The sequence below is a fragment of the Geotrypetes seraphini genome, chromosome 1, assembly GCF_902459505.1.
Source record: "Geotrypetes seraphini chromosome 1, aGeoSer1.1, whole genome shotgun sequence".
Classification (NCBI taxonomy): domain Eukaryota; kingdom Metazoa; phylum Chordata; class Amphibia; order Gymnophiona; family Dermophiidae; genus Geotrypetes; species Geotrypetes seraphini.
The window spans coordinates 461,268,280-461,477,099 of NC_047084.1; the positions used below are offsets into that span (position 1 = coordinate 461,268,280).

The 208,820-nt window shown below is 42.6% G+C and overlaps 1 protein-coding gene across 2 annotated transcripts; it reads right to left on the bottom strand.

Annotated features, from left to right (window-relative positions):
* Positions 1-1,431: 1,431 nt before the first annotated feature.
* On the bottom strand, positions 1,432-163,424 carry KCND1 (potassium voltage-gated channel subfamily D member 1). Of its 2 annotated transcripts, none has more exons than XM_033922991.1 (7): positions 163,033-163,424; positions 160,040-161,799; positions 26,832-26,994; positions 19,148-19,231; positions 16,765-16,860; positions 5,195-5,430; positions 1,432-3,144 (listed from the first exon to the last, which is right to left on the bottom strand). In XM_033922991.1, exons 2-7 carry the CDS (start codon positions 161,155-161,157, stop codon positions 2,940-2,942), a joined length of 1,902 nt encoding a protein of 633 aa, XP_033778882.1. In that variant the 5' UTR covers positions 161,158-161,799; positions 163,033-163,424; the 3' UTR covers positions 1,432-2,939. The 2 variants fall into 2 exon arrangements, with proteins under 2 accessions (XP_033778882.1, XP_033778872.1); XM_033922981.1 differs by lacking the exon at positions 163,033-163,424 and adding an exon at positions 162,901-163,025.
* Between the last annotated feature and the right edge of the window lie 45,396 nt (positions 163,425-208,820).

Here is a 208,820-nt window from a genome sequence, read left to right on the forward strand (position 1 = left end):
ATTGGCTGTATTTAGAATGGCAAATTATGTCCCCATTACAACTGGCTCATGTGTTGAGTATCAAGTTACCTAATTACATTAAGGACAATAGTATTATATTTGACACATGGAAAGCCTTGAAATTTATCAACACCTTAAAAGATATTCCAATAGAAAAATCTACTTGTCAATCCTTATGGTTAAACTCCAAGATTCAAATTGTTGAGTCTAAGATCGCCTGGAAGCATTGGATGCAGGCAGGCATACGTACATTAGATGATGTTATATCAAATGGGAAATTGCTTGAGTTTTCATGACTGCAACAATCTTTTGGTATCTCAAAGTCTCAAATTTATAAATGGTTGCAGTTGAAGCAAGCCATTCAGAAGGGGTTCCCTGATTGGCGAAATCTACAAAATTATTATAGGGGTAGCTTTTATGCTTCCAGACAGATTTTTTTAGGACATCAGGCTGCCCGGTGGTATAAATTAATATCTGATTTCTTGAATAAAAAACCAAAAAATAGTCTGAGAGACATTTGGAGCATCAAAATAAAGTAGTATATTTCTGCGTCTTGATGGCCACGAATTTGGACTTAGAGGATGAGATGTACAACGTCAGCAAACATGGTTTTTATTATTACATAGATCTTTTTGGACCCGTTAGGTTACACAAGTTAGACAGTTCTAAATCTAATAGATGCTGGCACTGTCATCTGGACATAGGGACGCTGGATCATCTGTTCTATTGTCTTTTGATACTCAACTTCTGGAAGTCAATATGGGGACAGATTAATCTCATACTGGAATCAACAATTCATTTGACATATGAGGTAGTTATATGTGTTACATTATTACATATTAAACCCCCCATGGACCAATATAAATGCCGGCTTTTCTTAATTATGACTGGGATAGCTATGCAGATGGTAACTCAAAACTGGAAAAATAATGAGCGCCTAAATTTTCCTTTTTGGTGAGCCAATCTATGCTCCAGCTATAGATATGAAAAAATGAATGCTGACATATTGGGGCATAGTAATTTGCTTAAACTGGTTTGGGGTCCATTGACGTCTTTTGTTACTTCACTGTAGTTATCTCTGGTTTTTGTTTGTTTCCACACACATCCAGGGAGAGGGGGGATACTTCTATCTTAATTGGGTCCTTTGAGAATATACATCCATGGTGGGTGGGATTAAATTACTACATATTTGAATCATTGAGAGGGTGGGGGGGAATGACTGTTCATGTATATTTGTAAGATGAATGTGCTTTATTGATATATGTTATATTTGTATTTTGTACTGTTAATATGTGGAAAATCAATAAAGAATTGTTTTTAAAAAAGGATTTCACTGTTTTCTTAATTCTTATACAATAACAGAGAACATCTTCCTGCACCTCCTAATCATCAGTGCCACCTCCATCAACTGCAATGTGTCATAGAGTCTGAGGCTCTGGAAACCAAGACAGCCATTCTCCTGTCTCCCATTTTACTGCTCAGTTAAGTGTTATGATACGTGAGAAATGACAAATGATTAAAATACTCAGAAAATCTAAAAGCAGAGGACAAGAATTGTTTTAATTTTTTTTTTTATTGTATCATTTTAATGTTGTGCAGCTTTAGAGGGCCTTTCCTTAACCTGCCAGAGATAACAAATCTCATCCTTTCATTAAAGCCCGGTCAAGAAAAGGGATATTTTTCCCATCCCACCCCCTCCACTGTTTCATCCAGAAAACAATATGACCTCATTGAATACCTAGAACGGAATTCAATGTGATTGCTCTGCTCCCTCCCACCTTCAGTGTTCCATCTCCTACCTGTACAAATTGGAATCCATTTCTGTATGATTGCATTGTAATATATGGTCATTCCCCTATACCCTCTATACTTATACAATATTTTCTGCAGGCTCTGCTTTGTTCTATTTGTTTGGCTGTATTTTTAAATTGCAAACCACAAGTAAAAAATAAATAATAAATGAAGTGCCTCTGTGAAACATGCAAAGGGTCTCCTGTTCTCAGAGTATATTGAAGTGCTTGGGGAAGGACTCCAGGGATTCAAGCATGCAGAGTCCTTCTCCTTCCTGGTATGATCAATAATGAACATCCAAGATGCAGCTTCCTAGGACAGGCCTCCTGTTCAACTCTATTACAGATGCCCCAGTGGAGAGAAGAGTTGGGGATGGGCGATAGGTATACAAGTTTTGGAGAAAAAGGCAGTAGAGGGACAAATGCTTTTCCTCTTTCTGACACCTTTTCTGTCAGTCTTTCTCTTGTGGAAAGTATTTCCTTGAAGAGGTAGCCAGTTCTGATTTTGTATGCCCTTGTGCAAATGCAGTGTGAATTTTTGAACCAAGGTGTTGAATTGAAGAGGGAAGCATCCAGGTCAGCCTCCCTCCTTTCTCACTTTCATGGGAATCTAAGCCAGGCCTGAAGAGGGGAAGGTTTAATTCCCATCATAAGGTATGTTGGAGATTCCAAACAGGGAAAAGTGGGACTACAATTCCCAGAATGCACAGAGATCAGGGATATTTGTACCTTTAAAGAAAAGCAGGACCAGCCTGAGTAAAGATGAGAGAGGAACAGAGGTTGGCTGCCAGTGGATGCAGGACTGAGCTGTGGCCCACTGAGTAAAGTGGGTGAGGTCTTTATACTCTTCTCATCATAAATGCTCTTGAAAGCATGAGCACATTCCCCCAAAGATCAATCCACCCCAGAGCTCCAAAAGGGCCTCTGACCCTATGATAAAACTCTCTTCTGTCCTGCAGCTTGAGCAAATCAGTGCAGCTCTTGCTGTCTATGTCATACCTACATACATACATATTTTTCTAAATGCAGATTATGAATGTTTTCATTTTATTTATTTTTTTGTAGCAGAGGACTGCATTTTGACCCTGTATTCTTTGCCTCCTGCCATAGCCACGGAAAGTTCAGTGAAAGCAGTGTGCACTATTCATGCTACAAGGAGGAGATTTTCACAGCATCATGAGAGTAGCAGACAGCATGGGCACCGGAATTCCTGAGGATACAAGGGGGCGAGGAGGGCAGGCTGTCAGGTGTGTTGGCAGGTGGTGTAGGAATACTGATGATGGCAGCAGCGAGGTCAGAAGCATCACAGTTGAGCATCAAGTTGTCATGGGCTTTAGCATTGAGATGGGAGCGGCTGGAGATGGGTTAGAAAGAGAAAAGAAAGGAGAGTTAGGGATATACAATTTTATGGCAAAAAATGTGATGGAAGCAGGAAATCACAAGACAATTTTAAAGAATTAGATAAATAGATATTGCAGACAGGGCAGGATTAATTCGTAGAGGGCCCCTAGGCACACAAGTACACTGGGCCCCCTGCCCTGTCCCACTCCCATTTATTTACTTACTTCTTTGTTTCCACTTTCATTTTTTTCTTTTATTTTATAAATTCAAAACAAACAATAAAGATTACCATACTAGTGCCAGTGTACAGTTTTTTTTCTATGCAACCTCCAAACATCTTTGAACAAATCTCCCCTTCCTTCCTAGAGGAAGAGATCTTCAGCTGGTAGGGCTTTGGGAAGCCCACCAATTTATATTTTGCATATGGTTAGGAGGCATGGGGCATGGTGGGAAGAAACTTTAGTACCCATCATTTTTTTGGACTAATATTTCTCATTTAGCTTTCAGAGGTTAAAATCTCTTTCTTCAGGTCAGTAAACTATACTGACCTGACAAAAGGAGTTATGGTCTCTGAAGTAGTAAAAAATGTATTAAAATTAGTCCAATAAACAGGATCACCTTATTTCCATTTTCTATTAATAAACGATTATCAAAACAGCTACAATAATACTTTATCCTAAAGCAAAAAGAAATAAATAAAACAAATAGAAATATTTTTCTACCTTTGTTGTCTGGTTTCTGCTTTCCTCATCTCATCATTCTCTTCCTTCCATCCACTGTCTGCTGTCTTTCTATGCCTCTTCCAGAAATTGTCTGCCTCTCCCTTCCCTCATTGGTGTGGCATCCATTATCATCCCTTCCCTCCTCCAATGGTCTGGCATCTCTCTCCTCTCCTCTCCTTCCCTTACCTCTCCCACACCCCCATGGTCAGGCATTTCACTCTCTCCTCTCCCTTCCTCCCACTTCCATCAGCATCTGCCCCTTTCTTTCCCTTCAACCCAATTCCATTCAGTATCCTTCCCCCTTATGTCCCTTTCCCTCCCACCAATTCCATCAGCATCTGTCCCCTTTCTTTCCTTCAACCCAATTCCATCCAGTATCCTTCCCCCTTATGTCTCTCTCCCCTTTCCCTGCACCTCAATTCCATCAGCATCTGCCCCTTTCTCTCCCTCCACCACCCTTCTACGTCAGAGGGAGCCTGCTGAAGAATCAGAGGACTCAGGTGTTTGTTTTTTCCTTTGGCAACGCAGGCCCCCCGGGAAAGATCAGCAGCGTGAGCCTCCCGGGAGATCAACAACACCGCTCCCCCCAGGATATCGACAACACCACCCTCCTTCTTGGCATCGACATCAACAAACCAGAATAAGTGACATCATGGAACCTTGCAGCAACTCCACCCACTATGACATCTTATTCTGGTTCGTTGATGTCGATGCTGGGGGAGGGCGGTGTTGTCGATTCCCAGGGGGTGCCAGCACTGCTGATCTTTCACGGGTGGCCCACATTGCCAAGGAAAAAAAAAAACCCACCTGAATCCTCTGTTTCATTGGGCCCCCCTGATAACTTCGGGCCCTAGGCACATGCCTACTGGGCCTATTCATTAATCCAGCCCTGACTGCAGATGTGTACAGGCAGTCCCCAGGTTAAGAACGAGTTACGTTTTTAAAGCTGTTCTTAAGTCAGATTTGTATGTAACTCAAAACTTGTAGATTTTAAGATTCTTACTGCTTACCTCTGCTCCCAGCTGACAAAAGGGTCAACTGTGCCTACTAGTGTTCCCTCTAAGGTACAGCATGCACAACCACACACTGTTCTTAATGTGGCCATGCATTATTTCTGAATCTGCTACAGGAGAAGTATAGGAGTCTATGCCACTGGAAATACTGCTCAGTGAAATCAAATGAAGTTGCAACCGCATTCTTAAGTATGAGTCGTACTTATGTTGGGTGTTTGTAATTCGGGGACATGCCTGTATGTATATCACAAATACAAAATAGACACATTCAAACTCTTACCTCTAGGAAACTGCTGTTATACCTCACCTCACCCTCCCACTTCCTCACCTCTGAGGGGGGCTGCTGTGGTGTCTCTGCAGCTCATCCAGCTCCTGCATGCTTCCACGGCTGACAGATATACTGGAGTTGGCAAGACGGATAGCCCGGCGCCTGGCACGGCGTGGGCAACAAGAAGTGCTGAAGCCCTGTTGTGAAGAGATAGAAGTGCTGCGGCTGGTCCGGTAGCCTAAAGACTCAGTCATCAATGTGTCGCTGTAGGTCTGCTCATCTGTGAATTCATGGTTCTGCAGACAAGAAGAATGATTAGGTGGATCTCCTGGTCTTCTCTTAAAATTTAACAATAAACTATTATATAAATAAATATAGCAGAACATTGCACAAGGTAAGTCACACAACTGCCAATGGCAAAGATCCTGGGGTGCTGCTGGTGCAATTCTACCAAGGGCAAGAGGGTGTCACCACAATAGTCTGTGTCTGTGAAGCCTAGCCAAGTCAAGCCCATGTGACTCCCCTACAGTATGGAAGCCATGTAGACTCATACTTGCTGAGTCATTCAGGCTCCTCTTTCCCTAAAAGTCACAAGAAACAAAACATCAGAAATTAAAATAATTCACATCATTAAGAGGGAGAAAAGGGTGCTCTGGGCCCGCATTTGGACCTAAATATCCAATATTCTCCCAATGACAACTGCATTAACCCTCTGCTTAATACCGTATATATTCAAATATAAACAGAGGTTTTGGGGGCCAAAAAAAAAAAATAGCCCTTGGTTTATATTTGAGTCTACACTTGAGTACTTCTCTAACAACAACAACAACAACAAAAAAAAATCAAATTTTAACCCTACTAGAGGTCTGGCTGTGGGGAACAGTCGCAGGTCCGGGGCAGACCTGAAATGTGAGGCAGGCAGCTGATTTCTCCTGCTGCCAGCCACGGTGATCATCCATGCTGTTTGCCAGCCACCAGGAGGAGGGGGTGGGGGGGAGTGAGGAGTAAGCAGCACATCTAGATTGCGATGTACCCTACTTTCGGTCCTGGTCCCACTAAACTGGCTGACAATGAAGAAGCCAGACACCGCGGGAGCCTTCCTACTTGCCAAGTCACCATAGGCTCTGCCAATGTCGATCCTGCTCCCCTCTGGTTACTTCCTGATTTTGAGGGGCAGGATTGAGACTGGCAGAGCCTATAATGACTTGTCAAGAGGGAAGGCCCCCTTGGCATCTGGCTTCCTCATTGCCAGATGGTTTAGTGGGACAGGGACCAAAGGCAGGGCTCATCGCAATACAGATGCGCTACAGACTCCTCACTCTCCCCTCCTCATGGTGGCTGGCAAACAGCATGGGAGGAATCAGCTGCCTGCCTCATATTTTGAGCCTGCACCGGATTCACGACTCTGTTCCCCACAACCAGAGCCCCAAGTAGGTAGTGCTGGAAGTGACAAAGGGAAAGGGTGATGGGGAGAGATCTTGGATGGAGGTGGAGGAAGAGAGATAAAATGTTGGAGGCAAGAGGGGAGAGGATATGCCGGATGGAGGGGGGCAAGACAGTAGATACTGGTTAGAAGAGTGAAAATAAAGGGGGAAAGAGAAGATGCTGGAAGGGGGAGAGAGGGAAGAGTTAACAAAAAAATGAAAATAATAGGACAAAGGAGATGGAAAGCTATAAAAAGAAGCAGATAAAGATGCAGAAAAATAAATGGAGGAAAACTGAAAGGAAAAGGTTAAAGTTAGAGATGAATGTAGGAAAGGAAGTGGAGGAGAGAAAAGGTAGATAGACTGAAAACCCTGAAAGAAAATTAAGAAAAGACAGAAGAAAGCAGAAACTGGGATAAACATGAATAAAATAGCCAGACAACAAAGGTAGAAAATATAATTTATTTTTAATTTCTTGAAAAGAAAATGCAGTTTTACTGTAAATTTACACTGCTTTATTTTTATTTTCCAAAGTGTAGAGTGCTGTTTCTCTTTCTCTGGTGTTGAACTGCATATGGCTTCTTGAAGTATAAGTTTGATTTTTGTCTACATTTATTTAAGTCTGTGGTTGCTTGTAGTTGAGTTTTCCTATGTAGGGGCCTTGTGAATATATTAGATTTGGGATATATGCATCACAGATATTTGTATTATGTTTAGTGACTTAGGAGATAGCTGATGGGGACGGAAGAAGAGCAGTCTTTATAGATTGGCTCACCGTTATAACCCAAATTTCTAACTTCCAGTTTATATTTGATTCAACCTTATATTCAAGTATATACGGTTATCTGAGATTACGCATTGGAAGATGAAAGTGATTGGCTTATGGTGACACAGTAAAGGATGGCAGATAAAGACCAAAATAGCCCATCCAGCCTGCCCAGTTAAGAATCTTCCACCTGTGGGAGATTATCATAAACTTCCATATTCAACCCAACACCAACCCTTTTCTCTCCCATATCTATTACCTGACTTTACAATCTTTTCTCCACCTGACCTGTATGTCTGTCCCAAGCATGGCCAGGATATTCCAAAGCATTTATGTGATTAGCACCTGACGCTGATTGTGTGAAAGTGCTTTAAAGTTCAGTGCCAGATAACAGATAGATTTTGGATAGACAACTCAACGTATAGCCAAAATAGATCCATTTAGATTTAAGAAATATCAACAGTGTTCCAGGGAAGGGGCCAACATGTATGCAGCTAGTGGTAATATTCAGCTGCTGCCTATATAAATTTATCTATTTGGGGGACTGAACAAATAACATAACATAATAGCAGATTTCTAAACCGCATAGCCATAAGTTCAATGCGGTTAACAAAAGATTATGCTATGAGAAAATACAGGAATAATATGATATCTAATTGGTCAGAAATTTAGAAAAAAGAAAAGTTTTCAACAGTTTTCTGAAATAGATCTTAGCTTTGAATGGCTGAGCTCTCCATGTAAGTTTAGGACAGCAGATTCAGTATTCTACATGAACAGATAGAATTACTGATATACAGGTTAGAGAATGACACGGTGAAAAAATTGGTCCCCGTCACCGCCCCGTCCCCGTCTCACCATCCTCTGTACCGCCCCGTCACCGCCATTCCCTTCACCGCCCCGTCACCGCCACTGCCACCCCATTCACCGCCCCGTCACCGCCACTGCCACCCCATTCACCGCCCCGTCACCGCTGCATACATAAAAACCTCAAACGGGTACGATTTTATATACTTTTCTAATATCTCCCCTATGTATCTGCCATTGCCCCCCCCTGTGTCCATATACCATCCCCATGGCATGTCCCCTTTTTGTCTCTGTCCCTATGCCCCATGCACATAATTTCCCCTCTTTCTGTTACCTTCCTGTGTCCAGATTTCCCCTATCTTCCTCTTCCATACCAGTGTGTCTCTTCTTTTCAACCCCATCTAGCTTTTTTCCCTCTTTCTTCCCCCCCCCCCCCTGCTTCTAGCATCTGGCTCACCTGCCTGTCCTTCCCTTTCTTTCCTGCTGTGGGTTTTTCTTTCCGTTTTCATCCCCTTGGCCCAGAATCCTTTTCCCTTTCACTCCCTCCTTACAGTCTGAGCCGGGAACACGGGTGATCGCACGGTCCTCGCAGCCCCCACCCGCCTGCCCAATCGATCCTAGTGTTTAGCCAGCTCTCTCCCTTCTCCTCACCTTAATTTGCAGGCTTTCTTTTTCAGCGACCTGCACGCTTTCCCAAAGAGCCGCACACGCGCGGCTGCTCAGTGTTCAATCTTCTGCTCTGCTGCAACTTCCTGTTTCCGGTTGCGTCAGAGCAGAAGATCGAAACTGAGCAGCAGCGGCTCTTTGATAGCGTGCGGGTCGCCGAAAAAGAAAATCTACAAACTAAGGTGAGGAGAAGGGAGAGAGCTGGCTAAACACTAGAATCGATTGGGCAGGCGGGTGTGAGCTGCGGGGACCGCGCGATCCTTCATGCCTCACTGCGGGGACAAGACCCATTCACCGCCCCGTGGGCGGTGAATGGCCTTGTCCCCGTCGCCGCAGCGACTGCTAGTTTTCTTCCCCGTTTTCGGCGGTGACCCGCGGCTAAAATGCGGTGGCCGCGGGTAAACCGCCACCGTGTCATTCTCTAATACAGGTATAAAGATAAGTAGATAAGGCATCAGCTGTGCAGATGAATGCATTCCTCTGTTATTTTACAGTGATAGCCTCCACTGCCTCTGCTGGTTTTATCATCTTCAACTTCAAAAAAAGGGTCATTTTTAAGTTTGCTTGCCTTTGCTTCAAAACTATGACAGGTTCATCCCCAACCTATCTGTCTCACCAGTTCGAATTCCCAGGCACAACTAATACACGCAGTACCTACTTGTTCGCTTTTCCATCCCTAAAGGGCTGCACCTACAAGAGATACCTCGACAGAACACTATCATTCCAAGCAGGCAAATGGAACAAACGTTTAACCAACTTCATCTCAAACGCACTTTCGTACCAAACGTTTAGGAAGTCAATCAAAATTCTTCTCTTTGACAAATTTCTCTGACCCCACTCCAACCTTGATGTACTTCCAAAACACTTCAAGATAAACTTGACTAAACTTCACATGCCAATGTAACTTCGAAAGTTCTCTGTAATGTCGCTGTCTGTATACAGTCTCTTCCCCTGTAAACCGCTTTGAACTGTTTGTGGCATGGCGGTATATAAAAATAAAGTTATTATTATTCTTCTCACATGACCAGTACTTAATCCGATAACCAGACTATCTTCCATGTCTTATTATCAAGTTTTGTAATCATTCCAGCCAGTTGCATAGTAAGGGGGGGCATCCTCTATGCGAGCCCCCTTCCCTTCCCCTGTACCTCTAGTTGAAGTTATTGCTTGCGACAGTCAACAACATGCTCGCGACCCTGTCGGCTCTCCCGCTGACATCGCTTCTGGGTGCCCATGCACAGAAAGCGATGCCAGAGAGAGAGCCGACAGATCTCAAAGAGCACGTGGTTGACCGCCGGGAGCAACAACTTCAACTAGAGGTATGGGGGGAGGGGGGAAGGGAAAGTAGGGGGGGTTGCACAGCAGGGGGGATCGGGGAAGATGCGGGAAGGGTGGGGACGAGGGGGGAAGGGGCGCCTCTCACCCTTGCTATGCCACCGATTCCAGCAGTCTCCAAAGTTAGTGAAGCTGGTGTCCAAAAATATCCAGCCTCCTGATGCTCACTGAAATTTAGGGTGAAGGTAAAGGGATTTGGATTTAGCTCACTCTTATCAGTAGTTCAAGTGAGTTACAGTCATTTACAGAAGACTTTTACCTCCATATAGGTTGACCTTTTGGAAGTTCAAGCTGCACAAATTTGTAGAAGCAGTGGGGAAACATAGATACATGATGGCAGATAAAGACCAAATGGCTCAAACTGTCTGCCCCTATGCAGTATCCACTATCTCCTCCTCTCACTAAGAGATCCCATGTGCCTGTCCCATGGTTTCTTGATTTCAGACAGTCTTTGTCTCTACCACCTCTACTGGGAGACTATTCCATGCATCTATTACCTTTTCTGTAAAAAAAAAAAAAAGTATTTCCTTAGGTTTATTCCTGGCCTATCACCTCTTAACCTCATTCTATGCCCTCTGGCACTGGAGTTTCCTTTCAATTGAAAGAGACTCACCTCATGTGTATTTATGACACATGTATTTATGTCTCTATCATACAAATGGATTTTAGTAACGCTTTTGATTTGGTTGACCATGAAATAATGCTACATTGCCTGGATGCAATGGGACTCTCGGGAAGAGTCTGGAACTGGTTTCAGGGTTTCCTGACGAAAAGAACATACCGAGTGGTTTGTGATGGAAAATATTATTGTACTTGGAGTAATCCATCTGGGGTACCTCAGGGTTCCCTGTTGTCTCCCATGTTGTTTAACATCTACATTTCACCCTTAGGACATCTACTACAGAAGTTGAACTTACATTTTTATATATATGCAGATGATATCTCCATTTTAATTCCTCTAAACAACATAACTAATGAAATTTTAGAACAAATTTCTCAAATTATGACCAAAATAGAACAATGGACAATCAATTTCAAATTGAAATTAAATACAGAAAAGACAAAAATCTTTCTAGCAAGTCCAAATGATAAAATAACTGCACAATCGCTTCATTTAAATGGTCATGATTACTCAATTTCAAAATCAATCAAAATTTTAGGAGTCATTTTAGACTCCTATTTAACAATGGTAGAACACACAAATTTAGTGGCAAAAAAGTGCTTTTTTACACTATGGAAATTAAAGACCAACAAAAATTATTTTGATCCTCTACCCTTTTAGACTATTGGTGCAAGCACTAGTGTTATCTATATTGGACTATTGCAACATTGTTTATTTGGGAGTACCAAAGAAAATATTGAGAAAGCTGAGAATAGTGCAGAACACGGCTGTCCGTCTGATATTTGGGCTGAGGAAAAATGAACACGTCAGTCCTTATTATTGAATGCTGCACTGGTTGCCAGTAGAAGCACGAGTAATATTTAAGTTCTCTTGTATTTGTTTTAAGTTGGTTTGGGGACTGGCCCCTACCTACCTTTTATCTCATTTCGTGCTATTCAACCCTACTAGGATAACCAGGAATTGCAATTTATTTACCTATCCTAGGATCATTGCCTATAGATACAGGTCTTTTTTGGATAGGATGCTAACATACCAAGCAAGTAAATAGCAGTCCTGGTTGGGCAATTATATTAGCGGAACCATGCAATCTTACAGCGCATTTCGAAAAGAGATTAAGACTGTAAACAGGGAAGCAGGAATTAGTACAGGGTAGGCAGCCAGGAAAGTACAAACTTTCTAATCTTCAGCTGGAAAGGGAACAGCAGTGGCGTACCTAGCATATGTGATACCTGGGATCCATCATTTTTTGACACCCCCTCATCTATATGAAAGTCAAAGAGGGCAAGACAGATGACTTTATGCAATGTCACCTCAGTAAAAACTATACAAAAATAGACAAATATACTCCCTCCCTTTTTACTAAACCGCGCTCAATGCCCTACGCTGCTCTCGATGCTCATAGGCTCCCTGCACTAAAAACTGCTATTATGGTTTAGTAAAAGGGGGCCATAGTACAAAATATAGACAGCAGATATAAATTCTCAAAATGGACACATTTTGATGACTAAATTGAAAATAAAATCATTTTTCCTACCTTTGTTGTCTGGTAATTTCATCGTCTCTGGTTGCACTTTATTCTTCTGACTGTGCATCCAATATTTCTTCCCTTCTTTCAGCCTCTTGTATGCTTCCTCTCCTCCAGACCTCATTTATTCCCCCAACTTTTTCTTTCTTTCACCCTGCCCCCTTCATCCTTTCTCTCTCCATGCCCCCTTTCTTTTTGTATGACTTTCTCTCTCTCCATGCCCCCATTCTGTCTGTCTCCCTGTCTTTCTGTCTCCCGTCTCCATTCCTGTCTCCCTGTCTTTCTGTCTCCCGTCTCCCTTCTTTCTTTCTGTCTCCATGCACCCCCTTTCTTTCTTTCTCTCTGCCCTCCCCCAAGCCACCGTTATTGAGGAACAGGTCACCACCGCTGCCGGGGAATAGGCTGCCGCCACCACAGCCATCGGGAAACATGCCGCTGCCGAGTTCTGAGCTCTCCCTGCTTCCCTTCCCCGTAAAGAGGACGCTGATTGACTGGCCCAGAACTTCCTCTCCGATGTCAGAATTGACATCGGATGGCGAAGGTTGGTCGGCCTGGCTCTTCAGCGTCCTCATTATAGGGAAGGGAAGCAGGTTGGGTACCCCTTCTCTAGCTAGCTGAGCCGCAAGCCGCATGCGAGCTGCAGTTTGCCGACCACTGTACTAAGTTATGGAGCTTTATGAGAACCATATTTCCTGAACGGAACCATTTTTATTTTGACTTACATGAAAAGCTTAATATAGAACCTTTGTTTGAGATATTTTGAAGTGCAGAACTCTTTATTGCCTCATAATTCCAATCTGGCCAATCCACGGCTTCTGTTCAGCCAAGTGTTTGGTGGTGGCATAGGCAGATCTAGGCTTTCACTTATTCCCTGCCACAATATTGAGATCTTTAAGTTTTTCCCATCTCCCTTATGATGCAGACCAGTGTATCGCAAACTGGGTGCCGCGGCACACTAGTGTGCCTCCTGAGATTTCAAGTGTGCCATGGCACACTTGAAATCTCTCGCAGCGAGAGCCACTTCCTGTAGGCAGTCAGCCGGTGCCAGTGCCTCTCCTCTCTGGCCCTCATCCCTGCTGGAATCCCCCACTGGTGCCTCAGGGCCCATCTGGAGTGTCTTTGCGCTTGTGTGGACGTCAACGTGATGATGTCACCACAGCGATGTCCACACACTTCCAGATGCCTCGAGCTGCGGCCACTACATTTAGTGTGCCGTGGGTTGAGAAAGTATGCGGGACACTGATGTAGACCATCAAACATTTCAGTTGCCTTATTTTGGACCGGCTCCATATTGTTTATATCTTTCTGAAGATGCAGTTTCCAGAATTGTACACAATATTCTTAATGAGATCTCACCAGTCTTATACGGGGGCATCAACACCTCCTTTTTCCTACTGGTCATTCTTCTCCCTATGTACCCAAGCATCCTTCTAGCTTGCGCCATTGCCTTCCAAACCTGTTTAGCCACCTTAAGATCATCACATACTATCACAACCAAGTCCCGTTCCTCTTTCATGCATAAAAGTTCTTCACCTCCTAAACTGTACCGTACCCTCAGGTTTCTGCAGCACAAATGCATGACCTTGCATTTCTCAGCATTAAATCTTAGCTTCCAAATTTCAGACTATTCTTCAAGCTTCACTAGGTCCTTCCTGATGTTTTCCATACCATCTTCTCTATTGTAGATATTAGTATCATCTGCAAAGAGGCAAATCTTACTCTTCAGTCTTTCAGCAATATCGCTTACAAAAATGTTAAAAAGAACAGGCCTAAGAACCAAATCTTGAGGCACACCACTGGCAACATCCTTTTCCTCAGAGCAACCTCCATTGACCTCTACCGTCTGTTGCCTTCCACTCAACCAGTTCATGACACAGTCTATCACTTTGGGGCCCATCCTGAGGGCACTCAGTTTATTTAATAGATGTCTGCCTAGAACAATGTCAAAATTTGTGCTAAAAGCTAAATACACCACATCTCCCTCTATCCAATTCTCTGGTCACCCAGTCAAAGAAATTGATCAGATTTGTCTAACAAGATCTGCCTCTAGTAAATCCATGTTGCTTTGAGTTCTGTAATCCACTGGATTCTAGAAAACGCACTATTATATGTTTTAAAAGTGTTTCCATTAATTTACTTATCATAGAAGTCAGACTTACCGGCCTGTAGCTCCCATCTTTTTTCTTATTTCCACTTTTGTGGGGAGAGACCACATCTGCCCTTATCCAATCCTCCGGTACCACTCCCAACTCTAAAGAAGCATTGAAAAGGTTAGCCAGAAGAGCCACCAAAACTTCCCTAAGTTCCCTCCAGTACCCTCGAATGTACACCATCCGGACCCTTCCCTTTATCCACCTTTAGTTTAGCGAGCTCTTCATGAACACAGTCCTCTGAAAACTGATCAGGGTTTGCCATACCTCCATCCCTAATTACTTTTATTTTCTGTGGTCCCATTCACAGTGCTTCAGCTATGAACACAGAACAGAAATATTTGTTAAGCAATTCAGCCTTATCTTTAGTAGCCTTTACATATTCCTCCCCTTCAACTTTGAGTCTCACAATGCCACTGTTGAACTTCCTCCTATCACTAATATATCTAAAAAATGCCTTGTCCCCCAGTTTTACCATGTCTGCTATTTTTTCTTCTAATTGCATCTTTGCTTTCCTGACTACTCAACCAACCTCTCTTAACTTTTCCAGATATTTTTGCCTGCCTTCTTCCTGCGATCTTATGTATTTTATGAAAGCCAAACTCTTTTCCCTTACATTCTCAGCTACTACTTTTGAGAATCAAAGCAACCTTCTTTTCCTCTTACTTCTACTAATCTTCTTACAAAATGGTGTAAAGAATGACATGATTTCCGTTCCCATGGATATCCATGGGAAACCATCTCCATGTCCAAGGAGAGAGGGAAGAATCAGAGTATGAATGGGCTCAACCACTGACCCTCAAGTCTTACATTGAAGAATGCTGGTGTAGAAGGACTGAGGTTGAGATAGACACTAAAGAATAACACGGCTATCCGCGGGGATGGGAATTGTGATGAATTTTGTCACCGTGTCATTCTCTCTTGCCCTTACAATAGCTCCTTTCAGTTTTGTCCACTGCTTTCCTACTTACCATCAAGACAACAATTCCTTGACATAATCCTCCATCTGAACAAAGTTAGTTTTTTTTTAATTTAGGGCCTTCACTTTCAAATGAGCACTACTACAGTGCTTTCATAAAATTCATCATATTTTGTCACAGTAACCTTGCATTTTTCAGGAGTCTGAACAGAGGATATACCACAAACCATCTGCAGACCAGACATGATGTCCTGGGAGGTGTGCTCTCTGCCATGTGCCAAAATCCAAAATGTTACGGAGAGCTTGCCAAGACTTATCAAGCCTAATGACTATTATCCGATGCTGCTCATCCATGTTGGCACTAATGATACTGATAGGTACCCCTCTGAATATATCAAAAGTGACTTTGTGGCTCTGAGTGAAAAGGTGAAGCAGTCAGTAATGATTTATCCTATTAGGATAAATCTCTGTTCTTTTTCTTTTGTACTGTAATATTGAATTTTGTTTGGCAGCATATAAATACCACATCATCTCCTTCCCAAAGGTCCTGGAGCCACCTAGTGTCTGATATGTTTCCCACCACCAATACCAAGAGGTAGTTTGTTTCCCTTCAGAAATGCCTTCAGGAAGCAGTTCTATAAACTGGGCACCAAAGGTTAGGCAGTAGATGCAGCACATCAGTGACGTAATAAAAGGGGGGGGGGGGTCCGTCCCGGGCACCATGTTAGTGGGAGCGCCGGCGCCCGTCCTCTCCCCCATGCCTCTAATTATTCACCGCCGTGAGCAACAACTTCATTGTGCTCCTTGCGACTGCATCGTCTCTCCTGATGACATCACTTCCAGGTGCTGCACATAAGAAGTGATGTCAGAGGCAGAGCCGACGCGGTCACGAGGAGCGTGATGAAGTTGTTGTGGCTCATGGTGGTGAACAACTAGAGGTACAGGAGAAGGGAAGGGGGGCACGCACACGGCTGGGGGGATCGTGGAAGGAGCCAGGGGGGAGGGTGGAGACAAGGGCGGGGGAGGAGCGTCACCGTCCCCCTCACTATACCACTACAGAACATTGAGTGTATCTGTGTGCCAAGATTCTGCTAAAGAATACTTATTGACCTCTATGCACTCACAGTTAGCATGCCCACTTACAATACATATGTCATTTCAATAGCAGATGTAAATGCATGCGCTTAAGTGCGGCACCTTAGCTGCATTCTGTAAGTTACGCGCATAAGCGTGAACTTCCTCCCTGCACTTATGCCCTAAGCAAATTGTGAGCATCATTTATAGAACATTACTGAGCACTCACCCAGCACTTAGGCGCATGTTTTACCTTTATCCACGTAAGTGCTAGTATGTTATAATTTCAGCAATGCAAAGATAGAGTGAGGGGTTTAACGCCCTCTCCATCCAGATCTTGCTCACCGTGGTTTTCTCCAGGCAGTTCAAGAGATGGTGGTGCTGCTGCTCAAAGGCCGAGTGGTTCTTCACAAACAGGGCATTAGTATCGCTGTCTCTGTCCTAAGAGTCATGGCGAGATGAGAAGAGAAAATAAAGGGATTGGAAATGCCTTCCATCCATCTCTCATTAGGAAGCCATTCTGTCCAGCTTCTTTCCTTACTCGTTCTCCTGCCATCAGTCTCTCCCTCTCTCTTCTAGCAATAATCAGGTATAAACCGTGAATGACTTCTATTGTACTTCATTCTCCATCTAACTCTCAAGGAACCTAGGGCTAGATTTACTAAAGATAGCGACTCAATCACTGTTGGCCAATTCTCTGGTCAATTCTCCAACAGCGATTGATTCACTATCAAGTTTACATGCAAATGATATGCAAATCCCCCTGACCACCCCCAAACCCCCCAAAATATGGCAGAGGGATGCCCACACCCTTCTGCCACTGGAAGCTCCCGTTCCCCAACCCCCTCCTGGCACCTGTGCCCCCGTACCTTGTGTTGGGAGCAGGAGGTACTGAAGACACCTCCTGCTCCTCCGTGACAACAATGGGCCTTAGGACCCTCCCCAGTGCCTCATGTGATGCATGGGGAGGGGCCTAAGGCCCTGATTGTCACAGATGCCTCGGGCTCCTCCCTTGGGAGGGGCCTGAGGTGTCTGAGCCAATCAGAGACTTCCTTAGTCTCTTTCCTCAAAGACACTGGGCCTTAGGCCCCTCCCTGGTGCATTATGTGATGCATGGAGAGGGACCTAAGGCTCTGATTGGCTCAGATGCCTCAGGCCCCTCCAATGGGTGGGGCTGAGGCATCTGAGCCAATCACAGACTTCCTTAGGAAGGAGCCTAAGGAAGTCCCTGATTGGCTCAGACGCCTCAGGCCCCTCTCAAGGGAGGAGCCCAAGGCATCTGAGCCAATCAGGGCCTTAAGCCCCTTCCCGTGCATCACATGATGCACTAGGGAGTGGCCTAAGGCCCAGTGTCATCGAGCAGGTGTTTTCAGTACCTCCTGGTCCCAACATCAAGGTAAGGGAGCCTGAAGGGGGTCCTCTGCTGGCAGGAGGGAGCGGGCATCCCTCCTGCTGTTTTTTCAAGGGTGGGAGAGTGAGTGGGCGCCTTTGTGGCAGGAGTGAGTGAGCATCCCTCCTGCCTTTTTGGGGGGTGGGAAGGCCTTCATTGCAGGATTGAGTGGACATCCCTTCTGCCATTTCTTTTAGGTTCGGGTGAGTCATCGCAATTGTCTGGGGAGAGAGGGGGCGTGTGATTGTCAGGGGTTATTGGGGAGTGCAGGCGGCAGCGGTAGGAGATTTTTTTCATTTTTTTTAATCGGATGGATATTTTGTGTTCCTAGTCAGCCACGTGCAAGAGCTGCTGCGTGCTGTCCCGGCAAACAAGTGCAGCTGGCGCTGAAGATAAGGAGCAGCCAAGCCAGAAGGAAGACGGACACGCACTTGCAGGAGACACTGATCATGCTTCGGCAGAGGCTGAACAGCCCTGAACATGTAAGGGAGAGAAGCCGAATGGGCCCTGAACAAGTATGGGAGATAAGAGGAGGGGAGGATCGTGTTGGGACATGGCAGGGGCATAAATTTGGGACAGAGGTTGGATGGCAGGGAGGGGGGACACAAACTCAGGACACAGAAGGAAGGGAGAACGCATGAACTTGGGACACAAGGGAGGGGATATAAAGGGAAAATTGTTGGGGATAAGTGTGTAAGTGAGAGGGAAAGATGGTGCAGATGGGGAAAGGAAGAAAGAGTAAAATTATTGAGCATAGAGAGAGAGAGGAGTGAGGAAGAGACACATGGGGAAGAGAAGGATAAGAGGGAGAAATGTTGGATATGGTGGTGAAGAGGGAACAGAGGGATAGACTGAAGGGGATGCAAGGGGGAGGAATGTTGGACATAGTGATAGAGGGAGAAGTGTGGCAAGGTGCTGGAGAGGGGTAATAGAAGGAGAAATGTTGGGCATAGGGCTGGTAGGTAATAGTGAAAAATGCTGCACCTAATTTGGGGGATGAGAGAGGGAAAAATGTTGGATATGGCAGTAGAGGGAGTGGGAGAGATGCATCATGTATCTCTCTCCCCACTTCCTGTACACGGGATGGAGACAGGGACTGAGTTCACGGGGACGGGACGGGGACCAAGCTGCGGGGATGGGGTGGAGACGGGGTTTTTAATTTCAGTCTTAGTAGTTTGCCGGTCCACAAAATAATTATTTTATTTCCACCGGTCCATAGGTGTAAAAATGTTGAAGAACACTGGTTTAGAGGGCGGAGACTCTGGAAACACAGAGAGCATAGCAGGATGTGAATGTGAGCTGGAATTTCAGGTCCCCTCTTGCCCCTGTTAGCCTTACCTCAAGTCCTCCATCGTGCTTGAACAGCATGAAGGCATTTGCAGTGCCATTCTTGGTCAGCCTGATGCGCGCCAGGCGCACTTTCTGTAAAATGATCAAATAGCAGCACAATTAAACAAAACTGTAACAGAACAAGCATAGGGTTGGCAGCTTATTTCATGTCAGTTGAACAGACCGACCCAGTCGTGGGTGGGTTTTAAAAAAAAAATTTGCCCACATTGCATTCATGGAGCTGTAATTCATGTTGAGGTTCAACATACCGCAAATCAATTAAAGTCTAAATGGTTTACATGTATAATTACAAAATTAAGGGGACAACAGAAACAAAGTTAAGAGTAAATGAAACACAGAGGAACTATAGGTTACAATTCTGCTTAATAAGGAATTGGGGGAAGGACATAAATATTAACCCTAAAGACACAAGAAAGAGGAAGGAAAGACAGACAAAGACAACACAGATGGAGCACATTCCAGGGCTCTAAAAAATGGCAATCAGCAATTAATATAAATTTATTTTATTTATTTCTTCAAATTTCTACACTGTTCTCCCAGAGGAGCTCAGAATGATTTACATGCATTTATTCAGGTACTCAAGCAATTTTCCCTATCTGTCCCAGTGGGCTCACAATCTATCTAATGTGCCTGAGGCAATGGGGGATCTGGCAACCCGCCCAGGGTCACAGGGAGCAATGTGGGTTGGAATAAAACCCGCAAAGAGTCAATTCAGGTAGAGCCAAAGGCTTTATTAAAGAAAAAAAAATTTTGTGCAACCTTAAAACTCTTAAAAGAAAGTTCTAACTGAAAACTAAGAGGTGCGGAGTTTCAAAGTGTACACGTGTGGGTCTGGCTTGGTGGTAGTGAACACTTAGGTGTGAAGGGACAACAACTAGGCGCTGGTCAACAGAACACAGGGTATACACACTGGTGTGTATGGGATAAGTGAGCGAAACAAAAACTGAGGTAGCCTGCTATGCATAATTTGGTGAGTTCAGATTAGTCCCAAACCTATCTTGAGGTCCCCCCTGCATCCAGTCAGATTTTCAGGATATGTGCAATACTGAATAACATGGTGATGAAATTCATCACTGTTCCAGTCCCTGTGGATAACTGCGGAAAACTATCCTGTGTCATTCTTTAGTGTCATTCTCAACCTCAGTCCTTCTACACCAGCATTCTTCAATGCAAGGCTTGAGGGTCAGTGGCTGTGCCCATTCATACTCCGATTCTTCCCTTTCTCCTTAAAGAATGACATGGAGATGGTTTCCCATGGGGACAGGAACGGTGATGAATTTTGTCACAGTGTCATTCTCTAATCTGCAATGAACTCGCATCAGACACATTAGCATGCACTGCTTCCATTACAGGCAGATTAATCCTGAGAATGGAACTGACTGGTATACTCCCAGCAAAATGACCAATACTTTAAACCAAGTGGTCCAATAACTAAATATTTACTATTATATTAAACCCACTGGTAGTGGCAGTGTTGTGGCTAGAAAGTAGAAATGACAGGAGAGAACATTTATGCAAATTTACATCGCCCTGTTAAGGCTAGACGGATTGCTTTAAACACAGGATAAAGAAAAGAACTTTAAAATAAGTGAGCTGAGCTAATTGAGGTAGAAAAGTACTCTTTACTGTTTCAATTGCTGTTTCTCAGGACTAACTGTTACTGAACTCTATGCATGAAACTGATTAAGGCATGAACTGATATTATCTGCATAATAGGGTCATAAGGCGTAAATAATGAATATTTGAAAAAGAAGAAAAGAACAACAAAAAAGATCTTAGTTTAAAGTTGACAGTGAGAAAGGTAATTTTTTATGCCAATGATTTGATTAGGAGCAAGGTGGCTATTCCACACTTTGACATCAGCTGATGCTGTGCTCTATTTCTGAAGCATTATCCATCTCTTAGATATAAAAATTAAGTACAGGAGTTGAGTAACACTAGTCTAATCCCAGTGGGATATTCCCAGGACAGGTTTGGGAAACACTTCAATGGATGATTATAGCTACAAATGTTTGCATGCAGGAAGGGGGGGGATCCAGGTCTGGATCAGCCTGCTTAGTGGACTTGATGGTGATTTGGAAAAAAATGACAAACACAAAAAGTTCCAGCAAGCTCTTCACAGTCGGCCACCACTGAAATTTGTAGAGGGAAAGCTAAACAGAAAATCACTACATAAAAAAAAAAAAATAAAAAAAAAAGCTTGAAGGCTGGAAATGTGGCCATTCTTTTATATCAAAAAAGGACTACCATTATGGATTCTTCATTGCTATTCATTTTACATTTTGAAAGACAGAATGATTGTGATTTTATTTGCAAAGCCGTTCTGCTACATTTGAGCATCTGTAGCACAAATATGAGGTTATCAGGAATTATAAACTTCTTTGCTATTGGAAGTGCTCCATTATTGCTATGGTGTAATCAGGTATTATATAGGGTAGCTGTGGCAGAGTGAGGGATTTTCCCTCTCTGGAACTGCTGTTATGCCACTGGACAGCAGAGGGCACCATGTATTTGAGAAGGACTATAGGTCCTAGAGTAGAGAGCTGCACGGGAACGGGGATGACGGGAATCCCGCGGGACCCGCGGGGATCCCGCGGGTTCCCCCTTTGGGTCACGGGGATCCCGTGGGGACGCCCCCTAGGGTCGCGGGGATCCCATGGGGACGCCCCCTAGGGTCGCGGGGATCCCGTGGGGACGCCTCCGAGGGTCGCGGGGTTCCTGCGGGGTTGGATCGCAGTACACTGCATTTGAGCCGCGAGGGTAGTCTCCTCCTCCTTACCTGCACTGTCGCAGCACACAGCCGAACGAAAGTCTTCCCGATGTCAGCGCTGACGTCGGAGGGAGGGCTTAAGCAAAGCCCTCCCTTCCTCCGACGTCAGCGCTGACATCAGGAAGACTTCCGGTCGGCTGTGAGCAGCAGGGCAGGTAGGAAGAAGGCAATGGCGAACGAAAGAGGGGGGAGGGGCGGTCCGCCCCGAAGAATGTGCACAGCCGGTCAGGTCCCCCGATCGACCGACAACAGGCCCGGCCGACAAACCTCCCTGCCCTGTAGCCGCGAATCTAAATTACCTCTTACAGCAGCTTCAATACTCCAGCTGCTGTAAGAAGGTAATTTAGATTCGCGGCTACAAGACAGGGAGATTTGTCCGACCGGGCCTGTTCTGTTGTCGGTCGGGTGCGGAAACGCCACAAAGGTAAGGGGCAGGGAGGGAGGAAAGGTGGAGTGGAGAAGAAAAGACGCTTAAGGGGGGAGAAGGCCGCTGAAAGCACTGGGGAAGACAAAGAAGTGGAGAAGGACGCTGAAAGGACATGGGGTAAACGGGAGGAGGGGGGGAAGGATGCTGAAAGCACATGTTGAAGACAGAGGGGGGTGAAGGACCCTGAAAGCACTGGGGAAGACAAAGGGGTGGAGAATGCCACTGAAAGGACATGGGGAAAACAGGGGTGGAGAAGGCCACTGAAAGGAAATGGGGAAAACAGGGGGGAAGGCCGCTGAAAGGACATGGGGAAGACAGAGGGGGGGAGAAGGCCGCTGAAAGGACATGGGGAAGACAGAGGGGGGAGAAGGACGCTGAAAGGACATGGGGAAGGCAGAGGGGGGAGAAGGATGCTGCCTGACAGGACATGGGGAAGATGGTGGGGGAGAAGGACACTGGAAGGAAATGGGGAAGAGGGAATGGGGAGAAGACCCTGGCAGGGAAGAAGACAGAGGTGCCAGACTATGGGGGGAGTGGAAGGAAAAAGATGGGTGCCAGACCAATTTGGGAGGGGGGAGAAAGGGAGAGGCACAGTAACAGAGCAAATGGAAGACACAGAGAGAAGAGAGGCAGTGGATGGAAGGAATTGAATGAGAATATGAAGAAAGCAGAAACCAGGCAACAAAGGTAGGAAAAAAATTCTTTTTTTTTTTTTTTTGCTTAAGGATAAAGTAGTATATTAGTTGTGTTGATAAAAATTTATAAACATTAGAGGCTCTGGTAGAAACCCGTTTACAAAGTATGTATTCTTCCCAATTAATATTTCCAAATTAATAAAGTCTTTTTGCTTATTTTTAAATGGGTTTCTACCAGAGCCTTTAATTCAGTAGCATAATTAAATGAAATAACTATTTCTGTAGTTTATAGGGACGGGCGGGGACGTAGGGGATTCCTCGCGGGGACGTAGGGGATTCCTCGCGGGGACGGGCGGGGATGGAGGGATTCCTCGCGGGGACGGGTGGGGACGGAGGGATTCCTCGCGGGGACGGGTGGGGACGGGTGGGAGTCCTCACGGGGACGGGTGGGAATTTGGCGGGGACGGGTGGGGACGGGTGGGATTTCTGTCCCCGCGCAACTCTCTATCCTAGAGTGCCCTGCACTGCTTGGCTCAGTGCCGAGTCCGAGAGGCGGGTCTCAGGGAGGAGTATTTCTGTCCAGACTTGACTCAGTTAGCAAGAGGTCCAAGGAGAAAGGAGAGGTCTGAGGTAGACACAGCATTTGGCTAAGGTAAGCCAAACTTCTTGTACGAATTAAGTGTGAAGCAAACTGTACAAAAATAAAAAATGGTTTCTGTGTCTTGACACTCTTAAAATCACAGGCCAGCCTGCTATTCCAGGTGGTCTATTACAGTAGCTTATTACTGGTTATTCTCTGTAGACAGGGGGAATGTACCTACGCTGACAGATGATGTCATCCTGACGATTCCTTGAGGTAGTGCTCGCTTCATAGTCTGAGGAATCCTTTGAAAGGATTGCTGATAATTCATTAGTATTCCTGCACTAACACTAAACTCCTTCCCTCTACCTCCTCAGTTTTGTCTTCCCAGTCCTCATGGATGGATGTTAGTTCTCCTGCTTCTCCTCACAGCTTGATCAAAAAAAAAAAAAAAAAAAGAAGACGACAGAACTAAACACAATGATGGGAAAAAAAGACAGAGGAACAGGTTGCAAACAAAAAGTATGGGTGCGCCTAACCCTTAAACCTCTCCAGGACATGATGATTTCCAACTCTGTCTGCACTAACACCCATGGGAGTAATATCCACTGAGGCAGATTTTACACAGCCTAGCAGACTGAATGCAAAACCCATATCTGCTTGTAGTGCCCCCTTAGTGAAAAACACTGCAGTTCTGCATAGGTACAGCCACTCTTCAATGTCAGTTGCCACCAAAATTGCAAACCTCCTGCTCTAGAAGCAGAGCTGAGACAAATGTTATTGGAGGGTAATGTAATGTCCTTATTGTGAAGTGTTATTGGGAGAGGCAGCCCTTCTTTTGGCCCCTCTGTTCAAGTCTCCCCAGCCTGGCTTGAACAATGTTATGCAGGCTCCTCTACCTTCCTTCATACTGTTTCACATTTTGCTCCTGCTCCCAAGGTTGCCCAGACCCTAGCAGACTCCAAGATTATCAAAACCTGTTATTTTAAGTGGGCCTACACTTAAGTTGGATGGGCCTTCCAAAACTGCCTCCCTTCTGTTATCCTGCATCTTCCTCCCTCTCCTCAACCCCCAGATCACGCAATTTGCTGTGCCCCCATCCATGGCCCAGCAACTTCCCTGATGTACCTAAACTCCTTCACAGTGGATGTGAATCTGCTGCCTACACCATCCCTGTAGTGAGGAAACAAGAAGTGACATTACCAAGGGCAAGACATGTCAGAAGGACATGGCATGTACCTATGCAGAACATGGGAAAACCCACCAGTGCTCAGGAGAGCCTTTCATAGGTTTTCCTGGGCTATGAGAGAGTACCACCAAAAGAAGCAATCAGGATGATATCACCCATAAATATGTCTGGATTGCTCTGCTGTCTACAGAGAACTCATGTTACAAGTAAGCAAATCGGTTGTATGTTGGCACTATTTTGATGTCATCAACATAGGTGCCCCATATAAGGCTTGTCCCAACCCCAATCTCCCCAGATTAAAACTCTCAACTCATAAGCCAGTCCCCAACATTTCTCCATCTCCCCATCTCGTGAGATCTTTAAAACAGGCTTCCATCATCCTGTCTTCTCTGCGATGCACCCTGCCTCCTCTGATGCCACTTTCTGTTTCCATGCAGATGGGGCATGTTGCAGAGAAGACCCCAAAGCCTCAAAGCAACCTGTTTTAATTGCTGTGGTATTACTACTAACAGCGATGATGGAGACCTGTTAAAAGAATGGACTGTGGGGCTGGGGAAGTGGGTTAGGTTGGGGTGGAGGGAAGCAAGATGTACTGCTTGATTAGGGGGACTGAGGAAGGAATAGACATGGAGAGGTGTTGCTTGACAGGGGGTGCTGTTGGAAGGGACAGAAAGGGGGCAAGTGCTGCAGGACTCGAGGAGAAAGGAGGTAAATGGAACAGATAGGCCTACTGGATGGAGGGGGAGGAGGAAAGGATGGATAGGAAGAGGAGCTGCTGGACTCAATAGGGAGGGGGCAGGAAGGAGGGGACAAACAAGGGCTGGGGCTGGACCCAGGGTGAGGGAAAAAGAGAGAAGCTGCACCACCAGGCATAAGTAGAGGGAAAGAGAGAGAGATTGGACTGGGGGAAGAGGAGAGATGCGGATTGGGGGAGAGAGAGAGAGAGAGCATGGATATGGTAAAAGAGGGTCAGATGCTAGGCTATGAGGGGTGCTACAGAAAGATATACTAGCCCCAGGGTGGTAAGGAGTGTAAGAGGATGGGAAGAGGGGAGTGATAAGGGAGACAGAGAAGAGATGCTTGGCATGGAGGAAGCACAGGGTCAGAGAGGGGTAGTGCTGGATGGAGAGGGGATAGGAGCACAGGAACAATGCTGGACATTGGGGGAAGATAGGGGCACAGATGGGTAATGCTGATCTCAAGCAAAGGGATAAGGACAGAGGAGCAGATGCTGGATAGGACAAGACAGGGACACAGAAGATGAATATAGTGGAAGGATAGTAATAGGGACAGGGACACAGAGGAGAGACTCTAGACATAGGAGTGGAAGATAGGAACAGGGACAAAGAGAGAAGAGGCTGAACAGAATAGATATAGAAGCAGAGAGAAGATGGACAAGAAACGTCAAATAGACAAGAGACCCTGGAAAGAGTGAAAACCCCCACAGAGAAAAGCCAAAATGAGAAACTGAGTTAAAAAAATGACAAAAATGCATAGACCACAAAGGTAGAAAACATTTTATTCAGAATTTATTAATTTGGAATGTCAGCTATAGGAGGTGTGTATCTCTGCTATTTTGTATTTCAGTTTCTGTTTCTTTGGTATTGCAAGTGAGATGTGTAGTACTGCTGTATATGCAGTCTGACTTCTTGAGCTTATATTAAATTTAGATATTAAATATATATTACCTGCAATTAATTTGATGACCTTTCTTTCTAACGTTCTTAGACAATTAGGGACTTAGGCCCTGCTTCAGCCCCGTCCTGGCCCCACTCACTTTAACCTCCCCAAACAGCAAAACCATCAACTGCTTGTGGTTATCAATTATTATCAAAACTACCCTGTTAGGGCTTAGCAATTCAACAGATTTTTAAGCAAAGGTGAAAATGACAATTTTATTGTAACACTTTTGCTCTGAACAGCACCTCAGCAGATATGTACATTAAGGCTACCAAGGAACCAATGATAGTTTTCCATCATGGCATCAAGCCACTGGGACCTGGTTAACCCAGCAGATTGCTGAATTTCCTGGACCTGGATGCTTAGTCCTGGAGAACAGTTTAATGTGTACCTGTTGAGCTTTCCGTTTGTCAGCCCGCTGGTTCTGGTGATAGATCCGGCTGAAGTTGGACACGATGACAGGAACAGGAAGAGCGATGACAAGCACACCACTCAGGGAGCAGATGGAACCAAAAATCTTCCCTGCAATTGTATGTGGGACCATGTCACCATATCTGGAAAAAGACAGTGTGGCAAGAGCTACTGATTATGGATATTTACCTCACCCTGACCAGCTGTATGAAAGTAAAAAAGCAGAATGAGAGAGTGATTTAATTCACTTTATTAACCTTGCTGTTAAAATGGTAATGAGATCATTTAGATGTCATGCAAAAGCTTCATCTAGGTTTCCGTTGCTTTGCACTTTTCCTAGTTTATAAATAATTCACACAATTTGCTACAAAGATGGCTTTCAGAGCTATCAACCTGGTTTTTTCCTTCAGTGGATGCTGAATCACATTGTTTGCTTCCTTGATTCTGAATCTCTTTGGGTGGATTAAATAATGGGGGAAGGATTCTGAGACCAAGTAATCTTAAACTGAGGAATTTCCTAACATAGTGGAGTTCAGTTAAGTACAGTACCTTACTAGGAAATTTTTTATTTTCATTTTTTGTGTATGTGTGTTAAATGGAGCTTCAGGGTTCAGGTACAGGAAACTTTATTGGCCTGACAATTTACACATATTATCTAGGTAATACATAAAGGGCCTAATTTTTCATAGGCTTAGTTGGAGATTATGTGGGCAAAAAATCAAGGGATTTGCAAATAGAATGACTGAATCTAAGTGAACCTTTAGCTGCTACTACTATTTATTATTTCTATAGCGCTGTACATTTTAACATACAATAGACAGTCCCTGCTCTAAAGAGCTTACAATCTAATTTAGACAGGACATTACAGGGTTGGAGAGATTATAGTGGGTCTAGGTATTTGAAAGCAGTGAGTGGGAGTTAAGAGTTGAAAGCAGTTTCAAAAAAGTGGGCCTTTAGCTTGGATTTAAACACTGCCGCGGATGGAGCATGACGTATTGATTCAGGCAGCCTGTTCCAGGCATACGGTGCCGCAAGAAAGAAGGGACGGAGTCTGGAGTTGGCAGTGGAAGAGAGGGGTACAGATTAGAGGGGCTTACCCGATGAACGGAGATCATGGGCATGAAGCATAGGGGGAGATAAGTGAGGAGAGATATCGGTGGGCTTCAGTAAGTATGCATGCATTTTCACAATACTTGTGGTAAAATTATAGATATTCCTGGGGGTATACTTTAAATGAGAGGAGAAATCTACATGTGTACATTCAAATTTCAAAACTATACGCTCATAGCAGACAAGCATGCTTTTTTATCAGTGGTTCCCAACCCTGTCCTGGAGGACCACCAGCTAGTCAGGTTTTCATTCTAGCCCTAATGAATATGCATGAGGCAGATTTGCATACCTGTCACCTTCACTATATGCAAATCTCTCTCAGGGCTATCCCGAAAACCCCGACTGGCTGGTGTCCTCCAGGACAGCATTGGGAACCACTGCTTTATATCATCATTTTAGATGGTGTATGTTCATATGTTTAGCTGCAGAAGCAGCTGATATTTAAGAACAAAAGGTACGTAGACACCTTATGTTGGAATAATGGCTGGATTTGTCTAGGCTGAAAAGGGTGCACTGAGTGCTGATAGGTGCACTACTGAAAATTTATCCCCAAAATTTTTGACCTATTTCTGTGATTCCCTTTATGGAAAAGATATTGAGAAGGTTGTTCTGAAGCAATTAGAAACATTTGTTGACAAGAATTACCTTTTAGATTATTTCCAATATGGTTTTAGAAAGGCATACAGTGTTGAGGCATTGTTAATATCCACTGTTAATACTTTAAAAAGAGGGATGGAAAAAACTCATTGTTTCTGTTTACTGTCTTTAGATATTTCATCCACGTTCGATACCATGGATGTGAATATTTTAAGAGGGGCTGCTGAAAAGTTCTCAGTCCATCCCAAAAAGTTGGGGCAGTCTCCATAGAGGGCTTCACACTTAGTCCAGCAATTTTCGACTTTTTTTGTTCTATATTTTTCCGACAGAATGGGGAAAAAAAGTGGAAAAATCGCTGGACTAAGTGTATAGCCCTCGATGGAGGCTGCCCCAGCTTTGTTGGTTGGGCTGAGAACTTTTCAGCAGCCCCTCGAATTGCATTGGTGGGAAGGTGTATGATTAGTTTGCTGACTATCTGATCGTACAATTTGTGTGCAAAATGGTGGGAGGGTATCTGCCTCTATCTATGTTCAGCACTTTTATTTAATATTTATTTGGCTCCATTATGTAGGGTATTTCTGTCTTTGGGGATAAGTTACTGCTTGTATGCTGATGATATTCAGATCTTCCTCGTGACATCTTGGGGGGAGAGCAATGAATAGTTGGATGATAGGGTGGATAAAAAAAAATCAATGATTTAAAAAAATTGGATTTTTATTTATTTATTTAAATCAGATTTTTTTTTTTTTTTTTAATAAAATGCTTTTTTGAGGAAAAATCTATCTTTAGTTTTCTATTTAAGATACATTATAGTCCAAAAGTTATTCATCATGAAATAATGATTCATTTTTAATTATATAGCATGAGGCTGTATAGTCATGCAATGCCACAGGCAATTTTTCTATCTAAAAGATATGATTCAAAGTTTCAAAGTTTCAAAGTTTATTATTTTTCTTGATTAATCGCTTTATCTAATTCAAAGCGATGTACATAGTAAAATATAATTAAAAGAAAACATACAATACAAACTTTAAATACTTACAATGAATAATAAAAACTACATTACATTGGGTAAGAGGGGTTTATGAAATACATTTGTCGAATAAAAGAGATACATAGGAAAAACACAAAAGGGGAAACATTAAAACGAATGGTACAAAAATATTGGAATCATTGGTCTGAATATTATTAAATTAAGTATTAAAAGCATCATTAAATAAAAATGTTTTTAATTGTATTTTAAATTTTACCAAGTCTTGTTCATTACGTAAAAAAATTGGAAGAGCATTCCAGGTTTGTGGGGCTGTTACAGAAAATATAAATTGTCGTCTGGTGTTTATAAATTTTAATGAGGGAACCGTCAGTAAATTTTGATCAATAGATCTTAATGTTCTAATTGGTTGGTACGGTATAAGTAATTTATAAATGAAAGCAGGTGTCTTATATAGTAATGTCTTGAATGTAAGTAGACAAAGTTTATACGATATTCGATGGATGACAGGAAGCCAATGAGCGTTTTTTAGCAGAGGGGTAACATGATCGAATTTTTTAGATTTTGTTATGAGTTTTATGGAGACATTCTGGATAATTTGCAAACGTTTAAGTTCAGTTAGTGTTATACCTTTAAAGAGAGCATTACAGTAATCAAGTTTGGCTATCACTAAGGAATGGATGAGAATATTTAATGATTTTGAGCAGAGAAATTTTGAGATAGATCTAATCCGTCGTAATCTATAGAAGGACGTTTTAACAATATAACTAATATGATCGTGAAAATTCAATTTAGGATCAAAAATTACTCCTAAAAGTTTTATGTTATTAACTAACTGTAATGGAACATTATCTATAGTAATAGGAGCAATTAACGTCGGATTTTCTTTCCATGGAAAGATCATTAGGTTTGTTTTTTTATATTAAGGGCCAGTTTATTTGTGTTTAGCCATTGGTAGACCTGGTCTAGTTTCTTACTGATCTCCTGAATGGCAGATATATTGTTAGTGTTATGATCACAGATGCTTAATTTTGCTTTTCTCAAAACTGTGAATTTGTGTCTGCAGAGACAACAACATGCTTCTTCTTCACAGCAAAAATGTTATAAAATATACAGAGTTGAGAAAGAGACCTTAGCCCCATTGTTTCATTGCAAATTGATGTACACAGAATCAGCCCCTTACCACTTAAGTGCTAAATTTATATATCTGCCATGTTTCCAGGTCTTTGTGGCATCTAATATATAGTATTTCCCACAAATTTCTGTGAGGGGTGAGTGTCAGATTCTTGCAATCTGATACCTTTTAGGGTTGGGAATGATAGGGTCAGGCAATCAGAATTTTGGTGTCCTACAGGTCTGCCTATTAGTTTGGTGAATCTGGGAAAACTATTAGGTGCATAGCTTGTGACTGACTACCTTTTACTATACCTTAATAACTTCCTCCCCTCCCCCCCCCCAAGTCTTATAAAATATTTGTGGATTGTTTTATTAAAATTTTTAATATAATTTAACGTAGGCATTTATAGGCTGCTTAACCAAAGAGAACGCAGATAAACATTACCATTTCATGAAGATAGAATAAACATATAACTTCTGACATCATATCTATGGAAGAAAGACATTTACACAGCTCTTCTATACATACAATAACTTGGGAGAGTTTTTAGTTCCATTGCTAAGCATGCCAAGCTATAGAACTTCTGCTTATGATAATCCAGTTTCTTGTCTTTGTCACAACAATGTTTTATGCTTGAGAATGGATTGGTGGCGTGAAATGCTGCTACTATTTGGGTTTTTGCCAGGTACTTGTGACTTGGAGTGGCCTCCGTGAAAACGAGATACTGGGCTAGATGGACCATTGGTCTGACCCAGTAAGGCTAGTCTTATGTTCTTATCTCAAGTCTCAAGACAGACCCACTCAGCAGATTAAGCAAAGAGATATAATTAATAAAAGGTCCAGGATAGAAATTATGTTGTAATTTAACAATTAACAGGTCCTTTTACAAGGCGTGCTGTGAGCAGGACACACTGAATGCCAAGCCACCTATTCAAGTTTCAACTTTTATTTAAAATTTGATGATAATGCTTAGCAATAAAAGTAGGGGATACGATTATAAACGTACAATAGACTCATACAGAACATAGACCGACTCAAAGACGTAAATAGACTAACTCAAAGATCCGAGGTAAAAGGGATGAACTACAATATTTATAGCAAAGAGAGATATTAAGCTTTGAATGAAGGGGGGGGGGAAAACAAATAGTACTAAAATGTATCGCTGATCGAAAACATTTGTAAAAGGCCACCAAAATTAAGTCTAGCTTTCACTGGAAGCCAGTGGAGTCTGACCAGATATGGAGTAACGTGTTCTGCATTTTTGCCTCCTAATATAAGAACATAAGAATTGCTGCTGCTGGGGCAGACCAGTGGTCCGTCATGTCCAGCAGTCCGCTCCCGCGGCGGCCCCTAGGTCAAAGACCAGTGCCCTAACTGAGTCTACTCTAGCCTTGCCTGCGTACGTTCTGGTTTAGCAGGAACTTGTCCAACTTTGTCTTGAATCCCTGGAGGGTGTTTTCCCCCTATAATAGCCTCCGGAAGAGTGTTCCAGTTTTCTACCATTCTCTGGGTGAAGAACTTCCTTACGTTTGTATGGAATCCATCCCCTTTTAACTTTAGAGAGTGCCCTCTCGTTCTCTCTACCTTGGAAAGGGTGAACAACCTGTCTTTGTCATGTTGCTTATACTGTATGTTCCGTGTAACTGTCCTGGTAGACCCAGTAATTTTATATTGTAGTTATCCATGGTGGGCTGTAACAAAGCTGCACTGCCGAGCAGTGTATGCTAAATGCTGAGCATGCACTGCTCGACAATGAAGCTTTGTAAAAGGACCCATGTGTGTGTTAATTTACCCCCCCCCCCCATGTACCAAACCGTAGCATGGTTTATAGCGTCAGCCAGGGCGGTAACAGCTCCGACGCTAAAAACCATGCTACGGTTTTGTAAAAGGGGGGTAAATTATTGCTTATACCCTCACTTGCAAATGAATAGCTTCTAAAAGAGGTTTAATGTGGCAAATTATTATCAAATATAACTTTTTCACCAGTTGCTTTATGCTCCCCAATTACTTAGGCCCTCTTTTACTAAGCCACAGTAGAGTTTTTTACCGCAGCCCAGAGCACTAAATGCTCTTACGCTGCTCATAGGAATTCTATGAGTGTCAGAGCATTTAGCGCTCTGGGCCGCAGTAGTAACATAGTAGATGACAGCAGATAAAGACCCGAATGGCCCATCCAGTCTGCCCAACCTGACTCAATTTACATTTTTAAAATGTTTTTCTTAGCTATTTTTGGGCAAGAATCCAAAGCTCTACCCGGTACTGTGCTTGGGTTCCAACTGCCAAAATCTCCGTTAAAACCTACTCCAGCCCATCTATACCCTCCCAGCCACTGAAGCACTCCCCAGCCCATCCCCCACCAAATGGCCATACACAGACACAGACCGTGCAAGTCTGCCCAGTACTGGCCTTAGTTCAATATTTAATATTATTTTCTGATTCTAGATCTTCTGTGTTCATCCCATGCTTCTTTGAACTCAGTCACCGTTTTCCTCTCCACCACCTCTCTCGGGAGCGCATTCCAGGCATCCACCATCTTCTCCGTAAAGTAGAATTTCCTAACATTGCTCTTGAATCTACCACCCCTCAACCTCAAATTATGTCCTCTGGTTTTACCATTTTCCTTTCTCTGGAAAAGATTTTGTTCTATGTTAATACCCTTCAAGTATTTGAATGTCTGAATCATATCTCCCCTGTCCCTCCTTTCCTCTAGGGTATACATATTCAGGGCTTCCAGTCTTTCCTCATACATCTTCTGGCACAAGCCTCCTATCATTTTCGTCGCCCTCCTCTGGACCGCTTCAAGTCTTCTTACGTCCTTCGCCAGATACGGTCTCCAAAACTGAACACAATACTCCAATTGGGGCCTTACCAATGTCCTGTACAGGGGCATCAACACCTTCTTCCTTCTACTGGCTACGCCTCTCTTTATAAAGCCCATCATCCTTCTGGCAGCAGCCACCGCCTTGTCACACAGTTTTTCGCCTTTAAATCTTTGGACACTATCACCCCAAGGTCCCTCTCCCTGTCCGTGTATATCAGCTTCTCACCTCCCAGCATATACGGTTACTTCCGATTATTAATCCCCAAATGCATTACTCTGCATTTCTTTGCAATGAATTTTAGTTGCCAGGCATTAGACCATTCCTCTAACTTTTGCAGATCCTTTTTCATATTTTCCACTCCCTCTTCGGTGTCTACTCTGTTACAAATCTTGGTATCATCTGCAAAAAGACACACTTTTCCTTCTAACCCTTCAGCAATGTCACTCACAAACATATTGAACAGGATTGGCCTCAGCACCGAACCCTGAGGGACTCCACTACTCACCTCTTCTGCAGCTTAGTAAAAGAGGGAGTTTCAAAATATAATCCTAGGTTCTCCAAGAGAAGTAAAAAAGGATAGTCATAAAATCAGATAATTTATTTAAATCAGCTAGTATCTATATAAAGTGAAAATAAAAATGGCTTATCTTTATAAAATAAAGAGCTGGTTCAACCTATGGACCAGGTGAGGTCATGGCCCAGGGTATTGGTGATAAAGGGCACCAGATCTTAGTCTGGCCTACCTGGTCTAAAGGGATAGCTGCCGGACCGTGATTTGGGCCCCCTTTATCATCAGCTAGTGCCTCATATGGTCCAGCAGGCATTTCTGCCTAGACTCCACCCTATTTATGTCTATCGGAATGTCAATACTGTGTAAAAGCAATGTTAAAAATAGAAATGGTTTTGTGAAAGGCCAACCTTTTACATTTGTATGCAATACACCATTTTATAAAAGCCAGTTTTCACATACAGAACACACTTTTCACTCAGAAAAGGCTGTAAAAGTTACCCCCTTGTACTATGAACAAGTAAAGTGGTCTGTTTTTCCTCTGATCACTTGTAATAAAAATAAACATACAAAAAAATTACAAAGTGTAACAAGGACAACAAAAGTATTCTGGGGATGTTCAGGTTGGTTTCTGATCAGATAACATTTGTAGAACGACTTTGCGGCTATCACTGTTGTTCCTTCTGTTTCCCTCAACATTATGGGGAATTTTTCCGGTTTGTTATTTTGTGGGAAGTCTGATTTTCTCCAGGGTGCACCAGGCTCCCCTCCCTCCCACCAAAAGGAAGCTTCTCTGCTGACTAAGACTCTGGGATCGGTGACTGCTTTGCTAATGAATTAGTCATTAGAATTTAATGGAGTGTCAGGGAAGACTCCATCACTCTCTGACTCAAAAACACACACCATCTTAATCTTGCCCTGCAGCATCCCAGTACAGAGACAGACAGACACACAGAGCTCTCCCAATGTACCCCAATCCTGCCCTGCAGCACCTTTGCTATTTTAGTACTGACACTCCCCTCCCCCCACACTCAACTTTGCTAATATACCTCTATTTTGCAGTACACACTGTTAGCCCAGTACTGAGACAGACACACCCAACCACCTACTACTGAGACCAGACATATAAACAGCTGACAATTTACCTCAATTCCATCCTGAAACACCTTGTTATGCCTGATTTCTGTGTACTCACATTTACATTTATTTCCCTGTGTTGTGTAACAATATTGCCACAGTCGCTATGAAAGGCAATTTTCAGAGCAAGTTAAGTATCTGGTATCAATCGATGCCCTGCAAGTTTCTTCTCTACTGGGTTACTGTTGAATGGGAAAAAAATCCTTTCAATTTCATTATAACCCATTTGTAAGGCATGCAATTCTTGAGAGAGAAAGAGGGGAGGAATAGAGACAAAATAAGAAAGAGGGAGAAAGAAAGAAATAGAGAGAGGGAGAAATGGATGAAAGAAGAAAAAACCAAGGGGAGGAAATGACAACATAGAGATAGAAAGAAAAGGAAAAGGGATGGGGGTGGGGATTGAAGATGAGGAATAATTTAACATTGACACTTTACTTGGTATGAGACTAATGGGGATAGATCCAGGAGCAACATAAGCAAAATATTTATTCACAGAATAGGTACAATGGAACAAATTTGCAGATGACACATTATTCAAAGTTGTTAAATCACAAGAGGATTGTGAAAAATTGCAAAAGGATTTTGCGAGACTGGGAGCCTAAGCATTCAAATGGCAAATGACATTGGGGGGGGGTATTTCATCAAGGAGCACTAACTGCATTAGTGCATGCTAGCAATTAGTGCGTGATATACGCTAAGACACTTATTATATTCCTATGGTGTCTTAGCATTTAGCACATGCTAAAGTGGTTAGTGCCCCTTGATGAATTCCCCCTCGATGTGGACAATTGCAAAGTGATGCATGTAGGGAAGAGGAACCCAAACTAGAAGTACATTATGGGCCCCTTTTGCAAAGCCTTGGTAGCGATTCTCCCACAGCAAATGCCTGTCGGGTAGACTAGCTGCAAAGAAATCAGAGAGGGGTTTGAAGGACTATACCGAGGAGGCAATGGAGCCCTGGCAAATCCGGTGGTGTAATTGAATTGCTGCTGTGAAAGAATCGGGGAGAAGTGCCTGGAGGAGTACAGAGAGGCATCCTGAAGATCCAATAGCGCAGCTAGGTTATTTTTCTTTACCTCTATATGCTACATTCGCTGCTGAAGTTTGAATTATTTTGTGTTAAGGAACTGTGGCCTTGTTCTTGAAGACAGAAAGTCTATGAAATAAAGGAGGCGACCCATTGAGAAAAATTTTTTGTGAATTAGAGGGAGGAGATCCATTATGAGAAAAATGATATATGGACTACTATTGAAATGATTATGAACTACTATTGAAATTATTTGGTAATAGTGCAGTTTTTTAGACCCATGAAGCACAACTGAGGACTTTTTCTCCACTTTGCTTTTTGCTTGTTTGGGGGTTTTTTTTTTTTTTATTGCTCTCCCTCCTTGTTTGATGGTTGGACTCCTACTTGACTATTAATGGTTAGGGGTTCCAGTTTCTTCTAATAGAGCCTAAGCACATTTTGATATTTATTTTGTGGTAACTGAAATCACCCGTTATTATAATGTTGCCCAATTTGCCAGCTTTTCTAATCTCTGAAAACATTTCTTCATCTGTTTGCTCATTCAGTCCTTGGGGACCCTACCTCTATATTCGTTCCCTTCACACATAGAATTTTTATCCATATGGATTCCATACTTCTATTTATGTCATGCAGAATGTTTATTTTGTTTGATTCAATTCCCTCTTTAACATATAGCACAACCCCTCTCCAATTTGATCTACTCTAACCTTGCAATATAATTTGTATCCAGGTAACAGTGTCCCATTGATTGTCCTCCTTCCACCAGGTCTCTGAGACACCCATTATATCTATCTCATCATTCATTGCTACATACTCTAACTCTCCTATTTTATTTACTAGGCTTCTAGCATTTGTATATAGACACTTCAAAATTTTGTTTTTTCCTTGTATCTACAGGTGCTGAGAAGATGACAGGGATAATTTGAGTCATTTACTCTGCCTTCCTCTTAAACACTCCTGGCTTTCTTTCACCATTATTGAAACTTCTAATCTAATACAAAATTTCTGAATTGCTCTAATACCATTTAGTTCAAGGTGATTTATATCAAAAAGAAACCATAATAATTCTATGGGAAAATATAATTCCTTGGATAAGATGTCATTACAATTGTTTAACTAACAGTACCAACTTTATAATCTATCATATAAAAATTCTATGAAATTTCTAATAACTAATTTCTGTCCTTATTTGTATAGGTAAATCATTCCAAATAACAATAGCAGTATATGTAAAAGAAGAATCAAATTGATGTTTACCCAACATATACTTTTTTTTTTTGTAATTCTTTATTGATTTTCAATTCAAATACAAAGTGCAAAAAATTTTACAAACAAGTAAAACATGGAACAGCACTTACATCCAATCAAATAATATAAAATATATTTCCCCCTTCCCTGGATGTAAGTGAAAAACAAGTAAGAATTAAAGACTTATACCATTAATCAGATATACTGCAATAAAAATCTCAGTCATCATACTCAGTCTATTAGATGAATAATGCAAACGTGAAATGAACAAAGTGAGATGATCAGAAATCTCTGCTTGTATAATATGATGAATCAAACAGTTTTAAATTCTATATGTTTCTCCATAGGCAGCCAATGAAGTTTCATATAAAATATAGAAATACTATCGTATCTCTTCAGATCATGTATCAATCTCACTGCAGTATTTTGAATCAGCTGCAATTTTTTGTACCATTTTTGAGTTTAAGTTCAAAAGACTTTGTTGGGACTCCCTAAATATCCTGGTCACTACCATAACAGACCTGCCACCTGCCACAGAAACTCCTCTGCCTTCTTTTCCTTTTTCTTGCTCCTCTTGTCTCTCCGGGAGCCTGGCAAACTGGTAAGATAGCCATGATGACAGCAGTTCCTCTCCGTCGCTGCCTGTGTTGGCACCTCCTCCAAAATACCACCTGCCCCCTTGTAGTACTATTACTATGGGATGCATAATAATATAAAGAAGAATGACCCCTAGAGGTAGTATCATAAGACTACCACTAGGAAATAGATACCATTTTGGAAGAGGCATCAACCCAGGTACCAGAGAAGAGGAACCACTGCTGCCATGGCTTACTTACCAGTTGCCAAGACCTCTGGCGAGATTTGGGGGAGTGGGGAAAGGGAGAGAAGGAGACATGGTTTCTGTGATGGGGGTAGGTCCTAGTATGTTGGTGGCTAGGGTTGAACTGGGGGGGAGAGGAAGAGGTTTCTTCCAGGTGGTCAGGAGAGAGCCAGTTCTTGTGTTGAGGCTCAGGGTCCATGTGGGAGGATTTTGAGAAAGAAATTGTGCAAACCATCTTTGCAGCCATGCTACTACACTGCCAGTAGTGCAGCAGACCTTGCTGCCTCCTGACAGCACACTGTCACAGTCAGCAACACCACTACCTATCCATGTCACACCCAGATCTAGCCTACATCCACCTTAGGCAGATAACACTGGGTTTTTAGTGCAAAGGCTTCCTTTTTAACACAGTAAATGGTTGTATGGGCATGCACTTCTGTCTAACATGCTGAAAACTCTGCATTAGCTGCTTAACATAGCTTAGTAAAAGGGCCTCATAGTTAAGCTCTGAAATTCATTACTAGAAGATGTATGAAAAAAAGCTGTCACTGACCAACCCCCTTTTACTAAACTGCAATAGTGGTTATTAGCACAGAATGCTCCGTGCTGCTCCTGAACTCTTTGAGCAGCGGGAGCAATGCGGAGCATCCAGCGCGGCTCCCTGTGCTCATAACCACTATCGTGGTTTAGTAAAAAAAAAAAAAAAAAAGGGGGGGGGGGGATAATCTGGGTTTTAAAAAGGTTTGAAAAGGTTCCTGGAGGAAAAATCCAGAAACAATTAATAAGATGGACTTGGGGAAAACTGGCTTTTGTCTCTGGGATAAGCAGCCTCAAGTCTATTCACCTTTCTGGATCCTGTCAGGTACCTGTGACCTGGATTGGCCACTGCTGGAAATAAGACACTCGTCTTGATGGACTCTGCTGTCTCTCATAAAGCAAATCTTATTCTTTTATGAAGAGCCTCATCAAGCAGAGTTACCAGCTATAGAGGCTGCTCATAAACATTGCCAAAAAAGTGAACCTGGGTTTGTTTGTTTTTTATTTATAAGAGAAATCTTTTTTTTTTTTTTTTTTATAATTCTTTATTAATTTTCAAAACTGCAATACAACAAATGCAACATATAACGATACGACAACAGCACATTCAACTTTCACACGTTAATAATCAACCATTCTCCCCCCACCCACCCACCCATCCAATAATCATTCAATAAACACAAAAACATATTGCCATAAAAATCTTACCCTATTCTGAATATTGATATCTTCCCACCCATCCCAATCATAATATTTCTTATGCATGTTACACTCACTTTTGGATTCACTATAACAGAATCTCTTTTGTAGTTTATATATCACTCCATTGTAATTTATCATTCATGGGACCCCTGAAGACATCTTGTCGAAACGCGGACCGGGTTGGGTCCTGCGCCATTAGCGGAATAGGACCTTTTGATTTGTATGTGGATTGTTTCATTGTATATTTGGAACTTTGATTCTTTCATTAAAAGTCCATTTCAGGATCATCGCCACTCCACAGTGTTTTTTGGTTTCACTTAATGAAGAAGCAGAATCTGTGCAGAGTGCTAGATTCAACTCTAGCCACCTTGTTGGGCACCCTACATGGACCATGCAGGTCTTTATCTGCCAGCATTTATTATGTTATTATGTAATGCAATATCACAAACTTAAATGTTAAATTTTAGTAATGGTTTTCCATACCCTTATCCAAGATGAATAGATACTTGTGCAAGAATGCAAAATGTGTGAGATAACATTAGACAACAAGGTTTTTGCTTCTTCAACACTTTTGGGTATATTTTCTAGATTTTTGATTGCTGATCACAAAGATCACATTTAAAATTACATATTACATACCGTTTCAACAAAAAAAGTACATTTTTACAATTTCTTGTTATACTCTCAGGCTAATGTAATTAATAATTAATAACTGACACCAATATTAAGGAAGACATTTTTGTTGGTCCACAGATCAGACACGTCATCAATGATGAGAGATTTGAAGATCTGTTAGTCGGGCCAGAGAAAATTGGCTGGAAAGCATTCAAGGATGTCGTTGAGAATTTTCTTGGCAGTTACAGAGCACCAAACTATATTCAACTGGTTGATAAACTTCTTAGAGAATACAAAACCATGAAGTGCAGCATGTCACTGAAGCACTTTCTACATTCACACTTGGACATTTTCCCTGCAAACCTTGGTGCCGTCAGCAACGAATAAGGTGAAAGGTTTCACCAGGACATTGCCACTATGGAAAAACGTTATCAGGGCAACTGGAATTCATCAATGTTGGCTGACTATTGTTGGAAACTGCAACGAGATGCACCAGATACTGACTACAAATGAAAATCAGCAGGAACACACTTTTAGCCACGGCGAACTACCACAGCATATCAGAAATTTTGTGAATTAAAACATATTATAGTCAATTAAAGATACCATCGTGTTTCTCAAAATTCCTATATGATACAGTCAGAGGGAAATTATATTTATGTTTATTTTGAAGGGGGTCTATCATAATCACCAGTTTGTTTTAAGGAAGCAAACCTTTGGAAAAATTTGTAGTCCAGTGTTACCAGACACTTGCACTTGTTCTCCAGAGTTTCCAAGGGGTCAAAGATAGCAGATGGGTCACAAAAAAATAAAGATAGTTTCAGCCGTGCAAAGACTGCTAAGTTTACCTATATCAAAAACATCTGATGCTATAAAGTGCTCTTCTGATTCCCTGTCTTGTTTCCACCTTCTCTGTAAAACAGTATTAACTGAGAATTAATTGCTTAATTGTTTATAAAAAAAAGCAATGCACCATTACCTAAGAAATTCACCTTAGCACCAGTTTGCAATCATTCCAAAGCATCGGCTAAAGCAATGGTGGAGCTGGAACCACTTAAATTCCTGTGTTCTGAGAAGTCCAAATCTCGCAGCAAGCCTCTTAACCCTTTCAGGACCAAGGGACATATTTGTCCCATAACTTTAAAATCCTATAAATTTTGATTGGGATAGTCTACAGTTCTAAATTTGATATGTACGGATTCCATATGACACTGCCTTTATGTAAACAAACTGGTTCCGACATTCATTCATTAGCGTCGTTGCTAGATTGACGAGACGATTCACTTGCCACACTGTCCATAAGCCAGAAGTGTGATTTTTTAAAATAAAAATAATGATATTTCACAAAAAAAAATCAATTTTTTGGCATCTGCAAGCCCTTTTTACCATAAAAATGTCGTCAAAACCACAAAAATTGGCCTACGATCCTTATGGTCCTGAAAGGGTTAAAAAGACAACAATTTTTCATTTCCAATAGCTGTCCTAGCTTCATGTTCCTCTTGGCTACTACAACTGCCACTTTATCTGTTTTAAAGCAGGAGTTAAACCAAATGGAAATATTGAGGCCTTTTCCCATGAGACCTTTGTAAGCTTATTCAATTGCACCAGTGCACTAGGAATAGCCTGGATTGTACAGAAGGAACTCAGTAAACTAAACAACATGATCTCTGCTGTAATATTCAATGGGAGGAGACTTACTTAGTCTTTTTAAAATAATTTATTTATTATGATTTATTTTCTGACTTTTTGAAAAAAAATGCACCCATAGGCAATTTTATAGGGATCCTTTTACCAAGCTTTGGTAAGCCCTCACACATTGCCGCGCACACTCAAGCATCCTAAGTTCACATATCCAATACACCTCCAAAACCTGTCATTTCTTTCTATCGCTAACATCCGATCCTTCCTTTCTGAGTGCACTGCTAAGACTCTCATCCTTACCATCTTCACCTCTCACTTAGACTACTGCAACCTGCTTCTCACCGGCCTTCCACTAAACTAAACCATCTTTCTCCCCTTCAATCTTATCAAAACTCTGCTGCATGCCTCATATTCCATCAGTCACTATGCCCACATTACCCCTTTCCTCAAGCCATTTCATTGGCTCTCTATCTGTTTATGCATACAGTTCAAACTCCTCTTAATGACCTACAAGTGTATTCACGCCTCAGTATCTCTCTTCTCTTTTCTCTCCCAACACTCCCCCTTTCCCCCCCACTGGGCACTCCGCTAATCGGATAAGTCTCTCGTATCTGTTCTCTTATCCTTTGTAGCCAATTCCAGACTCCATTCTCCGTTCCTTCTACCTTGCTGCACCGTATGCCTGGAACTAGAGGTGACATGGCGGTGGGTTACCTGCGGCTAACCGTGGGTGACAAAAAACGGTGACAAAAAAAAGGTCACCACAAGTACAGGGACAAGGCCATTCACCGCCTCGTGGAGTGGTGAATGGCCTTGTCTCCGCAGTTAAGGGAATGAGCACGCGTGGTGAATGAGTGTGCGGTCCGGCAACCCCCTCTCTTCCGCCATCCGTCCGGGCATCTCCCTCCCTTCCCCTTACCTTCCCTTCGTGGTGATTTCTACGAGGCTATGCTTTCTATTGCGATTTCTATGAGGCTATGCGTTCTATTGCAGCTGGAGCCTTGAAGTCGTGCCTTGTGTGGTTGCTGGAAAGGTCTCCTATGACACAACTTCCTGTTTCCAGTTGCATCAAAGGAGACCTTTCCAGCAGCTACACAAGACGTGACTTCAAGGCTCCAGCTGCAATAGAACGCTTAGCCTCATAGAAATCGCCATGAAAGGAGGGGAAGGGAAGGAGGGAGATGCAGACAGCCGGTGGGAGGGAGCTGCGTGACCGCGCGAAGGGTGCTGGGGGGGTGAAGAGGAGAAGATGCTGAAGCAGCCTGAAAGGAACTGGGAAAGAGAGAGAGGGGAGAAGACACTGGGAAATGGGAAAAGGAGAGTGGGGAGAAGACGCTGAGAAAGAGGCTAGATTATTTCATTTATTTTATTCATTTTCACATCAAAGATCACAGAGAACACTTTGATACAGGCAACTAAATACATTCAAGAAATTATTGTCAAGTCATAAATTCCAGTACAATGATCATAGTCCACATTAACGGAGAGTGAAACCATACACAATCAAGGGTAGTTGAATTAAAGAAAAACTGAACTCGGTCATATTTGCATATGCCTCAAATGTACAGGGTTCTTTCTTTGGTTAATTATATTAGGGCCTAAGTGGTTGAAATTACAGAGGGGTCAGGAGCCTTAATGGCAGCCTTACCTTCCAAGAAATATTGTAATTGTTCTGGATCATAAAAAATATACTTGTTTGTTTGATAGGTAATACAACATTTACAAGGAAACCTAAGTTGAAAGGTTGCTCCCAAAGCCAAAACTGACTGACGAAATGTCAGAAATTTTTTACGTCTAAGCTGCGTCCACTTTGAGACATCAGGAAAAATTGCAATTTTGTGATTGTAAAATTCAACACTTTCAGTTCTATAATAGAGGCGGAGGAGAGCTTCTTTATCTTGTAAGAAAACAAAAGTTACTAGCAAAGTAGCTCTCGCTGAAATCTCAATCCGTGAAGATTCTAACATCCCAGTGAGGTCTAATTCTCCGGGATGAACAGTTGACTTGTCCTTATCCTCTTCAACTATATTAAGATAATATAGTTTTTGCAATGGTGGCATGTTTGTCTCTGAAAATTTTAAAACTGAAGTCAAAAAAGAATGGAAAAGTTCTCTCGGTGATAGTATTCTAGATACAGGAAAATTTAAAAGTCTCAGGTTTAAATTTCTATTTGCATTTTCTAAGTTTTCAATTTTCCTGATCATTAAGTTTTTTCTTTCATTTGAGAATTTGATACAAGTTTTATTTCAGAGACTGTCTTCTCAATATTGTCCATTCTAATTGCTTGTTGTTGAATTTTCCCTTCACAGTTTTTAATTTGAACTGCAGTTTGTTGAGTTGAGGAAATAAATTGGGAGCATACCTGATGAAGGCTCTCCATGGCTCCCCACAACGCCTCCATATCCACCACTTTAGGCTTAGTCAGGGGTTTCAGAGGTTGAAATGGAAAAGAGACTCCATTTCCCACACTCGTTGCTCCCTGAACGCCTCCTCCTCCCTCTGCCGTTTGTTGGTGACCCGGCATAGCTTGAATCACCTCCGGGGTCAAAGGCAGCATCATCGGGTCCAGCGGGGATTCACTCCCCGACGTCTCCTGTTGACCTGCAGGACTGCCCGACATCATCCCGGGACGGGGAGGGATCGCAGGACCCAGCGGGCTCAGTGAAAAGTCACTGTCCAGCTCCGAGGACTGCCCCCCTCGGAGCACGGATTCGCCCAGACCAAAGGGAACAGCAAAAGCTGTTATTGCTGTCTGGCGTGTTACCGACGAGGCAGAGGAAGCCGGGAGATCGCTCCTCTGTTTCCCCCTGCGCTTCGGCATTCCTTTAAAGCGAAAACCGGTAAGTCAATCTCGGGGGGAAAAAACTTAGAACGCCGATGGAAGGGGAGCCTCTCACAACACGTCTGTCCCTGCTAGATTATTAATATTTGTCTCGCTATCCCCTTTTGACTCTTCCCTATCAATATCCCCTGCCTTTTCTCCCTACCTCCCCAGCTCCGTTCCCCAATCCCATTCACTTTGGTTGACTCCTTCTACTTCAAGAACAATCTTCTTCCTATAGGTTTGCTGGGATGGAGCAGTGATGGGACCGAGCTCGCGGTGACGGGGCAGAGATGGGGACAAATTTTTTCCCCGTGTCATTCTCTACCTGGAACAAACTACCTGGTTCAGTATAACAAACTCTGTCTCTGGTAGTATTCAAATCCAGAGACTCAAAGCCCTTTTCCTTGAAGATGCTTTCAATTCCAAACTCCAACCCACCTGCTAAGCACCAATGTCTGTCTTATCATTCCCTCTGTAATTCCCCCACCTGGACACTCTGTAATTAATTCACGTTCTGGACTAGATTGTAAGCTCTTTTGAGCAGGGACTGTCTCTTCTGTGTTTTGATGAACAGCGCTGCGTATGTCTAGTAGCGCTATAGAAATGAGAAGTAGTAGTAAGTTTGCACATGCACACCACACACTAATAAAATTACTTTTACCACAGAGGGGGCATGCCTGGTGGTGTAGAGTGGATGTTTCTGCGGTAATCACTTAGCTCAGCTACATTACCGTATGCTGATTAGCGCATGATTACCAGTGAGCCCTTACCACCCACAAAATAGGTGGTGATAAGGGCTCATGTGCTAATCTTTTTTTTAAAAAAAATTAAATTTTTAAATTAATTTTCAGTTATAAGCATACATCATCACAGCTTCTTACACAAAACAACAATAATATACAGATCAGCCAACAGCAGTTATCAGAACAATCAAGATGATAATAATCTGATAATCAACTCCCCAATACCCTCTCCCCCCCAGACAGCAGAGTCAAGTCCCATAAGTCCCATCAACCCCCCTACCCCTCCTCCTTCCCCCACCTCCCCTCGCCTTGGTCAAGGAGCCCAACCAAAGAACAACTTATAACATTGAAGTATCATCCAATATATCCTCCAGTTTTTTCCAAGTAAAATCCTGAGACCCACAAGGAGCACGGTGCCGAGCCACAGCCCTCTCCATCTTACCCAACGACAACAAACGAGTGAGCCATTCATCATAAGTGGGAACTAAATTACTTTTCCAATGGTTTGCTATTAAACACTTTGCAGCCGCCAACCCAAGGCTGCTAATCTTTTTTTAATGGCCACACACTAATGGCAACATTACTGTGTGGCCACCAATATAAAAACTGGAAAATTGGCCACTTGCCTGCTAAGCTAAAAATGACCTTAGCACATGGGAAAGAGCCAGGTAAGGGCGCACAGTGTCATAGCGAGGGTGAGTGGCGGCTGGGGTGGTGGTGCCCCTCCCCCACCCCCGCTCCTGCCGACCCCCCCGTACCTCTTTAATTTTCCAGGCTTGAGCAACCTCACGAACTTGTTGCCCGCATCGTGTCAGCTATCCCTCTGACATCACTTCCTAGGGGCGGGGCCCGGAAGTGACATCGGAGAGAGCCGATGCCAAAGCGGGCAGAAAGTTCGTAATGCTGCCCACACAGGGAAAATTAAAGAGGTATGAGGAAAGGGAAGGGGCACATGCGTGCGGCAGGAGCGGAAAGGAGTGGGGGGGGGTGGAGAGGACGGGTGCCAGTGCCCCTACCAACACCATCTCCCCCTTACTATGCCACTGGATGTACTACGGCCACTTTTAGCATTGCTTTGTAAAAGAGGCCCTGTAGTGATTATATGACTGTTGTTCTGCTTCCACAATTAGGTGTGCATGTCCTGCATTCATATAACAGTACCATTAAAACAGCTCATATAATAGAGCCATGATACACACAATCTCAGAATAAACATATAAAAACATATGAATAGACAAAGGTCCTTATTCTCGAAACCCAAGTCCCGAATGCAGGCAGCGGTAGGCATCCTGCTGCCATCTGGCAGTCAATCAGGATGCATGTAAAAAATAAAAAAAAAGGTATCTGAGGCAGGAAGCCTACATTATAGGCCTCTGTAGCGTGTCTACGGAGATAAGAACATAAGAATTGCTGCTGCTGGGTCAGACCAGTGGTCCATCGTGCCCAGCAGTCCGCTCTGGTCAAAACGGGCTTAAGCGTCGGTACGCGTCTCCGTAGTGGTAAGACAGATGCCTTAAAAGTAGGCCTGCAAAATGCTGGACGATGTTTAAGGCATCTCTGGGAGCGTAGAGATGATTCTGAATAGGATGCCGATGCATGACTGACACACGATCGGCGGCCGCCAATATCGACGTCCTATACAGAATCAAACCCAAAGGCTATATGCAGAGGTGGAAAGTATGGATGGACAAGATTTGACAAAGGAGTTGGGCTACATAAAAGCAAGAGACTAACACAAATCAAAAATTGCATGTGCAGGTCCATCTTGCCCTGCAGTCCGCTCACGGAGCGGCCCTCTGGTCAAAGATCAGCGCCCTAACTGAGACTACCTGCTTATGTTCTGGTTCAGCAGGAACTTGTCTAACTTTGTCTTGAATCCCTGGAGTGTGTTCTCCCCTATAACAGACTCCAGAAGAGCGTTCTAGTTTTCTACCACTCTCTGGGTGAAGAAGAACTTCCTTACATTCGTACGGAATCTATCCCCTTTCAATCAATTTTAGAGAGTGCCCTCTCGTTCTCCCTACCTTAGAGAGGGTGAACAAACTGTCCTTATCTACCAAGTCTATTCCCTTCGGTACCTTGAATGTTTTGATCATGTCCACTCTCAATCTCCTCTGTTTCAATTATCAGTACTGATAAAGCCAATTAAAAAAACAAAGTTAAGTTCCTAGATGGGCTAGGCATGCCAATCTAGGCACCTAAATTTAGATACCTTTTACAGAATCATGGTTTTTACTGCCTCTTGTTTAAGAGGTACTAAGGTTTCCCACATTAACCCAACATTATCCAGTTAGCGTATGCTAATGTGACTGCACTAGCTGGATAATGCTTCCATGCCCATTCCCTGCCCCTCCCAAAAATATTACAACCCCCCCTCCAATAATGCTATTGCGTACCTTAAGCTAAATAAACCTAATAATGTGTGCTAAGGCAGCTAATATTCTAAGATTCCTGATGTGTGGGTTTAAGTGGAGTTCATGGTTCCAACAAGAAATTGTGATATCAGACACCTAACAGAGATCCACAGGAGCTTTGTTTGACTGGGGTTTGACTGGGTTTCAGACAGAGTGAACTGCTTATCATATGCCTAGATATAGAGGTGTGTATCCAAATCAGGTCAGATAGTGGCTTGAGATACACGTATTTGGAAAAACTATGATCGCCTTAACTTCCATTTTTGGTGGGCGAACCCTTATGCTCCAGTCCGATTTCCTTACACATCCAGGGTGGGAGGGAGGGTGGTGAGAATGTATTACTACTTTAAAGAAGAGTGAGTTATTGGAAGAATTATTGCATTTACTAGTCTTTAAGCCCGTTACATTAATGGGTGCTAGAGTAGATGTCTGTCTGTCTGGGTATTTTTTTTCTTTGTCTCTCTCTCCTTGCATGCTGCCTGTCTGTCATTTTTTCTGTCTGTGAATCTCCCTATGCCTCCTTCCTATGTCCTTAGTGCCCCTTCCTATGTCCATAGTGCCCCCAGTGCCCCTTTCTATGTCCTTAGTGCCCCCTGAGCCTCCTTCCTCCCCCCCCTCCGATACCAGCCTGCCTTCCATTGAAACCCCCCCACCCTCCGTTGCCTCCCATCCCCTTGAGCAGCATATTTCCATGGAAACACCCCCCCCCCCCGATGCCATCCTGCATGCCTGGCTTCCATTGAACCCCCCACCCCCTCTCCAATGCCAGCCTGCCTGCCTCCCATCCCCCTTCCACCGAAATCCCCCCAATGGCAGTCTGCCTGCTTGCCTCCCATCCCCCTGAGCAGCATGTTTTTAACCCCCTCCCTGCGCCGACCCTAGGAACACCACTAACATGCCGCGACTCCCCCTTCCCCCTGACCTTAGGCACACCACTAACACGCCGCAACTCCCCCCCCCCGACCTTACCCGGCACAACAGAAACCCCCGTTGACCCTCCCACCGCTACACGGCTGACAAACCCGGCAGGAGGAGCAGCGTCCCAGGCACACTAAACGCTGCTTCGGGTCTTCTAATGGCCTAATTTCCTCTGATGACGTCATTAGGGAAGCGGCAGAGGAAATTAGGCCAGTAGAAGACCCGAAGCAGCGTTTAGTGTGCCTGGGATGCTGCTCCTCCTGCCGGGTTTGTCAGCCGTGTAGCGGTGGGAGGGTCAACGGGGGTTTCAGTTGTGCTGGGTAGCATCGTCGGGGGGGGGGGTGAGTCGCGGCGTGTTAGTGGTGTAACCTAGGGTCGGCGGCGGGAGGGGGAAGTCACAGCTGTTACCTGGCCGAAAACCTGTCTGCACAGCCAGCGACCGCTATCTTTCTGCCTCTGCCGGCGGGGACCGCCGGGGCCTGTGTGCGGCAGGGAAGGGGGGGTCTTACTCTTGCCTGGCCGGGGTTGAATAATAAATAGGGGAAAGCCGACAGTCGACCACCAGTCGATGGCACGGACGACAGGATGCCCCGATGTAGGAACAATGGGCTACTACTCATACACAGGAGAGGACGATCTCACAGCAAATAAGGAAGACAAGGCAGAAAGGGACAACTCAGACATAGGAGAGGAAGACCGCACAACAAACAAGGGAAACAACACTGGAGCGGTTAAGGATACCGTGAAAGTAACAGTAAGGACAGCAAAGAGTAGAAAGTCCATAAAAGTAACTCGAAGAGAACTCAAATGTATGTATACGAATGCTAGAAGTCTAGGAAACAAAATGGGGGAACTAGAGACAATAGCAAGAAATGATAAGTTGGAAATCATTGGCATAACAGAAACATGGTGGAATGAAGAAAACAAATGGGACACAGTACTTCAGGGATACAAACTATATAGAAGAGATCGAGTAGGGCAGAAAGGTGGAGGTATTGCCCTATATGTGCAGGAAGGAGTAGAATCTGTTGAAGTGGCTACGATGGAAACGAAAGAGAAGCTAGAGTCCCTCTGGGTCAAGATTCCTGGACAAAACAGTGCAGCCACGAAAATTGGCCTTTTTTATCGTCCCCCGGGACAGGCGGATGAAACTGACTTAGAAATGATAGAGGAAATCAAACGAGAATGCAAGACGGGCAATGTAATAATATTGGGAGACTTCAATTTCCCGAGGATAGACTGGAAACTAGGAACCTCCAACTGCGGCAAGGAGGCCAAGTTCCTGGAGGCGCTAGGGGATTGCTTCCTGGAACAAATGGTGAAAGAGCCGACAAGAGGCAACGTCACCCTGGACTTGGTGCTAAATGGCCTCACGGGACCGACAAAAGAAGTAGAAGTTACGGTACCGCTGGGGACGAGCGATCACAATGTGATCATCTTTAAGCTTGACATCGGGAATAGAAAAAGTGCCAAAACCTTAACCAAAACCTTTAACTTTAAAAAGGGCAAATACGATCGCATGAGAGCCATGGTGAAACAACGACTCAAGAAAAAGGTGGATAAAATTGAAACAGTAGACCAGGCATGGTCCCTACTGAAAAGTACTATCACAGAAGCACAAAACCTACACATTCCGAGGATCTCCAAGGAAGGGAGAACAAAAGGTAAGGGAGAACCGGCATGGCTTACCAGACAGGTGAAGGAAGCCATAAAAGAAAAGAAGGACTCTTTCAAAAAATGGAAACACATCAAAACGACCGAAGCATGGAAAAAACATAAAGACGAACAGAAGAAATGTCACAAGGCGGTGAGGGATGCCAAAAAGGACTATGAAGAAAAAATAGCGCAAGAGGCCAAGAACTTCAAGCCCTTCTTTAGATACGTGAAAGGGAAAAAACCCGCAAAAGAGGCGGTGGGACCCCTGGACGACCAGGGAAGAAAAGGGTACATTAAGGAAGATAAACAAATTGCGGACAAACTAAATTCCTTCTTTGCGTCTGTCTTTACGGAGGAGGATACTGCAAAAATACCAGAGGCAATGAAAGTGTTTAATGGAGTAATAGAAGACAGCCTCACCACAGTTGAAGTGGAGTTGGACCAGATATACTACCAGATCGACAAACTTAAAAGTGACAAATCCCCTGGACCGGATGGAATTCATCCGAGAGTCTTAAAAGAATTGAAGATTGAAATCGGAGAGTTATTGCAAAAACTCACCAATCTGACAATCAGAACTGGACAGATACCAGATGACTGGAAGATAGCGAATGTCACGCCAATTTTCAAGAAAGGATCGAGAGGAGAACCGGGCAACTACAGACCAGTGAGCCTTACGTCTGTCCCTGGAAAGATGGTTGAAGCACTGATCAAGGATAGCATAGTCCGGCACTTAGATACACACGACTTGCTGAAACCCAGTCAACATGGGTTCAGGAAAGGGAAATCATGTTTAACGAATTTGCTTCAATTTTTTGAGACCGTGAACAAGCAAATTGATAGTGGAATGCCGGTGGACATAATTTATTTGGACTTCCAGAAAGCATTCGACAAAGTTCCGCATGAAAGACTTCTCAGGAAACTACAAAGCCATGGAATAGAGGGAGATATACAAAGGTGGATAGGCAAATGGCTGGAAAACAGGAAGCAGAGAGTGGGCATAAATGGGAAGTTCTCAGACTGGGAGAAAGTGACTAGTGGTGTGCCCCAGGGCTCGGTACTTGGGCCGATTCTATTTAATATATATATCAATGACCTGGAAGGCGGAATATCCAGTGAGATCATTAAGTTTGCAGACGACACAAAGCTATGCCGGGAAATCAGATCGCAGGAAGATAGCGAGGAACTCCAGAGCGACTTGTATCAGCTAGAGAAATGGGCAGAGCAATGGCAGATGAAGTTCAACGTGGAGAAATGCAAAGTAATGCATTTAGGTAGTAAGAATAAGGAACACGAGTATAGAATGTCAGGAGCAACTCTGGGTAAGAGCGAACAAGAAAAGGACCTGGGTGTACTGATAGATAGGACCCTGAAGCCGTCGGCACAATGTGCGGCAGCGGCAAAGAAAGCAAACAGAATGTTGGGCATGATAAAGAAAGGAATCACGAGTAGATCGGAGAAAGTCATAATGCCGCTTTATAGAGCAATGGTCAGACCACACTTGGAATACTGTGTACAACATTGGTCTCCCAACCTAAAGAAGGATATAAAACTGCTGGAGAGGGTGCAGAGACGAGCAACGAAACTAATAAGAGGTATAGAGAAATTGGAATATGAGGAACGACTCAAGAAACTAGGATTGTTCTCCCTTGAGAAGAGGAGGCTGCGAGGGGACATGATAGAGACGTTCAAAATACTGAAAGACATCGATAAAATAGAGCAGAAAAACAAATTATTTACATTGTCCAATGTGACACGGACAAGAGGACATGGTTTGAAGCTAAGGGGTGACAAGTCCAGGACAAATGTCAGGAAGTTCTGCTTTACGCAGCGAGTGGTGGACGCATGGAATGCTCTTCCACAGGAGGTTATTAAGGAATCCACTGTGCTAGGATTCAAAGGCAAATTAGATGCACATCTCCTTATGAGAGGCATAGAGGGATATGGGTGATTAGAACAATCAGGTGTATACCTGACTGGGCCTCCGCGTGTGCGGATCGCCGGACTCGATGGACCATGGGTCTGATCCGGAGATGGCAATTCTTATGTTCTTATGTTCTTATGAATCCTGGGCCTGCTCTCCTTCCCCTAAGTCCGGCCCCTCACTCCGCGCCATCTAGCGCATGCGCACTCGTGTCCCTGCGACAGATCAGGAAACACGCGGCGCGAGTGCGCATGCGCGCTTAACATTTTATTATTATTATAGATATTATTGATTAAGTAAAGGGGGTGGGGGAAAGATTACTTGTAATCTTTGTAAGGTGAATATTTGTAAGGTCAAAGTGCTTTTCTTGATTTGTTATACGTTCAGATTCATATGTATTGCACTGTTACTACCTAAAAATCAATAAAGATTTATTAAAAAAAAAAAAAAATTATAATAAGATAGTGGCTTGAGATAGATATTAAACTAACTAGATCATTATACACTCCTGTGGTATCCTGCAGGTCAGTGCCCAAGATAGCGGCAATATAATGAACAGTATGGACTATTGTCACCTGACAGAATCTGAACAAGGCAAATAATGGGCTCAACCACCCACAGAAACACTACCTACACAGGTAGGAGCAATCTTCCCTAACAGAATAAGCAAACACATATGGGTTGACACTACTGACTACAATGTTACCTGGAATGGATGGATATTAGCAACCCAAGGTACATCTGGAAATCTGCCAGAAAAACTCCAAATTAAGCAAACTTACTATTTTACGGGTATGAACCCCCAGTTCTGAATACTCGGGGAAAGTGATATACAAGGGGGGGCTCTGCCCCCCCTTGAACCTCCCGAGTCATTATTCAAATCATGTGAATAATTTCCTCGGAGGGCTTCAATTATTTAATAATTTAAATCATATCCAATGTATCTACGGGGACAGTGTTCAAATTCCCCAGGTGGGTTATTCCACCATATGTATTTGTTTATCCTTCTATGTAAAGCAGGCATTCTCTGCACAGCATTCTCAAACGTGTACCATTCTTGTACATAACAATTACTTGTAATAAACAGCCTTTTTGCCACAAATTCTGTGAAGCCTCCCTTTATTGGCACTTGATGTGGGTATCTATCCATTATTCTCAACAATTCATCATATTTAATCCACCCATAAAAATCATCCATAATTACATTCTCTTGTCCCACATATCCATCCCACCACTCCCCCCTGGGCTTATAATAAATCCCACCCCCCAGCTTATCTGCTGTTTCTTTTTCAAGTTTGGACTTGCCACATCCAGCAAATCCTACTATTACCACAACAGTTGTCTTCCAATCACGAGGCCTAGCAAGCCTCCGGATATAGTTATAATACACCTTGTTCTGCCAACCATGCTAGAATGACATTGTGGTCCACAGGGTCAAACCTACTGAGAAATTCGGCAGCACTGAGGGGAATCCCCTATCACAGCTGCTGTGGAGATTGTCTAACAAGGATTTGAGGACTGTTTCCTTATCAAAACAGGGACTGAATTCAAATTCCTTTTTCTGAGCAGCCAGATTCTCTCTTCTAGTCCATTGTTTCTCAACTCGATCCTGGAGTACCCCCTTGCCAGTCAGGTTTTCAGGATATCAACATAAGAACATAAGAAATGGCTTCGCCGGATCAGACCCTAGGTCCATCCAGTCCAGCGACCCGCACCCGTGGAGGCCAAGCCAGGTGTTCCCTGTTGAGAAACCTTGTTTACTCATATCCCTCAATGTGATTTGCGAGAAGGTGTGCATCCAACTTGCCCTTGAATCCCGGAATGGTGGTCTCCATCACGACCTCCTCCGGGAGCGCGTTCCAAGCGTCCACCACTCGTTGTGCGAAGCAGAATTTCCTGATATTTGTCCTGGGCCTGGTGCCCCTCAGCTTCAATCCATGACCTCTTGTCCGAGTCACATTGGACAATGTGAATAACGATGTTTCTTGCTCTATTTTGTTGAATCCTTTTAATATTTTAAAAGTCTCTATCATGTCCCCTCGCAGTCTTCTCTTCTCGAGGGTGAACAATCCCAGTTTTCTGAGGCGTTCTTTGTAGCTCAAGTTCTTGATACCTGTAACTAGCTTCGTGGCTCGTCTTTGTACCCTCTCCAGCAGGGTTATATCCTTTTTTAGGTAGGGAGACCAGTGTTGGACACAGTATTCTAAGTGTGGTCTGACCATTGCTCTGTAAAGCGGCATTATGATGTCCTCCGATCTACTCGTGATCCCCTTCTTTATCATGCCCAACATCCTGTTTGCTTTCTTTGCTGCCGCTGCGCATTGTGCTGATGGCTTCAGGGTCCTGTCTATCAGTACCCCCAAGTCCCTTTCTTGTTCGCTCTTGCCCAATGTTACACCTAACATTTTATTTTCATGTTCCTTGTTTTTCTTACCCAGGTGCATCACTTTGCATTTGTCTATGTTGAACCTCATCTGACATTTTTCTGCCCATTTCTCTAGCTGGTTCAAATCTCTCTGGAGTTCTTCTCTGTCCTTTTGTGATCCAACTACCCTACATAGTTTTGTGTCGTCTGCAAACTTGATTAAATTACTTGTTGTTTCTTCTTCCAGGTCGTTTATGAAGATATTGAACAGGATGGGCCCAAGGACCGAACCCTGGGGTACACCGCTCGTCACCTTAGAATATGCATTAACTTCATTTGTATGCACTGCTTCCGTTATATGCAAATTTCTTTCATGCATATTCATTGTGGATATCCTGAAAACCTGACTGGCAAGGGGGTTCTCCAGGACCAAGTTGAGAAACACTGCTCTAGCCTATTGTTGAGTTGACTGAGCTTTAATTGAGTAACCAACTGGGAATAAAAACATATGCATTCAGTATTTATAATCTTTATAGCTCTGAATCTGAGGGGAAAGATACAGGGAAAATTAGAGAAGCCAACCCTTCCTCTTTATTTATAAGTCTTTCATATTTTTCCAAGCAGTTCAGTTCTTAAGGTCTGAAGCCTGTTTTTTAAAGCGTAGTATCCAAAAAAAGAAAATCTTTATTCACATCTAGATACTTAAACCCAAGTTGTGATCATGTAAAACTGAAATATTTATATGCCTCTTCAATGCAGAGAATATTCATTGGCATAATATTGTACGTATCCAAGTTCAATTTATATCTGGTGAATTCTTTAGCTAAACAGTAATATATTATCTCTATAAGTGACTATGTGCATCGTACTATGTGCATCGTACTGTGTGCATTGTAATAGTTTTCTGTAGGTATAAAGCCTCCACTCATCTACTAAGCCTACTTCCAACATGAGATGTTTAAGTGCATACAAGAGTTAATTTTATAACAGGGTACATATGTGAAAAGTTCCTATTTTGTAAAGGCAACATATGCACCTTTCTGCCTTTATAAAATGGGCTCGTACAATGGTCTCCACAAGAACATAAGAATAGCCTTACTGGGTCAGACCAAAGGTCCATCAAGCCCAGTAGCTCGTTCTCACGGTGGCCAATCCGGGTCACTAGTACCTGGCCAAAACCCAAGAAGTAGCAACATTCTATGCTATCAATCCAGGGCAAGCAGAAGCTTCCCCCATGTCTTTCTCAATAACAGACTATGGACTTTTCCTCCAGGAAATTGTCCAAACCTTTCTTAAAACCAGCTACTCTATCCGCTCTAACCACAACTTTTGGCAATGCGTTCTAGAGCTTAACTTTTCTCTGAGTGAAAAAATATTTCTTCCTTTTGGTTTTAAAAGTATTTCCCTGTAACTTCATCAAGTATCCCCTAGTCTTTGTAGTGCATATTTTGGAAGCATCTCCTTGTATCATTAGCAGCTTGTATATGTATAGATTGGCATACACATGTCAAAAGCACAAAGAAGAAGGAATCAAAAATATGATACCTGGAAAAGACAAAAAAGGCCGCTGCAAATAAAAGTGAAAATTAAAAGTGTCTTAATTGAGAAATCAATCAAAAATGTATCCAATGTTCATTGTGAAACAGGCAATATTTTATTTTTTTATTTATTTTTAAAATTTATATACCGTTTAAAACCTCTGATCAACGGCTAACAACTCCTGAGGAAGGCATAGTGCCAAAACACGGGCCATATTGGGTCCTCTTTGAACATTGGATACATTTTTGATTGATTTCTCATTAAGGACACTTTTAATTGTTACTTTTATTTGTATTGGCCTTCAGTCCATGCATTCACATGTCAGAATAGTTTGGAAAGGAATTCCACACACAACAGCAAGCTAAGTCAGTCTGAGCTAGAAAAGGCTTGTTGCCACCAAATATACTTTTACAGTCTGGCCATCTTTTATTTTTATCCCCCCTTTTTTTTAAGGCACTCTGTAGCTACCCCTCAGAGAATACCAAATTACTTACGGGTATCAGATGTTCTTCATGGACAGGAGGATTCAGGTCCTCACATACCTTCCACCTCATCTAGAAATTGTATTCTAATAAGCTGAATAAGAGGCTCCATGTCTCAGGAAGTACTGTATATTCACAGTTGGCTCTCAAAAAGCTTCCAAGAATTGTCTAAAGCTTAGAAGCTTTTTTTTGTCCTGAACCAAGCTCCATTTGATGACATCACCCTGCTCTCCAAGGAGAATAGCTGCTACAGTGAAGTAATTTGGTTTGCATGATGAGTTTTTTTCAGAAAGCTTAGCCTATATGGATATCTTGGTTGAGCTCCAGTGTTCCCTTGAGGCCCCTGTTGTAACCTAGTGAAGGAGATCTGGTATATGATCCACCACTGATAGCACCGCTCCAGCAGGACACAGAAGGGCTCATAATCGAAACAGAAATACGTCTAAAATCCCTCCCAAATTGGCACTTGTACGATCTTAAGGACAGGTCATCCAAGTGCCAATAATCGAAACGGGATTTAGACATATCTAAAAACAGCTTAGGCCTTTTCAGTGCTGCTGTATGCCCAGAGCTGAAAGGGGTGTTTTAGGAGGAGTGGTGGAGGTGGGAATTGGGTGGCACTTGGGCTGACCTAGACTTAGTCGTACTGCAAATATAACCGAAAGTTTAACGAGACTTCCTAGACGGAACTTATACATAGTGACTTAGGCTATATAAAAACAGGTCTAAGTGCCCAGAAGGTATCCCAAATGACCAGATAACTACTGCAGACACAAATTACAGACCCCCACACACTCCCCCAGTGATCACCGACCTCCTCACACTGCCATAAAAATCAGAATAAAAACATATATACCTGCCTCCAGAACATCAGCACCTGGCATAGGAAGGCCTAGTTGAGCTGCACAGAGGTGGCTTAAGCAGTCTGGGGGGTGGACTAGTGAACCATAGAGAGGAGGACCCAGACCCATAGGCCACTCTAACCACTGCATTCATGGTGAAATATGTGCACCCACCAATACCCTATTGTACTGCCATATAGGTGGCACCTGCAGCCATAAGGGCTATTGGGGTGGTAGACAGGTGGGTCTAGTAGGTTTTGGGGGTGTTTAGGGGGCTCACCATGACCTGCAAGGGAGTTGTGGTGAGATGTTCATGTGGCACCTTTTTTGTGAAGTTCACAGCAGTGCCCTGTAAGGTGCCCCACTACTTTGTTGCAATGTCTGAGCGGCCAGTCCATCACTTTGCTGACCCCTCCCACGTCCAAAAGGTCTTGTTCTAGGCGTTTTTGACTTGGATGAATTTTTGGACGAGAATGAGGTATAAAGATAAATGACTTAGCGGTCTGGATGATCAAATGGCTGGATGTAGAAGTAGACGATTCTCAAAAGAAAAAAAATTGGGGATGTATTTTTCAAAAATGGACTTTGGACATGTCCGACTGTGGGCAACTAGCGACTTAGGCCCAAAATGTACTTGGACGTATTTTTTGATTATGTCCCTCAGAATGTATAGGATGAAGAGCTAGGGTACCATATGGCTCCAGAAAAAGGAGGATGGATTGATATATCTGGGTTTTACTTCCATTCAAAGCAATGGAAATAAAACTCAGAAGTTTTAATCCATCCTCGTTTATCTGGAGCTGCATGGTAACCCTATGTATAGCTTCATCTAGGCTTTGAGAAAGCAAAAATAGGAAAAGATAAATATTTAAAGTTGCATGGTTCTTGCAACAGAGATTGAGATATTTAAAACAAAAGTACAAACGGGGACCAGCCATGTGGAAGACTTGCTTTCAGATCCTGGACCCAGCTTCTACTCCTTGGGAGGCACTTTATATATGACCTCAGGTAAGGTACAAGGGATGGAGTAGCTCAGAATGTGTCTTGAGCTTATAATGTGTCTTGTGCTTTTCCTATTAAAAAAAAAAAAAAAAAAATACGCCAGCTGATGCCCCCATATGTGTCTCTACCTCTGTTCCTCCCAGATTAGAGCTGCTTAACTCTCTGGTTAAATGTCCCTTATCTGAATGTATTCCTGTCAAGAATTTTATGTACTGCTGTAGTGTTGAATCTCAGTTCCCCTTCCCTGCTAGCCATGATGGATGACTTGGTGATTTGGCAGAATGTTCTGATTGCTGCTGACTCATCCATCAACAGGAGCAAGCAAAGGAGGCCAGGGAACGATGCTTCTCATGGAACCTCTGTGGTTATTGTAAGAGAAGAAGAAATGGAAGGCACAAGCGCGCAAAGCCTTTCACACTGCTCAGTTCTCTTGTTTAGGTGCTTCTGTGCACAAATAGAATGGCAGTATTAGTGTGTGTGTGTGTGTTTGTGTGAGTTTGTATGCGACCATGCATCTGTGCATGTGTGTGCACTTGGTATTCTCATCTGATCTATGTACAGGGTCGGAATTATACATGTGAAGTTATAGCTTAATGGTTAGTGCAATGCCCGAGAGCTTAGGGGAACTGGGTTCAATTCCCACTGCAGCTCCCTGTGACTGAGTACGTCACCCAACCCTCCATTGCTCAAGATGCGTACTGTAGATAATGTGTAAACCTTTTTGATTGTAACCACGGAAAGATGGCATATCAAGTCCCATCCCTTTCCCTATTAACCAGCCTAGGGTTACCAAATGTTCAGATTTACCCAGACATATTCTCTTTTTTAGAGAACTGTCCAAGTGTCTGAATGCTTTCCTGGACTGGAGGGAGTTTGTCCAGGTTTTGGACTCTCTCCAGTCCAGCCCCCACCCTGGAGTTGACTGCGACTCTCCCCTGTAGGCCTGTCCTCATATACCTCCTCCGGCACTGAAATTTCAAATGTCAGGCAGCTGGCAGCATTAGCGACATGATCCTGCTGCCATCAACCTGCGCCAGAAGCCTTTGCTCTGCAGCAACGTAGACAAGGCTAACGTATTTATAAATGATCTTGAAATTGGAACAACAAATGAAGTGATTAAATCTGCAGATGCCACTAAACTGTTCAAAGTTGTTAAAACGCATGCAGATTGTGAAAAATTGGAGGGAGACCTTAGGAACACCTTCTATGAAGGGACCTCCCCTTCCTTGATGTTCTTCCCATCCCCCCCTTTATTTTTATTTTTTGATGTAATTATTTCTCTTCCTCACCTCAACTGCATCTTGTATCATTTATGTCACTGTAGTCATCTTAACCCCTTTCCCATCCCCCTTCTTTTTATTTTATTCCTCTATTTTTTTAAAATTTATACCTTATAATTTTAGCATTGTACACCGACCAGATGGTCGGTATATCAAATATTAATAAACTTGGAAATTGGAAGACTGTGCGTCCAAATGGTAGATGAAATTTAATGTGGACAAATGCAAAGTGATATACATTGGAAATAATAACCCAAATCATAGTTACCAGATGCTAGGGTCCACCTTGGGGAGGGTTAGTGCCCAAGAAAAAGGATCTGGGTGTCATTGTAGACAATACGCTGAAACCTTCTGCCCAATGTAGTGGCCACAAAAGCAAACCAGATGCTAGGAATTATTTTAACAGATGCTAGGATGGTTAACAAGACTAATAATATTATAATGCCTCTGTATCGCTCCATGGTGCGACCTCACATGAAGTACTGTGTTCAATTCTGGTCGCCTTATCTCAAAAAAGATATAGCAGCACTGGAAAAGGTTCAAAGAAGAGCGACCAAGATGATAAAGGGGATGGAACTCCTCTTGTATGAGGAAAGACTAAAAAAGTTAGGGCTCTTCAGCTTGGAAAAGAGACGGCTGAGGGGAGATATGATTGAAGTCTACAAAATCCTGAGTGGTGAAAAATGGGGTCTAAATGGATCGATTTTTTACTCCATCAAAAATTACAAAGACTAGGGAACTCTTGATGAAGATACAGGGAAATACTTTTAAAAGCAAAAGGAGGAATATTTTTTCACTCAGAGAATAGTTGAGCTCTAAAACACATTGCCAGAGGATCTGGTAAGGGCAGTTAATGTAGCTAGTTTTAAGAAAGGGTTGAACAATTTCCTGGAGGAAAAAGTCCATAGCCTGTTATTGAGACAGACATGGGGGAAGCCACTGCTTGCCCTGGATCAATAGCATGAAATGCTGCTACTTTTTGGGGTTTTGGCTAGGTATTAGGGACCTGAATATGCTACTGGGCTAGTGCCTTAGTTCTTATTCATTTGAGGACATTCATTGATTGCTTCATAGCAGAATAATGGGACAGGATTTATGAGAACCTCTCTTTTTTTATTTTTCTCTCTTTCTCACGCTTTCTCATTAAGTGGGCTAGATACACATATGGTTTATGTTGAATTCTTCATTTGTTTTTTTATCTCTTTATTGTAAGAACATCTGGATTAAATTTTGTGACATAGGTAGGATGCTGCAGAGCAAAGGCTTCCGGGACTGGCCAACAGCAGCAGGATCATGTTGCTAATGCTACCGGCTTCCCAAAGTTTGAAATTGCAGTGCCAGAAGAGGTATGTGGGGACAAGGGAGACTTAGACAGCCAGAACTGACAGAGTAGAGGTGAGACTAGTGGAAAGCAGGGGTGGGACATGGGCGGAGACAGGGTCATGTGTCCTCTTTTTTGACTTAACAAATATGGTAACCCTAGGCCAGACAAGCTTCAGCATGGGGTCTCATTAATTGCTATAATAATAATTAGGGGGTAAAGGGACTTGATATACCGCTTTTCTGTGTGGTTACAATCAAAGCAATTTACACATTTTAGATAGGTACTTATTTTGAACCTGGGGCAACGAAGTGTTAAGTGACTTGTCCAGAGTCACAAGAAGATTCAGTGGGAATTGAACTGAAAACTTCTTTATTGTAGGAACATCTGGATCATTACAAATCTTAAGTTTAAAAATGAGTTTTAATAAAAGGTTTGCAAAATATTACAAATGTTAAATGTTTTGTTATATGAGTTTGGCACATGGAACTTTAACTCTGTTGAATAATAGCCAGCTCTGTTGCCTAAGAATGACATCATGAATTTGGAACCTCCATTAGAAACAAAAGGGAATGCTCTAGCAGTGTGTCACTGCAGTACACTGATAATGGAGAACACAAAGGGGCATGCCTCTTTGGGCACTAGGGGACACTAATTTAGGTGATAGTGAGAGGTTTTTATGTTGAAGTGGCAGAGTTAAAATATGTAGTTTGCATAAGAAGATGTAGAAAAGGATAAAGAGGTGAGTAGAAAAGAAACATCTCAATAACATGTTGGTTGAAATTAAGTGATGAGAGGGCCTGGGGTTTTTTTCAGAAAGAATGTGGAAAGGAGAAGGGCTGGTCCTCAGTTTAAAAATTGGAGGAATAACAGGAATAGGAATGGGATAATTTAAATATAACATCTGTTGTAGTAACAGCTGGCAGGGGAAGGAATGGTGGAGAGTTGAGAAAATGAGTGGAAGATGAGATGTTTAAGGAGTTTAAGACTGGTAGGATAGAAAGGGAGTTGGAGATGGTAGAGATATAGTACAAAGGACTTCTATTGTGCATCTTACCATAAAAGGTTTAGTGCAGATTACAATAAGATTTCAGCCCCTGTATATTGTATGGGCAATTTCCTCTTTGAAATTGGCTACTTATACCTCGGATTTCTTTTGAATGAATATGGATTTTGGGTGATAATATGGAGGTTAATTGCTTTATCAATCATGATATGTACTGATAAATTTGAAAATAAAAAAACAGATAAGTGATTTATATCTTCAAAAACTCCTTAAATATAAGTCTTCAAAGTTTGCAAAAACTAGGAACTTCTATTCTTATATCTAGAGGCAAAGAATTCCAGAGTTTAGCAGCCCGATAAAGAAATAACGTAAAATTATAGCATATATTAATCACCAAAGGGAAATGAAGCAGAATGCTATTCCTTGCTCAGGAGCATCCAGAAGAGATAGGAAATGGAAAGAGACAATATATATAACTAAGAGATGAACACTGTAATATCTGAAAGATATTAGTTGAAAAGGAGGAATTGTTGGAGGAGGAAGGAGTAACTGAAAAGAGGAAAAAAGTATATCTGATAAATTAACACAGATTGTTATCTCTTCTTTGACAGAAAAAGTGCTTTCAGTCATGCTGAAAACAGCTTTAAGGATTTCAAAACGGGATCAGGCAAGAGCATTTAGTTATACTATAGGCATGGTTTCAAATATTCCATTTCTAAGTAAGGTAACTGGAAAAAAAATCCTGTTGAAAAACAAGTTGGAAGAGAATCTGTAGCATTAAACTCTTATCGATAACACTTATGGATGTGGTGGCAGATTTTAGTTAGTATGTGGAGAAGAGAATTCACACATCCAGATAATGACGTGAAGAATTCCCATGTTTTAAAAGAGGCTCTGCCAAATATAGAACCTCTCATACGGCACATTTATATTTCTCTGGAGTTATGGAGTGGGAGCACCAATTTTGAAAAACTGAACATGGGGCAAAAAACAAGTTGGAAGAGAATCTGTAGCATTAAACTCTTATCGATAACACTTATGGATGTGGTGGCAGATTTTAGTTAGTATGTGGAGAAGAGAATTCACAAATCCAGATAATGACGTGAAGAATTCCCATGTTTTAAAAGAGGCTCTGCCAAATATAGAACCTCTCATACGGCACATTTATATTTCTCTGGAGTTATGGAGTGGGAGCACCAATTTTGAAAAACTGAACATGGGGCAAAAAACATGCAAACATGCATAGAAGCAGTTTTTCAAAATCACTGCTCCCACATAGCCTTAGCTACCAGAACCGGTTTACCCTCCCATAATTACCCCCCGTCTTTGATCCCTCTGATGACGACTTGGAACTGATCTTCTCCCCGACTCCCTCCTGAGAGCTGACCTCCTCCATGAGGTTGAGGGGTGGTAGATTCAAAGGCAATGTTAGGAAATTCTACTTTAAGGAGAGGGTGGTGGATTCCTGGAATGTGCTCCCGAGAGAGGTGGTGGAGAGTAAAACTGTGACTGAGTTCAAAGAAGCATAGGATGAACACAGAGGATCTAGAATCAGAAAATAATATTAAAAATTGAACTAAGGCCAGTACTGGGCAGACTTGCACGGTCTATGTCTGTATATGGCCATTTGGTGGAGGATGGGCTGGGGAGGGCTTCAATGGCTGGGAGGGTGTAGATGGGCTGGAGTAGGTTTTAACGGAGATTTCAGCAGTAGGAACCCAAGCACAGTACCAGGTAGAGCTTTGGATTCTTGCTCAGAAATAACTAAAGAAAAAAATTAAAAAAATTTAAATTGAAACTGGTTGGGCAGACTGGATGGACCATTCGGGTCTATATCTGCCATCATCTACTATGTTACTATGAGATGTGATCCCCCACCCAGGACTGGTGCAAGAGTATTCAAGTTTCAAGTTTAATAGATTTTGATTTTTACGCAATATCATATATTTCAATGCGTATTACATGTTTCCAATACATAAAAAGAGAGCAGGGTGGACAAAATAAAATAAGATAAGACATTACATATTGAGTGTCCTAGGCAAACCTTCATCTTTATACCCCAAATTAATTATCATTTCTGTAGTCTGCTGGCTCCCCCGCCAAGATTTGATAAACTCCACAGTTATGATTTTCCAAAAATGCATAATTGGACGCTGTGCTTGTAAAATGATTTTGTAGGTGAAAGTATACATGGTTCTTTGGGTTTGTATAGCTATCAGGGCATTGACTGTAACTGCTCTTTAGTGGCGAACCTAGGGTATGTGACACCTGGGGCCGATCAATTTTTAACACCCCCTCCCATATAAAAAGGGATTAGAGGAGCACCCCCCTAGGAGCTGCACTCAGGGTGGACCGCCCCTTCTTGGTGTGCTACTGCCTGAGGAAGAGAATTTTAGTCACCAAAAGTTAGTAAAAAAAAATGTATTAAAATTAGACCAATAAAAAGATTGCCTTATTTCCATTTTCTATTTATAAATATACTTTAATCTAAAGTAACCAAAAAAAAAAAAAAATTCTTTTTTCTACCTTTTGTCATCTCTGGTTTCTGCATTCCTCATCTTCTCTTCACTCTCCATTCCATCCAGAGTCCACCCTCTTTCTGTCTCTTCCATTTGTCTCTTTCTGTCTCCACACCCTCCCCCATGCTCTGGCATTTTTTTCTCCTTTTCTTTCCTCCTTCCCATCCCAACTCACTCCATGGTCTGGCATCTGCTTCCCTTCCCCCATGACCTGGGATCTCTCTCCTTTCCTTCTCTTCCATCTCTCCCTCTCTCTCCCCTCCATGCTATGGCATTTCCTCTCTTCCCTTCACCATATGCAGAATTTCTTCCTCTCGCCCCTTTCTACCTCTCCTCCACCCTATGTCCAACAATTCTTCCTCTCTCCCCCTATGTGCAGCAGCTTTCCATCCCTCCCTCCCATCTCCCTTTGCAGCACCTCCCAACTGACACATCCCCACACACACCCCACCACTACCATCATGAAATTTGACATACCTTCAGGCCTCCCATATCAGCAGCAGTAGTGGTGGCGATGGCTGGCCATTAGAAGCAGTGCTGTGAACAGGCTAGTTGAAGCCTGCTCTGCTAGGGCTTCTGTCTGCTGTGTCATCAGTGATATCACCAGTGACACGGCAGAGGGAAGGCCCCAGTGGGGCAAACCACAAGCAGCCTGTTCACAGTACTGCCTCTAATGGCCAGCCACAGCCACCGCTGCTGCTGCTGCTTTAAGAGGCAGGCCCAGAGATGTCTCAGGTCCCAGACCATGACGCCAATGCCGACCCCAGGAGCAGTCCCTTATGGTCTGCACTCAGGGTGGTCCTTCCCTTGGTATGCCACTGCTGCTCTTTGCTGTCCCTAGAAGATGCCTTCTTAAATGACTACCTAGTCTTGGCCAATGGTTAGGCCAGCCTTGTCACCCAAATGCACCCAGAATATCCAATTCCCCCTACCTGCATCATGCCTACCTGTATGGAGAGTCCCCAACCCTAGCCCTCCCCCAGCAACAATTATAACCCCTCCAAGCCTCCTCCTGGCAGAACTCTCACCTCAATCCCCATCCCCAGCTTTAATCTAATCTAATCTAATCTAAACCTTAAGTTTATATACCGCATCATCTCCATGAGAATGGAGCTCGACACGGTTTACAAGAACTTAAAATAGTGGGTAGAGAAGAAGAAAAAGGATTACATGAACTTATGTGTAGAAGGGGGGAGAGAAAGGGGAGAAGGATAGAGCTACAATTTGCTGAAAAGCCAGGTTTTCAGTTGTTTGCGGAATAACTGAAGGGAGCTCAGGTTCCGCAGCGGGGTGGTGAGGTCGTTCCAAAGACCTGTGATTTTGAAGAGAAGGGATTTTCCCAGTTTGCCTGAATAGTGGATGCCGCGTGGAGAGGGGAAGGCTAGTTTAAGCCTTTGGGCAGTTCTGGAGGAGTCGGGACTGGAGGAGTTGAAAGACAGTTAAATTCATTAAACAAATAAGTTTTCAAAGACTTCTTTAAAATCTTATACCGTATATACTTGAATATAAACTGGGATTTTGGGACTAAAAATTTGGCCCAAAAATGGGGATCCTGGTTTAGATTCGGTCATCCCCTATTGACCACCCGAAACCCTCCAGGACTTTTTGCAGGCCTGCCTTAGGCCGGGACAGGAGGCATCCCTTCCGTCTCCTGCCCCGGCCGACACCAACAATCACCACCCTCCCTCGCGAATCTCACGAGAACTTGCGGCAGCCTATTAATGAGCGGTGCAGGGCCGGAGGTAACCTGCTTTCTACTGGGAACAGAAGGACTTCTGGTGATAATCTCATAGAATTATTATTAGGGGTCAGGCTGCTAGTAAGAGAAAATTACTATTTATAGGTAATATTATTAAATTACTGCAAGATTCTACAATGGCCATTTTGTATCCCAGGGCTGTAAGAGAAGCAGTGAGTAGGTATTGCTCCTGCTCTCGATAGATGACAGGGACTCCAGTAAGGCCAGGGATGGGGCCTGGTAGTGGGTGTCTGCTGGGGAGGACCTTAGAGGGGTTCACTATTGCCAGAGGAGTTGCGTATGTGTATGTGTGAGGGGGCTTCAAGTTAGGGAGTTTAAGTGTGGGTATTCAATGCTTTCAGGGGATGGGGAAATCAGAGCTGTTGGGAGGGGTCAGCTGTCAATGACTTTGGGGAAGGGATCAGTTGTTCTGTATTATCCTCATGGGGCATAGAAGTTGGGGGGTTAACATTTAAAGATGCCCTTTCAAGCAGGTACATATGTGTGTCTCAGGGCAGCTGTAAATTTCAGATCAACAAGGATTCCCTTTCAGTGTTAATGGCCCACCTTTACCACTCCCTCTCCCTGCCCTCTATGCCTCATGGAAATCTAAATCTGCTCAGTTCCAACTCCTGTTTTGAAATGGCATTTAAACAGAACCAAGCCAAGGAGAGGGACTCGATGGTGCAACAGAAACTGTATAGCAAAGAAATAGCTATTTACATATGTAGAGCATTCTACACATATAGATGCTGCTATTTCCATATGGGGTTGCTTCTAAATAAAATAGCCTCCTAAGTGTATCAAATGTTTGATAAGTAATTAAACAAAATGGAGATCTTTTTCAGATCTAAGAGTGGCCTTTGATACTGTGCAACATGCCCTATTAAAGGAACATTTGAGAGAGGGGGGGGGATTTGAGGGAAGGTATTATACCGGGTTGCTTCCTTTTTAAATGAAATTTTAGAAGAAACATGTTCCCAGGTTTGGAATATACAGTGCAGAATACCACAAATGTCAGTATCTACCCTGTTTTGTTCAATGTATTTATTTCTATGTTAAAAGCATTTTAGACACTTCAGCCCGGGGGCTTTGGATTCTGGGACAACTTTCTGGTGGGTGTCAAGAAGGAAAAGGATGTTATGCAGTAGATCTAATTTAACACGGTGTCCTCAAGGTCTGAATCCATGATCTCCAAGTCATCTTTCTAGTCCTAGGAGTACTCAAGACACCTACTCTTCTAGAGGGAAGGTGCTTGGAAAGCATCCTGTTCTGAGGCAAATCTACTGTGTCAGACAGAGGAAGCAAATCTGTTCCATACTGATTCCACATATTGCAGAGCTGCAACTGGAAGAGGCTGCACTGAAAACCAGATCACAGAAGCAGCCTGAAGGCTTGTTAGATGTTGTTAAAATCCTCTTTCTGGACCTGTATATGTGGATCTGAAGGTTCCATAAAGGACAGAAGTCCTCCTGAGTAACCGTCACTGGGAAGGTATGAATAGGTTAAATGCCATGCTTCATTCACCGCCCCTTGGAGCAGTGAATGGCCTTGTCTCCACAGTAATTGAGGGAATGCATGCAGTCACTGATCGCACAGTCCAGCAGCTCCCTCCCTCCTTCTAATCACCGCTGTCTGGGCATCTCCCTCCCTCCCTTCCCCTCACCTTCGTGACAATTTTTATTTTTTTTGTCTACCAGCTGCCCGAGTCGGCTTTCAACAAGTCACGCGTGGCCGCTTTAAACTTTTTCTCGGACAAAACCGGAAACAGGAAGTTGCATCAGAGGAGAAGTTTCGGGCAGCCGCACACGACTTGGTGAAAACTGGCTCGGGCAGCTAGGAGACAAACAAAATGAAAATTGCCACGAAGGTGAGGGGAAGGGAGGAGGGAGACGCCCGGACCGCAGTGATCAGGAGGGGACTGCTGGACCGCGCAAAGAGCGCTGAAGGGGAGGGGAGAGAGGAACAGACACTGCATGGAAATAAGTAGGGGAGAGAGGGGAACACACTGAAAGGAAGTGGAGAGAGAGGGGGAGGGGATGGAGGAGCAGACGCTGTATGTTAGTGGGTAGGAGAGAGGGTAGAAGACACATGTTAGTGGGTAGGCGAGAGAGGGGAGAAGACTCTGAAGAAAAGAGACAAGAGGTAGAAAACAAATTGTGAAGGAAGAGCAGAAAAGAAAAGGAAGGGAAAGGGAGAGATACCAGAGTATTGGGGGTGGGGAAGGAGACAGATGCCAGATCTGAAGGGAGGAAAGAGATGCTAAAAACCACCTGAGGGAGGGAGAAATGGAAGGAAAAAAGACAGAGATGCCAGACCAATGGGGGGGAGGGAGAGATAGAAGGGAGACACAGAGGCAGAGAGAAGGGAGACAGTGGATGGAAGGAAGAGAATGACAAGATGAGGAAAGCAGAAACCAGGCAACAAAAGTAGAAAATATTTCTATATCTATTTCTTTTCTTTTTTATGCTTTAGGATAAAAGTAGTATTGTAGCTGTGTTTAGTATAAAACTAGTCAAGGCTTGTGTGGATGGGATCAGATGGTTTGCGGGGTGAGGTGGGGATGGGGACCGAGCTCGTGGGGACGGGGCAGAGACAGGGTTCGAGCTCACGGGGATGGGCAGAGATAGGGACAAACTATTTCCCCGTGTCATTCTCTCTCTATATATAGTGGGTCCACTGACATGACTGAGAATAGGGAGGTCCATTGGTCATGAACAAGGTGTCCTAATGAAGGATACCTAGCGATTTATAACTTTGGAATCTGCACACAACTTTTTTTTTTTTTAATTGGCTTAATTGGCATAGTAATTGACTGTGCCAGTTTTCAGCATAATAAAAAAAACTGAAATAATTAATTAATAGTTCAGCACCAAACTCTTAAGAAGCCTGACGATGACAGTCTGAAAATTAGACACAATTTGGGTGAAGAAAAGGCATGGTCGACTTAGGCATTGCTAGGCAGCCAAGTTAAGCACCAGTAAATTAGGCCAAGTAAAACCTGGCCTAATGTAGCAGCGCCTACCTTCAGGATGTCTAGCGATGCCTAAGCATGTCTAGGCATTCCTAGGTGGGATTCTATAAAGGACAACTAGCAGTTGATTGACAACCACCATGAGTGACACCTACCATGTGGGCACCACTAGATGCCATTTGCAGAATCAGGCCCTTGGGCTTGGATTCTTGGCGGCCACCTTAAAAGCAGCTGCTGATCGATGTGTCAATCACTCATTGGTGCCGGTTTTGGAATTGCATCAACAAGAAAGCTAGGCACCAGAAATGTAGGCCACGGTTTTCAGGGCCTACATTTCCAGCAATTCTTAAGAACATAAGAATAGCCTTACTGGGTCAGACCAATGGTCCATCAAGCCCAGTCGCCCATTCTCACAGTGGCCAATCCAGGTCCCTAATACCTGGCCAAAACCCAAGGAGTAGCAACATTCCATGCTACCAATCCAGGACTAGCAGTGGCTTCCCCTATGTCTTTCTCAATAACAGACTATGGACTCTTCCTCCAGGAAACTGTCCAAACCTTTCTTAAAACCAGCTACACTATCCACTCTTACCACATCCTCTGGTAACGCGTTCCAGAGCTTAACTATTCTCTAAGTGAAAAAAAATAAATGTCCTCCTATTGGTTTTAAAGGTATTTCCCTGTAACTTCATTGAGTGTCCCCTAGTCTTTGTAATTTTTGACTCATGATTTTAGAGACTTCAGAGAAAGGGCGGGACCGCCGGAAGACGAAGCAGCGCAGACGCAGGGCTCACAGAAGGGCCGGGACCGCCAAGAGGCAGCAGGACACCGGTAGGAGCTTCTACGTGATGAGGGGGGTGGGTCGGGAGGCTGTGGGGGTGCGAGCGGTCCTTCAGGGTGGGGGTGCGGGTGGGAGGGCGTGCGAGCGGTCCTTTGGGGTGGGGGTGCGGGTGCGTGCGAGTGGTCCTTCGGGGTGGGGGTGCGAGCGGTCCTGCGGGGGGAACTATGTAAAAAAATTTTGTAAAACACGCTCACGCGTATAACGCGCAAGGTTATGCACGCGTTATATGCGTGAAAATACGGTAATCAAACAATTTCTTTAGCTTCCAAGAAAAACCTAAGTTGAGTTGGTTCATAAAAAACATATTGAACATTCTGACACCAAATTGTTGCATTTGCAGGGAAAACATAATGCAAATCCAGCTCCTAAGAAGGCAATATCCTGATCCATATCCAAAAATTGTTTGCTTCTATCCTGAGTCCATTTAGAAATATCAGGGGAAACTTGTATTTTATCCCTCCATGAAGGTAACTTATATTAAACAATGATATTGTATAAATACAAAACAGCCTCTTTGTTCTCTAAGAATACAAAACTCACAAGCAGTGTTCTGTGCTGGACATCTTCCACCAATTGTTCCTACATCTCAGCCAAATCCAATCTATCAGCTAATATTTCAGCAGTTTGATTCTCATCCCTCTGAGCTTTTTCCTTTAGAAGAAAATAAATCTTTTTTGTAGCAGTGGTAAAGTCAGTCTCCAGGCTATTTCAGATTGTGTAAGGCCTTACCTGAGGTCTTTCAAGAAACAACTGAAAATTTATTTGTTTGTACAAGTTTTTTTTAAAATTAGAATAGTATGTTTTAAAGTATAATTTGATGTAATATGATGTTTGTAAGGAAGAGTTGTTATGAGTCTGTATGTAGTGGATTATGTCTGTTTTATTGTAATCCACTCACGGCATTAAGCAGAATAAAAAATTTTTAAATAAATTTCAACATCTAAAGTAATTTATGAAAATCAGCACTTGCCTAGGGCCCAAATGTTTAGGAGGGACCCTCTCAGGTGTGCAAATTCAGTAGCTTCCAATACAGCTATTGCCCTGGTAATTCAACTGCTGGCCAAAAGAAGCGTGGTGGAACCAGAATCACCACTACCTGCAGAGCTCTGTCTGTTATCCCCTCCAGGTCCCTGTGCATTGTCCTCCAGTTGGCCGAGAGGAGTCAGCAGGCAGTACTTGCTCCTCTGCCAGTTTATCTTGGGAAAGGAGAAGGGCGAAAAGGAGGGAGACTATTTGTGGAAGCTTTTATATCATGATGGGAGGAGTCCAAAATACTTGTTTGCTTAATGCCCACCTGGTCCTAAATAGTCTTCCTTTCCAGTTGGTGAATAATATATTTTATGACGTGGAGAAACAGCAGAGACTAGGATATTTAAAAACCTCTGGAACAAATGTCTAGGAGAAGATATTAAAACTTGAGGGAAGTTCAGCTGTCCTGGATTTACACTGCTTGCATGCTTAGTTTGAATGCTGCCATTGGTCAATTCTTCCACACGTTGAGTCAGAAAAAGCCAACTGCTGTTCAAAGGTTTGGCAAGCCTGTGTAATTCGAGTAAAGAATCTCGCAAATGCTGGAGGGTGGCCAACGTAATGCCAATTTTTAAAAAAGGTTCCAGAGGGGAGCTGGAAAATTATAGACCAGTGAGTCTGATGTCAGCGCCAGGCAAAATGGTAGAGACTATTATAAAGAACAAAATGACAGAACATAAGCATTGATCAAGCCAACATGGTTTTAGTCAAGGAAAATCTTGCCTCACCAATCTACTGCATTTATTTGAAGGGATGAATTAAAATGTGGATAAAGGAGAACTGGTTAATATTGTGTATTTGGATTTTCAAAAGGCATCTGACAAAGTACCTCATGAAAAACTTCTGAGGAAATTAAATTTGCTGATGACACAAAGTTGTTCAAAGTTGTTAAATCACAAGAGGATTGTAAAAAATTGCAAGAGGACCTTATGAGACTGGAAGACTGGGCGTCAAAATGGCAGATGACGTTTAATGTGAGCAAGTACAAAGTGATGCATGTGGGAAAGAGGAACCTGAACTATAGTTATGTGATGCTAGATTCTGTATTAGGAGTCACTGCTCAGAAAAAGGATCTAGGTGTCGTTGTTGAGGATACGTTGAAACCCACAGCTCAATGTGTGGCGGCTGCTAAGAAAGCAAATAGAATGTTAGGAATTATTAGGAAAGGAATGGAAAACAAAGTTGAAAATATTATAATGCCCTTGTATCGCTCTATGGTACTGCCACACCTTGAATACTGTGTGCAGTTTTGGTCACCATTATCTTAAAAAAGATATAGTGGAATTAGAAAAGGAACAGAGAAGGGCAACAGAAATGATAAAAGGGATGGGATGACTTCCCTATGAGGAAAGGCTAAAGCGGCTAGGGCACTTCAGATTGGAGAAGAGATGGCTCATGGGTGATATGATAGAGATCTATAAAATAATTGAGTGGTGTGGAAAGGGTAGATGTGAATTGCTTGTTCACTCTTTCCAAAAAAATACTAGGACTAGGGGGCATGTGATGACGCTACTAAGTAGTAGATTTAGAACAAACAGGAGAAAATATTTCTTCACACAATGTGTAATTAAACTCTGGAATTCATTGTTGGAGAATGTAGTGAAATCAGTTAGCTTAGCAGGGTTTTAAAAAGGTTTGGATAATTTCCTAAAAGAGAAGTTCATAGGCCATTATTGAGATGGCTTGAGGAAATCCACTGCTTATTCCTAGGATAAGCAGCATAAAATCTGTTTTGCTACTTGGGATCTAGCTAGGTACTTGGGACCTGGGTTGGCCACTGTTGGAAACAGGATACTGGGCTTGATGGACTTTCAGTCTGTCCAGGTATGGCTATTCTTATGTTCTTATGAACAGCGCTGACGAAGGAAAGCCAAGGCTACCCATATAGAATCCAATGTTGTGTCAGATAGTCTTGACAACTCTCTCAGCGAGGCCACAGTTTCCACACCAAGCCTGCATAAAACACTTCCACTTCACTGGGCTCCTGCTGCAGTTCCCCCTGCTTCCCCTTGTGGCTCCTTCACTGTCACTTTTCATCCCTGGAGCACGAGCTCTCAACTTAACAGCCTGGAACTTTCTCACAGGGCTGACTCAGGAAACCCTTCTCATCGACACAACTTTTTTTTTTTTTTTAAATCTTTATACATCCTAATAAATTACTAACATACCTTCAAGGTACTCCTCCCCAAGGTGTAGACTCTGTTCTTTGACAGTCCTGGGTACAGCAGCAGGAGCAGCTTGTCCTAACAGCCTAAGCAAAACATCACCTTCCCTGCAAGAATCCTTCCCCACAGATACAAAGGTAAGAGCTGTGTAAGGCCAGTTATGGACATCTGTTGAAACACTGGACTGGCTCAGAGGAAACAGACCCCTAATCATACCCTTGTGCTTAGGTGTCAAGTCAGCATAGGCAAAGTTCACAAGAAAAGCAGCAGAATCTACAGACACTTTCTCACAGCTCATCTGTTCCAGCACCCTCTTGAAATCTGTCCTTTCCTTTAATTCTAAATGCATGGGTTCCAGCCTGAGGGAAAGCCAGATCTTTAGCACGCCGCATAAAATGATTTTGATTTTAGCTTCAGGAGAAAGCATGTCTCCTTTAACAGTACAAACCAACCAATTACAACCTGAGGGAGAGACTGGTCTTTCAATTTGACACACACTGAAAACCCTTTGCCTTTATCTCCTCTCTTCAATCCGATTCACACAGACTAAGCCAACGCAAGCCTCTGACTAACGCCAGAAATTGAGCAGCATTGATTTAAATCTACTTGGCTCCTGCCAGTGAGTGAAGAATTAAACGGCATGAAAGGAAGCATAAACAGAAGGAGACAAGAAAAAAGATCATAAGTGCAGGATATGCAACTACGTCTAGTGACTGGGACAAAGACATCCTCTTGCTCTTTCTCTCTCTCCTTCTCTTGTCTCATGTCACTTCCAGTATGTACCTAATTGAAAACCTATTGAGACAGACATGGAAAAAGCCACTGCTTGTGCTGGGATCGGCAGCATGGAATGTTGCTACTATTTAGGTTTCTGCCAGGTACCTGTGACCTGGATTGGCCACTACTGGGAACAGGATACTGGGCTAGATGGACCATAGGTCTGACCCAGTACGGCTATTCTAATGTTCTTAACATCTCTCTCATCGAACCCTTTCCCCATCATATGCATTGTCAGTGTTCATCGCCTCTCCCCGTTCATCAAGCCATTCACAACACGATGTAGAAGCCAGCTTTTCAAAACAATTGGGGGTTCTGTGTACAACATGGATTCCTCTTTCCTGGAGATAATGAAGGAGCTTGCTCAGCATTTACTGTACCCACAGAGTTGGCACCTATGCCCCAAGGCATCGATAATGCAAGTAAGTGTCAGGTTATGTAACACACTGCAACAACAAAACAAACTGAAAAAAAAAAAAAAAGAAGAGATCACAAAACAAAAAGCCGGCAATCAAAAAACCAGCAAAGTGGAATAGATGAACTGGAAGCTCACAGGTTTATTAATCACATAAAGCAAATAGAAGTCAATAAAAACAATCGGTGAACACGGTTGTCACGGGCACTAATGCAAGTCAAGCAGCGACTGTTCCCAAGTATGTGCCAGCTTAAATAGGACTTCAACAGTCATATAGGCACAAGTGATTCCACCTTTTCAGCGACAGCCCCGACACTTTGGAACTCTCTTCCATTGAACTTGCGGGAAGAAACTTGCATTGACAAATTGAAATCAAGGGCTCCTTTTACAAAGCCGCGCTAACCCCTGCGCTGACCGAAAAACTACCGCCTGCTCAAGAGAAGGCGGCAGTGGCTAGTGCGGCCGGCGGTTTAGCGCGTGCTATTACACGCGTTAAACCGCTAGCGTGGCTTTGTAAAAGGAGCCCCAAATTTAAAAAAAAAAATTTTTTTAAATAAATCTTTATTAATTTTCCATACAAAACAGTGCATTGAATTATATATACAATTGACTTCAAGACAGCACTTACAATCGTTCAAAGAAATACTACACGTCTCTTTGAACCCCCCTTCCCTCCCTCCCTCCGTGTACTTCTACACCAGGGCCCTCCTCCCCTGAAGGTCTGTCCCCCCTGAAGGCCTGCCTGTCCCCCTTGAAGGCCTGTATCACCACCCCTTAAGGCCTGTGCCACCACCCCTGAAGGCCTGTGCCCCCTGAAGGCCTATACCCCCCCAAAAGGACTGCGCAGCCCCCCCCCCCCGGAAGGCCTGCATGTTCCCCCTGACCTCCCGTTCATCCATTTACCTAATATCAGCAGCCTGCAGCGAAGATCACCGGTGCTAGCGATCTTTGCAAGCTACCATAGGTCTTCGGAGCTGTCTTACCTCTGCTGTGGTCCCGCCCCTCCTCTGACGTCAGAGGCAGGATCGCGGCAGAGGAAACAGCTACGAAGGCCTATGGCAGCTTGCAAAGATCGCTAGCACCGGCGATTTTCTCTGTAAGCTGCTGATATTAGATAAATGGATGCGTGGGAGGCCAGGGGGAAGCCGGACACCAGCACTTCCTAATTGACCCTCCTCCCTTGCCCTCTAAAGCAGGAGCAGCAGCGGCTGGCCAGCAAGAGACAATACTGCTCCTGCTTTAGGGGGAGAGGGGGGAGGGTCAGTCATCGAATGGGAGGCCGATTTTTTTGTTTTTAAATTGATTCAAATCGTGAATCGGGCAGCACTACTGGAGAGGTCCACTATTGCAAAATGCACCTATGAGCTAGGAGACACACTTTATGGCAAAACAAGGTGCCCCCCTTAGGTAAAGCCCAGAAGGTCCAACACCAGCTGTTCCACCATACCAACAATGGAACGGCTCAGAAGAAGAGCAGCTTAAAGGAATTTCAGAGAGAGACTGGTACCCCAAGCAGGAGTGCCGACATGGAAAACCCTCCTCCTGTTCCATCATCTGAGATCTAGCAGCTGTAAAGGAAGTAGGACAGTCAAGGAACCCATTGAAGAAGAGGCAAACATCAGCCACCCTGGAGCTAGAGAAGTTGTGCTGGACAGAAAAGGCCTAAAATATGAATGCCAGGAAATGTAAGTATAGGTACAGAGGGACTTGCCCCACATTATGAGGAATCAGCAGGTGGGTCCTGGAAGCCCAGCTGACCCAAGTTGTATGTGGTATCAATATAGCCACCATGAAGACATGTGGAAGTGAGGGTCAGGATGGCCCCAAATAGGCTTAAGGTATAATAGGAAAAGTCATAGTAGGAATGTGTGAGTAGTCTAAACCTGCTGTTCTTAAAAAAATTAGAAAGTGCAGTTTGGGGCTGCAGTGGGGATTAAGACCCCCCAGGAAACTCCTAGAAGTCGTCTTGGTTCTGTGACAGGGTCAATAGGTAAGAACATAAGAATTGCCATACTGGGACAGATCAAAAGTCCATCAAGTCCAGTATCCTGTTTCCAACAGTGGTCAACACAGGTCCCAAGTACCTAGTAGTAGTAAAACAGATTTTAGGAATAAGCAGTGGATTTCCCCAAGCCATCTTAATAATGGCCTATGAACTTCTTTTTTAGGAAATTATCCAAGCCTTTTTTAAACCCCTCTAAGCTAATTGATTTCACCACATTCTCTGGCAACAAATTCCAGAGTTTAATTACACGTTGTGTGAAGAAATATTTTCTCCGGTTTGTTATAAATCTACTACTTAGTAGCTTCATTGCATGCCCCCTAGTGCTAGAGCTTTTTAAGTCACATGAAGTTAGATCCCAGGATCATGAGCTCCTGAGCAAAGGAGCAGTACAACCCGCAAGTATTTGGGAGAGAACTAGACTGGAACCAAAGCATAAAAAGAAACAGAAAAACATGTCAGCTGAGCTGATGGATCTCCCAAAGATGCAGAACCCAGACAATTACGCCTTTATATATCCTAAGGTCAGGAAGGGGAGGGGGGGGCTGGCTGTCCAGGATGTTTGCCCTGGTCAAAGAGCCACAATCATATTCTGGGCAACAGTTTTGCTGTCATATTCAAAGTAATCACTTCAAATAAATTGCTGAACTTTTGCAGCTGGTTTGGGATCTTATGTTCTCTGCTTCTTTGTACCATAACCACCATTTACTTAATCTTTTATAAGTTTCATTCTTGAATCTGGCCTTGTTTATGAGCATATCTTTTGTACCAGCAATGGGGAAAACCCATTAGAAAAGCAGTCAGCACACACTGATGAATCATTGGAAAATTTTATACAAGCTAATGGCAATGATGGCACTCCTGAGGGATTCCAGTATATCCCTTAAGAAAACTCCTAGGCAGGCAATCTCAGATTATAAGCACGGAAACCACTGCAAGTGGAGATGATTGATAACCACAACTGGAACTTCACTTGTATCATTGGACACAACCTTTTTATCCTACAGATAACTACTGGTCTCACTGGAAAGCAGACAGCGGGAAAGCTGGGGTGAGTTACATTTGAGTTCAGTAGATTTCCTTGTCTCTGGAGCCCTTACACTCTATTCCCCCTCCCCCAATATTCAGTCTATTATGTGCACAAATGATTTTAATAATTTCATATATATGCATGTGTGTACATATGTACAAATATGCCAAATAAACACTTACTGTATGTGCTATTCTCTAACACATGTGAATCTTACATTTGCTCTGCCGCGTCTCTGATGATGTCATCAGGGACGTGCCAGAGTAAATCAGGGCAGTAGAAGGACCCGAAGCAGCGTGTGAAGACTGGTGCACACGCTGCTTGAATCGCCGGGTAGGTAGTCAGGTCCGTGGGAAGGGGGGGGCGCAAGGACTCTGGGGAGAATGGCAGACACTGGCCCTGTACTAACTCCCGTGGACAGGGGGAGCAGGAAGGGGTGCTGATGGACGGGGGGGGGAAAGGAAGGGAGGCTTATTGCTTGATAGGGGGAACAGGAAGAGGTGCTGATGGACAGGGGGGGAAGGAAGGGAGGCTTATTGCTTGACAGAGGGAGCAGGAAGAGGTGATGATGAACGGGGGGAAGGAATGGAGGCTTATTGTTGGACAGGGGGAACAGGAATAGGTGCTAATGGACACGGGGGGGAAATGAAGGGAGGCCTACTGCTGGACATGGGGAGCAGGAAGAGGTACTGATGTACAGGGGGGAAATGAAGGGAGGCCTACTTCTGGACAGGGAGCAGGAAGAGGTGATGATGGACACGGGGGAAAAATGAAGGGAGGCTTACTGCTGAACAGGGGGAGCAGGAAGAGGTGCTGATGGACAGGGGGGAGGTAAAACAAAGGGAGAAGGGCTGCTGCTGGATAAGGGGAGCAGTGAAGGGGTGGTGGTGGACACAGGGGAGGTAAAAATAAGGGAGAATGGACAGGAAAAAGTGGCTAAGAGACAGAGAGAGAAAGAAATAAAGACAGACACACATATATTCTAGCATCCGTTAATGTAACGGGCTATAAAGCTAGTACTGTAATAAAATAAGTTCAGTATAAAACTATTCGAGACTTGTGTGGGTGGGATCAGATGGTTTGCGGGGAGGGGACATGGACAGAGTTTGCGGGGATGGGGACTGAGCTCACGGGGATGGGGATGAGCTCACAGGGATGGGATGGAGACGGGGACAAATTTTCCCTGTGTCATTCTCTTCCATGTACCATTTTAGTAGCCTTCCTCTGGACCAACTCCATCCTGTTTATATCTTTTTTAAATGAGGTCTCACTGGTCTTATACACGGGCATCAATACCTTATTCTTCCTACTGGCTATACTCCTCCCTGTGCACCCTAGCATCCTTCTAGCTTTCACCGTCACCCTTTCAACCTGTTTGGCCACCTTAAGATTTTCACATACTATCAAACCCAAATCCCACTCCTCTTTCATACACAAAAGTTCTTCACCCCCTAAACAATGTTCCCTCAGTTCTTATAGCCCAAATGCATGGCCTTGCATTTCATAGCACTAAATCTTAGTTGCCAAATTTCAGACCATTCTTCAAGCTTCTCTAGGTCCTTCCTCATGTTGTTCATACCATCAGGAGTGTCTATTGCAGATGTTGGTATCATTCACAGAGGCAAATCTTACCAGTTAGCCCTTAAGCAATGTCGCTTACAAAAATGTTAAAAAGAACAAGCACAAGAACCGAACCTTAAGGCATACCACTGGTAACATCCCTTTCCTCAAAGTGATCTTCATTAACCACTACCCTCTGTCGCCTTCCACTCAACCAGTTCCTGACCCAGTCTGTCACTCTGGGGCCCATCCCAAAGGTATTCAGTTTATTTATTAGATGCCTGTGTGGAACACTGTCAAAGGCTTTGCTAAAATCTAAATACACAACATCTATAACACTCCCTCTATCCTATTCTCTGGTCACCCAGTCAAAGAAATTGATCTGATTTGTCTGACAAGACCTGCTTCTAGTGAATCCATGTTGCCTCGGGTCCTGTAATTCACTGGATTCCAAAAACATCACTATTCTCTTTTTTTTAAAGTGTTTCCCTACTTCTTTCTTACTTCCACTTTTGTGGCGAGGGACCACATCTGCTCTTCTACAGTCCTCCGACACCACTCCCAACTCCAGAGAAACATTGAAAAGGTCAGTCAGTGGAGCCACCAGAACTTCCCAAAGTTCCTTCAGTACCTTTGAAAGTACACCATCTGGCCCCATCACTTTGCATACTTTTAGTTTAGCTAGCTCCTCATGAACACAATCCTCCTCTGAAAATCAATCAGGCCTATCACACCTCCAACCCTATTTGCATTTTTTTTTGCAGTCCAACTCCCAACAGGTCAGTTGTGAACACAGAACATAAATATTTGTTATGCAATTCATATCAGATTCTGCATGTTTCTCCCCTTCACCTTTGAGTCTCATAATGCCACTTTTGCAGCTTCCTATCACTATTATATCTAAAAAAAAGTATTCCCTCCCCCCCTCCGTTTTACCGTATCAGCTATTTTTTCTTCTGTTTGCATCTTTGCTTTCCTGACTACTCTTAACTTTTCCAGATATTTTTGGCTGTCTTCTTCTTTCTTCAATCTTTTGTAGTTTATGAAAGCTAACCTCTTTTTCCTTACCTTCTCAGCTACTACTTTTGAGAACCAAAGCGGCCTTCTTTTCTTTTTACTTTTACTTACTTTTCATACAAAATGGTTTGTTGCCCCAATAACTCCTTTCAGTTTTGATCACTGTTTTCCTACTTCCAGATGTTCCCATCCAGATAATTCCTTAATATAAACCCCCATCTGAACAAAATTAGTTTTCTTAAGTTTAGAATCTTAACTTTTTATGCTACTGGATGGCAGATGATCACCCACTGTAATATCAGAAACACTTTCCCCGTTTCTAAGCATTAAGTCCAGTATGGCCCCATCCCACATGGGTTCTATTACCAACTGCTGGAACTGTTCTCCTTATAGAGAATCCAGGATCTCCTTACTTCTAGAAGATCCACTTCTAGAAGATCCACAATAGGGATACCCCAATCAACATCTGACATGTTAAAATCACTTATTAGTGATACTTCCCCTATTACAGCTATATTCTGAATGTCTACTACTAAATATATGTCCACATCTTCTGTCTGTGAAGGAGGCCTGTATATCACACCAATGTAAAAACATTTTCTATTTCCTCTTTCCAGATTGACCCACAGTGTCTCTTTCTTAACCTGCAGATCCTATAATTGTGTGGCTTTAATATGATTTTTTAAATATATATTGCCATTCCCTTTCCTTCCTACCCTGTCTTTCCTGAACAGATTATGGCCTGGAATAACTACATATATCCCAGTCATGGTTCTCCATGGACCATGTCTCTGTGATCGCCACTATTTCCAACTCAGCCTCTTCCATCACAGCTCTCTAGATCCAGAACCTTGTTTCCCATACTTCAAGTATTAGTATACAGTGCTCCCCTGCAAATTTGCGGTCTGCGATTCGAGGTCCCGGTCATACGTGTCAAAGCAGCTCCTGATTGGTGAGGCCCGACTATAGTACAGGAAGAGGCGGTCGGAGCATACTGCGAGTGATTTCCTTCACTCGCCGGCGCTCCGACTACCCTCTCCTGTCTCCCTTGCTAAAAACCGTATTCGCGGTGTTTCAACATTCACAGGGGTTCCTGGAATGGAACCCCTATGAATATTGGGGGAGTACTGTATACTGCTTTCCAGACATTGCCCCCTTTTCCCATTTGTCTAGAGGTATTTAGTGATTCACTTACCTAAAGGCTTATGTTCCTAATGATTCTAGGTTAAAGTCCTCTTCAGTAGTGTAACCAGTGGTTACAAATATTTTAAATTAACAGCTCAAAAAACTCTGATTGTTAATGTCAGTACAACATTTATTCAGAAGTATGAGGAAATAATATTCATGAAAATTTATATTTACTTGATACTTTGTTGTGCAAAAGCTGTGTACCTGCATTTGCAGCTTTTGGAACTCTTCAATGCACATATCATTAGAATTTTGAGTTGCACAGCTCTGATGTAATTAATGAGTGTTTGTTGTTAAAAAAAAAAAAAAGTTCTGTTAGCAACTGTAGAAGAGAGAGTAGCTGTTACTGGAAATAAAATCAGGCATCACACAGAGATGCTGCTGTTTGAGAGTCTGAGTGTGTGAAAAGTGAGCATTTATGGGGTTTGAATTATTAATAGTTTGGAAAACATATTTAGTACAGTGTGAGTGAGTTCTCAGAAGTAATTTGGTTGGGGTTTTTTTATTGAGACTCACGATCAGGTAAGAGAACTGTTACTTTAAATTGTAAAGAAGAAAAAAAAGAAACTTTGATGGTAAAAGTATTCAAGTTACCTGTAGAAATATATTGTACATTAGAGCTACTAGGGTTTATTTTGTTGAGAATTTATAAATTCTTAATTAAAAGGGAAATCTTAGAAACAAAGAGTCTTGTTTTGTTCAGAAACAGAGCCATTAAAAGTTGTTCTTCTGGTTAAATTTATATAGATAAAAATTGGGATTTAGGGAATATTATTTACAGTTTAGTTACACAGATATTAGAAAAGAAATGATAGAACTTAGAGCAGAGGTGTCCAACCCGCGGCCCACAGGCCGCATGCGGCCCCAAGAAGTATTTTGTGCAGCCCTGCTCACGCTCGAGGGTGATGCAGTGTTTTCTGTCTTGCCGGCACTCTCCTCCATCTTCCTGCAGCGTTCGCTGAAAGCCACGGGCAGCGGATCCTATGTGCCTCTTGCGGCTGACCCAGAAGTGTTCCCTCTGATGTCACGACGTCAGAAGGAACGCTTCCAGATCAGCCGCAGGAGGCGCATGGAAGCTACTGCCCACGGCTTTCAGCGAACGCTGCAGGAAGATGGAGGAGGGCGCCGGCAAGACAGAAAACAACACATCACCGAGGCACCCAGCAAGACAGTAAACACCCTCAAGCGTGAGCGGGGCCGCATGCGTCTTGCAGAGAGAAGCCCATTCAGTGGTTTCTAGTCCCGAAGGGCGGCGCGGAGTTCATTGATTCTCCCCACCACCTTCCCTCCCTCCCCTCCTTCTTTACAGTTCATAGATTTGAGGGAACTTCAGGGACTAAGCCCTCTCTTCTCCAGTCTCATAACGATCCAAGCTCTTCCCCTGTGCTAAAATAATCTTTAAAATCAATGGGCTTAGGAACTGGGAGTTACAGACACCAGCAGCAGTAGCCCTTTAGGAGAAGGCAGAGAGGGCTGGGGGCAGCAGTGAAGGAGACAGAATGAAGGGAAAGATAGAGGGGAGCATGAGCCATAAGATGGAAGAATGGAGGGAATGAAGGAAAGAGATGCAGAGGTGAGGGAGATAATAGAAAGGGAGAATTGGGTGTCTGAGAGAGGGAAAGAGATGGTGCAATTGTGGAGAGAGAAGGGGAAGAACATACTGGGCCGAGGAAGCCTCCTGGACTTTTTTTTTTTTAAGTACAGAGGGGTGCTAGATTGGATGTGGGGAAGAGAGCTTATAGGGCCAGAAACAGATGACAGAGAGATGATGGCCAGAAACAGGGCAGAGAGATGGTAGGCAATAGTCTGAAGAGAGAAAAGTTGGACCTGGGTGGTGTGGAGGAAGAGGGAAAGAGATACTTGAAGGGAGAACTGTTGAGAAGAGAAAGGGAGAAATGGTGAACCTGTGGAAGGCAGGCAGGCAGGGGGAAAGATGGGATAGGGCAGTTGGAAAGAGAAAGGGAGAGAAGTTGGATTTGGGGATGGAAGGGAGGGAGGGAGAAATATTAGGCCTGTGGATGGAAGGCAGAGAGATGCAGCATCTCTCTTTTTTTCCCCTCCATTTCATTGTTCAGCATCAAGGGGGGGAGGGAAGAAGAAAAACAGAAAAGAGAGGGAGCAATATGTTGGACCATGAGGATAGAGAAGCAGAGATGGACCCATAGGTGGGAAGAGAGCTGGGATAAGAAGATGCTAGGAGATGGAAAGAAAAGGACAGGGAATTATAGCCTGACCAGAGGAGAGATGGAGGGGGATTCTTAAAGTGTTGAGCCAGGTGGATGAGGTCAAAAGGGAGATGACAAGATGAGTGACAGAGCAGTGAGGACAGTGGTAGAAATGTGGTAATGAGGAGTAGACAGCAGGAAATAGGAGGCTGGGAAAGGAGTGAGATGGGAAATGGGAGAGTTAGGAACTGAGAGAAGATGGAGAATTAAGAGGTAGCTGAACATTTAAAAAGAAGAAGGGTGAGAATGAAGGCAAGATTTGAGTGGACAGAGGCAAAAAAGAAAAGAAAAGTTAAGAAAGCTGAAAAGGAAAAATCAATACATTGGAGACAGGCATAAGAAGGAAATGGAACAAGAGAAGAGAAAAAAATGGACAGCAGACACTGGAAAGAGAATTAGTTGAAGACAGACAGAAAGCAGAAAGAGAAACTGGGACCAAGATGATGGAAAAACAAAACATAAGACAACAAGGTAGAAAAAAATTGTTTTATTTTGAATTTATTAACTGGAATATGTTAGCTTTGGGATATGTGCATCACAATTATTTTTGTATTCAATGGCGTAGTCATATACAGCTGATTTGGGGAAGGGACTGGAGCCCATAATTAGTGGATGGGCACCAAAGTTTCTCCCTGCCCGAGTTCTATTTATAAATACTTGAGCTAGTGGGGATTCCCAAGCCCTGCCAACAAGAGACATTCTCCTCCAGTCTTGCAACCCCAAATCTCCAAGCTTTGCAGCCCATGGCAATATAATCAAGCTGCCACTGCTTTCATGCATGCATGAATGCCAAGGGAGGGGGCAGGAAGGAGGGAAGGCAGCCACTCTGCAATATTGCTGCCAGCTGCAGAACTTGGGAAGTTGGAGGGGAAGGAGGTGGCCTTCAGTTGGTGAGGCTTGGGGATCCCTACTAGATACAGCAGGGGAGATATTCATTTTGAGGGAGCCTAAGCTCAAAGTGGGAGGCCCAAAAAAGCAGTAATATTTACCCTGATTAAACGATCCTCCATGTGCGCTGCTGATAGCTGATTCAGCATCCCCGCTCTGATGAGGCTCACCTCTGAAGAGGCTCACCGTAGCTGTAATAGAAGTGAATGGGAGAACCAGGAGCGCACATCCCTGCTCATCAGAGTGGGGATGTGGAAGCCTGTGGCTGCTCCCACTGTCAGCAGTACACGTGGAGGGATCACTCAGTCAGGGTAAGTATTACTGCTTTTTTGGGTTCCTCTCCACAGTGTCCCTTTAATGAATGTTTATTATTAGATACGTACATCTTCTATATTAGTGATTGCAAATTTGGGACCTGCTCAACCTTTTTTTTTTTGTTGCTCATCGGCTAGTGTTAGTGTTTGTGCAGCCCCAGAAAAAAAATTTTCGGCCAATGTGACCCAGGGAAGCCAAAAGGTTGGCTACCCCTGACTTAGAGAATGACAGTTGCACTGTAAATAAAAGCAGGGTAGGTTCTCTTTAAGACTCTGGAAAATAATATTAGTTTTGTGAACCTGTGATAAAAATTAAAGAGAGTTATCTTTACATATTCTCTATAGCAGTGTTCTTCAGCCGCCGGTCCGTGGACCGGTGCCGGTCCGCAGAAATTTCCTGCCGGTCCACAGGGCCGGCACGTGCATCGGGCCCCAGACTGCTCTTTAGCCACGGTTGGTCCACGGTGCGATCGATGCAGCGTTGTCTTTGGGCTGGCTCTCTCTTCCTCAGTGCTGCAATGCACAAAGTCATGGGCAGAGGCTCCTATGCGCGTCCTGCACCTGAACCGGAAGCCTTCTCTCCGATGTCGCAACATCAGAGGGAAGGCTTCCAGATGAGGTGGAGGGAGCCGGCCCGTAGATAACACCGGGGTGGGGGGGGCAGGCCAGAAGGCAAGGCACAGCATGGAGGGAGGGAGACAACAATGGTAGGGGGAATGATTTTCTTTTAATTTAGTGATTGATTTACATCTGCTGTCTGTTCAGGAAGAAATGCATTTGTTTCTTTTCCTCTGGGGTTGTACTGCATGCAGAGTCTTGCACTAAGGGTTTATTTGTATATATATTAGTACTTTTAGTTTTTGGTCCCGTATTTGCATGGGTTATCTGTGTTCTGGTAGGAATGAATATTGAGAAGCATACAGTATACTTTGTGTAGTTTAATTTTGTGGTTAACCATTATGTGTTGTTAATACGATTATATTGTGTGTGTGTATGAAAAATGAATGGAAAAAATAGTGTTATGGGGTGGGGTGGGGTCTGGGGCGGAGATTGGGTATAGATGGGCGGGGTCTAGCCCACGACTTAGCCCAGTGTTCTTCAACTGCCGGTCTGCAGACCGGTGCTGGTCTACAAAATAATTATTTTATTTTCGCCGTCCATAGGTGTCAAAAGGTTGAAAAACACTACTCTATAGGGTATATGACAGAGAGAAATAGAGAGTGAGTTGTGGGTTCCAGAGCAGCTACAGCTTCAGTAGCTACATTCCACACTCTCTTTGATAGCTAAGACAGGGAATATATGTTCTAGTGTAGTTAGGAATATAGAATAGGGGTAATTTATTTTATTTTCTCTAGTAAGTCTCTTACAATGAAGGTATCCCAATTGGCAGGCTGTATTTTAGAGTACTCACAGAAGGCGACAAATTTTTTTCCAGGCATTTTCATTAAGAATAAGGGTGAAGACTGAGAGAAAAGAGAAGACATCACAGGCAAGAAGAAAAATAGAATCATCGGAAGAAAACAAGATTCTTGGAACTGGGTGATAAAATTCATATACAAAATTTAGTTAATTTAAGGTGCCAGTCACATTTGTTTTGCTAGAAACATTTAAAATAAAAATCACACTCAGCTAAGTGCTTTTTTTTTTTTTTACCACAAAAACTGATTCTATTAAGGAAAGTAGGTGTCTTCTTTCCTTTATAGAATACTAGTGTAACTGGATAGATAAGCATGTATTCACTTAGGTGCAAGAACTTATGCCAATCATAGAGCTGGTATAAGTGCCCATGCCTAACTTATAGTAGTTCATATGTTACATGTATAACTTTGCACCCTCGCCTATGCTGTGTTCTGATTCTGCTCATGTGCATTTCTACCTGCAAAATGTACACTAGTTTACAGAATAGCTCATAGATGCATATTTGGTATATATGTTGTATGGCCTTGATTCTTTAAACATTACATTACATTACATTAATGTAATGGCGGACTTCTATTCCGCCTGTACCTTGCAGTTCTAAGCGGATTACAACAAAAAGATAACTGGACATTTCCAGGAAGAGGAATACAATTAAAGACGTTGGGCCTGATACATCAAAACGATAGCTGGACGTTTTCAGGAAGAGGAATACAGTTAAAGGCGTTAGGTCTAAATCACATTTTGAAGGGAGGATCCTAAGAGGGGGAGAGAGGGGAGAAGAGTGGGGTTAGGAAATTAGGATGAATTTCTTGAATAGTATGGTTTTGATTTTTTTTCGAAAAGCTTTGAGGTCAGTTGAAGCTGTCAGTAGGTTGGTGATGGAGGGGTCCAATTTAGCTGCATGTGTTGCTAGTAGGTTGTCATACATCTTTTTGCGCTTAGTTCCTTTATAAGGGGGGTAGGAGAAAGGGGACTGGGTTCTCCTTTGTCTGGAAGAGAGGTTCCTATTTAGGCGGTTGTTTAAGTGGGAGGGTGCCGTTCCGTTTAATGTTTTGAATAATATGCAATATAGCTTGAATTGGATGCGGGCTTGTATTGGAAGCCAGTGTGAATCTAGGAAGGCGTTGGTGATGTGGTCAAATTTTCGAAGGGAATAGATCAGTCTGAGGGCAGTGTTCTGGACGGTCTGTAGTTGTTTTATTAAGTAGGTGGGACAAGGAAGGTAGAAGATATTGCAATAGTCCAGTAGACTTAGGACTAGGGATTGAACTATGAGTCTGTATTGTTCTTTGCCGAAGAATTTTCTAATTTTGCGAATGTTGCGCATGGTAAAGAATGCTTTTTGTGTGATTTTGTTGATTTGCACCTGAAGAGTGCAACATCTATCTACTGTTACTCCAAGGAGTTTGAGAGTGGGCTGTATAGGATATTTGGTGGTTTTTATTTCTAGTTCTGTTATCGAAGGGGTTTTGTCTTTTTCAAGCAGTAGAAATTTAGTTTTGTCTGGATTGAGCTTCAATTTGTGTTCTGTCATCCATTTTTCCACTGTTTCTAGGGTATTTACCAGGTTATCTGTTGTAGTGGGGTCTTGTGAGTCAAAGGGGAGGAGTATGGTTATATCGTCTGCATAGCTGAATGAGGTTACTTCGAGTTTGTCTAATAGGGTACCAAGGGAGGAAATGAAGACATTGAAGAGCATGGGTGAGAGTGGTGAACCTTGAGGTACTCCGCAGGGATTGATCCAGGTTTCCGATATTAGATCTTTTGTTTTTACTCTGTATGTTCTTGTTTTGAGGAATCCTTGAAACCAGTTGTATACTCCGCCTGAGATCCCTATTGCTTCTAGTATCTGAAGAAGTATACTGTGGTCAACCAGGTCAAATGCGGCTGAGAGGTCTAGTTGAATTATCAGCATCCTTCTTCCTTTGCTAAGGTGTTGTCGGGCTGTATCTAGAAGGGAGACTAGCAGTGTCTCAGTGCTGTGGTTGGATCTGAACCCTGATTGAGTTGGGTGGAGTAGGTTGTGGTCTTCAAGGTACTTGGTGAGGTATTGGGCAACCAGACCTTCTATTAGTTTAACATATAATGGAATAGAGGCTATGGGTCGGTAGTTGGAAGGGGTGTCTATTGGTCCTTTGTGATCTTTCAGTATTGGAGTGACTATGATTTCTCCTAGGTCTTGTGGGAATTGGCCTTCCGTGAGTGTTGTTTGGATCCATTGCAGTAGGCAAGCTCTAAATTTGGGGGAGGCATTTGTTAGTAAATATGAGGGGCAATTATTCAGGTCGCATGACGCTCGACTATATTTATTGTAGAGTTGGTTGAAGTCCCACCATTGCACCTTTGTAAAGTTGGACCAGTGTCTGTCGGCTGCAGTGGCTTCATCAGTTGTGGGGTTTATTATGATCTCATCTAGGAGGGTCGGTGAATTGGAGAAGGAGGCTCTGATGGTAGCGATCTTGTTCTTGAAGTGGTCTGCTAGTTGGGTGGCTGTTGGAGGGTGGATTCCTTGAGTGGCTAAGAATGGCTGCGTGTCTGTGAGGTTCTTCACAAGTTGGAAGAGTTTCTTTGTGTCTATGGATTCTGTGCCGATTAGTTTGGAGTAGTAAGCTCTTCGTTTTTCTTTAAGTTTGGCTTTGTATTGTGTGTGGCGCAGTGGTTGGATCTACAGCCTCAGCACCCTGGGGTTGTGGGTTCAAACCCCGCGCTGCTCCTTGTGACCCTGGGCAGGTCACTTAATCCTCCATAGCCCCAGGTACGTTAGATAGATTGTGAGCCCACCGGGACAGAGAGGGAAAATACTTGAGTACCTGATTGTAAAAAACCGCTTAGATAACCTTGAAAGGCGGTATATAAAATCCTAATAAACTTGAAACTTGAAACTTATTAGGTTTCTCCAAGCTACTTTGGTTAGTTCTTGGTTCTTTTTTTGCCATACTCTTTCGAGTTGTCTGCAGTGTCTTTTTAGTTGAAGAAGTTCTGTGTCGAACCATTTGTCTGAGGATCTGCAGAGTTTGTGTTTTGTCTTTTCTGGGGCTAGTCCATTCAGGGTTGTTTCGCTCAGGGAGTGCCACTGGCGAATGAATACATTGTGGTCTATGGAGGCGATTGCGGGGTCTACTGTGGTCCAGAATGTAGAGGGGTCGATTTTTGGTCGGGTTTTGAAGGAGGTTTTGTGGGTTTCGTGTTTGCTTGTGCTTTGTGTCCAGTTGATGTTGAAGGTGAATTTGAAATGGTCTGACCATAGAGAGGGGTGCCAGACCCCATTGGAGATATGAATGTTAGGTGTATGGGGGTGTTGGGCCATGTAAGCTGCAATATCGAGTTGGTGGTCTTTTTCGTGTGTGGGTTGAGGATACAGAATTTGGTAGGAGAGTGCATTGAGGTAAGAGATTATGCCTTCAGCTTGTTTGGAGGAGCTGTCTTCTAGGTGGAGATTTATGTCGCCGAGAAGCAGGTTGTGTGTTGAGGTTAATGAGTTCCGGAAGATGAAATCTTCAAGATCATGTTTTGTGGCATTCCATTTTCCTGGAGCGATGTAACAGAGGATGCAAGTTAGGGTATCTTTGAGTGAGTTACTGGAGAGTTGACAGGCAAGCAGGTCTGATTGGGGGGTGGAGTGTTTGTCTAGGACTGTAATTGTAAGGTTGTTTTTCACTAGGATGGCCAGACCGCCCCCTCGCTTTTTTTCTCGGCAGACTATTTCGAGTTTGTATCCCTTAGGGCAGAATTCTATGCCGAAAACTATGCCTAAAACTAGTGGCGTACCTAGTATATTTGACACCCAGGGCCAATCATTTTTTTAATACCCCCCTCCTCTATATAAAAATATTTTTAGTAATAATACATGAATCACAGAACAAGGGTGCAACTAAGAAAAGGCAGCATCCTAAACACTGCAGTGAGCACTAGAACAACACATCCATTGTAAAACTAAACAAGTCAGATTGATACAAATTGATCCTGCACAGTCAATGCTAACAGAAAACCATATCCTTTTCATGCACACAGAACACATATACACCCTCTCACAGTATGGAACAAGTAATCACATACTAAAAATAGAGATATGTAGGCAAAAGTTAAACTGAACCGCCAAGAAGCTAGACTCTGCATACAATGCAACACCACAGAAACAGTGACACATATCCCCTAATACTGTGCAAAATATAAGGATAGCAGATGTAAATTTGAAAAATTGACAAATAAGTCATCACTTTACAAATTAACAAATTGAAATAAAACAAAAAAATGGAAAATAAGAAACTACCATTTTATTGGACTAATCCATTTTTCAATTAGCTTTCAGAGGCCAAATCTTCCTTCTTCAGGTTAGTACAGTATCCTGTCGTGACCTGAAGAAGGGGGCTTTTGTCTCCGAAAGTTATTTTTAAAAAATGTATTAAAATTGGTCCAATAGAAAGATTACCTTATTCTCATTTTCTATTTACTTATTTTTTTTGTTCAATACTTTTTATTAAAGATTTTAATAAAACAATACCATAAAGTAAAAACAAACAGTAAACATGTGAAAAATAACACAATCTTGCAGGAACAAATGGTAACACTTTAGACCACACTTTAAAAAGAAAAAAAAAACACTTAATTTTCTTAAAAAACAAAATGTGGATATTTATTATATTCAAGAGACCCATTTGTCTGATATAGAACCTAAAAGGTTAGAAGGAGGTTGGGTTAAAAAATGTTTTTTATGCTCCAGCTGTAGGGAAGAAGGGGGGGTTGCTATATTAGTAAATAATAAATGTAATGCAACATTTAACTTGATTTCAGCTGATCCTATGGTTACATGTGAACATGAGCTTAGGTAAGGATACTCTGACGCTTTTCAATATTTATGGACCTAATTCGAATCAAATAGAATTTTTCAAAACACTCCAACATATTCTTCTACCTCTGGCTATGACTAATCTAGTAGTGGTGGGAGATTTCAATGCTGTTGTGGATCCTCTATTGGATAAAAAAAACCTAGTAGAATGATAAAATCATTAGGTTTGGATAATTTGATTCAAGTCTGTGGGTTGAAAGACATTTGGAGAATTTTACACTTTAATGCTCGGGAATTTTCTTTTTGTTCACATGTTCATAAATCATTTTCTAGGATTGATTATATTTTTGTTTCAGATAATTTAGTCAGAAAAGCTACCATAGATCCAATTATTTTATCAGATCATGGTGGAGTATGGATAGAATTTGAATTGGAGGAACAAGATGGATAGAGGCCTGTTTGGAGGTTTAATAATACACTGCTTGAGGATACAAAATTAATAGAAAAATTTTATATAAAAATGGAAGAATTTTTTCAACTAAATTCCTCAGATGAGATCTCATTGGAAACCTTATGGGATGCTTTTAAAGCTACTATGAGAGGGCATATAATTTCATATTCGGCTTATGTTAATACTCAATCTAAAAGAGATTTCTCTGGAGGAAAAGATTAAGGAATTAGAAGAAAATTTAACAGTAAAATGGGAACATGATTCATTCCAGTCCCTTTTAAAAGCCAAATATAAATATAATGAGATCTCTGCTAAATGGGCTAGGAAGGAATTATTTACTCAACAGGCTTTGTATTATGGAAACTCGAATAAAACGGGAAGATTACTAGCTAATTATTTAAAAGCAAAAAAAAGGAAAGTGAAGATTGTGGCTACTGCAGATGAAAATGGAGTTACTCATTCTCAAATTGATAATATATTAAAACAATTTTAGAAATATTACAAGACTTTGTATTCTTCTGAGCTTTATTCAAATAAAGAATTGGATGGATTAGTTTTTAAATTTAATTGAGGGTCCTAAAATTCTCGAGCATATAAAAGGATCTCTTGATGCACCTATTACACTGAGGGAGATTCAGACAGCATTGAAGTCTCTTAGAGTTGAATCCGCTCCAGGAGGTGATGGTTACACTGTGGAGTTTTATAAATCATTTCAAAATACATTAATGCCTTATTTATTAAAATTATATCAGATTCAACTGAATAAAGGCTGTATTTCGGGTACTATGGCAGAATCTTTGACTATAGTTTTGCCGAAACCAAATAAAGATTCTTTATTGGTTTCAAATTACAGGACAATCTTTGATAAATGTTGATGGAAAACTGTTGGCTAAGTTATTGGCTCTATGCTTGGCTAAGGCTCTCCCTTATATTATAGATATGCACCAAACCGGATTTGTTGCTCATAATCATTCTTCACATAACACTAGATTGGCTCTTCATATGTTGACCTTAACAAAATCCATGGTAGATCCAGCCTTCTCTGTATCTTTGGATGCGGAGAAGGCATTTGATCGTGTAGAATGGACTTTTATGTACCAAGCAATGGATTGGTTTGGGGTGGGTTCTGGATTCATACAAATGATCAAAGCTTTGTATAGCTCCCCTTTGGCCAGATTGTATATAAATAATTATTTTTCGGACAGCTTCCATCTGGAGAGGGGAGTTAGGCAGGGGTGTCCCTTATCTCCTCTGTTGTTTGATATTGTATTGGAACCCTTACTATTGGCTATTCAACAAGCAGAGGAGATTCAGGGTATCCCTTATGCTGGTCAGGAATACAAAGTTTCTGCATATGCAGATGATATTTTGCTTCGTTTGAGGAATCCTGAATCTACTATTCCACATTTATTGGACTTGATTGGAAAATAGATTTTGAAAATGATTTGGAAAATTTTCAGGATATAAAATAAATTGGAATAAATCAGAAATCCTTCCGCTTAATATACATTCTCAAAAAGGTTTGTTTGATCAGTTCCCTTTTCTTTGGAAAGAAGAGGGCATAAAATATTTAGGAATATGGATTTATAAGACATTGGAAGAAACAATGAAAATAAATGAAAAATCTTTAATTAAAGGTTGCAGAAATGTGTGAGCAATGGAATCTGTTACATTTATCTTGGTGGGGGAGAGTTCAAACAGTGAAAATGTCTGCCTGAAAACAGAGGAATTGCAGGCTATAAAAATTTCTCAAATTACGCCACTCAGGGAACCCTTTCTAAATAGCCTGCTTCAGTTGCAACCATTTATAAAATTGAAATTTTGAAATACCAAAAGATTGTTGCAACCGTGAAAAATCCAGCAATTTTCCATTTGAAACAACATCCTCTAATGTTCTTATGCTTACTTGCGTCCAATCCTTCCAGGCAATTTTAGACCCGCCTATTTGTATCTTAGAGTTCAGCTATAGGGATTGACACAAAGACTGTTCTATAGGGATTTCAGTTAACTTATTTATGTACGCAGAGAAAATGTTAATTATCATTTATATTCCAAGGGGTTTTCAACAAGGTCAAGGCAGATAACTTTATGCAATGCCACCTCAGTAACAACTATACAAAAATAGACAAATATACCCCCTCCCTTTTTACTAAACAGAGATAGTGGTTTTTAGTGCAGGGAGCTGCGCTGAATGCCCCACGCTGTTTCAAGTTAATTTTAAGTTCCTTTATTTTTGATATACCATCTATCAAAACAAATGTCTAGACGGTGTACAATATAAAAAGATTATAAGGGACAATTAAAATAAGTAAATAAAAGCAATATTTTATCATATATTAAAAAAAAAAAAATGCTAGATGGATTCGGATTAACGTACATAAGACGGAAGGAGAGTAGGGGAGGGCACAGATATTTAAAATACATCAAAATAAAATTAATAGAAAAAGGACGGGAAATGGGAAGTGGAAAGAACATTGGGAGGGGAATCATTTCATAGGGTCCCTGCGCTATTGCGGTTAGTATAAGGGGGCCGTAGTGCAAAATATAAACAGCAGATATAAATTCTCAAAACGGACACATTTTGATCACTAAATTGAAAATAAAATCATTTTTCCTACCTTTGTTGTCTGGTGATTTCATGAGTCTCTGGTTGCACTTTCTTCTTCTCACTGTGCATCCAATATTTCTTCCCTTCTTTCAGCCTCCTGTATGCTTCCTCTCCTCCAGATCTCATTTCCTCCCCCAACTTTTTCTTCCTCTCTTTCTGCCCCCTTTCTTTCTGTCTGTCTTTCTCTCTCCATGCCCCCTTTCTTTCTTTCTTTCTGTCTCCTTGTCCCCCCTTTCTTTCTGTTTCCCTTCCTTCTTTCCGTCTCCCTTCCCCCCCAAGCCACCACCGCTACAATCAGGGAACAGGCCCCCAAGCCACCGCCTCCGAGTTCTGAGCTCTCCTTGCTTCCTGACACCGTAAACAGGACAGCAGAAGCGCCGGGCCCACCAGCCTTCCCCCCGACGTCAATTCTGATATCGGAGAGGAAGTTCCGGGCCAGCCAGGCAGCGATTAGCTGGCCCAGAACTTCCTTTCCGACATCAGAATTGACATTGGGGGGGAGAAGACTGGTTGGCCCGTCTATTCTGCTGTCCTATTTACGGCATTGGGAAGCAAAGAGAACACAAAGGCAACGCGAGTCTATCATGGGGCCCGGGATGGGCTCCGCGATCAACTCGCTTTGCCTTCGCGATCTACTGGTCAATCGCGATCGACCTTTTGGGCACCCCTGTATTAGAGTCATCAAGTCTCCTCTCATATGTCTTGTGGTGCATGCCCCATACCATTTTTATTATCACAGTCCACGTAGGCACTCAAACTAACTTAAAGACAAAACACCATGTACTTTAATCACCAATTTTCTAATTCATACTTCTGTGTAATCAATATTAACACACGTGGGGAATCTCAGAACGCCACCTGTATAATAAAATGTGCTACAATACAGTGTGGCAGCACTCGTCACCAGCTCACCCAATCGTGTGACTAACCTCGTCTAAATTCTTTTTAATGAAATATTATTTTCTTTTTTTTTCTTCTTTACTTCTTATTGTCGTTTATAAATATTGTTTCCTACTTCTACTTATTTGCTAAATAAATATTTTAAGAATATCATACCAATTCATGTTCACTCATCCTAAAAAAATCTTCAAAAGTTCAATTCATCACTTCTTCATAAATTTCATTAATAACTCTTATCTTATTCAAATTCATTTCCTATAATTTCATTGATTTTCATAGGTTTTCATTAATTTTCATTCCCCTGAATCTCAAAACACTTAGCTTATTTGTTCACTGATGTTATGACACTCAGCCCCACCAACGCATTTCGTATCTTCATCAGGACGGGTAAGAGCTTAAACAACTACATTTCATTCTCTCACTCGAGAGATTGACTGGGCGTTACTCTGTTATTTTATTATACAGGTGGCGTTCTGAAATTTCCCACGTGTGTTAATATTGATTACACAGAAGCATGAATTAGAAAATCAGTGATTAAAGTATATGGTGTTTTGTCCATACCATTTTTGTCACTTTTCTCTGAACTGCTTCAAGTCTTTTTACATCTGTAGGAAGATATGGACTCCAAAACTGAACACAATATTTCAAGTGGTCTCACCAACAACCTATATGGGGACATCAATAGCACCTTTCTCCATTCAGCCTAGCATCCTTCTGGCTGTGGCCACCACCTTGTCACATTGTTCCACCACCTTGAGATCTTCATACACTATCACCCCAAGGTCTCTCCCTGAAATGTGCTATCAATCTCTCACCAACTATCTCATTCATACATCTCCTTTGGATTTCTGCATCCTAAGTGCATCACTCTGCATTTTTTTCACATTAAATTTTAGCTGCCAGACATTAGACCATTCTTCTAATTTTTGGAGATCTCTTCTCATGTTTTCTACTCCTTCTATAGTGTCTACTCTATTGGCAATCTTTGTGTCATCCACAAAAAGGCAAACATTTTCTTCTAACCCTTCAGCAATGTCTCTCACAAACATATTAAATAGAATCAGCCCCAGTTCCGATCCCTAATACATTTCACTACCCACATTCCTTCCTTTGAGCGGATTCCATTGACCACCACCCAAAGTAGTACGTCGGTCAACAAGTTTCCAATCCAGTTCACCACTTTGGGTTCTAAAGTCAGCCCACTCAGTTTATTCATGAGTCTCCTGTGAGGAGTTGTATCAGCATCTTTGCTGAAATCAGTTCTTTGATCAAGCAGTTGAAAAATCAGTCAGATTTGTTTGGTATGATTTTCCTTTGGTAAAATTATGTTGCCTCATATCCTGCACTGTGTTGGATTCTAAAATGTTCACTATTCTTCCCATCAGCAGCAACTCCATTATTTTTCCAACCACTGAAGTGAGATTCACTGGCTTATAGTTTCCCCACGTCTTCCTTGTCCTTGCTTTTGTGAAGAGGGACCACATGTACTCATCGCCAATCCTGCAGAACCTCTCCTGTCGCTATAGATCTCTTAAATAAATCTTTCAGAGGTTCCACCAGGATTTCTCTGAGCTCCCTCAGTATTCCAGGATGTATCTCATCTGACCCCATAGCTTTATCCATTTTCAGATTTTCAAGTTATTTATAAACACTTTCTTCTATGAACAGTGTAAAATCCACTCCATTCCCAGATATAACCTTGGCAGCTGATTGCAGTCCTTCTCCAGGATTTTCCTCTGTGAACACAGAACAGAAGTTATTTGCTTAGCACATTCACTTTATCCTCATCACTCTCCACATAGCTGTTTTCAGCATCTTTCAGCCTTACAATTCCATTTCTTGCCTTCCTCCTATTCCCAATGTATCGTAGAAAAGTCTCGTCACCTCTTCTTATATCCTTAGCCATTTCTATTCTGCCTGTGTCTTTGCTAGCTATATTTTCCTCTTTACTTCTGAGTTTTACTTTGTAATCTATTCTGTGTGCTTCTTCTTGCATTCTTCTGTATTTCTTGAAGACCGCATCTTTTGCCCTTGTTTATTTCAGCCACTTGTTTGGAGAACCATATCGGTTCCTGTTTCTTTTGCTTTCATTACTTTCTTTACATAAAGATCTGTTACAATTTTTATAGCTGCTTTCAGCTTGGACCACTGCCATTCCACTTCTCCTGTGTCTACCCATCCCATCAGCTCTTTCTTTATTCTCCCATTCTACTAAAATCAGCATGGCTGGCATCCAGTACTTTGACCATTCTGTGTGTCTGCACTTTGCTTTAGCTCTTCTATCAATGCGATGATCACTACTACTAAGGTGGGCGCCCACTCAGATATTAGAAACACTTTCTCAGTGGGAGAGGAAGGATTTATAACTGTTTATGGCATAAAATGTATCTAGTTTACTGTCTGGAGACTAATTACTGACAAGTTCTTTGGGCACAGTTTGTATGATTCTTTGTATTGACTAATAAATAAAACATGCAAAAGAAACACTTTCTCCATTTGTGATCAGTAGATCTAGCGTCACTCCTTCCCTCATGGGTTCCATCACCATTTGTCTACGCAGAGCACTTTGGCAGGCATCCATGCTATCTCTCTGCTTCTTTCCAGTTTTGCTGATGGGCCGTTCCAATACACATCAGGCAAGTTGAAATCTTCCAGCAACAGCCCTTCCCTTTTCATTTCAAGCTTATTGATATCTTCATTCAGATCCTTGCTCAGCTTCTCCATTTGTGTGGGAGGTCTGTAAACAACACCAGTGTATATACAGGCTCCATCTTCCATTTTCCAGTATAATCCATATTGCTTCTTTACCCCCCCCCCAAGTTTCCTGTATTTCAGCCATTTTAATTGTGTTTTTCAGCCCTCTCTATCCTTCCTAAAAAGGTCATAGCCCAATTATCTACCACCATTCTAATCATTTGTTCACAAAATAGGGTGAATATTGGGGAGAGGGGATAGACCTAAGCCTCTCAGGGATAGGGAAAGATCAATTGTACCTGAATGTATTCACCTTGGGCAACCAGTGAAAGGGCAAAATCTAACTCCAAAAATATAAGCTTCAGAACTTCAGTGCTTGCACATTCTCTAAGTACCAGGGAAGTTGCTTTTAAGTTACTGCCTGAATCTTGTATAATTTTCTGAAGTCATAAGATAGGAAAGGATATTTTACTGTGGACTGGTTACTAGCTAAAAGACAGGAAACAAAGATCAGCAAGCACTAAATGGTCAATTTTCCTAGTGAAAAAAACTAATGTAATGTCTCAGGGATTTATACTGGGACTGGTGTTTAATTTATTTACTAACAATATGGAAAAGAGAGGAACGATTTCAGTGATCAAGAGGCCATCTTACAAAGACGTACTACCAAAAAATAGGACATTTTTATTTTAAAAAAAAAATTTGTAGGTCATGCACTTAATGTTGTCATTAACACACAGCAACTATAAGTAATTGATGTGGGAGCACTTATCACCTCCTATAAGGGCTCTTGTATCAACCCTAATGTGAGCGCACTACCTGAATAGCACTTCCACGTTCATTTTCTGTCCTTCACACGTACTCTCCATAAATAAAAGAACCCCAAAAGCACATGTTTAGGATGCACAAAAGTGAAAACGACTGCAAAATTACTGTGCCCCTTGGTAAGCTTTTTCAGTATGATAAACTTGTGATAGGGATTAATGAATCTTAATAAAAGGGTCCTTAAATTTGCAGATGATATATAATTATTCAAAGCAGACTGTGAGGCAGTGCAGGAGGATGTTGCAAGTGTGCGGTGACTAAATGGCAAATGAAATTTAGGGCTCCTTTTATGAAGGTGCGTTAGGGCTTAACGCGCGGAATAGCGCATGCTAGCCGCTACCGCCTCCTCTTGAGCAGGCAGTAGTTTTTCGGCTAGCGCGTGCTAATCCAGTACGTGCGCTATAAATGCTAGCGCACTTTCGTAAAAGGAGCCCTTAATGTGGCCACATGCAGGGAAACCTCAAGTTTCAAGTTTAATACAGATTTGATTAATCGCTTCATCTAAATTCGAAGCGATGTACATAATGATAAAATTACAATATAAAAACAAAATCATAGAAGATAATACTAACAAGGTTAATGACAAATTTGACAAAACTGGAAACAAAAGGAAAATATAGGGAAGAAGTTACAATTTAAATAAAGGTTAAATAAACATATAGGGAAGGCACATAAGGGGAGGGTAATGATAATAATTTTAATAAGATAAAATTTGAAAGGAAGATAAAAATTGAAAGTGAGACTTGAAAGAATAACTTTAAGAGATTCTCATGATTGTTAAAAGGTCACTTAGAAGCTAGTTAGTTTATGAAGGCATCATTAAAAAGGAAAGTTTTTAGTTTACTTTTAAATTTATCTAAATTAATTTCTTCCCTTAGATAGCTCGGTAGAGAATTCCAAGTCTGGGGTGCAGTGACTGAAAAAATAAACTGACGACGCGTATTTATTATTTTTAACGATGGAATCGTTAATAGATGCTGTTCGGCAGATCTTAAAGTTCTATTAGCTGTATAGGGGATTAGCAATTTGTGAATGAAAGCTGGAGTTTTATAAAGAAGTGATTTAAAGGTGAGCAAGCTGAGTTTATAAATTATTCGATGAGCCACCGGAAGCCAATGGGCTTCCTTAAGGAGAGGTGTTATGTGATCGAATTTTTTTGCTTTATAAATAAGTTTAATGGCTGTATTTTGTATTATCTGTAAGCGTTTTATTTACTTTTGAGCTATACCTTTGAACAAGGCATTACAGTAATCTATCTTTGAAATGACAAGTGAATGAATAAGGATGTTTAGAGAATTGGCACTAAGAAACTGTGAGACAGAGCGGATTTGTCGAACCCTGAAGAATGAAGACTTAATGATACTACTAATATGATCGTGGAAGGAAAGAGTGTGATCGAAAATAACTCCTAGTATTTTAATGTTGTTTACCTCTTGTAAGGGATGACCCTTAATAGAAATTGGGACCCTAACTATAGGAAGGAACTATTGGGTTCCACATTAGGAGTCATCAGCCAGGAAAAAGATAATGAGATTTGATATGGCTGCCTTTCTTTGGCACAATCAAAGCAGACTGTTCCATAAAAAGTTTGGGAGTGACATTAGATCGGCAACTTACTTTAGAGGAACATATTGAACTATTAGTTAGAAAATGTTTCTCGGTCCTATGGAAACTCCGAACCATTAAAGAAATATTTGGATGCAGCATCATTTCGCTTGTTAGTTCAGTCATCTCTATTAAGCATCCTCGATTATTGTAATATAATTTACTTGGGAACCTGCAATAAAATTCTCAAAAGACTATGAGTTATTCAAAATTCAGCAGTACGGTTGATTTTTGGTCTAATAAAATGGGAGCATATTAGTCCCTATTACCAAAAATTACATTGGTTGCCAATGGAGGCAAGAGTTCTGTTTAAATTTACCTGTACAGTGGTACCTCAGAATCCGAACACCCCAGAACTCAAATGATTTGGAATCTGAACTTTTTTTTCTTCATTTTTGCCCCGGAATCCGAACACTGCTTTGGAATTCGAACTGCAAGCAGTGCTCAGCCAAAGCTTCCCCTCCGACGCAGCTTCCTGTTTCTGCCTGGGAGGGAAGCTTTGGGCTGAACACCACTTGCAGCTGCCATTGCCGATCTTGCTGTCTTGTCGCTGGGGATCCCAATCTTGCTGCCTCTTCTGCTGGGGGGTCCTGATCTTCCTGCCTCTGCTGCTGGGGGGTCCCGATCTTGCTGTTTCTGCCAGGTAGGCCCGATCTTGCAGAGTTTGTGGGACCAAGGAACGGATTAATCCAGTTTATATTCTTTTCAATGGGAAAACTTTTCTTGGAACTCAAATGTTTTGGAACTCGAACAGGGTTCTGGAATGGATTAAGTTCAGATTCCAAGGTACCACTGCATTTGCTTTAAATCGATATTTGGTATGTCCCCAGTTTACCTGACTTCCCACTTTCTCCTGGACTGTTTTAATAAGTCCATACGCAGAACTCACTTATTTGCTTATCCAACAGTAAAAGCCTGTCGATTTAAGAGATTTCTGGACAGAACTCTTGCTTTTCAGGCAGGCAACATGAATGATTGGTTGGGTAAAATTATTACATGTGTTTCATCTTGCCACTCTTTTAGAAAATTAGTAAAGGCGAAGTTGTTCGATCGATTTGTAACCAGTTTCACTGTTTTTAACTTTTTTGTTCATTATGTATTTCTGATGGTGTGTACATGTCACTGACTGTTCATTTTCTCTTGTTGTAAACCGCCTTGAACTATTGTGGTTTTGGCGGTATATAAGAATAAAGTTATTATTATTATTTACATTTATTATATGCAGGCACTTTTTCTGTCCCTAGTGAGCTCACAATCTAAGGGTTCCTTTTACGAAGGTGCACTAGCGTTTTTAGTGCGTGCTACAATGCCGCACGCGCTACATGGAAAATACTAACGCCAGCTCTATGGAGGCGTTAAGTGTGTAGCGTGCGCTAAAACCACTAGCGCACCTTCGTAAAAGGAGCCCTAAGTTTTTGCACCTGGGATAATGAAGGGTTCAGCGACTTGCCCAGAGTCACAAGGAGCTGCTAGGGAATTGAACCCAGGTTCCTGGTTCTCTGGCATTCCTCCATTCCATATTAGCCATTTTATGAAGGATTTTTTTTTATGCGTAAAACCGTAAACACCTTTTATAAAATTACCCCACATGGAGATTATTCATAATTGCATGCGGTGTAGATATGTTCAAGGGTATAATTTGGGCAGAAGATGGGTTGGAATGGAGGTTCTTGACCTCATAAAGAAAATTAACCATTTCAGATCAAAGAATAAAACATGGGATGGGAGGTGATGTTCTATTATGGATTAAGAGCTGGCTGACAGACAGAAAACAGAGAGTAGGTTTAAATGGTCAATATTCTGAATGTAAAAGGGTAAATAGTGGGGTTAACTAAGCACAAAAATATATGCAGACACTTGAAAGATCAATCAAATATATCAAAAAAACTCTCAAAATACTTTATACTTAATATTCCTTCATAATCTTAAAGGGGTCCTTTTATTAAGGTGCGCAAACCGATTTAGCACGTGCTAAATCCTAAGGTGGCCATAGAATATAATGAATGCCTTAATAAAAGGATCCCAAAGTGTTCATACTCTCAACGAAGCTGTTATCAGTTGAGAGTCTATATTTATAGGAGGAAAAGCCTCAGATCCCTGTTTGCCACTAGAACTTATCTTTTGCTTGCAAACTAGAAAGGGAAAAACCTCATCAGTTAAAAACCTCCTTCCTCCTATTGTCTATTAACATACTTCATTAGTGTTCTTATTAATCTTGTGTTCAGTAAAGACAGGTTATTTGGCTGTTTAAGATGAGCTTTCAAAAATTGCTTTATATTATCCACTGTCGACCGCCGACGTAGGCCAGCCCGCGTTTCGCTACTGCTGCATCAGGGCTTGGGACTCAACAATGCTTTTTATACTGGCATTCTTCCTTCAATGCTCACTCTTTACTGTGTATTATCTGGATAAATCAAGCATATGCATTGCTTTTATTTGTGAAGACTTTAAACTTTGAACAACAAACTGGTTATTGAAGATCATCGTTTCCACAGGTTTTTTTTCGCTTTTGGTTATCTCCTTCCCACTGTGGAATTATTTGATGACCTTTTCTTGGTTTGCTTAAGTAAATTTCAGTAAAGAATGTAGTGCTCAGAGCTAGGACTTTTGGTTTCAATTCCAATAATTCCCTGCACCTAGCTTGTGTTATTCTAGGTTTTCCCGGACGTCTGGTAACCCTATGCTTGAGGAAGAAGGCCAGGGATAAGTAAAGTAGTAATAATAATAATTTATTTGTATATACCGCCATACCTTCAGTTCAAGGCGGTTTACAATAAGAAAAAGCTGGACATATAGCGAATTACAATAATTATCAAGTGTTTCTCTGAAAAATACAGATTACAATTGAATCCCAAATTATCTCAGAGGCAGTTCAACATGAGAAAAGACTGAACATACAATAAATAGGGATCACACATCAAATATTTATTAAAAAATAGAAAAATGCAGTTAAGTCAAAAAAAATTTCAAACCAATAAGTTTAAAAAAATTTTCTAAATAAATAATAAGATTGGATTTGGGGGATAAGAGCATTCCAATAGGAATTCATTGCACTAGCCTGAAATGCCAAGGTTTTCCCTAAAAACTCTCTTATTACAACATGCTTTTGCCAAAGGGAACATAAACCAGCAAGATCTTCGTGTATTCTCGTTACAATTATAGAATTCAAAGTGGGAAGAGAGGTAGGTTGGAGACAGTCCAAATAAAACTTTAAAACAGATACAACCAAATTTGAACAGAATTCTGGCCTCAAATGGTAAAGTAGGCTTCTGCGCTGATAGACAGTAAAGTACACAGTGGTTCTGCAGGAGCAGGCCACACCGAGGACATTGTTGCATTACAGACTAGTTTTATGTTGCCCTTTTCTGCTACCTGTGGATGGAACATAGAGCCCCTGACATACAGCTTTAATAAATGTTATTTTCCTTTGTCTGCAACTGCTGTATGGTTCTGTTTGTCTTTGGCTCTGGTTCTGGCAGTAAGATCTGAGTTTACCCTGCCAGAAGAATCTGGGTCATTGAATGAAATCCAGCTAAATAGCTACAAAAAAATTTTTTTTACAATGAGAATACAAAAAATTCTAAAGTATAAAATTTAGTGTTTAGTACACTTAAGTATATTCCACCCAACCATCAACTCAGGGTGGATTGCAGAATAAAATATTTCAAAAGATTTTCCACATAATGGATATCTAGTATGCAAATCTGTCTTAGACACTAATACTAAACCCCAGCTTTCACTCTTAGTATCAACCTCATTACATAGCCACATACTTTGTAAAAAGCCAGATTTTTAAACAATGACAAAACATCACACATTCTTTTAGAAAGCTGCGCTAGCTGCTGCCACGTGGCAATCACTCCAATGTCCGTTAATTCCCTATGGACGTCAGAGCAATTACCGCAGCAGCAGCCGCTAGCATGGCTTTGTAAAAGGGGGCATAATTTCTTATATCTCCCAAATCTCCTGGAAGTGAGTTCAATAATTCAACCCCTACGAAGCCCTATCTATACATTTGATTCTAGCAAAAATCAAATCCAATAATCAAACCTGTGGTGCAAAACACAGATGTTTTGTAACCTCAGAGATCACCTAATTAGCTGCAAAATAAACATTTGAATTTACCATTTATAAACACCTAAGAATAGATGCCCTTTACACATTACACATGAATCCTACTGAGGATTCTTGACTTTTCCACAGATAATAACTAGATACCCAGCAGTAGCCAGGGAGGTCGGACCAGGATGGTAGGATGCAGGGTCTCCTACGAGCCAAGGATGGACAGAGGCATATGACATAAAAGTTACTTGATAACACTGAATTGCCTGAAAGTCAACTAATAATCATTTCTGAAACATATTTCTTCTCGTTCTCTCTGCACAGGCATTCCGTGCTCGAGTCTGTAATCAGCCCTGAGCTTGTGAGGGTTGTAGCAGAATATAAATTTGCTTTTAAATCAAATCAAATTAAATTAAATAACTTTGGCTCATATAGGCCTCTTGTGAGAGTTTCATAATTAAACTGAACAATACTAGTAAATTCCCCTTCCTCCAAAAACAGTCCTGTAGAAATACAAAAGAGGGTAACTGAGACCATGCTGTCTTTAGGACAGGTCTACCAACCACAAAAGCAAATAGTCAAGGGGAAACACTATCCCCCCACACACACATGAAGGGGCACATATATTCTTTGTAAGTTTTTCTATTCCTGCTTGTGTAGCAAATAAAAAAAAGGAACTGCTGAAACAGTTATCATTTTGCCAAGAAACCACAAGGTCTTTTCTTTTTGTGTTCTGAGCTCTGTGTCCCCATTTTGTTCTGTAGTTGACTTGTTTTGATAAGAAACATTTGTTACAAAAGAAACATTGCTAGCACTTAGACAAGATAGTATTATATGCTATAATGGAAACTTCACACTATTCCCCCCCCCTTATGTTTGCTACCTCTTTCTAGTTGCTTTTATGTATCCTGTTACCAAATATGGTCTTTCCTACAGTCATATGCTGAAAAAACTGACCCATGTGAAATGCTATAAATATGTATGCAGTACTCTTAATAAACGGGACATTTCTTTGGCCATACAACTGCATGTGTGTTCTTTTCTTTCTAATGAGATGCCCCCCCCCCCATCGGTACCAGAGACGACAGAGTATGTATGTGTGACAGTATTGGGATCTGAACCTTTTCAGCACACACACGCACACTTTTACAAAGCAGCACTAGCGGCTGCCACGTAGCAAAAGCCCCAAAGCCCATTAAATCCCTCTAGGCTTTGGGGCAGTTACCGCAGCGGCCCATGCTATCAGGCTTTGTAAAAGAGGGGGAATATTAGTTCATTCTTAGATGATCATAGAAATAGACGGCAGATAAGGGCCACGGCCCATCCAGTCTGCCCACCCTAATGACCCTCCCCTATCTTTGCCTTGTGAATAGATCCCATGTGTCGATCCCATTAGGCCTTAAAATCAGGCACGCTGCTGGCCTCAATCACCTCCAGTGGAAGACTATTCCAGCGATCAACCACCCTTTCAGTGAAAAAGAATTTCCTGGTGTCACCTCGTAGTTTCCCGCCCCTGATTTTCCACGGATGCCCTCTTGTTGCCGCGGGTCCCTTGAAAAAGAAGATATCTTCCTCCACCTCGATGCGGCCCGTGAGATACTTGAATGTCTCGATCATGTACTCACTCCCTCTCTCTGCGCTCCTCGAGCGAGTATAGCTGTAATTTGTCTAACCGTTCTTCAGTCTCAGCACATCCTTGCGATAATGCGGCCTCCAGAATTGCACACAGTATTCCAGGTGGGGCCTTACCATGGATCTATACAATGGCATAATGACTCCGGCTTACGGCTGACGAAACCCCTGCGCATGCAACCTATGATCTGTCTTGCCTTGGATGAAGCCTGCTCCACCTGACTGGCAGCCTTCATGTCCTCACTGACGATCACCCCCCCAAGTCTCGTTCCGCTACCATTCTAGTTAGGATCTCACCATTAAGGGTATAAGTCTTGCATGGATTTTGGCTGCCTAGGTGCATAACTTTGCATTTTTTGGCATTGAAGCTGAGTTGCCAGGTCCTAGACCAGCACTCTAATAGGAGTAGGTCGTGCATCATGTTGTCGGGCATTGAATCTTCGTCCGTTGTGCATTTGTCCATTACATTACTTAGTTTGGCATCATCGGCGAATAATGTTATTTTACCGCGAAGCCCTTCTGCCAAGTCTCTTATAAAGATGTTGAATAGAATCGGGCCCAAGACCGAGCCCTGTGGCACTCCACTGATCACTTCCGTCAATTCGGAGGGGGTGCCGTTCACCACTACTCTTTGAAGCCTACCTCCAAGCCAGTTCCCAACCCCACGCAAGATGATATTTTCTATATCTTCGATTATTTCCATATCCAGGTCATCCTGTTGTCTTGGGGGTCTGTAAATTATGCCAAGATACAAGCATTTGTCCTTCCCTCTGGCCAAATTAACCCAAAGGGATTCCCCAGTGTACAGGACATCTGAGATTCTTGTGACCTTACTGTCATCTTTAGTATATAATGCTACACCTCCTCCCATTCTGCCCTCCCTGTCCCTGTTCAGTCGTATCCTGTCAGTTTCTTATCAATGGAATGTCCTGCATTTTCACAAATTATTTAGCCCTCCACTCCACCAGTGCCATAAAGCAAAAAATAAATTAGGCATCAACATCTTCAATGGAATTTTTTAAATATATAAAATACATTACATCAAATCCCAAAGAGTAGTACAATATTAAGAAAATCAAAAATTTCCAAACAGTAAGAACAGTTTAAAAATTAATAGACAGCAATACAACCACTCCCTAAATAATACAAAGCAGTATTATAAATACGAACTTGCTAGCATAAAAATTATTACTGTTACTACTTACTACTCATTTCTATAGTGTTACTAGATACACAGTACACAGTGATGTTCATCAAAACACAGAAGAGACAATCCTCATACAATCTAGTCCAGACAGACAAACTGGGTAAGAAGGTGCATCAGTACACAGTGCTCAGGTGGGAGAATTACAGAGGGAATGATACGACAGATATTGGTGCTTAGCAGGTGGGTTGGAGTTTGGAACTAAAAGTAGCATCAAAGAAGTGGGCTTTGAGTCTGGATTAAAAGGATATAATGTTTATTGTTTTTATAAGCTGTGTACTGTACAGGATCCGAGTTACATACAAATTCAACTTAGGAACGGTTTAAAAAAACAGAATTCATTCTTAACCCGGGGACTGCCTATATTTAGAAATATGATTAAAAGACATAACTACTAGCATAGGCCTTCTGCAATTATTACAGTTTACGGTATTTATTAATATCAGTTTGGTTCACTTACACTGGGTTTTACTAAACGGCGCTAGAAATTTGTAGCACAAGCCGGCAAGGTAAATACTCCGATGCTCACTATGGTATTAAGCTTGATGACCAGCAGGGGGCCTGGTGGAGTTGTGCGTGTGACCAGGCGTGTGAGCAACTGGGAGAGCAGCTGAAGGACTGGAGGAGTCCTCAGGAGTGACCAGGAGAGTGGCAACTGGGAGACTCCTCACAGAGACTGGGCGACTGGAAGAAGTCCTCAGGGAGAGCCTTTATAGAGAGAACTGAGTGGCTGGGAAGGGACTGGAAGAAGGACTAGCCGGAGGGTCCAGTAGAGTTTGGAGTCTAAGTGGGGCTCAAGCTTGACAACTGGCAAAGGAACCAGAGAAGAGGGTCCAGGACTCGTGGGGACCCAAAGGGAAAGGCAGCAAGGGACTGGCAGTGGTCCCACAAGCAGTCCAAAGTCCTAGGCTGAAAGGTGACTGGTGAGTGACTTGCGGGACCGGTGGCGACTGGCAGAGAGACTGCCAGAAGATCCAAGAGGAAGCAGCCTGTAGACCTTGAGAACATTGGTCAAAAGTGACTGGTGAGTGACCAGCGGAGAGACTGGTAAATAGTACCTGGAGCTGCCCAAAGACCAGCAGGGCCAATGAATGGTTGGAGTGGACCTGGAGAGGAATGGATGACCAGGGAGGACCCGGAGATGACCACGGAGGACCTTGAGATGACTAGGAAGTGCCTGGAGGGACCTGGTCACATGTTTTAACAGTGTGTGGGTGAATAAAGTGTTATTGTTGGTTTAACAGTGCCTGGTGAACGAGAAGGAAGACCAGAAATGCCCGAGATAGAGAAGTGATGGGTGATGACCATTCAGCCCAATCACAGCAATGCTTGAAAAGTATCCTTATGTAATTTTGTAAAGTCATAACCCTATGCAATGTTCAAAGAATAACTTTATGTAATGGTGCATCGTAACACCATGAATGTAAAACTGTAACCCATTCTGACCAATGGATAGGATATAAAACCAAATAAATAAATATAAGTTCTGGTGATTACTGTATATGTGGAAGGGATTGTTTTCACCACTTCTACAGGTTGGAATTTTACATGAATAAGAGCAATATTCCACACAATAATGGTGGTTATTTCTGAAGCCCTACTCATGATTTAAATGCAGGCACTGTGGGCCGAATTCTATATATTGCCTACAACCTCAGCATCGACTAGTGCTGCACTATGTGTGATTCTATAAAAGTTATGTGCCCATTATGTAATCATGTTTAGACCATGCTTAGGTGGTGCTAAGCATTCTAACATTTAGGCACACCCTATTTATGCCAGGGTTTTCTTGACCTAAATGCCTGCACCTAAGGTAGGCTCCCAACTGAAGAACACGCCCATGATCTGCCCCTAACCACACTTAGAAACATAGAAACATAGAAAGATGACGGCAGAAAAGGGCTACAGCCCACCAAGTCTGCCCACTCTACTGACCCACCCCATTAAGTCTGAGTGCTAATGACCCAGCTCCTTAACTCGACCCTCGCAGGGATCCCACGTGGATGTCCCATTTATTCTTAAAGTCGAGCACGCTGGTGGCTCTGATCACCTGCTCCGGAAGTTTGTTCCACTGATCCACCACCCTTTCTGTGAAGAAATACTTCCTGGTGTCACCACTAAATTTCCCTCCTCTGAGTTTGAGCGGGTGCCCCCTTGTGACCGAGGGTCCCTTGGGAAAGAATATGTAATTTTCCACCTCGACACGACCTGTGACGTACTTAAATGTCTCTATCATGTCACCCCTTTCCCTGCGCTCTTCGAGAGTATAGAGCTGCAATTTGCCCAGTCTTTCTTCGTATGAGAGACCCTTGAGTCCGGAGACCATCCTAGTGGCCATCCGCTGGACTGACTCAGCTCGAAGCACATCTTTACGGTAATGTGGCCTCCAGAATTGCACACAGTATTCCAGATGAGGTCTCACCATGGTTCTGTAAAGTGGCATTATGACTTCAGGTTTGCGGCTAACGAAGCTTCTATTGATACATCCCATCATTTGCCTTGCCTTGGATGAGGCCTTCTCTACCTGTTTGGCAGCCTTCATGTCTGCACTGATGATTACTCCCAAGTCCCGTTCTTCTGAAGTCCTAGCTAGTGTTTCTCCATTCAAGGTGTATGTTCTGCATGGATTTCTGCTGCCGAGATGCATGACCTTACACTCACTTTTAACTAGATGTGATGTTTTTAGATTTTAGCAAAGCCTTTGACAGAGCTCCATACAAGCATCTAAGAAATAAGCTGAGGGCCCCAAAGTGATGGATTGGGTCAGGAACTGGTTACGCAGAAGGCAACAGAGATCACTCTGAGGAAAGGGATGTTACCAGTAGCATACCTCAAGGTTCGGTTCTTGGGCCTATTCTTTTTAACATATTTGTAAATGATATTGCTGAAGGGCTGTCAGGTAAGGTTTTCCTCTTTGCGGATGATACCAAAATCTGCAAATGAGTAGATACCCCTGATGATGCATGAAGAACATGAGGAAAGACCTAGCGAAACTTCAAGAATGGTCTAAAATTTGACAGCTAAGACTTAATGCTAAAAAATGCAAGGTCGTGCATTTGGGCTGCAAAAACCCAAGGGAATGGTAGTTTAGGGAGTGAAAAACTTTTGTGCACAAAAAAGGAGCGAGACTTGGGTGTAATAGTATGTGATGATCTTAAAGTGGCCAGCAAAAGGTGATGGCAAAAGCTAGAAGAATGCTAGGGTACATAGGGGTATGGCCAGCAGAAAAAAGGAGGTATTATGCCACTGTATAAGACTCTAGTGAGACTTCATTTAGAATATTGTGTCCAATTCTGGAGACCACATCTTCAAAAAGATATAAACAGGATGGAGTTGGTCCAGAGGTAGGCTTCTAAAATGGTTGGTGGCATAGGGGGGACAGATTTAAAGATCTCAATATGTATACTTTGGAGGAAAAATGGGAGAAGGAAGATATAATAGACATTTAAGTACTTAAGTGGCATAAATGAGCATGAGGCGAGTTTCATTTGAATGGAAGGCCATAAACAAGATGAAGATCATGAACACAGAAAATTATGAAGATTTTGAGCTTGAAGGCAATAGAATAGAAGTTGTAAAGGATTTCAGTCTCCTAGGTTCTTTCGTAAACAAAGAGGCAACTAGCAGGGAAGAAATACTTTGTAGAATAGCATTGGGCCACTCTTCATTGAAGGCTCATGACAAAGTATTCAAAGGCAAGGAAATAAACACTCCAAACAAAGATCAGACTTGTCCATGCACTCATTTTTTCAGTGGTCAATTACTGATGCAAAAGCTAGACACTACAGAAAGAAAATTGACTCATTTGAGCTTTGGTGCTGGAGAATGATTTTATGCATGCTGTGGACCACCAGAAGAACCAACAAATCAATTCTGTAAGAGATCAAGCACTCGAAGTCCAAATGATGAAGTTACGACTGTCTTATTGTGGTCACACCGTCAGAAGAGAAAAATCACTGGAGATGGACATTATGTTTGAAAAGATCAAAGGAATCAGGCGAAGAGGCTGACCTGCAATCAGATGGCTGGACATGTCGAAAACAACCATGGAGGACCTCAATGGACTAACACAAAAACGATATCTTTATAGATTTATAATTCATCAAGTCGCTAGGATTCGAGCACAAGTCAATAGCACCTAACTAGCTAACTAGGATGAAGTTAAGAGTGATAGGCTCAGGTGTAATCCAAGGAAATACTTTTTTACAGAAAGGGTGGTAGATGCGTGGAATAGTCTCCCGGTAGAGTTGGTGGCGACAAAGACTGTATCTGAATTAAAGAAAGGATGGGACAGGCACATGGAAAAGTGATAGTGAATGCTCTGAATGGGCAGACTGGATGGACCATTTGGCCTTTATCTGCTGTCATGTTTCTATGTAACTATGCACTTTGCACTATGCACCTAAATTTCAATTAACTCCAATTAAGAGGCATTGAGTACCAGTTATCAGAGCCAATTTAGCCTGTTACTCAATTAAGTTAGACGCCTACATCAGCAAGGCACTCCTAGGTACACGTTATAAAATTTAGGGGGGTGGGCCTTATCAACCCAACTGCCTATGGAAAATGTGTTTTAGGTGAATGAAATTGCTTTTCTGCTGAGTTAGCATGCAAGTGGATGAATTCCATGCTTAGGGTTGTTCAAGTTTATATTATCTTACTTAGGAATGCCGATTCCATTGTAGACACTGCATTTTTAAATGGATTAAGAGAATGACAGGAATCCCGGTGGCGATGTGTCCAGTGGTCCCTCTAAGGACTGATTTGATGCGAGCAAAAAAATTTTCTTCATGAGCAAAGGACTGAGGGCTGGATTCTCTAATATCACCGGTAAAATCAGACGGGTCACTGTAGTGAACATAAATCTAACAATTCAAAAAAGATGAACGATTCTCAAAGAACCGCGCATTGAAATGATGTCCGTGGAGGGTCCCCAAATTTATATGAGATCAGTCACTAGTGATCGGCATATGTGCAGAATAGTCCACGGAAAGAGGCATAAATGTACACATGTGACACGAAAAGCTACACAGTAGGCACACATGTCATATCATAAGAACATAATGTAATGTAATGTAATGTAATTTATTTCTTATATACCGCTACATCCGTTAGGTTCTAAGCGGTTTACAGAAAATATACATTAAGATTAGAAATAAGAAAGGTACTTGAAAAATTCCCTTACTGTCCCGAAGGCTCACAATCTAACTAAAGTACCTGGAGGGTAATAGAGAAGTGAAAAGTAGAGTTAGAGGAAAAATAAAAATAAAATAAGAAGCGCCATCCCCGGAACAGACCCTAGGTCCATCAAGTCCGGCGATCTGCACACGCGGAGGCCCCGCCAGGTGTATCCTGGCATAGTTTTGGTCCCCATATCGCTCTAAACTTCTCATAAAGAAAAGTGCATCTAGCTTACCCTTATCCATGTCACTTCATGCCACTCATAAGGAGATGTACATCTAACTTACCCTTAAATCCTAGAATGGTGGATTCCGCAATTACCTCCTCTGGGAGAGCATTCCAGGTGTCCACCACTCGTTGCGTGAATCAGAACTTCCTGATATTTATCTTGAACTTGTCCCCCCTTAGCTTCAGCCCATGTCCTCTTGTCCGTGCCACATTGGACTTTGTAAATAACGTCTTTTCCTGCTCTATTTTGTCGATTTCCTTTCAGTATTTTGAATGTCTCGATCATATCCCCTCGTAGTCTCCTTTTCTCAAGGGAGAACAGCCCCAGTCTCTTAAGTCTTTCCTCGTAATCCAGGTTCTCCATACCTTTCACCAGCTTTGTTGCTCTTCTCTGCACCCTCTCTAGCAGTTTGATATCCTTCTTTAGGTATGGAGACCAATGCTGGACGCAGTATTCCAAGTGTGGTCTGACCATCGCTCTATAAAGCGGCATTATGACTTTCTCTGATCTACATCGTTCTGTCAATCATAGGCATGCCAGTGCTATTGGATGAAGGGGAAGGGAAGGGGAGGTGCAATCGTTAGCCTTCAACAAGCGCATATAAGATACGCCTTTAATACACATGCTCGAGATGTGTGCTTTTGGAGATTTTTCCCATTACTATATTACTATAATTTATGCAAATAGTGTGTTTAAAAAATTTTATCATCATGAGCCATAGCCAGATGCATGTGTCTGAGATGCACTTTTCACAGTGCTGGCACCCCCAGACCAGCTGGTAGTTTTTGGTCGTTAAAAGCTGGCGCTTCATTTGGAGAATCGCCCAGCGACGATAGAGAATTACCCTGAGTGCTCATTTAAATATTAATGACCCCTTTTTACTACCATTTTAATAGTAGTGACCTTGTTGTACTACATTTGCCTGGCAGAGTCGGAGGCTGCTAAGAAACTAAGAAAGACCACGGTGAGCCGTTCTGAGAATCAGCAGATAAAATATTTGCACGCTAAACCGGCTAGAACCAGTTTAGCGAACATTGTTACATGCACGGTGAGTTTTGAGAATCTGGCCCTGAGTTGGCATGAGTGAAAAATTTTCATTACATTACCTTGTGAGCATTTCTTACAGAAACATACAAAGACAACCATACACACTCGTATTCCAGGGAATTATATACCCAAAGAATCAAAATGACGCATGGCACAATGATAAAACATATCAAACATAATAGTATTTACAGTATTCTTGGAATACATGCAGGTGCTTTAATATCTGGCTCTCAGTCAGCCCTAGCTCCCCAGTCTAGCATCTTCCTGTTAATCAATAATGTTCAAGAGGACTTTAACAGAAATTCTGAGGTTATTGGCAACCATAAAATAATTTACCTATCAGTGTTTTAGGCAGGTTGCCAAATGGCCACCAGATTTCAGCTCTGCTAGCATTTAATTTGGTGTTGAATTACCAAACATTAGGCATTTTCTGTATTAGGTGTACCTAATGTTTAGTGCAGTAAGCTGAGACCCAGGGAAACCAGAGTTCAAATCCCACTGATGCTCCTTCAGGTCTTGGACAAGTCACTTAACCCTCCATTGCCTCAGATAATAATAATAAATCCGGTGGTTCACAGCAAGAGAACCGAGACATATCAGCAAAGACACAAAATACAGTAGAATTCAGTGGAATATAACACAATGAAATGCAATATGATGCAGTACAATGTAATACAATGTGAAATCATCGCATAAATTTACCAAATAGGTTTTTATCAATTTTCTGAACTCAAGGTAAGATTGGGATTGGGCAATTAGAGGACAAAGCCAAGAGTTCATTTTTTCCACTTGAAAAGCCAGAGTTTTGTCTAAGAAACTTTTAAAATGACAGGATTTCAGAGCGGGGTACATAAACATACCCAAGTTTCTTGAGTTCTTATTTGATGAGAATAATTTTAGATGCAGAACTTTAAATTGTAAGCCCTTCAGGGACAGGAAAAAACCTACTATATTTGAATGTAACTTGCCTTGGAACTATTACTGGGAAAGGTGTGGGGTAAATCCAAATTCAAAATCCATAATTTGTATCACTTCACAAGCATAATGTGAAGTGATATAAAACACTACATACTGTATGTCACTCAGGATCTACAGAGCAATTCCAACATATCATAACTTTCAATAGTTACACAAGGACCTACTTAGGAAAAGACAGCACTATGGTGGGCACTAGAACATCAATACACCAATTGGAAAACTAAATAAGCCAGATCAGTACAGACTAATTTTGCAGTCAGTGCTAACAGAAAACTATGTCTCTTTCACCCATACAGAACATAGACCCTCACCCAGTTTAGAATAAGTAACCACAAACTAAAAATAGAAATAAAAATTAAACTGAACCTCCAGGAAGCCAAACTCTGCATACAGTGCAACACTAGAGAAAGAGAATCTGTGATGCATGTCCTCCGGTACTTTGTAAAATATAAAAGTTAGCAGATGTAAATTTTAAAAATTGACATATTTCAATCACTTCATTACAAACTAACAAATGTCAATAAACATAAATGTACCATTTTATTGGACTAAATACATGTTTAATTAGCTCTTAAAGGCCAAACCCCCTTCCTCACATCAGGATAGTATACTGCTGTTATAGTATCCTGTTCTGACCTGAAGAAAATAGGTTTGGTCTGTAAAAGTTTGTCAAAAACGTATTAAAATTAGTCCAATAAAAAGGATAAGAACATAAGAATAGCCTTACTGGGTCAGACCAATGGTCCAAAAAGCCCAGTAGCCCATTCTCATGGTGGCCAATCCAGGTCACTAATACCTGGCCAAAACCCAAGGTGTAGCAATATTCCATGCTACCGATACAGGACAAGCAGTGGCTTCCCACGTGTCTTTCTCAATAACAGACTATGGTCGTTTCATCCAGGAACTTGTCCAAACCTTTCTTAAAACCAGCTACGCTAACCGCTCTTACCACATCCTCTGGCAACGCGTTCCAGAACTTAACTATTCTCTGAGTGAAAAAAAATTTCCTCCAATTGGTTTTAAAAGTATTTCCCTGTAATTTCATTGAGTGTCCCCTAGCCTTTGTAATTTTTGATGGAGTGAAAAATCGATCCACTTGTACCCATTCTACTCCACTCAGGATTTTGTAGACTTCAATCATATCTCCCCTCAGCCGTCTCTTTTACAAGCTGAAGAGCCCTAACCGTTTTAGTCTTTCCTCATACGAGAGGCTTTCCATCCCCTTTACCATCTTGGTCACTCTTCTTTGAACCTTTTCTAGCGCCACTTTTTCTTTCTTGAGATAAGGAGACCAGAATTGAACGCAATACTAACACAGCTATCACACTACTTTATATTAAATCAAAAATAAAATTCTTTTATTCTACCTTTACTTTTTTTCAATTGTGTTCGTCCCAGTCTCTGGTTTCTGCTTTCCTCATTTTCTCTTAACAATCTTGCTAGGATTTCCTGTCTGTTGTTTTTCTCTCCTCCCTTTTTCAGCTTTCTTCAGTTTATTTTCTGCCTCTGTCTGTATTAAATTCCTGCTTACCATCCAGTCCTCAATTTCCCTCTTTTCACTGTGTCTACCACTCGCCACCATTTTCCCTCACCCCAGCTCTCTCATTTCACTTCCTCTTAATTCCTCAGTATCTCACTCTCTATTCTCTTCCCCATCAAACTTTTGCCCTTTTTTATCCCCTCCTTCCATTCTGCATGTGCCCTCTTTCTATACCACCTTCCATCCAGCACCTGCCCCTCTGCTGCCCACTTCCATCCAGAATCTTCCCCTCTCTCTCCTTCTTATTTTCATCCAACATCTGCCTCTCTCTTCTTCCATTCAGCATCTTCCCCTCTCTTTCTCTTCCCTTCTTCCATCCAGTGTCTTCCCCTCTTCTCACCACTTCTATCCAACATCTGCCCTCACCCTTCCATCCAGTTTCTACCCCTCTCTGTCTTTCCCTATCCCACTTCTTTCAGTGTCTGCTCGCGTCCACCACTCTACTTCCTCTGTGCTTGTCCTCTCTCCCCAATTCACCCATCTGCGTTTACCTCCTCTCTTTTCTCCCCATGTCCATCAGCATTTGTTCCCTCTCTTCTCCCCACTTCTATCAATGTGTCCCCTCTCTCCCCAGTTCCATCATCATCTTTCCCCTCTCTCTTCTCCCCATTTTCATCAGCATATGCCCCCGCTCTCTTTTCCACACTTCCATCAGAGTCTATCCCTTCTCTTCTCCTACCCCACTTCCATTAGCATCTTCCCCCTCCCTTCTCCCCACTTCTAATGGTATCTATCCTCTCTTCTCCCCACCCTGATTCCATTTTCTGCCCCCTCTTCTCCCCACCCTGATTCCATTTTCTGCCCCCTCTTCTCCCCACCCTGATTCCATTTTCTGCCCCCTCTATCTCCTCCCCACTTCCATCAGCATCTGCTCTGTCTCTTCTTCCCACTTCGATCAATGTGTGTCTCCTCTTTCCCCAGTTCCATCTATCCACCACCTGCCCCCTATCTCGCCTCCCATATTACATCAGCATCTGCCCCCTCTATCTCTCCTCCCCATTTCCTTCATTTGGCCTCTCTCTGTCTCCTCCCCACTTCCATCAACATCTGCCCCCTCTCCCCCCACCTCACTTCCAACAGCATCTGCCCTCTCTCTGTCCCCCCATCTCACATACTACAGTATTTGCCCCTCTCTGTCCCCCCACATCACTTCCAGCTGTGTATGCCTCCTCTTTGTCCCTTCACCCCAATCCCACCAGCATCTGCCCACTGGCATTCCCACAATTGCTGCTGCTTTCAAAAACCAGCACCAACAGTGGCAAACTAAAATAGAGCCATCGCATTTCCTCCATATGTTCTAGATGGGTTCTCATGATCTTTGGGGTTCACAATGACATCCAATCTGCCCGGAATGAGTTCTCCCAGCTCAAGTGCCAACCTGAAGCAAAAAAAATGCTGGCGATAGGAATCACTAAGATCAGTATCGTTTGCTACTTGAGGGTGGCATTGTCCCAGTTTCTAAAGTGTAAGAGTGGATCTTCCCCTTCTGTTTCACCATGATGATTCAGCTTACAATGTTTCCACAGAAGCTCCAATAGATTGTAAGCAGAAGCTCTGGCATCCTGCACTATTCAGCTTCCATTTTAGCTCCTCCTTGAGTAGAAACATCAATTCCTGTCCTATGATGAAACAAATGCTATGGCCTTGGCCTGGAGGAGAAGGTGGACATCTTATAAGAGACTGGAATGATCAGAGAATTTATGATAAAAATTGATCCAGAGGATGGCTGATAAATCTGAGACATTATCCACCATGTATTATGGAAAGGGCCCATATATCTTGTTCCTGCCAAGCTGGAAGGAAAGGGCATAATAATAATAATAATAATAATTTTATTCTTATATACCACCAAAGCCATAGTAGTTCGAGGCGGTTTACAATAAGAAGAGCTGGACAATCAGTGAAATAGTCACAATGAAAAGTCGTCGAATACATGTAAGCAAGATAAAGAGCTAATCAGAGAATAAAGAGATAGTCAGAGGAATAGTCACAATGTAGAGATGTCAAGCACATGTAAGCAGAATACAGAGATAGTCAGAGGAATAGTCACAATGTGGAGACGTCAAGCACATGCAAGCAGAATACAGAGATAAGGGTTTAAGAGTTCTAGGTTACAAATCGGTTAAACAAGTTTGTTTTTACTAGTTTTCTAAAACTCAGATAGGATGAGGAGTGCTTAATGATGTTACCCAGCCAATCGTTCTGTTGAACTGCTTGAAAAGCAAGAGTTTTGTCCAGGTATCTTTTGTATCGTCAGGCCTTTATTGTTGAGAGGCTAAACATATGAACTCTGCATGTAGGCCTAATGGAACAATCCAAATTAAAATGAGAAACCAGGTACATAGGGGCCAAACCAAGAATAGATTTGATACAAAGACAAGCAAATTTGAACAACACTCTTGCTTCCAGGGGCAGCTAATGAAGCTTTTGATAATAGAGGGTTATATGTTCCCATTTTTTATACCAAAAGTCAGTCGAACTGCCGAATTTTGAATAATTTGGAGTCTTTGAATGGTTTTCTTGAAAGACCCCCAAGTAAATGATATTACACTAGTTCAGCATGCTTAAAATGGAAGATTGCACCAGTAAGCGGAATGATGCTGCATCAAAGTACTTTCTGAGTGTTCTTAGTTTCCATAATGTCGAGAAGCCTAACCAGTAACTCCGTGTGAACATCTATACACGTTCACACGAGCAGGGATCTCAAAGTCCCTCCTTGAGGGCCGCAATCCAGTCGGGTTTTCAGGATTTCCCCAATGAATATGCATTGAAAGCAGTGCATGCACATAGATCTCATGCATATTCATTGGGGAAATCCTGAAAACCCGACTGGATTGCGGCCCTCAAGGAGGGACTTTGAGACCCCTGATCTAGAGTAAGGTAACGGTCCAGCGTCACTCCCAGAATTTTTGTGGAATCGACAATAGGAAAGATCTTTGATTTTGTCATTCGGACTCACCAGAAAGAATTTGTTTTTTTCTGAGTTGAGTTTCAGTTTGAATTTGGCCATCCATGATTCAATTTGCTTTAAAATTGATGTCAGATGATGCTTCATCTCAGAAGTCAGGTTTGTTAGGGGAAGAACTATGGTGATGTCATCGGCATAGATATAAAATTTGACTTTTAAACTTTGCAATAGATTCCCCAATGAGGCTAGGTAATGTTAAACAGTGTAGGAGATAGGGAGGAACCCTGCAGGACTCCGCATGAGTTTACCCAGCTGAAGGATTATTATTGCTTTAAACTTGGTACAATTGTTTAGTCAGGAAACCCTTAAACCATTTTAACACATTACCAGAGAGACCAATTGACTCCAAACAGTCAATTAGGATAACATGATCGACTAAATCGAAGGCATTGCTTACATCTAATTGCAGGACTAGTGCACTTGTACCCTGATTAAATAAACTAAGGAGGGAATCTAGCAATGAAGCAATGACCGTTTCCCTGCTAAACCCAGAACGAAAACCAGACTGATTATCATGTAGTATGCTGAATTTATCCAGATACGTTACTAAATCCTGGTTTACCAGACCTTCCATCAGCTTTACAAATAAGGGAATGCTCACAATAGGTCTGTAATTCGATGTCAACTTAATAGATTCCTTGGGATTTTTAACAATTGGTGTGATCAAAATCTGACCTATATCTTTGGGAAATGTACCCGACAGTAATAGCCAATTGTGTAGCTTGGCTTTGAAGGTGACTGGGGCGGCTTTTATGATGTTTGGTGGGCAACCGTCTAGTTTGCAGTAACAATCAAAATATTTCGAATAAAATTTGCAGAATTGTTGCCAAGTAGGGATAGAAAAATTATTCCAAGTCATGTCTACCCTAGGTTCGTCTTTGTGTTGGGCAGCTCGGTAGCTCGAATGGTTGGTTGTGGAGACCGATAGATTGGATCTTAGGTTGTTGATTCTGTTGTTGAAAAACTCAGCCAGAGCATCGGCCAATGATGGAAAGTCTATGGTGGCGCGGGAAAAGGCCTGCATATCGTAAAGATTGTTAACTAATTTAAAAAGATTTCTAATATTGGTGTTTGGAGAGCCAATATTTTGTGCATAAAAATTAGTGCGTTTTAGAGTTATTAGTTTTTTATATTCTTAATTTTTGTCTCCAATTCATTCGCTCTTTGATATTCTGCAGGGACTAGAAGCTCAGAATGTAGTCAAAAAAGAAATTTGTACTTAGACTGAGCAGTAGCCAGTTGTTTAGGCTGAACCCTTTCTTTTTGCCTTGGCTTTAGGACAATAGATCATTGACTTTGAAGTTGTTCTTGGTAGTAAAATCTTTTGTGGTAATAATAGCCAAATTAATATGGGTTGAAATAAGTACGCCCAGCAGAGGAGATAGATTGTTCAAGGCTGAACTCTGAGAGGTGCTGAATTATAGATCAATGTTCTTGGAGTAAAAAAAGAGCTAGTTAACATGATCAGTTTTTTTCTCCACTGCAAGTCTCCAGTGCAAGGAATGTCTGCTAACTTGGAGAGAATTGAGCGATGTCCTGGCGAAACCATTGGCTGAGCTATTCAATCTCTCCCTAAGTAAGGGGATAGTTCCCCTGGACTGGAAATTAGCTAATGTCGTTCCTCTGCAAAAAAAAGGGTTGCAGGGCAGAGGCTGCGAATTATAGACCGGTGAGTCTCACATCAATAGTGTGCAAACTCATGGAAACACTAATTAAAAGCAAATTGGACACGATCTTGAATGAAGGGAATCTTCGGGATCCCAGTCAGCATGGATTCACCAAGGGTAGGTCCTGTCAATCCAATCTCATCAGCTTCTTTGACTGGGTAACAAGAAAGTTGGACTTGGGAGAGTCTTTGGACGTCGTGTACCTGGACTTCAGTAAAGCTTTTGACAGTGTCCCACACCGCAGGCTGCTAAGCAAGATGGAATCGATGGGGTTAGGAGAGACACTAACTGCATGGGTCAATGATTGGCTGAGTGGCAGACTTCAGAGTGTGGTGGTTAATGGTACCCTCTCTAAAACATAGGAGGTGACCAGTGGAGTGCCGCAAGGCTCGGTCCTGGGTCCACTCCTTTTCAACATATTCATAGGGGATCTGACTCAAGGGCTTCAAGGTAAAATAACACTATTCGCCGATGACGCCAAACTATGTAATATAGTAAGTGAATGCAGTTTACAGCATTATATGGCGCAGGACCTGCTTACATTGGAAAGTTGGTCCTCAACCAGGCAGCTAGGCTTCAATGCTAAGAAATGTAAGGTCATGCACCTCGGAAGCGGAAATCCATGCAGATGTACTTCTTGAACGGAGAAACTTTAACTAGGACTTCAGCAGAACGAGATTTAGGAGTAATCATCAGTGCAGACATGAAAACTGCCAATCAAGTGGAGAAGGCTTCATCTAAGGCAAGGCAGATATTGGGTTGTATCAATAGAAGTTTCGTGAGCCGAAAGCCTGAAGTCATAATGCCGTTGTACAGGGCCATGGTGAGACCTCATCTGGAGTACTGTGTGCAATTCTGGAGGCCACATTACAGTAAAGATGTGCGCAGAATTGAATCGGTTCAGCGGACGGCCACCAGGATGATCTCGGGGCTCAAGGGTCTCTCGTACGAAGAGAGACTGAACAAATTGCAGCTCTACACTCTCGAGGAACGTAGGGAGAGGGGAGACATCAAAACATTTAAGTACTTCACGGGACGTGTCGAAGTGGAAGATGATATTTTCTTTCTCAAGGGACCCTCGGCCACAAGAGGGCACCCGCTCAAACTCAGGGGCGGAAAATTTCATGGCGACACCAGAAAGTATTTCTTCACAGAGAGAGTGGTTGATCATTGGAACAAGCTTCCAGTGCAGGTGATCGAGGCAGACAGCGTGCTAGACTTTAAGAATAAATGGGATACCCATGTTTTGATCCCTACGAGGGTCAAGATAAGGAAATTGGGTCATTAGGGCATAGACAGGGGGTGGGTAAGCAGAGTGGGCAGACTTGATGGGCTGTAGCCCTTTTCTGCCGTCATCTTCTATGTTTCTATGTTTCACGCAAGCCAGCTCCTCACAAGCACACGAATATTGCCCTTCCCTGTCAAACATATGCTCCTCCCTTCCCCCCCATTTCCCTCATCAGAGACCCCTTCTCAATCCTCTGCTGCTTTTTCAGGCTCCCTCCCATTCTGCCCTATTCAGAATACCTTCCCTTATCCATCTGGCACCTGCCTCTTTACCTTCAGGTGCCCCCCACTTTCATCCATGAGATCCCAAGCTCCCCTTGCATCCTGGAATTTATTTGTGCCTTTTGTGGTTGTTATTGTTGCCATCTTTATTTAAACAGGTCCCTTTGATCCCAGGATGAAATATGCCTCAAAACACCCCCTGCCATGCCCTTCAGCTGCAAACTGCCAAATCACGTTCCTACTCTCACTTCGTACCAAGCCATTGGAATCAACTGTTCCCGCAGATTAGATCCCTTGAAAGACTCTTCAACTTTAGGAAAGCAATAAAAGCATACTTGTTCACCTAATTCCCTCACCCACAACCCATAGATGACAAAGAAATGTATATTGATACAAGATCCTCGATAGATGTCACGTTAGGATAAAACTTGTATTGAAAAATCTTGCACTGGAACTATGACTAATTTATCATGTAAATTGTATATTATGGAAATTGGTATTAGATCCCTAGTATGTGTTGAGTTAGGATAATAACTTGTACCTGAAAAACATGTACTGTAACTTTGGCAAATTGTAACCTGTTAACTGTATATTGTGTATGTTGACCTGCAACCCGTTCTGGGCTCTTTGGGGGATAGAAAATGAATTAAATAAATAAACAAACTTCTCGCTTCACTCATGCAGGACATCCGTAAACTTTTCCAACAGAACCAATTGGCAAATTCTTCTCATTCCCACACGTAGGAGGAATCATCTATCTGGCACCAGTAGACAATTATTTCACTTCTAGCAATAGGCTCCAGAACCTCTGAGCCATCCCATTTCCCTTCTTTAGCCCAAGTAAGAATGTTCCCAAAAACAAAACGATCTTCCTTCCTACTAGAGCTTCAATAGTCTGAGTGATATTCCTCCAAAACTCTTTGATTCTTGGGCATCCGCACCAAATGTGTACAAATGGCCCTTTCTTATTGCATCTCCTCAAACATCTATCGGAACCATTGGCTTTGAGCCGGAAACTGAGATGGAGAGAGATAAGTAGGGTTACCAACTTTTTGACAGAGAAAAGCCTGATACCTGCCTTCTCATGCCCCTCTCTTGTCGTCGTCCCCAAGTCCCTGGCCACACCCACTGTTGCACCCTTGTCCCACCCTGCTCCTCTACAACCAACTGTCTACACTGAGGTTGCCATCTCAGAAGAAAAACTGCCACACATTCTATGATTATTTCACAAACTTTACTTGACAGAAACAGAATAAAAGGATAAACCAAGCAGTATATAGCAAGTACTGTATATTTTTCAAACTTTTTATTAATGTATAAAACACCACACAGAGACACACTGCTATGCCTTGAGGAGAAGTACAAGATTAAGTGGTATACTGGTTCTCTGAAAGACATCTCACACTGCTTAATGCAGAATAAAGAACCGGATCCAGAGGATCCCACAAACTAGAATGGAGATGGAAGATACTGAGAATGTAAAAAGGTCTACTTAAGTCAATAGGCTGAATTTAAACAGGCTGCTCAGAAGGCACTGGTGATTGTAACATAATAAATGACTACAGATGAAGACCTGAATGATCCATCCAGTCTGCCCAATAGTCACAAGCATTATACATTTGTGGTTAAATTGTATTTTTTCCTTAATATTTCTGGGTCATAGACCATAGAAATCCACCAGGCACCATCTTTAGGTTCTCGCCACTGGAGTTGCCATCAAAGCCCACTCTAGCCCATCCTAACCATCTAGCCCACTGTTCTTCAACCGCCGGTCCATGGACCGGTGCTGGTCCGCAGGAAATTTCTGCTGGTCCGCACAGGACCAGCAAAATAGACGAGATATTTTCAGCTAGGCCGCGCTGGGCCGGAAAGATCATGGGGAGCCTCCGACAGTGGCTTTCTCCCCTCTCTGCAGCTCTCCTTACTTACCAGCACAGCGATTCATGAAAGCAGACTTGGGGCTTTTGCCGAGTTGCGGCCATCTCTGATGATGCAACTTCCTCTTTTCTCAGAGGCGGCCCAACCCAAAGGACCCAAGGCTGCCTTCCTGAATCGCTACGCTGGCAAGTAAGGATAGCTTCTGGGAGGGGAGAAAGCCACTGTTGGAGTCTGGGAAGCTGCTGGACAAGGGAAAAAAAGGGACAGCTGCTACTGGACCTGGAGGGGGAGGAGAGATGCTGCTGGGAGGGGAGGAAGGGAAGAGAGTTACTGCTGGACAGGAGGAGGAGGGAAGGGAGAAGGAAAAAAGGAAGGAAACAGCTGGCAGGGAGATTAGAGGAGAGGAAGGGGAGAGACAGGCATGAGAAAGTAGAGAGATTGATGATGGGAAGGGGTCAGCAGAGAAATAAGCAGAGAGGGACAACGATGCTAGATCTGGTGTAGGAGAGAGAAAAATGAAGAGAGCAGTGAAGCTGGAATGAATCATGTAAAAAGGAGAGAGGGGGACAACGATGCTAGATCTGGTGTAGGAGAGAGAAAAATGAGAGCAGTGAAGCTGGAATGAATCATGTAAAAAGGAGAGAGGGGGCACAGGCTGGATGGAAAGGGGAGAGGGACATAGAAAGAAGACAGATACCATATGCAAGGGGGAGAGGGCAGACAGTGAATGGAAGGGGCAGATGCTGGATTGAAGAGACAGAGAGGGCAGACGCTGGAAGGAAGAGAGTGAAAAGAAGATGAAAGCAGAAACCAGAGACGACAAAAGGTAGAAAAAAATAATTTTATTTCTATTTTGTGATTAGAATATCTCAGATTTGAAAAATATATCCTGCTAGAGCTAGTGTTAGACATAACTGGGTACTGCAAAGCCCAGGCAGTGCTTCTTTAGCTTCCAGCTGGCTTAGAGCTCTCTCTGACCAGGGGGCAGTTGCCCTAGTTGCACTCCCCTAACACCTGCTATGTGTGACTGCAGTATTCCGTTAGCATGATATTTCTGTGTAGCATTCTGAAATAATTTGGCTTATTCAATTTTCTTGATAGTAGGGGGGATATATGTGAAGGGGAGGGGAGACAGGGGTTTTGTTGATCCTTGCTCTGTATTACTTGTATTTATAAAAGTTTCAAGTTTCAAGTTTAATAGTTGTTTTGATTAATCGCTTAATCGTATTTCAAAGCGATGAACAAATTAAAATTACAATTTCTGGGAAACAATACGAAACAGAACAATACATATTAACTTACAATATTAAAAAAAAAAAAATTATGATTACAAACTAAAAACACAAGGAAAGGAGGGAGATGAAATACAAATCATTATAGGAAAGTAGAACATAAAAGGAAAAATACAAAAGGAATAACAAAAAAACAGTGTAATATAGTACAATAAAATATTTTAAGCTGCAGTAAGTTTCGTCAATTATCAAAGGCGTCTTTAAAGAGAAATGTTTTTAAGTTGCTTTTGAATTTCTCAAGATTCTTCTCTTCCCTTAAATAAATTGGAAGGGCATTCCATAACTGAGGTGCCGTAACAGAAAAAATAAATTGTCGTCTTGTATTAATGACCTTAAGGGATGGAATAGTTAATAAATTCTGTTCATTAGATCAGAGGGTTCTGATTGGAGAATATGGTATCAATAATTTGTAAATAAACGCTGGGGTTTTATTAAGAAGGGTTTTGAAGGTGAGTATGCATAGCTTATATGTTATCTGGTGGGAGACTGGGAGCCAGTGCGCGTCTTTTAAAAGAGGTGTTACGTGATCAAATTTCTTAGTTTTGGTTATAAGTTTAATGGAAGCGTTTTGAATGATCTGTAATCGTTTTATTTCGCTTAAGGAGATTCCTTTATAAAGGGCGTTACAATAGTCAATCCTGGAGATCACCAATGAATGAATTAGAATGTTAAGTGATTTAGAACATAAAAATTTTGAGATTGATCGAATTTGTCTTAATCTGTAAAAGGTTGTTTTAATAATATTACTAATGTGATCATGAAAATTTAGTTTGTGATCAAAGATCACCTCTAAAATTTTGATATTACTAACTAATTGTAGGGGAACATTTTTTATAGAAATGGGAGCAGTAAGGGAGAAGTTGTCTTTCCAGGGAAAAAGCATCACATTAGTTTTTTTTATATTGAGTGCTAATCTATTTAAGTCTAGCCAATGATAGATTTGATCGAGTTTTTCGTTAATCGCTATGATATCTGATGTTTTGTTAGCGTCTAGTGGACATATTGTTTCTTTTTATACTTTAATGAAATACATTCAATATAAAATCATAACAGGCTTGTACAGACAGGATAAGATGATTTGTGGGGACCGAGCTCGTGGAAACGGGGTCTTTAAATTTTAGTCCTAGAAGTTTGCCAGTCCACAAAACAATTATTTTATTTCTGCCGGTCCACGGGTGTAAAAAGGTTGAAAAACACTGATCTAGCCCATCCTAACCACTTCAAGTCTTTTTACATCCTTAGCTAGATACAGTCTTCAAAACTGAATTCAGTACTCCAAGTGGGGCCTCGCCAATTATCTGTACATGGGGTATCGATACCTAGGGTTACCAGACATCCGGATTTCCCTGGACATGTCCTCCTGTTGAGGACATGTCCGGAGGGTCCGGACGGCTTTTCAAAACCCGGCACTTTGTCCGGGTTTTGAAAAGTCTCCTCGAATCGCGGACTTCCTCCCTACCCAGGCAGCGGGAGGTAGGACTGGGGGCAGGATTAGGGCATAAACTGGGCGGGCCTGGGGGGGGCGGGTGTAGGGGTTCCAGATTTTCTGACTGGAAAATCTGGCAACCCTATCAATACCTCCTTTCTTATGCCTATTAATCTGGTAGTTAGAGAGAAGCAGCCATAGCTATAAACTGGATCATATAGACCTTATCATACCATGACTCCCAGGACTCAAAGAGCAACAACTTTCTCTGTGAAAAGGCAGCACTGTAAATATTACAACAGGCCCTAAAACACCAATGCACCATCTGGTTAGAAAACAGAACAAATGGGACTGCAACAGATCTCTAAACAGAACCTAAATTCCAGCAGAATTTTGCACCTTGGTCACATGTGCAAAACACAGATGCCCCTCAGCAAATATGAAACAGAAGAACAGAAGAATTGCCATACTGGGACACACCAAAGGTTCATCAAGCCCAATATCCTGTTTCTAACAGTGGTCATCCCTGATACCTAACTAGATGCCAAGTAGTAAAACAGATTTTATGCTGCTTATCCTAGGAATAAGAAGTGGTTTTCCCCAAGCCATCTCAATAATGGCCTACAGACTTCTCTTTTAGGAAATTATCCAAACCTTTTTTAAACCTTGCTAAGCTAACAGATTTTACCACATTCTCTGACAACGAATTCAAGAGTTTAATTACAAGTTGTATGAAAAAATATTTTCTCTGGTTTCTTTTAAATCTACTACTTAGCAGCTTCATCGCATGTCCCCTAGTCCTAGTATTTTTGGAAAGAGTGAACAAGCGATTCACATCTACCCTTTCCACCCCACTCAGTATTTTATAGACCTCTATCATTACACCCCCTGAGTCGTCTCTTCTCCAAGCTGAAGAGCCCTAGCTGCTTTAGCTTCTCTTCATAGGGAAGTCATCCTGAAACTTTTATCATTTTCATCACCCTTCTCAATACCTTTTCTAATTATATTATATCTTTTTTTGAGATACAGCGACCAGAACTGCAAACAGTATTTGAGGTGCAGCCATACCATAAAGTGATGCAAGGGCATTAATATTTTCATCTTTGTTTTCCATTTCACTCCTGATAATTCCAAACGGGGCCTGACTTGGCTGTAGCAAGGTGAGGCTGGGGAGAACTGGGTGGGCCTGAGGGCGGGGCTATGGGGTCCAGATTTTACAGGAGTAAAATATGGTAAACCAATGTCTGGTTAATCCTTGGAATCTGGGCATCAGGTCTGGCCCTACATAGGTGAACTAGGCATCTGCCTAGGAAGACATGCTTGGGCAGGAAGGGCAGCATAATACTAACAAAGTCAGTAAAGACAACAGAAGAACAGCCATTTAAAGCACTTTAACCAGTGTGCTTATATGCAACCATGCACATGTGCTCAAGGCCTGTCGCATCTCTCCTCTTCCAAAAGGACATAGGAAGGGTGGGGCAAGATATAACAAGCATCAAGCATATGCATGTATGGGATTGGTGAAAGGGAGTGGCAGAGTGGCCTAGTGGTTAGAGCAGCTGCCTCAGGACCCTGAGGTTGCGAGTCCAATTCCCACTGCAGCACCTTGTGACTCTGGGCGAGTTACTTAACCCTTTATCACCCCCCACATAAGTCGCTTTGATTGTGTAAACACCACAGAAAAAGCAATAGATCAAGTCCCCCCTCCCCCCATGTCAACGGGAGGAAGGGAAAATGGGAGAGATGCTGGACACCTTAGGAAGATGAGAGATGCTGGAGACTTGGAGGAGTGGTAGGAAAGTGAAAAGAAAACACTGGGATACAGCATGGTTCATCTCATCTTGAGCCCACCCTGCTTATAACTGAATACTGTACAACCAGCTGAAAGTTCAGACTATCTTGTCAGAAACTGGGCAATTGGCCACCTCAGCTACTGTACAGATGAATGATGGATTTCAACCAAACCTAGGAACAAGGCAGATTTATCCCTTATCTCCTCTGCTCTTAAGTGTAGCGTTGTTAGTTCTTAAGTTGTTGAGATCTGCAGAGGCATTTCCAAAGGACAGGAAGTAATCAATAACACTATTACGCAGATGGCTTTCAGATTAGGCTATAGCTTTGCCCTTGGCCTTAGAAATAATTCAGTTATATGAAATCTTTTCAGGTGTTCTTATAAAATTTAGAAAAATCAGAAGCATTAGACTTGAAGCAGGTTAAGCATGAATGGCATTTCACGATGACGGGTTCACAGACATGTTAAATATCTTGGGGTACTAATACCAAGAGACTCAGATCAGATGTGTAGTCTAAGGGCTCCTTTTATCAAGCCGCGTCAACCCCTGCGCTGGCCAAAAACTACCGCCTGCTCAAGAGGAGGCAGTAGCGGCTAGCGCAGCTGGTGGTTTAGCGTGCACTATTACATGCATTAAACCGCTCGCGCAGCTTGATAAAAGGAGCCCTAAATGTTTCACACTAAATGGCACTGAAAAACTGTAGAAATGTAACCCTCTCCTTGACGGGAAACGTGCACTAAGTTACAATGGCAATACTCCCTAGATGGCTTTATAAGCTTCAACTGCTCCCATTAGCGATTCACAATAAAGACCTGCAGAAATGGAATTAAATCGATCTCTCCTTTTTATAGAAATGCATAAAACCCAGGATTGCACAACATAAACAATCATTTTAATTAAAGATAGGAGCCCCAGTCTTTCCTGATTTAAAGTACCATATTTCAAGCCCTGATTTACATAGAACGTAGAGACTGCAATTGAGACTTCCAGGTCAGGACGTGTTCAATTCTAAAAGCATTTTTAGTATAAGATCTGCCAATGCACAGCCAGCAAGTACAGTGGGAACAGCCCTTTTACAAAGATACACGGGGAAAAAAAAATAACAGCATGAACCCAGCAGTTTCCATGCAGAGGTGGTGAACTCACAAATTCCACTAACCGTCCCACAGTTAATGCCTCCGATTAAGTAGTGAGGCTTCAATGTTAACATCACCTCAGAGGCAGAAATAAACTGCATGGGATTTAAGAGAGCGACTCCCTTAACCCCTTCTGGAAAATGAGAACGTCTTCAAAATATGTGTGTGATTTTGAGCAGCTGTAAATCCCAATGTTGGCATTTTCTTCCATGCACTTGTGTTCTCCTTGTGAAACGAGGTTTTTGAAAGCCCCGACGAGCTCCGGCTGCATCTGGAGGACCTCTGAGCATGCGCGTCACACACATCCGCGCATGCTCCAGTTTCTCCAGACGTGGCTGGAGCTCATCCGGAAGAAGAGAGGAGACATTGTGGGAGTGGGGGTGGGGTTGGAAGCAGAACAGGATGGGGATGAAGGCAGGATGGGGATGAAGGCGGAATGGGGCGGGGTCATATGTCCAGGGTTTCCCGGAGAAAAATATGGTAACCCTACATATAAGCTGTGGATTTTCTGTCTTTGTGTAAATGTGCTTCTGTATAGGTCACACCTATGTAGGGTTACCAGATTTCCTCATTAAAAGAGAGATGTGGCCCCGCCCTGTCCTCAGCCCCGCCCCATTCTGCCCCAAACTCTGCCCCCACATGGACCTCGTCTCTTCTTCCCTGAGCTCGGGGCCATATCTAGAGGGCATCCAAGCACGCATGGATGATGTCACACGCATCGTGTTGCATCTTTGTATGCTTGGAGGGCCTCAAGACATGGCCCCAAGCTTGGGGCCTTCCAAAACTCAAACTGCTGGTTTTGGAAATCCTTCCAGGCACCTGGACAGTCCTCTAAAAAGAGATAGTAAGCAACCAGTAGCATAGTAAGGGAGGGGGGCGGTCCGCTCCGGGAGTGGTCCTCCTAAGAGCACAGCACCCCTCCTCCTCTCTAAGGTGATGCATGTCGGTAACAAAATCTTATACACGAATACAGGATGTCCGGTGCGGTACTCGGAGACCCCCCCAGGAAAGAGATTTGGGAGTACTGGTCGACAAGTGGATGAAGCCGTCTGCGCAATGCATAGCAGCGGCGAAAAGGGCAAACAGAATGCTAGGAATGATTAAGAAGGGAATCACGAACAGATCGGAGAAGGTTATCATGCCACTATACCGGGCCATGGTGCGCCCTCACCTGGAATACTGCGTCCAGCATTGGTCACCATACATGAAGAAGGACATGGTACTACTCGAAAGGGTACAGAGAAGAGTGACTAAAATGGTTAAGGGGCTGGAGGAGTTGCCGTAAAGTGAGAGATTACAGAAACTAGGCATCTTCTTCCTTGAAAAGAGGAGACTGAGAGGGGACATGATAGAAACATTCACGATAATGAAGACTTAGTAGATAAAGACAGGTTGTTTACCCTATCCAAAGTAGAGAGAACATAGAAATAGACGGCAGATAAGGGCCACGGCCCATCTAGTCTGCCCACCTTAATGTCCCTCCACTACCTTTGCCCTGTGAATAGATCCCATGTGCTGATCCCATTTGGCCTTAAAATCAGGCACGCTGCTGGCCTCAATCACCTGTAGTGGAAGACTATTCCAGCGATCAACCACTCTTTCAGTGAAAAAGAATTTCCTGGTGTCACCTCGTAGTTTCCCACCCCTGATTTTCCACGGATGCCCTCTTGTTGTCGTGGGACCCTTGAAAAAGAAGATATCTTCCTCCGCCTCGATGCGGCCCGTAAGATACTTGAACGTCTCGATCATGTCTCCCCTCTCTCTGCGCTCCTCGAGCGAGTATAGCTGTAATTTGTCAAGCCGTTCTTCGTATGGAAGATCCTTGAGTCCCGAGACCATCCGGGTGGCCATTCTCTGCACCGACTCCAGTCTCAGCACATCCTTGCGATAATGCGGCCTCCAGAATTGCACACAGTATTCCAGGTGAGGCCTCACCATGGATCTATACAATGGCATAATGACTTCCGCCTTACGACTGACGAAACCCCTGATTTGTCTTGCCTTGGACGAAGCCTGTTCCACTTGATTGGCAGACTTCATGTCCTCACTGACGATTACCCCCAAGTCTCGTTCTGCTACCGTTTTTGCTAGGATCTCGTCATTAAGGGTATAAGACTTGCATGGATTTTGGCTGCCCAGGTGCATAACTTTGCATTTTTTGGCATTGAAGTTGAGTTGCCATGTCCTAGACCAGTGGTTCCCAACCCTGTCCTGGAGGAACACCAGGCCAATTGGGTTTTCAGGCTAGCCCTAATGAATATGCATGAAGCAAATTTGCATGCCTATCACTTCCATCATATGCAAATCTCTCTCATGCATATTCATTAGGGCTAGCCTGAAAACCCGATTGGCCTGGTGTTCCTCCAGGACAGGGTTGGGAATCACTGTCCTAGACCATCGCTCCAGTAGGAGTAGGTCGTGCATCATGTTGTCGGGCATTGAATCTTCGTCTGTTGTGCATTTGCCCACTACATTACTTAGTTTGGCGTCATCGGCGAATAATGTTATTTTACCTTGAAGCCCTTCTACCAAGTCTCTTATAAAGATGTTGAATAGGATTGGGCCCAAGATTGAGCCCTGTGGCACTCCACTGATCACCTCCGTCATTTCGGAGGGGGTGCCGTTCACCACCACCCTTTGAAGCCTACCTCCAAGCCAGTTCCCAACCCATTGCGTCAATGTGTCACCTAATCCTATAGAACTCATCTTGCTCAGCAACCTGCGGTGTGGTACGCTATCGAATGCTTTGCTAAAGTCCAGATACATGATGTCCAGGGACTCCCCAATATCCAGCTTCCCCGTCACCCAATCAAAGAAGCTGATCAGGTTGGATTGGCATGATCTCCCCTTAGTAAATCCATGTTGTCGGGGATCCCGTAGATTCTCCTCATCCAGGATTTTATCCAATTGGTGTTTGATTAGAGTTTCCATTAGTTTGCTCACTATCGATGTTGGACTCACTGGTCTGTAGTTTGCTGTCTCCATCTTTGAGCCTTTCTTGTGGAGTGGAATGACGTTAGCCGTCCTCCAGTCCAACGGGACGCTGCCTGTACTAAGGGAGAGGTTGAAGAGCGCAGACAGTGGCTCCGCCAAGACATCACTCAGCTCCCTAAGCACCCTGGGGTGCAGGTTGTCCGGCCCCATTGCTTTATTAACCTTGAGCTTTGACAGCTCACCGTAGACACTGCTGGGCGTAAACTCAAAGTTACTAAACGGGTCAACTGAGCCAACCCTTGTCTGTAGCTGAGGGCTGAGCCCCGGCGCTTCTTGGGTGAAGACTGAGCAGAAGTATTCATTTAATAGTTGGGCTTTTTCCGAGTCCTTTTCCACATAGTCTCCGTCTGGATTCCTAAGACGTACAATCCCGCCTGAGTTTTTTTCTTCTATCACTGATATACCTGAAGAAGGATTTATCTCCCTTCTGGATGTTCTTTGCTAGAGACTCCTCCATGTGGAATTTAGCCTCCCTGACTGCTGTTTTGACGGCTTTTGATTTGGTCAGGTAGTCTGCTCTAGAGTCCTGCTTCCCCGATTGTTTGTAAGAGATGAATGCTTTTTTCTTCTCCTTGATGAGGGCACTCTCTAAAGTTAAAAGGGGATCGATTCCGTACAAACATAAGGAAGTTTTTCTTCACCCAGAGAGTGGTAGAAAACTGGAACGCTCTTCCAGAGGCTGTTATAGGGGGAAACACCCTCCAAGGATTCAAGACAAAGTTAGACAAGTTCCTGCTGAACCAGAACGTATGCAGGTAGGGCTAGTCTCAGTTAGGGCATTGGTCTTTTGACCTAGGGGCCGCCGCGAGAGCGGACTGCTGGGCACGATGGGCCACTGGTCTGACCCAGCAGCGGCAATTCTTATGTTCTTATGCCCCGTGCTCCTCTCCTTGCCACATACGCGTCCCTTGTCTTCCCCCATTCTTTTTTACTTCCCTGACATGAGGTAGCTGCCTGTGTTGCCATCTGCACTCTCTCCGATGTCACTTCCGGGCCTGCACCTAGGAAGGGACGTCGAAGGGCGAGCAGACACCAACATGGGCATGCTGTTCACACTGGAGAAGGTAAAAAGATATGGGGAATAGGAAGAGGGTGCGCACATGGCAGGGGGTTAGGGGAAGAGGACGTGGGAGGGGGGTGCTACCGCCCCGAGCACTGCTCACCCTTATTACGCCACTGTAAGCAACTAATGTGCACAAGTCCAAACAAAACTGAAAGTGAAAGCATGCATATTTGAGCTCAGAACAGGCACCAATATTTGCTGACACTTCTGTTTTGGGGCATACGTACAGGAGCCAGGCTTACTACAGAACCTTTCAGCGCATGTGCCAAGCACATTCCTCCCCTCACTTTCGGTTTAATAGCGTGATTTAACTGCGCATAACATTTGCATACGATTTTTGCATTGCACGTTCCACTACACATTTATGTAAACGGGAACGTGTATAAACTGCATTTCTATATTAGCTGCGATCCCTCTAGTCAAAATGTAAAATAAGTTTTGGCCTAGTGGTTAAAGCAGCTGTCTCAGCATCCTGAGGCTGTGAGTTTGACTCCCACTGCAGCTCCTTGTGACTCTGGGCAAGTCACCTAAACACTTCATCACTCCAAAATAAGTACCTGCCTAAAATATGTAAACTGCTTTGATTGTAACCACACAGAAAAAGCAGTGTATCAAGTCCCATCCCCTATATGCACTAAAATATGGGAATAGTTTCAGGGTGCAGATGGGCAGACTGGAAGGGCCATTTGGGCTTTATCTGCCGTCATGTTTCTATGATTCTATGTCTCCATCAAAAGGTGGGTATATAAAATAAATGCATTATACAGTTTTGGAAATAAAGACAGTTAGTGAAGCCATTGCTTTCTGTCATATCACACGCACAAACAATGGCTATCACAGCAGCAGCCATTATGAAAGGACCTATGAGGAACATAGGTGATGGTTGAAAGAAATAATATTTCGTATACCCACCTTCTGATGGAGACTATTCAGGACAAAACATAGATTATCATCAGACAGTTCCTTCTTCCTCTCAATAGTGGGCAGAGGAGATTCTGAACAGAAACTTAACTCCAATATATATTTTTTTAAATAATAGGCATAGGAGCCTGACAACCCCTGATATGAAGCAAACTCCTTGAATGTGTCCAGGGATGGATAATTTTCATCGGGTTTAGCATCCCCCATTGTTTTTGAAATATGGGCTCCTATGTTTTTAGGGTTGAACATATCAGAGATTTATTAGTTTCAAGCATTGCCCAGACAGGAATTACATGGATGACATTTTAAACACATATTCCCCTAACAATGGAAATACACATCTTTTTTTAATTATTATTTCCCTGTCGATGTAACTGCACTATCAATGGACACTTGGCTACCGCCTATCGGAGAAACTCAAGGAACACTGACCTCTTGGACTCCACCAACACTTTAGGTTGGGAGGGGAATAGGGTTAGGAATGGGGGAAATTTGTTTAGTGGTTCGAAATTCGCATTACTGTTATGACTGTCACAGAGATGGCCCTATAATGAGGCCAGCTTAGGCGGCACTCATGAGGAAGCGGCATCTTGCTGCCAGCCAGCCTATCTGCTGGTTGGCTCTCTCTGCTGCTCCCCTTCCCAGCATCTAATGCTTTCACCCATCTCTCCCAATTGGCTTTCCCCCTCCCTCCCTTTCATATGCTGTAAAAGTTGCCAGGCAGCAGTGAGCTACCCTGCCGCGGGGGCAGGCCATTTTTGTACCTCCAACTTTGGACATTTAGCTGGAAATGTCCAAATTGGACTTAGACATTTATTTCAAAAGTGCCCCTCCAAGTGGCATAAATACACACGCGGCAAGTCTTTTTCAACTGAAAGGAAATTCCAGAGTGAGAGGGCATAGAATGAAGTTAAGAAGTGATAGGCTCAGAAGTAATCTAGGAAATACTTTTTTTTAACAGAAAGTGTAGTAGATGTGTGGAAGTTTCCCAGTAGAGGTGGTAGAGACAAAGACCGTGTCTGAATTCAAGAAAGTGTGGGACAGGCACATGGGATCTCTTAGAGAGAGGAAGAGATAGTGGATGGTGCAGATGGGCAGACTGGAAGGGCCATTTAGCTTTTATCTGCCGTCATGTTTCTATGATTCTATGTCTCCATCGGAAGGTGAGTATATGAAACATTATTTCTTTCAACCATCACCTATGTTCCTCATATGTCCTTTTTTATTTTTTTATAATTAAACTTTAAATTTGTTGACTGAAACAAATATTTAAAAAAGGATCCACGAGGAATACAGGTGTTGGTTGAAGAAAGTAATACTTCAAATACCCACCTTCTGATGGTCTACAAAATTTTCAAAAATAAAACTCTGAGAACTAGTTGGTATTTGTGGGTATAGTTCTCAAGAATTAATCTGTATTGACCACATTATTGATACAATGACTGAATTAGTGCCATCTCACGTTAATGTCTATTGAAGAGAAAGGTAAAGCTGTATTGTGGGAGTAAAGCTGTACAGGGAGGGAGTGTGTGACACGGAAGTTTGAGCTATAGCCTCAGCACCCTCAGGTTGCAGGTTCAAATCCTACACTGCTCCTTGTGACCCTGGGCAAGTCACTTAGTCTCCTATTGCTTCAACGTAAGCTCACTGGGATAGTTAGGAAAAAATACTTGAATACCTTAATGCAAACCACGTAGACTGCAAGTGGTATATAAATACTGTACTTAAATAAATATATTGTGGAATTCACATTCCATTACTCTTTTAGCAGGGGTGGGCAACCACCCAGTCAGTTTTTCAAGATTTCCACAATGAATATGCATGAGATTGATTTACATGTACTGCTTCCATTGTGATCCTCGAGGACCGTGCATTACTTCTCTTCAGAAAAAAAAAGAAAGTAGCTAACCTGAAAAAAACTCTCTGAAGATAGCAATTCATCAGTTCTCTTCCTCCTTCCCCTCTGGATTTAAACTTATTAACTGAATAGCAGGACTGCTACATGCAGATATGTGGAAAATGTGGCACATGCTCTATCGAGCTCTAGGATTATTTTAGAAACTTCTGGAAATCCTCTTCTAGTTGGTGTTGTCTAAATGACGTCACTCCTATATGAAACTAGTGAACTGCTGCCTTCACAGAACATCTGTTAAAACTCACCACATTAACTTTACTCCTTGCAATGTGATATGGAGGGGCATTTTCAGAATGATGCCTAAATCTGATTTTGGATGCTTTGGAAAAAAAATGTCCCAAAAATCCAATAGATAAAATGGTCATTTTCAAACCAGAAAAATGTCTTTATCTTTTTATTTCAAAAATGGTCATTTCCTAGATATGTTTGTCTTCAGTACATCTTCAACATATTTATAAACGACCTGGAAATTGGTACGACGAGTGAGGTGATTAAATTTGTAGACGATATGAAGTTATTCAGAGTAGCGAAGATGTATGAGGATTGCGAAGACTTGTAACGTGACATAAACATGCTCAAGATATGGGCTGCGACATGGCAAATGAGGTTTAACGTGGATAAGTTTAAGATGATACGTCAGTAATAAAAAACTTATACACAAATACAGGATGTCCGGGGCAGTACTTGGATACCCCCCTCCCCCCCCAGGAAAGAGACTTGGGAGTACTGGTCGACAAGTTGATGAAACTGTCCGCACAATGTGTGGTGGCGGCGAAAAGGGTGAACAGAATGCTGGGAATGATTAAGAAGGGGATCACGAACAGATCTGAGAAGGTTATCTTACCTCTTGTCACCAGTCGGGCCCACAAGGAGACTGCAGGGGTACGCCAACAGGTGGCAGCACGACTTTGGCGCAGCTCCCAAAGAGGGAGACCCTACACGGTAATACAGTTCTCTGGTATAATAATAAAAAAACAAAAAGCTTCATACCATTGCAGTAAGTTAAATCCACTAAAAAAAAGGAAACAAAACTATTTTACTGGCTTTCACTCAACAAGCAAACAGTTCATAGTAGCCAGTTTGTAGTCCAACAAGCAAAATTCAAGCTCTTCCCCAGGTAAGTAGCCTCAAGTTCATAATCATGTCCTGGGCAACTCTATATTGCTCCAAACCAGAAAAAGAAAAAAACCCCAACAATTCCATTCCAATCTATGGAGACCTGAGCTTTTGGGTTATCACAGTTCTGCTCTTCACCAGGCCCTTGCAGTTTCAAACAAACAAACAAAAAAACTTCAGATCAATGCAGTTCAAAACTTTGCCTCACTAGGCCATAGCAACTCTCCAGTCCCTGGGAACTGGGAACAGAATTGCTGGGTTCACTTTTAACAATGGCTTTTAACAGTCTCCTGTGAACCCTCCCCAATTCTGGAAGTCACTATCTTGCAATGCAGCAAACAAAAGAAAACCACTCCAGCTTCCTACGAGCTCAGTCCCAGCTGGTGTAGAGCAGCTCGATTAGTGCTCTGCACAATTCCAGCATTGCTTCTAGCCCAGCCTCCACTGCTGTGCAACAAAAAATCCTTCTCAAACACAGTTTCTTGGTAGCTACTTCATTTGTCCATTGTCCCAACAAAAATATCCAAAAAAGAGCAAATTAAATCACTGGCAGGAAATTGCCAAACTCACTTCCATCGGTTCCAGGGACTCAGCTCCAGGCATTGTAAACTCTGCTATCTCCATACATTCCTCTGGAACTTCCAGCTCTGGAGTATTCAAAGCTTCAGGGTACTGCCTTGCCTTTGCCTGACCAGGAGAGTCTTGTCTGCCAGATCTTCCTAAGCTGCCTGCTTCACAGTCTATGAGAGTTGTTTTAAACTGTTAAAACCACTCCCTAGCTTACCTGGCTGGGGAACAGATTTGTATGCTCTCTGGCTCCCTCTTAGTTTACTGGAGATATTACAGTTGAAACTGACTGAACTTTCTAAGGGAGCTTGCTTTCCTGACAGGCTCTGGCTCTATAATAGGTTCAAGGTCAGAGTCAAACTCATTCTCTTCAGAATAGGCAGCCCTGTCCTCTACAATCTCTGAGGCTCTACCTTCAGCTGGTTTCCTGCCTCTGGGAACTGGTTTAGCACCTGACTTAACCCTGACAGGTTCATCCCTAGGGATGGAAATGTCACACTCTGTACCGGGCCATGGTACGCCCTAACCTGGAATACTGCGTCCAGCACTGGTCGCTGTACATGAAGAAGGACACAGTACTACTCGAAAGGTTCCAGAGAAGAGAGACTAAAATGGTTATGGGGCTGGAGGAGTTACCATACAGTGAGAGATTAGAGAAACTGGGCCTCTTCTCCCTTGAAAAGAGGAGACTGAGAGGGGACATGATAGAAACATTCAAGATAATGAAGGGAATAGACTTAGTAGATAAAGACAGGTTGTTCACCCTATCCAAAGTAGAGAGAACAAGAAGGCACTCTCTAAAGTTAAAAGGGGATCGATTCCATACAAACGTAAGGAAGTTCTTCTTCACCCAGAGAGTGGTAGAAAACTGGAATGCTCTTCCGGAGGCTGTTATTGGGGAAAACACCCTCCAGGGATCCAAGATAAAGTTAGACAAGTTCCTGCTGAACCAGAACGTATGCAGGTAAAGCTAGTCTCAGTTAGGACACTGGTCTTTGACCAAAGGGCCGCTGTGTGAGCGGACTGCTGGGCACGATGGATTACTGGTCTGACCCAACAGAGGCAATTCTTATGTTCTTATGAACCTTTTTTTTTTTTTTTTTTAAAGCCATCCGAATGAAAAATGCATAAAACCCAGCCATGTAGGAGGGGCCAGCATCCTTAGCAGATTGGCTACACAGACTTCCCAGCAGAGTGGTGGGGCACCCTAGAGGCACTAAGGTGAACTTCATATAAAATGTCACAGGAACACAAATCACCATAACCCCTTTAAATTGTATGATGAGCCCTCCAAAACTCGCCCCAAACCTACTGTACCCAACTGTACACCACAAGAATAGCAAGTGTCACCTATATATCAGTACAGTAGGTTTGGGGTAGGTTTTGCAGGGCTCACACTTTCAACCACAAATTTGGGTGGGATATGGACCTGGGTCCCCTTCTCTGCAGTACACTGCACCAGCCACTAGGCTACTCGAGAGACTTGTTTGCTGTTCTAAAAGGACTGGCCAAAACATCAGAAATTGTCAGACAAGCTGGTATGTACTGTTTCATTCACATCTTTGAGAGGTGGGTGGGATCAGTGATCACTAGGAAAGTAAAGGGATCTATGCCTTTATGCCTCCAGTGGTTGTCAAAAAATACCAAAAAATGCAAAGTTATGCACCTGGGCAGCCAGAATCCATGCAAGTCTTATACCTTTAATGGCGAGATCCTAGCAAAAACGGTAGCAGAACGAGACTTGGGGGTAATCGTCAGTGAGGACATGAAGTCTGCCAATCAAGTGGAGCAGGCTTCGTCCAAGGCAAGACAAATCATGGGCTGCATACAAAGGGGTTTCGTCAGTCGTAAGGCGGAAGTCATTATGCCATTGTATAGATCCATGGTGAGGCCCCACCTGGAATACTGTGTGCAATTCTGGAGGCCGCATTATCGCAAGGATGTGGTGAGACTGGAGTCGGTGCAAAGAATGGCCACCCGGATGGTCTCGGGACTCAAGGATCTACCATACGAAAAACGGCTTGACAAATTACAGCTATACTCGCTCGAGGAGCGCAGAGAGAGGGGGGACATGATCGAGACGTTCAAGTATCTTACGGGCCGCATCGAGGCGGAGGAAGATATCTTCTTTTTCAAGGGTCCCACGACAACAAGAGGGCATCCGTTGAAAATCAGGGGCGGGAAACTACGAGGTGACACCAGGAAATTCTTTTTCACTGAAAGAGTGGTTGATCGCTGGAATAGTCTTCCACTACAGGTGATTGAGGCTAGCAGCGTGCCTGATTTTAAGGCCAAATGGGATCGGCACATGGGATCTCTTCACAGGGCAAAGGTAGGGGAGGGACATTAAGGTGGGCAGACTAGATGGGCCGTGGGCCCTTATCTGCCGTCTATTTCTATGTTTCTATGTTTCTATGTCTGGTCAGTTTGGATACCTTTCTGGTACTTATTCGTTATTGAAACAGCCTCAAACATCCATTACAGAAAAACATCCAAAACACGTCCTGTTGAAATATAGACACTCTGCAAACAGCATAGAAACCCATTTAAAAATATGTTTTGAAAATGGCAATTTGGACATTTTAGCCAACAAAATGTCCAAATACCACTTTATGGATGTTTTTCTCTTTAGAATACGAGCCCCATGGTGAGGTAGAAAAGATACAAATAATCGGGGATGTTCTTTTTTCCCTGCAGTATGTCACACAGTGAGATAGATGAGATAGGAAATGGCTGGGAAGGTCTTTTTCCCCTGCAGTGTGATAAAGAGAGATAGAAGGATAGAAATACCATGGGTTGTTTGTTATTCCCCATCTGCATATTCCTCCCAATATCTCCCACAGTAATTCCCAGGTCCATACCAAACTCTTACAACTCCACATTCCATCTAGTCACTTGCCAGGGGCTGGAGAGGTCTGCAATCCATCTGTATATTCCTTCCAATATCCTCCATGGTGACTCCGAGGTTCAGCCCAACCAATCAGGCCACCACTCTTTCTACCCCAAGCTTCATCCAGCTGCTAATGTTTTGCTTAGGGGACGGGAATTGCTGCATATCTGCATGTTCCTCCCAGTGATCTCCAAAATGATTCCCAGCTCCACCCCAACCCACTCAGGCTTCCGCTCCAGCTAGCCTGCGCTCTATGTTGTCACTTGCAAGAAGGTATATGTCAGGTCATATCATATCTTCTCTATAGATCTGTAATATTGTTTCTTCTTTCTTCACCTATACCTTCTCTTTCTGACACTAAACAGGCTTTAAAAACCCACTGCTTTACAAAGACTTCCCCTCCAGACTATCCTTGAACTTTTCAATGCCCTGACACTACCCCCCAGCTATACATCTTGGGAGTTTGAAAATGGACATTTTCTCCACATGAATTTTGGACGTTTTTCTCAACATGTCCAAAGTTGGACTTAGATGTTCTATTGAAAATGCCCTTTATGTCTATTTGACAAACTCTCTTGTTTAGGGTTACCAGATTTTACCTCAGTAAAATCTGGACCCTTAGACAAGCCCCCAGGCCTGCCCAGTTCAATTCATCCCTGCTCTGTTATGCCCCAGCTCTGCCCTCAGCCCCCATCCCCGCTGCCTGCCCCGGGCAGGAAGGCATCTGCGCATGCACGGATGTGATGCGATGATGTCACTCACATGCACACGTGTGCGTGACATTACTGCATTGTATCTGCACATGCCCCCCCCTGGACAAAGTGAAGGGTTTTGAAAAGCCATCCAGACCCCCGGACATGTCCTCAAAAGGAGGAAATCCGGACATCTGGTAACCCTACTCTTGTTTCCCTCTTCAAAATGTCTCCACCTCCAACCCCTCCCCCTTGCACCATCTGCCCAGACAATGGATGAGTACTTCCATGACAAGATTCACAACGGAAATCTTAAGTTCTCTACCAGGTTACCTCCATCTCTCCTTCCTCCACTCCATTCCAACATCTTTTCTTCAACCCCAGCCACCTTTTCTTCCATTCTAAAGTCACTGAAGAAAGAAAATGCACATCTTCTTTCCTCCTCCAAACTCACTACCTGTTCCTCTGATCCCATTCCCACCATGGTGCAGTGGTTAAAGCTACAGCCTTAGGACCCTGAGGTTATGGGTTCAAATCCACGCTGCTCCTTGTGACCCTGGGCAAGTCACTTAATCCCTCCATTGCCCCAGGTACATTAGATAGATTGTGAGCCTGACGGGTCAGACAGGGAAAAATGCTTGAGTACCTGAATAAATTCATGTAAACTGTTCTGAGCTCCCCTGGGAGAACGGTAAAGAAAATTGAATAAATAAATCTATTTAGCTCTTTCCTACTTCCATCCTTTCCATCTGTCATATCCTCAACCTATCACTTTCTACTGCAACTGTTCCTGATGCCTTCAAACATGTTATGATTACACCACTCTTCAAAATACCTTCACTGGTCAAATATACAGTATTTGTTTCTGATAAATTAAAATCTTTTATAGATTTAAAGAAGATTGTGGTCTGAGATGACCTGAAAATCCTTTTAGTGGTTAGCAATACAAATAAGGAACTGGGGGTTTATTCATGTAAATGCCTTATATTTGACCATGTTTCCTTTTTGATTCTTCTTTTTAGTTTTTTTCTCCTCATTATTATAGTCTTGATATTATTTCTATTAATTGAATTTGCCTATCATTTTTCTTTAACAAGTGTGATACTTGTAAATGATACTTATTTTTTTATAAAGAATTAAAAAAAAAACAAAAATTAAATTTCACAATGGGCTAAGTGTGGATATTATAGCCTCTTTGACATTCACATCATGGGCATCAGAGTTGAGGCTGGAAATTGTTCAGCCGATTCTGGAAGTCTGACACTGCACCAGTGTTGAACTTCAGCCCCTTGGGATAGAAAGCTTCCCTAATGCACTTTTGAGTTGAACTCAAAGTGTTTCTGGGTGAGGAAGAACCAAAGTTCTTCTCAGAGGAGGGGGGTCCCCTGGTCTTCCCTCAGATCCCTCTTCACTATGTGAGGCGCATAAATCACATAGTGAAGTTTTTAAGGGTGATGGTTAAGTCCATCCAGTTTGAGTTGGAGACCAAGGATGAGCCCAAAGCAGAAATGTTGGAAATAATCTCAGTTTTATTCCCTGAAGTAGGGTAACTGTACACAGAATACAGAATCTGGTACAGATGTGAGACACCCCCCCCCAACCTTATACAGGTCAAGTTTGATTTTATGTATAGAATCTAGAAAGCTCCAAGATTTGAGAAGTTTCAGCTTCTGCACCTTTCCATGATGGTTGAGTCCACTCTCAAAAGAGTGGTAGATGCATGGAATAGTCTCCCAGTAGAAATAGTGGAGACAAAGACTATGTCTGAATTCAAGAAAGTGTGGGACAGGCATGTGGGATCTCTTAGTGACAGGAGAAGATGGTGGATGTTTTGGATGGGCAGACTGGATGAGCCATTTGGCCTATGTTTCTATCTGTCTTGCAAGTTTTTACCTATCTCCCTCATCTCTTTTACAGCCATGCTGCTTGTACATACTATTCACCACCCTGTCTTGAGATTCTTTCATTTCAAGCTATTCTTGATCCACTATAATCCAGCTTTTGCCCTCTGTATTCTACAGATACAACCCTTGTTAAAGACTTCAGTAGCCTGTTCCTCTCCAGATCCAAAGATCTTGACTCAATCTTCATCCTTCCAAGTTTCCAAGTTTATTAGTGATTTGATAAAAATGCCTATCAAATACTAAGGGGCTCATAATCAAAAGAGAAAAACATCCAAAAACCGGCCTAAGTTGGCACTTGGACGATCATCAGTCAAAAAGGTCCAAGTGCCGATAATAAAACCAGGTTTTGGACTTATTTTAAAACGACCTAAGCCTTCACAGTGCCACTGAACGACCATAGCTAAATGGAGTGTTTCAGGAGTGTCGAGGGCGGGATTTGGGCAGGACGTGGGCAGGCTTGGACTTAGACGTACTGAATGTATAACCGAAAGTTATACAGCACAGCATAGATGAAACTTGGATGTTGTGACTTAGACCATTTAAAACATGGTCTAAGTCACAAAAACCCACATAAAGTCACCAGATAAGCACTGCAGACACAAACTACAGACCCCCATACACTACCCCAGTGATCACCGAACCCCCAACCCCATAAAAATCATAATCACACCTTTAAAATTCAGCCTCCAGACCATCATCACCTGGCAGTCTGTCATAGGAAAGTCTGGTCAACCTGCATAGAGGTGGCTTAAATCGTCTTGGGGGTGGTTTAGGTACCCATGGAGAGGAGGACCCATGCCCATAAGCTACTGTAATCACTGCATTGCTGGTTAAACATGTGCACTCCCCTAAAAAAAAACACCAAACCTTTTGTACTGCCCTATAAGTGGCTTCTGCAGCCATAAGGGCTATTGGGGTGGTAGATAGGTGGGTCTAGGGGATTTTGGAGGTGGTTTGGGGGACTCACCATTATCTATAAGGGAGCTGTATTGAGATGAAGACATTGCATCCTTTTTGTGAAGTTCACAGCAGTGCCCTGTAAGGTACCTGACTATTTGGGTGCCATGTCTGGTTGTCCAGTCCATCACTTTGTAGACCCTTCCCACGTCCAAAAGGTTTGTTTCTAGGTGTTTTTGCCTTGGATGAAAAGTTGGATGCAAATGTGGTATAAAGATGGACGATTTAGATGATTTTCGAAACGGAAAATCATTTGGATGTATTTTTCGAAAATGTGTCCTAAGCTGTTTTTTTTACTTAGGACAACTTGCGACTTGGATGAAAATGGACTTAGACGTTCCTTTCGATTATGCCCCTCCAAGCATTTTACAACAATAAAATTTGGGGAATAGACATATTAAAATTCACAAAATGAAAAACAAGGAGAGAAATGTGATGGAAAAAGAGGAGGAACTACAATATAAAACAAGAGAACAAAAATGGAAGCAGCAATGGGGAGGGGTAGCAAATAAATTTGTTTGACATTGTTGGTCATTGTTTACTCCTTAATATGCTGCCCTCCCTTTGATTTCAGGGCTCTATTATGTTTTGTTGGTTATTATTTGATTATTTCTCCCGTGTTTAGCTAGATCCTTCTGCATTGCTATTCCTCTATCCACTCTTTTCTCCTCTTTATATATGTTTTCCCTTAGTGCTCTAATCTCTTCCCCATAATTTTCATATGACTCCCAGATCTACCTCTCTACACCAAAGATTTCAGTAGGAATCCAGGCCCAAGTCTCAGCCACCTTGCCTAACATTGCTGTTTAGATGCTCGACTGCTACCTGAGACTAAACCATAGCCGAACTTGAGATTTTAATTTTCCTCATAAACCCATCTCTCCTTCTCTCTTGTTCTCTATTTCAGTGAATAACACTGTCATCCTCCCTGTCTCTGCTGCTCAAGTCCTTGGTTCTTTTTTTACACCTCTCTCTCTTTCTCTGTACATATTCAACGGTCTGCTAAAACCTGTCATTTCTTTTTCTATAACTTCACATAACATGTACCTTTATTTCTGAACACATTACCAAAACCCTTATCCATCTTACTTAGACTACTGCAACCTGCTCTTTACAAGTCTCTCACGATCCATTTCTTTCCCTTTCAATCTATACAAAATTTTGCTGTACAATGTATCTTCTGCCAATGTCACTACACTTACTTAGCCCCTCGCCGTCTTGGTTCCCTCTCTGTTTTCATACACAGCATGGACTCCTCTGACTCACAAGTGTATTCATTCTGCAACTCCTCACTGATCTCTCCCTGGAAACTCCATTCATCAGTTGTCACTCTTGTCTGTGCCTTTCTTCTCCACTGCCAACCAGACTCCATTCCTTCCATCTTGCTATGCCTTATGCCTGAAATAAACTTCCTGAGTTGGAACATCATACTCCATCTCTGGTCCTGTTCAAATCCAGCCCAAAAAAATCCCTAATTTTGAGGCCACTATTAAACTCTTCACCCCTTATTCACTTGTTCAATATACAAATTGCTTTATTCACTCTCTAATCTCTTATTTGTCCCATTTATCTATCTTGAATAGATTGTAAGCTCTGTCAAGCAAGAATTCTCTCTTTCATATTTGATTTCAGTTCTGCTCACATCTAATAGCACTATAGAAATGAGTAGAAGTTGCAATGGTATAAATAGAGTGTTCTTAAATTTCTTGCATTATGATAGAGTGATATAGAAGGGATTGAAACTCCTGGAAATATTCTTTATTGCATTCAGTTTGATTTAGTATAGCAATGCCTTGAGATGTTCTTTATTCCATATATTGGGGACATGCCAGTGTATCAGAGGATGAGATAGAGGGTAGAGAATGACTCAATTTCCCTGTCCCGTCCCCATGAGTTTTGTAGCTGTCCCTGCCCCATTCCTGTAAGCAATGCCTTAACAGCACAAGCCTCAAACACTTATGATTTTAAAGTGTTTGAGGCTTGTGCACATGAGGATGGAACTTGCAGGAATGGGGCAGGGACAGGACAGGACAGGAAAATGAGTTTCTGCAGGGATAGGGAAAAATTTGTCCCCGTGTCATTCTCTAATAGAAGGGATAGATATACCTGTGGGTGCTCGTTATACCTATTATATGATACAGGGTGCTTGGGGCTGTTTTCTGTCTTTACAGAGTGGAATACAATGAATTAGAATGGATAGAAATGCATGGAAATAGTATTATTCTCTTTAGTGTGATACAGTGAGATAGAAATGTCTGGAGATATTCTTTATTCCTTGTACGAGCATCTCCGGCTATCTTTCATCCTCAACCGTCCCCTGTACTCTATCATGCGTCCTCCGTTCACTTGATTCCAACAATTGGTCCTTCCAGGTCCTCTTCAGGCATGTTTAGAATCAGACAGACAGACAGCTCCTTTTCTTTGGAATTCCTCCCTGATATCGTAAGATTCAAACAATCATTCCCCAGTTTCAAGGCGCTACTCATTTGTTCACATTTTGCAACAGGCGCTCGGAGATGATGTTGGTGAGTGGGTGGTTGATAGTGTACTTTTTAAATCTGTATGCATGGGATTGGATGTATGATGCTCTTTTTCTTTCATATTTGGTGTTCTTTTCTTTTTCATGGTTTATTTTATGTACCAAAAAGAAAAATAAGGAGGAACTGGAGAAAAAATCCACAAATACAAAACCTATATCCTCCAGTTAAACCAGGGGTGTCAAAGTCCCTCCTCGAGGGCCGCAATCCAGTTGGATTTTCAGGATTTCCCCAATGAATATGCATGAGATCTATTAGCAAACAATGAAAGCAGTGCATGCAAATAGATCTCATGCATATTCATTGGGGAAATCCTGAAAACCCAACTGGATTGCAGCCCTCGAGGAAGGACTTTGACACCCCTGAGTTAAACACTGAAGCTAAAGCTCAAATTTCAACTATTTTATGTCTAAAGCATACAGTTGAAACGCATTTGCAGGGGATTTGCCTCAGAAGCTACCGGGCAATCACTGCTCCAGAGCTATGAAGGAGAACCCGAAATTCTCATTGGTTAACCTTCAACATTCTATTTTATTTTATTTATGTGCACCGCTTCGATCCTTGAGTGGTAAATGCGTTATATCAAGTCAATAAATAATAATAGTGTGTGATACAGTGAGATCGAAGGGATTGAAATACCTGGGGACTCCTCACCGAGACCCATCTATTAGAAACCGGGGAGATGAGCTCTGCAGAGAGATAAGCGAAGGAACGTTTTCCCCCCTTTAGGGCATGAAACTTCATTAGCACCCCCGAGTTCCAACATCCCTCAGTGACCGATGATCTCAATTGGAGAACTACAAATAGCTGGGGTTGCTATGAGCGAGGCCTCCAGCGAGGGCATTGTGTCGCATGTAAAACTGCTGGAAGTACAGAGCATAGGAGCAGCAGTTTCTGCGGTGCCCGAAGAGGTGACTTTGGTTGCGATTTGGGCCATGCTGCAGAAGTTTAATTCCACCGTCGCTACATTGACAGGAGAGGAAACAACTATGGTTAATAAATTTGAAGATTTAGCTAAGAGTGTGGATTGACTTCAAGTGGATCTTACTAAACGAATTGGGCAAATTCAGGAAGATGTTCAACACATTCAGCAATTTAAAACGTCATCAATAAAAGATAGTTTTGCTTTGCAGAAAAACAACTAGGCATAGAAAATTTTAACAGACACTTGAATCTTCGTCTGCTGAATTTTCCAAAAACCCTGGGGGTGATGCCTTTAGATCTCTTTAAGAGGTACTTAATGGGGAATTTGAAATTTACTGCAGATGTTATTCCCCCCATAAATAAATTTTATTTTTGTACCAACTAAGAGAAATCCCCAGGGAGACAGGGAAGGAGAAAGTAGAGAAGAGATACAGATTGATGTTAATAATATAGCTGTTGTTTTGGAGCAATCCATTACAGATTCAACTGAGCATGCTATGTTATTAGTCTCTTGTTTTTTGAGCAGGACTTGAATATGGTGTTAAGATTATACTTCAAAAATTCTAGTACTTTTTGGGGAAGAAACATAGAAAAAAGCAGCAGAAAAGGGCTATAGCCCACCAAGTCTGCCCATTCCAAGTATCTCCTCCCCTGAATTTACTCCCTTAAAGATCCCACGTGAGTATCCCATTTTCTCTTAAAATCCGTCACGCTGCTGGCCTTTATCACCTGGAGTGGGAGTCTGTTCCAATGATCCACTACTCTTTCGGTGAAGAAGTACTTCCTGGAGTCGCCATGAAACTTCCCTCCCCTGATCTTCAGCGGATGCCCACTGGTGGTCGAGGGTCCCATGAGCCAGAAGATATCATCTTCTGACTCGATGCGTCCCGTGATGTACTTATATGTTTCAATCATATCTCCCCGTTCTCTTCTTTCCTCAAGTGAGTACAGCCGCAATTTTTTTTTAATCTTTCTTCATACGGGTAGGACAGAAAGTTTGGATTTATCCTGATGTTATTAGATCTACTCAAAAATGGAGAAAAAATTTTTTATCCCTGAGGCAAAAGACTATAAAATTTGGTACAAAGGGGTGCTGAAAAGTTCTCAGCCTAACCAAGAAGAGAATGATGTGGATATGGTTCAATCAATGATCTGAAACAATGTCAAAACATTGAATTTTGTTTCTGCAAATTGGCACTTAATGAAATAAGGTAACGCTCTTTTCATTTACAATGGCAAAATAACACTCAGAATTTAGGAAGTTGGTTGGTTGGGCTGAGACCATTTCAGCACCCCCTCATACATCTTTCTGGCTGGCACACCCATGTAACTACTCGGTTCGTTACGGGGGATCCCAATATATTTTTTATGCACCAGAACACTTGAAGACCTTTCTAAAACTGAAGAAAATATAGTTGGACTTAAAATGCGGATACGACGAATGGGATATCATGTTAAGCTTTGCTTGATTGATCAATGTGCATAATTAATCTTCTTTTAAAACTCCTTGGGGTCCTTTTACTAAGGCGAGCTAGCCGTTTTAGCGCACGCTAAATGCTAACGCATCCATAGAATATAATGGACGAGTTAGCGTTTAGCGTGCACTCATATTTAGTGCGCGCTAAAATGGCTAGCGCGCCTTAGTAAAAGGACCCCCTTATTTCATTGTTCACTTCCCCCATTATTGTGTTTCAAAGAAGAGTGAATATACTCCCCTTGTAAATTGGGGATCTTTTTTTTTTTTTTTTCTTTCCTCCTCCTTTTCCTTTATGGATTGTTATTCTTTCTCTGCGTTACTTGGAACAAGAGTTTGTCTAATGATTTAATTTCAAATTCTAATAAAATTAAATTAAAAAATGCCCGGAGATGTTTATCTCTTGCAGTGTGATACAGTGAGATAGAAGGGATGGAAATGCCTAGGGATGTTGTTTATTCCCTGCATGGTGATACTATAAGATAGAGGAATAGAAATGCCTGAGGATATTCCTTATTCTCTAAGGACAATCAGGCCAATTGTATTCTTACATCTGGGTGATGTCATCCGACAGAGCCCAGTGCAGGTGCAGGCTAGTATAAACAGTATGAAGAAACTTCTAGCGGTGTCCTACCATGCACATGAGGGTGCCTTCCTCCCAATACATGAGTGAAAGTTCTTCAGTCTGTTGTTTTTTGGTCTCTCTTCAACATAACACAATGGTTCTTTATCGTGCCCATCCCATGTGAATTTTTTCTCAATTTTTCTTTTATCCCTCATATATTTCATTTTTCTGCCTTGTCCATAATTTCTTTAGTTTTTTTGCAGGTCTTCGGGTTTTCTTTGTTTTTCACATGGCTTTTTATGCTCAGTTTCATCTCTGCTTCTTTTTCTCGCTCAAAATTGAAGAATTTAATCTGATTGCTATTCTTTTTTCAATGTCCAGAAAGACCCCCCCCCCCCAGTGGCTTCAAAAGGTACACCCAATGCATTCAAGTGATCTCTGCTATGGATCCACATAACTGGTGTATTGGGTGCCTTGGGCTAATTATGATTCTAACTCTTGTTCTCTCTTTTTAAAATTGCAGTTGAGGACACAGAGACTATGGCAGGTCCAATAGGAGAACATTTTGACTCCTCAAAGGCTTATCCATCAACACTGGCACTGGAAGCATCAACCTTGATGGATGCTAAGACTATATCTGCCACTGGGAGTGCGCTGATATTGAGGAGATCTCCAACTGCCTCAACATCGGCACTTATAGTAGGCCCTAGGACTGGTCAGCATTAGACCTGACACAAGGATGCTTATAGGTTTGACCTTGTCTTTGTTGACACCAAGGAACCACAATGCTTTGCATTGAGGGAAGTTGAAGAAGCATAAACATTGGTCCCCCTTAAAGCATGGTGCTGGGAGCACTGTGGCATCAGCATTGCCAGTACCCAATGAGCACCATCATTGAAAGGAAAGCTCCCTCTCTTAGGTGTAGGTGCTAGTATGCCACTCTTTAAGCAGCCAGGTCCCCACTTCCAGTTTGACACTGGCTCTTTCTCAGGCTGTCATCAAGCCTTTTCTGATTCCTCTCCTTGATGAGTGGTATTAGACCATGCTCAGGGAGAAGTTGGCACAGATGTTTCAGCTCCATGCTGCTCAGGCATCGAGGGCATTTGTGCCAGCTGCAGATCAGCCTCAGCTCCTTCCTGAAGGCCATAGTCAGCTTGTGAAATGGTCTTTAACATCGGCACCACAAAAGGTGTCGACATTGGCCCATGCAGGACCACTCTTGACATTATCAAGGGAAGAAGCTTCTCCGGAATTTGAGGGTAGAACTTTACTTCAGCAACCTATGGGGCATGGTACCACTGAGTCAGGGCAGGCGTATTCTCACTCTAGCCAGCCAGACTACCGTGAGGAGTCAGATTTGGACCATTCATGGGAGTCAGATGATGATCCATACTACTTCTCAGAAGAGGAGTCATATAGAATCATTTCTGACCCTTCCCCACTTCAAGAGAGGTGGAAACCTCCACTTAAGAATATCTCTATCACCAGCTTTGTAAGGGAAATGGCTTCAGCTATCCCATTTAATTGGAGATGAAGGAGGAGCCTAGGGCAGAGGTGCTATCTGTTCTAGACTATGAATCTCTTCCTAAGGATGAGGTTACTGTACCATTACCCTTTCAGTGTATGTGATACCAAAGAAGATGGATATTTAATATTGTATCCAGAAGGTTCACAGTTTTGAGAGGGTACAGTTGCCTCACCATTCTCTAATAGTTAAATCTGCTCTCAAACAAGCCAGAAGCTCCAGAACTCATTCCTCAGCTACCCAGGGTAGGGTGTTTAGACTCTGAATTCATTTGGGAGAAGGGTTTACCAAACTTCAATGCTTGTTAACCAACTGTACATAAACATATACTTGAAGTCTTTGGTTTGCAGCATACTCAGTCTTGCAGACTCACTTCCTCCAGAGTAGGCCACAGAGCTTCGCCAGTTGGCCACTAAACAGCTGGAGTGCAGGAGATATCTAGCCAGATCACTTATTATACTTTTAATATTGCATCCAGATTCACTGCTGTGGGTGTGGGAATAAGCAGACTCTCATGGCTGCATGTTTCTGGCCTTGAATCAGTGGTTCGGTAGAAGCTAGTGAACATAACATGTCAAGGAGACAACCTTTTATGGGGACAATGTAGAGGAGGTCACAGATCTCATTAAGAACATATTGACACTACTCAGTTCCTCTCTTGGCAGCCTCCAGCTACCTCCTCCTCTTCTAGGAAGTTTTCAACTGGACTTCAGTGGTGAACCTATTACTCTCAATGGTATTGGTTACTACTGTCTTCCCAATCCCAGCGCTCCCGGCCCCATCCACCTCATACTTAGAAGATCCAACCGACTCTCCAGTCAAAGCAAGAGACAAGCTTTTGACTGGCTTCAAGAGAGCATAGCCAACATACAAGTATCTGTCCTGAATGACCTACTAGTGGGAGGGAGGCTGAATCTTACCTTACCAACAATGGTGGTGCCTTATAACAACCAATCAGTGGGGTCTCCAAATAGTCCATCTTGGTTTTGCTTTTCATTAGTGTCAAAATACACCAAATTGCTCTCCCTCAGCACAAGTAGGTACTTGCAGAAGAAATCTGTCCTGCTGGTCCAAAGAATAACCTTTGTTGGAGCCCTTCCAGCCTTTGTTCCACCTAACTGTACCCTTGAATGATCTCTGGCCATGCCCCTAGAGTGATATCACTCAGAAGCAGGTTAGCGTTGGATAAGGGTTGAGCCTGCTCCCAGCTTCTGTACCTGACTTATATCTACTGTTGCTGGTCCAAAGAACACCTTTGTTGGAGCCCCTCTGACATTTGTTCCACCTAACTGTGCCCTTGAACAATCCCTGGCCATGCCCCTAGAGTGACATCACTCAAGAACATTCACTGAAAAAGGGCAGGTTAACACCAAAGGCTTGAAGTGCTGGAGAGCAAGTGCCTCCTCATCGCTCCAGCAAAGGAGTGCGATTAAGGAGCACTCCTTAGGGTGGACTTTGAGCGATTTTTGTATGATCCTGGCATTTTGAACTGGTTTAGGTTTTCTTAACTTGATTTATGGAGACTTTCTTCATAACTGTGATTACAGGTAAAGGTAAATATGGTGATTTACTACCCCCAGGAAGAAGAAATATAACTCAGAGAATATTTAGCTCAGTAGCTAGAGAATTAAGTATTGCAAAACTTCTGCATGTTATTTTTTGCACTGATTAATGCTAGATCAGTTTAAAAAAAGATGTCAATGATTTCTGATCTAATTATAGAATTAAAATTAGATTTATTTTTATAACTGAGACACATGGTTATATGATTATGATAATGTAATTGTAAATCAACTTTGCCCTCCTGGGTTCTTTTGTTTTTCTAAACCTCGTGTAGGTAAATGTGGTGGGGGTTTACTAATTGTTTTTAAATCTAGTTTGGGTTTACATATGAAAGAATTTCGCATCGATAATGCTTATGAGTCTTTGTTACTTTAATCTTCAGCCTTTAATATTTTATTGCGTTATTGCCCTCCAGGATTGTTATATGTTGATGAATCATCTTTAATTGAAGCCATTATAGATAGTAAGCTAGATTCATTTAAAACTATTATTTTAGCAGATTTTAATTTATATGTTGATTTATGCCCAGGAGATATTATTGCAACTGACTTTGTTAATATATTATCTGTATTGGGTTGGTCTTAGATGGTTTCTACACCTATGCACACACATGGTTATATATTAGATTTAGCTTTTGTCCCAGACAGAATGGCCAATTTGAATGGTTTTTCCTGGCAATCACAGAATATACCATGGTCTGATCATACACTAATCTGGGGTACAATGTCAGTTCCAATTTCTAAGAGACCTTCTAAAATTATGTCAGTGAAAAATATCTGTGACGCGTATAAAATTGAAGATCTATGGAGTCAGTGGCTCCTCCTTCTTGACTATGTTGAGGCGTATAATGTAAATGATGCTGTAGAGAGTTATGAAACTCTTCATTAACTAGTATTCTTGATTTGATTGCATCAATTCAAACTATTGTAGAAAAGCAATTAAAGAAAATATCATAATATACTGAGGCATTACATAAGCAGAAAATTGAAGTACAGGCCTTAAAAAGAAAATGTCCTGATAGCTTTACTAGAGATGCTTATCAGATGGGGATAGAATCATATCAAAATGCAACTCTTGCTGCAAAAAAAAGATTATTATAATTGTAAGGCTGAGCTAGTAGCAAATAAAACTATAGCAAAATAGAACTATTTGCTGTCGTTTCAAAGTGTCAAGCAAAATGTGGAATGACTTGTAAGTTTCATGGCTCCACATCATTCTCTTCTTGGCTGGACTGAACATTTCAGCAGCCCCTCGTAAAACTCGGGTTTTATTGCTTTTTGGTAGATTGAATTTTCAATTTCCTGTGATTTTTTCTTTTGAGAATATTTAAATTCCCATTTTAGGAGAAATGAAATAACTTGGAGTACTTCTTGACTCTTCATTATTTATGAAACCATATCTTAAATCAGTTGTTCAGAAGATATTTTTGAAGCTGCAATTGTTACAACTACTGAATGGATTGTTGAGTCCAGTCGATTTTTGAATAGTTGTACAGGCATACGTATATAAATAGATAGATAGATATACAGTATACACACAGTATATATACATTGTCACGGGTAGGGCAGTGCTGCGCCATCTGAAACACCCATGTGCCCCAAGCAGACCCAGAAAGGGACCCATATTCCTTGCCCAGAAGGTCCCCAGGCATCCCAAACCCACGAAAATGACAGGGATGTGGGTAAAAGTAAAAACTGTCACATTAACAGGAGAGTTTTCTGTCAGAGTTTTCTGTCAGGGTCGCAGTTTCCCAGGGGAAGGAAAACAGAGCAACACCAGGATCCCTAGAGATTAATGACCATACTAAATATACAAAGGAAGCACCTGTAAAGAAAAACGAGCTTTATCAGAGTGTGCCCCGCTACACAAGGGGGAGTGAGAGGAGAGTGGAAAGAGAGAAGAGAGGAACCCAAACCCAGGCAGCAGGCTTTCCAGAGGGAGGTCTTGGAGGAAAGCTCCAGCCTTCAGGAGAAAGCAGACATAGAAATGTTGGATGCTGCTGAGAGTAATGGGGAGTCCTCATTAGAACAGCTCCAGCCCATAGAAGTTACTCCTGAGTGGGCAAGCAATCCCCAGAATGGGGATGGAGAGGAAGTAGCCATGGAGGTACTGTTAGTCAAGCAAAAAGGTTGGAAACTATTTTTTCTTTCAACCTTAAAAGTGAACTGTGAAGACTTGCTGTGGCTGTTACCTAGAGTGGGAGGATGGGATAGAAGCACGGATATCCCTGCAGAATGGGCTGAGGGAAAATGTTCCAGCTGTGTGATTACTGCTATCTCCATTTGCTCTAACCCAGGGGTGTCCAACCTGTGGCCCAAGGGCCACATGCGGCCCCGTGAAGTATTTTGTGAGGCCCCAGTCAAGGGCAATGCAGTGTTTTCCTCTGCTGCCCCCGAGTGTTTACCATCTTGTCGGCTCCCTCCTCTGTCTTGCGGCAGTGTTTGCGCATTTGTGCGGCCAATGCAATTGCGCATTTTTTCGCCCAATACAGCCCAGGGAAGCCAAAAGGTTGAACACCCCTGCTTAACCTGAATCCTTATCTGATAAAGCTATTAGGACTAGTGCCCTGCACAAAGCCTAAGAAAGAGTTAAGTGTGAAGCTTTTGTTTTGAATGATAAGCTCTAACGCCTGTCCCCGACCTGGAGAGAGATTTGTAAAACCCTGCTAAGCTGTTCCAGTTTGTCCTAAAGACAAGGGTTGTTTTTTCAAAACTGTTTGCATTTCAAAGTGATTATTTTGTCCTGTTTGAAGATGAAGTTGATTATTTTGAATTGTAAAGGATTATGGGCATTCTCCACAGCACTGTTTGTGGTCAAGTTCTGTTGCTGTTGGGTTTTTTTGGCAAGAGAAATAAAGAAATTGCTAAATTTAAGCCTTGGGCCATTCTGACTATTATTTGGAGGCTCAAGGGAATGAATAACCACATGTCCGTCCAGCCGTCCAGAGTGTGCGCAATAGCTGGTGGCACAAATTACACACGTTTTTGAATATTGTAACTTGTTGTTAGTTGATCTTCCAAAAAAGATTTAAGAGCTATACAAATAGCTCAAAATGCTGTCGCTCGTTTAATTTCAGGAAGCCCTTTATATAGTTATATTACACCGAGTCTTAAACAATTACATTGGTTAACCATTCATTGGCGTATTCAATTTAAGTTCTTAACATTGATCTTTAAAATACTTTAAGAACAACCACTTTGTTTGGCTGTAACCTTAAAAGTTCATGTGCCAGGATGCCCTCTTCATTCAAGTAATCAGGCGTTACTTGATATTCCATATTTTAAGCAAATTAGACTGGAGATGTGCAGAGACTTCATCCTTATGATTGTTGGGACCTCAGTTATGGAACTCTCTTCCAAAGGAATTGAGTATGACCGAGTATCTGAGTACATTCAGAAAATCCTTAATTACATATTTGTTGGATTATTTTTATGAGGCAAAACAGACATTGTAGATATTGTTCAGGTTTTGAATATTGAAGATGTATTTGTAAATGTCTTGAGGAGTATTATGGATTAGTGATATACTGTATGGATTTTATCTATATATGTTGTAAACCACTTAGATATATAGATTTGTAGTATATAAGAAATGTTTGAATGAATAAATAAATAAAGGGAAGGAAAGGAAAGGGTTCTATTACAGGTACTTCTTGTCCCTGAAAAGATGGGGGGGGGGGGGAGAGAGAGGATATCATCCTATCCTAGACCTAAGGGCCCTGAACAAATCCCTGGTCAATGAAAAGTTCAGGATGATTCCTTATTATTAATGAATAAGATTGTCTATGCTCTCCGTACTTGATGGAAGCATATACCCACATTTTGATACTTCCCAGTCACAGGAAGAATCTCAGATTTCAAGTAGGAAAACACCACCACCAGTATCACATGTGGCCTTTTCACTTCACATCAGCTCTCAGGTTTTTATGAAATGTTTAGCTGTAGTTGCAACATTGCTATGCAGACTAGGAATTTATGTATTTTCCTACCTTGATGGTTTGTTAGTCAGGAACACATTGCAGGAAAGAGCACAAAAGTCAATGCAGAGAACTATTCAGGTGCCCATTTCCACTTGGCTTCCCAGTGGTCTCAGGCTGCTGGGAGCCTAGCAGATGTCATTCAAATTCCCCAGACCTGGTCCATTTCCTCCTCTGGTGGACAGTTTGGTTCTGTTTGACTTTGGGACTCCCATTTCAAACTACATCTCCTGAAAAGGTGTTGACAATTGATGCATCCAACTTGGGATGAGAGCTTCACACCCAAGGAGTATGGTTTACTCATAAAACAGATCTCCACATCAATCTCCTGGAGCTAAGAGCTATGTGGAACACTCTAAAGGCTCTCAGAAATCTATTACAGAGCCAAATTGTTCTCATCCAACCCAACAATCAGGTTGCAATGTTCTACACAGGCAGGGGGGGGGGGTTATGGGTTCCAATCCCTTGTGTCAGGAGGCAATACAGATGGACAGTGGGCCCTCCTTTCTTAAGTATGCCTGTGGGTGTCTTCAGAATCTTGTTTACTTCCAGGAAAGATTCCACTAAGAGATGTTACTTTTTTGAATGGAAGAAGTTTGTAGTCTGGTGAAGAACAAAGCCCTAGAGCAGTAAAGCCCTTCCTCTTCCACCAATCGGGCCATTAAAAACTGCCTCCTCAATATATTTCTCCTAGTACTCTTCGCTATGATCAGTCTGGTCTCTAGAATAAGCTCTGTTATTGTCTACTGTAACCTATTTGTTGTCATAACTAGTCTGTCTTCAAATGATTGTGAATGTCTACTTGTAACCCGTTCTGAGCTTCTGGGAGAACGGAATAGAAATCGAAATAAATAAATAAATAGATACTCAATCTTGTCCTACATAAAAACTGCTTGAATATCTCCAGCACCTTCTTGAGTCTGGTTTTAAAACCATTCTTATGTAAAGGGTAAGCCCATTTCTAGACAGCCTCTAGTCATTCGATTCATGAGAGGTTTGCTGTTGACAAAGCCCCCAGTCAAATTTCCTACCGTGTCATGGGATCTCAATGTTGCTCTCACCCAGCTGATGAAAGCTCCATTGTAGCCGCTTGACATCTGCCACCTGAAGTACTTGATTTGGAAAGCTGTATTTTTGGTATTGGTCACTTCAGCTCACAGAGTCAGTGAGATTCAGGCCCTAGTGGCTGATCAACCTTACACAAAATTTTATCACACCCTAAGTTCCTTCCTAAAGTAGTGTCGGAATTCCAGCTTAACCACTCAGTTGTTCTCCCAATATTTTTTCCCAAACCACATGCCCATTCAGGTGAGAGTATACTGCGTACTTAGCCCTCTATCTGAAGTGGAATAAAGCCCATAGATAGTTCACCCAGCTTTTTGTTTCTTTCACCCTCAAAGTTTTGCATTCATATTGTCCTATCATTGTTGTCTTTGGTGAGCCTGGTAGATAGCGAGTCCCAAGATGTGAGAATACAATCACACTGTATCACACTGCAGGGAAAATGTGGTTACTCACTTGTAGCAGGTGTTCTCCAAGGACATCAGGCCAAGTAGTCTCACATGTGCGTGATGTCATCCGATGGAGCCCAGTGTGGATGATGGCTAGCATAAATGGTATGAAAAAACTTCTAGCAGTGTCCCACCATGACTGCGTGGATGCCCTGCTTGTCCTCAGAGAAAGCTATCCACACTTGGACAGCAGGCCAAGTATTCTCACATATCCTTTCACCTTCCCTAGAAGTTGTATTCCATCAGCTACAATATATTATCCTACTGAGGAACCTTTGCTCAAGTGTCGAGCAGGAAGGCATCCACGCAGTCATGGTGGGACACTGCTAGAAGTTTCTTCATACCATTTATGCTAGCCATCATCCACACTGGGCTCCATCGGATGACATCACGCACATGTGAGACTACTTGGCCTGATGTCCTTGGAGAACACCTGCTACAAGTGAGTAACCACATTTTCCCTGCAGTGTGATACAGTGTGATAGAAGGGATAGAAATGACTGGGGATGTACTTTATTTCATGCAGTGTGATATGGTGAGATTGAAGAGTTAGAAATGCTGGGAGATACAGTGCAATACAGTGAGACAGAAAGGTAGAAATGTCTGGGGATATTCTTTATTCTTTGCAGTATAATACAGTAAGACAGAAGGGTAGAAATAACTGGAGATGTTTTTATTCCCCATGGAGCGATACAATGTGACAGATGGAACAGAAATTTCTGGGGATGATATTTATTCCCTGCAGTGTGCGATACAGTGAGATAGACGGGTTAGAAATACCTGGGGGGGGGGGGGGTGCTTTCTTCCCTGTAGCATGGCATAGTAAGGCATAAGAGAGAGAAATATACAGAATTGTTTTTATTCCATAAGATAAGCATCTATTACGTTTCTTGTGACACAGATTAGTGGAATGTGCTCTCTGCTGACACATGGGGTTATTTGCCAGTTGCAATTGTTTCTGTAATAGGGTTTTCCAGCATACACTGGAATCCATCAACCAAAAGCATACAATGCATCAAATGGAGATGACTTACTGGGAGTTAGAGTTTAATATAAGGGAGAGAGAAAAAAAGAAAGAAAGAAAGATGGAAAAGAGCAGATGAATTGGGGTCAGAAAATAAACAGGCACAACAGAAAGTCAGGGACAAAACAGAACTGGAAAAAGAGATCTAGAAAGGAAGAGGGCTAGGCAGCCAAGAAAGAAGGACAGGGAAAAGGTACGGAGATAAGAGAGGAATGAAAGATTTAGAGAAGCAAATAAGAGACAAATAGGGAAAGGAAGGAAAAGACAAGCAATTACAGCCACACACCAGAAAAGAAAGACAATTATGGGAAATATGCACAGGGAAAAGAAGAAACCAAGAGAGGACTCTCGGCAAACACAATAGACTTACCCAAGTGTGGTCATGGTTACGATGGTGTACCAGAAGGCAGCCGGGATGCTGGTAAAGTTGGTCTTTGAGGTGCCCTTTTCAGCATAGAACATAACAGTAGCAAAGATGATGATGGCCATGGTGAGAGAAAAGAGCAGAAATCCCAGCTCAGATGCACAGCTCTTCAATGTGTAGCCGAGGATGCGCAGCCCCTGTGAGTGCCGAGAAAACTTAAAAATCCGGAAGACCCGGAAGACCCTGAGGGTAACAAAGGCCCCACTTACGTCATCTTTATCAGGCATGACCAGCCCAATATAGTAGGGCATGATGGCAACCACATCGATAATGCTCATGACACTTCTCATAAACTTGCAGCGGCTTGGAGCAGCAAAGAGCCTCATGAGATATTCAAAAGTGAAGATAAGGACGCAAGCTGTGTCCATACAGAAGAAAGCCCTGGAATACTTCACTCCACAAGGGAGGTCCTTGATGCGCCCCGGTAAGGGCTGACATGGCACCGTCTCCACCACATTGGCAATGACAGAGACTGCGATGAAAAAGCCCGTGACATAGTAGAAGACCAGCGCCATGGTGCTGGTGTGGGGGTTCTCAAAAGCCCTCCAGAGCTTTTGACGAATAGTGCTGTCTGGGGGCAAGGGAGCATCAGTGGCCATCTCGGCCTCAGTATCCTCTGCCAGCCTCTCGGCGTTCTCTTTCTTCCGATCTCGATACTCCTCCAGACAGCAGTCACCGATAATCTCTGGGATGATGCCATAAAAAGACAGCTCCTCATCAAAGGCTTGGATGCACTCATGGCGGGGGTAATGGAGCTTGCCAGTCCGATAGAAGTTAAGAATATGCCGGAACATTTCAGGATCCCGGTCAAAAAAGTACTCCTGGGTGTCTTCATTGAAGAAGAACTCCTTTTCAGAACTACCCAGCAAAGTGTCTGGGTAACGGTCCAACGTGTTTTTCCAGGTCTGGAACTTCTTCCCACTGACATTCACCACTAGGATCTCATCATTCTTTCGCTCTTTTTTGCTACTGGGGGGGTCCGGCATGGGCCTCTTAGCCAATGGGAGCCAGCCCACGGCTGCTGCCTGAGCAAAGGGTAGCCAGGTGGCCACTCCAGCTGCCATGATGTTTTGTTCAGCGAACGAAGTCTGGGCTTACCACGACTCTAGAGAGTTATGCAGTACACTTTGTCCTGTCTTTCACCATCAAATCTCAGATGCCACCCCAAAAGAACATAGAAGCAAATTCTATCTCTCGCCCTCTCTCTGAACAAGATAAACTTCCCTCTCCCAAATGTCCTCCAACAACACACCAGGTCAAGTAAGGCAAAAATGCATCATGGACATATTCCTTGTAGATCTGAACTTCCACGGAGAACTAGCCCCTAACTGGGGTTGATGTAGGAAAGTACAGGGATAGTCCTCAGCCCTGAGACCTCTAATTGCAAGGCCAAGGGAGATCTTGATGTCTGAACCATTTAAGTAGCCCAGACTAATTCTCTGGGCAAGGGTTTCAGAAGCCTGTTTGCCCAGTCAGATAGAGTTTGGATGCAGAGGGTCCCAGTGCTGCTTTCCATGAAAGTTTCAAAGGCCATGAGATGTAGTTTTCTCTTGAATTTCCCACCTTCTTCTTTCAACCTTGATTGCATGGAGGGGGCTTTGTCTCCCTCTCCCTTTCTCTTCACTTCCTTAGAAATGCTTGAATGCTTTCAATTAATGTCCCTGCATGGAGCAAGGATCTCACTAATGGGACGATTAGTGGCGACACTGAAAGAAGAGGACAGAAAGACAAGACATGTAAAGGGGTCGAGGGAATGAGTCTCTCATTTTCTAGCCCACTCTGCCAGCTCAGAAGCTATGCAAATGCCTTCTTCCTTCTCCAATCAACTTTCATATCTCTTTTTATGCTGTGAGATAAGACAGGGAGGGGAATGAATCAAGGAGATGGGGGGGGGTGTCAGTGTTTCTGAATGGAATTTCTAATCTTCAATCCCAGGGGCGTTTCCTGGGCAAAATGAAATGCAATGAAGCCCTGAATTATTGATACCCCAAAAACTTACATCCCCAACACAAACAACTCAAATCCTGATATTCAGGTTCAGCCACACAGATCCTGATGCCAGGCTCCATTCCCAGCCACACAAACCCTGGCACCCAAATTCTGTCACTCCAAAAGGAAACCATTCCTGGGACACCACTGAAAGGTGCAAATCCTGACATCACAACACATGTATCCTATCATCAAAGTATATAAATGGACAAATCCTGACATTTCATACTCCTTCCAGTCCAAATACAGAAACCTTGATATCCCGGTAAATTACACATGCAAACACACAACTCTTGAAGTCCTATCCCCATATATACTAATACTGGCACTCCCGCACAACAAACCCTGACACTCAGAAGGGATGCATCCATCTGACAATCTTCCTCACCAGCACACACAAACCTTCTTAATCCAAGCACGCCTACATCAGGACACATTCATCTCCCCCCCCCCCCCCCAATCCGACGAAACCCGTCACCTAAATGCACAAAGCCTGGCACACTTTCTCAGCACGGGCACCTCTTTTTTTTTTTTTTTTTAAGACATGCACATAATAAAACAGTGGCCAACTAGCTTTAACCGCTAGCCCTTCAAACATCCCAAACTTCTCCGTATGCACTATTTTCTCCCTGGAGCAGCGCGATCCCTGTCACGCACATCGCGATAGTCCTTTTGGGAAAGCAGGCACGACAAGAAGCAGAAGGAGCCAGAGCAGGATGCAGCAGGTACTCGTGGGAGGCAAGACAGAAGGGGGGGGGGGGACCATGTTGCACACCGTCCCAATCCCGTCGGGGACCAACTTTGCCCGCACGCCTCACCTCTCTCGCGCCAAGACAGGGGAAGCCCCAGCCGCCTCGCTGCCTCCCAGACCCCGATTTCCGGGGCCCTCCTTGCTGGAGACCGGCGGGCTCGCGCCATCGCCCCTCCCTTTAGAAATGCCCTCCCCTAACCTGCGCGGCTTCCAGCGGGATCCGAGACGCCGGAAGGGGAGGAGGAGGAGGGTGGGGGGCGTGCGAGGGAGCGAGCGCAAAGCCCCCGCTGGCTCCGTCAACGCGGCTGCCCTTCCGCAGTCTGCTCGGGCTCCCCCCGCGCCTCGGGGCTGCCTTCTTTGGCTTCGGCTGCTCGCCCTCCCGTCCTGGGCTTGGTCCAGGGCTGCGGAAGGCGGCGAGCTAAGGCGCGCGCCTAAGAGGACGGCTGCACGCGCGGAGCCCAGGGCGGGGTGGGGGGGGGGAGCGCTCGGTGCTTCTGCCGCCTTCACCGCCTCCCTCCTGCGGTCTCTCTCTCTCTCTGAGTGTGAAGCTGCAGAGGGCGGTGGGTCTCGTTCGGCTCTTCCCTCCCGGCTCTCAGTGGAGGAATTTCATTTGAATATTTAAAAGCTCTCTCCGGGACAGAGAGAGAGGCTCTGCGAGTCCTTCCCAGCGCTTCCTACGATCCACTGATTTACGACTTCTGTTTTCAAACAAGGCAGGGCAAAAAAAATAATAATAATAATAATCTGAATTTTTAACTCTGCTGGGCACCTTGGCATTAATTATAACTATGCCAAAAGAAAGTGTTAGCTCGCAGGCAGAAGTTATTATACAGACCGGCACATGGCGTCGGCGTCCTATAGAAATGAAATTATGGCTTTACAGTTTTGCCCACAGTCAGCAAGTGAGTCGCTGGATCTCTCCTGGATCCCTAATGATTTCCTCCTGTCCTGACCTTAATATGATGCAGTTCAGTTATAAGTTAGTATCTCTTAGGAGAATTCGGTAAGACTAGCACTGTAGATAAAGGTTAGAGTTTTTAATCAGGATTCCCAGTAAGCAGACTCATCCCAGTGCAGCAGCGTTAGTCCCCGCCCCCCCCCCCCCAAATATGCGTGCTTATTTTCAAGGTTTGTGCCTGCACATTTGATGTTAGTGCATGCATGTGCGAGTTTAAGTACACACACCTATGTTCCTCCAAAACCCCTGCATTATTTCCCCCCACTATTGTGCATTCCAGTAGAATCCCTCCCGCTATGCACAGAGGTTGAAATTGGCATCGAGGAAATGACCAGCACTTACTCAGGATCAATAGCTAAGCCGAGCATCAGGAACAGCCCTGTCATCACAGACCTCCACCTGACAGCAGCAGCCCACCTCTCCATCCTTTTCTTTCCCATTTCCAGGCCCAGGCTCCCTTCCCAATAGGGGGGGGGGGTCATTCTCCAGGCATCAGCCCCAGCCCTTCGAACTGCTCCCATCTCCTATCAAACAGGCCAGGGAGAGATCACAGCACCAAAAAGAAACTGCCTAAATGCCTGACTGATACAGACAAAGCAGTGGTCTCAAACTCAAACCCTTTGCAGGGCCACATTTTGGATTTGGAGGTACTTGGAGGGCCTCAGAAAAAAAAATAGTTAATGTCTTATTAAATAAATAACAATTTTGCATGAGGTAAAATAATATTGTCATTTATAGCTAAAGAGACATATGATCAAGAAACTGTTTTATTTTACTTTTGTGATTATGATAAACCTACCGAGGGCTTCAAAATAGTGCCTGGCAGGCCACATGTGGCCCCGGGCCCACGAGTTTGAGGCCGCTGAGATAAAGCAATAATCAGCGCGGGAACATCAGGCCGTTTCCTGTGCTGGTTCTGCAATACTTTCCTGAAGCAAAGAAGATGATATTGACTCAGGGGCTAAAATTACCGCAGAAGATTCTAACAAACGCAGTCCTCATGCTGACTCTGTCGCCAGCTCTCTGTGTTATGTGACCTGGGAGGGAGTCGCTTTCTGAAGACAAGTTTACCAAGTGGGTTATGTGAGCAAACAGGGCTCCGAACAAACCAACATTTCCACAGTTTTCTGATAAATGCCTAAAAGTCTTTATTGCAGATTACTATTTCCATTTTCCCCCAGCTACTGTTAAACGTGTTCTAGCTAGATCAGCAGCTTTTGCTTCATTGTTTGCATTCGTTTTCTCCTCACTTCGGCTATAAATTATTTTACCATTTTTAAGTCCCTCATCAGGACTTTTTATGACTTTTTTTTTCAAGTGTATGTTCATCTTTCATATTGAATCAGGGTATTGGGGAGGTCTTTGATTATTTCTCTTGCAAATGACTTTCCTTCGTCTTTTTGATTTTGCTTTGTTGCTTTCCTATACCATGTCAGAGAAACACACAAGTAGTTTGAAATTCTGTCCCCAAAACACACAAAAGATGTTCTTCACCGACTGTCACTAAGGTAAAGCCATATCTACCTTGGGAAGCACTATAGTGCTAACCGTTGTGAAATCTGCTCCAGAATAGCACTTAGAGCAGTCCCAAAAGGACTAGTGTTTAGGAAAAGTTGTAAGCTGAGCTTTCAGAAGCTGGCCTCAGAGGATCAATATATGAACAGGGAGGCTAATCACTGCTGCACTAACGTCAGGCTTCACTGAAGACATCCTCTTTGGTGTCTTGTTTCTAGGAAAGGCCTAAGTGTTGAGCCAGGTCTCAAGCACTCCTTTTTTTTTTTTTTTTTTATAAATCTTTATTGATTTTCAATCACTCCTGATGCAGAGGCCATCTACTCCAGTGATGGAATTCTTTTGTAAATTTTTATTATTTTCCAATATGAACAGTGCAATACAAATGTATACATTTGAAAGATATCGAGCATAAAAACACACCTTTGAACAACAAATTTTAAAAGATCATCATTATCCCCCCAACCCTTTACAAACCCGAAATATAGACCCCCCACCTCCCTCCCCGGATGTGTATGGAACCAAACCTAATTTAACTTGAAAAGAGATATAACTTAAATAGATGCAACAAAAGCTGCTAACGGGCCCCACACTAATTTAAATACCTTATTCTTCCCTAATGTGATGGAATTCTTGACATTGACATGTGGTGGCGCAGTTTTGAAAGGATGTCCACATCGGAACATACCAGACATCCATCTTACATGTGTTTTCAAACAGAAAATACATTGAGATTTCTTGTTTGAAAATACCTGAGATAGAGCCTGACTGAATTTCGTTTTTTGACACCGAAATCGACCCAAAATCTGGTTTCAGGTTTTGGGCCGAAAATGCATTTATCGCTGCCGCGGCACGCAATAGGATCGTCCAGAGAAATGGCTGGGGAGAGGAAACCACACTCCCAATGAGGCCTAAATTAGTGGGGAGAACTCACCTGGGGCTCCTTTTATTAAGCTGCGCTAGCGATTTTAACACACGCTGCATTGCCGCGCACGCTAAGATGCTAACGCTAGCATTGAGCTGGCGTTTAGTTCTTGGTGCGTAGCGCGGGGTTAGCGCGCGGGGCGATGCAGCGTGCGCTAAAAAACGCTAGCGCACCTTAGTAAAGGGAGCCCATAGCTTAAAATCCTGACTATTATGTACCATTTGTGAAGTTTCAGTATGATATATCCATGGTAAATCCGTGATTTCAGAGCTCCAAGTTAAACTCCTAGGAATGGTTTAAAGGAGGAGGAATTTGTAAAATCACCGATTTTGAAATGGAATATTGAAGTGGAAGCCACTATGCTCAGCATAGGTAATTAAAACCTGAGAAGACTCAGAATATGTCTGTGGAGCAGCTTTGCCTGCAAATAAAAGACCAGTTGAAACCACAGTTATTGGAATTGCTAGAAGTCATTTGGGGCCTTAAGTCATGTAAATCAGAGAGGATTTGGTTGGCCTTGCCTCTGAGTGTTTTCACTTGTGATTCACTACACTAATTTCTTCACACTTTTTTTTTAAGTTCAATATTCTTTATTAGAATTTTTATAACATACAAAATTGTATTGTCCAATTTCAGCTATATCTAATAAGAGTGGGTATACAGGGTCAATAGACAAAAAGATAACAACACATTTATAACCTATAACATATTTACCCAAATCAGCTGTGTGTACCGATAGTATTTTAAGAGACAGCCAAAATAACAGAGTATTAGCAAATTGGACGGACCTTTCCAATATTAATTATAATGAATGGTGGAATACAGTATGCTTAACTATGAAATATGAAAGAATAGCTGCTGAGCGGAAAAATTACCTTTATTCAAAAAAAATGTGAGCTCCATTGACTGATTTTTTTTCAGTAATAACAGCAGTGACTAATATTTTTCAGTGAGCTATAATATCATAATTTGTTCACACTTTGAAAAAAATAAAAAATAAACCAAGTATTTAAATACTGTATGCAACTATTTGCTCAGAGGTCAATTCCTGATGGTCAAAGAGTTCTGTGAAGAGTGATTAATGAATTGCTTATGGTTTGAGAGATAAACTTATTGACTACCAGTATTCCCATTTCTCTGATCCATCTTAGTAGTGTCATATCAAATACATATTAAGCATTATTGCTATCCAATGTATCTGTTTTATGAGTAATTCTGGAAACCCTTTTCTTGTTGACTTGGGGTATTAGAAGGAGTGTATGAGGCCATCTTTTATCCCATATTCCCGGGTCTGTTTTGGATAGGGGAGTTGGCCTTCCAGGGCCCTTGCTTTGTAGAATCCAAATACAACAGCCCTAGCCAGTAAACTCAACAAAATGCAGAGACACATCAAATTTGGTTGTTCAAAAATAAAATTTCTTTTTACTAAGTTTGAATTGGTAGGACAAATAGCATAAAAAGACACTGCTTTCATCTATATGATGGATAGATTTCTTATAGCATCTTACAAATACAGTAGAAGATCTCATGCCCTGTTTATTTTTCCATAAAAGTAAGAAATACTTGGATCCTACATTAGTATTTCAGGCAGCTTCCTACGACAAAGAATTTCGACTGTTGTTACATAGAGTCTGTTCTTACAAACACTTTACAACCCTGTTGAAAACCTATCTTTTCTCAAAGTATTTGGACAAATAGTTCTAGGCGTTTTTTTAATGTTATTTTATTATTAATTTTTTGTTAACCGCGTTGAACTTCTGGTTACGCAGTCTATAAGCACGAGGTTATGTTATGTTCAGGAATTACTCTGGCACAGTTCAAAACATGGCAAAAATACTGCAGTTGCTTTACTCTAGACCTGAGTCAGTCATTTTCCAATATAACATGTAAATCTAAGTTTAGACATTTTCGGAAGTTCATCCAAAAAGCAGGTAGAGAAGCAGTAAAACATCTTTTTTTTTTTAATGACCATTTCTAGTTGTGTTCACCTTTAATATATCTTTCTTTTTTGTCCATTTTTGAAAAATAAAAAGTCCAAAGGAAAAACGCCCAAAATAAGCCATTGGAATGTAGGAGGGGCCACTAAGCTATCCCAGCAGAGCAGTGGGGCACCTTAGGGGCCACTGCAGTGAATTTCATGTAAAAACACCCAGGTACACATCTCATATAACCACCTTATATTGTATGGTGAACCCTCCAAAACCCATCCAAAACCTACTGGACCCAACTGTACACCACACCAATAGCCCTTAAGCCTCCAGGTGTCACCTATATGTAGGAACAGTTGGATCTGGGTGGATTTTGGAAGGTTCACATATTCCACCATAAGTGTGGTAATCAGAGTGGGGTCTGGATCTCCATCTCTATGGTTGACTACTCTGCCCACTAGGCTATTCCAGGAACCTGCTTGCTGCTTCACTAGGCCTGGCCATAACATCTGAAGCTGTCATACAGACAGGTATGTACTGTTTCATTCACATCTTTGGAAATGTGGGAGGGGATCGTTGACTACTGAGGGAGTGTGTGTGGGGGGGATCATTTTTACATCCCTCCAGTAATCATCTGGTCAGTTAGGGCACCCTTTTGTCACTTACTCATTATTAAAACAGGTCTAACCCCAAATGTCCACATTGTGCCCTGGATATTTTCTAAAATGTTTGATTATGGCAGAAACCACAAAAAGCACTGTGGAGTGACGATGTTCCTTAAATGGACTTTATTAGGAAAATCAAAGTTCCAAAGGTACAATAAAATCATCCAAATGAATTAATATTATCCACATAAAAATAAAATGATCGACATAAAAACCATAAAGGACCTAGTTCACTAAGGGCGCAGGACCCAACACGGTCCGTGTTTCGACAAAAAGTCTTCTTCAGGGGTCCTGAGTGTCCTATGGTGGGAAATATGTGGAAAGACTAATATGTGAAGAGTCTCAAGTAAAGCGCTGCTAACAAATCAAATAGAAGTAGTAGTAGTAGTAGAAGTAGTAGTAGTAGTAGAAGTAGTAGTAGTAGAAGTAGTAGTAGTAGAAGTAGTAGTAGTAGTAGTAGAAGTAGTAGTAGTAGTAGTAGAAGTAGTAGTAGTAGTAGTATGGCAATTCTTATAGAGGTCTAAAAATCCTGAGAGGATTTGAGAGACATGAATTGATTGTTTACTCTTTCAAAAAGTACAAAGTCTAGGGGAAATGCCTTGAAGTTACATGGAAGCACATTTATTTTCAATTTGTAAAAAATAATTTGGGATTTAGCTCATAGCTTATTCAATAATAGCTTAAGGTCCATTAAATTCAGGTATTTCCCTGTCCTTGGAGGGCTCGCAATTTAAGTTTGGACCACAGGCGATGGAGGGCTAATGACATGCCCAAGATTGCAAGGAGCAGCGAGGTTAAACTCTGAAACTTCTTGTCAGAGAATGTGGAAAAACAGTTATTATTTTCATCATTAAAATTTTACTCAATGGCTTATCAAAGTTTCTGAGCGAAGTACAAAAATTAAAAAAGGGTGCAATAAAATTTAAAACAGACATATTGATTTAACACAAAAATACAAAAGCGATCGAACTGACTGAAACAAGAAGGGAAGAAAAGGGAGAAACACATTCATTGTAGGATAGAAGAGCACATAGGGTCAAAACAATTAGGGCTGCTTTTACAATGCGCTAGCGTTTTTAGCGCACGCACAAGATTAGCGCGCGCTAGCTGAAAAATTACCGCCTGCTTAAAAGGAGGTGGTAGCAGCTAGCGCGTGCAGCATTTTAGCGCGCACTAAAACCGCTAGCGCACCTTTGTAGGTAGGGTTAAAAATGGAGAATCTTGGAAAGGATGGAAGATGGTACATCTGTCTAAAGGTTGTTATAAAATGAAGGCATCCTTTAATAAATGGCTTTTTCATTTCCCTTTAAACCGGTCTAGAGTTTGTTCTCTTAAATGCGCAGGTAGTGCATTCCAAAGTTGTGGAGCGGTGACTGAGAAAATGTCATGGCGTTTTGTCTTTAGTGATGGGATAGTTAGTTGTTGTTGGTCGGTAGACCTAAGTGGGCAAAAGGGCATATATGGTATAAGAAGTTTGTCTATATATTGTGGCGCTTTTGATAATGGTGTTTTAAATGACAGCAATATTATTTTATATGAAATCCTATACGTAACTGGGAGCCAATGTGCCTTTTCTAGGAGTGGTGTTACGTGGTCTAATTTATTAACGTTTGAAATGAGTTTTATGGCTGTGTTTTGTATTATTTGGAGGCGTCTTATTTCCTTTTGGGTAATTCCCTTGAATAGAGAATTACAGTAGTTGTGTCATACTATATTAACCATGCTTTATAATACTATCCCCCGCCTTTTACAAAAGCGCGGAAGAGGTTTTTAGCGCCAGCCGGCACACTGAATGCTCTACGCTACTCTGACGGTCATAGAATTGCTATGTCTCACCATATCATATTTTATCATATCTTGTTTTACCATGCTTTGTTAGCTATGTTTTGCCATCTTTGTCTAAGTTTGCCATGCTATCTTACCACACTATGTCTGAGAATGTAGCGCTGCGATTGGAGATACAGCCTCGGCACCCTGAGGTTGTGGGTACAGGCCCACACTGCTGCTTGCGACCCTAGGCAGGTCACCTGCTCCCCCATTGCCCCAGATACATTAGATAGATTGTGAGCCCACCGGGACAGAGAGGGAATTAGCTTGAGTACCTGAACAAATTCATGTAAACATTTATAGCCCGCCCTAATCTCCAGTCAGAGCCATTCTGAGCTCCCCTGGGAGAACAGTATGGAAAAGTGAATAAATAAATAAGTTCATATAGCTGTGTTGAAAAACGGTTTGAACAAGTTCCTGAAGGTGAAGTCCATAAACTGTTCTTAAGGCAGACCTGGGGGGAGGCCACTGAGGGTAAATAACTTGGAATTTTGCTACTTTTTGGGACTCTTCTAGGTACTTGTGACCTGGATTGGCCACTGTTGGAAACAGGATATTGGGCTGCGTGAATCTTAGTAAGGCAACTCTTGTGTTCCAGGGACAGAGATTTTGTTCAAAAGAATTTACTCATTGTCTGAAGCAGAGCTAAAGGCACTATTACCCCAAAGTCCACTTAAGCACTGTGCGTGGACAAACTATCCAACAGGCAACGTGCAAGTACATATGTTGCATTTCGCTAGCTTTGTTCTGGTGATCGTGCAATTTAGCAATTGCCTTTAATTCTTGATTCGCCTTCTTATCTTTGTTTATCCATGGAGACCAATATATGATTTTATTGTTAATACAAATTTCAGAGTTATGCCAAATAGGAGAACTTAAGGACTTTTACAGCTGATTAGCTAAAATTGTTTCCAGAAGATGGATAGCATGATTTGTGGCATATATAACTTCTAATTTAGGGAATGGGGACTTGTATACCACCTTTCATCTTGCTCTCCTCACAGCCTGGCATGTCTTTCCCTCCAGTACTGGTCCGATGTCGCCACCCAATCTACCGGCCTCAGCAATTCGGCAGTGTTGAATGTGGCTCCCCCTCCTGCTTTTTGCCTGCCGCTGTCTGTCTGTAATGACGCGCAACTTCCTTTTCCGCCCAGGTAGACCACAGTGGACGGAAGGCAGGAGGGGGAGCCATGGACAACACTGACGAAGCTGGCAGACTTTCTGGCATGACAGCAACGTCGGACCGGCGCGGGAGGGAGGACACCGAGAAGGGAAAGTTCGGGAGCATTGCCACGGTCCACATAAAAAGGCCAAGCGAGCCCAATTTGGCCCACGGGCCTTGTGTTTGACACATGTGATCTAGAGCAGTGGTTCCCAATCCTGTCCTGGAGGACCACCAGGCCAATCAGGTTTTCAGGCTAGCCCTAATGAATATGCATGGAGCAGATTTGCATGCCTGTCACTTCCATTATATGCAAATATCTCTCATGCTTATTCATTAGGGCTAGCCTGAAAACCCGACTGGCCTGGTGGTCCTCCAGGACAGGGCTGGGAACCACTGATCTAGAGCATTGAAGTTTGCTGCAATGCTTCAAATGGAAATGCCATCATTTTGGGTTATTATGTTGGAAGGATTTGAAAAAAAAAAAATCAATGTTCAGGGTAATTGGTCCTATATTATGGAATAAAATTCAGAGTATGCAGAACACTGAAGGATTTTTTAAAAAAATAATTTAAACCCCCCCCCCCTATTTTTTTTAATAAAACTGTAGTGCAGTTTTTAGTGCCAGACGCAGCAGTAACAGCTCTGATTCTCATAGGATTTCTATGAACGTCGGAGCTGTTACCGCTGTGATCGGTTTTGTAAAAGGCGGGGAGGGGGGTGGTAAAGATTAGGAATTAGGAACTCCTTGTTCCATTTAGAACCTATATTGATTGCTGTTATCGGTTGTCGTACACTGAGGAGAATTCAGTTCTAATACTTGAATGGTCAGGTAATTATTGTGTTAGCTAAAGTTAAGTGGGATTTTTATATTATTTTTATTGTATGCTTTGTGTGTTTAAATAGATCAAGTATGTTTTTATTTATTAACCAGCTGAGTACAATGGGATCGAGCAGGATATAAATGCTAAAAATAAATAAATAAATATCACTGTCCAGACATGGCCTGGCGTTAAATATTCCTACTGTATCTGAATACAATCATTTCAATATTTTTCAGTCTTGTAGGCAGTATATAAGAAATTAAAATTAAAAAAGAAATGCTGACCACCATCAGTTGAATGTTGACCCATATAAATAATACAATTAAACCATCCTATAATTCCTCAGTGAATACACACGGCTAGTAAACCAGAACTAGGAAAACATTCCTGCAAAGGCCTGGATAAAAAAGTAGGTCTAATGTCAACAAAATTAGGCTGAAATCTAATATCAGAAAGCCGATCATTGCAAATATGGGTCCTTGCTAGAGGAAACATTTGATTTTGCATTTTAACTCCATGGGCATATTGTAATGAAGGAATAGATAACACTCTCTGATTATGCAATCTTAGGGGCTCTTGTAGGAAACTGACATGGTGCTTTTTCACATGGGACTTTCCCTATGCACTAAGCCCATTTCTAACATAGCAGTTTTTAAAGCTTTTTTCAATTAACTTTTTTCAGGTCATATGCTAATGTTAATATTAGCCTCCCTTGAACACCTCCTATTTCAATATAGTGTATCAAGTAGATTCTCCAGGCCCTCAGAGGTGCCACCAATCAGTTCAATAAACTTTCATAACTGTTGGATTTATGCCCCCAATCGTCATTGGGTCCCTGGTATGATGAAAAGTGCAATGCTTCTTTTATATATTTTTGTGTATTTTCAGTAAATAAGTTAAATAAATAATGAAGTTTACTTAACTTGGGTGGTTAGCCAAGAGGGACAGAGTCGCCAACATGTTTCACCCTGTTAAGGTTTCCTCAGGGCACAATCCCTCAAAACTGTTTGCTCATCACGACGTGGCCACCCGAAATGTAATCTAAGAAATCTTATTTAAGGGACACTAGTTACCAATAGGAGGAAATATTTTTTTCACTCAAAGAATAGTTAAGCTCTGGAATACTTTGCCAGAGGATGTGGTAAGAGCGGTTAATGTAGCTGGTCTTTTAAAAAGGGTTGGACAAGTTCCTGGAGGAAAAGTCCATAAACTGCTGTTGAGACAGACTTGGGAGAAGCCACTGCTTGCCCTGGATTGGAGGCATGGAATGCTGCTACTATTTGGTTTTTTGCCAGGTACTTGTGACTTGGATTGACCTCTGTGAAGATGGGATACTGGGCTAGATGGACCATTGGGTCTGACCCAGATAGGCTATTCTTATGTTCTTATGTACCTCTGTGTTAACAGTTCACATACACTAGTGTGGACATGCTAGTTGAATAACACTTTCATGCCCATTCTCCACCTGGCTCATCTAAAAAAAAAAAATTACAAAAAAAAGCGCACAATTATCATGTGCTGACAGGCAAATTACTGCAAAATGCTTTAACTTGCTTTGCATTAAGGGCTTCTTTTACAAAGCCATGGTAACGGCTGCTGCTACGGTAAGTGCTCCAATGCCCATAGATATTTAATGAGCATCGGAGCACTTGCGCGCAGCAGTCACTACCGCGTCTTTGAAAAGAGGGGGTAAGTCTTTTTTTTCCCCCCATGATGAATGGTGTTATTTCTTAACACGGTTTAGTTAAAGGACACCAAAATGATCCGGCTTGAGTACCCCACCTATGATGAGTACTGATCATCTTAATAGTCATGTTGGAAATAGAAACAGAGCTTGACAAATTGAATGAAACATAAATTAGAATAGTTGTTTATGTTTTTAGTTTAAATCTTTTTTTTTAGTGACAAGTGAATACAAAACCAACAAGATAATATAAGTAGAACAAATAAGTTTGCATAAAGCATCTATCAACAGTAGTTATCACATCACCAATATATTCCAGTTTTCCATAACTCCCCTTTCAGTATTTAGCCCTCAACTTCTTTATGTTTTTATATTGGCATGGTATGCTATGTTCTCTTATGTTTTTAAAATTATTATGTGGGGTTTTTATTTTCCTTATTACAATTTATGCATGTTTTTTTGTAATCCACTTAGGACTATAAATTATTCAAATAAATAAAGTCTGGCTAGGTTAGAAGCGGTCAGGGGGCAGAGCCATCATGTAAACAATTAGTAGCAATATTTGATCTGCTAGCTGATTATCTCCCCCTTTATATGAAGCCGAGTTAGGCTTTTTTATCATTGGCTACGGCGGCATTAGCTCTGATGCTCATAGAATTCCTATGAGAGTCGGAGCTAATACCGCCACCAAAAGAGGTGGATTCTTGGTTTGCTATTGTTGAAATCTTTGAGTCTCCGTGAAGAAACCACAGGGTAGACTTTCTTGTCTGTTTGGTCTTATGATACGTTGAGTATTGTTGTGCTCGTTGTATGATTTATTGCACTGTAAAAATTTTCAAAATAGAAAACGATTTGGAAAAAAAAACCCCAAAACACAGCTTCGTAAAAGGGGGGGGGGGGGGTGGTAAGTGAGCAGATAACCATGCACCAGTCTATCAGCCAATAGGTGGTTAGGCCTTGATTCTATAAATGATGTCTATGGTAACTCCCAGGCACCGTTCGGTGCGGTTTTCAATTATCCTCTAGGTATAATTTATACAATTATGCCCAATGAAACCTAAGCATTTTTAGCTGCTGGTAGGAATTGAATTCATAGGCACACTGTAATTTAGGCCAGGGTTTTCTAAGTCAATCCATGCTCAAACTCCACTTCGAATCTGCCCCTAACCATGCCTACTTGCTAGTAGACACCTAGGAGTAGAATATCCAGGTCAGTGTAGCACCCTAGAAGCTAAGGCCCTAATTATATTTTTAAAAAACATCTATAATTAGGTGCCTAGATTGTGCCTAGTCAATCTAAGCACCTAACTTAATATTTTTAATTGACTTAATCAGCACTAATTGAAAGCCCCATTAAAAAAACAATTAAAATTATTTTTTAAAAATTAATTAGCTGGTAGGTGCCTGCCACTTTAAGGTAGGCATCAGGATCTGATGATGTCATTAAGTAAGCCTGGAAGTATATGATCATAGCTCAATGGATATACAGTGGTGCCTCGCATAACGAACGCCTCGCACAGCGAACGCTGCGCACAACGAACTTCATGTCTTGCTTCCTACAACGAACTTCGTTTCACACAACGAAGTCGCCCGAGCTGCATCCTTCCGCGCAGGCACTGCGCTTAACTGCCCTCTCTCCGCCTGGCTCCCTGTGCAGTGGCGGACTGTCGGCTCGCAGGGGCCCGGCGCCTACTGCTGATGCATTGGGGGGGGCGGAGCTACTCTCGCCGCTTCCCCGATGCTAGAAAAAAAAAAAAAAAATGAACAGTTAAGTCCCAGTTTTTGCCGCTGAGACTCTGCCCTCTCTCACTGTAAAATTAGACTCTACTTAGTCTGTCTTTAAATTTAAAAAATGTGTGTTGTTTTAAAAAACAATTATGTTTTTAGATGTATCTAAATAAAAATAATAACAAAAAATTTATCTTTTTTTATGTCATCTTAGCATATTTTATGCTACAGAACGAATTATTTTTTTTAACATGTATTGTTATGGGAAAACACGTTTCACATAACGAACTTTTCGCATAACAAACTTGCTCCTGGAACCAATTAAGTTCGTTGTGTGAGGCACCACTGTAATCTACTTTTATAAGACTCATTCCTCCTTCAGATCTAGGAATGTACAATTTTGGCATATACTGATTCTTATAGATAACCTCATGGGCTTGGAGGAGTTTTCTCATTTGCATATTCAGTTTATTAGGAAAAGAGTGTGGCATAGTGTTGCCAGAGAATGTGGTGAAATCAGTTAGCTTAGCGGGGTTTAAAGGTTTGGATAATTTCCTAAAAAAGAAGTCCATGGGCCATTATTGAGATGGCTTGGGGAAACCCACTGCTTATTCCTAGGATAAGCAGCATACAATCTGTTTTACTACTTGGGATCTAGCTAGGTGCTTAGGCCCTGGATTGGTCACTGTTGGAAACAGGATACTGGGATTGATGGACCTTTGGTCTGTCCCAGTATGGCAATTCTTATTTTGTGGGTTCAAACCCCATGCTGCTCCCTGTGTCCCTAGACAAATCACTTAATCCTCCACTGCCCTAGGTACAATCAGAGAGATTGTGAGCCCACCAGGACAGATAGGGAAAAGTATTTAAACCTCTGAGTGTGGTTGTATCACTACAAAAAGGCAATATACAAGTCCTACTCCCTTTCCCTTTAAAAGGCCAGTCTCCAATTTCAAAGCTATATGAAAGTGCAGGAAATGCCAGTTGATTAGTATCCAGTATCTTATTCTGTGATGTTAATGCACGCTTCAATATCAATTTTAGTCTCCTATAATATCCTTGACTGATTTTTTTTCTCTCAGCGATTTCTGCTTGATGTTCCTTCCTCCACTCCTAGACATTTATATACACCTTCCTGTTCGAGTTCCTTTCTATCAGTCACCAGTCAGAGAGATGTTTTCAGTTTTGCTTAACTTTCCCCTAAGGAAAGTCATTTTAGCACATTTGTACAACCAAAAGTCACCTTAATGTCATCTAAAAAGCTTTTCACCACTCCGTGAGCCTCCCTAGCCTGAACTTATCCAGAAGACCCACTGTCTCTCCCCACCCATTCAGTCTCTTGCCCCATTTCTCTCTCACTCTCTCATCGCATCCACTGCTGCAATGCAGCAGCACAATTTTGCTCCCTCCTGCCCATTGCGCCTCTGCCAAGCCCACATTAATAAACAATAGGGTTACCATCTGTCCGGGAAAACCAAGACATGTCCTCTTTTTAGAGGGCTGCCCGGGTGTCCAGACAGGCTTTTTAGATTGAGGGAGGCTTTTCGGGTTTAGCCAGCTCTCCCGACTTCCCCACCTACCTCCTTCCTGGCCACTGCATTGAATCTTTGGGCAGCACAGCAATGGCAATGAAGTGAGTCTGCTGCCATTGGCATGCACCAAAACTTCCTTCTCTGCAGCAATTTCCTGTTCTCGTGTAGGCGGGACCTGCAGAGAAGTGTCTTCGGAAGCATGGTTCTGGGGTGGGGTACAGGAGAAAGGGTAAAGAAGGAAGAGAAGCTGAATGGGGGCAAGGGAAGAAGAGATAGTGATGGAGCTGGGACCGATTCTACTACTACTACTACTGCTAATCATTTCTATAGCGTTATTAGACATATGCAACACTGTACACATTCTATGCAGTTAAAGGGATGCAGAGGATGGCTAGGGGGACTAAGGTAATGAGTGAAAGGTAGGGAGTGGTGCAGGGCATGGAGGGGTGGGGTATGGGAGGGGCTGGGGCAGGGTCAGTTCTCCTCAATATGGTCACAAATATGGAAATCCTAATAGAGCTCAGAGAAAACAGGAGACTTGGTAAAGAAACAAACAATGAAGGTGACTGGTTAGTGCTCGATCTCCTTTATTAAACAATATAAAAGTGACTCGACACGATCGTGTTTCGGCCTAAAAAGGCCTGCTTCAGGAGTCTGATTGTGTGAACTGAGGAGATATACAACCTTATGATAAGTTTCTTTTAGTCTTTAAAAAGACTCTTAGTTCGCCTGTCGGCAAAAAAATAACAATGTAATTAGTTGAAGTACATCAATGGCTCATGTAACCAGTATGCAGTGGCAGGAGGAAATACTGTACTACATTTTCCATTGCAAACGAAACGAGATATACGGTTGTATATCTCAGTTCACACAATCGGACTCCTTTTTAGGCCGAAACACAATCGTGTCGAATCATTGTTATATTGTTTAATAAAGGAGAGCGAGCACCAACCAATCCTAATAAAGCACCATAGGAGATGCATGAGACCCCCAGCTCTCTGCCAGCTGCTACTGTTTCCTGTGCTGGTCCCGCCTCCTCTGATGTAAACTGCCAGGACTGGCACTGGAAGCAGTAGTAGCGCAGAGGCAGGTAAAGAGCCAGGATCCACATGTTTCACATGGTTGTTTATTAATGCAGGCATGGAGGAAGTGCAAAATTGTGCTTCTGCATGGCAGTGGTGGATGGAGGAGGAGACAGAAAAAAGATAAGACATTGAATGGGAGGAAAGGGAGAGAGAGATTGTATTGTATTGTGGTTTTTGTTTTTTTTTTTTAATTCTTTATTCATTTTTATAACTTACATCAAGTGCATCAAAAAGTAACACCATTTTGACTTAAATATATCACTTGAAACTCTACAATTCTTTAAATTACATAGAATTATCCCTTTTCCTCCCTTCCCTTCAATACCTCATAACGCATACACCATATAATAAAGTCCCCCCTCCCCCCACCCCATTCTTTCATTTGTACATATCAGGGAAAATAATACCTATTCATTACAATAAATTGTTAATGCCCCCACACATCTTGAAATTTATTAAAAAATTTCCTTTCTGAATAGCTAATGTTCTTTCCATTTTATAAATATGACACACTGAATTCCACCAAAAACTGTAGTTTAATCTATTCCAATTTTTCCAATTACAAGTTATTTGTTGTATGGTGACTCCTGTTAAAATAAGTAAGAGTTTATTATTTTTGGAAGATATTTGGCTCTTAACCCTCATAGACATACCAAATAATACTGTATCATATGATAATGCCACATGATTTTCTAATAAACTATTAATTTGGCCCCAAATTGATTTTCAAAAATCCATAATAAATGGACAGTAGAACAATAAATGATCTAGAGTCCCTGCTTCAAGATGAGTGTTGTGTTTATTTATTATTCACCTTATACAAAGCGAAGAACAAATGAGCAGACATAATAAATACCATTATAAACATCGAACCATACAAAAATACAATAAAAACATTAAACAGTTAACAGCGATCATCTTCAGCATACACAGCATCCTCCCCATAGCCACAGCGCAGACATCTGTTCTTCAGCCATATTTCATTTAAAAAAAAAGATGGTGAACATAAGAACTGCCATCTCCGGATCAGACCTTAGGTCCATCAAGTCCAGCAATCCGCACACGTGGAGGCCCAGCCAGGTGTACCCTCTATGCGCCTTGCAAGGAGATGTGCATCTAGCGTGCCTTTAAATCCTAGAACGATGGATTCCACAATAACCTCCTCTGGGAGAGCATTCCAGGTGTCCACCACTCGCTGCGTGAAGCAGAACTTCCTGATATTTGTTCTGGACTTGTCCCCCCCTCAGCTTCAGTCCATGACCTCTTGTCCGAGTCACATTGGACATCGTAAATAACTTTTTTTTCCTGCTCTGGTGTTTCAGCAGTCTTTTAAATGTCGCCATATTCTCTTGCTGCCGTATATATTGGGAAGCCTGTTCCATTCCTCTGGACCAATATACTGGTCAGTATACTGCATAATGGGTCAGGGGAGAGACAGAGGCTACGCTGGATGGGTTGTAGAGAGTGAGAGACAGCAAAGAGGAGAAATAGTGCATTGGGGAGAGGAATAAAGAGGGGCAATGCTGGATGGGGGGGATGGAGTGTGAATTATTACATTTATGCAGATGACATTCTCAAAAATGTTATCTAAAAGTTCAAGAATGTATGGTGAAGTGTGGTTAGACAGAGAGGAGATGCTGGATGGGGGAAGAAGAGATACTGGATGATAGGGGGCAGGAGAAACAGAGGCAATACAGCATGAGGAGAGACAAACAAAGAAGACAGATAATGGGGAATTGCTGGAAGGCAGGGGTAAGAAAGAGAGGCAGAGATGAGATACATAGTGGGGGAGGGGAGAGAAACATAGAAAGATGACGGCAGATAAGGGCTACAGCCCATCAAGTCTGCCCACACCATCGACCCTCCCTTTTAAGTCTAATGTCCCCTTCAAGTAGAATAGTAATAATGCCATTCTACTGACCCGCACATTTAGATGTAAGGTGTAAGCACTTCATTACTTTCCAGAGAGTTCTGGAATTTTTAGGATTTTTGAGGTCTCTCTGACCAGGGCTTTTTTTGGGGGGATGACATTCAATTAATCATCCCTTTGGTGGATTGCTCAAAATGTGTCTAAAAGTTCAAGAATGGATAGTACTTAATTTTTAATTTTTTATGCATCTTTTGAAGACAATCTTCTTTGGAAAGGGAATGCCAGAAACTCTCTTCCTGTTAGGAGTTCAATAGAGGAGCACTGCCATTAGTTTAAGTACCTCCTTATGTTGTCTTGGATCTTATTGATTCACACCTTATTCTAGAACCTTAGATTGATACAGTTGTGAATCGGGTTTTTGTAAAGCTTCCCCTATTGAGGCAAACTCAGCCATTTTTGTCAGAAAGTAATTTAGAGAGAATAATGCAGGCAGTGTTCCAAACTTTAGTTGGGCTACTGCCACTTAGAAGAAAAGTTATCAATCTGCATTAGAGCCTTAAATCACATTATTCGCTCATTAATACAACTTAAAGGGCCCGAACACAGTCTGACTTATTATACCACAGTGATATTTAGATCACTGTAGGTTACACAGTAATGAGATGCAAAACATGCAAATTAATGTAAAGCAACTTGCTACTATGTAAAAACCATAAAACAACTAGCAGTGTGAGCCGGGTGCGCACTACAAGTTCCATTACAAATCACAGTCAAATAACTTTAATTTAATTGGACATACTAAACGTGGAGCATGTCAATGGTGTGAGTTCACCATTGAAGGACCATCCTGAATGCCTCCTCTGGGTAAACATATGATTTGGTCACGAACGAATACACCTTGTTCATCTAAATGTATAATATATGTTATAATATGTACATGCAATAATCTATATATTGGAAGATCTATGTGAGCTATAAAAATATGTTTAACTGAGCATAAATCCAGATTAAAGAATAAAAAAGCTTTAGCTCCAATGGTCTCTCATTGGGAAGAAGTTGGTCATACTGTATCTGATATCAAATGGAGAATACTGGAGGAAATTGTTATAGGGTGGGGGGGTGGGGACATCAAGTCTCTATTGAATTATAAAGAAAAACGCTAGATTTTTAAATTAAAATCATTAGAGCCGAATGGACTGAATGCCCAACTGGATTGGATGTCTTTAACATAGAATGACCAATAAAATACTACCATGAAGCTGAGACATCCATATGTAACAACATCAGTGTTATAGGAAGGGCTTGGGTAGGACCGTAGAAGCTGAAGCGCCATATTGCCAAGTTTATGCACGCAAACAGACATGTGAGAAATCAAATAAGAAATTAAGATTATGTTTGAATTTGAGTAATAACTTGAATTTTCTATGCTTATCTGTTTTTTGTTCTTTTTGACTTTGTGGTTTTTTTTTTTTACTTTTCTTGTCATAGACAAAACCTGCCCTGACACAGACAGCGAAACATACATGTCGGCATTGGGTTTGGCAGCAAGTTAATGAATGGCATACCGAGTTAAGAACTTGTACTATATTTCAAATAGTGAAATTAAAAAATAATTATATTCAAAATATTGAAGGAGTTACATTTAGAAAGTGAAGCCGATGAGGAGGCTTGTGGCTGAACACTCTTGTCTCAACAGGTGAAATATTTCCCTTTAGAGAGCCGCTTTTGATGGCTTCTTTTTTTTTTTTTTTTTAATTTCTTTATTGATATTTTGAACTTGACAATGTATACATTTGAAAAATCAAAAAAAAACAAAACTATATGAAAATACACTATTAACATCAGAAATATTACAATAAAAATTTTAAATCCCTTCTTAACCTATAACAGTAATGATATTATATTATACTCATCAATATTATAGAATATTATGAAATTTATATGGCTTCTTAATAACACTCTCAAATGAGATTTGTTTTGTATCCAATATAACAGATATGCATATTAAGACATTTAAAGAATACTTATTGGTCCATTGTAGAATTAATTATAAATTGTTTGCCCATGTTTAGGAGATTAATCATATTTTGAGGCTGAACAAAAACATTCAAGAAGCCCCCCCCCCCCCCCCCCCCCCCGGTGCAACATTGGTTGGACAGAAAACGTTCTCCAGGGACTTAAGATTTTCAATTTTGGAAGCTCCTAGATTTAATTGGGGGGGGGGGGGGGTGGCAATTTTGCAACTCACCTTTGTCAAAGAGAGCAATGTTGGATTTTTGATCTTAACACAGTAAGCCCTCACAGGTTGAATCAGGAAATAGAATGGCAAGTGTTAGGCTAATTTCGATTTATTTGTTAAACCCATTTTTTTTACTGGCGCTCCCCACATCATTGGCTGACTTGTTCAGTGAGACATCACCGTGTCACCGGTTTTAACCTCAGCAGTTACCTTGTTTGTGGTGGAAGGACACGCTGAGGAGCTCATCATATGAATGTTGTTAAGAACCTTTATTGAAGTGTACAGATATGCAATGATTGGTTAGTGAGGCTTTAAATGGAGATAAATATCTCACAGAGTCTCCGGGTTTCTGAACGTATTTTCAGTACACGAATATGAGTGTTTACTGATCCTACTGAGTAGGATATTGATAATTGATATATATATATATATATTGATATATATATTGATATATGATATATATATTGATATATGATATATGATATATATATTGATATATGATATATATATATTGATAATTGATATATATAACAAGGGTAACAGTATTTTAGATTTATCCTAGTTTTGCCAATTCATTATTCTCTCTTCAATTTCGTGACTTGGAAAGATGGATGCAGGGCAGAAAGTGAAGGAGAGAAAAACAGCAAATGCATAAGAAGGCCCTGGAAAAGAGAATGTAGAGCACAGACAGAAGGAAATGCAACCAGAGACTGGGAAAAGATGAGTCGAAAAATAAAATCACCAGACAACAAAGATAGGAAAAGAGATTTTATTTTCAAATTTAGTGATTGAAATGTGTTAGTTTTCAGAATTTACATCTGCTGTCTATGGGCTCCTTTTACTAAGGTGCGCTAGGGCTTTGACGAGCAGAAAAGCGCGCGCTACCTTGCCCCGTGAGCTGGCGTTAGTTCTAGAAGCTTAGCATGCGGTAATTTCCTGCGTGCGCTAAAAACGCTAGCGCACCTTAGTAAAAGGAGCCCTATATTTTGCATTGTTCAGGAAGAAATGTATTTCTTTCTATTTTTCTGGTGTTGTACTGCATGCAGAGTCTGGTATCTTAGGGTTTTGATTGTGCATATTAGGACTTTTAGTTTGTGGTCCTGTATTTGCATAGAGCAGGGGTGCACAACTTCAGCCCTCGCCAGGCCAGGTTTTCGGGATTTCCCAAATGAATATGCATACAATGGAAGCAGAGCAGGCAAATAGATCTCATGCAAATTCACTGGGGAAATCCTGAAAACCTGACTGGATTCGGCCCTTGAGGACCGGAGTTGTGCACCCCTGGCATAGAGTTTATCTGTGTTCTGCACGTGTGACCAAGGCCAGGTATTCTGGTAGGAATGAACGTTGTGAAGCGTTATTGGTGTCATGGCCTCAAGTAGGAAGATATTTGTTTGAAGTTTGTCTAGGTTTTCGAAGGCACCAAGCTTGGGGCTGCATCTTGAGGGCCTCTGCGCATGCAAGGATGTTGACGTGATGACATCACACACATGAGCGTGATGTCATCACACTGATGTCCATGCTTGCGGAGAGACCCTCTAGATGCGTCCTGGAGCTTGGGGAAGGAGACACAAGATCCATGTGGTAACCCTCATTATATTATATTATTTATTTATATATTCAATTTTCTATACCGTTATCCTGGGAGAGCTCAGAACGGTTTACATGAGTTTATTCAGGTACTCAAGCATTTTTCCATGTCTGTCCCTGTGGGCTCACAATCTATCTAATGTACCTGGGGCAATGGGGGGATTAAGTGACTTGCCCAGGGTCACAAGGAGCAGCGTGGGTTTGAACCCACAACCTCAGGGTGCTGAAGCTGTAGCTTTAACCACTACGCCACACTCTTGTTTTATTTGATTTTGGATTATTGTAGTATGTGTAATGAGGATGTTTTTATCTATCTTGGGTTTCTTCTGGGTGGGCTTTTGGGGTGGTTCTTTTCTTCTTGTTTGCTTTATATATATTGTATACCATTTATACTTCCTGGTATAGTGAAACAGCAGGTTATCAAATAAATAAACCTGTAAACCTGAACTGTGTTCCTTTTCACATCTGCCTAGAAATGCAGGGCCCTCTATAGTGTGGAAGCCTGAGGCAGCTACCCTTATAGATCCTCTCCCATGCCATTTTTTGGGGGGTGGTGTTTATCTGAAAAGTCAACCCAGGGGGGTTAATCTATTCCTGGGTTTATTTCATTGTATGCTGAAACTTATAGTCTTGCTTTTCATAGGGAATGCATTTGGTAGATCACAGCTACAAATCCTGCGTAAGGTGGAATAAACCCAGAAGTGAATGAACTCGGGTGAATCTGGAGCCAAGTGGCAACTGTACCCTGGAGTTTGGAAGACAGCAGACTAAACTAAACTAAACTAAACTAAATCTTAAGTTTGTATACCGCATCATCTCCACAGAAGTAGAGCTCGACACGGTTTACAGGAATTACAAAAGAAAGGAGTTACAATGGGAAGAAGAGGAGCTTGGCGATAAGAGGAGAGAGAAGGGATTAAGTGTAGAGGAGAGGGAGGGAGTGGTTACATTTTGGAGAAAAGCCAAGTTTTCAAATGTTTTCTGAAGTGTTGGAGGGAGGTCGCGCTCCGGAGAGGGGCGGATAAGCTGTTCCACAGCTCGGTGATCTTGAAGAGGAGGGATGTTCCAAGTTTACCTGTGTGGGAAATGCCTTTTAAAGAGGGGAATGATAGTATGAATTTCTGAGAGGATCTGGTGGAGTTGGGATTTGCGGAGAGCCAGGATAGTGGAAACAGGGGAGGAAGGATACCGTGTAATGACTTGAAGGTTAGGCAGGCGCATTTGTAGTGGACCCTGAGGAAAACTGGGAGCCAGTGAAGCTTAGATAGAAGCGGGGAGACGTGGTCAAATTTGCTTTTTGCGAAAATTAATTTAGCCGCGGTATTCTGGATCCGCTGGAGTCTGAGAAGACTTTTCTTTGTTAGGCTTAGGTAGATGGAGTTGCAGTAATCCAGTCTAGAAAGAATAATGGATTGAACGAGGATAGCGAAGTGTTGTTGGTGGAAGCAGGATCTGACTTTTCTTAGCATGTGAAGGTTGAAAAAGCATTTTTTTACTAAGGAGTTGAGGTGATCGTTGAAGGACAGTGTAGAGTCCAAGATGATTCCCAGAACTTTGCTTGAGTGTTCAAGCGGCAGGTTGGTGCCTGAGGATAGTGGGATGAGAGTGGGTAGCTGATCTAATTTTGGGCCTAGCCAAAGGAGTTTTGTTTTGGTCTCATTGAGTTTCATTTGAACGGTGAGAGCCCAGGATTGGAGGTTCGTTATACAAGAAGAGATGTTGTCGGAGAGGTTGGTGAGGTTGGAGTCGGTCTCGAGGAGGACAAGAATGTCGTCGGCGTAGGTGTAGAGTGTCTCGAAGGGGGAAAGTTTGAGGAGTTTCAGAGAGGACATATAAACGTTGAAAAGAATCGGGGATAGAGGTGAACCCTGAGGAACCCCGCAAATCGGTTTCCAAGGGGAGGATGAGATACCGTTCATGTTAACGAAGTAGGAGCGAGAACGTAGGAATTTTGAGAACCAATCTAAGACTGTGGAGTGTATGCCAATTTCAGAAAGTTGAAGGATTAGTATGTCATGATGGACAATGTCGAAGGCTGCGGAAAGATCGAATTGAAGAAGGACAGCGAACTTGTTGCAAGAGTGAAGATGTTGGACTTTTGAAATTAAAGAGGCCAAAAGGGATTCAGTGCTAAAGTTGGGTCTGAAGCCATGTTGGTAGGGTAGTAGAATGGAGAATCTCTCAAGATAGGATGAGAGTTGGGTGGCTATGATGGACTCCAGCATCTTGGTCAGGAGAGGGATGTTAGCTATTGGGCGATAGCTGGACGGTGTGGAGGGGTTTAGATCGGCTTTTTTCAAAAGAGGGGATAAGGCAATGACTCCCATTTCTGCAGAAAATAGGCCTGAGAGTAAAGCAGAATTTATAAGTTTGGTGAGAGATGAGATGGCTTGTGTGGGAATATTTTCGTATAAGTAGGAGGGGAAAGGATCCAAGGTGCAGTTGCAGGATTTTAACTTGAGGCAGAGTTTGGAGACCTGGGAATCGGAGACGAGATCGAAGGTGGTCCAGGATCTATCGGCTGGGATATGGTTGGCATCGGTTAGATTGGGGTTGGGGGCGGCGAGCACAAGGGAGTTATAAGAGGGTGTTGGAGGGAAGGAGCATCGTAAGGTGGTGACTTTCTCATTGAAGAATTTTGCTAGTTCATCAGCAGATGGAGAGGAGAGGGGTGTGGCGGAATCATGTTTGGAGGATATGGAACGCCAAATGTTGAACAGTGTATTACTTTGGTTGTTGGATCTGGAGATTTTATTGCCATAGTAGTTCTTTCTTGATTTTTTTAATTCAGTATTATAGAACTTGATGTTCTCCCTCCAGGACTGTCTGTCGGTGGTGGATTTAGATTTTTTCCATTTTCTTTCCAGTATTCGACATTTCTGTTTCAGATGTCTGTGGTATGGAAGGTACCAGGGAGCCTTGCGGGAGTAGGAGACGGTTTTAGTTGATAGTGGAGCAAGGGAGCGGTAGGTGGTTTCAGAGAGGGTGATCCAGTTGAGCCAGTTGGATTCAGGGCTTGGAGGATTGGGAGTGATGGAAAATAGGTTGAGGAATTTGTTCCAGAACAGGTCGCTCGTGATTTTTTTTCGGAAGGTGATGGGATTGGGGGTGCGTGGTGGTGGATCGAGGTATGACATGAAGATGGGGAGGCAGAAAGCTCCTAGGAAATGGTCGGACCAAGGGACAGGTTCCCAGCGAGTGTCGTCCACCGAGGTTTTGTAATCGGTGAGGTCGAGGAAGGTGATAAGGTCTAACGTATGCCCCTTTTCATGGGTTGGGAAGAGAGCCGGGGGGGGGGGGAAGCCTAGAGAGTTGAGGAAATTATTGAAATCGATAACATCCTTGTTGGTGGTGTCGTTTATGTGAAGGTTAATATCTCCAATGATTAGTAGTCTTTGAAATTTGAGGAATGCGTTAGTGATGGTCTCAAGGACGAGATCAGAGGATTTATTCCAAGGGGAGGGAGGACGATATAGTAGAAGGATGCCCAGTGGGTGAGGATGGAGTTCATCATTGACAGAGGCTAGCATGTATTCTAGGGAGGCGTGGCTGCCCTTTTCTAGCAATTGGACGTCGAAGAATGATTTGTGAAGGAGTGCCAGGCCACCTCCTTTTCGATTAGTTCTGGGGGAGAAGAGGCCTTGGTAACCGTGAGAACAAAGTTCGTTTTGAGAGAATATGTCGTCTTTTGTGATCCATGACTCCGTGATGAATAGGAATCCAGGGTTAAGATCTTCAAGAAGGTCCTTCAGGATTTGGGTTTTGTTGCATGCAGATCTGGCATTGCAGTAGAGAGATGGTACTGGGGTGAGGGAGTCAGAGGCGTGGTTGGGAGGGTTGGCCGGGGAAATGGGCTTTAAGGAGGCGTGGTTGATTCCTCGGGGGATTTTCTTGGAGGGGTGACTTCTGGTGCGCAAAAGCGTGGGGATTATGGCACCAGGGCAGGTGGGACTGACAGTAATGGGGTTCAATAAGTTAGGAGGGGGAGGTTTCAGGCAAGAGGAGATGTTGGAGGATGAGCAGAGAAGAAGGAGAAGGATCCATGGGTGTGGTTTCATGGTGGGGTTTGGGAGAGCCTTTGGAGGAGCGAGAGCGAATGTAAACAGAAGGCTTGGTAGTAGGGCAGAGCCGGATAATTGGGCAAAATTGAAACAATTGAATATAATCTGATGAGGCTTGGTAGTTGGGGGGGGCTTATCAGTTGAGAGGAATCTGTCGATCCTTATCAGAGCAAAAGCAGCTGAATAAAATATGGAGGTATTTAACGAACTTGAAGGACAGTTGAATAGAATATGGAGGTCTTAACAATCTTAGAGAAAGCAGGAAGAGTAATCAGGTGGTCTTTAGCAGGATTAGACAATAGAATAGCAGAGCAATTATACAGTTGAATAGAAACTGAAGATCTTTGGCAAGATTAATTACTAAATAGAACTGGAGGGCCTTAGCCAAACTAAAACAAATTAAGTAGGAAATTGTCAGAATGGAGCTTGTCAATGAAGTCAGGATTGGCGGTTGAAGTGGCAAAAAGCCTAGCTGGGCAGAGGGAGTAGGGACGCAGGAGATAAACAGTCCTGAACAGCAGGGAGCTTTTTCTGTGATCCCGGTAGGCTTAAGGGGAGCAGGGCTCTAAGAGGGCCAGGGCAGAGTCCTCCTGCTTGAGCGGCACCGGGCGGGGGAAGGTGAGAGAGAGCTGGAGGATGTGGCAGAGGAGCTGCTTTAAAGGCAGAGCAGGTCAGTAGGGTTTCGGGGGGCGGAGCAGGGCTCCCACGCGGCCCGAATCGCTGGTGAAGAGACAAGCGGCTCCCGATGGCAGAGGAGCTGCTTTAAAGGCAGAGCAGGTCAGTAGGGTTTCGGGGGGCGGAGCAGGGCTCCCACGCGGCCCGAATCGCTGGTGAAGAGACAAGCGGCTCCCGATGGCAGAGGAGCTGCTTTAAAGGCAGAGCAGGTCAGTAGGGTTTCGGGGGGCGGAGCAGGGCTCCCACGCGGCCCGAATCGCTGGTGAAGAGACAAGCGGCTCCCGATGGCAGAGGAGCTGCTTTAAAGGCAGAGCAGGTCAGTAGGGTTTCGGGGGGCGGAGCAGGGCTCCCACGCGGCCCGAATCGCTGGTGAAGAGACAAGCGGCTCCCGATGGCAGAGGAGCTGCTTTAAAGGCAGAGCAGGTCAGTAGGGTTTCGGGGGGCGGAGCAGGGCTCCCACGCGGCCCGAATCGCTGGTGAAGAGACAAGACTATCCAGTCCCATACTTCCGGATGTTTTGGTTCCAGCTGAAGCAAAACATGGTGAAAAAAACAGTAGCTTATTTACTCCTCTCCCATATACTTCCATCCAGATATTAACTCATAAGGACCAAGGAACTGAGTTGAACATATGGGTGCAAGCTCAAATATTGTATGAATGTTGGTGGTGTCATGCGAACTTACCATTACAAAGTTGTTTTGTTATATTACCTAAGTAAAAGTTTATCCATTGTACTTCCTCATGGTTAGGATTACCATACATCCTCTTTTAAGACCTGGCTTTTCACAAAAATGTAAGTCTCCCTCCAATTTAGGAATTCTAGGAAACTCTTATATCTTGGCATCCCAAGTCCTCTAAATTTTCTTCACACTACTACCTCTAACCCTCTGTTGTAGTTCCTTCCTATTTCTTCTACTGTAAACCGCGCCGAGCTCTATGAACGTGGAGATGATGTGGTATACAAACCTAAGGATTAGATTAGATTAGGATATGTCCTCCTTTTAGACTTCTGCAGATAGGGCCTCCAGGTTTTTAATTTTAAGTCTTTGAAAAATATCCTTTTTTCCTTTTATGTGCCTATGTCCATCCTTTTGTACCCACACAATATGAGAAACCATCTCTGGCCTATTAGTCAGTCTGGATATGTGAAGGTGCAAAAGAGAGAAAGATTTTGCTGATTTCTCTGTTTCCTTGCTGGTTGAATCTGTCAAATGAATTTTGTTTCTGCAGCAGAACTTTAAGCATATATCAGCCAAAGTTGTTGAGGGATATCCACTCTTCTGATAAGTATGCTTGGGCTCAGGTGCAAATCCAGACGTTTTTGAAAAGTAGATTATTGTCTAGTGCTGTAGTGTAAGTCAGTCACTGTTTGATGTGTGTTCATTAACTAAAAATGAAGAAGTCATGAGGACAAGATGTCAAAAGATCAGCCGGGAATGTATAGTTCAGAAAATACTTTAAAGATGAATATGTCAATATAGCTCAAAGACTCGACACTGGCAGTGTTTTGGCGTCTGTGCCTTTATCAAGAGTCTGTCTTGACTGTGGCACACGCTCGGGGAGAGACGCTGTGAGAGTCTGGTAACAGTGGCAGAGAAACTAGTGTCTCAGGTAAAAACTGAAGATCACTTTTTTTCGAGTGATCTTCAGTTTTTACCTGAGACACTAGTTTCTCCGCCAGTGTCGAGTCTTTGAGCTATAATGACATATTCATCAATAAAGTATTTTATGAACTATACATTCCTGGCTGATCTGTTGACATCTTGTCCTCATGACTTCTTCATTGTGTGTTTTCGTCTTTGAGGCCTGTTTCTGGCTCCCAATTCAGTGTCTTCATTAACTAAAAGCCATTTACACATCTGCTATGATTAAATATTTTTATTTATTTATTTATTTATTTTTAGCAAAGGTAGCAACCATTTTAATCTTTCTGTGTCTTCTTTTTGTCTCCACAAATACAATAACCCTACTCATGTTGATCTTCCTTGCTGCTGCAACACTGCTCCCTCTAAGTTAAGAAGGAGTCCTACACCTGCAGTCCAGCCAGTAAGGGATGCTGTTTCCAGTGGCATAGTAGGGGGAGGGAACAGACTGCCCTGGGCACCATCTTGGTGGAGGCACTGGCACCTTTCCACCCCCCCATGCCACACTTACACCCTCCCTGACCCACCCTCCTGTACTTATTTAAAATCTTCGCCAGTGCGAGAAACTACTTCTAGGCCTGGCTCCCTCTGAAATCACTACTGGGTCACAGGGCCAGGAAGTGACATCAGAGGGAAAGTCAGCGTGAGCAGCAGGCTGGAGAAGCTGCTCACGCTGGTGAATATTTGCAGAGGTACGAGGGTGGGAAAGGATGGCACAAGTGTGGTGTGGAAGGAGCGGGGCGAGGAAGGCATGGGGGCTTGGCACGGAAGATGCTGGGGAGTGGGGGCGAAGAAGTGGGCATGTAGGGGTGCCATCAGCCCGGGCGCCTCCTACCCTTGCTACGCCACTGCCTGTTTCACGATTACATTTTCAATAGTGAGGGACAGGCAAGCTCTGCAACACTCCAGAGAATGTACCTATCCCTGGAATTGAAAACACAATCTGGCAGTGTAGTTGGAGGATTCTGTTCCGCTTAGAACAGGGGTCTCAAACTCAAACCCTTTCCAGGGCCACATTTTGGATTTGTAGGTACTTGGAAGGCCGCAGAAAAAAAATAGTTAATGTCTTATTAAAGAAATTGCAACTTTGCATGAGGTAAAACTCGTTATAGTTTATAAATCTTTCCTTAATTGCTTCTGATAATTTCAGCTGTACACAGCCGAAAGCAGTGCAACATGCAGAAAGTAAAGTTTAGATAGTTTTTCACTTTCTGCATGTTGCACTGCTTTCAGCTGTGTACAGCTGAAATTATCAGAAGCAATTAAGGAAAGATTTGTAAACTGTAAAGAGTTTTACCTCATGCAAAATTGTGATTTAGACTGCAAGAGACAAGATTTTGGTGTAGTCCTCTAGGCTTTTTTTGTAGAGGGGGAGAATCAATATCCGAGTTGTGCCTGGAAAACTTGTGCCTTAAGTGTCTGGTAGTCGTGTCCACAACTGCCTTCAGCTCTCGCCTCCTCCAGCACCGGACGCAACTGCCACCTTATATCAAACAGTCACCGCCAGGAGAGGTGCCGAATTTCACGAGAGTTCATGAGATTACGTGCACACGCACAAGCTGAATTGCCTCCAATAGTTACCTTATGTTCTGGAACATTGCCCGCCTCACTGCTGTAACCTCACGCAAGCGCTTTCCTGTGTCTGTACGCGATTGTCCTCTCCACTCCACCTCACAATCACATACAGATGCAGGAAAGTGCTTGCGTGAGGTTACAGCAGAGAGGCGGGCAACTTTCCAAAACAATGGTAACATACCAAGGGCCTCAAAATAGTACCTGGCGGGCCGCATGTGGCCCCCAGGCCGCGAGTTTGAGACCACTGGTTTGGAGGGAACAGTGCTGAGTACCCTACAAACTCCTTGCAACATATACATGAGTTATACCAAATTTTCTCTCTTGTTTAGAGAGTTGAATTTGCCACTCAGAATATGGAAATAAGAGTCAGCAGGCAAGATATAGGTGAGTTCTTTTTAATCGGGTTAACTTAACACATCTGTAAAAAGATTTCAAGAGTTATCCTCTTGATCAGGTCACTGAAGAAACAATGTAGTTATACTGAGTTTAAATAGTACAAACTCATCTATAAGGTTGTTAAGAGAAGTCCTCTTCCTTTGGGAAATATTCATCTACTGAGCTGTCATTCTTTTATTTTTTCTATAGTAGTTTATGATATATCAATAAAGATTGATACATGCCCTTAATTTTTGGCTTGCTTCACCAGCTTTTTGTGGTGAGTACAAATGCATAGCATCTTACTTGGACATTAGCCCTGTGATGAAACAAGCTAAAAAGTAAAGACACTTATCAATCTTCATAGACGAACCATAAACTATTACTGAAAGAAAAAAGAATGACAGCTCAGTAGATGAATATTTCCCAAAGGAAGATGACTCCTCTTAACAACCTTATAATAATGGTACTTAGTCAGGGATTCTCGAGAATTAGATAGAAACTTAACTGTCATAGGTTACAGGATTAACAGATAGCCTCTGGCAGACATAGCAGAGCCTAGCTCAGTCTTCTTTCCCGCCCACCTCTAGTACATTTCTTCACTTATAGTCTTAATCTCTACTCAGTTATTCTAATTAGGATAACAGGAGGAGTGTTTATTACAGACTTATTATGTTTCATTACTTACTAAGAATTAAAACACTAAATAAAGCCCATATATAATCCTAAGGCTCTTTATAGTAGTCTAATATTCCTAATACCTTAACAGGCTTTAATTAAACAGCTCAATAATATTATAATGCAAACAGTAGTCCGGCAGGAGAGAGGTGCTATCTAGTCTTTTGCACTGAGAGTCACATATACAGTATGATTATCTCCCAGTTAGTAAGAAGTTATATGTGTGTGCTCATTGCAAAAAACTCCTAGCTCTTGGAGAATAAATCTGTTCTCTTGATGCTAGAGTGACAAACTTGGAGGAGCTGAGGGAGACAGAGAGGTACATAGTAGAGAATGACATGGAGAAAAAATTTGTTCCTGTCTCCGCCCTGTCCCCATGAGCTCATCCCCGTCCCATCGCCACGAGCTCGGACCCTGTCCCGTCCCCATGAGCTCAGTCCCCGTCCCCACAAACCATCTGATCCCATCCGCACAAGCTTTGAATAGTTTTATACTGAACTTATTTTATTGAAGTATAAAAAGAAACAATATTCTGTACAATTGTAATTTTATAAATCAAAGTTCTGGCTGCCGAACTAGAGAAAGAGATCTTCAGCTGGCAGGGCTTTGTTTATAAATGTTTATCAACACAACTAATATACTACTTTATCCTAAAGCAAAAAAATAAATTTTTTTTTCGACCTTTGTTGTCTGGTTTCTGCTTTCCTCATCTTCTCATCATTCTATTCTCTCCATCCACTGTCTGCTGTCTCTCTGCCTCTTCCATATGTTTTCTGCTCTGTTACTGTGTCTCTCTCTTCCATCACTCCCTCCACCCCACCCCACCCCATTGGTCTGGCACCCATCTCCTTCAGAGTCTTCTCCCCTCTCTCTCCTACCCACTAACATTCAGTGTTTTCTCCCCTTTCTCCTACCCACTAACATGGAGCATCTGCTCCTCCCTCCCCTCCCCCTCTCTCTCCACTTCCTTCCAGCATGTTCCCCTCTCTCTCGCCTACCCATTTCCATGCAGTGTGTTCCCCTCTCTCCCCTACCCATTTCCATACAACGATTGCTCCTCCCTCCCCTCCCCCTCTTCCTTTCAGCGTGTTCCACTCTCTCTCTCCTATCCATTTCCATGCAGTGTGTTCTCCTCTCTCTCTCTCTCCTACCTACTAACATGCAGTGTCTGCTCCTCCCTCCCCTCCCCCTCTCTCTCCACTTCCTTCTGGCATATTCACCTCTTTCTCTCCTACCCATTTCCATGCAGCATTTTTCCCCCTCTCTCTCCTATCCATTTCCATACAGCATCTGTTCCTCTCTCCCCTCCCTCTCCACTTCCCTTCAGCCTCCTTCGTAGTCCAGCAGCCCCCTCCCTCCCTCCTGATCGCCACTGTCTGGGAATCTCCCTCCCTCCCTTCCCTTTGACAAATTCATTGCTTAAACAAATGACCTTGTCTCACTATGATATTTCCCTTCACAAACCTGATGTAATTTCTCATGTAACTCCAATGCCTCATGTAACACTTCTCATATAACCCCAATTTTTATGTAACATTTCTCCTCTTGCATTCTATAATTCACTGATTGTCCAGCCCTCTTTCAATGTGAACCGCCTAGAAGTCTTTCGACTATGGCAGTATAGAAAAATAAAGTTATTATTATTATTATTATTATTCCCCTCATCTTCATGATTATTTTCATTTTTTTTTGTCTCCCAGCTGCCCGAGCCTTTCATCAAATTGCGTGTGGTTGCCTGACGCAACTTCCTGTTTCCAGTTGCATCAGAGGAGAAGATTCAAGCAGCCGTGCGTGACTTGTTGAAAGGCTCGTGCCACTGGAAGACAAGAAAAATGAAAATCACCACTAAGGTGAGGGGAAGGGAGGGAGGGAGATGCCCGGATGTCGGCAATCAGAGGGAAGGGGATGCTGGACTGCACGATCGGTGACTGCGCGCATTCCCTCACTTCACTGTGGAGACAAGGCCATTCACCGCTCGAGAAGGATGCGGATAGAGTAGAGGCCTTTGGATCTGGCCAGGAACAAATCATTGGAAACTTTAGTAAGGGCATTTTCTTTGGAGTGCATTGGACAAAAGCCTGACTAAAGCAGATTTAGAATAGCTTGGGAGGAGAAGAAGTCTAGGTAATGGAGGTGAATTGCACGTTCAAGTAACTTGGATAAAATGGGGAGGAGAGAGATGGGGGTGATAGTTGGAGGGGCACATGGGGTCCAGTGAGGGTTATTTGAGGAGGGGTATGACAAAACGGCATGTCTGATGGCATCAAGGACAGTGGCAGTGGAAAGCGTTAAGTTGAGGATAGGACAGATAGGAGGAATGACAGCGGGCAAGTAGGAATCAGATCAAAGGAGCAGCTAGTGGGTTTGGAGGATGAGAGGAGATGTGCAGTTTCCTGCTCAGTGACTACAGAGAAGGAGGAGAGAGTGGCAAGTGTTGAGGGGAGGTTAGCAGAAGAGACACGTGGCGGAAGGAGAGGGGGAGGCAGCCTGGTTGAGAGCTCAAGATGAATCTTCAGGATCTTATGGTCAAAACACTTTGCCATAGTTTGGGAATAAATTGAAGAGGGGATAGGAGGTGAGGGTGCTTTGAGTAGGGACTTTAGTGTGGTAAAGAGACGGTGAGGTTTGGAGCTAAGAGAGGTGGTTAAGTGGGTATAGTATTCTTGTTTGGCCAGTGAGAGGGCAGATTGAAGTGATGTCAGCATGAATTTGAAGTGTATGAAGTCAGCGTGCTCATGGGATTTAAGCCAGAGACGTTCGGTGGAATGGGCACATGAGCACAGGTACCAGATGCAGGAGTTTAGCCAGGATTTGAGTTTGTCACGCCTAACAAGATGTGAAATTGGAGGAGCAAGGGTATCTAGAGCAGAGGAGAGAATGATATTATAGGAGAGGATGGCTTCGTTGATAGTCTTGTGTGATAAGGTAGTTGAGGAGAGAGATGAGACAGCAGTGCAGAGGGCTCCAGGGTCAATAACCTGAAAGTCCCTGAATGTGTTGGTGGCAATTGGTCGGGTCGGGGAGTGAGGTGATGAATAGTGAACATTAACAGGTGATGGTCAGAGAGGGGAAGGATGGTATTGCAGAATTTGGTGGTTGAACAGTTGGAGAAAAGAATTAGGTTCAGGCAACATCCTTTCTGGTGTGTAGGGGTGGTGCAGCACAGCTGGAGATTGAATGAGGATGTTAGAGCAAGGAACCTGGAGGTGAAGGAGTCATCAACATGGATGTTGAAGTCACCGAGGATGAGGGGTCGAGGAAGAAGGAGAGCCAGGTGGCAAAGGCAGTGAGGAAGGAAGTGTGGGATGTATCGAGGGGTCGGTAGATGAATGCTACTCAGAGAGGTAAGGAAATGAACAGATGGATGGAATGGACTTCAAAGGAGGGAGAGTGTTGAGATTATGGTGGGAAAAGGGGTTGAAATCTGCAAGAGGGTTAGCAGCTCAACGCTGCCTCCTTGACCAACTGGGTGAGGCTTGTGGGAGAAAAGGTAATCTCCATGACACAGGGCAGAAGCTGAGGTAAAGTCATCAGGGCAGATCCAGGTCTCAGTGCAGGCAGGTAGAGAGATCAAGAGATGAAAAGGACATGGATGGAGGCAAGCTTGTTGGGAATAGAGCAAGCATTCCATAGGGTGCAAAAGGGCAGGGAAGAAGGGGAAGGAGAGGAATAGAAATAAGGTTTGTGGTATTGCGGGTTGGCCCAAAGAAGTAAGGTAGACAGTAAGAGTAGGATGGGAGTTGGTTGGGAGGACCGGGATTGGGGCTGATGTCCTCAACAGAGAGCACGAGGAGGAGCAGCAAGGTACAGATGAGGGTAGGTGAGGTGAGGGGGCACCTGCTGCTGCGACATGGGTGAGATGCACGCAGGGAGCGAGGGGATGATTGAATGAGAGGGAGAAAGAGTTGGATCTTTAGAGTGGAGAAGAGGGTAGAGGATAAGAGGAAGGGAGAGGCAATGGGTTTAAAGAATGAGTGACTGCACGGGTGTTAAGGAGTTCAGTGGCTTGGGGAAAGGGGAGAAATTGGAAATCATTAATATCAGCAGGAAGGGGAGCAAGGGAGTCATAACAGCAGAAGGGGGGAGGGGAACCAGGAAGAATTTTGGTTGGGTACCATCTAGAACGCAAAGGGATGTGCACAAAGGTAGTGTGTCAGTGTTGTAAAGAGGCAGTGAGGATAAGATAAGGGATAAAAATTTTATTTGCAGTCCGTTTAAAAATCACCTTGTCTTGTGATTCAATGAAGTGGAGGAGGGGAGGCCATTCAGTGCAGGTAGGCAAAGCAAGGGATTACCCAATTTAAGCCAGCAGGGGAGCCTTCCAGGTGAGAATACTTTTAAAACCAGGAGACATGTGCATTAGGTGTGAACTACAGCAGTAAAAATGTATGTTTTACATTAATAGACAAAGAAAATTAACTGTTACAGTTATTTCCCTACTCCCCCTTATTTCACTTCTCACATTCCCTTCACCTCCAAGCCATTCTGTTTTAATATGTACTTTTCCCACTGCCTTCTCTAGGGGCTCCTTTTACAAAGCCAGTGCTTCTCCCACAGCAAATGCACTGAAACCCATAGGCATTTAATGGGTTTTGGTGCATTTGCCATGAGAAGTGCTAACATGGCGTTTAAAAAGGACCCTAGATTTGGTATCAGTTTTGCTTTTCTTTTTTGCTCTGCTAGATCCTTATTTTTAAAAAATCCTTTCAAACAATAATGCAAACCTTTGGAGGACCCTCACTATGTAAATGTTTTTTTATTTTGTATTATGTATAGTTAACTGAGCAGTACAAACAAATTTTTATAGGGTCCTCAGTTATCACGACTCTCAATAATCAGGATGAGCCTGTAAAAGAGTAGCGAGCTGTCTAAACCCAAACAGAATAAATCAAGTGTATAAAATCCCTGGACTCGTGCAGATGTGGCGCTATTTGTAATTTGATATTGTAATTTGATAACAAAACTACTCTGGCTTGGCCCAAAATTAGATCAGTTACCCATGCTCATTCCACTACCTTCTGGTCCCACACTGCAGATCGAATTCTCAAGCAAAGTTTTGGGCATCATTATTGACTTTCCTTTAATGATCATCTCAACTCTCTGGTAAAAAAAAAAAATGTTTTTTTAGTCTTCACATGTTGAGGAAAGTGAGATCCTGCTTCCACCAACAACATTTTGCTGTCCTTGTACAATCAATCATTCTTTCCAGACTGGACTATTGTAATTCCATCTATCTAAGTCTAACCAAGAAAAATCTTCAAAGACTTCAGCGGATCCAGAACACTGCGGCTAGGTTGATCTTTGCAAAAAGCAAATTCGATCCTGTTTCCCCGCTTCTGTCAAAACTTCACTGGCTTCTGGTGATTTCTAGGATTCACTTTAAATGTACCTGCCTAACATTCAAGATCCTACATGGCATTCTTCCTTCCCTAATCCCACTATCCTGGAATTCTTTGAGACCCGACACTACCAGATCCGCCCACATACTCAAACTATCTTTCCCCTCATTAAAAGGCTTCATGTATGCAGGTAAATTAGGGAAATCCCTTTTCTTCAAATTCACTGAGCTTTGGAATAACCTCCCTGCCCCGCTGCAGAACTTAGGCTAATTCCAATTATTCCGAAAGCATCTGAAAACCTGGCTTTTCTCCAAAACGTAAAGCTATCTATTTAAAATGTAAAGCTAGCTATCCTCTTCATAACCTCTAATTTTTTATTATGTCCTTCCCTCATTTATTGAATTACCTGTAAACCATGCCAAGCTCTATCTTTATGGAGATTATGCGGTATACAAACTTAAGGTTTAGTTTAGCGTCTTTGTATCCTCTCCAGCGTTTCTCCAGTGCATGGTTAGTGCCAGCTCCCGAAGAAGGGGATTTTTCTTCTCCGAAATGGAGCTCTGTAGAGCGATTGATTTTCCAGCACAACTATTGGACTATCTTAACATCCTAATGCTGGGACAACAATTACAAACTGTGAGATAAGTACAACTTTTTCTACTTGGTTCTGCAGTTACATAATCTTTAGCAACAGTGAAGAGGAGTTTGTCAGGGAGCAGTGTCTCCCGTTTTGAACATTGAATTTCGGGTTGCACCTGTACAATTCTGCAATTTTATCTTTGGAGTGACTCTTTAAATTGCACCATTATTTTGGGTTTTCACTATCATTTAGAGCACTACGCACGAGTCCAGGGATGTTACACGCTTGATTTACCCTGTTTGGGTTTAGACAGCTCGCTACTCTTTTATAGGCTCGTCCTGATTATTGAGAGTCGTGATAACTGAGGACCCTAAAAAAATTTGTTTGTGCTGCTCAGTTAACTATACAAAATACAAAATAAAATACATTTACATAGTGAGGGTCCTCCAAAGGTTTGCATTATTGTTTGAAAGGATTTTTTTAGTATCATATATTTGTATATCCTTTCTCCACTGGGTTTTTGATTTTGAATCTTTAAGCATCCCCGACACTTTTTTGTTTCAGTTCAGATTGGCAGCGTTTTAGCTACACTAATATTCTTCCTCAGGTCCCTGTAGAATTACTTTGGGTTCTATCTGAATAATTTATTATGGTATCTCTCCTTGTTATATTTCCATTGTATCTCCATAACTTTTGTGCTTCTGCTGTTACTTTCAGTTTGTTATTGGAGAATATCAATTTAAGAGCTTATTCAGTACAGAATGCTTCAGCTTGAGATGTTGGGACTTTCTCATACATTAATTTTGGCCTTCTCAATCCACTGAGATACCCATCTATCAGCAACACCCCTGCAGACAATGATTTTATTTTTCTTCTATACAGTTTTCCCAAAGTTATCTATCTTCTTTTCATCTTTTGTGCTTGTGAGGAGGACTCAATAATGATTTTTTTTTTTAATATAATTCTGTTTATTATAATTTTGCATTATAAGTACAAAGAAACTCTTACAGCATACAAATTCAATATTGCTGAACAAGCAATAGTCACAACCAAAAAACAACTATACACACTATTGCAAAACAACCCACACCCAGTCTTCCCCGTGACAAACCCAAGTCCGTTTCAGGTTTTGTCTATGACAAGCCCAAGTCCGTTCCGGGTTTTGTCCCAGAGATAGGGAGAAAATACACTGAACCCCAATGCAAGAGGGCTGATCAAGTAGAATCGCAGGTTACAGAATTAGCTTACTACTGCTTAGACAGAGAGATTGCATCAGATGAGGAATGGCAGGAAAAGGACAGGCTGGAAAGCTTTACTCAGTTTAAACCTGCCCCTGCCACTGCCAGAGGATTCCTACCTTTCCAGCAGCCTGTCCCTGTAAGAGCCAGGGGTAGAAAGACGGAGCAAGCTAGTGTGTGGAAAGCCCTTCCCCCACCCAGGCTCAGGGGGAGTGGCTCTCCACAGCTTAAAACGAGTTCCTTCAGAGTAGGAACGGGAGAAAGACAAATAGGACAGAGGCAAGTTGAAGCTGATGAGTGCCAGGAAGAGAGTAAGACTCTCTCTCCCCAGCCAGAGGAGGCTGGTGAAACAGACTGGCAAATGGCAGATGCAGAGGAGATGTTTTCTTCCTCTGAAAGTTGTGAGCAGGATCAAGGAGAAGCCATGGACATCCAGGAAAGTCTGGTAGGAACTGAAACTTTTCCAGTAGCCATGGAAATTCAGTGAAATGTAGGTGTTTTGTTTTCTGCCTACAGTCTCTGAGCTTCAAGATAAGCTGTGTTTGACGACACTGGAAGAGTGGGCCAAAAAGTGGCAAATGAGCTTCAACATAGGGAAATGCAAGGTCATGCATGTAGGGAAAAAGAACCCGATGTTCACTTACAAAATGGGGGGATCACCGCTAGGGGTAAGTAAACTGGAAAGAGACCTGGGAGTGATGGTGGACACAACATTTAAGGCGTCAGTGCAGTGCGCCGCAGCCTCAAGGAAAGCAAACAAAATGTTGGGTATCATTAAGAAGAGTATCACAACCAGGACGAAGGAAGTCATCCTGCCACTGTATCGAGCAATGGTGCGCCCGCATCTGGAGTACTGTGTCCAGTACTGGTCGCCGCACCTCAAGAAGGACATGGCAGTACTTGAGGGAGTACAGAGAAGAGCAACTAAGCTAGTGAAGGGTATGGAAAACCTCTCATATACTGACAGACTGAAAAAGTTGGGGCTGTTCTCCCTGGAGAAGCGGAGACTTAGAGGAGACATGATAGAAACCTTCAAGATCCTGAAGGGCATAGAAAAAGTAGACATGGACAGATTTTTCAAATTATGGGGAACCACAAGTACAAGGGGGCACTCGGAGAAACTGAAAGGGGACAGGTTTAGAACAAAGCTAGGAAGTTCTTTTTTACCCAGAGGGTGGTGGATACATGGAACACGCTTCCGGAGGCTGTGATAGGCAGGAGCACGTTACAGGGCTTCAAAGAAGGTTTGGATAGGTTCCTAGAGGACAAAGGGATTGAGGGGTACAGATAGGAGTAGAGATAGGTTATAGGGATAGGAGCAAGAGGTAGTTATAGAAATAGTCAGGGACCATTGCTCAGGCAATAGGCCTGATGGGCCGCCGCGGGAGCGGACCGCTGGGTGAGATGGACCTCTGGTCTGCCTCAGCGGAGGCAACTTCTTATTTTCTTATGTTCCCTTTGAGGAGAGTTTAGTTCCTCTCCTAGAAAACTGAACTTTGAATTTTGCCTTAAAGCATTGAGTTTTTGATTCAAACAAACATATGTATGTTTTCCCTGCTAGAAACCAGGCTAGGCAATTACATTCCTCTCTCTCAGCTGTGGGTAGTTGCTACAGCAACGTTTTAGAAGGAAACGTATGTAGAATCCTTGCATTTAACCAGGACATTGGCTCTAAATTAAAACTTCTCTACATGCAGGGCTGGGATAAGTTTTGAAGTACCTGTGTTTCTAAGCACTAGTTCTGTTTATAGAGAAACAGCTTATTCAAAGAAAGGGAATGCTAAAGTGAAGCCATGTGAAATTCCTGCCAGCTTTGCTACTCAATCTGCTGGGAGGTTTGTTTTTCCTGTTCATTATCTGGCCAAGTACTGGCAGTGCTCTTTTTGAATGAACTGCTGAGTGAGCGTTGCAAGCCTAAAATATATCTGCTCTGGTGAAGAGGACTGTGCTATATTACACTGTTAAAGCCCAGAAGCAGGGGACTGCATTTAAATCATTGCTGACAATCTTGGACACTTTGATTTTTGGGTTTTGTTTCTATATGAAAAGAATATGATTTCATGGAATGCGTGTGTTTTTTCTGAAACTGCAAGGCTGAAGCCTGTATTTTGGTTTATTGGGCCAATGGCCAGAATAAAGCTGCTATTTTGCCATTTCTGACTAAGACTCCTTGCTTACATGACCCTGTTAGGCTTTTACCTAGCCAGATAAAGTCCTGAAGGGTCCCTTGGTTGTAAGGGACACGCCGGGCCAGAGGTTTTGTTATGATCCCGGGGGCTCGCTGCCCATCTCAGGGGTGCGGGTGGGACACCCCTTACCTCCCTCCCTCCCCATGTCTCTCTACCTAAGATCACAGTCTGCACAAAAAGAAAAAGCAAACACAATCCAGTCCCTCAGATTGAGTCTCTAACAGCGTAGCTCTCCAGTCCGTGTATGGGTCCCACACTTTATGATACATTACCAATCCCTTACCACGCAGTGCCGTTAATTTAGACATAAGTCAGATATAATCTAATTTTATCACAGCACAGACCACCCCAACGGCACTGAATGCTTACAACCCACTGTCAGAACCAATCTGGCAGCAGTAAAAATATAAGCCACCAATTTCTGCATGGGTGAAGAATGACCAGGCAATGGGGCATTTAATAAACAACAGCCCATCAATAAAGGGCAATGGCCCTTCATGATGCTGACCACTAATTGGCTCACCATATGCCAGAAGGAGCGGAGAACTGGGCAAGTCCACCACATATGAATGAAATCCCCTATTTGCCCCTAGTTCCTCCAACAAAGAGTACTACCCCCCTTAAACATAAGAGCCAATCTGGCGGGGGTATAGTACCGCAAGGTAATGGCGGAATAGAAATCACTAATGTAATGTAATGTAATAGCTCAGAATCTATAGCAAAAAAAGGAGAAAAGACCTCAGTGTCTAACAGGGGCTCTAAAAAAGCTTCCCAAATAGACAAGCCAATCTCAGACAGAGTTTGAAACTGGCAGACACATCCTTGGTCAAAAAACTCCTTCAAACTCCATTAGTATTCAGAGTCACACGTCTCGTTTTATCAACTTTGTTTAAATTTTCATAAATAGTGTCATAAAAATCACTTATCTAAACAGATAACTGTTTAGACGTAGTCCTGGGGTTAGAAAGCAGGAACAAAAAATGCTCCGTGGGAAGTCAGCTGATGGCTAGTTAAAGCATGTCCAATACAACACTTCCACAATCATCCAACAGGGCTCCCTGTTTCGCTACAATGCTTCGTCAGGGATTTTGAGCGTCCATTCACCCGCTTCCACTCCTGTCACCTTAAATTTCACTCGAGCCTCAACAGACAGCCAATGTAGTTCACAAAAAAAAGGTGTAACATGATCAAACTTTTTCAGATTAAAAATCAGTCGAATGACTGCATTCTGGATGATATGTAATCTACAAAGATTTTTTTGAATACCAGTGAAGTAAACGATATTGCAGTAGTCCAGGTGACTTAGAAGTAATGATGGTACTAGCAATTTAAAAGCTAAAACATCAAAGTGTGCTCTAATGGTGCATAATTTCCACAGCATGTGGAAACCCTTCCGCACCACAGCATCTATCTGATTTTTCATGGTTAAGTTCTGATCCAAAATCACTCCCAGAATCTTAATAGCAGATTGAACAGGATAAGTTAAGGCATTTAGAGTCAAGGAGGTCTCAGTGTAATTTTGCAAGGTGAAGCAAAGAAAAAAGTTTCTTCTCTGAATTAAGTTTCAATCTAAATTTAATCAACCACTGTTCAATCATCTGAAATACATCAGCAACTAACTAACTGGTATGAGAGATTGAAAGTGGAATTAAAATTGTGATGTCATCTGCATAACTAAACAACTTAATCCCAAGATTAGATAACCTAGAGGTCAATGAAGATAGATATACATTGAAAAGCAAAGGGGAAAGCGGAGAGCCCTGTGGAACACCACATGGGTTACTCCAACTACCAGAGAAGTCATCATTAAATCAAACCTGATAAGTGTGCGACAGGTTTGGGAACCCCTGGTATAAAGCAGTGGTTTGCAACCCAGTGCTTAGGACACACCCAAAATATGGCCATCAGTTAGGACCCCATATGCAGCCACCCCCACCACTCAGCTCTCCACACATACATGTCCACAAACATAACTAGCCTATCTACCCTCAGATCCTAAACATGCTATCCTCTATAGGGGAGGGGGGTCCACAGTTGGCTAGAAGGATCATGCAGTACCATAAGCTCCCCTGGTGGCTGCCAGCCAGCATGAGGACACATATGCATGGCAATGCACCCCCCCCCCACACACACACATCCCTGTCCACATAAGCCTCATCTTTCCAGTGTCCCTTGAACACCCCACCCTGCATGTCCATTGATAGGCCATTCTCCAGTGTTTCCTGCTATGTCATAATTTCTGCCAACCCTCTGACCCATCTTCTTGGTCCCCCAAACCAGGCTACACACTTGTCCCCATCCCTACCTCTTGACCCTCATCTGTACCACTATGCAACCCATATACTGTATATGATGTTTGGACTCTAATTGTATACCTTTTACACACAGGCCAAATTGGAGAAACAGAGAAACATGAAAAGCAGATAAAGGCCAAATGGCCCATCTAGTCTGCCCACCCACAGCATCCACCATCTCCTCTTCTCCCTAAGAGATCCCATGTGCCTGTCCCACACTTTCTTCAACTCGGACACAGTCTTTGTCTTCACCACCTCTACTGGGAGACTATTTCACGCATCTACTAGGAAGCAGTCCAGGAACAGCCTGCCAGCCCCCAGCAACCCCAGGATCAGCCTGCTACACCCCAGCATCCCACGGAGCAGCCTGCCACCCCAGAGGCCCAGGAGGGACAGGGCAAGAGCCCAGAGGAGGATATGGAGGAAGACCCCAGAGCCTGGGAGGTGCCACTCCAGGGACCAAGTGCAGACAATCGCCAGGATGAGGAACCCTGGAGAAACATGCCTGCCCTGGAGAGTGAAGAAGTGTGGGAGGAGGAGAATTGCAGCCACTCACCTACTACTGGGCTCAGCCATCCTGAAATCCTCCTGCAGCAAGTGTTCCTCTTGCTTCAAGAGCTCAGTCCACAATGCCAGATCAAGGTCCATATGCTACAGAAGCTGCTTGAGCATTGCTGGCCCCTGCACTGAGATCCATAGACTCATGGACAGAGGAGTGGCCATACTGGGACAGCCCAAGGGTCCATCCAGCCCAGTATCCTGTTGTTTTTTTTTTTTGTTTTTATTATTATATATTTTATTAGCATTTGTTACATTAATAACAAAGATCATGAAAAGAGAAGAAACATTTCAAAGAAACAACTTAGAATTCAAATTAAGACTTACACCAAGTCCACATTAACAGGGGCCGCTCAATACAGAAAGTAAAAATTTGTCTAATCATCCTTTACATGCAAATGACCAAATCCAATATGTCCTTAAACTTTTTCAACAACTACATTAGTATCTGAAACTGTCAATGAAACCTATCAATCAAAAAATTCTCCAATTGTGACGGGTCCACAAAACCAAATTTATCTTCTTTATAGTTTACGATACACTTGCAAGGGAATTTTAAAAAGAAAGTAACTCCCACAGCTATACCTTTAGGTTTAAGCTGTAGAAACTGTTTTCTCCTATATTGTGTCTGTCTGGACACATCAAGAAAAATCATTAGTTGTTGTCCACAAAACAAAGCTTGTTTATTCACAAAATACAATTTAAGTTGTTTTTCAATTTCTGTTTTAAATGTTACCAACAAGGTTGCTCGTTTTGTAATCACATCCTTAGAAGATTCTAGAAACTGGGAAATGTTTAAACTATCCAGGGACACAATCTTATCCAATTCTCTTTCTTCACCAGTTTCTTTAGTATTCCTGGGGATGTAATATAAGTTATCAGATATAAATGGTTCCACCTGGTCATATTGTAAAACATCCCTCAATTACATAAGAACATAAGCAATGCCTCTGCTGGGTCAGACCTGAGGTCCATCATGCCCAGCAGTCCGCTCACGCGGCGGCCCAACAGGTCCAGGACCTGTGCAGTAATCCTCTATTTATACCCCTTTATCCCCTTTTCCAGCAGGAAATTGTCCAATCCTTTCTTAAACCCCTGTACTGTACTCTGCCCTATTACTCCCTCTGGAAGCGCATTCCAGGTGTCCACCACTCGTTGGGTAAAGAAGAACTTCCTAGCATTCGTTTTAAATCTGTCCCCTTTCAACTTGTTCTTTTATTTTTCGAAAGTTTGAAGAATCTGTCCTTCTCTACTCTCTCTATGCCCTTCATGATTTTATAAGTCTCTATCATATCCCCTCTAAGTCTCCTCTTCTCCAGGGAAAAGAGACCCAGTTTCTCCAATCTCTCAGCGTATGAGAGGTTTTCCATCCCTTTTATCAAGCGTGTCGCTCTCCTCTGAACCCTCTCGAGTAACGCCATATCCTTCCTAAGGTACGGAGACCAATATTGGACGCAGTATTCCAGATGCGGGCGCACCATCGCCCGATACAATGGCAGGATAACTTCTTTTGTCCTTGTTGTAATACCCTTCTTGATTATGCCTAGCATTCTATTTGCTTTCTTAGCGGCTGTTGCGCACTGTGCCGTCGGCTTCATTGTCATGTCCACCATTACCCCCAAGTCCCTTTCTTGGTTGCTCTCATTCAATAATATCCCTCCCATCGTATAGTTGTACCTCGGGTTTCTGTTTCCAACATGCAATACTTTACATTTCTCAACGTTGAACTTCATCTGCCATCTCGCCGCCCATTCCCCCAATTTGTTCAAGTCCCTTTGCAATTCTTCGCATTCCTCTTTAGTCCCAGCTCCACTAAATAGTTTTGTATCGTCCGCAAATTTTATTATCTCACACTTCGTGCCTGTTTCTAGATCATTTATGAATATATTAAATAGCAGCGGCCCTAGCACTGAGCCCTGCGGAACACCACTCGTGACCCCCATCCAGTCCGAGTAGTGGCCCTTCACCCCTACCCTCTGTTTCCTACCCGCCAACCAGTTTCTGATCCATCTATGTACGTCTCCGTCCACTCCATGGTTCTTCAGTTTCCGGAGTAGACGTTCGTGAGGCACCTTGTCAAAGGCTTTTTGGAAATCAAGGTATATGATGTCTATGGGGTCTCCTCTGTCCATCCGTTTGTTAATTCCTTCGAAGAAGTGCAATAAGTTCGTTAGGCACGATCTCCCCCTGCAGAAACCATGTTGGGTTGTTTTCAAAAGTTCGTTTCTTTCCAGATGTTCATCGATGTGTTCTTTAATCAGTGCTTCCGTCAGTTTCCCCGGAACCGAGGTCAAACTCACTGGTCTGTAGTTTCCCGGGTCACCTCTTGATCCCTTTTTAAAGATGGGCGTGACATTGGCTATCTTCCAATCCTCCGGGATCATGCCTGTTTTCAAGGATAGGTTGCAAATTTGCTGCAGTAGTTCCGCTATCTCCTCCTTTAATTCCTTCAGAACCCTGGGATGGATTCCGTCCGGACCCGGGGATTTGTCAGTTTTAAGTTTTTCTATCTGCCTGTGTACATCATCAAGGCTCACTTCCATGGATGTTAATTTTTCTGCTTGATTTCCATTGAAGATTTGTTCAGGTTCCGGTATGTTGGTTGTGTCTTCGTTTGTAAATACATCTCCAAAGGTGCCAAGTAATGTGATATAGGGAAATTCAGAAACCTAAGATTTCTCGCTCTTGCCAAATTCTCCATCTTTTCCATTTGATTAGATAAAGATAAGTTATCTTTAATATTAGACATAGCAGTTTTTTGTAAAACATCCATAGAATTATCTGCTTTATCTAGTCTAGCGGTAAATGAGGACATCTGATTTTGTTGTTTGTTTACTTTAACCGTTATATCAGATGAAAACTGACAGAGTTTTGTAACCGTACTCTGTAATGAGGACTGTATTCTATTAACAACCAACCAGACATCATTAAGATAAATTACTTTTTCCTTAGGTATAGAGTCTTGACTTGACTCAATTACCATGCGGACAGGAATCAAAGTTTTCATTCCCTCAGAAGATATATTTGTTTGTTGTGTATCCATACTCACAATTGGTACCGATATTTGTACAGGAGGTGAAACTGTCTCCTCTTCGGGAGCAGGAACAGAACTCCCTGTTGAATTCATAACTGGTTGAAGAGGCGGGGATGGTTTGCCTGAGGAGAGAGAGGCAGTAAAAGCAGATGGAACCACCTTATTTCCCAGCATTGGTGATGTTAAAGGCTGGAGATGGCGATCTATTGGCCCTGATAA

What these genes read in the sequence shown, in the direction of transcription:
- KCND1 (XM_033922991.1), bottom strand. Translation starts at nt 161,157, where the DNA reads ATGGCAGCTGGAGTGGCCACCTGGCTACCCTTTGCTCAGGCAGCAGCC. An exon ending in AGCACGATGGAGGACTTGAG is followed by an intron (nt 16,861 to 19,147) that starts GTAAGGCTAACA and finishes CATGACTCTTAG; the next exon opens with GACAGAGACAGCGATACTAA. An exon ending in CACAGCAGCCCCCCTCAGAG is followed by an intron (nt 3,145 to 5,194) that starts GTGAGGAAGTGG and finishes ACCCATCTCCAG; the next exon opens with CCGCTCCCATCTCAATGCTA.